The following is a 288,358-nucleotide window of genomic DNA, read 5'->3' as shown; positions in this document are numbered from 1 at the left end:
AGTGGGAAGAGAAAAACTTCACTACAACAGCAAGTGATTCTTTTTTCTCATCTTGCCTTTCCTAAACTGTGGTACATATGAGCTTCCAGCACATAATTTCTTATATGGAGTTGTACTCAAATATTAGGTAGACATGTTTCACAGTAATGTATTTTTTTTGGAGGAGAGGAATTCTCTTTGTTTCCTCCTCCCTCCCATGGACTGGTACATAGTCCTGCATCTCCTCCCAGCTGCTACCGTCTCTGGAAGCAGGGAAATAGGGAAGAAAGAAGAAATCTAGAAGTGACACTTGACAAGCTCTATTTTCAAGATACACCACTACTTTTCCAATCCTTGTACACCTGTCCTGGGGCCGGTTTGCTACCTTGCTTCCTTCCTTCTTTTTGCTCTGTAGCTCCCAGAATGGTATAAGTTTTACTCTGAATGTCTGCCATTTAATACTGGATACACAATACGTGATCCTGAAATTGGGCTGAATTTTCTACTCGCTTGGGAACAAAATACACTCTTGAAATGCTGAGAACAATAGTCTTCTCCTTCATATGGTACTCTCTGGACCCTGAAATACACCCATTTCCTTCAATTGTGCTCATTATCAAAGTAATTAGTATAATGAGTTTGTAAAAATCTGAGGTGTTTTCACCAAAGAAACCCAAAAACATATAAAATATGTTATACTGAATTTAGCAGGAGTGAACTGTGAAATTGTATTGGTCTTGGGCTGAAGGATGGAAAATTAAATCAGTCTTTCATCAGTAATTTCAGGATACTTAATTATCAAAAAAATGTACTTTGTTCCTCTCAGCTAAATTAGGCTTGAGGCTATATTCATTTCAGCATCTCTTCAAAGACAGGTAAATAATGTCAATCTTAGGAAGAATGAAGAATCATGAAGTGCAAAGTAGTTAAAACATCAGTACCAAATTTTAGTCATAAAATGTGGAATTCTGATGTGCTGATTACAGTTGCAATTAATACTGTCAGCTTACTGGGCATGCATTGACAAATTAGATTCACACCTAGCCGGTCCAAATGCCCTTTTCTCCTAAAGATGTCATCTCTAGGAAAGCTTTGTCAGCTGTCTCTTCTGGACAGGTTTTATGTCCCCATGAGTGTGGAGAGGAGATATTATAAATTATTTTTCTTCTTGATTCTCACACTAAACCAATTAATAATTTAAATATTCTTATAACAGAATCACTGAATGGCTTGTGCTAGAAAAGACCTCAGAGATCATCTAGTTCCAACTCCTTGCCTTGAGCAGGGTAAAAATCTGGGCCTATATGTAATTCCTGTTACATTCTGAAGAATGTAGATCTGCAGAACCAAGACCTTTTGGCACCACACATACTTACAAACAAAATTATTAAAATACACATCAATAATTACTCCTTAAAGTTTCTACTTATGTATTTTCTTTTTTTGTTATGAGGTGTTTTGTTCCTTGCTCTGGCTCTGACAGTGACTAACCCAAGCATAGGAAGCATGCTAACACTGTGTGAATGAATCAGAAAAAAAACCAAAACTTACGTTGAGCTCTAAGCACTAATAACCAAGCAGGTAACTTTCATTTTTTCAGATTAAAAGTATTAAAAGTAATGCTCATGGCTAACACCTTCTAAATATTCAGGGAAGAAACAAACCCAATCCATCAGTACAAACTCTGCCTCTCAGAAGGCAGGAGTGATGGGGTTCTCAGCCGTACCACACAAACCTTTGCAGGGAATCAACAACATTTATTTTTCAGTGTCACGTGCCAGTAAACAGCTTAAATGCTTTAAAAGTTCATTCTAGAAAGAGTTTGCTAACTTTCTGGAGGACTTCCAAGACAGTGGTTTATTTTTGACACATATAACACCTTCCATCCCTTTCAGGGTTTAGAAGGGGATTATAAAGAGGAGGGGAATCAATGTTTTACAAGGAAGAATAGTGACAGGACAAAGGGGAATAATTTTAAGTTCAAGGAGGGAAGGTTTAGATTAGATGTTGGGGGAAGTTCTTCACAGAGAGAGTGATGAGGTGCTGGAACAGGCTGCCCGGACAGGCTGTGGATGTTCCATACTTGGACGTGCTGAAGACCAGGTTGGATGGGGCCCTGGCCAACCTGGTCTAGTACCAGATCTGGAGTTGGTGGCCTTGCCTGTGGCAGGGGCATTGGAACTTGATGATCCTTGGGGTCCCTTCCGACCCCAGGCATTCTATGATTCTATATGCAGGTCATACTGGAAAATAATATTTAAGCTTACTTTTGACTTTCACTTAAAAATAAAAATACATGCAAGAATAAATTCAATTGCACTATGAAACATCTATTGCACTATGAAACATCTTCTGCATTATGAAACATCTAGAATGACTGCATGAGTTCTTCGTACTCCAAGGACAGGCAACACTATTTCCTAACTAAGATCTTTCTGTGAAAGAAATACCACTATCAATAGCATTTCATACCTGCCCGCCTAAAGACCAAAACAACTCTTCTCTGATTTTAAGTAAAAACCTTTAGTGTCTTCTGTCTCTTTTCATAGCTAGAGTTTATAAAACATGGCCTCTGTTAGAGTCTATAAAACTCTGGCTAGAGTCTATAAAACATCCCTGTTGCACTAAGGGATATGGTTTAGTGGGAAACATTGCTGATAGGTGGACAATTGGACTGGATGATCTTAGAGGTCCTTGGTGATTCTATGATTCTGCCCCTCCCTAGTTAACTGTGAGCTTTTACCTCTCAACTCTTAACAGGGGTCAACAGTACTCAGTACTTTTCTACTGCAAAGCAAAACAAAGCAACTTTTTCATCACTGCTTCTTTTCTGCTCTTTATGGAAGCAGCCCATAGCTTATGAGAGCCAGTGACATTGTTTTTGACAAATACATAACAGAAATATTTCATTAGGGATGTGTTTCAGTTAAAAAAAATCTTTCAAAATCTATTTTTAAATTTTTAAATCGTAGAAAAACAATATTTTTTCCAGCAATTATTTCCCAGGATGTTCTTCACAGCAAAATTAAGAGAACAACTATAGAGATTTTCATGAGTTTATAAACAAAACTCTATTTGCAGTACTTATCATTGATAAGTACCTTCTGCAGATGACAAAAAGTCAGGACCAACTCCTGCCACTCTGACACGAGCTGCTCACATTGGAGCTGTGCCTACAGGAGTTGACAATGCACCCCTAGAGCTCCAAAGGCAGAGCTGGGCACAGGCTGATGCCCCCCAGGGCTGCCTGTATGGTCATTTAAAGACTAAACAAAAGTAACAGTTGGGAAACAAGCAATAGAAAAGACAAAGTTCAAGCTGTGGCATTTCCAAATGAGCATGTCCCTGTCTTCCTCTATTTTGAGATATTTTGTGTTTTATTGTTGTTTTAAATAAAATATAGTAATGCATCTAGTGATGCTGTTGTCCAATCCTGAGAAAATCTTAAATCATAGAAGAGGGAAAAAATGGGGTCTTTGAAGTATTCACTGTATCACATGGCTGGCTTTTTCTGAGATGAACATTATTTACACTCGAATACACTGTGTGAGATTGTAAATCACTTTCATGATTCTCTTTGAATTACTGACGACATATAGTAATGTCTTTACTATTATCTTTCTGCTCTTAAAATAACAGAAATGCTCAATTTTGAAAGAAATTTTCCTCTCTTGTCCTGGAGAATGTGTACAAGTTTGGGCTCAAAAATTCATTCTTATCAAGGAGTTTTTTCTCAACATAAGCTTGAATAAACTCAGACAATTCTAAAAAGAAAAGGCATGGAATAATACAACCTCATCAACACTAAGACTGAGACATCAATCACCACATGCTTGAAATAGCACGTGTGGACGGAGCAGGTCAGTCATAACAGAAAAGCCATAACAGAAAGTGAAACAGCTATGAAATGAAAGTGAAGGTAAAGACAGAGCAGACATGTGGAACAGCCAGACCTGCTGGGGACAGCTCAGCTCGAGTTTCTGGCTCCTTTTTTTCTTTCTTTACATACTTTACTCACATGACACATCTGCTAACAGCTGGAAACAGCTATAGAAGGGAGTCCAACTGCTTCTGTGAAGTGTCAGTGCTGGGAATCAGGCATGAGAAAACCAGCAGGTATTCCCAGCTCATAGGCAGACCAGAGGGACACGAGCTGCTGAGGTAATTGCAAGACCTCAGCCAAAGAGAGATGGTCAGAGCAGAAGAGCTGTAATGTGACCAGAACAGCTGCAAGAGCTGTTTTTCTTGGGTGTTTTTCAAGAACCACATAAGTTTTGCAACAAAACAAAGTGCTTTGCTAGCAATTCTTTTTCACAATAAGCAGTTAAGTCGTGATGTGCAGTCACGAGGAGCAGGCAGCATAGCCATGAACAGTATGCACTTACAGACACACTGCAATGCACACTGTCACCAGCAGTTCTGTTCTGTAAAAGCACGAGACAGCTGCTTTTCAGTTTCCCAACCACAAACCACACCTTAAAAACACACTCCCTCCTACTGTAATAAATTCCCAGTTTAAAGAGCATCAAGCTAATATGTAAAACCGGCCATGTAATGGGAAATTTCTCATTCATGTTCTACCTCAGTTTGAAACCCACGTGCTGTGAAATGTTTTAAGATTCTTGGAAGATGATAACCATCTTCAGCTATGCCTAAAATAACATCTCTTTAGTAAAACATCTCAGGTGCAAGGTTCTGGAGGTTGACAGAGGTTACCAGTTACACCTGTCCCTTTTATCATTCCCCCTACATCTGCTCTTGGCCTCAAGCAAGAGCAGGATAGAAGGCCTGGCAGCCTCTCAAGGCATCTTCTGCTAGCACATTTACAGCCAAAGTACTGATCTGCGGGGCTTCTGGCCCTTCCCATAGGCAGCTAGTGCCTCTGAGAGATGTATTGACAGTCATAGAGTGGATTTTGGTGAAAATAAGAATAGCTGCCAGTGTGAAACATAAAGAAAGGGTATGAAATAGCAAGATTGTTTCCTGAGCAGGACACAGTGCACCTTGAAGGCTAATTTTCCAGCTGTGTTCTACAAGATGACTTGCTTGGTCACCTAGTCCCATGTCAGAGCCACATGAGTCACACTCCTGTCCCCAGGGAAAGAATTCTGACACAAAATAAGTATGGCTGTACCAAGTAAACAGAAGCCCTTCTGGTTCAAATTCCACTTGTTGTCATCAGTTAACGACAGCTGCTTAGGAAACAAGCTAAAACCCAAGCAGTGTCCTGATGGTTCTTGGTGTCCCTTCCCTGCTTCCAGGAACCAGCAGTTCACGAACTTTTTGAACCTGGAGCTGCACCTGTTTTGGTTAGGCTGCTGTGGTTGATAGGTCCCCAGAGGACTTGTTTACTGCCTGCTTAAACTTAGCCATCACACATTATTAAGCCAGGTAAAGAGAGTACCTCCCAGCTGTGAGTGGCCCAATTCCAAAGGAACAGAGTTCCTCTATCTCTTGTTTACTTGCCCTGAGGGACAAATAAATAGCTTTCAGTACTATTGTAAAATAAATTCACCTCTTGGGGTGGCTAAGGCTGAATCCATGTGCCTCTCTTGAGGGGGATGGCAGATGATAAGCCCTCGTCTCCAAAGAGAGAATGCAGTTGGCCAGTCCCACAACTTTTTTAGGAGTGAAGAATATCAAGTTGGAATACCGGTGAAGTATGGGAGATGAAGTCTGCTGAGGCAGCCTCCTAAATCAGTCTGTGCTTACAGCAGGAAACAAGAAACAATAACTCAAAGGTAACTTAGAATTGTTTTAACAAGAACAGATAATGTAACGGCCTTCTGCAGCCCATGGGTGACTCAGCTGCACAAACGGCAGCCCTGCCTCAGCTGCCTACTTTCAGTTCCTCATTCAAAGGCATTGTTTTACATGTTGAAAAGAGGAGAGGGGTGCAGTGGAATAAAGCCCAAAGTGAGATGCGCTTTGCTGATTCATGCTAAGCAGGAACGCCACCAGCTGCTGATCATGCTCACCCAATAAACAGCTTAGCAGGGAGGAGACACAGAGTGACACATGGGACAGCACTGACACTGTTTCTAAATGTGGTTTTGCAAAATAAGATAGCACTGAAGTGGAGAAATTCCATATTACTCGACTTACGTACTTACATGTAAAAGGAACTACATGTCTAGGCAATGCCATTGAACACAACATAGGAAGATAAACAAACAAACCACAAGCAAAAAGAAGAAGCTGCATAAAATAAATTTCAAAGCAGTGAGGTGTTTGGATGTTCCCTGCAGCTTCACAGCCCCATGCAGCTTTGCTTTGGACTGGAGGAAGCCACAAAAGGCCATTCAGGCACACCACTCCTGAACCCAGGATCTTCTGCACTGAGTTAATTAAACAGAAAAGCCACTGGAGTGAAGGGCTTTGATCACAAAAACCTAAATCTGAGGTATAGCATAATCAGAGATAAGCACTGAGGACTTGAATGTGAGAGGGGAAGTTACTGAGAAACAAAAATACTGAACAACCCACAGTTGGGAGATGGCTGCCCTTATCTGGTGTGCACGGATGACAGGCTAGCAAGAACACTGGTTCTGTTAAGACCATCTGATTCAGATAAAATAAACATATCTTGATGTTTTACCAGTGTCTGAGGACTCAAACAAGTACAGCTTTTCAACACGGCAACTTTATGACATGGAAACCCCAATACCTTTAGTGCTCAGTGTATGACAGAGGAGTTCAGAACAACACCTCAGATGATAATGGGTCGTCCTTACTTATTATTTATGATTATCTGTGTCTTTAAGTTATTCTGTGGGACTGCAGGTCAGGACCAGCTGCTGAGGCAGGAACCATCAGTAGTCATCACTGATGCTATTTTTTGGTCTTAAGTCTTAAAATTAGGGACCAACTGTGCTGAATGAAAATTAGTGATATGGAACAGGCACAGGTTCCTCTGGGTTGGATATAGTAAAAATAGTCTTCCACTGCCTCTTTTTTTTGTTTTTTTTGGGGGGGGGCGGGGGGGGTTGTTTTGCTTTTTACCAGACAGGTGTGGTTGGATGTTTTGTACAAATTTTCTTTATCATGTTTTCTTTCAGCCAAATATTTAAATCTCCAATATGACTCTGTTGTCAGGACTTGCATTCAAGCTTCATAAGTCAACTGTGTTATAATGAAAACAAAAAGAACAGTTGCATCTAAAACCATTCTCCGCAGAATTGCACAGCTTGCTTCATTCTTCTTTTCCACAGTGGTCACTATTTGGAGAACTTCCACCACAGATCTCCATTTGTCATGCTAGTGGACACGATACAAGTTATTCAAGGCATCTGCAGAGCTGAATTTTGAATAGAGCAATGCAGAAAATGTGCTTTTTTTCTTTTTTCTTCTTCTTTTTCTTCTTCTTCTTTTCTTTTTTTTTTTAATTTGTGTTAAATATCATTATCAAGATAGCCTCAAAAACAGGAGCTGTTTTTATTAGCAGATACAGCCCTCCTTAACATTATTCTGCTATCTGCAAACGTTGTATGGAGGTCTAAGGTTCCCCACAATCTCTGTAGATTGTTGATGTGGAAAATTAAAGTCACCTTAATTTAAAGAAGTATTTAACTTCTTAGAAGGCAATTAAAATCACATTTTACATGGCAGTACAACTTACTAAGCTAACTACTAATAATTTTTTTCAGCCCCCTCCCCCCCAAAAAAAGCTCAGTGTATGAGTTAATCCAGATCCATCAAATGTCTCCAGATGAATTCTCAATGGACCAACTTGACAAAAATGCATTTACTGTATCACTGATTTTGTGAAATACACATATAACATTAAAAATATCTTCTTTCTGTTTCTCTTTTTCCAGAAACAAAATTATCTGGGAATGTCACCCCAGCAATCCCCAGTATCTTTACATGGAAGGTGTCTTTCTGTAAACAAACTTCTGTCACTGACTGTCTTTGCTCTTTGACCAGTGCTGATCTCTGAAACGACTCCTAATTTCTGAACTTTGAACATCATTATGCATCTCTCCTCTAAAATACTTCTGCCTGAAATGAGTGGACAGTTTTTTCCATGTCCTGACACACAAGTGACACATCACCTTCAAACATCGGTCAAATTTGTTTTTTAATTTTTTGTTTTTTAATTTTTTTTTTTTTTCTGACTGAAAGCTTAGCAAGAACACCTAGGAGGCTTCATCTACCCAGGGAATACACTCACTCCTTCATTCCTTCATGACTCCAGGTGACCGGGGAGAGGCTCTCCTCTTGGGCACTGGGAAGGCTATCCCAAAGAGAGTGCTCGCTGCAGTGTGTTATGCTTGCACCACGTGTGGCTGTGAATGACAAGCTGGGCCTAGCAAGAAGCCTACCAGGGCTTTGAGCTCCTTCTGCAGAACAAAAGAAAGCTCCCAGGGGCTTAAAGGGCTTAAAGGGCTTAAAATCCCTCCTTCACCCCACCCGAAGCAATGTAACCTGCTAGCTGACCTGAACTGCCCTGCTCACCTGGCAGCCCATTTGGCCTATAACCCTCACACAATCACTTTTGCTTTATCTTGTGACAAAACACTGCTACAGGATGAACTGGACTATGGACCTGGATGGAGACAGGAGAAGGACAGCACTCTGTAGAGCTGAGCTCAGGCCAGAACTGTGTGTTAGTATCTGTCAGCAAGCCTATGTGCTACACAAAACACGCTTTGAATTGATCCTGTACTGAGGGGTATGTCAGTCCACTGCAGCTCCCAAATTTGGGGCTGGCCTGTGTGTGTCACATGGCAGTGAAAGTCATTCAGCCTTTGAGATCATACGACACATGTTGCTGGTGCTAAATATGTTTATGAAGGAACTGAAAATTCATGAAGTTCTTAAACTACAATGCTTCCTGCTTTAAGAGAAAAACCGCATCAGGGAAGCTTAATTTTTTTTATTATTAGTGTTTACTTATTATTATTTTTAGCTAACAAAGCTTTCTGTAATATTTGTGATTGATGAGCAGTATTAAGACTGACAGGAGGTCCTTCATCTTCTGCTCTCTGTATGTCCTGTCCTTTTTGACCACACCTGTATGGAGGCCAGAATCATCTCTGTGTCTTAAGGTCATGGTGCAGGGAGGAGTATGAGGAGAGCAGGGGCACTGCTGTGCCCATCCTCGAGCACCCCACCTCAATGCAAGGGAAAGTAATGTCTGCAGCACAGCAAGCAGCTGCTGTTAGAGTTTAGGTTTCTGCTGTGTATGTATTGGTTGTGCAAGAAAGACACCTGGAAGTGTGATAGCTCTAACGCAAGGGCACACTCCATCCCTTGTGCATATAGAACCACAGAATCCTAAGATCAGGGGATCACAAAATGACTTGGGTTAGAAGGGACCTTACAGCACACCCAGCCCCAACCCCTGCCATGGGCAGGGACATGACCCACCAGCTCAGGCTGCCCAGGGCCCCATGCTTGGGAACCTCCAGGGATGGGACATCCACAACTTCTCTGGGCAGCTGCTGCCTGTGCCTCACCACCCTGAGTGTAGAACTTTCTGCTAACACCCAACCTAAATCTCCTCTCTTTAAGTTTAAATCCATTCCTCTTGTCTTATCACAATCAAGTCGGTCTCCCTCCCGTTGATAAGCTCCCTTTAAGTCCTGGAATGCCATAGTGAGACCCCCCAGGAGCCTTCTCTTCTCCAGGCAGAACGCTCCCATCTCCCTCAGCCTGTCTTCACAGGACAGGTGCTCCAGCCCTCTGATCACCCTCCTGCCCCTCGTCTGGACCCGCTCCAGCAGCTCTGTGCCGTTCCTGTGCCGGGGTGCCAGGCTTGGGCGCAGCTCTGCAGCCAGGGCCTATGCTATCCTTCACCACGGTGGGTACAGCCCAAGCAGAGCAGCATAGCCGCAGATCTGCACCATCACCTCTCACTCAGTGCCAAAGCACGTGCCAGAGCAGCGCTGCCAGTAGACAAAAGTCCACCCCACCTTCCCTTGGCAGCAACGGCGCCGGACTCCGGGAAAACGAAAGGAGACAAACACGGAACCTCTCGATCGATAACGGCCCTTAATCGCCTGGAGACGGAAAACCGCAAACAGCGCGCCCGGCCGAGCCCCGCGCCGCACCGCTCCGCCCCGCTTCCCTCCCTCCTCCCGGCGGAGGGGCGGGACCGCGCCGCGGTGAGAGCCGCCCTCGCTCGGTGTCGCGCAGTGCGGGACATAAACACGGCACGGCGTGACCTCCGGGCGACGGCTGAGGTACGGCACCGAGGGCAGAGGCTCGGGGATGGGGGGGGAAGCGGGCAGTGGGGCAGGCGGAGGGCCCGCGGGCTGGGGGGTGGTTTTTCCGTTGGTCTGGTCGGTCGTTGTGATGGTTTGTTTTCTCTGCTGTACAGAGTTACAAGCCGGATTTAGAAATGAGGAAGGTCTTGCTTGTGGAGCCAGTCATTTTCATCTACATATTCGCTCTTTCTCTGACGAGCCCGGTGGTGCAGCAGTTCATTTACCAAAAGCTGTGGGAAGAGGAATACAACACCACCGCCGTAAGCAACGACAACAGCAGCCACTGTGTGCAAAACAAAAGCAGCCCAACTTATGTCATGCAGAAGGTAAGAGCAATGGGAAAATGCAGCTGTAAATATTGGCAATAAAACTTGCAGCCTGTAGGTACTGAGCAACATAGACCCCCCCCTCCCCCCCCCCCCCCCCCCACACACACACACACACATACACACATAACCTTCTTTAACCTTTTCATAGATAGAAGAAGCAATAGTTTCCTAAACAGCTGTCACTTTGCTGCCTACTTGCTCTAGAGTTTCACTGTATGTAGCTGAGATGCTTTCAGGACAATGAAGGGCTGGAGGAGGCCAGGGCTGCTTAGCCTGGAGATGATAAGTCTGCGGGGATTATGAGCTGTGTAAGGAAGAAACCTGTATAATAAGGGCGGTGTAATAAGGTATAATAAGGCACTGGCACAGGTTGCCCAGAGAGCTGGTAGATAGAGACCCATCCCTGGAGATGTTCAGGGTCACATATGGGACCCTAAGGACTTGATCTAGCTGTCGGTGGCCCTGTTCATTGCAGGGAGTTTGTACATGGCCTTTAAGGGTCCCTTCTAATGCAAACAGTTCTATGATTCTATGTATTTTGTCCAGGAAGACACAGATAAATTCATCCTTTAATCTTTTGATCATCTTTTACTGGTTGAAAATAATCTTGGATTGGTCCCAAGTTGACGCTGGCCTCCCAGAACAATGGGTACAGCTGAAGGCTGTCCTTCCAGTAAGAGTTGTGCGTGTGTTTATGCACCATCAGTGATCTCTTGGAGAGCTCTTTGTAATATGTACAGTTTACCAATTGTCCTGTATATATAAAACATCATTTCTACCATTTACAGAACAGAGCTTGTCTGCCTTGCTGAAATACAAAGATGATATGATGATCCTATGGCCAATTCAATTTTTAGCACTCTTTCAAGGTATGCTGGGTAGCTGGACGAATCATAGAATCGTATCATAGAATGGCCTGGGTTGAAAAGGACCTTAAAGCTCATCTAGTTTCAACCCCCCCTGCCGTGGGCAGGGTTGCCAACCACGAGACCAGGCTGCCCAGAGCCACATCCAGCCTTGTCTTGAATGCCTCCAGGGATGGGGTACCCACAACCTCTCTGGGCAACCTGTTCTAATGCATCACCACCCTCTGAGTGAAAACTTCCTCCTAATATCTAACCTAAATCTCCCCTGTCTTAGTCTAAAGCCATTCCCCCTTGTCCTGTCACTATCCACCCATGTAAACAGTCGTTAAGATCATCTAGCCTAACCATCAACCCATCACTATCATGCCCACTAACTTTGTCCCTAAGTGACACATCTATCCTTTTCCTTTAGCACCTCCAGGGACTGTGACTCCACCACCTCCCTACTGTCTCTACCCTCTCTTCCCACTGCTCCTACAGTGTGTTCTATCTAGCAGTTCTTACAGTTAGAGGTTACAGTTTGATCTGGATCAGAGTGCTGGTTCAACAGAAGGTTCATCTTTTCTTTATAACTGTTTTTCTGGAGCAGTGAATTGCTCTAACAAACTCTGTAGCCACATGATTTCAGTATCTAACATGAGAGTGGCAATAAGAATTTATTTACAGAAGAAGTTCAGCAAAATCATCCTTGATAACAGCAACAGAAACTTGGATTGGGTTAAGCAGAGCCTGACTCTGCATGATGAAGTGAGAAAAGTAGATGCCCTGGACTGTAAATTACACAGAAAAACTGGGTTAAATTACACAGAAAATGAAGTTAATGGAAGCTAACTCTGATATTCCCTGCTGTTGCAGTAAAACAGATGGCACTTGAAAATTTTGGTCACCTCCAAGATAGCTGCTTATCTGAAGGACTGAACATCGTGGCATATCAACCTCATTTGTCATATATAAAATAAAATTGTTAATGGTTCGTGCTTCTGTTGACAATAAGAAATGTTCAGAATTTTTAGCATGAAGTAGTTTCTTTCTCATAGGGCAGAAGTAGGAAGAATTTGAAGATTAGGAGGTAAACAGAATTCTAGTTCAGAATGCATTCTGGGCTGCCCAGACAGCAAAGGAAGGTAGTATATGCCATCCACTGGAACTGATCTGAAGATAATAACCAATTATTGTTACAGATATGCTAGTGAGTTCCACCCCTAATGGCTTTTTTTTTAGAATTGTCTTCTCATTTGGTACTGTGGGCGTTTTGTCATATGTACAGTGTTGTATGTCACAAAATCACAGGATTGTAGAGGTTGGAGAGGACCTCTAGAGATCATTGAGTCCAACCTCCCTGCCAAAGCAGCTCCCCAGACCAGGTTGCACAGGTAGGCATCAATGGAAAGGACAACTGTTAGAATTAAATGTGGTGCTTGGTAGTACCAGTCACAGTGTCTGTCAGAAAACCCACATCACAGACATTTCTGCACTTGGCATTTGCTAGAAAACCCCCACATTCAACTTTATCTTCCAATCGTCATCACATATGCTCCAAGATTTAACACATGATATGTATCTTTTGGCAAAACACTGAAGCAGAGTGCTGAAATTTACACAGCAGCCCTGACTGATGTGACAGTGGATTTGTAAATTACAAGATTTTTGGCATAAAGGAAGCCAGCTGTGTTTCCTGTAAGAAAAAGTTTTGGTATTTGAGAGTAGGAGTCCTTCAAGATGGTATCTGAATAATGGCCAATAGAACTTGTTTCCCTTTCTTGACAAACTTCCGTTCCCTCCATTTTGGTGGTAGCCCACACGCAGACCATGAATTATTGAACAGTCATGCTCTTGTCTAGCTCTAGCTTGTGTTTTTGTACTGTGCATATTCCCATAGTATATAGATGTAAAAGTCTCAAATTGCTTAATAATTCCTGTAGTGCCTGTGCTGAGCTGTAACTGTGTGTATGGTGAAAACAGTAGGTCCAGTAATGCAGTCCCAGGCCCTTTGCTGACGATAGAAGTAGGTGTTTGGGATATTCCAAGATCACCCTAAGTGAGTTATATACAAAGGTACTGTAAATCTTACTGTCAGGAGTGTTTGGTGTCAACTTTTAGAGGAAGACCTCTCATAATTTGATTTAATGCAAGTCCTTCCGTTTTGGGGATGAGGAAGCTTTTTTATTCATCTCATCTGTTTCAAATTGAAATGTAAAAAGAAACTGATGACAAAATCACATGAAGTCTGCAAAAAAAAAAATAGACTGTCATTCAAGACAGATAGTCATGGCAGCATGTGGATTAATTATTTCTTTGGATTTGCATTTATCATTGCAATTTTGTGATAAGTAAAAATGAATTTCAAAGTGACTCAAATACAAGCTGCAGCATTCTGAACCCTGGCTATAATAATTGTTTTTGTAGCTCAGGAAGAGCCAAACAATAAACATTGTTTATCATTCAGGACGTGCATTTTCCTTTGTCACTCAGTAATATTTGTAATTTTATGAGCCTGTCTGTTTATCGCACCCTCTATGTTGTAACCTCAGGCAGAGGACTTCCCTCTTAATTTAATCCATATGCAAGCAAATCATTTCTTCATTTTCATTCTTCTCATTTTGTGATGTGTTTTTGAGCATTACTTCTGTTCAGCGTGTTTGTCTCAGAGTAGAGCAAATTCACAGGTTAGAAATCTAGACCTTTATTTCAAGCGTGTGTAGTTGTATTGGTCTCTAGATATGTGGTTATAAAGCAACCAAGGATTTGACCAGTCATTTTCTCTATTCGTTTCTGATGACTTTATGACAGAATGAGGGTGGACAGACGAGTTCCTTTCACTCTAAATGGAGTTTTTCTGTACTTCTTTCAGTTATCTGGTCAGTAGGCAGCACGGTTACAGTCATTTGGGCTACCTGGACTTATAGCCACGTTCCCCACATTGTACACCTACTTCCAAAACAGTGAGACCCAAACCTTCACTGGTTTCTTCCTCCCATTTCATACATCTGTATGTTTCAGCAGTAACATTTGCCTTGCATGTTTAATGTGGACTGAGGACATACATAATAATAATCACACAGAATTGTAGGGGCTGGAAGGGATCTCCAGAGATCATGGAGTCCAACCCCCTGCCAAAGCAGCTCCCTAGCCCAGGTTGCACAGGTAGGCGTCCAGGCGGGTCTGGAACGTCTCCAGAGAAGGAGACTCCACCACCTCTCTGTGCAGCTGTGCCAGGGCTCTGTCACCCTTATATTCAGTTTTATTTCTGATGTACTACCATTTCTATGATGGTCATTGACTTAGAACCCAACACTTGTAAAGAAGCAATGACTGCAACAATAAATGGCACAAATAGTACAAAGGATGTTTTCAGGCTTTACAAATGCAGCTTCTCACTGCTCTGGAGTTGCCTGTGCTTTGTTTGCTGTGCCCTATTTGTCTGCAGGCTGAGTTGCTTCCTTTCCCATTGGCACTATCTTTTCAGAGCAGTTAATTTCCCGTCCCATGCCAGTCCTGCTGCCTTTCTACACTTACATTAAATCCTTCCCTACAGTTTGATGCTCCAGGCTGCCTGGCTTCCTACTGCTCAGCCATACCCACAGACAGGGCCAGTGCTGTACCCCCTCTGCCCAACTTATAAGCTCTTGCAGGATGCCAGCTCAGTGTGATGCCTCGGGGATCTGATTTCAGAGTTACTCTTTATGTCTGAAAGTTTGTTTTGTGAGATGATCCCATCAGAAGTGTTTGTGTGAATGCAGTTACTGCCTTTTCTGTTGCTGCACTTTTATCCGGGCAGGTTGTTCTCTTTGAAAGGGCTGCAGGGGCTGCTGGGGCTGCTGTTTCTCCAGCCTGCATAAATCTATTAAAAGCCAGATCCAGATCAGCTTGCTGTGCTTCTTCACTTAGCAGCCCACTTCATAAATGTGCAAAATATTTTTTCCCATTAACTTTTTAGGTCTTTTCTTTATAGCCATTAATATTCTATTAAGTATAACCTATATTTTATTGTTAAACTTCTTTTTAAAGAACTGAGACATTTTTCTCACGGTGGTTGTTTACAGCATTAGCTGCAGTTCCTTATGAGAGTATCTGCTGTTGCTTGTCAATAGAGATATCACTGACTTGGACAGTTTCTGAACCCAGAGCTTGCCAATAAGGAGTTAGTTCACATATCTGTACACATGTGAAATGGTACTAAAAACTATATTGACCCATTTGTGTGCTGTTACTATTCATAACACTGCACGTTGGGATGTCAGAGCAAATGCTGCTGTGTTCACTTGCAGAATGTGCTGACCAGTGAATTGCTTCTTTGTGACCCTCCCACCAGGATTATTCAGGGAGAAAAAAAGATCTCCTGTCAGTAGTGAGCCTGGGCTGTGCTCCTCAATCAAAGATTGTTCTATTACTGTTTCTGAAGGACTAAAATGTGCCCAGTATCTTTGGCAGTGCTCTGTACTGAAGGAGGTGCTTACAGCACGAGCACCAGCTCTTGTAAATGAACATACCAAAGGATTGTTGTTTTGTCATCATTGAAACTGCTCCATCAAGAGTACTTGTGAGAGCTGGTTCTGAGGTTTAATGCAACAAGAATTGTTTGAAGGATACTGGAATTAGAATTACAAAAGCACATCTTTGAATATGCAATTCCTTTGTATTATTAACTAGTATAATGTATATATTATGATGTATAATCCTGTATTGTACTTGATTACAGCATAATATGGTATTATATGAGATCATAAAATCTTGAAAGATGATATTGCATATTTTGCAATAATAGATTTTGTAATATATAAACAAATACTGTTTTATGCTAAACATTATGCTGCATGCCTATTATGGCGTGAGTCCGTAAAAGCATTATTATATATCATATATATATTTATTTATTGTTACAGTGTATTATGGTGTTTACCATTATTTCTGATTTTCTCTTCGCAGGGAGTTCAAGAGAAGACTTCTTTTTTTAATATGCAGCTGGACTTAACAGGAGCAATTCCCAGCCTGATAGTTGCCTTTATCATCGTAGCTAATGGGGATCGCCAGGGACGAAAAAAGTCTTTGGTTTTACCATCAATTGGAGCTTTGATTGCAAATATATTCCTCACTATAATATCCCATTTTTCCTTGTCAACCTCCATCCTGTTTGTGGTTACATTTATTTCGGGACTGTTTGGGAGTATGGCAACTTTCCTCGGAGGAGGCTTTGCTTATATAGCAGATCAGTGTCACGATGAGAAGCAGAAAACGACACGAATAGCTGTGGTTGATTTAATTTTTGGAATTGTGTCTGGGTTGGCAGGACTGTCTTCTGGGTACATCTTAAGAGAATTAGGCTTTACATGGACATTTGTGTCAGCATCTCTACTTCATGTTGTTAACATTATCTATATTATTTTTTTTCTGCAAGACACGGTGGACATATCTGAATTTCAGCAACAGACACCATTATCTTATAAAGAATTTCTGAAAGAAACATTTTCTGGAGTGTACATGCTTTTTAAAACTGCCCCTTCTAAAAAGAGGATTTTAATTGTTACGTTACTTTTTATATTTATGAGTTATTTATTTACTGTGTTTGGTGGGACTTCCCTTTTTACACTGTATGAACTGGATGAGCCACTGTGCTGGAATGAAGTGTACATTGGATATGGGGCAGCTGCATTCACTTCCGTCTCTCTGACCAGTTTTTTGGGAGTTTACTTATTTTCTAAATGTCTCAAAGACATTTACATTGTATTTATTGGGATATTTTCCTACATTGGAGGAATTGTCATGGCTGCCTTTGCCAAAACAACCCTGCTTATGTTTTTAGGTGAGTTCAAAGTCAATTGTCAGTAATATAAAAGAAAATATCTGTGTGTTATTTATAGTGACTTGGTGGTAGTGGATATTGGATGCACCACCTTGAAGAGAGAAAATAGACGAAGTTGAGTCATACTGATTTAGGATTTAATTAAAACATGAATAGCTTGGATAGTGAATGAAGTTACTCGGCGTATGTTGGCTTATGATTTGGTTTTAGTGCTGTATAGATATATTGGATTTAGGGATTCCTTTGTGCTTGGATAATTACGTTTCAGTGCACACGTGGTTTGATTTTTATTTTTTTGCCTTGTTCAATTTGGGAAACTGAGCACTCAGAAATACATGTCTAGTTCATTTGCAATGTGTCTGTAAAATCCTGGATTTTTATTACATTCACATCTCATTACTGATTCATTGCTTTACAGTACGAGTGCCATCTTTATTCTGCCTTATGCCTCTTCCTGTTCTCCGATCCATGCTGTCGAAAGTGGTTCTCCCCAGTGAGCAGGGTGAGTGGAATTTGTTTTTCAAAAATACTGTGATGTTGTATTTCAGAACCGAACTTCAACGAGGTAAACTTGAAACAAACAGATTCGTACTGATATCTTCAGATTGCTTGGTGGATGATCTTGGAGGTCTTTTCCAACCTTGGTGATTCTTTGGTTCTTTTCCAAGTTTCAACTTCGAAAGACATTGCTGCTCTAAAAAGAAAGACCACGGAGAATATTAAGCAGGAGGATGCTCAATATTTATACAGATCACAGAATCACAGAAAGGCTTGGGTTGGAAGAGACTTCAAGGATCATCCAATTTCAGACCCCCTACTGCAAGCAGGGTTGCCAGCTACAAGGTCAGGCACTGTATCAGGTTGTCCAAGGCCCCATCCAGCCTGGCCTTAAACACCTCCAGGGATGGGGCATCTACAACGTCTCTGGGCAACCTGTTCCAGCATCTCACCACCCTCTCTGTGGAAAACTTCCTCCTAGTATCTAATTTAAATTTAAAATTAATTTAAAACCATTTTTCCTTGTCCTATCACTATCTCTACCCCTGTAAAAAATTGATTTATCTCCTCTTTATGATGTCCCTTTAAGTCCTCAAAGCCATAATGAGATCTCCACAGAGCCTTCTCTTCTTCAAACTGAACAAGCCCAGCTCCCTCAGCCTGTCTTCATAGGAGAGGCATTCCATCCCTTTTATCATCCTCATGGTCCTCCTCTGGACATTCTCCAAAAGCTCCACATCCTTCCTGAGTTGAGGGTCCTGGACCTGGACACTGTACTCTAGATAGGGTCTCATGAGGTTAGAATAGAGGGGGACAATCACCTCTCCCTGCTGGATACCTCTCTGTTGATGCAGTCCAGGATACTGTTGACCTTCTGTGCTGCAAGTGCACACTGCTGGCTCATGTTTTTAATTTATCAAGACCCCTAATCCTTCTCAGCAGGGCTGCTCTCAAGGATTTCTTCTCCCAGTTTGTGTACTTATCTGGGATTACCCTTATCCAAGTGCAACATTTTGCACTTGGCTTTGCTGAACCTCATTAGGTTTACATGGTCCCACCTTCAAGTTTACCAAGGTCTCTCTGGATGGCATGCCTTCCTTCTGCCACATCAACAGCACTGCTTAGCTGGGTGTCATCAGCAAACTTACTGAGGGTGTATTTGATCCCATCATCTGTGTCACTGATGTTAAAGAGTACTGGTTCCAAGACGTGCCCCTGAGGGACACCACTTGTTGCTGGCCTCCACCTGGATATAGAACCACTGACCACAGCCCTCTGGTTGTGACATTCCAACCAATTCCTTATCCACCAAATAGTCCACTCTTTGAACCTATTTGTCTCCAATTTAGAGATATGGGTGTGGTGGGGGACCATGTCGGAGGCCTTGCACAAGTCCAGGTAGGTGACATCAGTTGCCTTCCCTTTGTCCACCACTTCATCACTGAAGGCCTCTAGATTGGTCAGGCATGCCATTCCCTTGGTGAAGCTGTGCTGGTTGTCTCATATTACCTGCTCGTCCCACTTGTGCCTTAACACCTCTTCTAGGAGGATCTGTTCCATGATCTTCCCAGACACAGAGGTGAGGATCACCAGCCTGTAGTTCCTCAGGTCTTTCTTTCTCCCTTTCTTGCAAATGTTGTCGTTTTTCCAGTCACTGGGGTCTTCACTTGACAGCCATGACTTTTCATGAATTGTAGGGGTTGGAAGGGACCTCTAGAGATCATCGAGTCCAACCCCGCTGCTAAAGCAGGCTCCCTAGACCAAGTTGCCAAGTGGCTCAGAAGCCACATTAGCCAGCTTTCTTGGGACCCTGGAATGCAGATGCAGTATTTCAGTTCCTTTTGTAAATGTGACATGTAGAACAGCTTCTACATTCACCAGATTTTGATGGAGAAGAATAAATGCTTGTTGTTTTATTAGTGCCACACTTTATAACTTAGAAAATTAAGCAATAAGTGGTCAGCCTTCAGTAAACTTGAAAACAAAGGCTAGGAGCCCAAGCAGTGTACCAGCTTCTCAAATGCCCATGGCCACTTGAAGACATCTCAAGGTCTGTAACATATTACTTCTAGAAGTGCTTTCTTTAATGGAACACACACAGCAAAAAGCATGTGAGGCCTCAAAACGTGTCCCTGGTGTCCCATATTTTGCTGTAGCCAGACTTTGAGGAGCACATACTCTCTTGAAGCATTCTTGTGAGTAAAAATACACGTCTTCAGATACTGAAACAAGGATCTCTTCATACTGTACTGTACTAACAAATAGCTCTGTTTTTGCAGTTCCTTGGCGTTCTTTGAGGCTTTGGGTACTTGAATAGTTTGATACAGGAATCAGGTTGCCTCTTTCCATTCTTTTTTGCTTACCTGTTGTGATTTTGTTCATAGTCTGATGAATATGGACGCGGCTTGGGAAAACGTGTCCAAAAGTACACAGATGGGATAGGCTGACACCCCGAAGTGTAGTTCAGAGCAAATGAAAGATTGCTTCTTTCATTTAAAAAATGGGAAAGATGTGGTTATGTGCTGAGCCAGCAGTCTTTGTTGCTCTTTGTTGCAAAGTGCCTTTTCCACATGTAAGAATAGAGACTAGAGAAGGAGGAAACAAGAAAGGGACTGAGAATAGAGGGGAGAATTTAAAGGGCTGAAGGATGAAGTTGTGCAGAATGTGGCAAGTATGAACAGTTTGAATTTCATGTGACAAATAGATCTAATAAAGTAGATGTGGTGACAGGATAACAGCAAAGAAAAGTAGTTTCCATTAACAGCAACAAAAAAATTTCATTTAAAAAGTCTTCTTTAGGAGTCCTCATGGTCGACACTTTCATAACAAAGATACATGATACTCAGGAGCTTGTTACTTGCACTCTTGCTGAAATATTGCAGATAGATCTTTGAAACATGTTTAAAAACTTTGAAGGGGTTTTGGTTTTATTTTTTTTTTTTTGTAATCCAATCTATTTTATTTTTTTGCAGGTGCTGTGTTTGCTTGCATTGCCTGTTTAGAAGTTGTGATGGGCACTGTTTCACTTTCAGCCTTTAATGTTATCTACGCAGCTACTGTTGCATGGTTTTCAGGCTTTAGCTTCCTCTTGTCAGCCAGCCTGTGCTTAATTCCACTGGGTGTACTGTGGTAAGTGCATATCAGGAAGGTGCTTCTGAGTGCACAGTAGGTGATTTCTGTTTTGATATGAAGCTGGATAGTTTAATGCATTTTCAAACTTCAGTGTTTACTAACTCATCTTGGATGTATTTTGTGTGTTGCCTTTTCTTCAGTTTTCATCCAATTTAGGAACCAGTTACATATAGTAAACCTATGGCAGATACTCTGAGGCTTGCCAACAGGAACTGCTTGGAGTACAGCAGAGCTGAGGCTGGGAGATATTAGGAGTGAGAAGGGTTTTCCAGTGGGGGACAAGACAGAAGGCAGGGAGCCCAGGCTGTGGAGAGCTGCTTTGTCTCAGTGAGTCTTGTGGTCACTTCTCTGAGAGGAGTGCCTCAGCTGCTGCCAGGCACTGTGGTGTTCTTCCAACACCTCTGCACCTTGCAGGAGATTTCCATCCAGCTCTATCCAGTTCTGTGCTGTGAATTTGTCACCTAATTTCCCAAAATTGAAATGTGCCCTGAATTTAGTACTTGTGGGATGCATTGTGCCACTGACTGAATGTATGTGAGACCTCTACATGGGTCTTCAATGCAGAACAAATGAAGCAAATTGAAGGCCACAAGCTTAGTTTTGCAGTCTGAGCCCTTCTAGGTGCTAACAGGGGTTAAACATATGAGAAAACACCCAGTGAATTTGATGGAATGCTTATCTGTCCTGAGCAGTGGTCCTGCATATCGTGTGACCCAGTACCACTTGAAGCCTGTGAAAGCTCTGCACTAACTTCAAGCCCCATATGAATGATAGAATCATTAATGCTGGAGAAGATCTCCAAGACCATGTAGTCCAGCCGTCAGCCCATCCCCACCATGCCCACTGACCGTGTCCCTCAGTGCCACATCCATGCAGTTCTTGAGCATCTCCAGGGACAGTCTGCAACACCTCCATGGGCTGCCTGCTCCAATGCATTACCACACTTTCTGAGAAGAAATTTTTCCTAATACCCAGCCTGAAATAAAGCTTTGGACATGATTAAAAAATACTCCTCTATACTATTTCCATATCTAATGTCCATGTAGGAACTCATGAAAGATCATTTTTCATGAGTATTCACAAAAGCTATGCTCACTTTACATCATTTCCAGTATAAATTATGTCTTTTTCAGGTGCTGGAACATAGACTTGAATGACAGAAGGATGACTGTTCATATATATGTTTATATTCAGAAAAAAAAAAGTGTTATTTTTCTTATGCCTTTTGCTGGAGGCTTGTATCTTTTTCCTACCATATAGCCTTTACCTCAGTCATGTTTTATCTATATCAGCTGCATTTTCTGTTTTAAATAGGCAGATGATAGTGTTGTAAATTTAGAACGTTTCCCATTATTTCAAATCTGTACCTGCACGACTGCAGCATTTTACTTCATCAATTCAAAGCAGTTCCACTAATGGCAAGTCAGGAGTGAGGCTTAAGGTGAAGGGTCTCAGACTTGAGAGAATTGAAGAGTCTTGTGCTTCTAGTGGAGAATGCTTTGTAGTAATGTGATAAAACCAGAGGAGTTCAGCTGTGTAGCTGAATGCCCCCTAAATGTTTTTGCTTTATAAAATATTAGTCCTTAGCGATTCAGTGCTTCGTGGTAGAGAAAGTTTCTGTTAAAGCATTCTCTCATGAGCAAAAGCTAACAAATATTAATTATTAAATCACTCCATCCTGCAATCAAAACTGTAGTCCATCAGTGTAATAAATTTTGGAAAGCTGTTTTTCATCCCATCAGTGTCCCATCTTTTGAAAACCTTTATCTGAAGCCTTCTGAGTGTCACACAACATGTTAGTAGTTCCAGTCTGTAATCAGTCTGCCTGCTAATTCAGTATTTTTCAGACAGCAGAAATGATATCACCTAACTTGTCTAATGAGGGACAAATGCTATCTTTGGTTTTGTTTATTAAGCTATGTCCAGGGCTTTGTGCTGCAGGAGGTGGCTGTGACACAACTATTGGGTGTGTTTGTTACTGCTGAATCATCACGCTTTACTCAGCTAACAATATCTGTCTTATCTGTGTCTTGCAGCTGGCTTCTGTGCACAAGCTGGAACGGGGAGGACTTGGCTCTGCTTGTACCTGAAGAAGTATCCAGCATAGACAGTGTTGAAAGTTGAACAGAGGTGTCACCAACTATTCAGCTTGCCTAACCTGACATGCAGTGGCAGAGACCATTGTGTCATACTGACCATAGAGATAACTCGAGAGTTGCAGATGAAATCTGAAACTGACCCTGCAGCAATGAGCACTGAATTGATAGCACTCTACATCCAGTCTTTATTTAGCACTCGAATAAACCCATCTCCTGTACTTAGCTGTGCAGATAGGCTGGCAGTGGAGATTTTAATGCTGCTCTCAGCACAGAGAAAAAAGTAAGGTAGGATGATTGTCTTTTGCTACTTTCCCCATCTCAAGTTTGAAAATATCAGCTGTAGATTATGAGACATCTTGTATCAGTCTAAGTGGGGAGGCAGAGATAAACTTCAGCCCTTTAGCCAGAGGATGTCAGCAATTCTGCTGGAGCCAGTGGAGCTCGTGCCAGCTGTGCATGCAGTCCACTGTGTACATCTTAAAGGGTCTGTCCTAACTGTGAAGCCCACAGAACTGCCTAAAATTACTAAACTAAAAGGTACTTCTTTGAGAAGGAAACTGAATGGAAAGCAGGAGTTGTACCTGCTGTGAGACTTACCTCCCTGCAGCTACCAGAGAGTGTTTGTGCAAATTGAATGTGTGATGTGTGGACCTTCCCTGTGACTTAGTTCTTAAAATGGATTTTCACACAGAACTGTCGTACTTGGAACATTTCCAGCCTATAGAGTGTGAAGTTAGGCCTGTGCCTACATTTTGCAGAGGCCATATTGCACATTTATTTTCAGATTATAAATCTTCTATCATTTTTTTCATGTATTATGACTACATACAGACATCTCTATGTTTTGTCCCATGGATGTTGCTTGTTTTCCAGTTAAGCTGACAGCACTGAACTAAATTTATATTTCTAGTGAAAGGCTGTAACAGCATTTTTTCAGTGATCTTCAAATACTTTTTTTTTTTTATTAATTCTGGAATGAGGTGACCAAATCCAAACTATGCATCTAAGCATCTTATAGTGAATGCAGCCTAATTTATTTGCACTTGAATAACATTTTTAATCTTTGAAGCACTTTACTTTAAGCTATTGGGAACCTCTCTCTATGATAGATATTATATTATTCAGAGAAAGAGATATCAACAGAGAGGGGAAGTGAGTTGCCCTGGGCCACAGTGCAAATCATTGAGAGCTCTAAACCTATAAATTAGTTTTTATGTTGATTCTTCAGCTTTTTGCTTGAGATCTTTAGGAAGAAACTGGCCAGAGTATTAGATTTTGGAACACATAGCGTAGCAAAAGTGGGAATAATAAAAAGTGGGAATGAATACCCTGTTAAAGATCACTCCCATGTGTTATTTTTGGAGAGAGTTTTATAGCCAATATTGCCCTGATCCCAGAAAGTACAGGTAGGTTTTTGGTGACTTTCTTCCCCAAAAAAGACTCGTTAGAAAAATCAAAACAACGTATTGAGAGATTGTCTCAGGAATACTTCTGCAGAGCTTCTCAGTGGCACTCTGCCAGAAGAATATTTGTACATCATGGCGATACTATTACGGATCATTTTTGTTTGAAAGGTTTTGCTGTTTTCATGATATGCATCTTGACCTCTGAGACTGAAAGAAGGGTCGAATAAGGTAGAGTGGAGTTGGCACTGTCTGGGAGTTCATAGAATCACACAATTAAAAAATGGTTTGAGTTGGAAGGGACCTTACAGCCCACCCAGCCCCAACCCCCTGCCATGGGCAGGGACACAACCCACCAGCTCAGGCTGCCCAGGGCCCCATGCAGCCTGGCCTTGGGATGGGACACCCACAGTTCTCTGAGCAGCCTGTGCCAGTGACTCACCACTCTGACAGAAAAGATCACTAATACGTGTCACTGGGGAAAACAGTTAAGTTTCTCCAGGAGAGGGAATGCTAATAAATACAGATGACTCTTTTGCTTTTGTCCTCATGAACCAAGACTTATGTTGGCAGTGAAAGGTCGTTAGCTTTTCCTAGCAGTAATCAAAACTGTGTGAGTTTTCTCCACTAGGGTGCCCAAGGTACTCCCAACTTGTTGGAGAAGTAAGATGAGTTTTATAGTAATCACCGGGTCCAAAACTTAGTGTGTATTTGTAGACATTAAGAATACACAGATGTGAAGCATTTCAGCACAAAGACTTCATTGTCTTCCTTTCCTCTTCATTATGCAGTTTTCTAAGTCCTTATGAAATCAAATGTTTCACACAAAACTGCCTGAAACAAGTAAAGTAAGTGAAAAAAATAGAGGTAGATGCCTTCATTTCTCAGTGCAGGTAGCACTCTGCAGACAGCAAGGCAGTTCTGCAGCAGTGCCCTGGGGATAATGAGGTGCATGTGCACTTTGGGAACAGCTTTGGTAAGGTTTGATTTTGCTGGACCAAGTATTTGCTGTTTGCAAAATATTTCAGGTAGACACAGTGTGTGGGATTAGCTAAGTTTCAGCCAAAACACATGAGGGGTACGATTTGTGTTTTTAAAGTGCCTAGCATTGAACATGCTGAGGAAACCAGGTATTAATATGCTTTACATTCAAGTCTGTTGTAGCTGATTTATTTGTATGTAAATACAGATTATTTTAACAGAAACTGATAGCGAAATTTGGTCTAAATTGTTTTATTTGTGGTTCTTGATGTAGCTTTTGGCAAACAGTCAATGGGAGGACTGTTGGAGTAACACTTATGTAAGCAGAAGCAGCAGCACTACGCTATCGTTTGCGCAGTCACAGCAAACAAACAGCAGTGCAGGAGGATGCATGTTTGCTTCCCTCCTCTGCTGGGGGAGAGGAAAGGATGCTGCCCAGAACACTGACACCAACAGGAGGTGGGGAGCTGCAGAACAGAGATAGCACTGCTGTGTGCCAGAGGTCGGTGTGGGGACTGCAGTGTCTCATGCTGGACTCCAGCACTTGAGCACCCAGCAGCAGGGCTGAGGCAGCTGGCCACACACCTCACATGGCACACCTCTGTTTGCAGCCTTACAGAAGGAAGCTTGGAGAGAGATAAGGAGAAGGGGCTGGACCAGAAAGACCAGCCCCTACCTCAGCTGATTGAGCACTAACCCTCCCTTTTAATCCAGAAAGCTCACTGCCTCAGTTTGAGTCCCATTGCTGTAACAGCATGCCACGTAAATTCTCATGCATGCTTTGCACACAAGCCATTTGCTTTCCAGACTGGCTAACTCCTAAAATTAGCTTCCTTACAGACATGATGAACAATGCAGCTTCCCTACTCTGAATATGGCTTGACCTCACCCTGTCCTGAGCCTACTGCAGGACAATCTAGTGAAACTCAACCTGCTTGCTCTACAACAGCTTGCTCTTGCTTTGTACATAACCACCAAGAAATTTCAATCATTAATATTGAATGTGAGCAGCATTTCCTGCTAATTTAAAATATACCAGCTCACAGAAAGAACAGCTACATAAAACATTGAGTATGCTTTCATGTTAAATTCATTAGTCCTTTCATAAAAACCTCACAGAGGCAACTGAGGGCTTAACTTGTATTTCATAAGAAAACCTCTAATCTCTCCAACTCTGAAAAGGCAATTTTAAGTTTCTGTTCTTAAAACAAAAAGCAAAACAGCCAGTAATTTGTCATCTCAGTGTTTTTAATCTACTGCAGCATTTTGCAATAAATATGCAAACAAGCACCGTGAAATTTACATGAAGACAGCTAGAGGCTGTGGTGCAAACGGGTAAGGACTTAATGGCAATTTTAAGCATGCTGAAAAGCCCAAGAGATGCTTGAGGTTCTGGGATTGTGGAGAGGTTTGTAGCAACATTTCTCATTTCTGCTAAAGTCATCCATAACAGAACACTAAGTGCACCCAGCACTCTACCTAAGAGTAATCAAAATCTGCTGGATAAACATAATTCCTGCCTTAGAAGTATTGTTTCAGGCTCCCTGCAGATGACAAGAGATCAGCTGTTTTCAACCACAACCCCCACAACCACAGCACCTGGAGGGGGATGTCAGACATATGGTGTCTGTCCATCACAAGCAACGTAACACTGGAAAAGCCCATCTGGTTATTCTCTTGGCTGCCTACAGTGCCATGCCACTCTTGCTGCCTTAACAGGAGGGAAAGGCGTGTAGCAGGATTCCACCAGCAGTGCAGTAATTAAAGATCTTTAAAGTAATAGCAAGAAAAAGTAAAAGCACTTTGTGTTGTGGATAAGATATCAGCGATTCACAATTTATTTTGGAACACAAGAGCATTTATAGCAAACTTTTATTCAATGCTTAAAAAAAGGGTACGGAAGTTTTCATGAACAAAAGCATTACTCATTGGAAAATATCTTTGTTTGCCCCTTAAAAAGTTCTTCTGCAAGAACATCCATTAAATGCATTTACCTACAATAATCAATTTTAAAACGCATGGGTACCTTTTGGATTTCTTGTACACATGTATAGCATTCCCATAATTAAGAGACTCATCCTGAGCAGTGTATGAAGAGACATTAAGCTGTCTAGTTACAGGCCATCTATATAACTGACAACAAGCACAGAACAATTTGTGGACTTTAAACATTTAATGTGCCTTTTCATCAAGGAAGGCAAATGATATCTGTATGACTGTTTAACACTGAGGGTTAATTTAGTGATCGTATTTTCAGACCTGCAGTACAAAGACATACAAAAAACATTTTTTGAGTACATTTTGTTACAATAAACCGAGTTTGTATTCCATCATCATGTGGGGCTCTCCCATAACTTCACTTTGTGAAGGATCTGAAAAAGAAAAAGCATTAAGCTTTTACCAAGCTACAAAGACCAGTAAGAACTATATAGATGATTGTATTTAATTACTCAATTGATTCCTGACAGTACTGCACAGTTCACTTCTGTCTAAAGCTATAATCAGATAACCAGTACACCTACAGTGGAAGAGTGATGTGTTTTGTAAGGGGACAGAAGGGAGCCACTCAAGTAAAACCAAGTACTTCTGCAAAAGCACAACATCCTATAACCTGACTCTAAGGCTAAATGAGATTCATATCTAATAATATGCAAGCCTGACCAAAGCTTCTGTGGGTCCCATGCATCTTTCCAAAGCAACTCTTCTTTAGTTTAGCACAACAGGAGCTCATCTTTCAGCCCTTCTGCTAGCTGGAACATGCTTGTGTTCCTTTCTCCAACCTACTGCCTCATTTCACAAAAATTCTATGCCCTTAACTATCTTCTGAGACTTTTATTGCTCGTATAGACTTTCAGTACAGCAGCCAATCTAGGAACATGGAGGAAACACAAGCTATACCAGTCAGTGACAGTGAACTCCACTTCCATACAAAAGTCAATGCCAAAAAAAAGCCAAAAAAAAAAAAAAAAAAACCCAGCAAATGCATCTTGGAAGAAAGGTACTTCTCTTTACAGCTGCACTGGACTGTTTTTCCTCCCATAAGTAAGGCATATTCATTACTTTCTCCCCTACCCTTTATTTCTAATTATAGACCTCACAAAAACGTATCTTTGTAACCTTGGCCTTTCCAAAGTAGTTAAAAAGCTTCTGGGGAAACAAGCATACAATATAAGAGCATAATCTTCAGCTCCTCAATAAACCCAGCCCAAAAGCAAATACAGACTTCCTTAGCATTGCAGATTGAATTCCACACAACTAGCAGCTGAACCACACCTATTCCTCTTTCCCAGGTGCTTCTTAGCATTTTGGAACTTTTTATTCTTAAAGGTCTTCAAAGAACTACAGTTCCCAAATTTTACCTTCAAATGTTTCTATAATATTCCAAACTATGTATTTACCATTAAGAATATCCTCAAAACCAATGCATTCATCATTTCCCCTCAGAGTATCCAGTGCCATATTTGAGCTGTGAAGAAATGGGAGACGCTGGGCCTGTAAAAAGACAACAAGAGTTAAAGCTTTTGCAAGACTGAAATGGAGATTTTGTAGCAGGATCTTGGCCCTCACCTGCCTCATTTTCTGTGTTTCAGTAGGAAAATTATTTTCCCTCACAAGAGAGTACAGTTGAGAGGGATGGACATTTTCAGATATCCTGTCTCTCATCTTCAGGACAAGAAATTTCCATCAAGTTTAATGGAGTTCACTGTGGTTCAGTAGCACAAGATCTACTGGAAGGGAGTATAAAATTGCTCCCACTCACTCAAAGACACTTAGTAGCTTGACTATCTTCAGCAAGCAAAAAATATAATTCACTTGGGCCACCAAACTGCGATCCCTAAGGGACAAAGACAGCCACCTTCCAGTTACTTTCCATCCAGGGCATAAAAGGAAAAAGAAGGCAGCCTCAGCTTCCCAGTTAAAAGTTAAAACCTCTAAGTTTTCTGTAGACCTTCCCTGGTCTTACAAGAACAGCTGCAGAAAAAACACTAAGCACGTATCAGATTTCCTGCTTCAGGTTTTACATTACCTCTGTATCCACTCCCAAACCACTGCCTGCTTCAGAGCCCCAAGCTTTCTTTTCCCTACAGCTGCAGATACTTCTTAACTATGAAGGTCACACACCACACACTGAAAAGTATTAATTATGGAATTAATGGGAAAGACAGAAAGCTAGTCCACAGAAAACTTAAGAGTGCTTACCACTTCACCAAGTAACCAATAAAAGAGCAGCAGCCTTTAGCACACTGACAGTTCCATTACTACCTGCAATAACTGCTTTTAAATAGAAACAGCCCAGTGAAAACTACTTTTGGAAACAATGTGGTTGTATTTCAAGACAAAAAAAAAAACCTTTCTTAAATCTTACGTTCCCAGACAAAGATGCCCTCGTGTGGTTTAAGCCATGGCAGTTAGATAAAAAATGCCTACCTGTTTCACTGCTCTGAGTTCCATCTGCAGCTTCAAGGGTGCATGGAGTCCTTGAATATTTCTCAGCATGGCAAGGTTTGTTTTATCTTGTTTTAACTGGAACTGTCACAAACAAAAATTGGCTTTGTTTCTTTAGACAAGTGACACTCGAGGACAAATACAGAAGAGATCTGTGATGTCCTAGTTAGGTGAATATGCTAATTAAACTCAAGTATAAAAGAAACAAGTGATACCACCAGATGCACATCAAACGGACAGAAGAGAGCGATGCAGTAACGTTTGTTTTATAAAACTGAAATTGAGTTTTGCTGGATTTTATTATAAATCAAGCAAAGCAATTTCTTTAGAAATTTCTGACGAGGACATGTAACTCCACCAGGTGGTGCAGATGTGCACTGCTCTGCCACAGTATCACAAGCACAGAAATGGAAAGTTAAATCTGGGTTAACATACAAACAGAAAGCAGAAAGACATGGCAGTTTTTACTTTTAGCTATCACAGACTTCTTGACACCACTTGAAGCATTTCTTTTCCCTTCATCATACATACTATGCATTCTTCTGAAAAATAGCAAAAAGCTCATAGTTTTACAAGCTGTTCTAAAGCTGATCAGTAAGACAAAGAAAATGATCTACCTAACAGAGCTGGGTTGTGGAGTTTTTTTTAACAAAAAAGTGCTGGCTTGTGACTACTGAAATATACAAGAGAAATTTCTTAACAGCTCTGAAGCTTGAGTTATCTAGCCTAAATTTTGGCTTTCCCAATACTAACAATATGCCTGTACAGCAATACATTGTTCTGACATTAAAGTAGAACAAAAAATGTCCTATTTCAAAACCTGTACACAGTGGCCATAACAAAACCTTGAACCTATAATCCATAGACCATTCTTAAATGACCCAGTGGTGACTAAGGTGGACAAGACTACTCTTAGAACAAAGTATGCATAAAAAATTCCACGTGGGGTAAAGTAATGTAGAGAAAAATACTTATGGGTCACAAAAAATCTAAACATAAATGGCAAATCTAAAGACAAAACAGGAAGATTAACCTTCCAGAGGTGACAGGTATGTTGCCAACCTAACTGCAGAGGTTGCATAGACAGCCTTTAGATGGCTGCACCCTCACTAAGTAAACCCTGAACTGGGGGCCCACTTACATACTCAGTGGAAGCTTAATTGTTAGACAAAGTTGCCAGCAGTGCACAACACTACTGTTGTTACACACATTTACTCTGTTAAAGGCAAAACCCTCCTCCTCCTTCCTAGCTGCTGCACTAAGGAGCCCAAGCAACCACACCACTAAATTAAACTCCACAATAAGAGTGAAAAAGACCACATTTAACATTATACTTACATTTTTTTCAGACAACTCCAGTGGGTGGCTGGGCACCAACTCATTTTTCACACATGCAAAGCTAGAAATGCAAAGAAAAATTGGATTTCATAAGATTAATCAACTGCTTTTTTGTTTTTAAGTTACATGCCAATCCAAATCCCAGATACAAACATCAACACACAGAGGCAGATTAACAGTTTGAATTACAAAAAAGTGCTTAACAGAGGAGCAAATAAGAACTCTACTACAGCACTGCCAGAAGAAAACAATGTTTAACTTCAGACATCTTTTCTCCTTAAATTTTATGTTTCAAAAAGAGAATTAGCTTTTCCTCCTTGACCTCCTTCAGAAACAGAGAAAAACACTAATAAATGAAATTGTCACAAGTTTTATTATGTCCCAGCTACACTGTATCTGATTCTTAGACGTTCACAGGTTTCATAACTGAGACACACAATACTTTTTAGATATATTGAGATATACTGATTTATATAGGTTAACCTTACTTTGTCTATCAGTGCTGAAATTACTCATTTCACATGCTGCTATTGCCCACATGCACACACGTAGATTCCTACTAGCATATATTTCACAGAGACTAATACTTGGCCATTATTTTTCTAAAAAAGGAACATAAAATATTACCCACTTCTTGAAGGGATGTTGAACAGAAAATTTAAGCTTGAAAGACAATCTGACTGAACACACAGGCTTTAGGCTACAGCTTTTAAGATTCGCCTGCCAAGAGCCTTCTTTATGAAGCAAGCATTTAAAACAGACTTTCCTCCTACATTAGAAATCTGATATCACCTATGGCTCAATTTAACAGTAAAAAAGTGAAGTATACCCTCTGCGCAGAAGACCGTGACTTTCAAATTGTCCAGAAAGTAAAAAATCAGTAACTGGGATACTGTCCTTCAACAGAGAAGATGCTCCTCTGGACTCCTGGAATACAAAGCAAGGGTTATTGTAACAGAACCAGGCCTCTTTCATATGTGCTGTTAGACTGGAGGGTCCTCAAACAACTCGTGTACAAGTCCTAGACATCAGAGCCTCTTTAATAGAAAACAATGCACTAAATAAGAATACTTTCAGAGTCTGATGGCTAAAGGTAGTAACAAAACGTTTTGGGGATGTAGCACAAACAGAAGCACACAATTAACCCTTGTCAGTTCCCAGCCCGCACTGCAGGGATGGAAGGGAAGAAGGCAGATCATGCTCAGCTTCAAAACAGACACAATCAGTTAAGATCAAATCGATTATGTCCATGGATTAAGGCTCCCCATGAAGAAGAAAAGGTATATTCCAGCACTCTAGTACCTTAGTTCATGGAAAGAGCAAAAGAAAAACAATAGCTTACAGCAGAAACTAGAATACCACACCTCACAAATATACTATAAAAAGCCACCTTAACCTGAATGACTGATTTAAAGCTAACCTGTCTGATTTTACTGAAGTGATTTCAGTATTATTCATACAAAGTGCTTCACCAATAGACTGATGTCTCTGGAAGTGACAGCAATTAAGTTGTTCAGTGCAAGAGTTCCCGCAACAGCAGTGTAGGATTAAACAGAAAATGTGCTCATAGCCAAGACCTCCCACACTGATAATATCCGGTAGTGATTAGAAAAACCTAAAATAGCCATTGCTATGTGCATGCATATGGGCTCAAGGGTTCTAGTGGATGAAAAACTCAACACCAGCCAGCAGCCTGAGCTTGCAGCCTGGAATATCAGCAGTACAGGAGGGATGCAGAGCTATTGAAGTGTGTCTAGAGGAAGGCTGAGGCACCTCTTCTAAGAAAAAAGGCTGAAGAAGGCTTATTCAATTTAGAGAAGAGAAAGCTCTGGGGACACCTCACTGGAGCCTCACAGTACATGAAGGGAACTTAAAAACAAGAGACATATCTCCTTGCAACAGGATTTCATAGCAATAGGACAAGTAGGAATAGTTTTAAACAAGAAGAGGGCAGGTATAGGTTAGATTCTAAGAGAAAATCCTTTATTCAAAGGGCAGTGAGGCACCGGCACAGGCTGCTGAGAAGCTGTGAGTGTCCCAAGCCTTAAAACACTCAAGGCCAAGCTGAATGCGGCCCTGGCAGCCTGAGCCGGTGGATGGCGCTCCTGACCACAGGCACTCAGATCCCTTCCAACCCAAACTATTCTAAAACCATCATCTACCAATCACCATACTCAACAGCAATCAGATCTTCGTGCATTCCCGTGCCCACCGACGTCGCCGCCCACACAGTACGGCTCAGAGTCGGGCCGCGCCGGACCCCCATGACTCAGCACGGCCCCTCCGCCCGCCCAGCACCCATCGTTCCGCCGAACGGCAGACCCAGCGGACAGGGGAGAAGGCTCCGCCGCTTCCCATCCCCTTCACAACGACAACAACAGCAGCGGCACGGAAACCCGCAGGCACTCACCATCCTCACCCCACGCTCTCGGCCACTTCCGCTTCCTCCTCCTCACTTCCGGTGCACAGACCCTGAGCGGGGGCGTGGTCTCACTCCGTGGGGGCGTGGTCATCCGGAGAGGGGGCGTGGCCGGGATCGAGGTGTGGTGGTTGGTGTTGGCAGCTCTCTCTGCGCTTTTTGAACGCGCTGGTTTATGCCCAGGCCGCAGTGTCCGCTCCCGAGTGGCCGGGCAGAGCTCTGTGCCTGCCTTGGGGAAGGTTTGCCTGTCCCCAGGGCTGTTGGTCGCTGAGTAGCCCCCGGCGTGCAGGAGTTCCTTTGCACCTGCTGGCAGCCACGCAGTGTGCGGGGTTCCAACCTTGCCTTTTCTTGCTGCCAAACCCTTCTGGTTCTGTGTGCTGGCCACTGGTGTGTGCTGGTGGCAGACACGGTGGTGTTGATGGGCTGAGGGAGCTCAAGGAGGCAGCTTCTTGAGGTAAATGTGGCCTCAACCTCCATGGGTGCTCCAGGGCAGCAGCAGGTGGGCACGAGGTGTTGGGGCAGCCCTGCTGCTCCACCAGGCACTTCATCTTCGGAAACAGCCTCTGAGAGCTTTGATAAAGGCTGTGGTGTTTGTTGGCAGGTGTTAATAGAATCATAGAATCACTAATGTTGGATAAGACCCCCAGCACCACCCATCCTGACCTATCCCTACCGTGCCCACTGACCATGTCCCTCAGTGCCACATCCGCACGGTTCTTGAACACCCAGGGACGGTGACCGCACCACCTCCATGGGCAGCCCGTGCCACCACCTCACCACTCCTTCAGGGAAGACATTCTTCCAAATATTCAACTTAAACAGAAATAACAGCAGTGTGGAAACTGGGTTAACATCATCTTAAAGAATGGTTTCAGGTTAAATGGGGTTTTCCTCTATCTTGGGCAAAATCTGTACGCTTAGTGAAAACATTCTGAACCAAAGTTCTGGCCTTTTGTGTCACAATCAGACTTCAAAAGAATAGGAATGGGGAATTGGGTTTTTTAAGTCATTTTTAGGAAAACGGGTACCACAAAGGTTTCTCTGATCTTATAATGACTGCTCGGATATTGTGGTGCTGGATTCATTATTGTAGAACAGAAATGAATACAAAAGAACAAATCAAGTTCCTGTTTAACTACAGCTTACAGAAAAGCTAGGTTTGTCACTAAATGTATTTATTTATTGACTGACTTTGTTGATCAGGATATGACTGTAGAGATGAAACATTTACTTTCAAAGTCATTCTTGCAGGATGCAGACAGGATACAGTCACTCCATGTACATTTTTGACATCGCTGCAATCCAGCCTAGGCCACATAACATAAAAGAACATACACTGCAAGAAAGATCTGCTTTTCCTTTAAAGGCCGGCTTTCACACTGGGGAAAACTTCCAGACATAAACACAAATCACGTATGTATTTTCTCATCAAATTATCAAGAATTTCAAATTTGAGCAATGTTTGATTTCTGTCACAATCAGCTTTGTGACTTAATGAATCTCATGGTGAGCAGCTTGGTAGTGGATAGTTTTGTAGTATTTCGTTTCTATCTGTGGCTCTGCTGCAACTTACTGGGAGTTCCATGAGTGATCTTTGGGCTGACTGAAGCTCGATGAGAAAAGAGAGAATATGTGATGAGCAATGAGTGTTCCACCTTCTCAGGAGCAATGGGGAAGGCTGAGCTCTGCACTGCAGATTTCATGGCTGCCCCAAACCCGGGCTGACCACAGCACAGATAACAGAATCATAGTATTGTAGGGGTTGGAAGGGACCTCCAGAGATCATGGAGTCCAACCCCCTGCCAAAGCAGCTCCCTAGCCCAGGTTGCACAGGTAGGCGTCCAGGCGGGTCTGGAATGTCTCCAGAGAAGGAGACTCCACCACCTCTCTGTGCAGCTGTGCCAGTGCTCCGTCACCCTCACTATTCATTTTGTGGCTATTTCCCCTCATCCTATCACCACACCCTGCTGAGAAAAGTCCAGCCTCGTCCCTTTGCCTCCCGCTCCTTAGATATTTATAGACGTGGATCAGATCCCCTCTGAGTCTTCTATTTTCAAGGCTGAACAGACCCAGGTCTCAGCCTTTCCTCATCAGGGAGGTGTTCCACGTCCTTTATTATCTTTGTAGCCCTCTGCTGGACTCTTTCCAGGAGATCCCTTTCTTTTACGTATTGAGGAGCCCAGAACTGGACACAGTACTCCAGGTGAGGCCTCATCAGGGCAGAGTAGAGGGGGAGGATCACCTCCCTTGACCTGCTGGCCACTCTCTTTTTAGTGCACCTCAGGATCCCTTTGGCCTTCTGGGCCACCAGGGCACACTGCTGGCTCATGGCCAGCCTGTCATCCACCAGGACACCCAGGTCCCTCTCCTCAGAGCTCCTCTCCAGCAGGTCATCCCCCAACCTGTACTGGTGCATGCGGTTTTTCCTTCCTAGGTGCAAGACTCTATGCTTGCTGTTGTTAAACCTCATCTGGTTCCTCTCTGCCCAATTCTCCAGCCTGTCCAGGTCTCGCTGAATGGCAGCACAGCCTTCAGGTGTGTCAGCCATTCCTCCCAGCTTTGTATCATCAGCAGACTTGCTGAGGGTAAGCTACAGATGGTAGCTGTGTGCTGGAACCGGGCTGCTGGGTGCACATGGCTGTACTGCAGGTCCCTCTGTCCATCTGAAGGCATCTTCCAGGCTGATGGAAACAGGGTGGAGAGTGGGATGCAGGGACCGAAGCTGCTCAAGAGGCGTTTCTCTTAGTGGATAATCTAAAATTAGCATGGAAATAACCACCACTCCTCTAAAATTACTACTTCATTAAAGTTAAGACTGTAAACTTCACACGTTGGTTTTAAGGATAACTTGAACATTATAATTTTAACAACTTTTTTTAAACATTGTGCATAGAGAAAATCTGAAATGTGAGAATACTTTAAATTCTTTTCTGCATGTGCTTTACCTCAGTATTTTTGGAATGTCAAATCTAGTCTCTCTGGTTTATCCAAGGGACTTCCCAAAGGCTTCAGGGAATATGTAGGACATGAATTCCTTATTATGAGGGAAGTACCTACTGCTTTAGGAAAACATGCTTTGCTCCAAATGTTCTTTTAGCAGTTAAATTGGCACTAGAAAGCATAAAGGGTTGTGAGACACTGGAACATGCTGACCCAGCGAGGCTGTGGATGTCCCCTCCCTGGAGGTTTTCAAGGCCAGGCTGGATGGGGCTGTGAGCAACCTAGTCTAGAGGGAGATGTCCCTGCCTATAGCAGGAGGTTGGAACTAGATGATCTTAAAGGTACTCTCCAACCCAAACCATTCTATGATTCTATGACAAAAACCTCGTTAAACAAGCCCTCTTGCCTGAGAGCTGTACTGCCACCTTAAAGCAATTTTTGACCTAACACATTCTGCCCCTCTGTACATCTAATGGCACTTTTTACCTCTCCCATTCCCAGAATTTTTATTTGCTTGCTTGTTTGTTTGAAGAGATGGAAAATCTAGAGCTACCCTTTTATTTCCACCATTAATCTTACGTAGTACTACCAAGAGGAGCATGTTGTCCAAGAGAACATGCCTTTTATCTATAGTTTTTAATATGGATGCAGCTTTGTCCCTTTTCAAAAACACAGCTCTTCAGACGTGTCAGTGGGCAATCTGAGTACGTGAACCTCTACCAAAAGAAAACCTTTATCCTGTGGGGCTGGGAAACCTTTCACTGGTTTCTGTCAACAGCCAGTTATAATCCGTTAAAGTGAAAGTACTTTTTATTTGTTTTTAATCAAATCAAATAAACACACTTTCTTTGATCTTTAAGAAGCCCATTCTTGTTCACTCGCTTTATACTTTTATGTTTTAACATTCATTGTAAATCTAATTATTTAAAAAAAAAAAAGCTATTTTGTTTTAAATTATCAAACCTTCTCTGAATGAAGATAAACAGGGCCATGCTTTGTTAGAGATTAAAAATAAATTTCACACGAAACTGCAAAACGTAGCAAAGATAATAACGTGTAGGCGTCACAGTGTTCCAAAACAAGGCTCTCTGGGGGCTCTTCTGAACGCACGGCTACGTTAAAGCCATGTTCTGAAAAGGCTCAGGAAACCCCTGACTCTAACCCACCCTTTCCTGAAGCTGGTGAAAGTATTTATTAAAAAAAAAAAAAAAAAAAAAAGCTGTTGCAGGGAAATAAAAAAATAATAATTAAAAAGAAAAAGAAAAAAGAAAAAACGAAGAATCTCACATCTTGCCGAAGCAGATGTTTTTTTCCTGTTTGTTTACCAGCAAACTCCGCAGCGCGCTGGATTTTCTTGAGTTAAAGCTTGCCCACCTCCATCATGCTGACTGACAAATGTTCATCGTAGCCTGGCAATGGACAACAATCACCGTGATTTTAAAAGAAAAGATAGCATCTTTGGGAGTTCTTCAGCCCAAGCTGTGGTAGGTAGGTGACGTAGGGGCTGCCCGTTGTTTTTAAATCCAGGGTGGGCATTCGGGAAGAGACCCTCGTCGTCTTGAAGCGATGACTTGGACTTCGTCGGTGCTTCTCTAAGGGTCTGTCTTCGTCTGTAGCGACCGCCGAGAAGACCGAGAAGCCCGGCCGCCTCGCTCCCGCGGCCGCGGTGCGGTGCCGGCGGCCAGCAGGGGGTGCTCGGGAGCCGCCCGGCGCCGCGCTCCGTGGCCGGCCTGCCCCTGCCCGCCGGGGTTGCTGTGGCCGCCGCGGGCATATGGTTAAGTCGTTTTTCCCTTCGCTCGCATGACGAAAATAACAGGGTCAAAAGTTAAAAAGCGACGTGGATGTAACGGCTGAAGCTACACGGACGGTACCTGGGGAAATGCGGGTCGGCGTGTTTCTGTGAATTTCCATCAAGCTCTGCCGTCTCCGTGCAGCAATATTAATTTTAAATCAATCCTCCAGGCTGAGTGCAGTGTTAAGCCTCCCCTCTTTTCATGCCATCAGGACCTCGCTGCTCCATAACCCCTCTCTGGCACTGTCTCGTGAGAAGCCTCAGAAAGACGTTTCTGTTCTCCCCAAGTCTGGATTTGCCTCCCAGAAACATAACCACCCTGAGCACATAGGTGAGACTGAGAGCACGTTTCCTGTGAGAGTGTCTTCCTAAAGGAAACCTTGAACATAATTAATAGTAGTTGCAGCTGAAAGAATTGAATGGAACGTTACTTCCCATTCCTGCTACTGTGCAGGAAAAAAAATCCCCTAAGAGTTTGCTAATGGGGGCGGCTGAGGCTGCCCTGAGTCATAACCATGTCCAGTAGGCAGCGAGACAATCAGAAGTCACCCTACTTTCCTCTCACAGCTGAAGACAATACATAAGCCAGCGATCACCAAACTGAAGAGTTTGCATTTTACATAGAAAACAGACATTTCCAGCAAAAGCACATATCTCTCTGAAAATAATAGTTCTTTCCACCGTAAGAAACTATCATCTGAGATTCTTCTCCATGTTCTTCTCTTGTCCTTTTAAAAACAAAACAGGAGGGAAGCACAAAGCTTCTGATCCAACCACGGCGCTCTTAAGAATGCTATGATCAGTCAGATAGGTGAAATGGTAATGGCTGGCTTCGAAATAGTTAAGGCTCAAGTCTCCTGTGGTAATTATGTGTTGAGGATCTCAGGATGTGAGCCAACCTGCTTAGTTTTTGCCAGAAAAAAAAGCAGAAGTGGGTCTAGAGCCAATTTGGGCCAAGCTTAGGTCTGAATTTGATGACTCACTTCTGATAGAAAACTGCAGCTTGCTTGCATGTACATAAACAGAAGTAGCAGCTTACAATAAGCAGCTTGTCTGTGGACCCTGGCACTTGTAGAGAGCTTTCCTGAATTTCCAATGGTTCCACATGGATGCAGTGGTCCCATGGATTCACCAAGTCAAGACAGAAGCAAAACAGAACCATTGTTTTTTATAACAGAGGAATTATTATGGTGCTTCTTCAAGAAGAGCTTTTATTAAATTCAAAGCCATTATATTTATGATGTCATTAATAAACTGGTTTTATGGAGAAAATGATGTATTCAGAGTTCTATTTTTGTTCACTTTTCTGGAAAATACAATTATACATTTTCCATGATGATTTTATTCATACTTCCTTACTGTGGATCCTCACGAGGCAGTAGATAACTGATATAAATGTACTTACACTAAAGTTACTTAAGCATATAATTACAGTTTTGTAGAGGGTTGTTGTTGTTTTTAATATATTGAACTAAAAGTAAAAAGAAAGGAAATAGGATAGTACCACCAGGCAAATCTCATATTTTCAGTTCTAAAAGAAAATCAGAACTCTATTTTTGTAATGGAGGTTATGAATTGGGTTCACAGGAAACTTAGTAAAACAAAACAAAACAAAACAAATATTTAAAAGAATTAGATTTAAGCTGGAACAAAGAAGATGCAAATGGACTGAGAAAACTTGTGTGGTTTCTTCTTCAAATGGACTTTTTTAAGTTTTAAAAGATTACCGGAAAAACAAACCCCAAGTCGTTTATTCAAAGGAGCAAACAGTCCTGAAAGGGTTTGGGAAATGTATACAGAGGACATTTCATGAGAGACTGTCATATCCTCCTCTGAGAGTAAATTTGTGTGGATACCTTTGTGGTGGAGGATCTGAGTGGGCAGATCAAAGTAAAATACGGGCTCAAGGGAGATGCAGAGAGGGAAGGGAGGTTGACATAGGATCACATTTGGATTCAAGGGCTCTTCTTGGCTCATTGAGTCCTGTCCACTGCTGTTCCAGAAAGCCACGTTATATAATTATTTTCTGGCATATTAATAAACTTGCATATTAAGTTAACTCGATCCCGTTCCTCTTCCTTCTTCCTTTACTGCTCCCAGTTTGCTGTGGAGATTCTTGTTCTTAACTTTCCATCAATGACCTTGTTCTATTCCATTGCATTTCTATTGGTCTCATGTAATCTTTGCGTGATTTCTCTAATGCTCCTCTGGTTTGTTACTCCCTGAATTTCTGGGCTACCATTAACTTAAATTAACAGGTTTCTACTTTCTGTGGAGCCATTGGTCATGGAATATAAGACACTTTTAGGTAAGAGCGTCCTAAAACCAGACCCTGAGTACATACTGATTCATCCCACTTCAAGGCAGTTCAGATCTTTGACTGTTCTTACCTAGAATACTCTTTCTTCCTCATTCTTAAACATCACTCCTAGGTGTGCCAACAGTCAATACTTAGAACCAATAAACATTTGTACAATCCATTGCAAGATTTGCAATTCCTGTGATTGTTCTTTGAGTACTTGAGGATGATCACCTAGATGGTTAAATTTTGACCATTCAACTTTTGATTTCTTTCTTCCATATTGGAAATAGACATATCCAGTTCTACAGATTTCTTCATATTTACTGGTCAGTCTTACTACCATGTTCTACTTCCTCATGCTGCTCAAAAATTGACACAGTGTGCTCAGCTTTGGGGCTGTACCATAGACAAAAATTGAATCTACACCAGATCTCATGAATGACAATATCTACATTAAAACTACATTGGTGGGTTTTTGTTGTTTGCTTGTTAGTTAGTTTTGTTTTGGTTTTGTTTTTTTTTTTTTTTTTTTTTTTTTTTTCCCAGAACTGATTTTCCTTCTAATTTCCTACTAAACCTAATTGTAGTAGATTGCTGCAGGTTTTTGTTTGAGAATTTCATGCTGGCCATAAAGAAAAAAAAATGAACAACAACAAAAAATCCTTTGATAAAGAAAGGAAGGAAGAGTGTCTGGAGCCTTCTCCTTTGGGATTCTTGGGTCTAAATAGCTTAAATAGGAATTGTGCCCTGAAAGGTGTGCAGTATTGTAGATTATCAGGGCACAAGATTTACACAAGAATTTTCATGTGACTCATGAGATGACATGCGGATCTGCTTGGTGTCCAAGAGAAACAACATAATTTCCATTATATGCTGAGAAGTCCATTGAGATTGGGTGGCAGGATGTTTCAACTCCTCTTTTCCCTCAGTTCAGGAGAGATTTCTGAGTATGTTCATGCTTTTTCTCATTTCACACCCATTTTGTGAATGCAAGACTAGAGCACAGGCCTCACATGCAGATGCCATACAGAGATTATACCTATGCTGTTCCAGTGTTAGCCACAAGATACTTAAACCAAAATATATCCAGTATGTTTCCAAAACTTTACATACCAGCATCTGCCTGCTCTTTAAATAAAGGATTACAGATGTCAGATGTACTGTAGCATTTTACTTCCCCCCTATTTAGCTGTGCCTGCTAAATGTTCTGTTCCTTCCTTGAAGCAGTCCTCAGATCCAGCCCCAAACATATCCCCCTGCACTTTCCCATGATGATTTTTGAAGACAGACTGAAAATTGCACCGCGTCTTTGAGATGTGCACCCAAACATCCCCTAATTGGAGATCGTTGGTGTGTTTTGTTAATAATCTCAGATTGTTTTTTACTACTCTGAAAATAAGAAGCTAATACATCAAGCTAATATTGTGTCTTAATGCCACATTTCCACTCACTTTTTTTCTGGCAGTGTTTCTTGAAGACTTATAAAGTTGTTAATCTTCAGTTTCATACCGAATGTGCTGCGAACTTATGCTTTCTTTAGTCTAATGACATAGATTATGGAAAAATCTGTTGTTAGTTGGCATCCTCTTCTGCTCTACTTTCAGCTGCAACTCACACATGTGAGGACTGATAACTTACAGTTAGCTGCAGTTTGCTATCACTGCTGTTTCCAGAAAAGTAGCCCCAGATTCCAGAAGCAGAAGAGAATTCCTCTGAATGAAGATCACAGAGATAAGGAGCATGAAATTACGTGTTTGTCTTTCATTCTTAGATACACTTATCTATTATTAACTACTGTCTGGCATATATGAACTTAATAAGAGGTGAATGTTAGGTGATAAGAAGGAGAAGAGTGGATTTCAGGATTATTTCTCTGTTCAAAGGATTTTGTGTCTGTCTCACTCCTACGCTCTCCCACTCCCCCACATTTCCTAGCATTTTAAAACTGCAAGCTGTGAAATTGTGGTACGTAAAACATCACAGCACTAGTATTCATAGTACTTCTAAAATATTTTCTTCATTTGGAAGACGATGGAAAAAGAAATTCAACTGAGTAAGTTTATTGAGAAGTTAAAAGTCACAGCAGGAATCACGGAAGAGAACGTAAGATTCTGACATTGCAAAATGTGTTATTAAAATTTTGGAAGACATTTCCTCTTTTCCATCCAAATTCTGTGACTGTAGCAGTGCCAGTTTTTCCTTGAAACTTTGAGAGTCCAAGGAGTCAGTGTATGAGCACAGACTCATGGCATCTCATTGGGAAATCCCCCCTCATGATCAGGGACATCTCTTGGTCTCTTACTTTGTTTTCCTTTTTCTTTTTCCTTTTTATTTTTTTTCTCTGAATACAAGGCCTTTGCTTCTATATTCAGCCTTGTCTTTCCTCCTACCAGTAGTGAAATCCGTATTACAGGTGTGTTTTACAAGTCTTTTATCAGACAGGAGAGAAGAAGAAGAGGAAAACAATAAATAGATAAAATAAAGCATTTGCTTCTTGACATCTAGGTGAAGATTGTACTAAGACTCATTTATAACAGGCTATGAGCCTTAATTACAAAGTTTATAGGTAGGTGATGTTTAGTCCTCACATTGCAGCCTCTTCCTTCCTCACTAGGTCACTGTTCCTTGGAGCTCACAATGTGCTTGCGTTTTCCTAAAAAATCAGTGCATCTTCCTCTGCAGGAAGTGGATTGTTCTTTTATAGCAAAGCCAATCTTTGTCCTTCTTAAAAGCCATATATCCTCTGCTGTCTAGGGACAACATCCCTGAACGCATCTGTCTAGACATATCAGAGCCTGTTGTCCCTCTTCCTATGCTGCAAAATGGACATTCCCTTAAAACTGCCTTTATAGCAAACGTGTGTCCAAGAAGTATGATTCAGAATGGTACTTTTGAAGGGTGTTTGTCCTAATGCTGTCACATAGTTTTCTTCATAAATATGCATGCAATATGAATTTAGATTGTTTACGTGCAAGCTTGACTGGGTCACTTATTTGTTCTTTCCCATGCTACGAAACAAAACAAAAGAAAATGCATCGTAGTATTTTTTGAGTAAGTCAGACCCTAACGTTTCAAAAATAAAGGACAACCTATTATTTCCCTGTTGGTTATTTGTGGTCCACTGGTAGGGAATGTGTGGTGTCCTATAAATGTTATTTGATAAAAGCTGAGGCTAGGCACCCTGCTGCTTTTAAGGATCACGCTGAGACGAACTGCTGGTAGGATATGCAAGACAGCAGATTTGTTTATTCTTACTTCTCCGCTCACATCCCTGAGCACACATGGCTGCTGTTTTTGTTTTGACTAATTTTGACTTTTTTAAATGTGAGAAAAGTGGTTAAAATGATGTAATCCCCGTCTGAAGTTGGGACGCGTGTGAAAGAGTGGAAATGCTGACAGCTCTGGCTCGAGCTGTCCCGCAGGCTGAGCGCTCCCGACCGCCTCGGCCCCCTTCGCTTCATTGTTCTTGGACACAGCGAGGAGGAAACCGGGCAGCAGCGTAAGGAAGCGCGCACGCTTCAAACGTGCAGCTCCAGTGGATTCTGCTGGGTACCCACGGGGAGTAGCTCACGACCTTGTATCAGCACAGAATTGCTGTTGTTATTTGCTTGGATCTACCCTATGACTTCCCTAGGAGCCAATCAATAGTGATTTTAAAGATTTTGAACCACATCCAGTCGTTAAGATCTTCCAGCAGGGACAACAGATTTTAATCGTTTATCTCCTGGATTTTGCTTATCCTTATACATACATCTTTTAACTGCTTTCTTAAGCTGTATGTTTCTCATTCAGGTTTTCTCTTTTACAGACACGCACAATTTTTTTTTCTCATGGCTATTAGTTATTTGTGTCAGTGGAAAATGTGCAGGCAATCTGACATTGGACAAGGGTTGCCCTGTGCTGGGTAGTGTACAGAAAGAATGAAAACAGCATTTTTAGTGTAACGTGTTTACAATCTGAGCGTAAGAAAAAATTCAAGAGGTGAAGTTCGTTTACCAGCCCTACAGCTTTTGTCACAGGTGAGTAAGTGACAGTGGATTGAAAATGCCCTTGGCACAGACTAGGTACAGAGATACGTGCTTTAAGAATGTAAGTAATGCTGCAGTAGAACATGTGTACATCCTCTTTATGCTAATTGCATCGTCAGCCTAATAGGAATTGTAATTCTGGGAAGAATGTCAAAGTGGAACACATCAGGAGAGCTCAGCTGGGACTTTCTGGAAACATGGTTAGGAAAACAGACTTGGCAGCAGGCAACAAGTTGGCAAACTCAGTTTTCTTTTGAAAGAGCTCAATACCTACATCTCAGTGAAGCAGCTGGAGAAGGTGGATTTTTTCATATATCGAACTCAAGACTTGTGGCAGAGGCTCACTTTTGCTTCTGTATTCTGTCACGGTGATCAAGTTGGGGTGGGTGGAAAGCGCAGGCAGACAGGCTATCATTTTTGACAAAGGGTGTAGACTCTAGTAGGCGAATGGAAGAAGCTTTGTCTTGTTCTGTGGTGATCTTGGCATTCTAATAGTCAGTGCACATTGAAGAGTGCAAGGGATTTGCACTGTTACAAAGGACTAGCAAAGATCTCTTCAGTGTATGTAGCAATCAGTGTATTTGTCTCAGGACAATTCCAAAGCTATTTTTCCCAATCATCATTCAGTTTTAGTTCAGGTTTAATTTGAACCATTTGTCCTGAAGTTCATTTCTTGGAAGTCACTGGGGGCAGTTTTGTGATTGTAATAACTATTGTCTTGTGTTTTTTGTTGTTGTTTTGTTTTGTTTTGTTTTTTAATACAGAGATTATCGTCTGTTTCTGCAATGTACTACATCCATCCCACTTCCGACTCCATTCTGATTAATGCTGCATCTGAATGCCTCTGGAGTGAGGCAGAAGTTTTACATCACAGCTTCCTGGGTGAGATCTTTCTAACCAAATGCAGATGTCTATGTGATAGATGTCTATCCTGGAGCTAAGCCTCCTTGCTTTACTGTCAGTGACGCTCTTACGGCACGTTTCGTCTTACACTAAGATGTGTGACCCAAGACTTAAGGAAACATGCTATCCTTTGCTCTGCTGGATTCTGCTTTTGAACTTAATTTTAGTATTATCTGTGGAACTCACAAAATATCTATGTATTAATGGATTTATCCTGTTACTTAATAAGTCAGCAGCTGATTTACAGTGAGATTAAGTTATTTAACACAGAAGAGCTTATATTAAATCCTGGAACTGAAAAGCAACCTCCTTGTTTTCAACCTGGCAGGCTAGACATAACATCTTTCCCTTCTTCTCAAATTTGTGAAGCTATATATAGGAACTTTATCTCTGTATGTAGTGCAGCTGTATTTACTTCTTGATTCTGATTTGGAAATAATTCAACTACATGTTTAAATACCACTGCAACTTAACTGGATTTCATTGTGTGGCTTAGGTGCTTCTCTGGATTTTGATCCTGTCACAATATTGTAAATCACACAATAATTTAAGTTATTAAGGGTTTGGGGACATTATCAGGTCTAAAGCTCTTCCCCCATCAGCTTTGAAATTCCACCAAGTTGCTCAGGGCCTTGAGTATCTCTGAAGATGAGTCCTTAAGAACCTGTTCTCCTACCTTACTTACCAAGATTTTTTCTTTATATCTAATAAGATCTTGCTACTTGCTTCTGCAAGAAGAATCTATAAGTTTTCTACAAGCACCTGTTAATTACAGTTGTATAATTATAGTGATGGAGAGCAATAAGATCCATCCTTTGCCTTCTGTTTTGCAGTTCTCTCACCCTCTCTTCCTATGTCACATACTCCAATCCCTTAATAATGTTGGTAGCTCTTCTGCTGACCTTGCTGTAGTTTGTAAATAGTGTCTTTGGACTGAAAATCCTCCATTTGGACAGAATAGTTCAGATTTATCTCGTAAATACTGAACAGAGGGGGAGAATTCCTTGGCTCAATCTATAGGCTATGCTCCTAGTAAGGCAGCACATGGTTATCATTTGCTGCTCCAGGGGAATATTGCTGCAGAGCAGTCAATACAGCAAAGTGGGCAAGTATCACAAGCTCTGTGCAGATCTTGCTTTTATTCATAACCGTGTGACTTCTGTTTGTTGACCAAGAGCTGTTTCCCTGCCATGGATGAGAAGTCTAGAATAAGAAAATTCCCCAAATACAGCACATGCTACCTGCCTTTGGACTTAACTTCCAAACTCTTATTGGTTTCAAAATCACATTAGGTGATTTATTTTGTTTTGTTACTGTTACCTGATGTGTTATTTTAATGCATGTTTTCCAGGAGTCCTAGCTGAAGAATAAATCTTTCTCACTTCAAATCTGTCTTGCCCTAGTAAGGTAATAGCACTCTTGACTGATGCTGAATGCCTTAGGAGAAGGTTGTACTCAGTGAAATAGTGGCAAATTCAAGTACTTCAGAAAAAATAAAATAAAATAAAACTTTTGTTGTACTTCATTTTACATCTGGTGTTTCACACCAGGAGAAGACATGTTTTCTTAATGTGGTTTCTATTTTGAGTGATACAACTTATTTTTTTTAGATTGAAGGTGCTTAGTAGAAGACCAAATCATGAAACCAATCAGAAATTTTGCTATTAGTCTCTTATTCTTTTTATAATAGAATAGGTGCTGGGTATTTGCTTCGTCCTCTCTGAAATCTAAAGCTAGAGAAATATAAAGAGAAAAGGGAATGAGATTGCTCAATCAGAGTCAATCAATCAGAAAAAATGCACAAGCTGGAGTGACACAAGAAATTCTGTACTTCGGGAAGTTTCTACCACTCACTGTCATTTTGATCTCTTACTATGGTTTTCATCACTTATGTATGGATCCCTCTTTCTCATTTAACTGACAGACTTCTAGTGCTCTTTCAGATGTTTAGTATTTGACTTTTTTTGAACACATCCATTTTTTTTGGTGATGGGTTTAGTTATTGTTCATAGCCTTTTGTGGCCCTTGAGTGACATTTCCTATTATTTAAACAGCTAATCAGCCTTATTTTATTAGGTGTAAATGCTTTTCCACCCTCTGACTGGCAAACACTAATCTCCAAACTTCAGTAGCGTGTGGGAATTTATTGCCTGTTAATTGTGCCCTAGGGCATAGTGACTTCCAAAATGAAATAACAATCATTATGTCTCCTTCTATATGTGCATGTATATATATATGTGTTTATTACTGCAGTGTCTGTGTTGCAGCATACGTTTACTTTGAATTATCACACTTTCAGAGCTCAGCCATGATTGTAAATGTAAATTTATATAAATTATACTGATTTTTTCAAACAAAGTGGAGTTTTTAATGTTCTTACTAATAAGAAATACAAAGATATCTGGTTGCTGTGCTCCAGACCACAAGTGGTTGCCTTAAAATGGCTTTACTTTCTGTTGTTGTTCTAACTGTCCTAATGATAAGTGCCAGATTGTGAGGATGTCACATGACATCACACTTTATGCACAATCATTTTAAAGTCTCTTACATTCTGCTGTTCTATAAGGGCTTGTTTGGCATTATATGATATCCTTGTGATATATTTTTGTGTTCTGTGTTAAAAGGACACATCTTTATGTGTGACTCAGTGGTAACACACTGAGTTTTCCTTTCGTATTTCAATGCAATTGCCTTATATTTCACAAATGCTGGAGATTTTGTGGGATCTTATTCAGCCACCCACTCTTCCTTGTACAGACTTTTTCTCAGAAACAAGAAATTAGCCAAGATTCCTTTTATTTGTCTTTAAACATATTGCTAAATGTGATAATAAAGTCATGCAAGGTTTCATTATCAGTTTAGGGCCAATTTAATTTCTGTTCTTTTTATTTTCTACGCTAATGTGCATCCTTGTAAGATGTGCCAGGTGTAAAACTGTGAAGGGTCTGGAAGAATGATACCATATTGTAAACGCTGAACATTTTGGTCAGGGACTTCCCATATCAGTTTCTAGAGAATAAAATTAATGCATTGCTTACACATTTTGGAATCCCAATGTGATTCCCTTAAAACTCCTAAGGAAATGACTCCATAACTGTGAGTGATTAGATACAATATAGAGAGTCTGTGTGTGATTGAAAGGGGAAGCAGTGTCCTTGATTGCACAGTTTTATTCTTTTTGGACCTCATTCCCAAGCATCTAAAAATATGCTGTGCTTATCCCTTTTATTCTGAAGCTATATCCTACCTCTTACTTCAGCTGCCACTTCCTTTTGGCTTACCTTCTTGGGACTTCTGACCCTGCAAGATATACTGTGTAAAACTGCTTCAGCCATAGATGTATAAAAACCAGACAACCAAGTAGGCAACTGTGTCCTGTTATTCCAAAGGATGCAGAACATTTGTACCTCCCATTAACTTAATCTAACAATGTCAATTCTTAGCCTCTTTCGAACTAAGGAAGTGTGTTTTCAAACTGAGACAAGAACCACAGTATGAACTTTTCAGCCTGTGCCACTCTTAGAAGTCTTTGTCAAAATATAGTAGTGTGCAAGCAGAAAAAGTCATAACGAATTCGATATTAATCCTTCAGATCAGGGTACTAAGTAGATCGTATCTTTGCTTTCTGTTTGGAAAATAAACACTTCAGTGGTAAGCTAGTGTTGCTACCTACATTTCTCAAGTGCTGCTCCAGTAGGTTTCACATGGATGGGTTTCAATGAGTAAAGGAAAGCAAAGAGAGGCCCACTAAAGATCTTCCAAAGTTTTTGTGGAGATGCCACACAATTTTGCGTGTATAACAGGACACACAGAAGGGCAAAAGTGAAATAGTCAGATAGGCTTTGTATGGTAAGAGGGTTAGAAGAATGTTGGACTTTTGCAGCCTTGTTACAGGAGAGAATATTACGTCACACTTGTGATGTGGCATCAGTGAGTACTGTGTACCAGACAGAGCTCCCTGGGGAAAGGAAACCCTCTGCATTCACCTTGTGCACACCATTTCCAGTCTAGCTGTGTTTTGGTTTGATTTGTTTTGTTCTCTAGTCTGAAAGTATAAGATGAAGAAGGTACTGCTTTTGCTAGCAGGAATGGGAAGGGCAATTCTACAGTAACTGTGTGGGCTGCCATGGAGGAGTTTTTGCTCTTCTGCTCAAGCTTCTTCCTCATTAGCTCAACATTTCCTGACACCAGGGTCTCTGTGTTTTACAGTCAGGGACTGACCTTCCTCATATTGCAGTCCTGCCTCCTGGCATTGGTGTCATCTCTGTTTTCCCTGCTGCTGCTCCTCCAGAAGTTATGAAGAAACTACAGCATTTACAGACTGTCAGGGATGATTTGGTTGCCTAATTCTGTAGACAGCTTACATGACAGTCCCCAAAAGTCATGAATTTCAGAACATGGTACTTTCTGAAGATAAGTTTCCAACACCGTGCCTCGTGGAAATTCTAATTCTAATGGGAGCATTTATTCCCTCACCACATTAACAGTTTGGTAAGATATCACTTTTCTCTCTGTTCTCATAGTATCCAGTCTGAAGTTTGGATTTGTGATCTTACGTTTCTCAAGGCTCAAGTATGATTGTGATATGGACCATAACCTCTGCATTAGTGAGGTTTTCTCTCTCTTGTGAGAGGCAAATCACATGTTGATTTGAGTTTAGCTTTTTTCCTGTCTTTACTTTTGAAGCAGTTGAAACTTAACAATGGCATTGTTTTCCTTCAGAAGGTGTTTTCAGATCTATTTCTCTAAAACATTTCTTATATTTGACAGCAAGTTTTAGGGTATTTGTTTCTTTTCTGATTGAACATTTGACACAGAACACCTTGATCATGTGCAACATCCTGAAGCATCCCGAAGGCCATCATTTAATGACTGTTTCCTTTTCTATAAGGATGCTTTTCTTGTCTGGAGAATCTCACAGCTCCTCTACTGAAATCCATAGTCTTGAAGAAAAATCCTCTTGTGACCCGTTGATTTAATTAATTAGGGATTAAAAAAGAGAAAGCATAAAGAAAAAAGGAGAGGAGAGGAGAGGAGAGGAGAGGAGAGGAGAGGAGAGGAGAGGAGAGGAGAGGAGAGGAGAGGAGAGGAGAGGAGAGGAGAGGAGAGGAGAGGAGAGGAGAGGAGAGGAGAGGAGAGGAGAGGAGAGGAGAGGAGAGGAGAGGAGAGGAGAGGAGAGGAGAGGAGAGGAGAGGAGAGGAGAGGAGAGGAGAGGAGAGGAGAGGAGAGGAGAGGAGAGGAGAGGAGAGGAGAGGAGAGGAGAGGAGAGGAGAGGAGAGGAGAGAGAGGAGAGGAGAAGAGAAGGAGAGGGTAAATGCACACCTAATACAAACATTAGAGTTTTTTTCTGTTGATTTTTATGGAACTGTTTTTCACATCTTTCCTGTTTCTACAGCATTAGCTTCTTGTGTTCTGTGAGTCTGATGTTACTCTTATCTTTCCCCGTGATTAGTTAATGACTACTTCCATTTCCATAACAATCATGCTACTATTGTTTTTCTGCCTTTGTGTCCAGGGCTACCGCTGTCTGTCAACATACTTCATGTTTTCTTTTTTAATTAGTAGCTGAAAACACCAGGCAGAAAAGCTTAAAATGATGTATTGCTATGTTCTGGAACAGTGGCTGTGTCATAACTTTAAGGAAGTACTTTGTAAAGCTATTCAAAAATTTTTAAAGTTTTAATGATTTAAACCATTAACATTTAAAAGGGTGATTTATGACCTGGACACTTTTCTCCTGTAATTGTAGCAATCTGAAAGAGAGACTGAGGACAAGATAAATGTATACTTATAATGCTTTAGCCAGATGGTACAGGCTCTATATTTTGTTCTATGACAGACATTCTGTATCACACGGTTATTTTATTTTCTTGTTCTCTGATTTCCTTTCAGAAAATAAAAGACAAAACAGAAAAAAAAAGAAAAAAAAAGAAAAAAGGAAGATGTTATGTCTCTTATATCACTTTCAGCTGATGTGAATAGATTTGACCCCACAATAACCATTCGTAGTTTCTAGGTAAATAGAACCTAGGTCTACCAAGAGCAGCGTCAAAGAAGGAAGACAAATGAGTGAGAGGATACATCACCCATTTTTGGTAAAGAAGCAGATAGAAGTCTCTATGAAATAAAATACCAAAGCACCGCAAAAGAAAAAATGAAGAATTAAGTTGAAAATATAATGAAAGAAGTTATGGTCACTTGTGACAGAGAGAAAAATGAAATGCTTTTTCAGATCAATCATCTCCTGACTTGCAAATTTGCACCAAACAAGATGAATCCTTGAGAATGTGAAGGAGAGAGACTGTGGGAAGAACGTGCTTAAAGAATGCCAGCTGAAAATGAAACACCGTACTGGATGCTGTAACATTTTCGATCATAGTTGAAGTATGCAAAAAAAAAAAAAAAATCACAAGAAAGCTGCAGGTGAGCATTAACTTATGGGGAAACACTCAAATGTCTTGGTAGTACTGATGAGGAAACATCATCAAGTTTCTGTTCTTTTAAATAAAAGGAAGTTGTAAACACAATGACAAAGAAAGGTGACCAAAGTGACTGTGACATCTGAGTATGTGTTATATTCTGTTCAGATGCAGACGACTTTTCTGCAATAATGCCTGAAGTAGAATAAAGGAAACTACTGATGACAAATGAGGGAAGCACAGAAGATCAGTCCTTTGGCCACAATTCCTCAAGCTATTGCCTACTGTTCCATTCTGGGAACAGTAAACCACAGAATAATTTTAATTTCCATATTTCAGCCAGAGGAACACACACACACATTCTCCACTTAAGCAGACAAGCCAAATGAATCAAGAGAGAATAAATATAAAAGCAGCTTAGCTTACTTTTCACCAAGTGAAAAATAAAAAGCTGTAACAACCCTACAAGAGATTCTCATAAGCTTTTCCACTGCACCCACTGCTGAGATGATGTCCTTCAGTCAGGCAAACCAAAGACCACTTTGGTCTCTGTGAGTTGTGTTTCCTATTGGTTCTCTCCAGGCCCTGTACAGGCAGTAGAAAAACATCAGTTACAAGGACTTTATCTAAATCTAGGCCTAAATGCCTTTGAAAGTAAATTCCTTAGAAAGTATCAGGTATTAAGTGGTATTAAATTGCAACAAATTTCAAAAGAACTCATCAGTGTCTTATCTCTAACATTAGCCAGAAGAGAAGATGCAGCTTCCTGAGATATGTTACTAGGGAAGCCTGAGGGACAGTTCCATTGCCCAAACACTGGCCTATAGGCATTGCTTCAGACGTTGCAATTGAGGGTCTGTGCATCCTGTACCTGCACCATCCCTGAGTGAATGATACTCACACCCCAGGTTGTCACAGGTGAGATTAGACACCTGTGTTTAGCAACAAAATCAAACCCTGTGTGTAGTCTGAAAATCGTAGAACCACAGAATCATTAAGTTTGGAAGAGTTCACTGTGGTCATCAAGTTCAACCACCAACCCATCCACACCATACCATTAAACCATGTCACTCTGTGGTTCAATGTCTCATCAAAAATGGTGGGACCATTGAAAAAAACGAGAATAAGAAGTGTTTGTCTCCTCGGTGGGGTTCAGAGGAGAAATACTTCTCACCACAGGCCTTCAAGGAGCTTTCCATCCTGTACAGACAGGCTATGAAAGCCTTCCTGTGCCCTCAGTGGTTGTCATAGTGAAAGAGATGGGTTCAGAACAGAGATCGTTTCCCTCAAAGAATTGAAGGAGATTTCCATCTATTGATTTCTGGACAGAACTTTAGGATCTCGAGGTGGGAGAAGAAACAGAAACAGAAGCAGGTACATCTCCTGTGAAGCATGGAACTAAGAACTCTCTTTTAGATGCACATATTTGTTTTTGAATAGACCATAGTTTTTTCAGACACCATTTTTTGTGTCAATTGTGCAGCTGTTCTCTGAAACAATATACAATTTTGATGGTTGGAAACTTTCAGTTGCATTTTTTGGAGACTGGTCTCCTGGAATAACAGTGAATTTATTTATTTTTAACCTTGCAATATTCTGCTCTTCTCTGCAGAGCACCCACGAAATTGACATTTTGCTTAGGTTGGAAATTAGAAGCATTTCTTTTAAGTAGAGAATAAGGATTTGCAACAGTTTTTCTTTAGAAAGAACAGGAATGGAAAGAAATGTATGTAAACAGCACTATTTTCTAATTAAATTAGAGTTGTGTGAGCACCTGTGTGTACCTACATGGTTCTCACGTCGCCAAAAAAAAAGCCCTTTGGAATCTGTAGTCCAGTTTTAATTAAAGCTGATATAAAGTAATAGATTTGAAAGCTAATTATCTTTCTGCAGATTTCATGAAAGTCGGGACCAGGCAGAGCGAAGTGAACCCGTATGAGAAACAACCAAGGGAAAGACTTCAGTGTGAACTCATACCTCATTAGTCATCAGAGAGCCCCTGGGTTCACTAGGCATTTAAATGCCTTATGATTGCTCACCCACGGGAAAAGCATTGAACAGATCTCACACTTTCTCAAACACCGAAACCTCAAAAGCTACATAGGAAACCAGGTTTCCTTCGTTCCTGTGGTCACAGCACTACATTTCTAACAGTCCAGAGCCTTCTGCATACTGAAAGGGACTGAATGATGTGTTTGTATGTGTAAGGATCCGTTTTGATGACCTGACCAAGAAAATTTCTGACACTCTCACTCGTGCTGTGTGTGATTGGGCAGATTGTTTTACATATATGGGAGCTCTCAAATTAAAACTTTTGTGCAAAGGTACCTCTCACAAAGCAGACAACTGGCAACTGCAGCCAGATCCTGCTTTGCAGTGTTTGGATTGTATCTGTCAATAATGATGATGGGTTTGTTTTTTTTGGAGTGATAATGATGATAAATTTTTCCCCATCCAGGTGCACTGACTTCTTCAAATGCACTGAAATCATTACATGGTTTGTATTGTACTGAGAAATCACAGGTAGAGGAGAGATTACCTCCCTGGTGGCTTTTTTTGTTTCATGGTTATGAAATATTTCTGTGGCAACTTCAACAATAGCTTTCATGGAACAGGAAAAACAAAGAGTTTATTTTTAGGTGCTCGTTTGGTATATCCTATCCCATAGGGCTGTGCCTATTTCCTCTCTTAATAGTCCTTAACCATCTCACCCAAGTGATGGACATCTTAAGTTTGTTACTGGCTGCATCCAGCAGAGGAGAGCTGCTTCCCACATTTCTAAATTCAAGAGTGCACTTTGTATTTTGCCACGAGAGGTTCAGATACGTAACGACATAGCTGGGTGTGAGAAGAGCATCCTTCCTGTTCCCAATGTGTTCCCAGTGGGGACCCAAGTTTGGTTGAGTGTTTTTTCCATAGCTGGGTGAAGGAGTTTTTTTTACTGCAGGTCGTGTGATACCCAGTGATCAGCCATCATCAGAGGGGCAGCAGAAACATGCCTTTAACATGACGAATTTGCTTCTGGTGTCACTCAAAGCACAGTGCAGCTGAATGCAGTCTTTCAGTAAAATCCCAACTCCTGGATGCTTGGGTACCCCCTAGCACGGGTGCTGAGTGATAGCAGAATCAGCAGCAGTGGTAACCAAAGAACCCCTGCCCGTGTCAGCCTGCAGGTACTGACGTGCTCTCTGCTACACAAATCGTGAGCAGCTCTGTGATTATCAGAGGTGTTTAGACAACGACATCCCTCATTCTGATGGGAGTTAGACACTTCAATGCCTTTAAGGATTTGTGCCTCAGGGGCTTATTCCAGATAACACAAGTCTGTGGCAGAGTCTGTGGGAGATAAACTTGAATTGCTCACATCTAAGGGCTGGGGGAAGGGCAGGCGGTACCAGGGGCAGGAGCACAGCTCTTCCTGCCTGGAAGGAGCCTGGGAGCTGAGCTGCCTGCTGACAGCTGAGGGATTGCTGGGGCTGGGCTGAAACGGGTGCCATAGGCTGGGGCCAGGCACGGTGCTGGGAGCAACAGAGCCAAACCTGAATCTTAGTAGAAGGGGACAAGGGTGTGTGAATGCATCTATAGTGTTGAAGGGCCACTGGTGTCTTCAACACTATTTGGAACCAGCTGTATTCAACAGTAAGCACCTTGAAAGCCACTGTGAACCCAGGCAACATTTTCTGCTCTGGGGTTTTTGTTCTGTTGTTTTATTTTATTTATTTATTTTGCAACAGAGGAGGTACAAAAATTGAGCAAGATTTAGGGTTTCTTAAATGAACATGAAATACATTTCTATTTTTATATAGTTATTCTTGAAATTTCCCCATATCCTCTTTCCCCAAAATGCCTTTAAATCAGCCTGAGTACATGTGTGAAGAGGAACATTAGGTTTTCTTTTCAATGACAAACATTCAAAGAAAAGAGTTTGCATTTTCTCATAATGAGACATCATTTGTACTTAGTCTCAAAGCATCTTCATCCTGCAGGCAGCTCTGTCAGAAAACAGCCGGAGCCCGAGCCTGACCCTGCTGCTCCTGCTGGACGTGGACTTCCCTTGGAAATGGGTTCGGTGCCCCATTAAGAAAGGCAGGAACTTGCCTTTATAAGAACTAATAAGAAAGTTTATAGGAACTATTTTGACAATATGAAACGTTCTTTTAAGAGCTCTTTTAAGGAAAGATTAACTCTTTAAGAATTATTTATCAAGAGAGAGCATGAGGAGAAAGGAGCAGCAACACTGAATGAACCCAACTACCCAAATGTCTTCTTTTGGACCAAGATGATACTTCTACAGTAGGAATAAAGTGTTCCAGCCTTTATTACTTATTTAAGAGAAAGAAAAGCATGATATTTTTAAAGCCTCTAACAGGAAGGAATGCTTCCCAAAGTGCCTTGGAAGCAGCACGGCTCTTCAGATGTGACTTATCTTTTCCTGCTGAGGAGCCACTGGGCTTGCAGCTGGCCCTGACACCAGCTTGGGGGATCCAGGTTGCTGCACCAAACAGGGTGGCAGCTGTTCCCCCAGGACAGAGTGAGGAGATATGGTGTCTCCAATCCCAGCAGGGGAACCAGGAACTCCTTCCCAGCACTGCAGGCTCTGCAAGCCCCATTTAACTGGGCTATGAGTAGGGAGGCAGGAAGGGGCTCTTGGTCCTGAGTGTATTTGTGCTGGCTCGTACACATTAGAAGCAGGTCTGAAGTCAGCTGATTACTCTTTGTGGAAAAGGGAAGGCTCTCACAGGCACTTTGAGCATCTTGGGTGTGTGAGTGGGGCTGGAGGCACGGTGAGGGGTTCCAGTACCGACCCTGCATCCCTCCCAACCTCCGGCACGCACCCAATTTTCTCTTTTTTTTTTTCTTTTTTCTTTTTTTCCTCTCTCAAAGATCAAAAGCTCCTTGCTGTTGCACAAGGACTATTTTCTCAGGCGTCCTTCCCCACCATGGCTTTGTGCAAAGGACAATAGACTCCTGTGTCAGTGCTGTTGGCACCAGCCTTGCATAATACAGGAAGCAGAGTTTCCTTTCGGGGGTGGAAAATTAACTTGGATCGTGCGTTTCTCTTTTTATTGCTGACCGTACACACCCCGGGAAATTCGGCTCTCGGGAAGGGAAGCGGCAGCGGCCTCCTCGCCGCATCCTCTGGGTGCAGGGGAAGAGCCGAGCCCTGACGCTCTGCCCAGAACAGCCTCACTCGTGGTGACAAAACATGAAATGTCTTCCTGAGTCTGTCCTGGAGATGCTCAGGGGGGCACAGCCACAGAGAGCACAGGGTTAAAGGAGACCTACTATAGATGTAGACCCTTGGGGTGAGCTTCACCTCAAGAAAAGCTGTGTGTAAAGTCTTATAGACTTTCCATAATATAACTGCTCTTCAAATGATCATAGTAATAGATTAGAATCATAGCACAGTTTGGGTTGGAAGGAACTTGACCCCCTGCCGTGGGCAGGCACACCTCCCACCAGACCAGGGTGTCCAAAGCCCCATCCTACCTGGCCTTGAATGCCTCCAGGGATAACGATGTGCTCTGTATTGCCATGTGGTGTGCAGACAAATGTGGGGTTCTGGCTCTCCTGTCCCACTGCCTGCCCTTTACTGGGACTGGTAAGAAGGCCCTACAGTCTGAGAATCCCAGAATTCCCACCATCAGAGTTCTCTGGTCTGCTCTTCTTGCCCTTTTTCTTTCACAAACAGCAACCCCAACAGCTTCAGTGCACCTCCTCAGGTGAGTAGTTCTGGGATGTGAGGAAGCCTGTGAGTTGCACCAGCAGTCTCAGTGCCTGTGAGATTAGCTTCTGTGCAGCCTATCCCCCCTGAAAGACCCATGTTGAATCCCATTGCTGGACTCAGTGAAAAGGAAGCACTCCCAGGTGGGGTTTCAGTGCCAGCTGGAAAGTTCTGAGGCTTGCCAAGTCAGCAGGCAGTTCTTTTCTGTCCCCACATTGTGCTGACCTGCTGGTTATGGTTTTCCTTCACTGAAGAACCAAAGACACTAATTTCATAGCGTGCAAATGACACTGTTGCATCACACAGGTAATGACCTCCCTCGTCATCACAAGAATCCCATGGAATTGGAAGTGAAATGGTCTTTTAACTTATCCTATTGCCAGTTCTGTAGGGTGTTTTTTTGTTTTTTTTTTTTGTTGTTGTTGATTGTTTGTTTCTTTTTTTCTTTCTTTTAAGAAGACAACTGCAGTACATTACAGAAGTTATTTTATTTTCCCAGGCTGGAGCAGCTCTTGTTCTTCCCCTGTAAAGCCTCATCCTTGGTCCTCACTGCTTGCAGTCAGGACCAGCATGGTTCTGGGTAAATCCTGCAGTGAGCCCTCTTTCTTCCCTCTTTCTTTCCACTGTCTGGTACAGTCACATTGCTATTGATTTGGCTTAGGTGGACATGACCAAAGCTCCAAAGTTGCACCCCGAATCCTCTCTCCCACAACTACTTTGCTCAGAGTTGTGTAAGTGAACCAGCACTTGGGACAAGGATCACATCAGCTCTGCAGTTTAGGATGTGTGGGATAACCATATGCATTATTCTAGTGCTACAAGACCTTGACAGCATTGCATGTATCCCACATTTCCCACTGCAGTTCCTTAGATGCTCCTGTGAACATCGTTTCTGTGGTCAAATTACTGTTTGCTTTTGTTCACATTTTGTGTCTGATTTGTTCCAAAATAATCAAGACATTGGTATTTGTGCACATCCCTGAGTCACCAGCTCTGCTGTGAGCAGCAGCTGCACGGCTCCCAGCTCAGAGTGCTGCTTTGTGTTATGGTGAGGGAATCACTGATCCTTCAGGGCGAGTGTTTGGGGTGGTAAGAGGAAAAGAACTCTGCATTGTAAGGTTGGTTTTCTTTTTATGACCCAATATTTTCTTGGGTAGTTTTCCCTTTTTGACATGTTTTGGTTTGGTTTTGTGGTTCTTTTGCTGACCTTCTGGTTGGCTTTCCCACTGAAATGCAGTGACCTTGGCCTGATTCCACAGGGAGGAGATGCAATTGCTTCTTTCATGTGGTCTTGCCTCTTTCTGAACACTTATCCTGGTACATTCATGTAGGAATGTCTCCAGGAAAGGCATCCTATATATCCTCCCAGATAAACCAAAGAAGCGATACCGTGGGACAAAGTTTGAGCAGTAGAGAGATGAGCTGAGAGTGCTGCATCCCTACCACACTGACCCAGGCAGCCCCAAGTGGGTCATTCCCATATTGATGCAGGTGTGCCTGCCTGCAAGGGAGATCCAGCCCATGTACATGTGCATGCAGTGGAAACGCTTACTGGCATTCTTCTATTGTACTTACATTTTTCAAGGAAAAAAAAAACCAAAACTTGTTCCACTCTTTTTTCTTTCCTGTTTAGTGAAAAATTGCTGAATACACATATAAAACCAATTGTGTTGTATTTTGAAAGAAAACGTGTATTGCAATAGGCTTTGCTTCCAGTAACAGAGACAGAATCGCTGGCATCTTGCCATTTGGACCCAAGAGGAGGGGAGTAGGTAGGGCAATGGGCAGAGACAGTCACAGCAATGCAGGACTGGGTGCAGATGTTGCTGAAGATACACCATAGAGACATGGCATGAGCAGAGACCAGTGGTACAACCTAAATTTAAAAGCAGACTCCAGGGCTGTCCTGAAATCACTAATGCTTTCCTGCAACTTTTGGCTGTCCTTGGCACAAGCCTTGCCAAGATGCAGAGCAAAGAGGCTGGGAAAGCCCAGCCACAGCTGCACTTTATGTCTTCATATATACTTAACTGCACAAACTTTAAGCTTACTCTTTTTGAGATACCAAAGAAAATGAAGTAGATTTACCTTGGTCTAAATGCAGCTTTGAATGTCGTGGCATCTCTTGTTCACTCATAGTTAATCCTGACAACAGCAGCTAGTATTATAATAATAATGATGGCAAATGGGATTGAGGAGATGATATGTTGTTTCAACTCTGTTTCTACCATAAGGAGAAGGAACTAGAGGGCATAAAAATAATGGTGAAAGAAAATACATAAGTGAAAAGAGTGAAAAAAAGAACAAGGGAAAGGCTTTGGGTAGCGTGCACCTATTTCACCTGGGGTCTTTGCTTCAGGCTGCAACCACCAATAGCTGGATCACTATAGAAAGCTCCAATATTCTTCCAGCTAAGCCAGCTCACTGCATGTCATTTTGTGGGAGGGTGCTGTATGCCCTGTCTATGGAACAACTCAGGGTACAAGCAGTCCTTCACAGAAAGCAGGCAAGTTATATACTCTGGATTATTTCATCAAACTCTCTTACACTGAGCTCTAGAAACAGTTGTGCCAGAGCGAGACTACAGCATGGGGTATGGGGAGGCTTCCACTGGTGGGCAGGGAGCACTGACACTGAAATATTTTAATGTTCTCAAGCAGTCAGTTGAAATGCTCTTTTCCCAAAATTGTCAGTCCTCTTTTTAATAAAAAGAGATCAGTGGAGAGATGCAGATTGCTGGAAGACCTGCAGGGGGAGATCCAATCTGCGCTGCTTTGCCATCTCTCCCTCTGTCCCAACAGCTGGAGCTTGAGAGCATCTCCAAGACATCTAGGCTGCTCCTGCCGGGTCTCAGTGAGTACAGTGACCAAACACATCACGAGGTCCCTCAGCTATGACTCTAGCCCATGCAGTCTTGTCCTAAGGGCAGACACCTGCTGTGCAGGTGCCTGTGGTAACCTACGGATAATGCCCAGAGCACTGCAGCCAGTACCACAGGGAGCTATTTAAAGCACCAGCGTGAATAAAAAATTGCTTCCATGACTGGAAAGAGTCGGGCCAGGTTGGGAGCCTATCAGCTACTGGTGTGAGCAGCATTTTCCAGACTTTTTTTTTTTTTTTTTGTCAGGTCTGCTGCAGCTACCCACATGATTCCTCCCAAGAGACCTGGCTAAACCTCAGGATGTTCCAAGCGCTCTGCTTTCAATGGGGAGCACAATCCATCACCTCAGGATGTGTCCTGGCAACTCCACTAAGTCATATCCGGGTTGTGAGGACCCTCCACTCCACCTAGCTCTTGAAATCAGACACTCAAGAGTCAGAAAGCCTGGCGGGGAGCAGATGAGGTTGTGCCTTAGTTAAGCGTTGAGCTCTGAGAGGTCCTACGTGCTCAGGGTGGTGTCTGTGTTTCTTCGCAGCGTGGCAGTCTGCAGCTGAAGGCGGTCCGCAGCGCTGGGTTTGGACCCTTTCCAACCGAATGCCCCGACTACTCGTCTTTTCAATCTGATTTCCTGTGGCTCACTTTCTGTGTTGTTTCCAGTGAGTCTCGCTAGCCAGGGAGCGGCAAGGGACGCGCAATGGGGAGGCTGGTGCTTGACAACTTGATTATCTCGGTGCCAGATGTATGGGCTGCTCAGGCAGGAGGCTTGGCACAAGCCCTGTTCCTCCAGAGCGGGGTGAGATTCATCAGCAGTACAGTGCTGCTGGGCTGTGAGCAAATGTGAAGAACTGATGATGTCTACTGCAAAGGCTGTTTCTTCTCAGTCTGTCACAGCTTCTGTAGTGCTAGAGATGAATAGCCCCGAAGCAAAGATGTTTGCCTGATACATTTCAAACAGTGCTTACTCTCAGCTTCTAAATTTGGCTGATTTCCTTTCAAGTATACAGTGATAGCCTTTCTAACAAATGCTAAGGAGACGAAAATTTCCACATTTCACAGCTGAAGAAAACATAACTTCCCTGAAACACCAAAGGATAAAAACTGTCCTAGTGTTCCACCTGCTTCTTAGTGTCAGTCCTAGGTTCTGACCTAGCAGGCACCTGAGGTTTGGGTACAAAAAGCTCCAGTGTCTATGGTCTGTGTCTGGCTTGTTGCTATCTGTATGGCCACAGCACCTTCTTCAGAGTATGTTCTCATCCTGTTGCTGTTCATACCATGATACACAAAAATAGGAACTGCCCTCACCTTCACACGAGCCCTGCCCATTGGTACAGATGCTTCAGATGAAGTGCTCAGAGTTACCTTTCACCGAGGCACAGGATTCCTACAGCATTTTCATTCTGCTTCATGGGAATGTCCACTGCCTCTTTCTTTCCTGTATCTCACTACTGAGGTCCTTACAGTTTTCATGTAAGCTTCATCTCTCTCCTCCCCCTGGCTTTAGCACAGGGAGAGTGATGAGGGGTTATGAGCAGGTCTTCAGGTTTGCCCTCCTTGTTCCTCAGCTCCTCGGGTGGGTCAGGAGCTGAGGACATCCTTTGGAGAAGGAAGGAGGTACATCTTGGCAAAGTGCTGTGGTCTTTGGAGGCCATGAATGAATGCAGCTGTGATGTAGGAGGTGTGAAGAGGGTGTGGAGCTGGTGTGGTATGGCCATGGAGCTTGTGATGGGGCCTGCATCATCTCAGACTCAGCACGTACTCAGCACTGGATAGGTCAGAGGCAGGGACATTCAGTTCCCTTTCCTCCTTGCATGGGAGCCCTGGCTCCTAGGGGGTCTGAGCTGTCAGGATGCCCAGTGTCCCAGTTCCTGCTTCTGGCTGCACTGTCTTCAATGAGCGGCTGTTTTCCCAGCTGCTGTCCTCTCCTCTGGAGGAGGTGACTTGTCATGAGTCATCCTCTTCGGGAAAAAACTTCTAGGTTCTTCTCCCCATGGTGCAAGCAGATGAGGGGAAAGATATCCATAACTATTTTATTTCCAAGGTCTCAGCTGGGGACCGGAAGATTGGAAAATGCAGCCTGAAATTCTTAGCTCAGGGTGTCACTTGTGAATGGGAGTCGGATAGAAGCATGCAGGAAATATGCTCACCGACTTGAAACTCGAAAGTTAAACAGTTCTTGAGTTAAAAACAACACCAACCTCTCATCTTTTTGGCGCACAGGATGATCTGGTGGGACGCAGAAGAGCCGCTTTCTATTTGTGGCTCTTGTCACCAGCTTCCTATGGCCCCGGACCAGCCGCCCAACCTCTGGATGTGTCTCCGTTTCCTTCTCCTTAAAGTGGAGGTTGATCCCATCTATCTGCCCCGTGTTCTGGACACTTCCTTTGTATCATAAAGAATATGGGATCGGATCACACCAAAGACCTAATTCTGTAGTCCCATAGCTAGGACGGGCTCCTGGCTCTGGGGACACCACTAGTAATGCCCCTCCCTGGCTTGGCCGCTCTCCCCAGGGCGCTCCGTGCACCGCACCTAGGCTGCCCAGGGCCGCCAGGGTCTACCGGCGGGGCTGGAAACTCCGCCGGGCTGGAGCCGGCACCGAGAGCCCCGCGGGGAGCGGCTCGGTGTCCGCCGTCGGCGGGGAGGCGGCCCGGGGGAGGGCGTGCTCCCCGACGGAGGATGTGCCGGGGGCGGGAGGGGGTGCGCGGTGAGGGGTGGAGAAGTTATAAATCAGCGAAGCCGGGGCCGGCCGCTAATTGATGTCCGCGGGAGGTGAAGCTGGCAGGGCGGCTGGCCGCGGACACTCCCTTTCCGCGGGACGGGGCGGGCGGGGAGGGCTGTGGGGCCGCTGGATGCTGATGCCGCGCCGCTATCTCCGCCACCGCGGGAGGAGCCCGGCACCGAGGAGAGCCCGTCGGAGCCCGGTCGGCCTCTCCGCCTCTCTACCGTCTCCACGAGAAGAGCCCCGCGCTGCCTCGGGCAGGACCATGCCCCGCCAGCTGCTCTCAGGGACCGTGCTGCTGGGAGCCGCCTTCCTGCTCGCAGGTAGGAGTCCGCCGGCCCCAGGCTCCCCGTGACACCCGGGTCGTACCCCGTCGGCGGTTCCCCCCCGCTGCAGCTGTGGGCACCTGCCAGTCCTCCGTCCCCTGGGCGGGCGCAGAGAAGGGGTGCCCGGGGATACCGAGCCCCTCCGCAATCGCGATGTCGGAACCCGCGCCTCGATGGGGGAAAACAAGCTCTGGTCGCGAGGTAGGCTGCTTTCCAGCCCGCTTTGTTTCCAGCCGTCAGTTGTGCCCGTGATGCGGAAAGGTGCCCGTTCCCTCGGCGAAAGCCGCGTCCCGGTGCGGGCAGGGCGGGGGAGCGCGGGGCTGCGTGCGGCGGGATGGCTCCGCGCCCGCTGCGAGAACTGCCTCTGCCTAATCGTGATGCTTTTTGGGGTTGGCTGTTTCGGCTTTTCTCACTTGAAGAGGAAAAAAAAGGAATGCCTTGATTGAGGGGAGCGTGTCCCCGCCGGGGGCTGAGCCCCACCGGAGTGGCCCCGGTGCTGCGGCACTGCCCGGAGGAAAGCTAGCAGGGGCTGCACCGCCGAGACGTTTTCCTGCTCGGGAAGTGCTGATTCATCAGCTTTGATACCGACATATAGGTATTCCTCTATAAAAAAATTTTTACCTCCCCCCCAGGGAAGTGTTAATTTCCCCTCTTTATTTTTGGTCTGCGGTTCCCTCCTTGGTGTGAGGAAGAAATAGGCGCATGCATGGGACTTTCGAAGTGGATACAGGAAACATGGGTTGAAATCCTTGCCAGGCTTCCTTCACAGCTTGAGCTTGAACTTCGCCGTCCCTCTCCCACATGGGCTCCCGCGGTGCCGAGCTGCGCTGGGGCATCGGTTTCCTTTTTCCTGTCGGAAAGGTTTCCCATTGTGTAAACCGCGGCAAACCCACTGTCCTGGGAGAAGGTGGACTCCGTGATTCAGGCACTGTAAGAGACCCTGGCTCACCCTCCTGTTCCAGGCACTGCCAGTGGCACACGCACCCCACACCAGATCCAATGGGAAAGGCTTGGCTTGGTTAGGGGATACCCGGTTTGCTGGATGCCGGGCAGTGGGGCTGCGTGCCCTGGAGTTGGCTCAAGTGTGATAGGTATGGAGTGGAGTGGTGCTTCTCTGCTGTGTGGCTGAATGCCTTTACAACTGGTTTGCTGGAAGTTTGTATTTCTTTCCTCTCTTAAAAGCATTGGAGATTTAGCTCCAATCCAGAACTCAGACTTCTTAAACATCTTGGATTTTGTTGTGCTTTCCTTCTCTTTCTTCTTTTTAAAGAAAATGCTCGTTGCAGAGGTTTGGCTGGACATCCCAGATGGGCTGATCAAGATTCTTCTGGGTCAGAACTAAAACTCTCAGAGGCATACAGCATTTCAGAGTTGTCGGTGAAGTGGTGGGATGTTCTCTGCAAGTCACCTCCAGGTGTTTCTTCCCATTTCACCCGTGTTCACTGCCTACTCACTTGAAACTCTCACTCAAGCTGTCCAGCACTTCCCCTTTTAAGTGTTCTTAATGGTCCACTCTTGTAATTCAGTCTCTGCAGGTGTCAGCTGAGTTTCCATTTACTGACTGGTACTGGAGAAGATTCACAGTAGTTCAGGTCTTACTTACAGGCACCTCTGTAATGAAGGGACAGAAAGAGATCTTTAACTTGTATATGGCTATTTAGTCATTCCAATTTCTCCCAGGCAGTGTGAAAACTGAAAGCCCTGAGAGTTTCCATTTCAAAAATGAGACAAAGGAAATTGTGGACATGAAGACTTCAGTGTCTTATTTAGGTTTGATCTCCCAGTCACAGACTTTGTATGACAATAATCTTAATCAAAAGCGTCTGAGAATGTGAAGGACCGAGCTTAAATCCTGGAAAGATCAGATTCTGCAGCCTGGATCAAGGATGATGTGTCTGTATTTCCAGAACCATGAGATGGATAAATCAGCTTTATTTCCAGCTGTCAGCACCCTGGCAATACCTCACAATTAGCAGCTAGAAGATAAAGAGAATATATTACAATCTTATCTGTGGACACCACTATACAAGCCTGAGTTATTCCAGTTGGAACTAGATCATCAACATCTCCAGTGACCGAGGGACTTTTCAATTTCATGGTCAGCTGGAAAAAAATGAAGAAAGTAATTCTAGGTCAAGTCTAAACTGTGCTGAGGTTAATTTCTTGCAATAACTAACCTGACTTCCCTGAAAGTGCTGTTCAGATGGAAGCTCATGTGTTAAGGTTTCTATTTGATTTGAGTACTCAGCTGAAACAGCAGCACAGGCATGCAGCTACAGTGGTCTTATTTAGGATCAGGGCTGGAGATCTCAACAGAGTGCTGAAAAGTGGACTTTTCTGCTTCTGAATCTTCCTAGAAATTGGGGTCCCTAAAAAAAGTCAAGCTACGTTCATATTAGGTGGAAGAGTTAGACCTTGTAGCACAACACAGGCTTATAAAAAGTTTTACCAAGCTGATGCTTTCCTCACATACTCTACAGAAATACATATTTTATCCTCTCATAGTTGGTGTAATCTGGTGCAACAGCTTTGGGCTAAGCCTGCAAGTTCTTTATGGTTCATGCACAAGGAAATGAGTACTGGACAGGTACCCTTGGTAATGATCTTCATATCTAGAATCACCCAGTACATTTCAAACCCTAGAAGAAAAATGTTACAGGGGAGAACTGGACTTTAGTTTGGTTGCGATTTGTTTTCCTTTTTTTATTTCTTAATATGTGAACAGTAACCAACAAGCCAAGCTATTATTATCTGATGCCACAACAGCTCAAACCAGTAGCCCATCACACTGTGTGGGTGTATAGGACAAAAGGAAGTTGTCTGGATTTTCAGGACAGTTGCTGAGTCCTTACACTTTAATGTGGTTTGGAAGCTTCAAGTACAAATATTTATCAATTTGCTAGTTTTTGACTGAGATTGGGAAAGGAAGAGGCTCAGAAGATGAGGGTGAAGGCTCAGCACTTCAACAGTCTGTGTCTAATGGGGTTGTGCTTGTACTTTATCAGCAGATCTAATCCCTTGGATTCCCTAAAACTAGGGGCTGGAATTCCTGTTGCAGCCCCAAAGGAAACAGAAAGCCACCCTGCTCTGAGTGCAGTGTTGTCACGCAACACTGTGTGCTCAGCTGTCACTGCCACCTCTGCCTCTGGAGGCAAGCCTCTCCAATTGGGAAGAGCAGCAAACTGCTCCCTTCAGACATGCTTCGTCTTTGCATCCTTCTTTGCCCCCAGCAGTCTTCTGCATTTTTTTCTCTATTTGTATTTCTAAAGTTGTGGGATATGATTTCTCAGTGTACAAAACGGACAGACTGTACTGAGTGTGCAGAATGCATGGACTCTACCTGTAGACAGCACCTGCCTCTTTCCTCTCTGCTGTTGTGGTGCACTCCTACTACATGGCCACCTTAGCTGGGGAATGACCTTCCTAGCATTCCCAGCACTCAGCGACCTCACTTCTCATCTTACCTACCATGAAGGAACAGCTCATCTGAAAGTTGGTTCAGGGATGGGCAGGAAGGTGTGCAGACAGTTGTCTCTTACCAAGTTCAGTTTCATTGCTCTGTGGTTGGCGTCAGCGCTGTATAAACCCACATGGTTAAAAGAAAAAGTCATGTATGCAGAACGAAGCAGTTGGAAAAGTGAAAACCAAGTGCTCGCTCCAAAGCCAAGCGTGGAGCAATATTATGTTCATTGTGACTGGCAGAATGACTCCGTGCCAGAGATAAATAAACCTGCAACATATTGAGAAATACAAGGCGTGGGAGAAAACATTCAAACCTGCATGTCAGGGGTGCTATTGCCTGAAACTGAAGTCCTGAAGTTTTAGGATATATGGAGGAGTTTGTACTGGGAGTACAGATAACTGTTTCTTCTGCTTTATGTCACAGTTGGTGGTGGTTGTTTTGTTTTATGTCATGGTGGCTGGAGCTGTGCCACCTTTGACATGTCAGCAGTCATGGAGAGAAGGAGGATATTGCTAACGACACCTCTATATTGCTCAAGACTGTGATTGATTCTTGAAAAATAGTTGCTTGATTTATTCATCTTCTACCCTAGACTCTGGTTTGATTTGTGTTAATGGAGGAGTGAAAGGTTCCCATTCACAATGACCTGGTTTTACCGTCCCTGTTGTTTCTCCATCAAACCACAGTTGTTTTCATAACCAAAATCAGTTTGTCTATATCCCCAGTGTTAAGTCACCCGAATACCATACTTGTATCACAACCCAGTATGATGGGAATGACACCAGCTTGTTTGCATGTTCTCAATATTTTGCTAGGTGGTAGAGATACCCTTCTAGATCCAATCTGACAGTAAGCACTCCTAAATACAATCCCTTTTAAGTCGTATTCCCTCTTTTGCAGCTGTTGCCTTGAAACAAGGCATTCTTTGCTGCTGCTGCAGGAGCTGGAGGTTGGGGAAATGCTCAGGAGGAAACTGCTTCCTGAATTTCAGTGGTTTGGAGATGCTAGGGCAATAGGTTGATACTATTTCTGCCCCCTGCCCGGAAGTGAGGGCGAGTGGGCACGGTAGCCCGGAATGGGGACCCTGAGCAGATGTCCTTCTCCTGGGAAGTTCCCTTGGGAAGCTCTGGGAACAGGACCCCCTGCTCAGTGCGTGGGGAGCAGTGAGGGAGGAGCACGAGGGCATGTCGTGAGAGGCATTCCACAGCTTCACACAGCTTGCCCCAGCATCCTTCCTGTGGGATTCTTCTCTGCCACAGGACTTTGTTCCTTTTGTTCCCATTGTCGTTCCTCCATGGAAAAACCTCTCCTTGGGGTCGCTGTGGACCAGTAGTAAGAGAAGCGTGAGAGCTGCCATCCTGGGTCAGCTCCCAGTAGCTCTGTGTTGTGCCTTCAGTGGTGTCCAACATTGAATCTTCAGGGAAGGCTCAAGAAACCTTGAACAAAAAGAAGTTACTTAGTCAAATTCTTCAGAGAAGATTTTTTTTTGGTAGTATGAATCCCAATCCGTTATGTTTTACTAAAAGAATGAGGGACTGAGAGTCAAGATAACCAAAATTAGCCTGCCAAAATTCAGGTGTTGTCCTTTTGTATGGCAATTGGATATACTTTAGTGGGGTTATATTGCATTGCATTGTGCAATATAGAAGAATTTCATTTGTTGTGCTGGTGGGGTTTGGTGTGAAAACCTGCCTTTGTTTCATGCTGTGCTACTGTTCACATTCATTCTAAGCATTAATGATTATAATTTTCTGATGTAAATCAAGCCACAGTCAAGCTTGCCAGAATTCTACATGTGCACCTACCATAGACTTTGTATTTTACATGCCATTTAACTGTAAAATGGGCTTAGCCTCTTGACCTGCTCATCTCAGAACACTTTTTGCATGCCAGAAAAGCCAAACGTGATCTGATTTTTTCTGCTAGTACTGTCCTCATCTTGGCTAATCTGTGTGCCATAAACCCACCAAAACCAACTGGAGCAATGACCAGTTTCATACCAGTCCTTTGTGAGAGGGCTGACTTTATGATGAAAGATGGAGGGATCCCAAGTGCTGAGCTCACAGGAATCATCAGCCAGAGGCAGCAGTCCCAGATGTAACATCAGCTTCAGGAGGAAGCTCACTCTGGATTTTCTTGCCTTACTTTTGATTGATCAAAATTAAACTTCAGAGTAGAGGTGATCCTAAAGCAAAGAAGGGAGTCCTCTGTATGGACTTTTTGTTCTACTTGCCTTTCTGGTTTAAGCTGTTGCATTGCATTAGTTACCTAGTTTCCAAACTTTATAGCTGTTTTGTGGGTTACATCAGGATGGGTAGAAAGCTGGTTTTAAACTGTCTTTTTTTTTCCTTGAAGAGTTGTGGGATGGTTCAGCTGTAATGGTAGAGCATCTGAGGTAATAACCAGCAGCTTTAAGCAAATCATGCAGTTTTGCTTTAAGTTCTATTTAACTTAGTTCTGAATTCATTCTTGTGTGCAGAGTTTAATGAAAAATATGGTCTTGAACAGATTTGTTAGGGCCATTTTGCTGACTGAGCATAAACTGGCAGATTATTGGCAGCTAGGACATTTGTCTTCTGAGACATTGATCTGAATCACTCTTCCAGTTCAATACTAGTATATTGCTGAATTTCTCTTGTCAGGAAACGTGTAACAAATCTTAAGTATCAAGATGCTTAAGAAACATAGTTTGGTAAGGAAAAGAAAAAGAATAAATGTCTCCCTTAGTACCCAATAACAGGAATTTAAAATGAATTGTTTTTAATGTACTTTCTTTGCCTTTATATTGTATCAATACTTTCCTAATATACTAGTTAATGGAAAGACTGGCACGTGTTTGCAATGGAGGTGTTTTCAGTGTCTTTTAGTAGTTTGTCATGGAGGTGTTAGGCTATACATTTGGATTCCCATTTTCAATCCCATGTTCTCAATGGGAAAAAAGTTTGTCAGCATGGCTGATTTTGCTTCTCTGTTAATGGCTTGCCCATTACATAGCCAATGAAACAAGGCCCTTTGCCATTGCCATGCTAGATGGTGGCAAAGGTTCTCATTTCAGATACTAAGTTTCCAGATGCAATAGAATTGGATGGATGAAAGAAGAAACTAAGGGTTTTTGTTTGTTTGTTTGTTTGTTTTTGTTTTTTTCACTCGAGCTCCATGAATGTTGAATTCCAAAATCAGTTTTTAATTGGCCTTGTGTAAAGTGCCCTGGACCTAACAGTCACCTGGTGATCTTAAGGCAGACCAGGGCACAAAGTTTGATGAGCTGGTGATCTGAGTGCCTTTGAACAATGCCTGGGCACAGTGCATTGAACTGCTTCACCTTGGCCATGCTTGTGGCTTTCCAGCTCCCTGAGCATGACAGGAAGCTGTGATGTTTTCAATTGGTTGTAACTGGTGTCATATTTATTTGGAATAATCCAGGGTGATTTCAACTTGTTAAATTTCCAAACCTACCTTTCTAAATATCTGAATGTACAACTAAAACAGAACGCCCTTATGGCAGGCATGTGAAATCACTAAGGTGTGCCTTACTTAGCTGGAACAAAATACTGGCAAAATATTGGGCAAAAGAATGGAAAATACTGGGGAAATATGTTTTTGTATTTATGGATACATATATATATATTTGGATATCCAGAAGTGCATCCCGTTCAGATATGCTAATGAAGTGCTATCAGAATTGTACTTGCTCTATTCTTAGGCACTTGGTGTCAAGCTCTGCCTCTGCAGCATCTAATCTTGTATCAGCATGTTTACGCATCTGTGCACAGAAAGTGCATATGCACAGTGAATAAACTCTTATCACTTACTCTGAGACCGAGAACTGAAAGGAGATAGAAGCGATGGCTCAAATAAGAGGCACACATCATTTTGTGTCAGTGGAGACTTTTCTCAGGCAGTAATGAATCCATTTGCAATGCTGACATTTTTAATTCCAGGGTATGGAGTCAGGGTCGACACATTTTAGCCTGCACAGGACTTACCAGTCTACAGTTATAAACCTTATGCCTTTTGGACTCCATTATGATGCAGTTTCATGCAGGAGCACAGTGCACCCATTACCCTATCCGTTTTATTGGCTGACTGTTGCATCCTAGTGGCACTTTAAATTCTTAAATTATAGTTGAAACTCATCAGCTTCAAGCATTTGATCCAGCAATCCCTGGGTACGTGTTTGTGCAGAGCATCAGACCTGATAATTGGAATGTCCCTGCTGAGCCTGAAAGGGATAAATCAGTGAACAGATGATTTTCATGAATCAATGTGTGTTTTGTGAGTGAATAGCTTCTAACAGTTTTCTTAATCTTGAAAGCAAATGAGAGCACATTTCAGTCATGACAGAGGCATGTGAGAGGGGCAGATCCATGGAGGAGTGAGACAGCTTGAAGCACTTATCCTGCCCACAGTGTGCTTCTGCTTGCCAGCACGCACAGTGCCTCTCCTTGCACCAAGCAAACAGGAAACAGGGACAAAGCCACCCCATGGTCCATGGGCCTGTTAACCCTCACCACTCCCTGCAGCCTTTGATGGCCCTGCAAAGTTCTGCTTGGATCAAAATAGAAGTTATGTTTTGGTGCTTTGGATCAGGAGCTTGCTTAGCTGGTAGACTGTCAGAGTCAGTTTGCACTGTAGGCTTCCTTGTACACTCCATGACAGATAAGTTCTCCTAGTTCCTCTTCTGCTGAGTTTAAGTGTGGGAGTTGGATTTGCATCAGAAACTTGATGTGCAATCAGATGTGTGAAGGATTGTGAGGTTTCATTGGGGTGGAGGCATAGGTGACACCAGACAGAACTGAGATACTGCTAGAACCACAGGGTAGCTCATGGTTTGTAGGTGTTTTCTGGAGGCTGTTCCTGAGCATGGACAATGGAGACAGTGCTTTCACCTCTGGGTGCAGGAATCCTGCCGTGCTGCTTGAGTCCAAGCTCCAGAGACAGCAACAGAGCACACAGGATGGGGCTGCTGCTGCCATGGGGAGGCATAAACACGTTAGTGAAAACCTTCATTACTTGGGGTAATTACTTCTCTTGTCCTGTAGAAAAGCAAGCCAGACTTCCATGTCTGGGGCACAAAAAGAATCTTTTTTTTTTCAGTTATTATTTTTTTATACAATTCAGCCTAGAAACATTTTTGTCTTATAAACGCAACTATTGAAGCTGGTGGGAATTTCAATGTTGATTAAACTGTGGGGAACAGTTTGTCAGTTGTTCTCATTGTGATAGGATGCTAACCACAGCTTTAAATAGGTCTCTGGAGCTTGAAAGAAGTTTCTTTTTCTCCTTCTCACGTGTTTTAAATAGAGTGATTCGGAATAATGGTGAAAACGAAGTTCTTAAGAGTTGATACAACTGTCTGACCAAAAAAAAAAAAAGGCTGTATTTGCCCTCTTTATAGGGCAGAGTTTTTAAAGGAAATACCTTTTTTAAAGGAAGTACCTTTAAAAACGTGGTGATACATCATCTTACAAGGAGAACTTTGAAGTAAGGGAACTATCCCAGATTTTATGAAATGAAGTAAAGCCACACGCCCCATATGAGATTCACTTGTGGCTGTGTTCTGGTTAAGGTGCTGCAGATCATTCAACTTGTTTCACTGGAAACACACTGAAGGTCAGCCCTCCAAGTGCTCCAGAGCATTTTGGCCAGATTCTGCAATTACCTACTAGTTGCACACGTGTGGATGTCCCCATTCTCTTCAATGGAATGACTCACCAGGAAGTGGTCATAAGCTAGAGTAAAGCCCCTGGCTGCATTTGATCTGAATGACCTGCATCTTAAGGAGCACAGTGAGGTGAAGACCCAATTAAGATATCATATGCATTCCATTTCCAGTTCATGATTGTCTCATGCAAAATACATTTTTGCAGAATGTGTTTGAATCAGGAGGAAACGATATTTGACAATAAAAGTCACAAAGGATTGGTTATGTTTAACCAGCTTTAACACACGTGCAAATCCAATGATGACTGAAACAATTACTTCTTGATGGATAACTTTATTGCTCACAGATGGCACTTTAAACCCAGAAGGTCAGATTCTTCATATACACTGAAGCTGCAAAGATAAACTGAACATTCTCTTTAACCTCTCGTTGTGCAGGTGAAAACAGATTAGTCGTGTTCAGGATAATTGTGGTGGCTGGAGGATCACTTAGCCTCAAATTATGAAAAAGTTGTTGAAGACCACCAAGTCTGTTCACCTCAGGGCAGTTTCTAATAACTTCTAATGTAGTTTGTTTCTTTGAACCAAGGCATAGATTTATCTTCTGAGTTTACTTCCTTTAGTCTGAGGTAACAGAAATTCAGAGTTGATAAAAAGAAAATTTAAAAGTAGGGCTGAAAAAATTAGAGCAGAGGCAGTAATAATCTGGTTACATGATCCTGATTTTGAGTTCAGTTAATCTGTTCTTTTAAGATAAACTGAAATTTGTCCAAAATGAGTGGAAGGTTGATCATGTATACGTGGTTACTTGCATGTCTGTAGAATTGAACTCGCACATCATGTTGGAAAATATATTCAGTTCAGCTATTTTATCTTTTTTGTTTAATTACTTGTAATCTGTGTTTTTGATTAATGAATAATTCAAAGTTCTGTTCATTCAGAAAGAGCATTGCTTTTTTTTTTCAGGGCAGAAAATAATTGAACAAAGCTTATTCTTTTGCTTCTTTGCAAATTATAGATTACACCCTCTGCTTTCACAAAAAAATTCTTCCATAATTAATTTCCAACAGGCAGACTAACTTCTGCAGTCTAAATTGATGTTTGCTTGTTAATTAAGCAGTCATATTGACTGACTCTCACATGTATATGTAATAAGCCTTCCAAAACAAATAAATATGCAGAAAAAATCAACCCTTTCCTTACGGGGAGAGATTCCTTAGTTATCAGGATTAATTAGTTCTCTTGTTGTCAGTTGAAAAGTAATTGCACCCCCCAATGTGGGTCAGTGTGAGGGTAGGTTGCTGATGGTCGCCTAGTGACAGGCATAATGATAAGTGAATGTGTCCTATTGAGCCGTGACCCTTCAGAAAAGACGGTGTCAAGTAAAATGCCAAGAGAACGTACAGAGAAGGCATAATCCACTTCTAAATATTGACAGTGGGAATTTCCCTGCTATTCTCCTTTCATTTTCTTTTCTAGTAAACATGTCAAACTCCATTGCATTTGTACTCCACACCAGTTTTTGAGCATTTAAAAATGTAACAAAGCTAATGACCCATAAGTAGATAGGATGTCCAATTAAGTTATTTTTCTTCACACTGAGCATCTTTGCTGGTAAAAGTATTGTCTTGTCTTGGCCAGAAATATGATCTTTTACTTCAACTTTTTGTTAGTGGAAATCTATTAATGAATACATTAAAAAACTGATTTATTATACCAAATACACTGATGCTAGGTCTTGAATATTAAAATGATTTAACACTGGAGTTGTTTGAAACGTGCTTGAAATCAGTGGTTTAACTCTGGTTTCTATCAATGGGAGCAAAGTTAGACAAAAACTAAGTGCTCCTTAAGGTCGCACCCATCATATTTGCAAATACTGTGGTGTCTTTTAGATGCATATAATATGTGTATGGGCAAAAGCTTCACTGCGTACCTGGCATATCTGGATTTCTTTTTTGCTTAAAGGGTGAGGGTGAAAATATATTTTTTTTTTTCTTTTCACTTGACTTGAATAACTCTAGAGCCATGTGCTACCAAGCTGCCAACTTTCATATACTTAAGACAAATCTTGCGATTTGCATGTGGGAGTCTTTTTTTTTATATCTATGAGTTACCAAGATAAAAGTTTGTAACCTTTATGCTTTCTTGCCCTTCACCTTTGGCAGACTTGGAAAACAACAGCAGCCCCCATTCCCAGGTCTGGTCTCCTGGTCCCGGCATGGGTCAGGCGCAAGCATGCTGCTGCTGGCTGCCTTTGCTGCTGGCAGAGTGCTTCCAGCAGTGCTGAGCAAAGCCCTTCACCTAGCTTGGAGCATCCCATCCTCTGGTACTAGGATGATGAAAGAAAGACAGGTTTTATCTGAAGTTCTCAGCATTTAGCTTTAGGGACATTATTTCAGAACTGAGAGTCGGTAGACTCAATGGCTGCATGCATCTGCAAGGGACTACCCCATAAAAGCAGTATGCTATTTGGCAAACCCATAGTTTCAGAGTAGAGATCCTTAAATGGTAGGTGAGAAAAATGCCTGCAAGATACCACATAACAAATAGCTTCTTCAAAGATTTGCCGCATCCTTTCTGTCTCTCATGTTAACAGCTGGAAGAATGTATTCATTTGTGGTTAGAAGTCTGATTTTTTTAGACAAAACTTGGAGGAAGTCTGTATTTGTGCTGTATCACCATTCAAACTTCTGTTAATATTGGTGCTAAAGTCCTGGAAACTTCTTTGTTCTGAAAACTTGTTATCCTCTTGCCCGAAGCCTGTTCAAGTGGGCTATAACTTAGTTTATCTCTACATTTAAGTGTACACTTTACATTTTCTTTTGAACACAGATGGATATTAGTATGTACAAGAACACCAGTACAGCTGCAGTAGGAAATACTTACTGACAAACGGAGCACTGCTGGCACTTACAGAGAAAGCTAAACAAGAACAAAGGAAGTCAGTGCCTCCTTACCTTTTGTTAAAAAAAACAAAAACAAAAAAAACCCCTTTGTACTTCTAGCATCTCTCCCCAAAAATGGAGACTTGCATTCTAGGTCTTTCTCAGGCTGAAGAGATTCCCATCTTTAGATGCATATCTGCTGGGTAAAAGTTGCTGAATTTGGTGTGTCCAGTTGAACAGTTTGTACATTCACTATTTACTTGCCAAATTCAGCTAGAGTTGTTGCCCTATAGTTCCTTCTACGGTCGATGAAAGGTTGGCACTCCCAGTGGTGATTCATAGCAGCCACATGGAGCTCACTTATTTCTATTGCGTGTGATATGTACAGCTGGGATTTGGTTATGGTAGGGACCTTTTAAAAGAAGAGTTTGAAGTAGCTAAACTCAAGATACACTTAACTGGGTTCTAGAGGAAAATCTGTAGTACCCTTGTTTACATAGCACAGCTTCTCTCACGTGTTGAAAATTAAATATTTTCTCTTGGAGTAAAGTGGGCTGAGGTACTCTCTTATTTTCTCTCACAGCAGCACTAAAACCTTCACAAATTTCAGTCAGGTCCACATTTAGACTTGAACTGATTTTAGATCTTGCAATTTATTAATATATTTATATTCTTTGCTTCTGGAACACTTTGCTGTCAGCATGAGGCAATAGGATCAAGGACTGCTTCTTTGCCCAGGTATGCATTTCTCTCTGCTTACCATGAAAGCTTTTGTGGCAATAATGTGTTATGGTGCAAGGATGCATCATTACACCTTCCTGCCACTTGTTGGCTTAATGCACAAGAAGGTCCTGAGGTCCTCTGTTCTTCTGACCACAATGCTTTTCTATGAACTTCCTAAAAGTTGCCTTCACACAAATTGCAAGAAACCTGCCTTTATGTTTTCAAGCGTCCCAAGCCACACTATGTTTTACTGACACTCAGGCACACGCAGTTTCACACTGGAATGGTCTGGCCATGATGGCAGCTTTATTGGCACATTTGCTTTCTCAGAATGCAGAAAGTCTGGTGCTTTTTCTTAAAAATTTCTGTGGAGCTGTCCAGTTGCCTTTTGACACCACTTTACCTAAGGAAGCCTGCAGCTAGTGAGGAACTATAGGTGACAGTGCTGTGACCTTCAGATACAGGAAGGGAAGGTCCTGAATTCCCTTTGCCTCCTTCCAAAGCAGCTCCAGCTTTGCAGTGAGGTGTCTGAGTGAGAGTTCGGGATCTCAGAGGTCAGTGTCTGGTTGTGGCCAACTATTCAAGAGGCTGCCATTGCAGCGTTTCCTAAGGAAACACAGCCAGCGGTGCTGGAGGACACACTTCCCTGCTTCTTTGTGCAGCCACAAGGTCTTGAGCTTTCTTCGTGGTTCACTCAGTGAACAACTTGAGAAGAAAACTGTTGAGCAAATCTTGCCTAGCTTTCATTTCTTTCCTGAGTGATTCTTTCTGAGAAGGATGCAAGTCCTGAGTCAGAGCAGCACGAGTTTTCCCAGAGGAAAGGAGTATGTGTGGTGAGGGAGGCACTGCCTTTGCTTTGCTTTCTCCTTCCAGTATAGCATCCAAAATGCGAGTGGACTTGGAGCTGGATGATTTGTCATTGTTAATGACTTTCTTTGTTTTTCTAGGATCGACTTCAGGATCAAAATTAAAAGTTCCTGAGCTGAGTGTGAATGGCAGACAACATGTTGTTCAAGCAGGCCAGACTTTAAATCTCACATGCAGGTAACCAGCTGAGCTGGCTTCTTGTAATTTGGCTGGGAATTCATATACCTGATACTTTATTTTGTAGCTGAAATTATTAAAAAAGGAAAAAAAAACACCTTATGTTGTTGGGGAAGGTGGGGTGTGAACTTCAATGGCAATTGTTTAGTAATTCTTTGTTGTTTCTGTTGTTGTTTTTGGAAAACAAGATAAAAGAGAACCCCAGAAATAGCCGAATATAATAAAACAGAAAGCTTGGGAACTGGAGCTATATCATTGCAGCCCAACATAATTGTTTCTGCTTCCTTATCTGTATTTGCAGGGGGGAAATGCTTCATTCATGGTCTTTGCCTGAAACTCTAAGTAAGGACAGCAAAAGGCTGAAAGTAATTAAATATGCCTGTGGAAGGAATGGGACACAGTCCTGCAGCAGTCTGACCTTGAGCAGAACTCAAGCAAATGACACTGGAAGATATAGCTGCAAATACCCAACAAGTTCAGCAAAGAAGAAGAAGGAATCTATAGTCTACGTATTTATTAATGGTAAGATGATGGTGGTTTTTTTTTTTAATGCTTCTTAGGTATTTTTTTTTCAGCGCAGCAAAATGGATAAAAAGTGCACATCAGATCTGCTTAAATAATGTGTTTTGAATTATATTTTCATCTTCACAAATGTCATGATAATTTAGTGGTTTATACATAAAAATCTGCTTTGTCAGAGCCTCTGAAAACAAGTGTTTTATTAGTAAGGATAAAACAAAGAAAGAAAAATACCAAACCCAAACAGACTCCTGGAGTAACTTGAGCTTCGCATGAAAATATACTAAAAATGAATTTGAGAATGTCTTAATCAGAGAATGATTGATGAAAACAATTTATCTGGTGCTGCAATGTGCATTTTAACCTGCCTAAGGCTGTGCATTTCTAGACAGAGAGATGCCAAAGCTTTCATTCTAGATCACTGAATTTTCTCATGCTGTAGGAAATTATTATTTGCATGCAAGACACGTTCAGAAAAGTGTTCTGCAGTTCATGTTACATCAATTGTAAAAATCTAGAATAATTGGATTCAAAATAAATACAGAATTGTGTTCAGCAAACAAGTATTGTGCAATATATGGGTAATGCTGGAATTAGGTCAGTTAGGCTATAACAGAAATTGCTTTCTGATCCTGCCTTCTTACTGGGTGTTAATCAGATGCTTCACAAAACAGCTGAATTCAAAATGAACAACATTAAAGGAAGAAATTACTAAACTTTTAGCTTTATCATTTTATCGTGTGTTTTAGTTTTTCTCAATTTTTACAACAAAAGGTTCATAGATTACTATGTAGTATCTGGATTCACAGATTTTGGAAGCCTGCATTAGAGCGAATGTGCAACTGGAACTCTTCCAAATGATGTGTCTGCTGCTTCTAATGAGTTCACATCAGAGTGAATTAGCCTTTGTTTTCAGTCTGTGACACAGAGTGGGACGGATGCTATGGAAAATCAGAACCAAATGGACTGCTTACTACAGAAACAGAAAATAAGATAGCTCTCCCTATTATTATGTGTTGCCCTGCTGATAATTACTGAATGATTTATGCTGTTCATCCAGCAGTACTTCATCTGGAATACAGTGCAGTATTTTCCTCACCCAACTACTTGCCTGTAATTCACTGGATATCCAATGATAGATAAATCCAGAAAGGCATGGTGAATGTAGAAGGTTATTCTGTTAGCCAATCAACATTTACTTCTGTCTAGGAAAATTTATGATTTTCTTGGATGATTTCTTTGGGCTTCCCACCATGAGAACTTCTTGAAGCTCCTGCCTTGGATCTTCTCTTTAGTTGACATCTACCCACAGTTATCTCCATTTACGACGTGAGAAGAGAAAGGACAGTTGTGATCCTGACTGAGAACCTCTCTGCTAACCCACTTTCTAGTGGGTTCTCTTGGTCTCCTTTCTGTTTGACATGTTAATTTTTCTGGATACTGAATTATCACAAATTGAAGACACATTTGGTTGTCCCAATTCTTCTGTGCTTCCTGAGCTGTGAGTGGCTTCCTTGCACCCAAAAGAAAACCTCTATCCGATATATGTGAATCAGTTAATCTGCCTAATTCACATGTCAGAAGACTAGTATGTCATTAAATAAATGGCTTTTGGACAACCCCTGAGCTCCCCCCAAAATCTCTTGAAGATAAAGCAGAAGGACTCAGTGTCATAGTTATTTTGATATATATATATTTTTAAAGAACAGTTATTAAACATGGATATTGCCATTGAAATTGCTTTAGACTGTGTTTTAGTCCTACCTTACCTGCCAAAAAAACAGTAAAATGTAGAAGAGACTGTCCTGTAGCAAGTTTAGACATTGTTTGCATCTTACCTTTTGAGGTTGTGTGGAACTTTTGACTGAAAGACAATTTCTTTACAGTTAAATGTTGATTGTGTCTCATGAATTATATATTTGGTAATCTACTGGTGACATAGGAGGCTGCAAGCTAACTGCTCATGTAATGGCTATTGAAAGCTCCACTCTGCCCTGAGATGAGGAAAGGCATGTTAGTCCTCCAAAATTCTACAGTTTCAGGAAGAAATGTCAAGCAAATTGAAAAGAAATAAGACTCTGAGTACCAAAACTAACCATTTCTTATCAGTGTAGCATTAGCATTGGAAGGAAAATAATGAATCACTTAATATAAGTTGATGTTTCTGTGAGTGCACATGAAATTCAATTACCTGGGTTGAGTGGCAGAAAAAAGAGGATAGTAAAATGCTCATTTAAAACTATTGTGTTTAGTTTTAAAGAAATTTTTGGGTGCTTAGGAAATAAACATTTGTAAAAGTCAGGTCCCTCCTAGGTTTGTATTGTTTCCTGTGGCAGGACGTTGTGTCAGTCCATTTCCCATATTAGCTCCATGTGGATCCCCAAGGTGCCTGTTTCCCATGTTTTAGCATGCTGCAGATGAGAACAAATAGTTGCTATTTACAAACACAGAGTCCAAATCAGGAAAGCTGATATTGTTTGTACAGGAAGTCATCACTGATTGTTTTTAAAACGTTATTACGGAAATGAATTAGAGTGATCCTGAAAATGAACTGGATTAAGAAAAAAAAGAAAAAAAGAAACACAGTAAATCCAGTAAATCCTTTCGTTCAGGAATGAGAATGTGCATGGCAAATGTGAGCTTCTGCAGACAAAAATAAGAAGCAAGATGATGAATGATGAAACTGCAAGTCCCAGGATGTCTTAACACATTTCTGAAGTGATGAAGTGCAGTGTTTGGTTATTCAAGAACCAACTAGTGATGTTTTGCTCAGGAGCTAGTCCTGACACCACCCTGCTTTTAGCTGGAGAGGTCACTACTGAGTTGCACAGTGGAGTGAGTGCCGCAGCAACTGTTCACCACACGCAACTCAGGAGTTGAGACAACAGGCAAGGGAAATGAAGCTTCTCAAGAACCTTGGATTTTGCTCTACGAAAGCAGATATTCTGACTTCTACCATGAGCCATGGGAGAAATCCAAAATGAAACATAGCGTCTATACCAGTTTCTCCACTGTGCTGGTCCCAGAACTGTTCCAATGTTTGTTTTGTTGCACAATTTCAATCTGTAAGTTAAAAGGAAAGATTTATAATGAATACTCACTGTATACACTGGAGGAGGACACGGTCAGTTTTCTACTTGGGAAGAGACCATTATGGAGAAAAAATAGTTAAAAAAAAGCCCTGACTATTAGCAGGCTATTTTGAAACCTACGCAGATGTCCCCAGAGATGTTGCTAAAGGCTTTTCTTTCTGTTTGCCTTTGTTCCTGTAGTTCCAAGATACTTCTCCAGTTGTTGGAGCTCATTCATTTTCTTTTTTCTTCAAAAATGTCAAGTCCTCTTCATTCTTTGTTTTCATCTCTTTTGTCCTTTGCCTTCGATCACCTGTTCCTGTGACACAACAGAGAAAAGCAAGCAAGTTCAATTACATTAATACAGCAAGTTTAGATAGCTGCAGGAATTTGAACAAAATTTGGTTCAGGTTTAATTCTTGCTACTTCCTGTGATGTTTTAGTTCTAATGCAGCAGAGATTTTTTAAGTGAAGTCATACTTGACTTCAGATAAACTGGCCCATCACTTACGGTTCTTTGTCTCCTTTTCTCTCCTCACACTCCCACCATACATGTTTCTGGCCACATACTTTTCCTTGCAAAGATGTTTACTGATACTTCACTCGAGCATCACTTAAAATATTCTGTCTTTAATCACATCTCTGTGCTAAGTTAGTTGTCTATTCTCTTTCGTAGTAAACAGAGAGGAAAAAAATACCTTCTGGTATGTGTTTCTCATCACTGACACAACAAAGAATCTTGAGGACAATCTTAGATGGAATGTCTTCCTTTGGGGGGATGTCAGTCAAGTGAGACAAATCAGAGCTGGATAACAAAAGGTCCTGAGGGCTACACTTGTATCTGCTGATGCCTGGAATATCAAACGTGTCCACTAATTTTGGATATTTGACTTGAGGTGTGTCTCAAATTGGGTAGTCCAAAATGAAGTGCTTTAACATTATTGAATGCTTTAAAATGTAAGACTTTGAAGTACCAAAACATCTGGAGTTTTGAGTGTCTTCAAATTCTAGAACTACATCCTGCCAGGGCAGAACATGTCCTGCCTCTTTAGGAGGTCCAATTGCTGACTGCTAGCTGGATCCAGATCCAGGGCTGACATGGATTTAACATTTAGCTTGAGTAGATTGATTCCTGAAACCCCAAAAGTAGCACACTGCAGAATGGGGAGGCATCAAAATTGCTTGCCAGAAGGGTCTTTAAGATCAGAAGCTTCAAAGTCAAAATAATTCAGATGGAACAGCAACAGGACAAAATACCTAGATTATCTTTTATTCTTCTTTGAAAGTAGTGTACCCATAAAACAACCTGATATGACCTGGGATACTTGTGTCTTTTCTTTCTTTGCTTTTGACACAATTCTAACCTTTGAGCAGTACTTTTTGGCTTATGCTATCTGAGTTAATGATACGATAGCACCTCTGTTATGAAGAGGATACTAGTTGGGATTAAACTGCACTGCATCTGTATCAAGTACATAGACATTTTTTAGTGTCTAATGAGGTTCATGTTAGAAAACAGCTCTCTAGGACTCACTGATCTAAATTACCACTGATTGCTATACTTCCATAATATCACTGTGTCTACACGGACTTCACATTGTGCTTCACTGTGTTGAGCAGGTGAGATTTGGAAACTTTGGCAGCATCAAAGGGGGCACACTCAGCTCTCTGAGGTCTCACTTCCTCACCAGGGCTCATAGCTGTAACTGACATGAAAATACATTTCCAAGATGATGCATCACAAAGGAGGGTGTAAATGAAAAAAGGATCTAATGACCTATGGCCTTTCTAGAGTTAACTTTCTGAACATGGCAATTACTGCAGTGTGTATTTCCTGGTTAAAGTTGATTATTTTTTCATAAGAGCTGAAGCCACTTTTTAAGTGTTTTATGGACCTACATCAATGATAGCATAATGTAACTACCCACAAAGGAAAACAAACCCTGCCTAGAGATCACTGCAATTATGCTAGCAATGCTTTGTGTCTGAATGTGCTCCAGATATAAAGTATTCCTCTCCTTATTCTTTTAATTTCTTTTCTTGACTTCTATGTTTATTAATTCATAGCTCATGATCTTCCTGCTTCAAGTTTTAGAAAGTGTGTTGTTTTGCAGTTTAAGGCAAGGCAGGAGTGGAAAAGCCTGCATTACAGAAAGGCATTGTGCTTCCTACACGAATCCTCATACAAAATGCTGTTGATTTTTTTCTTAAGGACCATAACCAACTATCTATGAGTAGATTAAATAGATGCCTTTCCTAGGGCATGATTAATCTCAGCCTTAAACAAATGTCTGGAAGAGGTCAGAGGAGGTCAGGCCCCACTCCAGATCCAAACTACTATCAGTTTGACTATGTAGCTCTGAGATGGGTGTCTATGTTTCTAGGTGTGTAAGTGAGGTGAGATCCACTCCCAGCCTGAAGAAGTCCTTGAATTATTTTGAACTGCACTATTGATGCAGCCAGAATAACTACAGTTAGTCAAAGTAAATCTCAAGAAAGGAAAGGATAATTTGGTAATTGGACCATTAACTTTAGCAGAGTCCACATGTCTATACTTTTGTGCATATGCATGAGGGAAAAAGATTGCTATGTGTATGTGAGGAGTCTTAGCTCTTTTGACCTGGAAAAAAAACCATTGATGATGAGTCAGGTATAAGTGTGTATTTTGGAAGGACAAACTTTCAGAGATTCCAAGGAGCTCAGACTCCCACAGAATTTTCTTCTTGCAAACGTGTAAGTACTCTGACTTACTTAGCTCAGATTATTAAAAACAAAACAAAGCCCGGCACAGTAGCTGAAGCATGTGGAAATAAAGAACCTCACCATCTTTTCGGAATCTGACATTTCAGTGTGGCTATTTTGGTTGTTTGTGCAAGCTCCGTAAATAGCCTAGACAGGTCAGTGATATCAGACATAATATTGCTTGTATTAAGCCTCTTATCAAGTTTGGATGTGGCTGCCAACCAGCCTCGTAAAAAGCTGCTATTTATATTCTTTAACAATATAGCAAGTGACCTTCAGATTTTGTGATTTCATGACTGTTCATTGTGGTTTCATGTTGATTGTAAGCAAGAGATATTGTAAGAAACACAGTCAAACCACTACACAGTCATTAATTACAGGCATGGTTAATAATATTATAAAGTGATGTTTAAAACAACCTTTAGAATATATAACCATTTTGGCTATCCTTCACCTTGCTACCCTTGCAAGCAACTTTGAAGCAAAACAAATGAACAAAACCTCAAACATAAAGATCAACTTGCTTAGGTGTTGTATTCCAGATCCTGATGGAGTTGTATGTGAAACTCAGATAACGTCTTTAAGAACATTTGATCCACAGTGTTCCTTTTCATAGAATCATTAGGATTAGAGAAGACAACTAAGGTCATTCAGACTAACTGCCAGCTCATCACCTCCATGCCCACTAAACTGCAGTGCCACATCTCCACGTTTCTTGAATGCCTCCAGGGGTGGTGACTCCACCTCTTCCCTGGGCAGGCTATTTTATGTTTAGTGCTTTCAGAACCTCGAAGTATCTAAGCTGGCTCAGAAGACCACTGGCAAGAGTTTAGTTCATCCCAGATGTGCTCCTAGACAACTCCCAAGGAAGGGGAAATATGGCTTTTACCTCCTTGCAGAAAGAAATTGGGTGGAAATATAGTGAGAGCCACTGGCTGTAGCTAAGGCTGGGATGGGAGGGGGGAAAAAAAAGAAGGAAGATATGCTATTATTTGAGTGAGAGAAGGAGCTCTGTGTCATTGAGTGTACTCTGTTCTGGTGCTGTGAGCTCAGTTCTGCCTGCTCCACAATGGGAGACCCTGCAGCAGATCATGGTCTTAAAGTACTGAGTATCCCCTAATGGCCATTATGACGGAAGGAGAATAAAATCAAAGAGAATCAGGAAAAGCCTCCACACTCATTATGAAAACAAAACTGTGCTAGGAAATATGATGTGTATTCCTTTTAATCAAAAGCAGGAAGGCATTTGGAGCACTTGGGGCCATCAATTGCCCTCCAGCCCATGACGGAAGTCCCAGTGATGTCAATGGGAGCTCTGCACGCGAATCATAGGGCACAGAGTCAGCTTCTGGTGTCCCTGTGTCTTGGCATGCCACTGCAGAAACCTACTGGGGAAGGCTGCCACCAAGCTTAGAAGCTTACCTAGAAGAGCTAGGGCATTTTGTTGACTTTTAGACAGCACTTCATTGACTTCCCCAGATGTGAACGTGCATTGCTATTGGAAAAGGAGAGAAAAAAAGCCTTAACGTGGTGTTTTGTGTTCATTTCCTGTCCCTGACTTTAGACGGACAGGAATCCTGCGAAGTCTAAACTGCACAGCCCCCATGGCCTTGCTGTTGGCATCAGTCAGTGGTGACACTGTGTCTGCAGGCTGCACCGCTAATCTCCAGAGCAGCTCTTCCTCACTCTTGGAATGATCTGGAGATTATCATACAGGAAAGGACTTTGCAGAGTTTGCTGGTTTGGGACTGGAGCTCTTAATTTTATGACAAAGATGAACAAGTCTTTGGGGAGCAGTAAATCTGTTGATGTCTTAGCAGTAAATTTCTGTTGATGTTACGGGACAGGTGACCTTTTCCAGGGCTGTGACCTGTGAAAAACAAAAAAAAAGTTCTTTTCACCATGCTACAAACAGGTTCATTCTTGGTCTTTCCTTGAATCATATTGCAAAGGAAATTAGCCTAACACATCCTTAGAGTACTTTTTATTACATATGTAGTCTCTATTACTCGTAAGTACCTTTTGTGATCTCAGCAAATGTTTAACACCTATTATTAAATAAAGCATTGTGATAGTCTGATTTCATAAAATATATGTTACAAATTCATGAAACCTCTTTGGGAAAACTTTTTCAATATCCTAGGGTACACTTAAGATACTCGACCTTAGGATTCTCTCTCATATAAATTAGGGCAGAATTTGCTTTTCTTCTCATTATTTGTCTCAAACAAAAGTATTTTTGCTTATCGTAAGAAAATAAGATCGTAAGGGCAGAACAGTATTATGACAGTGGGAAGTGCAGATCTTACTTACAAAGGAGAAGGTAATGTATTTAAAGAACTACTTGAGTGAACATAGGTCAATGTGCAGAATTCTGGTAGCATTACAATTTAAGGTTTTGTAAAGGGTCAATTCTTGATGGCTTTACTCATTTCTTTTCCAAGAAAGATTTCCATTGTTATTTGTATGGCTTTTAACTGAGTGAAAATAATAGGATTTGCCTGAAAAAACATTGGAGCCATAGATAAGCGTGGAACTAAGATCTATGTGTTCCACTTTTTCAAGAGTCCAAAGCCAAAACTTAGATGGATTTGGAGGTAGTCTCTCTACACATCTCACTGTGAGTCAAACCAAACCTTCCCATCTCGACACCTGCAAAGAAGATTTGGAACCAGAGCCGGTGGCTTGAGGCCCTCCTTGTTAACTGTTTCAAACAATAGCAGCAGCAGTGTTCCCTGTTCCCAGCACAAACTATTTATGACAAAGCCTTTTGTTAAAGAGGTTGTTCAAGGGACGGTAAACTATTCTGCCAAGTTTTCCTTATTGAGTTGAATGAAATAAATGCTTTCCTGGCATTTTCCTTATCACAAAAGAGATGTTTAGGTATTGTGATAGTAGGAAGGAGAAGAATACTTAACTCTTGCTAGTCCATATTCTGAAAGTATGTGGTTGGAAATATGGATAAATAATTGCAATAGGGTCTTCCTAGCAAAGTCAATGTGTTGTTTTTGGTGGGTTTATTTTCTGCCGTGATATTCCTTGTTGAGTGTGTGAACGTGTCTTGTGTAAATGTTTCCTGAAAAGTGAATTTCAGCTTACTCCTGAAACACCTTGAAGAAAGACATCTTCCAGCAGTAGATATGATGCTGTAATGAGAAAAATGTATGCCAACTCCCCTGCATTTTAAAGAAGATAGCAAAATACTGCCGTTGAAGTTTAGAGACAAATGTATTTTCAAACATTCAGCAATGTTATACTGAAGTTGTTTAGATAAAAGCAAGCAGAAGAGTAATTTGAGGACTTCCATTATAAATAGGATTTATTGGTTCTTTCCTGACTGTTACAATTTCCATAAAGTCTCTGAAGATTTCATATATTAACCTTTTTCTCTTCTTCTTCTCCTGCAGATACAAGTAATCCATTTGTAGAGATGCATAGTGATATACCAAAAATAATACACATGACTGTGGGAAAAGAAATGATCATTCCTTGCAGAGTCACAGCACCAGATATTGCTGTTACGTTAAAAAAGGTACTGCAATCCAAGCATACTCTGATGATGTTCTTGCTGATGTGGAAGCTGCATTTTGTTGTTATTGTTTATAACTATTGTGAAAATTTTGAACTATTATTTAGTGTTTTTTTCTTTAATATATTTCTGTTTGTCAGTGTGTTTAGAAATATTTTAACACAGACATCAGTCTTATATCTCAAAAAAAGGCTTTGTCAGATCTCTTATGTTGGATGGGAGTTTTCTAAACTTCAGCTTTTCAGACAGTTTTATTAAAGGTCCATTGATATTAAAAAGTTTAACTTTTCAAGACAAAGTACTTCTCAAGACGAAGTTTTCTTAATCTCAGGAGGAAATTTCTTGTTGGAGGAGATTTCTGTCTTCCTCTTCCCCTGTCCTTTCTCCCTTTCCTCTCCTCTGTCTGCTGGAACGGCCTGTGTCTGTATAGGGCATTTCTTCAGGCTTTTCCTTTTCCCTTTAACTTCACTTATTATTTTTCTGTCCAAATGCACTTATCAAACATCAGATGACTTCTCTTTGTAGGGAAATTCATGCAGGATTTGAGATGGTGGGTACAGTTACAGAAAAACAACATTTTTCATGTTTTAGAGAAAGCATTTCTTTACGGAGTTGCTTGAGAGCTACGTGGAGAGTTAAGGGGCTGCATGCATGTAGTGAGGGGCATAGTACTGGCACAGAGGATGGGGCTTCTTTTTTAGAGCTCTTTTGTTTGGCTTAAAAATTATGGAGGTACCAGTGATGTTTCTAAAAAATCAAAGTGTAGAGTTTTATACATAGTGGCATCAATGTTCAGCACTTCAGTGATATATTTATTTTGTAATAGAATTGCATGTGATTGCTGAAAGCACGCTGAATGCGGAGAAAAGAAAGTAACTCCCAAGCAATGTGACTGCACATCGCATACGCACACACTAGCAAGAGCTGTACCAGAGATGGATGATGCAGAAGACTGTGGCTATTGAATCACAAGTAAATAGCACTTGACTTTCTGTAGGGTGCATGATGTAAACTGAGGACTTATCAGGTCATTGTGGTGCTGCATATGACATCTCAGCATATTAAGTTTCTAGCTGAGAAAATTCCCATCAGAGTTCTCATCTTAAGAAACAATGTAAAAAATAAATCTTTCTCCTTATTTGGAGTAAGTTGAGGCATATCTACTCTCTTTTATCAGCTTGCCCTTAGATCAGGGTTGTGGTGATGATGCATCTTTCCACTATCAAAACCAGATGTAATACTCTGGGAAGTAGAAAGAGGAGGTGGAGCCAAGTATTGAAAGGGGATTGGTCGCTTACATGTTTTGCATTCCAGGAAAAAGAGATGTATTCCCAGAATTTCCTGAAGTATGTAAATTACAATGCATTACAACATATCTTACTTTATTTATCATCTATGACATTCATGTGTGAAAATTCCAGTGCGTTCTTGCTCACATTACAATTAAGAGATGTGCTAAACGCATTTCCCATCTGCTAGAGTATTGCTTCTGGAGAGCTGGCAAAAAACAATCTATTTTTTCCATTTAGCATTAAAGGAAGAAGTCACTGTCCCCATAATGCAATCCACTGGAGCTGGAAAAAGATCCCAGCACTGGATTCATTAAATTCTGTATTTTATATTGTCATAGAGTCAAAATATGGAATGTTTTTGTAATCTTTTTTGTGAAAGGACTCATGGATAAAGTCACATGGACACTGCCTCCAGCACTTTGTTCCTGTGCAGTACTACTTCTTAGTTGTAGTGGACAATGTGGAAAAGGTTTATTATCCATTTTCAACATTACAAATGATTTTATTACTAAAACTGCATCTTTACATTGCTCATTGTATTATTCTAACTTCCAGGCTGAACATTCATATAAATTGTATTGTATAGCATGCCAATCTTATGCAACATGGGAATCTTAAAAATGGAGAAGGAAATAGGGATGGAGCTTTTCATTCCTATTTCAAAACCAGTCTTCAGTCCTATTACAGTCTGCATCTGCAGTCACTGGTGGGCCTTTCTTCACCTCAGCATATGATGAAATGGTGAAAACAATTTATGGTTTTGACCTTAGGCTTAATATTGAGATACCCACAGCCTTTGAAACAGTCATTCCTATCAATATGATTCTAACAGCCTCATTCAGAATTCCTAAAATAAGATGAAATTTACTGCACTGAAGGCACACATTTCTTGTTTCTTCATTTGAACCTGACTTACTAAATGGACAAAATGTCTCCATTTGGTGCAATAGTTTGATGCTCTGTTTACTCCTCTTTTGGATTCTCTGTCAAAAAGTCAACAACACCATTTGCAGGAAGAGAACTAAATATGTTTTGGTATAAAATTAAAGGAAAAAAAAAAGAGAGAGAGAAATAATTATCCCAAAAATGTGAGCTTGGCCTCTCGGTCACACATCTGGACAGTCTGATTCTTAGTAATGCCACCTCATCCTTCCCAAAGTGGTGTAAGGGAGGAACATCAAAGAAAGGACAAGTATTCAACACTCAAATGCACATGTTTTGCTTTACTTTCATCTAGTGCTTTTCAATAAAATCTGCCTGTGCAGTCATGGGGAACCATACATTGGCTATGTACTCTTGATCGTATGTACATATGCAAAACCTTGTAGTAGTACCGTGTTAGTACCATTTGGTACCAAAAAATGTCAGTGGCTAGTATCCAGCAATGAAGGAGGCACAGCAAGTGCCAAAATTTGTTGAAGTCTAGTTTGAAATAAAGAAGGTAAAAAACCAATACTGCTGCAGGATCTGCAGCACTGTGGCATATGCAGTTAAGTATGTAGACAGTTAATTCCATGTTTACTGCAGCCATCACAAGAAATGGCTTCTTTGAATGGTTCTGAAAGTCTGCTGGTATCCATCTGTAACCTGTTATTTCAGCTGGCTTTATCCTCTGCTCCTTCAGTGGAGATGGTGCTGTTCCATCACCACGGACCTCCTGTTTCTGCCTGTCATGACCTAGAAGACAAGCTCTGTGGCATGGCGCGAGCTGCTGGATCCTGCTTTGGCAGGGTGTGAACCAAGTGGTCCCCAGAGTTCCTTCCAACCTTGGTTACTCTGTGGTTCAGGGATACTCTGCCTTGTGCCACCACAACACCATGCAATCACCCAGAGACATGCTGTGTTGCCTGGAAGTTGGTGTTTCTGATTAGGGTAGAATCAAGCCCTAAATTATTTTATGAGTGGGAAACAGTTCACCTGAACCAGTGGGGTGGCAGAGAAAAGTCGGGTAAGAAACAGAAGTACCAAGTAACTAATTAATATAAAATGCATTAATGCATTTGCTGAGGAACAACAATATGCAGAGATTCTGAGGCTCTGGCTTGACTCTCTCTTCCTGATGTATATGAAAACCTACAGAGTATGCTCAAACTGTCTGTCTTCCACTGAAGCAGAAGAGGATAAATCCAGATGAAGCTCTTGAAAGCGTAATTATAAGCTAGTTAAACCAAATCTTGGATATTAGCTTTAGAGACAGGAATGGCAAAAGAGTTCTTAGAGTCCAAGATACTGTTGAATGGTAGCCAGCAGGCTATAATGTAATAGGCCTTTGTTATGTGTGTGTGGCACACTTCCCCTGTGATTTATGTGCTTATTACAGTATCTTTTCAGCTGTTGTAAAGATAAAGAATTCTACTGTGGCACTTCTGTGCTCCCTAAAATTATTGTTCATTTGATTCATCATGTGTTTCTGTTGGAGGAAATGTCTTGAGACAGGTGAAGGTGAGCCCAAGGGCAGCTTGCGGTGCACACTGTGCAGACAGCACAGAAGGTGCCATGTTTGGGGGATGCTGTGCCATGCAGGATGGTGCCAGGTAGCTGGCAGCCACCAGTGGCTTTGGCTGGAGGAAGAAAGGGCTGGCCAGCACACAAGTCCTGTGATCAAATTAAGAGGAAGAAGGTGAAGAGAGGGATACTGTGAACCTGGGGGAACAGACAGAGATTGATGGACTGCAAGATGCTTAGCTGACCCAGGGATGGAAGTGAATAGAAATGCTTTTTGCTTAGGACACTATTTCATTCAAGCTCTGCTATATGCTGCCTTTTAAAAAAAATAGTTTCACAATAAAAGTGAGCATTATAAATGTAGATTCACAATTAGGCTTTGTACTGATGTCTGATATCTGTGTTACCCAAATAGTGGCATTTATTCCATCAGTAAGACTACCTAATGGCAAACAAGCATTGAAATGAAAACAAAAGGAGTTGCCTGAGTCTCAGTGCACGTCATCCTTTGTCTTTACAGATTATTTTTGTTTTCTTATTAAAATAGTGCTTAAAAATCAAAGAATGATAAAGAAAAATATCTCTTGTTCTGCTGATGAAGCAAGCACTTGATCCCACACTTCCACATTTTAGTCTGTATTAGACTTCAGGTCATAATTTTATTAAACATCTGATGGCTTTACATTAATTACTTGCTGGGTCCTTAATTTCTGAGGGACTTAGAAGTGTCATCTTTTTTTTTTTTTTTTAATGTGATGAACACATCTCCTCTGGATATATTTGGTGTTTCAAGGTGTCCTTTCAAAATCACTACTTTACATGACTTTCCTCATTGAGAATGAATTCTAGTTTTTATACCTGAGAAAGCTCTGTGTCTTTGAAATTTGAGCTTCATATTGTATGTAACAACTTTGAGAGATGTGTGCTCAGTGATGTGTCAGCTTTGGAACAAGTCTTTTTTTTTATGCCTTTTTTTTTTTTAACAGTCTAGTTCTTTGGCTAGTATGAGCCTGAGACAAATCAGATTGAATCCTGCCAGGAATTTGTTAAAACAACAAAATTAAATGACAGCAAATCAAGTCCATTTGTCACCGCCATTGAAAAATGTGTATTTGTATCTCTGTGGTAACTCCAGGACATGTAATTGCAAAGGTTCTCCAAGAGGAGCACTTTTGCTGCCAACTGGAAGCCAACAGAATAGCAGCCCAAGCACTGAGGCGTCAATCTATTGTGTCATAAATTACATCCTGTTATAAATAATGAAATATTGGAAACAAATAAAACATTCACATTCTTCACTCAGATTTTTCCTCTACTTTGTAATGAAAATGTGACTTGAAAAATCTGCATAATTAAATGTCATCCTTTCTAGTTTGATTGACGTTTTTTTGAGTTATTTTTTTCTTCCTACTCCTTTTTTTTTGGAGGCTGTTTTGATTAGAGAGTGGCATGAGGATAAGTTGTTTTTATGATGTGTGCTTACCACTTTTAGATTCCCAGAGAAACCCTAATTCCTGATGGCAAAACGATAATCTGGGACAACACGAGAGGCTTCAGAATACCTGAGGCAACCTACAGATTCATAGGGCTCCTGAGCTGTGAGACAACCATTGGCGGGCACAAGTATAGCACAAAGTACCTAACGCACCGAGAAAGTAAGTAGCTTTCCCTGCTCCCCTGCTTTTGGAAGGCACTGTGCCCTGGGGATGTTTCTGAATTCTCCTTCTCTTTGTGATGTGCAGCCAACACAATTTTTGACATTAAGTTGAGCACCCCACGCCTTGTAAAGCTGCTGAAGGGAGACAACCTGGCAATCAACTGCACTGTCAAGGCAGCCTGGAACACCCGCGTGCAAATGACGTGGACTTATCCTGGGCAGGTGAGTGCTGGAGCTGAAAGAGAGTAACAGGGGGTTCCCATAGCTCACGCTGCATCTCGCATCCCAGGAGAAATTCTGCCTCAAATGCTTGCCATGTTTCGCATTCCATCCTTGTGACCCTTGCTGACATGGCTTTTAAGATTTTTTTTCCCTCTTTTCTTTCTGGTGGTTAATTGAATAAGTAAACATGTTTACACAATGTACTCAGCTATATTGCATAATCATGAGTGAGCTCTAGAATTCTTTCATCCCTGGAAGCTTCTTTTTGACCTGAGGAAATGATAAAAATTTATCACCCAACCCAGGCAGGGACTCTCTTGTGACTGAAAGTTTTCTTTGAGGCTGTCTTTCTTAACACATTCATTTAAAAGACTGGCAGACAGTTGGGCACCCGATTCAAGCATGTTTAAAAAAGATATTTTGATTTAGCTAGCTGAAATCTCATTTGTTAAGTGTCACATGAACAATCCGCTTGTTTTGACAACTACGGGAATGATCTTGAATGTGCTTCTCCTCCCACTACTTTGGGAGCATCCTCATAAATATTTGTCACTTATGGAACAACTGCCAGGAGTTCATGTAAAGCTGATAAGAAATTTGACATTAGTTTAAGGTTTACAACTCCCATTCCTTTCATGTCAGTTTGATTTATGCTGATGATTCAAGTCAAGATCATTTATTATGTCACTCATTGTGCCTAATCAAAGTTAAAATTTTAAATACATTTTATAGGGAAGATTAATGCAATCATTTCTTGCATACTGTAGCTATTTTCCTTGGCATTTTTTTCCCCACAGAAGTAAAGAACTTAGCAACAAGAAATAGTCCAAATGCATTAGATTTATTCAGCCTTGCCTTACCAAGCCCTAGCATAGCACCACAGTTGTGAAACTCTGCTTGGGTTTTATTTGGACGGTAACTGAAGGGTGTTCGGTGTTTATAAGACCACAACAATGTCCTGGGTTAAATAAACTTTGAGGCCAAAGGCTTAGGGGGAGTTGCAGGAAATAACTTCTCTGCCTTGCATTATCTTCAGTTCCACCCTTTTACTTCTTTGCCAAATCTCCTCTGTCACTTCTCCATCTATAGTGTTTCCAGAATTCTCCCTTTCTTATGTTAATTCCCTCATTTTCTATATCTCTGCCAAGCCGTGTACTGTCATGTGCCAGCTCTGGGTTTCTCATGAGCAGTGCTAGATGAGGAGCGGTGAGGAGCTGAGCACATTACTGTGGCAGGCCATGCAGATGGGATGGTCTTCATCTGGAAAGGAGTTTGGATGCTACTACAACTTGAATGGAAATAAGAATGAATTGCCAGATAAAGTTACTTCCTATTTTTATTGTTCATTCTCTTGAAATTTTAGACATCCTTTTCAGATTTGTCCTGTGCAAAACAGGTTGGATATATGTTGTTTTGAAACCTGGTGGTGGAACAGTAAATTGAAAAGCATAATACTCATGAAATTTTGAGCTTTTTTCAGCTATTTACTGTCAATTTTTGCTTTTGCAGGCCATGAAAAGAGGTTCTGTAACACAGCGTATTGACCAGAAGAACAGAGAAGCCAATGTTTTTTACAGTATTCTTGTTATTGACAAAGTTCGTGATATTGATAAAGGCCAGTATGCCTGCCATGTGAAGAGTGGACCCTCAAACAAATTAGTCAACACAACAGTCATAGTTTATGGTAAGAAATACCTTGAACGTGTAGAATAGCGAATGCTCACTTACTGTGTTCAGTCACACAATGGCTTTATATCTTGATATAAAGTGGAAAGGAATTTGTAGCCTGCCCATCATGGATAGAAAAGGAAGGAGGTCAGAGAAAGTACATGTTTTTTGTTCCACAACAGTTTTGTCTTGTTGGCAGTAGACACAACAGTGTTTAGTTTGATCACCCGTTCCTGCTAATACCTGTGATGACCCTGTTCTCAATTGGTTCTGACAATTCCAGTTCCTCTTCTACAGTACTTGCTCCGCTGCTCCCTATGAAATATGAAGGAATAGATACACTGGCTCTACATGGAGAAGATAGCTGCTAAACTGAAACAAGTTAAAGAAGCTGGAGCTATTGAATCATAGAGTCGTAGAATCATAGAATGGCCTAGGTTGAAAAGGACCTCAAAGCTCATCTAGTTTCAACTGTGGGCAGCCGTGGGCAGGGTCGCCAACCACTAGACCAGGCTGCTCAAAGCCACATGCTACTTTGCCTTGAATGCCTCCAGGGATGGAGCATCCACAACCTCTCTGGGCAACCTGTTCCAGTGCATCACCACCCTCTGAGTGAAAAACTTCCTCCTAACATCTAATCTAAATCTCCCCTGTCTTAGTTTGAAACCATTCCCCCTTGTCCTATCACTGTCAACCTGTGTAAACAGTATTTCTCTCTGCTGTTTATATGCTCCCTTCAAGTATTAGAAGTCCTTGATTAGGTCTCCCCAGAGCCTTCTTCTCCAAGCTAAACAAGCCCAGTTCCCTCAACCTTTCTTCACAGGAGAGCTGCTCCAGCTCTGTGACCATCTTAGTGGCCCTCCTCTGCACCTATTCCAGGAGCTCTGCATCTGCAGTAGTCTGGATGGGACATCACAAGAGCTGAGTAGAGGGGGATAATCACCTCTTTCAATCACTTTGAAGCTAGCCTGTAAACTCTTATTCGTGTAAACAGCCTCATCTGTGTTACAGAAAATCCTGTGTGAATAAGTGTTTGCTGAATCAGAGTTGTATCTTTAGATATCACCTGACTTGTGTAATTAAACTACTGAGTTGTCTTGAAGACATTGTTTTCAATGCATGCTGGAAATATGACTAAATATTGCACTTAATAGATATACAATATCCATATCCAATCCATGAGTAAATATTGAACTGTAGATACTGTGAGAGGACACTCAATTTTTTCACATTTTTCGTATTTTATTTTTTTTAATCACACTTTGGAAAAAAAATGTATGTATGGAAAAAAATATGTATGTTCTATAAATATGTTTTTTCACCTCTGATGAAATCCAGCATTCATCAAGGAGTTTGAAATACAGGGCTGTACTACTGGTAAAGGATGAATTCCAGCAGGTTGAGGTTGTTCCAATGAAGTGATAAAGATTTGTTTGCTGGATGAAACAGCTGTTTACCAACACAAGAGAAAGTTTTTGTCTTTTCCTTTGCTGTTTCTCTGAAGATCACTTAATTCTTCTTCAGCCAAATATTTTATTTTGGAACATCCATTGATTCTCAGCCTTCAAGGGAGGAGGGGTTGTCTGCTCATCTAGTTCATCTTTCTGTATACAGAGAACCACCTTCTCCTTCTTATATCTTTTATTCATTTATTTATTTTTGACTGAAGCACAATGTGAATTTGATTCTTCTTTATGTAGATCCATGGCTTGGGAATTGTATTTCCTTTTTTTTTTTTTTTACTTGTGGCATTCTTTAGGAGGGTTGGTTTTATTCTTGCTGCTGCCATGTGGGAACAATAAAATTAATAAAGAACATTTTTGTTTGGATTCCTCTTCCTTTTAGAAGAGCAACTCTTTTTTCACTACTAACATGAGTGTGCTCTTTTTCCTTTATTTCTTTAAGATAAGAGATTCATTAATTTGAAACGTCGAAGAAAAACTATGCTGGAGGCTGTAGCAGGAAGAAAATCCTATCGCTTGCCAATGAAAGTGAAGGCATTTCCCACTCCAGAGGTTACATGGTAAGATTACAATTACTTCCAACGTATACACAACAGAAGTCTTCTTAAAGGAAAAATGATACATTGATAAAATATTCCAATAAAACCCCTTAAAATGACAACAGAAGGGGAAAGTATAAATGTAGAGTTTCATTGGACTTCTCAGGTTCTTCCTGAGTTTTAACAATTTAAAAGAACATCATCTCCAATTTGCAAGTTCTAAATAGGATAATTTTAATAGGATAAGTTCTAAATAGGATAAGTTTAGATGCTCAAATGCATTAGATATGTCTCCTACTGAAATCAGTGGACAGTGTAAAGCTGTATCTACTAGTCTTGGCTGAATCAGTGCATCCAACATCATGCAGACCCAAATTTGTCTTCTAGACAGAATAAGAAAAGAAAATCTTTATTAAAATAAGTGACTGAGTTGATTCATGGACTATGAGAAGAGCAGTGGAAGACGGCTTTGTTACATGGCAACCTGCCAGTTTTAGGTCTACGTTAGTGACCAGAGCTTTCACTTTGGCTCAAGTATACTGTGTTAAGGAATCTTTTAAGCAGTTTTTTGTCTTAACTCAACCACCTTTCTACAAAACAATGTTATCTACTCGTGATCTCAAGGTGCTGGGTTTTTGTTGTTGTTGTTTAAATAATTTTAAATAGCAAGAGCTCTGGCTCAATTCATTGAACTTAACAAAGAGTCTATGACAAGAATGATTAAGAAAACAAACCATACACACTCGAGCAGTGAGAGTTCATGTTACTCACAGCCAGAAAATATTTTTGTTCCAAACATTTTGTTTTATTTTACAATCCCCTCTGCATTTATAGCTCCACATGCAAAATTAATGGTTGAAAGTGTAGCTGATACTTGCCATTTGTATGGTATTTTCTGTTTCTTTAGTGTTTGGGCTTGTTGATTGCACATTTACATCTAAATCTTCTGGGGAAAAAATCTATTTAAATGTAAGAATATTATATTTTTTTATTACTGCGATGCTGGTAAAACACTAGAACAAGTTGTCCAGAGAGGCTGTGGATTCTCCATTTCATGAAATGTTTAAAATCTGACTGGTCATGCTCGTGGACAACCTGATGACCATGATTTGAGCAAGGGAGTGGACAAGAAATCCCCTGAGCCTAAAACATTCTGTAGTTCTGTGAAATATTTGTACAGTGAAATGCCTAAATCCATGGCCCTTAGATTCATTTCTAGGGCTTCTCTAATGACTGAAAGAGCTCTTCGTAAACACTAGAACACAGGAATCAGTCTAATTAAATCCATGACCACAGTGAAGCTGTTGCACTTTTCTACTAAAATCATATAAGGCTTCATCCAACAACCTACGAATATGTTATTTTTGCCATATTTTAAACTTTTGATAAAAATTGTTTGTTTCTTCAGGAATCTGTGTGTGGAGAAACGCTTCTTTCTTTCTATGTTGATTTTCCGTTATCTTTAAAAACATTCACTTTGATAGCAGGATATCTGATTCTTAAGTGCTTATCTAATCTACTTACTCTTCCTCTTCCTAAAATCACAGCTGTGCTTAGACTACAGTAATACTTTGTCCTGAGATGTATACTGAAGTCATAAGAAATGGTTGGTGCTGGGTGAGGCAATCTTTATTTGTTTGACTGACTTGTATCCAAAATGATTATCTTCTGGACAACACAGCACAAGCAGGGAAAGATGGGATCTTCAGAGGCAGAGTTCCAATTTTCAGAAACTCTCAAATATTATAGAGCCCCATTGGATCTTTATCAATTTTAATGAGTAGAATTGTATTTTTCAAAATGCTGTATAAACATCAGAAATCTGTAAGGGAAGGTAAACCAAAGCTTAGATTGATAAGTTTCTAGTAAACAGAATTTTATATTGTAGATGCAGTCCTTGCCCAAAGATCAAAAAATGGGAAGGGAAGAAACATAGGCTGTTAAAGCAGCTCTATTTTTTTCAATTATTTTATTTCTGAACTTTTAAACAGGTTAAAAGATGGCTTGCCTGCTGCTGAAAAATGTGCCCGGTACATGGTTAAAAACTATTCATTAATCATCAAGGATGTTGCTGAGGAAGATGCTGGAAACTACACTATAATATTGAGCTTACGACAGTGGAACTTGTCTAAGAATCTTACAGTCACTCTTAAAGTAAATGGTGAGTCTGCAGCATGTTCCCACACTTCTCCTGAGCATAAACACAAAACTGTCATTAAACAGTTCATCTTGCATCGACCAGGTCAGTGTAGACTTTCTTACCAATTTTTGTGGACACAAATCCAAATCCAAGGTGTGGGGGCAAGGGACCCTTCTTGAAATCAGCAAATGGACACTGGTTTCCATTGGAAGGGCTTCTGTCATCCACAGTTATGTATTCGTTCATGATTACTTAAATGTGTTAGTAATCACTCATCTGCTACAACTTCATCCTGCTGTTTTTCTTTCTTCTCCTGGGGATTTTTTTGATTACTCACCCTGCAGGAATGCAGTATTGTCATGATCATGTACTACATTGAAAATGAGCTGCTTTTAATCGCTTTCCAATTTTTACTGCTTACAGTGAAACCCCAGATATATGAAAATGCTGTGTCATCATTCCCTGATCCAAATCTGTATTTACTGAGCAGCAAACAAGTGCTGACATGCACCGTGTATGGTATTCCTACGCCAAAAATTACATGGATGTGGTATCCCTGTAGACAAAACCATTCCAAAACAAGGTAGGACAGCTTCTTTATATGTAGTTTGTCTTCCCTTCCTTTTTTTACCTAAATATTACCTTAAGAATGAATCTTGCTGTGACCATTACATAGTTAGCAAAGTATGAATATTTTTAATCAATGTATTTTTAAGTAAACATGCAGAAACAATGCAGATTTTTTTTCTCTGCATCCTTATTTGGAAATAGAGAGCTGAGCCATTGTTTTGCACTGTTGCTTACTTTCATTTACAGTTCACTACTATTCATGTGTGCAACATTCAGAAGTGATAATTGCTTTCTAATTTTTATGAGGTAAGCTTTGCAGGCAATGTCTTGCTAAATGCACATTCTTTCTCATGGAGGAAACTTCCTTGCTGTTCTCCATGTTTTTGTCATCACGCAGTGATTCTACTGTGAAGGCTTGTGGGTTTTTTTTTTGAAATTCAAAAGAAATTATTTTAAAAATCTTTTATATTATGAAGGTCAATTCTTACTTATGATACACTGACTCATAGGTTCAATTCAGCAAGACAAAAATGCCCAGCATTCTCCAGATGATATTTCAACAGTAAAGTATAAATGGCATCATGCAGGTTTATTCTATGGCGATGTGGCACTTGATTAACTAATCCTCTTTTATGTTTAAACTTTCTTTTTAATTTTGTATCTGATGATGACAAGTTTGCATGCTGACTCATTTCTCCAAAGCTCCTCCTGAATCCTAGCATCTGGAAGTATTAATGATTAACCCTAACAGTAGCATTGAGCTACTGTGTTAGGATGGAAACATGCAATATATTTAGAGCAGAGCACAACAAAGATATTTAAGAACCTAATGAAAGCTAAGTACCCAATTTTTGCCATTTGAAGGTGATCACTTTAAGTAGGATTTACCTTCTTTAACACTTCCATGGAACTGAATTTAAGTGCCTATCCAGCCAAACATATACATACATGCTTAAACATTTACATAGGTGCTTAACTACAAGGACACGAGACACATCATAAAATTAAATGGGGCAATCACTGTATTTCATATTAAGAGTACTTGTAAGTGCTGGACACCACTTCTTGGAAGCACATGCTGCATTTTCCGTTACATTTCACTTTGCGATAATGCAAATGAATGCCTTTCTGTGCCCCTCTCGCCAAGAGGTGGCACTAGCAATCTCTCCTTTTGCTGGAATAGGTGAAATGTGAAATTGTCCATTTTGAGGACAGGTAAGCACAGCATTTCCTCTCTCTTTTATGTTATCTTTGAAGCACTGGTTGCAAAAATTCCAAGTAATTATTTATTTTGCCTTATAGGTATAAGGTGTAACATAAAAGAAATCGCAGTGTCTTTTAAGTAGATAGTCCCTGTGAAAGGCATATATGAAATGTTTTAACCTTTTAATTTCTTGTAAGTGTTTATGCATTGATACATGCTCTGGTTTGAAATAGCAGTGTGGCCATGGTAGAAGGGTTGGCTCTTCTTTGAGAGTAGAAGTGAGGCTCTTCCACTGTCAAATGTTTCCTTCTGTTAGCAAGCTTTGTAGCACAGACCATGTCATCAGCAACAAAAATCAATATCCTCAAGCAGGTGTTTAATAAAATGCTAAACTGTAGATTCATCAATTAAATCCTAATTGGATGTGTGTTTGAACAGGTGATCAAAGGAGAAAGGTAGCAATTTAAACATCAGCTATTGGCTCTGTTGCAAGGTTGTTTCCAAACTTGTTTGCAAATCGCCTTCATCATTGTTCCATGACAATTCTTTTTGCACCCTCCCTTTCCTTATCCTTCAAATGCTCATTGAAGAAGCAGTCTGGAGAGCACGATTTTTAATGTTTTGCCTGAGATGACTGGGGTGACTCCCTGTCAAAAATATGGTAACAATGAAGTGTCACAGAATGGCAGTAATATCTGAATAATCACATTTTGTCTCCTCCTCCAGGAGGGACACAGAAAACTTGGCAGTTGGCATGGCCAGTCCTCTCTCTGAAGAATGGGAAAACCCTTTAATCCCACTTTTTTCACTATTTTTCTCTCCTTGTGTGAAGCAATGCTTGCTTAAGCGACGGATTAACTATGAGAGTACCTTGTACAGCAGATCAGAAATATGTCTTGTTCTCCTGCCTCTTCTTTGCCTTTATCTGCTCAAAATTAGGTTTCCAAGGATAAAATGTTGCTCTGTGCTCATAGGCAGTGCCTGTTTCTGTGCACCAATGAAAAAGTTCCTTAAGTTGACAAACCTATGCAGATTACCATTATTCACCATATTACAATATGGACTGTCATGAGTTTCTGGGTTCCATGCCAAAGGACACAGCTCACTCTCTGAGGATAAAGGTTTGGTTGCTGAAAGACCTTGTAGTGCACAAATCTTTTGGCTTCAAGTTTAACACATATGATTAACTTTATATCACTGGGATACTATCACTGAAAGCCAGGGAACGACTCACAGTGCATAAATAAGACATTTGTATTTGTGAATGACTGTTGCCTATGGTCTTCTTAATAGAAACCATTGGGTACTCTGGCTGTTTCTTTTGGTTGCTGTTCCAGACAGCTTTTCTGTTTCAAAAATACAAAAATAACTCAGTGGATTCCATTGATTAAAATAAAGTGCAGACACATTTCAGTACTCTGTAATTAATGCAATCAATTTCCATAACTATCAGCTGAACACTTTTTTTTTTCAGGCCAGTAACAGGTAACAAGCCAAATGTAATAGTTTCCATAGTTTCCTGGTAGCAAATTAAGAAAAAATGCTGTAAAGTTGCTCAACGGATGTAACATTTTGGAATGAAGAAAAACAAAGAACATCATTAAAATTCCATCTTCTTTATTTTCTTTCAAAATAGTTTTGCTTAACCAACTCTATTACCATTAAATAACCTTTTTTGTTAACTAGAAGACAGCTAACTAGATGGTGGAAAGATTGACTTCTAATTTTTGTCCCAGCAAAAAAGCACAGAAGAGTGCTTGAAAAACTGTCTGGGGCAAAAAAGAGAGTTCTGTGTTTTGCTTGTTTTTTTTTTTAAAGGTTATTCAGATCTAACAAATTCAGATACAGAAGGCAAAACTCAATGGATGATGGAATGAGTTAAAATGCAATTAAAAAAGAAGAAGACATTCTTAAATGAGTGCCGGAATGGCAGCAGATAAAGCAGACACATCCATCCACTGCTTAGTGGATATAGCAGAAGACACACTGATGACCTCCATCCTTAATTTGTTGTCTAAGCAGCCTCCCTATCCTCTTCACTGCCAGTCTGCTGTTGTATTTCTGGCCTTGTTTTTGCTGAGGTTGGGATATTGGCACGGTTCTGTGGAGGAGCAGCCAGGGCAGGGCATGTCGAGGTTCTTGGGAGCCACCAAGGCTGATCTCCGCCTGCAACCCATCCACTCTGAGGCTGTGGAATGAGCATCTCCAAGCTGGAGACATGCTTGATGTGAATGGGTCTTGACCTGAATCTCATCAGCAGATTTGTGTTTATCTTAAGAGTTTGGCAGAGGTTGCCAAGAAAGGCATGTGAGATATTGATATTGCTCAGTGTAAGCACTGGCTTCCTTAGCTGTTATGCAGTATCATCTGAGGGCAGTTTCAGAGAGACCTTCACCGTGCTCTGCCCAAGACTTGACCCATCAGCCCTCCAGAATGTGCAGACAGATACAGCAGTGAAATTTTATCTTGGGTGTTCCAGCTCTTCCATCACCTTGCTGCCTTCCTCTCTCCTTGAGTTATCAGTTACTAGTTAGCCTCAAATTGAATGTCAGATGACTAATTTATGACCCTCCCATTGCATCTGTCTGGGCTTTTAAAATTATTTGCTGTGTGTGTGTGCATGCAAAAGAAAAGCATAATGGCATTGTGGAGATATCTACAGAAAGAAAGGAATCAGAAAAAGCTGGTACCTGCATGGAGAGAGTGCTTGGAACTGCTATCACAAAAGTGCGTGGCCTGACTCCCGACAGCTCCAGAGAAAGAGGAAGTGGGACATGTGTGCATAGCAGTCTAATTGCATTTCTGCATTGTTTATGTCAGGGCATTAATAAAGGACTGAAAGGCAGAATGATTAGGATGTGCTTGGATAGATTATCAGGGGAAACTAGGTTTGGAACATCAGTGAGGTATGTAAAATGCACAAATGTTAATTGTACTTAATTAGAAATGTACTGAACCACCCAAATTTAATTGTGGATGTCTGCAAACATTGATGCCCATTAGTTTGTCCACAGCAAATGTTTTTGTTCGCCATGCCACCTTCTATTTTCGGGAAGGGGAAGTCTGAGTCCTTAGTGCTGGTGAAAGTAGGTCAGATGCCATTAATAAACAGGTAGTGCAGAAATGCCTTTGTTTAATTTGACATGTGGCCAGATCCTCAGCTCCAAATTCATGCTGGCTGAGACTTTTGTGCCTTCCATTCCCTACTGCAAGAAAATCCTCTCATGGTAATCTGGTAGTGTAAAGGTACTTAGAATGGGTGCATCAAGAGGTATGTATGCCTGCTGTTCCCTTGTTTGTCTTTGACTGTGGAAATGGATGTGTGTAAATAAAAATCAAGCTATGTCATTTTCACATTTCTTTTTGAAAAATGCAGAAGAATGAAAATGAGAGTACACTGTGGCACCATAGACTTGCAGAGAGCTTGAAGTTGAAAGGAGTGGAATAGTGTCTGATGTGTCTCAGACAAACTACGTAGTTCACTGAAGCATCACATTCTCCACTTCCCCCATGAGCCAGAAGCCAGTGCTTGTTTGTGTTTGCTAACAGCTGCTGTGTCCTCAGTCAATATTTTGGAAAAGATCTTTTAAAATGCTTTCCTTACAAAATGCCGTATGAATCAGTCCAGGCATACACATACAGATAAATAAATACACACAACTCACACAGTACAGTTTGCCACAGACTGTCCCAAGGGTGCTGTAGTGGATGCACTGTTGAATTTACTTTGCAAGCTGTAAATGCTCTCAAATGCTTTGTCGTGGGTTGTAGTGGAACCAGATTAAGCTGGATTTTGGTATTGCTAGTTTTCTCATCTATTTCAATTAAAATGTTCAAAGTCTGATAGAAGATATTTTAGCATTATATTGCTCAAGTAAACATTTTTAACTGGTAATGGATCAAACCTGATATATAAGAACTACAGTAACTTCCAGATGCTCTGCATTGTGTTGCATTTTAAACCCTGGCTCTCCTAACTTTTTGTCAGTCATTTATTTTTTCCCCAGTATCTTTTCCTGTGGTTTCCTTCACAGCATGACCACTTGGCTTTGCTGGGGACAGTCTGACACCCATCCTAAAGGAAAATGTGAGATCATGCAGGTGGATGCTTATTGCTTGGTATTTAACTCTCCATGGGGCAGGGCAGTGTCTGAGACATGGGTATGTCCCACCCTACAGCCAGAAACCTGCTTCTGTCCTAGCAGGAGATCTTGTCCAGGAAGGCCCAGGGTCAAACCATGTGTGCTTAGGAGTGATAATAAATGGAGTACTATTATTGGACTGAGTACACCTTTTACAAAAATATACAAACTTCAACTAGCATCCTTTTTCCTTTTATGTCTATTCCTTTCAAAAACTCTTTTCAGAAGGCTTTGAAGAGACATGCTGTATGAGGCAGGATCATGTCAGAAAGAAAAATATTCAGTTAAAAAATAGGAAGCAGAGGTTAGGAGGGAACAACCAGTTCTTTCCATGTAGGGAGGCGACCAGTGAAGTGTTTCAGGAGATGGTGCTGCGGTCTGTGCTTGTCAACATGTTCAGAAATAACCTGGAAATGGTGGTAAGGAGGTGACAGAGCTTGCTGATGGTACTAAGTCATTCAGATGTTTGAGGATGGCAGCTGATTGCAGAGAAATGCAGAACGGTATGAATCTGAGTATCTGGCTGATAAAATGCCAGGTGAAGTTCACTGAGGATAAATGTGTGATGTACATAGGAGAAAACTTTTCCACTTTCACATGTAAAATGATGAACAATTGTCTGATCATTATTGACGTACAGAGAGAGCTGAGCGTTGCGACACATTGTGAAAGCAGTGGCCATCAGGAACAGCTCAAAAAGCAAATCAGGCCTAAAAATCACCAGGATCATACAAGATCTCCTCCAAAAGTAATACCTCCCATTTAATTATGTTGGCCCATGACATCAGAGGCGGATGATGGTGGCAGTGCATATGAAGTAAAGCTGTGTCATGGGATTCCTCCATGTGGAAAAAAAATGACACCCGTCAACATTCATCAACACTCATGAGCATTTGTGGAGACCCAACAGTGGATGTGAGCACAGTAGTGAGACTGTGGATGGTGCTTTTCACAGTGGTGTTAGCAACAGTGGGTTACCTCCACTTGTGCAGATTTCTATGAGCTCAGCATGCAGGCTGGTGAAAATACACAGTTAATGATGGTGATTGTGTTGAAAAATAGAGCTTTGTAGCTGAGAATTTTCTGTATCAAGTAGCATTATTTTGCTCTTTGTAGCTGTTGTAGTTTTCATAGAAATAGACAGGAAGCATAAGTTTTGCTGTGACCTGTGCAGAATAGAACAAAACTGAGAACACCATGGTAACTCCACGTGAGTTTATTAAGTACTGGCATGTCTTATACTAAGATCAGTTTTGATACTTTCATCTATAAGGATGCATCAAAACTGGGAGATACACCAAGAAGGGAAACAAATAGGATCAGCAGAATTTCAGGGAATGAGAGGAGTATTTGAGGAATGAGTAAGGAAGGAAGTCAGGGCTTTGTGGCCTGAAAAATAGCAGACCTGGGAGCTACACAGTAGAGATTTACAGACTAGTGAAGGACACGGGTTTATGAGGATCAGTTGTATATACCTTTTCCAGTTCAAGAAGTAAGGGGGCATGAAATTAAACCAGTAGGACTACAATTCAAAACCAGAAAAAGATGTCTGTCCATTCAGTGGGTAGCAGATCAGTGAAACTCATTGCTAGAGGATTTCATGGGTGCTAAAAATTTGAGTAGCTTCAAAGAGAGATTGCTTGAAGCCCTAGAAGAGAAGTCCACTGGGACTTACTTAAGTAATGTAATCTTTCTTAAAAAATGGCCTCACTTACAGGAAGTCCTTGAGCTGATAATAATTGGTGACTGGGGGAGTATTGGGAGGAAGTATCTGAAGTTAGTCCTGTTCTTACTCATCCCCAACCATCTGCTTATGGTCATTGTTGAGACAGGATATGGGGTAGAAGGATCCTTGGTCTTATGTCCATGTCTGTCAGTATTTTCTCTTCCTGTTTTCCCTCTAATCAACTCCCCTCTCTCCTTAAAAATGTTTCCCTCCATTCTTTCTCATCCCTTCCTTGTTTTCTGTCTGCACTTCCAGTCCCTGGCTCCAGCCAGCCCCTGAGTTACTTTCAGACTCCTACTTTCAGTGAGGCTGAAAACAATCCATCTTGAGAAGCACAAACCTCCATGCAACATAAGCCCTTTCATCTTCTCTGCTGATTGCTTGAAAATTGAAAGAGTGTTCACCATGCTTCCAGCTTGTCAGTAAGGCAGAGAGAATTAAGGATGGTGTAAATAGATTAAAAATGAATTGCTCCTCTATAGAGCTAGAAGGATCCAGTCAGGGCAGCAAAGAGAAGGAAGGTAGTTTCAGTATTGCAAGAAAAAAGATGCTGAATAGACCTGGATCTTGGAAGGGTATATAGGCCTGAGGCTTTGCCTCAAAGTTGAGTGAGCTGTTAGGAGACTTGTGCATGGAAAGCAGATTATTCCAGAAAGTTCTGAGTAAAATTCTAGGCTCTATATGTAGGGCTTTTTGAAAATTATTTTTTAATAGGAGAGAGCATTTTCCCAGAAAGAAGTTCTAGGTGTCTGTAAAAACCCCATTCTTTGAAAATTCTGTAGTTCCAGCAAACATTCAGCTCCTCTGGGGAGGACATGGCTGGTGAGAGAAAGTGGAGGCTGAGTCACAGTGACCACATGGGAGTGAGAATGATTACAGCCTAGCAAAGGAGGTGGACAAGGAAGGAAGGAAGGATTGGCTGAAATGTGACCATATACTGTGTCCGTGAAAACTGCTAAGCAGTGTGAAGCAGGAAACAGAGGGTCAAGAAGCAAAATATAACTATCTGATAAGAAACTCAAGGTGAGAAAATTGCAGGTCACCTCAGGATGTGCAAAAAAACCCTAGAAAAACTAGTTCCAAATGCTGAATGCTCAGGGGTCTCAAGTTTTTTTTTTCCAAAGGGAATGCAAGCAAGAGCTGATAAAGGAGTGACGGATGGGGCAGGTAGGACTGCTGCTGATTTTTGTGCTTCCTTTGATCAACCATCTTTCTATGGCAGCACCCTGGAATATTTCAGGACAAGCCATAAAGTTTGTAAAGGGTGACTGTGAAAAGGAAGCAGCGTGCATTAATGTAGTTGCATATAGATTAACGGCAGGAAAGGCAGTGTGCAGCTGGCAAACTTCTGCATAAAGCCATAGTAATATGCAGTGAGGCCATGAATATAATACACCATTTCTAATATATTGTTTCTAATTAAGTAATATCCAAGATGTTCGCTATGAGGATGGGGCATTAAGGAAATCTAGAGTCTTCCCTAAAGAATGAACTTTTCCTCTAAGTATCACCTCAATGGGGACACAGCATCCTACAAAAATAACTCAGTCCTCACTCTAGCTGCTATGCACAGCACCAGAGTCCCAACTAAGCCTAATGCATGGGGGCATTGAGAAATCCTTTCCCACCCAAAGCGGTGGGGCCAGCACTTCAACCTGGAATTAGACTTTTTTTATGGAGAATGGGAACTCCTGTAGGTCCTATGTAGACAAGCACATTATCACGTTGTAGCCAAAGCTGGTGGGAAGCAAGGGCATGTTCCCCCTCCCCCAGAACACACGTTTCACAGCCCATACGTGCTCCTTGTTACTATTTTCCCTCTCTTGTTTCCGGCCTTGCTGTGACTCAGTGTTCTCCAGGACGTGTGGCTACGCCAGCCCAGTGCCACCAGTTGCACGGCACTGAGCTCCGAGGCTCAGGGCAGGTAAGGCCTGTGTTGTTCAGATGCTTCTGATAACCTCCAAGTGGGAAACAGTTCCCATACGTTCTTACAAGTCCAGGAACTTCCAGAGTTCCTGTCTTGAAGGTAGTGTCGTCATCACCACATCTCTAAAGACGTGTGTCAGCCTAACTTGGATTTGTAACAATGCTGCCCTGCCACTGCAAAGAATCAATTGCTGCCCTATAAAGGGATAGGTGCTGAGCAAAATAACAGTAATACAAAATTCTGGTATTAATCACTCTAAAAAATAGTCACTGTCTGTTACAGGATGCCTTCCTCATGCTCCTAGTACAGATGTAATTGCCAAATAATACCTCAACAAATAGGTGTGTGGTGGAAGCTGACAGTGACTTTTCCAAGAGGAATAGTTAGGGAACTGGAAGGGATTTTACACTGGGGAAGGACTGTGAAGGCATCATGCAGGAGGGCTTAAGGGGGAGAAGTGGAATGATAAAATGGATGTCATTCTTTTAACTGAAAGGAGGACTGGGGCTTTTACACTGATATTTGTCACCAGTTAAGCTGCACATTGTGGCTCTGTCTACAGTATGGGTGAGAAGATGTGTCTGAGCACAAGCTGGGTTTGGGGCTTTTGTGTAGGACTCTGTCACACAGAAAGTCATATGTAATCATCAGACAAACCCTGTACCCCAGCTCCTGGGCTCTGCTGTGGACAAAACTACTTTTATTCTGAGATCTGTAGTTTCGCAGGCAGGACTTCAGTCCTGGAGCTGGTTTGTAGTTCCATTCCAGTGAAATATATCAAGATGACATGAAGTACACTCTTACCCTGGAAACTTTTCCCCATCAGTGGTTATAAATATACCACACTATTGTGCTTGGCATGCTGTATGCTAATAGAGGTGAGGGCTCTGAAACTCATTAGGAAAGGGAGCGGGCTGCGGAGCAGAGTGAGGACAGTGTGAAGCTGAGGTTGATAACCATGGCCTTGTCCAGAATAGGCCATGGGAGTTTTCTTATCTCACTTTGGCAGGAGGTGCTGTTAACTTCCTGTGCGAAATCAGGAGCATATGCTGCTTTCCTCTTGTTGTTTGGCTTCCTCCGCTACACAAGACGGTTCCCAGCACTGTGATTATCTTTGCATCTTCAAACATGGCACACTCTGCTTCCTCAAGGCTTGATGTATTCTTGAGCAGCAAGCTGGCTCCCCTCCCCCCAGCCACTTCTCCCGGCCCCTTTAAGTGACAGCACTGCACATCACAGACATTTTTTAAAACTCAGATTGCTTCCGGTTGCACAAACCCCCTCTGTCCTCCCAGAGAAGGGTAAACTCCCTGATCTGCATGCACTGTGTGGGTCTCTGGGCAGCCAAGCTCTCTGGAGCTTGCCCTGCTCCCAGCATCCCCTGCTGAGCCCCTCTGGCTCCACTTTGCCCATGCTCTCTTGGAATGCACATGTGAGCAAGCACACAGACACATGTCGAAAACCACTTATGTGGGACAGCAGAGAGCTCAGAGCAGTACACAGAACAGGACTGCCTTGATCTGAGCTTACACAATATTTATAAGCATACCTTTGTATGCACGCAGCATTTGCATTTCTTATATACAATCTCTCCATGTGCAGAGCTATATCCAGCCACAAAGCAGGAATGGGTAGAGGTAAAACAGGTGTAAGAGCTGCTCAGAAACATGCTGGCAGATATTGGCTTATCAGCCTCTGTGCACACTGTGTGCTTTCTCATTAACCTGGCTGTAACCCTTCTGCTAACTTTCCTGAAGATGCAAAGCAATTAAGCTTATCCAGGCAGCAAACTCACATCAGAAACACAGGGATATCTGGAGTGAGAGCTCCAAAGTTCACTGGGGTTTCCCTGCAAACACCACCAGGTTTTGTTACAAGCAGGAAGCCCTTGCTATTTTGTTGAGTCATTAGTTCAGTTTAACTTATAGTTTCTTTACAAGACATAAAAATGCATAAATGATTTGTGTGAGGATAAACAACATGAAAATCAAACAAATTAATTGGAAGGAGATTTGGTTTTTTGGTCCCAGCCAGAGTGCAGTTTTATCTCTTCCTTCTTGCTGTTCCTTTTCAAGCATCTGTACGGAACACAAACGTTTGATTTGATGGTCACATCTGAGTTCAAAGAGTGTTTTCCCTCTCAGTTACAAATGCCTGTTGTTGGGAGATGAAGGCAGGGTAGGGTACAGGGCTCCTCATTGCTTCCACTTACCCTGGACCTGTCCTTGCCTCTCTGCCTGCTGATCTCAAGCAGGGCTTCGTGTGGCACTGCTGGCAGCAAGGAGAGGCAGGATGGTAGAGTAATAACCCAAGGAACCTGCTCGGAAGCCTGCAGCCATGCTAGGGCATCTTGAAGTTGCAGTGAGTGCATCTGGCAGCTGAGGAGGGAAAGCATCTGTTACTGCATCCAGACGAATGAGGCTGAGCTTTGTCCCAGGCTCTGCCTGGCAGCCGTGCTGCAGCCAATTTGCAGAGGCGTGCTGAGCCAGCAGAGCATGGAGTGAAGTGGCACAGCACAGAGCATCTCCTGCCGTGTGCCATGCACTGCCAGGCAGCGTGCTCACAGCTGGATTCTGTCTCCTTTATTAAACCCACAGACAACTGCTAATAAGTGCATTTGATTTTCTGCTGTGATTGTGTTAACATTACAACCAGCGGGTAATGTGGTATGTGAAGGCAGTGGAGCTCATGCATGTGCCTCCATGGCTAATATCTCACCTAATGTTTTACATGTGTGTTTTTTCTTGTTATTGTGATGTTACTGTCATGATGATGGTGGTTTGTATTATGGTATCAATGAATCATCAGCACCCTGCTGGCAAAGGCATTACACTCTCCTCATCCCTCAGATTCTGCAACCGGAATACATATATACAGTCTTTCTCAAGGAGGTATACAGAGCTAAGCTAAGCTTAGCACTGCAGAGATGCAAGGAAATAGATTGCAAATACCTGTCAGAGATACGTAAGTGGCTTCTGAGCATGCATTATACGTTCTTTCCGTTGTTTACTAAAAAGGGACTCAGTGAGGTCTTTTATTCTAATAAGCACAACTTTCTAATATTTTAACAAAGAAATGCATTGTGTGGGGAACCAAAACAGTTCCACATGTTTCAGAGGAATAAAATTTGTTAAAAGGAATCAGAAAGGATGAAATGAGTAAGAATGAAATTAATTGAATCTCTGCCTATACAGAGATCGCCCAGTCACATAGATGTGCCTTTGGTACGGCCTCTTTGTGTGTTTATAGTGCTGGCATCCTGAGAGAAATTCACAGAAATGTAGAATCATTTGAGTTGGAAGGGACCTTTAAAGGACATTCAGATCAACCCCCCTGCTATGAGCAGGGACACCTACAGCTAGGCATCTGACACCTGCTATGGCATAGAAGTGTTACTGGCCAATACCACCAATACCATCTGTGTTCAAGTCTTGTTATGAAAGTGGACTTCTTGAAGATTAAATGTGCAAAGTAAATGGTAACTACTTTTCTGAGTAAATGTCATGGTTTTTTTGTTTGTTTGTTTGTTTTTTTCTCTCTTTTGAATACATCAACTGCATTAATGCAGCTCTCTTTCATCGACCCTGGCCTCTGCAGCCACGTGCCAGGAGTCAGCCTTCAAACCAGAGCCAGAAGAAGTGGTTGTGTAGCTCAGGCTACCTTCCTATTACTCCTAGTTCTCCATGCATAGATGACCATGGCCTGGTTTTTGGCTTTTTCAGCTCACTGAGACTCTTGATGCATATTAAGGAATTTGGACAAACAATCATATATTTCTGCTAATGATTACAGCCTAAGTTAGTTTACATGTCATCTTCTCTTTAAGCTGCAGTATCTGCTTAGGCGGTGGTCAATTTGACGCAGTGCTGCACAATTAAAGACAAGCATATAAAGTCATTGTGTTACTGATACTGTAAACAATCCAAAGTTTAACCAAACTACACAGTTGGCTGAAAGGACATAAATCTCGTTCTTAGGTCAGGATTGCATCAGTTGCTGTGATGCAGTCAGCAGCTTTCCACCACTGATACACATGTTGGAACTACTTGATTATGGATACTGTAATTGTTGTCTGTCACATACAGGGAATTTCAGAGAGACATTGTGTTTGATAGAGCTTGACCATGGTGGACTGTTTACTGTTGAAACTAGAGTTGAACAAGCAATATCTTAAATGTTGGATGGAAAGCAAAAGTTGATACCCTCCAAGAATAGGGATGGACAGAATGTAGGAAGCATTCCAATGTGTTTATTTCCATGCGTGAATTAGGCTTTGGGAAACATGTTAGCTCTACCATGACCATACCTGAATGTTCTGATTGTAAGCCAATTTGTTGGACAAAGCAAAAAAAGAATTTTCTTTATACTTCCATTCATTAACATTACTTTGATTTTTTTCTTTTTCAGATAAAATTAGCATTTAAATCCTTTTGGTGTTTAGATACAGTTTTGTTTCTTTTTGTTAATTTGAAAGATTATTGAGTGTCTTGTAATTACTGAATCTAGGTATTTATATTTCATCATTTTATAAACTGTGCTAACGAAAGCAATTAGAATTGAGAAAATACATTATTTTTCAGGATAATGTTAAGAACCTACACATAGTTAAATCATGGAATCATAGAATGGCTTAGGTTGGAGGGGACCTTAACATCATCTATTTCCAACCCCCCTGCCATGTGTAGCACTGCCAGCCACCAGATCAGGTTACCTATGTCCCCATCCAACCTGGCTCTGAATGCCTCCAGGGATAGGGCATCCACAGCTCTGTGCAGCCTGTGTCAATGCCTCACCACCCACTAAGTAAAAAATTTCTTCTTGTATCTGACCTAAATCTCTCCTCTTTTAGTTTAAAGCCATTCCCCCTTGTCCTGTCACTATCAGACTGTGTAAACTGTTGGTCTACCTCTTGCTTGTAAGCTTCCTCCAAGTACTGGAGGTCTTGCTAGAGCCTTCTCTTCTCCGAACTGAATAGCCCCAGTTCCCTCAACCTGTTCTTGCAGGAGAGGTGCTTCAGCCATCTTTGTGTCCTGCTCTTACACCTGCTACAATAACTCCACACCCTTCTTGATCCAGACATCCCAGGCTTGGAAGCAGTACTCAAAATGGAACCTCACAGGGACAGAGTAGAGGGGGACAATCACTTCTGTCTTCCTGCTGGCCTCCTCTTCTGATGGAACTCGGGACACTGTTGGCCTTTGGGGCTGCGGGAGCACAAATGGCAACCAATATAGTATGTCTATTGAAAGAGATGTATGTTGTCTTGAGCTTCGGACTGAGAACAATATAAACTAAGTTTGAAGCCAAGACTAAACCATGATAATGGCTAAAAACTTAGGAGCACTGGAGTCCTAAACCTGAGACTCACACAATCCTATAATTAGGCTTCAATTGTAAATTCTGACCTCCTAGTCCATGGTGGGTGAAATATTAACATTGACTCCAAAAATCCTGTGTTCTGAGGGCAGCTGTGGAAATGAAGCCAATGAGGCTTCAAGCATAAAGACTTCGTGGAGTGCCCTTGCCAGCTGTGGAGTCCTTGCCTTCTGATAGCAGCACACACAATTTCCTCATACAATTTGTGTTCCCAAAAGAATTGTTCTGGCTTATGGGTGTTGTGATTTATCAATGAGATCTCTCTCCTTTTTTTTTGTCTTTTTTTTTTTTTGTCTTTTTTTTTTTTTTTTTGTCTTCAGGCGTGGCTTTTGCTCTCACACTGATGGATCTTTCAACCTGAAAACTGGCAGCAACATAGGAAACAGGATCCAGAGCATCATTGAGCGAACAGCCATCATAGAGGGTAAAAACAAGGTATGCCTCCTAGGTGCAAACAATCTCTCTGTGTTCGTTGAATTAGTACTTTAAATTGTTGTTGAGGTAACAGTGGAGAAGCCAGTATTTTTATGTTGTTCAGATTTGAAAACCTGCGTAGATGCAAATAACTCCCACATTTACAAAGAAAGAGATTTGTTATCTATCTGCTGAGATGCAGAGATGTACTTTTCCTGCATGCAGTCCGATTAAGGTAAGTGGTGGCATTATATGTATATGTATGGTTTACTTAGAGCTGGCCTGCAGCATGCTGGGGCACCTCAGGATGAGAGAGGCAGGGCAGCAGGCCATCTTTGCTTCGTTTTGTGCCATTGCACAATTTCCTGTTGTTTTTCCTATGAAAGTATAGCTATTTACTCTCATTTGAAAGTTTATTCACAGATGTGGTCCTGGTTTTTTACATGACCAAGTTTTTTCTTGCAATAAAAACTTTAAAGGGACAAATGAATTCAGATTACAGAGGCAAAGTTTAACAGAGATCTCATTCAGAGACTGTATGGTGGGTTGCACCCCGTCTGCATTAACTGTTCATTGCCAGGTGTCAAGTCCAGGTCAAGAATCCCTTAATAAGGAATGGGAAGAGGCAGGCACTCTTGAAGGATGACTCAGATAGTCATGCTTTTGGAGGTTCATGGAAACTTCTCAGTCATCAAAACCTTTAAATTAAGGTGTTTTCCTGGAGGATGCCCTTATCAGCTGAGCTTCTCTCAGCTAGGCATGATGCTGACTTGATGTGGATGGGCAGCCCTTGGACAGAGGAGCTCAGGAATTGGTGCACGATATTATCACTGTCACAGCATCTGTATTCATAGATTGATCTGAGGCAGGAGGAGCTGATGAAATTATAAACCCCAAAGCCTACCCTATTCTAGGCCTGTTATTTCCAAGGATACTGAAACACTTCTCATAATTCTAAGGACACTGGAGATACAACTGTTCTTTCCTTGACGCCTTCTTGCAGTCTTTTGCATGTGAAAATGGATACAAATTGTAATTGCTCTCACACCAAGGCCCTTTCACACACCGTGGAATAAATAGGGCTTTGCACACAGCCAAGATTCATGCCTGGGACTGCAGTTTCTCCTGCTGTTGAATTATTTAGGCAGTACCACAGGTGTTCGTGGCGCAGTTCCAGTGCACAGGAGTGCACTGGATCCCAGTGAGGCATTTGCTGAATGTAGTTGGCCACCTCTACATGCTTAAAGATCAAGGCAAAGATGGGAGCAAACGGCTTCCTATGGGACACTATTGTAGGAAAGCACATGAAAAGTGAGACATAAGGAGAGGAGGAAAGGGAAATGATTTGAGGCACAGGAAGACAGAGCCTATTCCAAAGGGGGAACGATGAACAAAAACTCATGGGAACCAGTATTTTCCATAAGAGATCTAGGTATGCTTATGGGTGAAGGCTACCTGCTTACAGGGTCTAACAACCAGACTTCATTCTTCTTGTGTGCTGCATGCTTTGAAGACAGCAGAAGGGGAGTGGCTGAAATGTCAAACTAGCTTCCAGTCAACAGCAAACAAACTCCTCCCTGGAGGAAGATGCTAATAATGGGTCTCTGCATCAGAACTTCAGGTTTTCTTTGAAGTCTTTGGCAAGCAGCCCCAATTTTATTTATTTTTTTATATCTGCCCAGAAATGAGCCAAGAGAAGATCTCTGTATGTGTTACATGGAATGTTTTGCAGCAAAACATAGCAGTTCACCTCATTTTTCCTTATCTTTATTCTGTTTAGTTCATCAAGGAAAGCCCTGTCTTTCACTGCTTTATCCCTCCTGATCCCTATGAGGAAAGGGAGGTTAGAGAAATAATCTATTTTCCCAGATATTTCAAGTTTTCCTGGTTGCAGTGCTGTTCAGAAGAAAGTAGCTTGCAGATGGAGGCTTCTGCCAGTCTTCTGACTTGAATGCCATCCTTGCTAGAAACATGCGTATCATGCGTCGTTTTCTAGTACTTAGCTTGAAGTGAACTCTCTTCACTTCTGTGAATTGCACTTCAGAGGTTTCTACATTTCTTCTGCCCTTCCATGGCTTTCCAGGCACAGCTGGACTGCTATTGTAAGTAGAAAATGCTCTCTAAGCCTGGGTTCCTGGCCAAAGTAAGTTGCATGATTTGTGTGCACACAGCTGCTCTAGAGCATCCAGGATTTTATTTTATTTATTTTTTTTTCTTTGTGAGTCTATAGCTTGCACTCTTTGTAGTCCAAGGTTCATTCTTGGTCCCTCAGAGCAAACTCAAAGGGACACAGTTTAGACAAAACCCTTCCTGATGGGCTGGAATATTGTAAAACTGTTAACAGCACTGAGCTCATTGAATGCAGCATGTCATCATAAGTGTCTGGCTCTGATGAAGTGTGACTGCAAGCAGTTCTGCTACTGCAAACAGCTAAGAACAACTCTCTAAGGCACTTCCACATCAATGGAGTCCTGCTATCTAAACAGTGTCTACGCCACTTCCACATCCAAGCATAGCAATAATGGTGAAAAAAATCTCAAACTCAATGGAAACAACAGAGTAGTAGGAGACAAAGCAGGAGGAAGTCAATGAAGAGACTCAAAAATGGCACTTTTGGGTTAGCATGAAAGGAGAAATGGGGATGACCACAGGATATCATTGTGATCAAGGGAAGAGACAAATGAGGAATGCTCAGGTTTCTTTCAGCAGTCAAGGTGGCTGTTTTCACCTTAGTCAAAGGCGTTGTAACCAGTTCCTTGGTTTCCTTTATGTAAAGCATCCAAGTCCCTCCGAAAGTTTGGCCTTTTGCGGTGCTGGTTGATTAGTTGTTTGTTTGTCTGCGGTTATCAAGGTAGCCACAAGTATATTTTTAATGTTAGAAAAACCTCAAACCCCTGTGTCTGCATGGTTAAAGCAATGCAGGAAGCTTGCCGTGCATTATTCTTATAGTGACAGAAAGAAACCGTGACAACTGTGTTTTAGTAACATTTCCGTTGAAGCATTTCTAAACAGACATTGAGAAACTCAAGTGGTATAATGGAAAAAGTTTACAACAGAAGTCATAATACTTAACCATAAAATGACTCAATTTCATTTCTCCACCCAAAGTTTTAATTCTCATTTTGTTGTACTTTATCAGTTCCTTCCTACAAAACTGAGCTATTCTTAGACTTATCTTGTAAGCAGATCACAGACAATCTTTTGCCATTCAGCTGCTAAAAATTGTCACTTCTCAGTGTTCTCAGCCAAAGCTCACACCTGCCTGTAGCTCGGGGCTAATACTGATCATTATTCTAGCAGCAATGGTTTGTAATAATGTCACCCTGTGAATGACCTGCAATAACTAGATACAAATAGCTTGGGCACTCACTGGTAAGATGGCATTATATACATGTGCTCTGTGTGCAGGCATTGGATAAACCACATACTGGTTTATCAAAAGCTCTGAAAGAATAAGGCAATACTCCTTGCACAGAGAGCTCCAGGGGGAACTGTACAAAGCCCCTGGGCATGGAGAATGCATAGAAGAGGACTAAGGTGGGTTCAGATGAGTGAAAGTAGAAGGTGTTGGTCAAGAAGAAAGTATGAGATTATCAACAGAAGGAGATAGTAGATAGGAAAGGCAAGTGCTAACTATGAATGCATGAAGTTGTGTTTATCATACTTATATATACATACATGGCTTTTTTTTCCATGGCATAAATACCTCACTGACCCACATTTTTAGTGGTCCAGTCTTCTGTGAGTGACAAAGCCACCCGGCTTAAGAGAAAACGGAAAGTATTGATCCTGTAAGAAGGTGATATCAGACCAAACCTAGGCTTGCTCTTGTCCACATTTGATTTGACTGACAATGATGTGTCATCCACCCATCTCATATACTGTCTGTGGGTAGTTTCAGAAGGTGTGTCAGTCCAACACAAAGGTGGATAGTAAATCCCCTTTTGGACATGATAAAAAACTTTGTCCACGGAATATATGAATTCATCCATCTCACCAGCATCTTCTATGCCAAACCCTAAACCTCTCTCTCGCATGTCCCCATCTTGCAGATGAGAGAAGGAAGCTTATGTTGTGTCTGACTTGAGTCCCTGGGCATACCAGCTGACTGGCCAATGCATCCATGTGGGTTGGCCAACTGGCACACAAACATGCTGAACAGCTCATTGCAACAGCATTCATTTTGGACTTCCTCCTTTGCCAGCAGATGGCTTTCATGAAACGCTCATGAGGTCTCCTGAGTTGAGATTATCTGTCAATTTTGGCTGAAATAGGGAAACTGATGAAGACAGAGAACTTGCATATAGATGGACAAACAGTCTGAACTTCCCAGGAAGCCAGGCTATGGATAGCACTGGGATCACAGCCTGCCTTCCTTTCAGCATTCAGTAACTTCCCTTGGGGCCTTCCTGAGTGCTATTAGAATTGCTGTTAACACTTTTAAAAAGAAGACTTGGAGGTGACAGCTGAGCTGAGTGCTTGGTGAGATGAAAACCAGGAGAACCTGGCACCTGCATCTGCTGAGCTGCAACTCCCTGCTGAAGCACATCACCTCCCTTGGTGCATGAGGGAGGCAGGAAGCAAAATTTTACTCTTGGTAGGCCCTGAGGAGGAGGGTAGGGAGTACCTGTGGATCTCTAGCTGTCTATATCACGATCTCCTCGTGGGTCAGATGGAAGCATTAAATCTCAGCCTGCCCAACAGAACAACGTGATGCAAAGGGAAACCGGAGCTCCACTTTGTTGAACAGCAGTGATACACACATCTGACTTGAGGGAAAGAAAGTGCTCATCTGCACATATTCATGTCCTGCTATTGCAGATATTTTGTTGGTGTTCATTCTGTGGACTTAGTGGTGGTTCTGAAGGTGAATCATGGTGTCCAAATGTTTTGCACTGATGCTTCTTTCCAACAGAAGGCATGCAGTCGTTGTCTTTGGCATAGGCGGAACAAGCCAGTAGTGTCCTGCCAATATTTCAACATGTATCTTCCTAAACAATATTCTTTTACCTAAAGACAAATCCAAGGGGATAAACAGAGCATATATGTAGGAAATAAACCTAATTTTTCAACAAATGTGTTTTCTTGAAAGCATAACTAAAAGGGAATTAACAGTGCATGATAGACATACACTAACCTGCTCAGTGCTGAAAGGACATTTTGCCTCTTAAATGTATTAGGATTTAGAAAAGTTAGCAAAACAATCTCTGAATGGAGCATGTATACGCATATGTCTGCAGAGTCCTTCTCGGAGTTAGGGAAGAGTAAGGCTACTTGCTGTTTGCTGAAATCTCCACTCGCTCCTCTGCCATCAGCTGGATCAGTAGGAATCCTCTACTTAAAGTATTATGGGAAGAGAGAAATTCAAGCAGGCACACCAGGGGAAAGACCAGACCACTGTGGTCCAACCACAACAATCATCCCATTGCTTTGCAATGACTTCTGAGGTCTTTTCCTCAATAGTTTCCACCACAAATAGATCTGTAATTTCCTCTTCCATCTCAGGCTTTCTGCATTATACCTCTTTCATTTGCTGGCAGATGCAGCAGCACTGTATGATTCATTTCCCCAGCCCCTGGCTCGGATCTGAGGCTGTAGCATGGTTCTTCAGCTGAGATGGGTGCTGGAAGAAAGGATTAAAGCTTTGGTGGTAAACGGGACTTGGGGACAGATGAGCAGATTCAGTGTGTCAAGCATGCCAGGGAGGATTTACTCCACTCTGATCATGGCAAATGGGTTCAGACTTTCTGTATATAATGTGGTTGCAAATCCATGGCTTGAAACTCTCTGTTGCAAAGATAGGCAGAGCTGCAAAAATATTTTATCTTGCTCCTTTTGCAGCAATAGCTGTATAGGGAAACTATGCAGCACAGACTAATCTAACAACCATAATTACTCAATAAACAGCAGCGTGCCAGGCTTAGTTTTGTATACACTGCTTCTCTGGTGGGTTTTGGCTGGCATCCACAATGCAGAACACAGACTGCACCACTGGAGGGCTCACAACCTGTTTAAACAGATGTTATCTCATCCTCATGACTTATTTATAAACTAAAAGATTTATACAGAGACATTTTGTCTCTAGAATACTCTGTTTTGTTGCAAAGTCACTACTGCTTTTGCTAGACACTATGGATATCTCTGTATTACTCAAGTAAACATACCATTGGTATGGTGCTAAGGACTGTGTTCAAAATATTTGTCTCCCTTGCTGTCCAAAAGATGATGGTTGCTTGGAAGCTGCCTGTTGAGAGTGATCCTTAGCTTGCCCCAGAGCAGTATTTGGGACAATGCAAGTTGGTCAAAACCAAAATAATGTTAGAAACAAGGTACTAGGTTAAATCACTGCATTTCAGTGCCTAGGAATGTCCTGTAAAATCTTTTAATGTACAAGAAAAGGCATAATCTACGAGCACTCTAGCCGGTAACTTTAGTCATGCTGGTTGAATATGATTGTAAGTGACATTCTGAACATAACAGAAGTAGTAGTCACATAGTTGTGGAATGGAGCAGCAAAGCTCAGATAAAAAGGATATTTTTTTCATTAAAAAACTAAGACCTGATAATGTCAGGACAAAATACGGTTTGATGCTACTGTCAAAAAAAATCCAAAACATCAGAGTACTTGTGTGAAGAGTGATTGACTTGCATTTTTCAGTCACAGAAACAGTCTGGTGCTGTTTGTAGAAGGATCAAGGCAGGTGCTCTCGAGTCAGAGATGGAAAGTTTCGTTCTCCTTCACTGTTGTGTTGGGTCACAGATTGTTGCTACCTGGGCAAAGGGGCTCTGAGGTAACACCAAGTGACACAAGAAAGGCTGATTTTGTTGTGGGAAGACTGGGATGGCAGAAGCAACTTTTAGCCACCCACATTAACCATCTGGCAGAGGCTGTGGAACTTCCTTCTCAACACCATTTCATCAGTGTTGATGAAATGGCTGCAAGAATCCTGCCTCTAGGCCCTGTGTCCACACTGTATGAGATGGTGTTTAAAAACTGGAAGGAATTGAAAGAGAACAACAAAATACAGACAGGGCTGGACCCATGCTTTATAACTAGGAATTTGTAGAGGTCAGCCTACTGAATTTAGCAAAACAACATGATGTTTTTTAAGGGCTGTAATTATATATGTGGTATTACTGAGACTCTTTCAGAAGAGCCAAAAATGTAAGTTAGAAAAAATTTTAGGTGGAAATGAGATCCTGTTTAGCAGTGGACAGGTAGGTGGCCATTGAGACATGAGCTTAGGTGCCATTAAAATAGCTAGTTTTGAAGTGGGTTAAGGCAGCTTTCTAAAACAAATAACCTTGCCAAAATCAAACAATTTGACTTCATAGTGTTTGCTTGTATAGGAGGAAAAGTCACAGACTCTTTCCACCAAAGAATGTTTGGGAAACCAGAAGGTCTACGTTATTTTTCCTGTTCATTTCAAGGGAGTTCCCTGTTAATTGCAGGGGAGTATGGGGAGATGACCTTTAAATGTCCCTTCCAACTCTAAGAGTTCTATGATTTAGGGGTACAGTAAGGACTTGGGGGATTGCCATGAAGACTCTGAGTGGGAGACATAGAAGCAGTCAATTACTCAGCCAGAGCTTATGTAAAAATGCAGATAACTGGTCCTTGTTTACCACTGACTCATCTTCTTGTGCTTGTCTCTGAGCTCACCCAGACAGACTTAGAAGAATTTATTAATTGCAGAAAAATATTTTGAATAAATTAAGAAAAGACAAATAATTCCAAACAATGGGATCATGGCCACACAAACTGTTTCTATCACCATCCCAGTTCTTTTCACTACTCCAGTCAAAGTATGTTTTGCAGAAGAACTGAAGTACAAACAGACAGAAAATTAAGCTGCTACTGTATCTGAGAGCATGTCCTTCTGCTGAGTCTACAGTGCATGCCCCATGTCTCAGCTCCATATCATACTGACACCTCAGTTGCCCGTGCATAACTTTCTTCTCTCACTTAGAGTCCAAGCCATTAGACCATGGCTTTTCATCACCCTGAAGGTATAACTCATAAGGCACATTGGTTATTGTCCCCAGGCCTCCCAAGGTCACATCTTAGAAGTTATATATATGTCACTGTGAAAGTATGTGATGTGCCAGACTTCTTAAGATAGTGCTAGAATACAGTGCAAAGGAACGCAATGCAGTATTACTTAATATTAGAAATACTGAATCCAAGAATAGGAGAAAGTCCAAAGAGAATTGAGTAAAGTTCTCTTTTCCCATGTCATTTCTCACCTAACACTTACAAGAGAAAATGAAAGAGAAATGAAATGCATGGAGCGTTAAACTTTTTTTCCCAGCATTACTGAAGTGCCTGAGGCACTTCCCATCCATTTCCTTTGCAGTCTGACTGCCCTACTGGGTGGTCATCTCCTTGGGCAAACTATCTTGTGTCACACTTCATCTTTTGAGGCTTATCATCACATTAGCAGCAAGAGATAAATCAACCTGAAAGACACATTCAAAGATTTTTGGCTGTGACAGCTCTGATAATATAATGGTCTCTCAAAGAGCTTGTTTTCTATTATTCTTCCACTCTTCCTAAAACTTTATACGATGATAACTTTGTTACAAACTTCAGTGGTGTCCGTCGCATAATGAATGGAAAGACTGAATCATGGGATGGTCACCTTAGAAAAGCAAGAAGGGAACCTTTAACCAAGCTACTGATCCAGTGAGAGCTGAACATCATCTTTATTTTATTTTTTTTCAGACTGCTAGCACTCTTGTTGTAGCTGAAGCCAAATCTTCTGGAATCTACAGCTGCATGGCATCCAACAAAGTAGGAAAAGCCGAAAGAAATGTCAGCTTTCTTGTAACAGGTACGATCTACTCTAGTCCTATGATTCTATTTGTTAGGCTGTGATGGATTTTTCATATACTAAGTTTGAGTATTGTTGTAATATGTGCATTTGTAAACTTATCACATGCTTATTGGTGTCCCTGGAAAGGGTTTATGACAGCAGCTGGTCTGAATATGTAAGAAAAGCACAAAATTTGGTAAATGACTCATCCCTTCAACAAGTATCCCCACGTGACACAAATTGCTCCCAAATATAGCAACCTGTAATTCTTCCTTTTAAATCACCTAGCCTCTGCAGTCACTCCATACATGCAATGGTAGTGCATTTTCATACAGCAGGAAACCTTCCTTCTTCTGAGACACAGCCTTGCACGTAGCTTGGGTCATGACACTAAGACTCATCATGTTAGCATGTTTCCTGTTGGTTTTTTTTTGTTGTGTTTTTTTTTTCTTTTTTTCCCATCACTACATATGAATTTACAGGTTTAGAAACAAACTGTGAAATTATTTGCCCTTAGGAGTTACTGGGAAAAAAACCCCCACAAATTTAAGAGAATAATTACTGCATGATTTGGCAGAATAATGTTTGCAGATGCCAACACAAAGGATTTGCTTTCTAGTGAAATCATTTATTTTGCTTTTGTTTACAAAACAGTAGTAATTCATGGAGCACTTAATCTAATGACTGCTCTCAGGATAGGTCATTAAAGAAATGTAATCCATTCAGAAATACGAAAACACCCCCACACTCATTTTGTGGACTAATACCTTTGTTTCTGGAGTGTTTTGGCTGTAATAGTACACTTTCACTTTTCGAGAGTGCCAATCATCTATACATACATCAATTTGGTAACAAACATGAGAAGTAATCTTCGTAATGTAAACAGATAAGTGATACAAAAGCAGGTTGTTTGTTAAAATACAGAAACAAGAATCTCTATGTATGACAAGAACACTTGCCAGCTTGAAGATAGCTGCTGCCCCAATCGCAGTTTTCCTTTTGTCCCTACTCTTCCATTGTGTCTGTTTGATCAGAAAGCTGAATAATGACAAATAACTGTTCATAAACTAATGTGCCTTTGAGCTGTATTTTCAGCTTCATGTGAGGACTTTGCACATAACTTTGAGCAGTTGCTGAGAGTCACTCATTGAGGTTTTTATTCGTTGAATGTGTAAGGCAATGAATATGAACTTCTCCAGCTCTTCAGTCTTCAAAATATCACATGAAAGACCCTGGAACCAAGCAAAGCTGAAGTTTGATTTGCAATACACAAATCTCCCTTTCAAAGTTATGATGAGTTTTTTAGATCTTTTAGTGTTGTGACATGGGAGAGTTAGTTTCCCTTCTTAGATCTCACATTCTCAGATCTTGACCAGGCACTGAAGAAAATCCTTCTCCTTGATACCAAAGCTTGCATGAGATCATGCAGAATATTATGACTTTCTTTTGAAGGCTCTGGCATTGGCTGGTGTTCAGAAGAGGAGTGGTTGCCTTATTATGTCTTGGAAACTCTTAATAGCTTGACTGGTGTCAGTCTTTTTATATAGGGTGGTGATGCTGAAAAGCATATTTCCTTTGAGTTCCTGGAGCTAAGCAACATAAACTGTGAGACATGGAAAGTCCTGCTCATCTGCTGACACTCAGCTGTGCTGATTGAAGGCAGCTTATTTAAACAATGCTGCTGCATTGTTCTTGTAAGAATGAAGTTAGATTCATTCTTCTGTGCACATAGCGCATCAATTGATTACATGTCGTGGTCATAATTCTCCTCTGTCAGGGTAAGACCAAACTGCTTTTGTTTCACTTCAAGGAAACTAATGTAAAATATTCTCCCCGACTCACTGAATTACATACAGAGGGAATTAAAATTACGGGCCAAATAGTGATGGGTGTGAAAGAAATGAGAAGACACCGCAGAGTGTTTACTTCTGATGAGTTCAAAATCAATATTTTGGGTCTCGGGTGACAGCCTGGGGTTAGTTTATCTCATATTATTCGGTCTGCTGGCGCCATATGTAGTCAGCCTGAGCCACACAAAACTGAGTGTAAGAGGAGAAAGTGTCTAAACAGAGAAGACAGTCCTTCATAGGAGGAGGACCCCAGAGAATTGAGAGAGAAAGGAAGAATCCTTTTCCTAGGAGGCAATCACACTCATTCAGGCCTTGTTTTAAGGGAGAGGAAAAGCACGTGCTCCAGTGGAGCAGCTGTGGAGGTGTGAGGAGTCCCTTCTCAACAGACCGAGACCACTGGGAAGGCGGTGACTATCTGAGGAGGCCTAGTTTTGCAGTAGCATTGTCAGCCTCTTCATGGAAGGGTAGATGTGAGAAATCTAGTGCAAGAAAGTGTAGCAGAGGGGACCTACTATACTTTAACACTTTTCACACCTGTTTTTAAATAAGAATAAGCCCTTATTTTTAAATTATTGTACATCTCTCATTAATTCTGGGCTTGTACATGTCTTTCTGGGAGAAATGATGGTGGTATATTTTTCCACTCTGACTGAGTGGAAATGAAGTCCCTGGGCTCTTGGTAGCTTCCCTTTCCTATCGCTTTTGTCAGATGAATGGCATTTTTGGGGCGTTGACACAGTAACCTGTTTCTAAACTCAGACCTGTGTTTGGGGTACAAAAGCAGTTGTGAGTCTTGTATGCTAGTGATGTGGAAAGGTGATTTCTGAGCTCTCATGCTTGTTGATGCTGAAACAATCTCTCAACAACACCTTTATATCAAATTCAGCCCCCTTCCCTCCAGCCTGCCCCTTTCCCTACATTTTGGGCTGTTTTGTTGGCACACAGCAGGCTCATGGGTGTGTTTGCAATTATACAGGGTAAAACAGGAACAGCTCAGCCTTATCTCCCTGGTTTCCCAGTGTCACTAAGCGCATTTTATTTTGAGATTCCTGATGGTGCTTGGCAAAGATAAACAAAATCTTCCATCAGGAAACCTGGGAGCTATTTCCACAGGAAGCTTCAAATCACTAAAGTAAATAAAACCCTTTTACATTATTCTGAGCCACGTTATTTAGCTAGCCTGAGTCTGTAACAATTGGTGAGAGGTGTCATATATTAGGGGGCTCGTAGCCTTTAAACAAATGATTCTCTTGGAATCCTGCGCATTTGCTTTTGTCCTTAGATTTATTCAGAAAACAGACTTTCTTCACAGGAGACACATCTAGGAAGTGTTCCAGACCTGACCACGTGGAAGTAGTTGCAACTATATTGTTATGTTGGCACGCTATCCTTTTATGTTGAAAGTAGTCCATTTGCCTCAGACTCAGGAGGTCTTTAATTTCATATTTAGAGATTTATGTGGCACTTCTTAGCTGTTTTCTTAGCACTGGTATCTGCAAAAGCCCAAAATTAGCAGTATTCCAAACCAGTAACCTGCCTTTCCCAGTGCATATCAGAAAAATTTCAGATACGATGTGAGTAAGATACATCTATTTCTTGGATCAAAACACCCACAGTCAAAATTTTGCCCCTTGATTGGATTTAAGTGCTCCTGAGCTCAATGCTTTTTAACAAAATCAAGCACAGATTTCACTTTATCTAACTGAAGTATTAAAGTTGGATATCTATCCCATGACAGAGAAGGACCTCTCTGTCCTCTTTTGGCTAATCTGAAGATGATGGGCTTCATTGCCCTCTGGTTGTGCCTGCATCACTCCGTGGCTGTAAGCCTTTGCTCATACACAAAACAAATTATTATCACAAATTATTATTATACACAAAACTCATTATTATCTCTGCTTCCATTGGGATAATCTTTGGATTGCATGCCTCCCTGGAAGGCATCTACAGTAGCTAATTTTTTCCTGTGTTTAACACTCAGCACTTAGTTTAGAAAAGAGAAACAAAGATAATTAAGGGAGCTAGTGATGTCAGCCTCTATGAATGCCAGTGGTGAGCAGATCATGTCTGTTGGTCCTGGGGGAGATAAGGCAGCTCGATTTGCACTGATGAGATTTAGAGAGTCAGGAGAAGCTTTCTATGAAAGAAGTTACTGAAAGAGTTTGTGAGGTGGTATTCACTGGAAACCTATTCTGCACCCTGCTGCTGTGACATTAGGCCTGAAGTGATACTTGCATGCATGGAGCTGAATTAAAGCCTGCGTTGAGCTGTTCATGCTCTAAGAGACAAGAAAGGAAAGCATAATCCTCCCTTATGAAAGACAAAACTGTTCTTACAATTTTGAGGCAATTTCACAGCCAAGTGCTGTAGCAATTAGCAGTGAGAGAACAATTGAAAATGTCTTACGCCGATTTCACTGGAAGGAGAAGGAAATGACTTTATCAGAATATTGGCTACAAATAAACCAGGAAAGGTTGCATTCTAGGAGAAAAACTTGGAAATGTTTTCTCTCAGGAACCTGCCTCTACTTTCACTTATGCCTGCAGCACTCCTCTGCCTTGCTCAAGAGGCTCGGCTCAGTGGAGAGGGCCTGGAGGTGGCCAACACCATCACAGGTCTGCACCTTTCTCTGAGTGACATAAATCTTACAAGCCCTTGCCCACATGGCTTCACCAATGTTTCTTTCAACTGTAGGATGAACTGGACTATCTGCTGTGGAAAATATGAGTCTAATTTTAAGTCCTATTTATGCTTAGGAAATGGTTGATGCAGTGATTCTTGGTTTCTGTCAAGTAGAGATGTCTTTCACCTACATTTAATACCAAGAAGTCTGAATAGAGTGATCATTGGTTTGATATTGCCTATACCCAGCTGGACAGCAGGCCAGAGGGTACTGATTTTGCTTTCCTCTCATGTGGCCAAGGTGTTTCATGTGCATGGAAGTAAATATCTTTGTTTCAAGGGAAATTCAGGCATGTAATATTCCACGATTTCTCCGTATTCTCCAGATTTTAAGCATATTTAAGAAATAGGCATACATTATCTGACTACTCACAAATATTGAGAAAACAATATAAATAAGTATGATGAGCTGCAGCGTTTTTCTCTCACCCTCTAAAAATTCGCCTTCTCTTACACAGTTCACAAGCTGCAGCTGAGACCAGAATTTATCTCTTTTTTCATAGTCCCAGCATGCTGTCTTTAAGTAATCCTGCTTTTGGTACCTTGCCCTGGTCTGTCTTGCCTTGTCATAACATTTATACAAACTCAGTACTTCCAAGACTGGCTTCAGTTTACGCCAGATGATGTCCAACCCATGTGTCTTGTAGCTCTAAGACAAATTATCAAATAGCTGGAGCCTAGCATGAGAAAGGAAAGCTGAGAGACTTCAGCAGGAAGACGACGACATTGATTAGTTCAAAGTCTTTTTGATAAAGGGGATGATATATGCCACGTCAATTTCAGCTCATTTGCTTCACATAAACTAAAAAGTGTTCTTGTTTTTTGACAGATGTACCAAGTGGATTCCACATTAGTTTGGAAAAAGTTCCCATCGAAGGAGAGAATTTGGTGTTGTCCTGTTCAGCCAACAAATTCATGTACAAGGACATTTCTTGGATTTTACCGAGGACAGTCACTAATCAAACGAAAGCAAGAAGGGCCCTCAACAAGGAGTACTCCATCACCCTCACCCTGACTATCAAGAATGTTTCCCTGGCACACTCAGGCACCTATACCTGCCGAGCAAGGAACATATTCACGGGGAAAGAAGTGCTTCAAAAGAAAGACGTTACAATCAGAGGTGAGCACTGCAACAAAAAGGCTGTTTACTCTCGGATCCTCAAATATAAGAGCACAAGGAATGATTGTACAACACAAAGCAATGTAAAACATTAAAGGACTCATTAAACAGTATCAGGTGTCTCATATCATCTTGATTTCTTATTGCTGTTGCCACCTTTCAGGCCCTGAGGTGGTGCACATTCCCCCATGGGTTGGACATAGGAGGAATAGCAAACCAAATCTATGCGTGAGCTTCCAGTTGAGTTCAGACGGGTATTTTCTGCTTTGACAAAGCACGTGGAAGCTGGGGTTTTGAAGATCCCCTGTGCTACATTTTGCATATTGTTCTTTTTTCTCTTGCTGTCTCCTGCTGAGTGATCAGGAAAACTTTGGATCAATCTTTTCTTCCACTTTGATATCGGCCTCGTCAAAAGTCAAAGCTGAATAAACTGATTAACTTTAAAAACTGCTGATTTCAGTCAACAATGGACATTTAATAAGTTAACGTTAATGCGCAGAATGAGCAGAACTCAGTTTGCGATTGACTGGACTATCTATTTTTTATTTTAATCTGATCTTGATGGACTTATAAATATTACCTGCTGAGCAAGTTCTAATGCTTATTTATTTGAAATTATTTTCGACACTAAAGTACATTAATCTTAAAAAGTATCTTCTAAAGGAAGTATGCAGGGAAAAAATAAAAATGTTGATATAATGCACAGCTCTATTATATCATTTATAATAATGATGATTTAAAAACTGACAGACATGAACTGTGTTTCTCCAAATAAATCCAGGTAGATTTCCAGTTGCTGTGTCGGTCAATTTTTAAAGTCAGTTCTTCACTAATGTAAACAGCAGTCGATAAAAGTGTGAGTGTTATTTCTGGCCTGAAGATACAGGAATTTGTAATGTTGTAATTATTTTATTAAAAGAGATATCCCACAGGATTGCAGCCAGTACAGTGAGAGGTTTAATACATTTTTAAAAATACAGGTCCCAAACCGAAGCCATTAAAAATATTCATTGCTTCTGGTATCAGATGTCAATTGGATTTATTATGGGGATTAAGAACCAGACAGACAAACTGCTGAAGGAGAATTAAGGGCAACCTTAAACTTCCTTGTGAGCATTTCTCTTTTTTTTTTTTCCCTTTGTCATGATTTTGCTATGAGATGTTTCTGTGTATTATGAATTCTGTATGAGGAAGAAGTTACTATTTTTAATAGATCTGATAACTTTATTTTTTTACAATGCATAGCTTTTATTATTTTTGGTTGCATTTATGATTGATCATTTATATAGCATTTACATAAGCCATAACAAAACAGACCACAGCGACCAAAATAGCTACAGCTAAGGAACAAAGTGGTTGTGCTTCTAAAATAGAGGTTGACAACATGACAGTTTCTTGTGCTTGGGAACTCACCAGACAATTTCCTCCTTTAGGTATCGAGACTGTGTCCCACGGCTAAACTTGTCTTTCACGTGGGAATTGCTTTTGTCAAGTGTGAAAGCGTAAACAATAGCATTTCCCCATAATGCCAGTTTCATGGAGCCTAAAATGCTTAGAAAACAATTGATAACCTGGAAGTTGTCAGAGTAAAGAAAAGAATAATCATTTATATCTTGAAATGTCACCTATAGCCTGCTTGTATACAGTAACTCTTTTGTTCATTATTAGTGTGATGGCTTCCAGAAACAATACGTTCTTTTATTTTTCCCCTTAAATATGCCTAAAAAGCAAGTGAAATCATCGGTGATGGCTTTAAAAATGGGGCAAATGCACTCTGGAGCATTTGCAAGTATTCAGAAGAATTACAATACAGAATCCCCCTTTTTACAAGGCTATTTTGTGAGAAGACGTTTGATGGCAAGGTGGGCGGTGATGACAGGACATTCTGAATTTTCCATGGCCTTGGGAGCCAGAGCGTGATGCTCTGTAGCAGCCAGTTGACAGACAATATAAGTGTGGGTCAAAAAAAGACGTGCCCATTAGTCTATTCCTCTGTGAAACGGCTGTGAGCTGCAACGATGTGCATCACTGCAGGGTGAACATCCTGCCAGCCTTGGACAGCTGCACTGTGTGAGAGTGCTCGGAGGTCCCTGTGTGCGTGCTCGTGCTGGGAGGTACAGAGAAACCTCAGTGGAAAGCAGTTCTTGGCGGACAGACAAAAACTACTGTTGCTTTTGATGTCCTCAGATGATGGGAGAACCTCAGTGGTTTGGGGAGCTTCTCTATCTTTTGTTGTGTAATATATTAGTTAGAGAGAAAGGTGTGAATTATATTCTTTTTTTTTTTTAATGTGTTAAAATTAAAGCTTGTATTTATATTTTTGTACTGGTTAATAAAAATAAGTGAACAAACAACGTTAACTATAACAAAGAGCAAAGATGTACAGAATGGAAAGTATATCCCCAGATGAACAAATCATAATGTATTCCTCTGTTCTGCTCCGGGTCTGCCGCGTGCTGTGACACCAGTGTCCCCTTGTCCCTTCTGTGACCTCCTGTCACCTCCCTGGACCAAACTCTGCCTACAATGAAGTTTCCTGGGGTAACTGAGAGCAGAGTCTGGCCCTCGGCTTTGGGGCGATAGGAGCAGGGCAGCACAGCTCCTGTTTGGAACTCACTCCATTTGGCTGTGCTGCAAAAACAAGCACGAGAACACAGGTGGTTGGCAAACCTAATCCTCAGGTTGACCACATCCTTGAAAAATCAGCCAATCGCAGCAGAGAAATTATTAAAAGTATGTGAATGGTGACTGGAACTAAGTTTTAAGCAAGATAGTTTTTCTTGATATGGAAACCCAACTTTAGTGTATGGCTATAAACAAATTAAAAATAATCACAAATAACCCATGGAATGTGTGATTTGCCTTTGTTGTGTCTTCATTTCAGATGTCTGGGCTGGGGTGTCCATCATTTATCGTTGATAAGTGTAAAATGTGGAGCTCTTCTCAGTTTGTGGATGTGGGTGTGTGTCAGAAGATGTCTGCTCATAGACAGATTGTTGTGAAAAAAGTGAGAAATGTGCAAAAATAACAGAGGGCAGTCTTCTTGGCTGTAAGGAAAATATTGTTGACCGTATCATTTATGTACGTATTCAGTGAAGAATGTGCTGTACAGATGCTCTCATAAGCACTACTGGTTATGAAGTGAGAACAGATTGTCTGCTATCCTGTCAACAAATAATAGCATTGCCCTTGGAAATTACAGACTTGCAGCTCAGAGAAGCCACAAACTGGCCATTGCAGGTTCACTATGCTGGGATTAGTTCCAAGAGATAAGAGCAAAGGTAGGCTACAATAAAAGCACGGAAAAGCTTTTAGTGCTACAGGGCTCATGCTGCGTAAGCCATACTGTGTAAGCCAGTGGTACATAGGTGCTTTACTTTTCTGGAGAGCTTTTGTTCACAGCTGGTAACAGAACATTTGTGAAGATGAAATCGTTCGATAGACAGTCACATTTTTCACAAAGGACAAAATATAATCTTCCAAATACAGATTGACAGAAATGTAGACAGAACTATAATTGGTGTATTGATATCTCCTGCACTGCAAATGAAAATAGTGATGAAGAGTGTTTTTTTATTTTATTTTATTTTGATCTATTTCATGTTTTTCAACATCTTACTATGTCAGAAACTACTAATCCTGGCAGCATCCTTGAAAGGAAAGATTGTAAATAATTCAGTTCTTGCAAGACTGGGGAAATTCAAGGGAATTTGCTCTGCCTCTGCATCAAGAGATTGCTCAGGATGTCCCCATATTCTCCATCACTGCTTTTAAGGAACCCAAGTATCAGGAAGAATCATGTGAGAGTTCTCAATGTCACAGAAAACTGTTCCCGTATAAAGCATATGAATGCTGTAAATGTCTTTGTCAGAACACCCTCCAACTCTGTAGGAAACAGGAGGAGGAGTGCTAAAATGCTGAAATGAGGATGGGAAGGATTTGTTTTATTTTCTTTGGAGATGATTTGACCATGATGTCTACAAAGTGTTTTTGAGATGCCCTTCCATTCAGCTGGGAGACCATTCAGCAGGAGCTGCACTTCACATATTCATTGCTACTAAATGTCACGGACGTGTTTTATTGCATTGCCTTCACCTGAATTTTGGTAGATAAAAGCAAAAGAGGAGCAGCGTTGCTATGCTGCATGATACACTAGTGCTTGACTTTGGCCTCTGGAATCTGCATTTCCAGCATCCGTGGGCTACCAGCGGACATGGGCGTATTCATCAGTGCTGTGCTCAGACGAAACAGAAAAGTGGAAAAATCTGTGAAGATGTTGGGATGTGTAACACTACGTTTTTATTCTCATCGTTTCTGGGTTTAAACTGTGCAGGTTTACTGAGTATAATTCATAACTGTATTCTTTAAAGTAAGTGAACTGTAAAAGTCATATTCACGGGTATTGTGCCGTCGGTGAGGCTCTGATACAAGATTGTCGGGTTAATTGCTGACAGTCCTGGTCTCACGGTTTGTTTCTCCTTTCTGCAAAATTCTGTATTTGTTTTGATAAATCAGTGTGGTCAAGAATGGAACTGGGGAAGTATGCTAAATGATGCCATTGGGTGTTCATTGGTCAGAACAGCCAACTCCCAGTGAGTAAAGGGACCAGACTGAGTGCTCTTAAACAAACCAGGATGGTAAATAAAATCTGTGGACAACTAACATAGTACAACTGCCATAGCGGTCTCTTAAATCATTCAACTGCTGGTAGGGAGGATAATAAAGCTCCACAGTTACAGGCATGTAAAACGGAGGTGTTGTTTTGTCTCGTAGCACAAGAGGCACCGGCCCTGCTGCAGCAGCTTGTGGACCAGACGGTGAACACCAGTAACTCTGCCATGCTGGAGTGCCAGGTTCATGGCATCCCTGAGCCCCAGATAACCTGGTTTAAAAACCACGAGGAAATACAGCAAGAATCAGGTGAGAACTCTGATCTCGTACAATCTTTTTCTTGTGTCCTGTGACCACTTGCAATCCCTGGCTTTGGTACCCAGACATGAGTAGCATTGCCCAAGCATTACAAGTCTGTTAGGTTATATTTCTCACTCCAAAATGTCAACCAGTGTGAAGGTGTAGATACAACAGGTCCCTGTGGAGTCAGCAGGAAAAACACGTATATAAATATCTCAGTTTGCATCTTTGAAGAGTCCTTTCCAGAGAATCCCACTTCCCTTCGCATACTGTAGAGGGAGCCTAAAGATCAGGTGTCTTGGCTGTGTCAGGTGTCAGAGTACAGCTTGACAGGAGAAAACTAAGCAGAAATTATGTCTGTGCAAGTGTCAGAGCATGTTGCAGGCATGCGAAGTCTGTTCTTTATTCACAACCTAACCATCAGACTAATCCCATCTAATGGGTTCCCAAAAATGGAATGCATCTGCCTGAACCAGGGGAGTTCAGGTTTCATACAGCAGAAAAGAAGAGCTTCCCAGGTGGCATTCTGCTGCTGCAGGAAAGCTCTGGGAGATGTTTACTGCTGTGTCCAAATGTGGCTTCAAACATCAGTTTATACGACATAATGGCACCTCAGTTGTGGAAGTGTTCCTTGGAAATTTCAGATGGGGACGTGTGGAAAGGCAAAACCCTTCTCATGGGAATCCCATTCAAATCAGGATCACACAATGAGATCATATTACAGGCTCAGCAAAAAATGTTCAAAGAGATTTGGTTTGTGGAAACTTGAAACCTGTGGAGTCTTAAATAACTTTTTAGAAAGTTTGTGTTGGAGGTTCTGGCCTACACTATTGGAAATTACTATGTCATGAGCAAAGGCAGTGGGAAGAACTCTGAATATCTGTCAAAGTGAGTTAGAAGTATGTGCAGCCTTCCAACACAGTCACTAAAATTAGTGACCACGTGGTTGTAACGTGATTTTTCACAATATCTTCTAGAGTGGATGTTACATGTTTAACTTGAGTGTAATGCAACACATAAGGTTAGGAACCAGGAAGACACCTCTACGGGGTAAGTCAGAGCACTTTAATTAGCTGCCTGGAATCGTTGGTGGGAATGCATTTCAATGGGACTTCGGTCCTGATGGAGCCAAATACACAAGTGTGTACTTGACTGCACATTTCCTGGCTATATCACGTCTGAAAGGCAGGCCTGATGCCAAATCTGCTGCCTGCCTCTTCCTCACTCACTGGAATATTGTCAGGACTGGACTTCGGGTTGAGCTAGCTGGAATAAGAGGGATGTTCAAAACTTAGGTAATTCCTGTGTTGCAGGGTGCACCTCACGGGGTCTCTCCTTGCATGATCTGAGAACGGGCCCTGTGTCACATGAGCGTAGAATTTGGGGTGAGTGTGCTTACCATATGGCCAATGAGGACACATGGAGCTGATCTGGGAAGTGTGACAATCCAGCTCCTGTGAGTGCAATGGGAAGCAAGGAGACCACCCACTTCCCAGAACTTAAAGACATGCTGAGGAACTTGCTTGGATGGGAGTTGGACCACAGTGCCAATCAGCACATGTGATACCAGCTGCTCTCAGCATCACTCCCTTGGGCTGAGCTTTTCACTCACACAAGTGCTCTGTAAACATTGATTTCCAAAAGATTCCCAAAACTTCCAAGTATTATTTGGCTTTCTTTTGGATAACACCGCGCTGTGCAGTCTGTGGCTCAGATTTCTTTTGAGGAGAACTTGAAGCAGATATTATTACACAAGTGCCTGTTTTTGTTTATATCCTGGCTCCAGCTCATTGCAACATATTTCATTTCACAGGAATAATTTTAGGGCCTGGAAGGCGAATGCTGTTTATTGAAAGAGTAAAAGAGGAGGACGAAGGACTTTACCAGTGCATAGCCACCAACTTGAAGGGGTCTGTGGAGAGTGCAGCATATGTCACAGTACAAGGTAAAGCACAGTGTGGCAAGGGAAGAGCTAGCCAACCAGGGGGATGCTCTTGCTGAGGCTGGGAGGGCTGGGGTACGGCTTGGGCAGCATGCGGCAAGCTCTGAAAGCAGCAATCTAAAGGAAGTCCTCGCAAGGGAAATGTACCAGGTCGGAAAGGAAGCCCAACAGGAAATGCTAACTCAGAGTATGTTTACACTGACCTAAAAAGAAGAATTGCTTCAACCCAACAAAGATAGGGTCAGGGTAGAAGACAAATGTAAATTTAGCATCATCAAAACAAACAAAAACCAAAATAAGGAACACCCTCCTACGCCCTCATTTTCCCATTTCGGGTTAATTCCACAGAAATCAGAGGCCTGGGATATTTTCATTTGTTTATTTTCAATGTAACTTAACTAGAAGACTTTAGGCTAGCACTAGGTGAGGCTGCATTTACAGCTACTCACTGTGAGAAGTAGGTATGATCTCCTTATTTCTGTAGCCATTACCTGAGTTGCTTTGCTATTCATTTAAGCACCCAGTGTCGTTCTGCCTTCTGCCAAGCCTGGCCGAGACCTGTGGCCATGACTTTCACCAAGAAACCATGGATTTGGTGACTGTTCAGTTTTACTGATTATCTTTTTAGTTCATCTAGTATGAGGTAGTGGAAATAGGTTAGCATTCTCCATTTATGTCACTGCCATGTACAAAACTGACATAACCTGTTTTATTGATTGCATGTGTTAAGTAAATAGACCTAAATTCATTTAGTATCTCTTTATAGAAGATGCTTTGGCTACCATCCAGTCACTTAGGCAGAGGTTATGTCTTTGTGGCTGTTCTCATAAAATTACTAAGTGTATCTGAATACCACTGAGTATTTTGATAGTACCCTACGGCAAAAGACAATTACAGCTAGTAAATCAGTATGGATTTTCTGCTGTGAATGTTTTAGCAGTCTCAGTTAATGGGTGTCATTGATAATACAGTGAAGTTACTTTAAAAGGTCAGGATAAGAATATACACACATGTGGGCTGCCCTAATGTAATCAAAGAGATAAAACCACCCATCTCTTTCTGAATGATGCCAAGGATTTAATAGCCATTGTAATCACAAATGTAATGCCTTGTCCCTCGGAGCTTGCTGTTTGATGCCTCCTGCTACTTGATAGTTTTGGACGATGTAATACATTGTGGTATTGATTACTGTATAACTGTATCTCAGCTATTTATTACAGCCACACTCGTTCTATGAGAAGGCTTCTAGGAAGACATATCTCCTTCTACATGAACCAGAGTAGGGGGAAGACAGCAGCCAGGAAGGCCTCTTCTCTAGTTACTTGCCCTGTAGGGATCACTGGCACCATGCTAGCATGACTCCTATGGGAGCTCTTAGATAAGCAAGAGATGAAGTCTACCGTATTAAAATATATAGTTTTGAGACTGAATGAGACAGACACAGAGAGTTTTTCTTATCTACTATAATCAGGGAAAATGCATTCCCACACTCTCTCTTCTGATCGCATGACAGGATGACACTGGAGGTGTTTTCACTCATTCCAAATGCATCAGTCTTATCCAAAGTGGAGTCCCTGACTTTCTCATGAGGAAGGGATGCCTCCCAGCCCATCCCTGAGCCTGTAGAGATGGAATTGAGGCTTTACTGGGGATCCCTTTCAAGGATTTGCCCCTTCCTTGCCTTTCCCAGGGTGCACACTGTGCCACCGCCATCAGTGTCAGTGCTTCCCTCGGTCCTGCCAGCTCTCAGGTCACGGTGCTGCAGATCAAAGCAGCAGAGCAGCACCTCGTGTTGGTGTCTGTGTTCAGCAGTTGGGAGAGGAGTTTGCAAATGAGTCAGGAAGGAAACAGTCTGCTCTTTTTATTTCCTCTGAAAAAACATTCTTATGTTCACAGATAAAACAACGCGTTATTTTTGTACCAGAGATGGATGAATGGATGGAGGAATTCAAGGGCTGACTTTAAATAATCTCAGCCCTTGTTTAGGTTGGAAGCTGTGCTCATAGGGCTGACTGAGAGGAGTGGGGCCATGTATGTGGAGATGTCAGAGCAAGCTGTCTATTTGTTCCTGCTAAGGAACTGAAGTGACAGCGAATCTGAAAAGACTGAACGAGGGCAGCAAATGCCTGCCAGAGCTGCCAGCAGATGGAAAGAGGCATGTCCCCCAGCCTGGTGACACAGCCTGCTGGGCACAATGGGGACATGAGCTGTCTGGGACAGCTCTGCTGCACTGCTTTCTGTTGCCATTAAGGCCATGTCCTTGCTCCTCCTGTGGACTCTGGCCCACCACTCCTGATGGGAGCTCGTGACAGAGCTGGTGGCCGAAGAGCAGCAGACTCACTGAAAATTAGAGCTGTAAGAATCAAAAGAGTACAGCAAAATGTATTAGAGGTGATATGCCATAACTTTTTGTCATCCCTGCTGATGAGAAAGGAAAGCACTGCATTTGTGAAGGATTCACTGAGCAGTTCTGGCACTGTGAAAAGGGTATTTGTTTTTCACGTAGCTGTCTGCTTCTGTAACTATCCTTTCTAAATTTGTACCTCAAGAAGTTGTACTTATTGAGCCACACTAACTCTCAAGATATCAGGAATGTTTCTATGAAGCATTTCCGGGACTCTCTTGGTCACTGGTTATGTGGATGGCCATGTAACAAAAGGAGACCACTGAAGAACACTTAGGTGCCTGCAACCTTGGAAGATTACCTTAGAAGCTGTAAAGGAGCCAGTCTCCATCTCAAACCACAGTCATCACCACCACTTCCAATCAGAAATGGCTTTGCTAACTGGTGAAAACTTTCAAGGGTGAGAGTCCTTTGGTGTATCCAAGCACCTGCCCAGTGCTGCACCGGATCGTGTGGATTAAGCTGGGTAGTTACCATCAGTGCTGGAGTGAGGCAATTCGGGTGCAGCAGTGATATTGGTGCCCCTGGGTTTGCTTTTCCCTGGTTGACATCTGAGTGTTCTTCCCTACCTGTTTGGATTTATCAAACCTTTTTCTACCTGGCTGTGAGGCATTCGGCTTTTGGTTGCCAGACTACAGCAAGATTGGGATCCAAACATGTGATATCCCTATGCTTAAACTTAATGATAACCCTAGCTTGGAGAAATACTTTCTGGTTGCCTCAAGTCACTCAGGCATCTCAAAGACAGCATTTTCACACCCTTTCCCTGGCTCCCAGGCATCGTACAGCAGCAAACAGACCATCAGCCCCACTGGGTTCTGTTGAATAAATGTTAGAAACTGTTAATTGCCAGCTGTATGAGTGCTACTCAAAGGCAAGAGGTGAATGTCACATCAGGAAAGCTTGATGGCAGTGGGCCTGAAAGTTTCCCCAGACCATTCAGCATCCCCCAGCGCACAGTGAGGCACTCATCCTTTTCTTGTCTGTCAGGAACAGCACTGTGCTGCCAGGGGCTGGAACAGCTGCAGGTACAGCTGGCAGCACTGCTGTGAGATCCTGTGCAGGGTTACTGCCCTTCCTGTATACCACAGGGTATATCAGAATGAGAGGCAGAGCACAAGTTCTTTCTGCATTTGCTACCCGTCAGAAGGAAAATACACTGGGGAAATTGTGACAACAAATTGCTCTGAAAGTTTTATGAGTTCCTGAGTAGCAGCCTGAAATGAATTTTATTTATTTATATATATATGTATTTAAGATCTGTCAGTCTACTCTAATACTCTTCAGATTCCTACTGTTCATGTTCTCTCACTGTTCCCTTTTCTGCTGCTGACATTTTTATTTCCCCTTCCTGTGTTCGATTTGTTCTGGGAGCCGGAGAGCCTTTCCCACTCCCAGCAGGGCTTTGCCAGTATCACTGGGGGCTGCACGTTCCCCATACTCCCTGGGGGACTACTGGTTGAACCCTGGGTTCGAGGAAGCCCTGCTCCCACACTTCTGCCCACACCACTCCATATAACTCTGGATGCTCAGCACGAGCTGAGCTCCCAGCATCTGGTTGGACATTAGGAAAAATCTCTTCTCAGGAAGAGTGGTGAGGCACTGGCACAGGCTGTCCAGAGAGGTGGTGGAGTTATTGCCCCTGGAGGTGTTCAAGAAACATTTAGACGTGGCACTGAGAGACATGGTTAGTGGGCATGGTGGGGATGGATTGGCAGTTGGACTAGCTGATCTTAGAGGCCTGTTCCAACCTTGATGATTCGATGACTCCATGATCTGCTGCCAAACCCGTTGCCTCCAAAACATGTGAAGGCCATGGGCTCAGCATGACCCTGCAGGCATCCCAAAAGGGCTGTGGGCTCCTGGGCTGAAGGGCTCAGCAAAAAGCGTGACAGATGTGCCTAGAGGGCTGGAGGAGATCCATAAACATTCTCACATGTAGAAAAATTGGCTAAAAGTCCTCCATAGCTGAATTTTCACCTAGAAAGGAAACAACCCTTTGGGTGGTGAGGGACACACCTGCCTGCTACTCCTCCTGCTCCCCAAGGAAGGGCTGACTTCTATGCAAAACTTTTGGCTGTGTTCAGCACAATGATTTTGCTGAGAAGACCCTTTTTTTTTCTCCAGTCCAAAAAGAGATGAATGCCCCATTGAACGTGAGCAGGTCCTTCCTGGTATTTTATTTTCATGGCAGAGAAACACACACTGTCCTTGGCTCTGCAGGTCTTTTTCTAAAATGCTTTCTGCTTGATTTTCCCAGGCACAGCAGAGAGGTCAAATCTGGAGCTGATAACCCTGACCTGTACCTGTGTGGCTGCAACACTCTTCTGGCTCCTGCTGACCCTCTTCATACGCAAGCTGAAGAGGGTAAGAGTGGGGACTAAGAGTGGGCTCTGCCTGTCTCTCCTTTGTGTTAGGCTACCAGCATTGCTAGGAACACAGAAATGGGATTAACTCACTGCTCTCTATCATTCTCAGACAGCAGGGAACCATGACTCAGAGGGCTGAGTGAGAGCTGCAAAGCCAGGGCTTGGCACTGTCAGGGAGCCTGACTCCTGCCAAAGGCATCTCCATTGCCTTAATGGCCAAGGGAGTTTGGCATCTCAGTGCCTTTGAAGATTGGAGCTCATGGGAATGACAGATCTTCAGAGAACCTGGTGGGATCTGGTTACTATGCAGTGTCTGGTGCAATTACATCACTTGCAAAGTGATGTTTTACTGAAGTTGTTTTTGTCAGTGCAGTCTCTGGCACAGATGCTCCTGTATCAGCGTGGTGATGCTGTCTGCCCTCCTCCTTGTCCAAGTGGTGGCTTAGAGCTCCTTTCTGCTGGCAGCCCATGTCCCCATTGCCTGGTACAAGACACATCCTGCGCTGACAGCTTAATGCAGAAAACCCAACCCTTTGTAGTACAGAAACCTCTTGGAGCAATTTGTGGGTGCAGATGTGTGAAGAGGCAGTGGGGGAATGCAGGATAGGAGACCAGGAATGACCACTCAAGCCTCCCTCCCACATTCTCACACACAGATCTCCATCTGCCCTCTGTTGCCCAGCTGGGTGGGGGGTGAGCATCCTCAGCCTTGCCACTGTGTGTGCTCCACTGGCTGAGCTCCCCACGGAAGGCAAAACTGTGTTAACTCCACTCGCCCATGATTTAGGTTTCCCACCAGGAACTCCTACTGACCGTTGAGAACATGGGGCCCAGTCCATATGGCAGCAGCCATGCTTCTGCCTTACTTCTGCTTCAAGCTTTTGTAAGAAGAAATGCATGAGAGGTTTTACATGGGGTGAGAAAAACAGAGGCTAAAGCTGTGAGGAAACTTTGGAGTTGTAGAGAAACTACAAAAAGTGGAAATGGTTCTGCCTGCTCACCAGTAATCATAAAATAATTAGTAACAGGGCTGCAAAGCTATGAAGTCAGCCCTTTGAAAAATGTAAGTTTTAAAAGTGGTGAGGAGATGTAGAATTTTTGTTCTTGTTTTTATTTGCTTGTTAGATTGTTAACAGAGAATAAAATAATCGTTCTTGATACAGAACAAGGGATTTAAACTAGATGACAAGTGGAGGCTTCTTTCCAGACAAGCCTTTCCAACAAACGTTAGTCAATGCTTACGGTCGTCTCTGTGTTCCTATTACAAACTCTTTCAATGATCTATGCCTGGAATTAGCTTAAAATTGTTTCATATACAAACAATGTGTTCACAGTGGAAAAAAATCTTTTGTGCTCCCTGAGAAACAGAATTTTCTGAAAGCCTGTCTGTTACAAATGATATACTTAGCACTTCTTCACCATTTCAAATGTTTCAAAGCTCCAATTGTGCCAAAAGTTTGGTCTTCATTGTGTCTGAACAAAGAAACCTGGCAGTTTGTTGGAACTGGATGATCTTTAAGGTCCCTTCCAACCTATGCCGTTCTATGATTCTGTGGAACTCTGCACTTTCCCACTCCCCAATTGCTCTTTGGGTATTGGTCCACCCAAAAGCTCTCCTAAAGTGACAAGTAGGAGCAATCTGGCACACATGTCCCTACCAACAAATGCTGTTTTTTGGAATGTTTTGTGTGCTTCTTTTTCCATCCATATCCCTCTTATCCATGTCCCACCCAGAGACAGTGGAGGCTTGGGAGCCAGGCTTTACGCCACCTGACTTTTGTCCAAACACTAGTATAATCCCCCTTGGGACTAGCTTTGAGATGATGAAAGGCAACTGGAACAGGAGCTGTTAGCTACTGTCATTTTAATTTAGTTACATTTGCAACCAAAGCTCATGAAGCCGGCAGTGTCCAACAGATGCCTGGAAATACAAGTATTAGGAAAGTATTTCCAAGCTGTAGAAGAGGAAAGCTGAAAGCCACAGAGGGCAGTGAGAAAAGCAACAAAAAAGTGCATGCATATCTGTGCCATTTCCATAAGTTTAGGGAAAGCATCATCGATGGCTTCAGTCACAGATTTTTCATAAATTCCAAACTGTAGTCAAGAAATTAGAGCAAACAGACTTTTTCTCTAGAAATATCAGTACTTCCTGTGTCAACAAAAGCCCCGTGGGTTGGAGAGCCAATCTCAGTGCTCTGTAAAGAAATAGATGTTTCAAAGTGGGAATCGACAGACTGAGGAAAACTTTGAGATTATCTTCACATTTCCTTAACATTTCTCATGTGAAATGGATGACCATAGAATCATAGATTCATCAAGGTTGGAAAAGGCCTACAAGATCATTCAGCCCAATCGTCCGCTTATCACCGATAGTTCTTACTAAACCATGTTCCTCAACACAACGTCTAAATGATCCATTTGTTCAGTACAAACTGAACTTCTGGAAGACTCATTTTAAATACTGTGTTTGAATGCAGGTAATGTTGGGTACCTCCAAAGCCCGGTATTTCAGTGAACTTGAAAGAAATTACACCAAAGTAATGAAAAATTCTGAAAATTTGTAAACAGATTGGGAAACGTATAACATCAGTCTCCTGGCAACCATTCTTGTGCAACTTGTAACCACATATGACCTATCTTTGCTGGGCATATGGAAACAATAAACACAGGCAGCTGAACTCCCATCTGTTGCATACAGACACTTTGCACAATCACGAAGGAAAGTTATTTTTAACAGCAACGTTTAGTCATGTGAAGAAAATAATTCTGATTTTGCAGAGGGCCAGTGTCGTAACACCATATGTCAATACAAACCCACATCAGTTTCACTGAGGAAACTGATGTGTAACATAGAGGAAAGAGACAAAAAGGAGTTTCTTTTACATAAAAAAGGCTTGCAATATTGAAATAAATCAAAGGGAGCATAACTGAACCCTCCAGTGGTCTGAGAAATGCCACCCCACAGATAGAATTAACCGGGAACTCCCGATCCAAAGAGGGAGCTGCCAATGGGTGCTGTCCTCCTGTTCCTCATTTTGCAATATTCTTTGTTTTGTAGCCTTATTTTTCTGAGACAAAGACTAATCATTACCTGTCGATCATCATGGATCCAGATGAAGTGCCCTTAGATGAGCAATGTGAACGCCTGCCTTATGATGCCAGCAAGTGGGAGATTGCACGGGAACGGCTGAAGCTAGGTAACGTTGGCATTCTGCTCATCAGAGTGTGGCTGCTGGGTGAGATGTGCCTGTGATCATGGGTGCTGGACGTGGTTTGGACATGCAGCACCACGTCCTGCAGGTCCCATGCGGAGCACCCCAACCCCTGTTAGTGAATCACATCTGACTTTGGCTATTTGACTTATCTCGTTTTTATATTTTGAGATTTACTGTAAATTTCTTCCTTGTTTATGCACTCAGATGGAAAATACCTATGCAGAAATGAGTCCTTCTAGCCTTTCCCTTCCAATTTCTCCCTTCCCTCCTCTCTCCAGCCCATCATCTCTGTTCTCTGTGCTGCAGATTTAGACATTCTTGTCAGTGCACCATGAAGTGCAGGAATGCGACATACCGGTCTGCACACAAATAAATACCCACGCAAACCCTGAACCTGCAACTCACTCACATGCAAATGCCCCATTGAGGGGCATGGGCTCAGGAGCATTCTGTCCTTGCTGAGCCCAGCCTGGCTGGCTGGGAGGCAGGAGGGTAGGGACCAGATTGTGAAGCTGAGAAGTGCCTCCAAAAATCACAAAGACTTCAGCAAGAGAGTCAGTTCTTTAAAAAATCAGCTGTAAACTCAGCCTGTTGCTATAGTGCTGTTTGTTCCTTCAGGCATGAATCAGATGAATCCTACAGCTGGGGCTAGAAAACCTCAGCGTTCAGCTAAAAGCTGTGACAAGATTCCTCATGCCCCCTGGGGATCAGGGACCGCGGATAATTAAAACACGAGTACAATTAGCATCACACTTAATTCGCCTGATAGAAGGCACAAGCTGACCAGATGTGGATAAGTCATTTATAATTGTCGTACGCAATTCTGGGAATGCTGAAACATAACCTTGCGTTGGAGTGCCTTCAGTCTTCAAACAGTTTTCTTACAATGACGGACCAAGATCTTGATGTGTGGACAGCATGATCTCCGCTTGATATGATGCTTTATTTGTGTGTAAATCCCATGGAAAGAATCAGGCAGAAATGGAATGTAAACACCAAGAAAAACCCACATCTTGCAGGGCTGGTGTTTGGAGTCTGGAGGTGAGGAGTGATGGCCAGAGAATGAGCTAGAAGTGGAGGAACTGCTGTAAACAAATAAAGAATGCTGACAATGAATGAGAACCAGATTTGGTGAAGCTGGGTATGTGCAGCATGCGAGATTATCTCAGTGCAAGCCCTGCTTACATGGCAGCTGGCTCAGCCTTTGAATAACCTTGACAGTCTCCAAGGATCAGCGTCTCATGAGCAAAGTATGCTTCTGTGTTTTTTTATAAACATTTTTTACTTAGAAATGCAACTCCTTCCAGCATCAGATATGTCTTTTTCTCTTTCCACCTACTTATCCTCAAAGATATGCTTTTGTTGCAGCTTTTGTAAAGCAAGTCTCTGCTTTTAGCCCATATCTCCTTTGCTTAATGTTCCTACAGCACATGCACACAGCCCACAGGTGTGATGCAGTGCTTATGTGGCAGGACTTCTCCTTTGTTCCCAGCAACATATGTTAGAGAAAATACCATATGGGTACCACAGTAATCAATATCATTAACATTCCATGTAGATTAGGCTGGCTGAGATCTAAATGTCATCTTTTCATTAGCCAGAAGAATGCTGATGTCATAAATCATTTTCTATGTGTTCAGCACGATGCTGCGTTGGCATAAGTGCTGATCCTGGGCTCGATGCTTTTGATCTACCAGAGGTCACTCTGCCCCACTCTGCACAAGGTCAGGCACATGACTCCCCGAGCCCTGCTCCTACCGTGTCACCAAACCCAGGCTGCTGTGCCAGGCACACTGCTCCCATCCTCCTCTGTGCTTTGAGCTCTTGTATTCAACACAGCAGAGAACGGGGAGCTGCCAACAGGGAAACCCAGATGGCTCAAACCATGACCAAGGACCTGAGCAACGAGCACACCTTTGAGCCTCTGCTCTCACCCATCATGGAGTGTGGAACTTGCAAGTGCCTTTGCTCATTCCTCTGGTTCAGCTACTCACACACTCTGATATCCAGACATCTACTTGAAGAACTTTATTAAGGTGGTATGGAAATAGAAACCTCCTGCTCCTCAGTTTGACTGAATCTGTTGGTGTTACATTACTCCTTTTGCAGTGTACACTTTAAACCACGGAGTTTGAGCCATGCAGTGGACATTCTGAGCAGCCCTATTCTGTGCTAAGATATAGTATGATATAAAACAATAGCAGAATAACAAAAAGCATTACATCAAGTGTTATTGTCCTTCCCCTTTAAATCATAAATGTTGTTTAGAGAAGGAAGTGTTGTTTCCAGTGGTTATTCTCCTTTGTAAAAGGTTGGCAGCTATGTAGAGTGTTATAAGCTGACCAGTGTGTTTTCCAAGTAGTGATTGTGTGGGTTATCTTGATGTGGGAAGTGTAAACAGTAATGGAAACTGATTGAAGTTACGGATTAAATGAAGGTATATGTCTGTAATGAAGGTATATATCAATATGTCACATCTATAAATATCTAAGGAGCAGGAGGCAAAGGGATGAAGCCAGACTCTTCTCAGCAGTGTGTGGTGGGGTAATGGCCACAAATTCAAGCATAGGAAGTTCCGCACAAATGTGTGTGGGAACTCCTTCCCAGTGCAGTGACGGAGCAGTGGCACAGCTGCACAGAGAGGTGGTGGAGTCTCCTTCTCTGGAGACGTTCCAGACCCGCCTGGACGCCTACCTGTGCAACCTGGGCTAGGGAGCTGCTTTGGCAGGGGGTTGGACTCCATGATCTCTGGAGGTCCCTTCCAATCCCTACAAAAAATAAAATAAAATAAAATAATAAAATATATGGTGTGTTTTACAAGACCTCAATCTGCAACCTCACCTCGTACAACCCATGAACAGTCAGTACATTAAAGATGAACATCCATTCACCAAGAAAACAGAGAACTTTGTCTTAACATTTCTTTCCTGATCTTTCTGCTTAATGAACAAACTATCTGCTGTAACAGAAAAAGAAGGTGACTGATTTTCAAAACACACACTGCTCCATTTGTATTTGTATATGAATCTTAATCTTTCACAGACCAGGGCTCACTCTGTGGGTGATTTTCAGACATGTAGATTAAGATCTTCATGGCTTTTATTTACTGTAAAAAATGCAACACTTTTGCACATTTGAGGGGAAATAAATTTCAAGTTTTTTTGCTTTGTGTGTTCCACTTCATCTTTCCATTGCTTTAGTAACATATGCTTTTCACCTCCTCTTGACGGAAAATTGCAGCTTAGAAATGCTACGCATGTAAACAATAGTAACTATTTATTTTAGAACTAGTGGCAATTCTTTTTCTCTTCTTGTGAGTGTCTGGGTGGGTTTCATTTCACACAGCCATAGATTCTGACAAGGTAGACATCCAAGTCAGAGCCACTCAACCAGCCCCCTTTGAAGTGATTCATCTCTTCTGCTTCAGATGCCCAGCACAGAAAAAGGGAACTGTTCTGTGAAGATGGCAGTGTCACAGGTGCATAGCTGAGAAATAAGTGTGACCTTTGTGCCACAGCTTTGCTTTTCCATCTTTCTTTCTTTCTCTTTATGGAATGCTGGACTTCATTTTCTGCTCCTTTCCTCTGCTCGACAAAGCCTGCTGCTACACACTGGCTAGACATATAGCTACCTGGATTCTGATGAAGCTGAAGCACAAATACGATCTAAATGAGTTGCTTGGCTGTAACATTCTTTGCTGTTCACTGATCAGAACTGTCTGTGTGAGCATGGAATCAAAGTCAATACTGCCTGCCCCGAACAGCAGTGAGTCATAAATGGGGCTGTGGAGATCATGAGATCAGCGTAAAATGCCTTGAACTCCTTACAACTGTAGCAGTGTGTTTGGATGTGAAAGAAAAGAACAATCAGATTTTACTGCTGGAGAATTTCATTTATGTTCACCGATTTGTTTTCAAGGGCCTCTGGGTTATTCTCCTAAGGTCTGTTCAGCATGACAGTGGTACTGTGCCACAAATGTCTGTTCCAGAAGCATCCTACCCACCATGAAACAACCTAACGCTGTCTAACAGTGGTAGGAAAAGGGGCAGTGGTTTTAAACTAAAAGAGGGGAGATTTAGGTTAGATGTTACAAGAAAATTCTTCACTCGGAGAGTGGTGAGGCAGTGACATAGTCTGCCCAGGGAGCTGTGGATGCCCCATCCCTGGAGGCTCTTAAGGCCAGGCTTGATGTGGCCATGGGCAGCCAGAGCTGGTAGGCCTGCCCAAAGGAGGGGGTTGGAACCAGATGAACTTTAATGTCCCATCCAACCCAAGCTGTTCTATGATTCTGCAATTCCGTGATTCTATTATTCTATGGTTCTGTGAACAACTGTCACTTCTGGTCCCTTCCCACTGAATCTCATTGAACCCCTCCTAACCTTATTTTGCAAATGGAAAGGTCTAATTTGAATAGCTTCTCAGCATCCCCCCATTTATCTCCAGCTATGAAGTTTTACTTGGAGAGTGCATCCTGCATGGGTATGCTCAACTATAAGAGCAGCAATTGGGTGGTGCTAGACTGAAACAATAGGGTCAGAAGACAGTGTTCATACCCTGAATGGTTGTATTCATCTAGCATCATTTTCAGTCATTTTATTTATTCCCTACACTGTCTCCATGTCTTCTGATTTGTCTGAAAAAAACACTGAAAACCACAAAAAGAAAACAACCACCAAACTATGCCAAAACAACTTCAAGATAGGAATGTACATGCAGGACTCATTGTAAAGAATTATTTTTTTTTCCAATTCCTTATTTACCAATCCATTACTTGCCAAAATTTCTTCTTCACAAGAATGTCTCTCTCCAATCTATTTCCTTTTCAGGAAAGTCGCTTGGACACGGGGCCTTTGGGAAGGTGGTGCAAGCATCTGCTTTTGGAATTAAGAAATCACCAACGTGCAGAATTGTTGCTGTGAAAATGCTGAAAGGTAATTTGCAGCCAAGCTGGGCTGGAAAAAAAATGATGCTCTGGATCATACCATACCTCAATTTTAATACAATTGTGTCAAGAGCAAGATTGTGTGATGCTACCCCCTGCCCCTGAGTCTCTGAAACATCTAAAATATGCACACTCAATTTCAAAGCCACCAAGATTTTCCATCAAAGTGGCAGAACTTGGAAATAAAAATGATGCCCACAGTAGAAAAGATAAATTGCCATGTGGCACAGGAAAAAGTTTCAGGTGCATCAAGAGCCTGATTGTCTGATTTTTCTAAGATCTTGTCTCACTACTTTAGTGAAAGAATGAAGAAATGACTTTTGAGGGATCAGAACAGGGAACTACCATATATCCTATGTTGAAACATTATACTGCACTGACCCTGCACTGAGCACAGTACATGGAATTTAGCTGAGGCATAAGACAGATGTGAAGACACCTTGATGTGAAGACACTCGGGTGAAAGCTTACACATTTTCCTTGATCATTAATTCTGATTATTAATCCTCTCATTAAAAATTAGTGCCTTGTACCTAATTTGAATCTGTCTGGCCTCAGCTTCTCATTCTGATCCTCCCCATTAGGTTAGGCCCAGTAGTTTTTCTACATGAAGGCCTTTCTATTAAGCTAAACAGATTGAGCAGTTTAAGCCTCTGAGTTGCTGTGCAGGTGCATCCTCTCTGATCCGCCTACAACCTCATTACATGGTGATAGGATGCTGATGCCCAGGCTGGGTGATGGAATTGCCATATCGCTCATCCCAAGGTGAAATCATCTCCCAGTCATTCTCTGCCATTTTGATCATTGCAGCAGGAAGGATAAAGACTCTAATCACTTTCTAGAGGTCACTGGGGAGTCTGCACCTGCTACTGCTAACTCCAGGATTGTCCCCAAGAGGGGAATTTTCAGCTGACAAGGTTGCAAAGCTCCCTCCTCTCTCTCATTCCAAAAGCACAGGAAAGCCTTGTTGGTAATACCCAAGGAGCAACTATCTTCCAGTAAGTGTGTATGGGAAATGGGAGGAAACTAAAACTTTGGTCCCTGTGCAAAACTTCTGCAGTAGAGGGCCAGTAGCTGTCTGTGTTACTGGTTTTAGTGGAGGCCTGCCATCTGGGTCAGTGCCTGACCCTGGGTAACAGATGTTTTACCAACACAGATAAATGAGTTCGTTGAGTATCTGGCAGTGGTCTGCCAGATTCGGCATTTCTTTATGTGCATCTACTGGCTTTTTGTGCAAGCCAGCACCACTAAAGCACCATGGGTACTCCTCGAATACATGGGAACAGATGGCAGCTCCAAGAATTCTTCATGGTGGGATTCATGTATGCACACGCAGAGTAAGTTCTTGTTTCTGAGTTTGTCACTCAGACTCCCTTTGTTGATAGTGGTGATCCCTCAGTTTGGTGACCTGAGCACTGTCTTGTTCTGCTGCCTGTGAACAGAGCCTGTGGTAACTAGATCCTCTCTAGGTCTCTTTACTCTGGGGCACTTTTCCCTAGTAGAAAGGTAGGGAAGGTCTGTCCCATGCCCTGTATCCTCACTAGATTATCCTGGAACTCTGGAGGTATTCATGAGCTTTATATGAGCAGAATTCCCATGAGGTGGGACAAATGAATAGTGAATTGTTGATTAGATGATGAGTTTCGTAGGGAGCCACCAAGAAAATGTGCTTCTAAAACGATGTTGAAACCAAGCCGTTTCTTTTCACCAGACTGTTCTTACTCTTGGCATCACCCAAGTTTATTAGACCTCTTGTGTCTATGAAAAACAACACTGTTCCATATTTTTTTCCTCATTTTCTTGCCAAAACAAAGTTCTGCAGAAGAATGCTGCTTGGATAGAATGAAAAATTTTGCTCAGCACTTTGTAGAAACCTTCATGTTTTGTTGTGAGATTTCTTACATCATTGCTATTACTACTAATCATATCCAGAAAGAGTGAGATGCAGTCTACTAAGTTCAACCATTTAAAATATATGTGCCCAGTAGTCATTAACACTCCAGGCTTCTTGTGTGACCAGCAGATTCAGAGGAGCTTCACCAAAGGGTGCTTCATCTCTACCCTGAACAGCAGCCTCTGGAAATGCTTTGCTTTTACCACTAACTCCTTGGGAAGTTAACTAGTTCAATCAAACATATAACTGTTAGATGGCTGAAGCTGGGTCAGCTGAAAACTAATCTAGATTGAGTTAATTTTACTCTTGAAACCTCTTTTTATTTTTTCATTCTTTTTTTTTTTTTTGGCTGCAACTACAAAACATGTGAAAAAAATCTTTCATTTCTAAATATATCAGAGTCTACTGGGAGGAAGTTGACTGCCTGACTCTTTTTATAGGTTTTATTGCAAGTAAGGGGATGCTTGGCAGGGAGGTACAAGAAAAGTATATCAGCATGTGAAATACATTCGGTAATGAAAGTTATTTCAGTGGAACATGACAGTAAGTGGTAAAGCTCACTGGGACCAGTTCTTTGCCTTTTCATATTGACTGTGTTTTGCATTTACAGAAGGGGCCACAGCGAGCGAGTACAAAGCACTGATGACGGAGCTGAAAATACTGATCCACATTGGCCATCATCTTAATATTGTGAATTTGCTGGGAGCTTGCACAAAAAATGGAGGTAAAAAATGTGCAATGCACTGAAAATGGTTTGAAAGACCTGCCAGTAGCAGCCAGTTGGCCACACTGCTTTCCATCCAGAGGTCCAGTTATTAACTTGAAATATTGGAGCTCATCCTGTGCTCGGTGAGAAAAGAGGAAGAAAGAAAGGGATCTCTAGTTATTTGATGAAGTGATTATCCTTTTCCCTACTTAAACTCTCTTTGGGTGTTAACAGGAGAAGTGCAAACATAGGACCACGCTGAATAGGGAAGCACTTGTCTTTTATCTCACCCACTCCAGTGCTATGTCTCAGGTTAAACATGATCTGGACCAAATGGGAGCAAGGGATATCAGCTGTTTGCCCCGAGTGATGAGTCACAAGGGAACAATTGTTAAGTCCTTCATGATATTCCACTAGGAAAATCAAAGAGCCAGTGAGAGTGGTCATTTGTTTTAGATATGTCACCTATTTTAGTTCAGTGACGGTGTGTGGGCTGCTGGACTCCGGTCTGAACTCAGACTGACCGATGCGGAAACAAAAGGTCCCTCGGGATCCAAGGTCGTGGCACAGCACTCAAAGTTAGGCCCATCCCTACTTTTCAGAAACAGTTCTGTTTTTGCTAGCATGTCCAGTGTCCTTCAGACAGCTTTCTGCTTCTTTAGGACATGGGATACCCATGGGTATGAAAGACTGTTCAGCTTCTCAGAACTGAAACTCTCACATTTTACTTTGCAATGCTTAAAATGTGCTTTCTTTTTTTCCCAGGACCTCTGATGGTGATTGTTGAATACTGCAAGTATGGGAATTTATCAAACTACCTGAAAAGCAAGAGGAATTTTTTTAGCCCCACCAAGGTGAGAAGGCAGATGCCTCAGGTAGGGTTCATCATGCCCACCATGATGCACCAGGATGCAGATGTCAGCCTCTGCACTGGTCTCCTTAGCCTCTCTGATACCAAACATAGAAAATGCTTTTGGGTGCAGTTCACCTGATCTGCTTTGTATTTAATATGGGATGTAACACATCAAGAAAGGGCTCATTTCTCCCCCATGCCTGTGCAAGGAGCCTTCTGTGACTAATGTGGACGAAGCCACCTCCAGTGGGAGGAAGTGAATCCTATCCAAAGTGTCCCCACATGCTCTCGCCCCTCTGCTGACAAACCCATTCCTGCTGAGCGTGGGGTCACTCTGAAGGCTCGTGTCAGTGAAGCTGAAGGATGTGGTTTTGCTCACTGATTTCAGCACTGCTGGGAACACAAACAAGATAATGCCATTTAGAGCCAATGTTCCAAGACATCCTAATGTTCAGAGATTTGCCAATAATCTTCTTATTGTGTGAGGAGCAGGGCTACCCAGAGGAAAAGAGATTAAAGTCTTGTCCTCACAGCTCACAGCCATCTGAATCAAATCTGCTGCCTGTTTCTTGTTACAAATCTGAACCTAAATGTGCCAACTACATCTCTGACTGTACATCCAGCCAAATCCCCTCAGAAGATTAAAAGATCTGAGGTGGCATTTAGGAACCTGACTCCAGAGCTGCAGTGCTCAAAATCCTTTTTCAGCCTTGCCAAAAGCTCAGAGGCATCTCATTACTTTTCACAAAGGTCCTGTGAATATGGCAATAGAGCATGCTGAGGAGAAGCTCCCTCCAAAGGGCTTTGGCTGAGCCTCTATTCTGAAAGGGGACGGAGCACAGCAGGGGAGAGAGATGGGCATGAAGGAGCCTGGCCATGCAGCTGAAGTGCTCTCCAGATCACAAAGAAAGCATTTTCCAAATGGTGTTGTATGTGTCCCATTGAACTGCCAGTGGCTGTTGCATTGGGTAAAAGAAACGGAGAACAGCCAGTCACTTTCTTCAGCAGCTGTACTTCAAGTACTTCTACACCTTGTTCGAAACCTGGGCTTACAGCCCTGTGCCAAACACTGCTCAGAGGCAGGTGCCTTCTGCAGCCTGGGAGCAAAAGCCAACACTAGTTTTGTAGGGTTGGGACATCTGCACTGGGGGCACTTCTCACTCAACCCACCATGCTCCTTGTCTCCAAGTGGAAAATAATTTCAGATGTCCTTAGGATGAGAAGAGCAACAGTGCAGGGCATGTGTCCATCCACAAGCTGTGCAGAGCTCCACAGTATGGCGTTGAGTTGCTACCCCAAGGGGAGATGAGACCACATGTGCCATGGGCGAGCATCTTCTCCTGGTGGAAACAAGAAGTCTGACTGGTTTCTCTCCCATCCAACTGATGTTGTACCTTTTCTCTGCTTGTTTGAAGGACCCCTCTCTGCAAGGAGAGGTAATGAAAGACAAAAAGGATATTGAACCAGTGGAAGGCAAGAAACAAAGGCTGGCCAGTGTTACCAGCAGTGAGAGCTTTGCGAGCTCTGGGTTTCAGGAAGATAAAAGTCTGAGTGATGCGGAGGAGGACGAGGAGGGTAGGTATTAATTCCTTCCTGTCCCTACATGGTCTGTGATATTTTTACAACATACTGTGCATCCCTGAAATTTTTTTCCTCATTTATCACCCTAATAAACATCCGTGGGAGACACTCACGGGGTCACGTCCAGAGGGTACAAGATTTAAAAAAAGATTATTTCCAGGGTTACTAAATCTGACAGGAAAATGTGTGATTGTTTCTTCTGACTGCTCCTTATCTTTGGGGAAAACACAGCGGTGTCCACAGTGTGGGGTATAAAGCAAGCACTATTTTTGTTTCCAATGACAGTGGGCTGACCTTCAAATACTACTCTATGAAGACTCAATTTATGAGATCAATTGTTTCAGTAAGAGATGGGGAAAATAACTGCTTCACGAGTGATCTTTGTAACAAACTGCTTTCTACCTGTGCAGATGCTTCTGAGCTCTCCAAGTTGCCCCTCACTATGGAGGACCTGATTTCATACAGCTTCCAAGTGGCCAGGGGCATGGAGTTCCTCTCGTCCAGAAAGGTGAGCTTTGCCCCAGGGACTTTTCTCTGCAGTAGGATGGGATGTAGGGGTGAAATCATGTCTATGTTTCAGAGACACCTTCCTTGGGAGAGGTCCCAAAGGAAAAGCCGTTTTCCTCTTGGTGTTATAAATATAATGATGTGTTTATCCAAGTCTCCATAGTCCATAAACACAGGATCATGGCAGAAGGCGGTGGGTCAAGCTCATTCATTCAGAGATGATCTTTTGGGTGTGAATTTTTTTTCCTCAATTTCAACACACATCACATAGGAGCCCCGGACAAATCTTCGTTTTCCTTGGAAACATTTATAGCCTTATAATATATGACTTTCTGGACTTGGGAAATTTCTTTCTTTCTTTTTTTTTTTTAAAGAACTGTCACTGTTTGCAGCAGTTTCATGTAACTATAGCTGACTTCCCTAAAAAAATAATTAAACTGATCTCTTGAATAATAATATTTTTAAAAAGGATATGGGAGACAGTCAGGAAATTTGTGGGCAGGATTAAGGAAATACAGCTTGATTGTGAAACTGTTTTATTATAGTGCATTCATCGTGACCTGGCAGCCAGAAACATCCTTTTATCTGAGAACAATGTAGTGAAGATCTGTGATTTCGGCCTCGCAAGAGATATTTATAAGAACCCTGATTATGTGAGAAAAGGAGATGTAAGTCAAGATGCTGTTTATTTACCCAAATGTTTACAACATCATTTCAAACTGTCCTCCAGAACATTCTGAAGATGTTCACATTTCCTGAACTTAAAAGAGCTTGAAAGCTATCACAGTTTTTATGTGAATATGATGTGTCATATATCAGAAAGCGGGTCTATCCTCAAGCATAGTGCTCCAACACTGCAACTAGTTCACAGCTCTTGTTTGGTAATACTTCAGACATTTTATGATTTTGTCTTTTGGCAAGCTCTCCACTGTGACCCCCATGCTCAGTAACTTTCCTTCAAGGAAACCAGTCTCTCCAAAACGAGGTTCTCATCCTGTATGTCTCATGTCGGCTGTACCCTCATTCAGAAGTAGCTTTCAAATCTGACAGTACTATGTATTAGCTGTGAAACTTTATGGCTCAAGGACCACTCAGGAGACACTGATGGGCTGTGCTGAGGAGGTTTCATGGGTTGCTGTGGCAATACCTGAAAACTTTCCCAAGAACATCTCTGACACCAACACAAAGTGATTTGTCTATTGCCATGGAGATCTCTTCCCTGTCTCTCAGATGCCTGTAAGGAAATCCCACAGGTTCTTTTTTGAATAACAGTTATTTATATAACAGTATATAGTTTATTCCTCTATGATTAAATTATTTTACTCTCTGAAAATAATAGTCAGGTTTGTCCACTTCATTCCAGGCTCGACTTCCTCTCAAGTGGATGGCTCCAGAATCCATCTTCGATAAAATCTACAACACCAAAAGTGATGTGTGGTCCTATGGGGTGTTGCTGTGGGAGATATTTTCCTTGGGTACGTTAAACCTGCTCCTGGGATTGGGAGGGGGGCAAGAAGAGGTCTGCTGCCAGAGCCAGACCTGCGTGTCACCTCAGCCATGAGTCTTCAACAAGAAAAAACTTAAATCAGACAAAGGTGGGGGATGGGCAGAGAGAACTGTGCATATCATGCCTCTTTGAAATTGATTTATTTTTTTTTTTGCCTGTAAGGGCAGCAGTAAACAAGGGAACAAGAGGTAATGGCCTTAAGTTGCACGAGGGGAGGTTCAGGTTGCATATCAGGAAAGATTTCTTCTCAGAAAGAGTGGTGAGGCGTAGGAATAGGCTGCCCAGGGAGGTGGTGTGGATGTGGCACTGAGGGACACGGTTAGTGGACACAGTGGGGATGGATTGGTGGATGGAGTAGGTATCTTATTGGTCTTTTCCAACCTTAATGATTCTGTGATTATTAGAGAGATGTCTTGCCAGGGTGAAAGCCATGTACTTCTCTTTCTTTCATGTCCAAAATGCTGGTTTCCCTCATTTTTCTCTAAAAGTATGAGACCTGCACATAGTGGAGTGGGTCAAACATAGTGTCACAAAGATGCTGAAGGGCCTGGAGCACCTCTTCTGTGAGGAGAGCCTGAGCGAGCTGGGACTGGCCAGCCTGGAGAAGGCTCTGAGTAACCTCTTCAATGCCCATAAATACCTGAAGCCCCAGGCCTGCACCACTGCCTCCCCAGGAGCACACATCCACGTGGATACTGCAGGATCTATGCAGTCTGACATTAACACCCAAGGAGGCTTTCTTCTTCGTTCTCTTTCTTTTAATTTTTTTTCCATATTGAAAACAGAGGATATAAAAGGCACCCTGCAAGGGAACAACAATGACCTTCATAACAGAAGAATCTTAATTGAGTTGAAAACAGGGACTGACAAATGAGAACAGCAGAGGAAATAATATGATACAATTAGCAGGACAAACAATCATTTATTACTTTAAAACACACACTGCTGGTTTGCCTGCCAACTTGTGTCATTTTATGGTCAGCCACACAATATCTGCTGCTTTTTTGTAGAAGCTCCAACTCCTGGAGGGCTTTTTTTCTTTCATTTCCCCTTTTCTCTATGCTATCTTATCTCCAGGAAAGAAAAAGTAAAATACCAGCAGCAGCAGCAGGCTGTGCCTTAAAACCACCGAAATGAGAGAAACAAAGCAAATGTGCCACCATCTGATTTCAAACCATAATTTTAGTACTTTCAAGGTGGTTTTGGGTGTTTGGGGCTTGTTAACTAACTAGAATTCAGGGCGGTCAAAAACCCAAACTTTTATTTTCCTAAGGGATTCCTCTCAAGGCAAATTCACGTTTATTTTCTTGCATTCAGGTCAGGTGGACACCACCAATAGCCCTGGGTTTGATCCTGCTCCCCTGCAAGGAGCAGGGCTTGGAGCATCATCAGCACCACTTCCTCACCATTGCTTTCCATGCCCCAAGCCCTGCAGGCAGATGCTGCACACCCAAGTGCTTGGGTGCCCTTGCAGGGATAGGGACTGCTGCTTCTGTGTCATATTCTTAAAGAGTTGAGTCCTCATGTGCAGAGGAATTTGCTCACTTAGCTCAGGGATCACAGAATCACATAATTGTAGGGTTTGGAATCAGAGATGAATGAAGGATGGATGGATGGATGGACAAATGGATGTGGATGGTTGGATGGATGGATATGGATGGATAAATGAATGCAATCGTGGATGATTCTCTTCTCCCATTGTTTCCCCCAGGTGCCTCTCCATACCCCGGAGTCCAAATAGATGAGGACTTCTGCAGCAAGCTAAAAGAAGGTACAAGGATGCGGGCCCCAGAGCAAGCCACTGAGGAAATGTAAGATGCATTTCTCTACTTGCCCTGCACCCCTCCACCCTCCAGGGATGCCTTGCAGCATTAGTAATGTATAAACTTTTGCAAAAAAAACACCCTACAAAAACATACAGAAGATTAACAGCCTCATATCTTCTTGTTGCCCTGGCCATCTTCCTAGTCCTCCCGTGGGGCAGAGGGTAAACAGCACGATGACTCTGGCAGGGCCACTCGTGGTGGGATGTGGGCCCAAGGCCAGGGGTCCACAGCGACCATGCAAGGGTGGGGGCAGTGCCCTGGCGTCCATCCTCCTGCACAGTCAGGACAGCACACAGCCTTGGCTCATCTGGGCAGAAGAAGGAAGGTCACCCATTCCCATCCAGGTTTAGCATTTACTGACGTGCGCACAGATAAGTGCTGGAGGAATGTGACATTAGGAACATTTTCTGAACTTCGGAAGCAGCAGTGGAGGCTTCCTTGCAAACACGCCACTGGTGAGGGCCCACCCTTTCCTGGAGCCACTGTCTGGTGGTAGAGGAAGGTGACAGGGACTGTAGCCTCCCAGTCTTGCTGATCCTCCCCTGGCTCCTGCCTCCAACTGCTCCTTCCTGGAGGCTGGGGACCAACTGAGGCGCCAGGTTTACAGCCCCCCAGCAGGGAGTGCCATGCTCTAATCTGCTCCTATGAAGGTGAACTGCAGGACATCAAGCGCATACCTCGTGGGGTAAATTGCTTAAGGAGCACAAAGATCCAGGGTATTTTACCTTTCCAGGCATGTCCTCAGTGCTTTTTGGGTGCTGCATCATGACTTAAAATAGCAACACTTGCCAAAAAGTAGTTCAGGGAGCAGCAAAAGGATGCAAGCCAGCCACAACTATCTGGAAGCATTAACCATTGGCTAATTTTATTATCCCAGTGACAGTGCTCTTCCACATATTTTACTGCAGGAAGGAAAGCTTGGCTCAGCCAATACTAGGAAGTGACACATCCATATAAGTCATCTAAGGATGCCTTAACTTAAACATTGCCAGTTAATAGGTGTTTTATACAAAGGTTTAATGCTTTATTAGGGATAGAGAAAAGAAAGTATGACTACTGGGCTAAATTATTCAATTGATGCAGTCTACCTGGTGTCCTGTGAGAATAGATGCATCATCTCTTTTTTGGGAAAGCTTGCTCCTTTAGTAATAGATGCTGGTAAGCAATGGCAAGTGTGCCTTCATAAAATCACACTGGCTCTAACTTCAATGATGTAAAGCCATTGGAGCCAGCACTGCTTTGCATCAAATGGAGCCCTAACCCTCCACATGCTCCTTTTGCCCTCGCAGCTACCAAATCATGCTGGACTGCTGGCAGAGCAACCCCAACGAACGGCCACTGTTCTCGGAGCTGGTGAAGCGCCTGGGTGACCTGCTGCAGGCCAGTGTGCAACAGGTATATGGGAGCCTACAGGATGCCACCCAGCCCACGTCCACAGGGATAACACTGTCCTTTCCTACCCCTCTTTTAGGAAGGCAAGGACTACATCCCCCTCGACACTATCTTCACTACTGAAAGTGGGTTTCCAGCTGCGTCTGATCCTTTGTGCAATGAGAAGTTTCCTGCTACAAGCCCAAACTGCAGAAACACAGAAACAGTCAGGTGAGATACGCAGGATTAAGAGCGTGTTTTGGTTGGTTTCTTGGGTGTTGCAGCTCACTGCACAGCACAGATAGGCTTTGAGTGTGAGAAATCCCCTGGACACAGCCTGAGCTTCCAGCAGCTCGACCATCTGGGCAGCCCTGGGTTCTCTTTTCACAAACCACCATGGTGGCTGCTAAGCAAATAATAGAGAAAGATGCACAGAAACAAAAGACAGCACTTTCTGCTTAGCCACTTCACACTCTCACTCAAAGTTGTGGGGTTTTTTTGTTCAACAGATACATAAATACTTTCAAGATAAAGCCACTCCAGCGCATACAGACATTTGAAGAGCTTCCCATCAAGGAAACACTTGTATTTAATGTAAGTGACTCTTGGCAAAACTATAAGCAACTTATTTCTTCTTATTTGCATAGCAGATTCATACAAAGACAACCAAGGAGTTTTACTGCTTTGCAAGCTCTATTGACAGGAGGTGCAGAATGAGCTCTGTTTGCAGCAAGCACTCACTGCCTCATCTGAACTGGCTGCCCTGCCTGGTCCCACTGGTATGGGACTGCTGCTTAAAATCCTTTGGATTTGTGTTTTCATTTGAACACCAGTGCAAAAGTGAGACTTGGGGGTCATGGTTCCTCTTTAGATCACTGGAATGAACAAGGGCTGGTACCAGGCTGACAAGCTGGGGCCATGTCTAGTGATAGCACACACACCGTGCTGCTCAGGTGAGCAGACAGTTTTAGTAATCCAGATAAGATACACATATTCTTTGCTGGAAGTTGGAAAAGGCACAAGGTGCTCTCGTGGCTGATTTGTTGTCTGGCCAGACCCTCACCTTGCTTATAGGCACCTTTCTTTTATTGCTCTGTATCTGCATTAATGGCTTGTGTATATGTTCACTGTACCCTATAAAAAGGACAGTTTGAAAAAGAAACACGAAAGCCTTCGGAATAGGAATCAAGCCTGGCAGTCCTTTACAGCTAACATCTCATATATTTCTGTTTTCTTCAAGGACTACCAAGCAGACAGTGGGATGGTGCTGGCCTCAGAAGAACTGAAACGCTTCACATGGACAGGCAGCAAGCAGAAGTGGACACTCTTTGGGTGTGTATTTTACACTTCCTTCTGCTTTACGTTACAGGTCAGAAGAGGACTCAAGGTCCTTGTGCTGAGCGAGGCCCAATGATAGCAGCTGTGGCGTGCCCAGGCCCTGCCAATGCTTCTTGCTAAGGTGTCCTCAGAACCAGAGGATGACTGAAGTGGGAAAGGATCTCTGGAGGACACCTGGCCCAACCTCTGCCTAGCAGTTGAGTCAGGAGTCTGTCAGCTCCCACACTCTGCTCTCCTCAGAGGAACAAATTGCCCTCAGTCCCTTCCACATCTGTTGCCCTTAGGACTGGTTATCACTCTGCCCATCAGCTCCGTGCCAGGCTGGGCGGGAATGTGCCCTGGAGGCAGAGGCTGCAGGAAACCGGCCCTTGGTGATGGGGAGGAGGGACATATGGCTGAAGAAAGTTTGCAGTCATTTCTGCATATCCCAAGGGCACCCGTGCCAGGATAAGGCTCCCACTGCTGGAGGCTGCCCTTGTTTTACATGAGTCAGCTAAGCACGGTCCATTTAACACCCATGGGCTCAGGATACTAAAGAAGCAACTTTACAATAGATGGATGTGAGGGCCTCATTTCTCTTCCTGCTTTTAAGCACTGTAATATATTGGCAACCTTCCTCCACCTAATTCCTGACAGCTGCCCAAGCAGGGAGTGAGGCCTGTGCTAAACACTGCACTAGCACCGACTCTGAATGTGGGAGATGCTTATTTCTTGATGCTGGCAGCATCTGCAGCTGGTTCCAGCTTGCTGCTCACAGCCAGCCCAAGCCTATCGTGAGCCCACCCAGGCTGGCAGCTGGGGAAGGCTGAGGAAGACCCAGGCCCATCCTGGCAGGAGGTCAAGGGCAGCAGGGGCATGCTGGGCCAGTCACCATCTCTGTGCCAGGCAGCCTGGTATTGTCTTGGCAAACAATTGCAGCCAGCTGAAACGTGCTGCCAAAGCAGGGAGGCCATGCTTTGAGAAAAGCTCCAGTGCTTGAGCACACAGATACACAGGTGTGGGAGCACTCAGGCAGGCCTGCTCGTACAGCAGTGCCTTGCAGGGGCTGCTCTCAATCATACAGCAAACACCGTGGTTCCCCCATATGAAATGCACACAATGCCTCTTCCTCTGGGTGGCACAGACAGGATGGAGTGTGTCTGACCTTCTCTCTGGAATGGCTTTAAGGAGTCTGCTCAGCTGCATAAGGAAAAAATGCTTGGGTCGGGGAAAAAAAATTAAACTCAGCCATGCCTGCTAGAATGCAAATCCTCAGGGGACAGAGCAGTTGGCTGAGAACACACAAGGTCATCTGGTTGCAAGCTAAACAAGCATTGCTGCAGTGTTACAGCTGAAAAGCATTCATGTATGCTAACAGTGACCCCTTGGTGTGCACACATTCCTAAAAGTGGCAGCTTTCAAGCTAAGCATCCTTCACTTGGGCGAAGCTGGAGCAGTACATAAATGCCTCTAAACATAGCACTGAAAACTGGACAAGATGGACCTCTACAAGCTCTTACACATGTAAGCTTATCTAAATCAATAGTCCTACCTCTCCTCTTGTACCTTGAGCAGAGCATCCTGCTCTGTGCTCCTGCCCTCTTTGTTCTGCTTGCTTTGCCTTGCAGTGAGCTGGTCGAGGTTACTGGATTATCAGAGGATGACCCTGAAATAAGACTCAGCAAGCAGGAGCAGCTCACAGCCAAGGCAGCTGGTGCCAGCACCGGGATGAGGAAGGGGTCAACCCTGGTAGGAGCAGCACAGACCAGATTTACTGCAATGCCTGGCCAAAATCAGAGTGCTCCCCAACCCTTTCCATCCACCTCAGTGCTGGAGTTTAGGACACAGATGCAGACAAATGCATTCACAGGAGCAGTGGTATCCTCATTCACCCCATCCCAGTACAGGATGGGGAGATGCTCACAAGTCCTGCTGAGCCCCTCAGTCTTGGCGGGAAGCACAGCTACTGACATGGCTGTCACACATCTTGGACCTGCTATTGCTAATAAGGTGAATAAAGGTGTTAATGTGAACAGTGTAAAAAGAGAAATCTTTCCAGTGCCTCAACAGAGATCCCAACAGACAGGTCTGGAGGCAAAGACAGAGTGATATTCTGAGGTCCACTTCTTCACCAGTGAGCAGGACCCAGCTGCATCTTTCTTCTAGCTTTGCAGTATTGGTGAAAAAGTCTAACCCATGTAAGCCAAAATTCTCAGCAATCCCCCAAGTCAAAGCAAATTTCTGAGCCAGAAAAATGCCAGAGAATGTCATCTGTGAGCTGGAACAAGCATCTTAAAAGCCAAAGCCAAACTCCTACCTCACTGAGATCCTGAATGCAGACTGTCAGGGAAAAAGCAGTCATTCCCTCCAACAAACAATCCCAATTAAAAAACAAGACGACATTTTCTAATTTATATTCCCATAGTTGAAATAGTTCACAGGAAAACAAGTTTTTGCTGGCTGTAAACTGTTTCAGCACAAAACCAGACCACAGATGCCCAACTCTGCAGGAGCCCAGGTACACCAGTGCACTCAAGGTAAAACAAACAGATGCACTCTACTGGTACAAAGGTTTGTCAGTTAGCTTCAGTAGAAGCTGAGTGTAGTGCTGAAGCTTCCTTATTTTAACTCCAAAACATACTATTGCTTCAGGCCTTTCAGTCAGCCTTGAGATATGAAGTATTATTTGTTAAAGCATTAATCTTTCTGAATAAGCTAGGGCTACAGCAACAAAACATTATGATCTGTGGCTGCAAGAAAAAACAGGTTCTCAGGATGCAAGGCACAGTGAGGAATAAGAGGATCCAAGTATGGTGATTTTAAGGCTCGTAAGTTAGCATGCACACTGCACTTTCTGCCAGCCCACTGCTCCCTAAGACTCAGCAATTACAATGTGACTCACGGAAGCATCTCTTTGTGAAACGTTTTTAAAAGTCCACCGAGGCTGTGACTAACTCTGTCACATAGCTATGGAATTTGTCCCAAGGCAATTACTTGTCCATCTGCCAACAGATGCAGTGTAATAACACGGGATGCATCTGCAATACATCATGAAATCTCCTCACGAACTCCATCCACCTACCAATGAAGACGGAGTGGTCTGCTTGGGAGGACCCTCCAAGCTTCCCACTGCAGACAGAGACCTCACTCTACAAAACACACAGGCTTGTGAGTTAAAGATTCAAGAAAGCACGAAATCTAAAGGAAAGCAGTACTTCTTTGCCTCTCAGTTGAGGTGGGCCATGAGCTTCCAGCACCACACTTCTATTGAACATCTAACAGTGCAAATTAAAACCCTGGGCTCTCAAAGTGTCAACAGATGTTCTGTGGAATTCAAGACTAGGACTGCCAAGGTTCTTGACCTTCTAAAAGGAGAGGGCCAGAGCACCCATGAATTCATAAACACAAGGGAGAGAGACCCTCATTTTAGGTATTACATTCCAATAGAGGTTTAACTTGGGATTTCGCATTTGATCAATGATGGAAAGCGTCCTGGCTTGTTGCATCTACAGGTAAAGCTTCAGCATCCAAGTTCAACAGCACTGAACTTCTCCCTGCCTTAACTTTGCTCCTAATTTTAAAGAGCCCTTTTAAGCTTGGAACTCTCAGAATCAGGGTGAAGAAGTGCTGTGAGGCAAACAGCATCTCAAACAGTAGCTCATCTGAGAAGATATTAAACCATCTTCCTCTAAAGGGCATTGTATAAAAGGCAGCCTAGAGGATAACCAGTTCTTTGCGGGACAGGATTGCTTTAAATGCAAACCAGCACTACTTCACTCCTCTCACTCAATCTTCTCTTATAAAGGATGAAGATCCTCCTAGGACCCACAGTTCAGCAGCCAGACATCACACACTACTCTGCCCCACAATAAAGTTTCAGTCCCCAGCAACAGCCACAAATGAACAACAGAGCGTATGCCTAATGCTCAGATATTTCCCTGTATGCAGCAAGATTAATACATACAATGAACACAGTCACTTTAATAAAGATGTTTGGTCACAGCATCTCTGCTCAGAAGGGGACCCAGGGGGAACACAGAAGGGCTCTTTCAGTCCTCTGCTCTACTGTCCCATTAAGCAATCCTATCTGATTCAGTGCAGTTTCCATCATGTGAGCACAAACAAAGCTGCTTCTTGTGACATGGCTTTGTTCAAATCATTAAAACAAATGCCTGTACACGTTAAATGTGCTAACAACGATGCTGCTCTATTTCAGTGTGAAAAGTGTCAGCAGGAGCAAGGAGTCGGGGCTCTCTGGAATAACAAAGCCAAGAAGCTTCTGCAGTTTCAGCTGTGACCAACTCAGCAACTCCAAGCAAAGATACACCCATGGAAACACAGTACTGGAGAAAATGAAAGCATGCCACTCTCCTCCTCCTGACTACAACGCAGTGGTCCGTTATTCTCAGCCATCCATTTAAGTGCTTCTGGGCCAAGATTTACGTAGGTTGCTCTGAAAGTAATGCCTCCTATATTTTTTTCCATGGAAACTACAACAGATACAATAACAACAGTATTTGCTAGAGCAAATTCTCAGCTACAAAACGCCATTTTTCAATACATTCACCATTAGTTGATTCACGTGGATGAGCTGATTGACACACTCTTCATTTTGTGGTGCGACAGCTGTGCATGGCCATCTGGATGATGCCTTGGCTTTCATGTCTCTGTCACTGCTGCCCAAATGCACCACTCACCGCTTCACTATGCTCACATCCACTGTTCAGTCTCCATCAGCATTCAGCAAGCTTCTATGAATGTCAATGGGTGCCATTTTTTCTGCATGGAGGGACACACCTTTTCTTTAAACACGCGTCCACGTCAGATGCCAGTCTGTCAGACTGCCCCTCTGCTGCCATCTGTCACAGCACGATATGTATCACAATACTGGTGGGAAGGTTCAACCCCTGCTGCCATACTACCAACATCTGCCTCTGATGTCATGGACCAGCATGATAAAATAGGAGGCATTACTTTTAGTGCAGTTGTCATAACATGCATTTTTAAAAAAGGCTTCTCTAAAATAACGTCAATTTAGAAACGTTGAGCCAAGTAATTTTAATTATGCTGAAATTTAAGAGGATATCATTGACTTAATCTAAATGATCTTTGTTTCTGCAGACCACTATATACAAAACGTAGCAAAATACTAATGCTTAGGCCTTGACTTTCCTAATGCTGAACAGCAATAGCTGTAATATCTTCCCCAGTGCTTCTAACAATGAGAGCAGTCATCATTACAGACAAAACCAGTTCATGGTTTGGTCCCTTGGCAGCAGAAGGGCACACAATGCTGCACTAACCCAGTCTAAAGTTGGGAGAGGCAGCTGGGGTGAACCCGTAGAATAAAAGCATCTTGGAATTTGCACCCTATGTCTCGGGTCTGTAGTGAGACTATCTGTGTAGTGCTGAAAAATGAAGGATGCTCAGAGAGGAGAGAAACAAGAAGCAGATCATACACTACCAGTTTTCAGTGGAAATTCTACTTTGAGATTATTGAGGGAAGGCAAATGGCCTGAATGAGCCACCACACGTCTTACTGTTTTGGAGGATGAAAGAGGTAGGGAGTCCTGCAAGGCAAGAATTTCAAAACACAGTTTGCAAGGATGCAAAAGACCTAAGATCAGAGCCAGTGCTACAGTACCAGGGAATGCAGATCGACTCAGTTTGGTCAGTCCTACTGGAACCAGGTGAATATTCCTGAAGTTTTGCACTTTGTCAATATGCCAGCACACACACACTGGAAACAAACAAAACATGCTAAAGCCAAGCTCCGTCTGTGAAATCTAGTGGGCTTCCTCACACTGCACTGAGTATATTTCGTTTATGGGAATCAGTCTGAAAAGAGGCTATGGCTACTAAACTGCATATACTTTAAGCAAAGAATTAATTTCTAGAGAGCGTCCAGAGAGTGCAATGGGATTATTTAGAAGTGACAAGGCAATTGGTTTGGAAAGTTAGGGCAGCTTTTTGTTGTTGTTTTTTTTTTTTGCTTGTTTTTTTCCCATTTATAGGTTAGTTAACAGTATGTACGCACATGAATAAGAATTTATCACTGATTTGCAACAGACTTTTGCATAGCATCTCAGAAGGGACATGAATGTTCCCTGTTTAGGGCAGGTAGGGATGCACTACCCCATTTCATCTCTGAATTCAGTATTAACAAGGATTTGGCCATTTCACATAACAGCACTAAAATCGCTGAAAACATTACAAAGGATTCTGACTTCTTGAGTCAGTTTAGGAGCTGTGAACTTAACCCATTAACAGACGTGAAGGCAAGGATCTTTTGCATATTTACAAAGGAAAATGATCTTGTATATGCAAGTAAAAGAAATACGTATTGCGACTTCTAAGCTGTAAATCTGTTCCAGTTCTTCCTTCCCAAAAGATGATCAGTATTAAAGACAAACTATTGCACCATCTCTTCCTGGTAAAAATAAAAAATAAAACTCAGAGAACAATTTCTTAACTCCAGCAAAAAATTAATTATGGGATAATGCATCTCTGAAGTGTTTGCACAATGTAAATATATAAATATGCTTTTTGTGCATAAATAAAATTTCTGTGAATAACTCATTTTATCTTGCATTTTCTGTCTTCATACAGTGTATTCGATCACTAAATTCATACAATAAAGTTTGCTTTTTGGAAGAACCTGTCAGATGCTACCTTCCCTTGGTGAAGCCATGCTGGCTGTCTCAGATCACCCACTCCTCCCTCACGTGCCTTATAACATCTCTTCTAGGAAGATCTGTTCCATGATCTACCCAGGCACAGAGGCGAGGCTCACCGGCCTGTAGTTCCACAAGTCTTCCTTTCTCCCCTTATTAAAAAACCAAGTGATGTTTCCCCTTTTCCAGTCAGTGGAGACTTCACCTGACAGCCATGACTTTTCAAATGCAACGGAGAGTGGCTCAGCAACCGAGTCTCCATATAATAAAATTTCTAGATACAACGCGATGTAAGGGATAAGAAGTCCTTATTAAATGAATACTAAGTACCGATTGTTTCATATATACTGCACAAAGTTTCATCTTAGCATAGTCAGGATTGGAATAAGACCTCCTACATCAATCCAAGAGTAAGTAATCTCACCATTGCACATTAACAATATAGAAAAGAAATTCTAGGCAACAAAGTTTGTTGATTACTTGACATGGAAATTCTCAAGTGAAATCAATATACTTTGCTACTGAGTTGTCTCAGGAGTTAAGGAAGCACGTATTAGCACAACTTGGGTAATCAGCCTCTATATGTTTTAGGATAACTCATGCACTCCCAGTATCAAGCATTAAAAACTAATCGTGAACCACAACGGTTTAAACTTTGCACTGGAAAAAAAACACAGAAGAGATACGACTGACCAGAATACAATTTCTGCATGAGCTGAAAAGTTCCATATCCAACTTCTATACTTCACATTGTCAAAAACAAAGACCACATTGTTTCTGGTATTCTTTATTAAAAATACTGCTGTACACATGAAGAATGAAAACAGGATTAAAGATGAGTAACACATATTGGGACCATGACATCAGAACTTAACATACTGGTGCTTTTTAGGGGAAGCAGTTGACACCTGAATTACTGAAACAAGGGCAAATCAAAAAATATATAGGTACCCTCAACAAAATATTTACAATATAGTAAATACAGCAACAGAATTTAAAACCAGTACAAAAATTAAAATGACTGACATCATATGATTTCAAAGGTTGCCCTGTCTGTGCTTTTAGCTGTAAGAATAGGAAGGTTAGAATTAAGTTTCCCATCTAGGAGGACACATCCTGGTGGCTCTTCTTCATAAATACAGACATACAATTCTTCCTATGAATGGACAAACTACAACTTTAGGACAACCTTCTAAATGGAATTAAAAAGGGGCAGAAGGGCTCTCCCCCAAAAAACACCCAAGCTGAACTTCAGACTGTTTAAAAATCATTCCCAAATACAAACCAAATGAAATAAATAGAAAAAAACCCCAAAACAAAACAAAAACAAACAAAAACAAACAAACAAAAAAACAAAGCTCAACTCTTTTTTTTTTTTTTTAAATTATCATCTTATGAATTACCATACACCAAATATTTTCTGGCTGAAATTATTTATGTATGAAAACTTATTAGCTGTCTACCTTTTTGTTTTTAAACCAAGTCCTGAGGTTAATAGGGGCTGAAGCAAACTGACATTATGCAAATACACACAGGTTTGCAATTTAGACATGTCTTGCAGAGGGTGGTTTGCTGGTCTAAAAAGGATGAGAATTGAAGCCCTATTTTACCCCTGCCTTACACTTTCACAAAATATTGGTCCACAAATTAAATTTTCAAAGGTTCCCACACCCCACAACTGAACAGATGATCCCCTTTCATTTTCAAAGAAAACAATACTGGAAAAAACCTCAGCCCGCTTATAAATTAAGCATTTCATATTTCTTCTAGAATACAAGTACTTCTTTTTTGTACAAAAGAATTACAATATGATTTGTCAAAAAACATATAAAAGACAGCTGCTCTTCCTCAAATACATGAGCTAATGATAAAAGACTGTTTTTCATGTTCACTTTTCAAAGTTCCTGTTCCTTTTACATTAAAAAGAACATTCTGGCAACTGTTATCGTTTGAATATTAAACATGTTCCTTTTAAAATTCATTTGATCAAATGCAACAATAATCGATCTTTAACTCAACAACTGATGCTACCTTATGTGGATTCAACCACAGTTTCTAAAATGTGTAAAGCATGTCCCTAGTCTTCAAAGCTTTCGATGTGAAGAGAGTTGCTTTCCTTGATGCAAGTCTCAAGGCGGAGAATCATTTTAAAGCTTATAAAAGTGGACAGAGAAATAATAAAACCTTCTCTGAAAACTACAAATATTGAGAATTATTAAAATTGATGCCAGTAACATCAGTTGCAAGTGCTTAGAGTCTGTCCTGACCTTTTGAGTTTCCACATTTTCTCCATGGTGAGCACCCAGTGCTATTAAAACATTCAGTGCTGGGAAAGGGTAGATACAGTCTTCACTACTGCTTTAAGAAAGAAAATTCCTACGTATTTGGCAGTCTTCAGTATCAAAGTGTAGGTGTTTAACTAGAAATCCCATGAATACCCAAGTTTGGAGACAACTGCAAGTCCAAATATTAGAAAGGTAATTGAGGAGGAAAATTCCAGACTTTTGAGACTGAATTACTTCAGGAATATTCATGTATTATCAAAAGTAATATTACTTTGGGCTAAGCAGTGGCTGCAAAGGCACAGCAGATCATTATCCCTCCAGATTCAGGCTGTAAAACTTGAAAAGCTCTTGATGCCAGACAACTGCTGTGTTTAGTTAATCTTCTTTTAACAGTGTCTTTGTATCTGTATCCAGTGTAGCGTACCATAATAAAGCTGTGGTTCAAAGAACAGAACTTTATACAAAAATTATACTGTAAATAACCTAAAGTAATACACTCCTGAAACTTCAGACATTTTAACACAATTTCTTTTAAAAAATCTATTAAAAAAATTGCATAAATGTAAATGCTTCTGACTAGCAGGAAAACATAGAAACATTTTTTAAAAGGCGATGGTTGTGTTTAGAGCAAATATGATATGCTCCTTAAATTATAGATGTTTCCCGCGATGCTATTTTTGTCACTTTGCTTAGACAAAGTTTAAATCAAATATCAGGGAACTTTCTTTCCTTTTTTTCTTTTGGTCAATTCAGTGATACTTCAAGTTGATCGATCCTAAAGTTTCATCTTCTTTTTTTTCTGAGCTAACAGTGGGTGGCATACAGAGCTTGCATACAACACACTTTCACAGAGGTTACGAGCTAAATGGTAATTAATAGAACACAATTTCTATTAAATTATTTACCTGGTCCTTTATGCTATTCTGGGTGCAAATAATATCAAAAATGAATAAATTTTGCTTTATCCTCAGTGACAAAAATGTATCCCAGAAATGTCCTTGCAAAGAGTTTCCCTTAAGTATACAATGTGGCAAAACTTCAGAGATCAGAAAAGTCTTAAAAAAATTAAAATTAGTGCATATACAAGTGGAAAAAAATAAAAGCAGGAACATCATGCACCTGATGTGTTCCTTAATCTAAAATAAATTCTTCACAGATAAAGCCTCCAATGGCAGCCTTAGCTCTAGGATAAGTGAAACATTCTTCCCTTCAAGTAACAGTGTACCTGACTGAAGTGCAAGCAGCTTTGCTCATCTCCTGTTTGTTTCCCAAATATGAAATGAGATGACAACAACAATTCAGCTGTAGTGCAATTTGCTATTGGTTAAGTTCCTCAGCAATGTCCTGCATGCTTTCAGCAAATACTACAACTGACCATTTGCGGCTGCAATCAGTTCTTGAAAAGTATTTTCAAAGCAGCGTTTTAAATCGCTGTAAGTTACCACAAGTACACTCTTCTCATCTCTGGAAATGAGGCTTATTTTTTCTGGCACACCAGCATCTAACTGCAACAAGAATGCAAAAGATAAAATAAAAGAAGTGTGAAATAAATGGCAAAACATTTTCCCAATAACAAAAGCAATCGATTTCTTGTCAAGTACATTATTTTTGTGAAACTCAGATCCTTCCTTTCTGTATTGTTAACATCTAATCTGAGCTCCACGAGAACAACATCCTTGCCAAGAAATCAAGACATTTTGGTCTTAACATGATGGACATCCCACGCCTGTGGACTAGGTTATCGTTGTTTTCCCCTGTCCATAAAGCAAGTAATCCTGCAATACTACTTCCCCCTAAACAGAATATCTAGTGTAATTTTCAGATAACTCCTCATGAACCAAAGATTTGACATAACATTTGCACATCATCCACTATATTTGCACATAAGATTCACATGCCTCCTAGTAGAGTAGGTGAATTACCTCTTGCCCATTCTAAAAATGAATTAATGGATGAACCAACCCCAAGTACTCTGAATAACAGTAGAAACCCAAACCTCATGTTTGTTTGTTTGTTTTTTTTACCACGGTGAACACAAACTAGTTCAAGCCTTCTACAGAGTACACTTCTTCCCTTATTCTAAGAAAAGCATTACCTACTTACAGTCCATAAATGAAAGGGTAATTCAGGCTTAAAGATTAAAATTTGTTCCACATTTGTTTTCATGTACTGTTCTGACTTCTCAAATACAATATTAAAGTAATACCAGAACTGAGTTGCATGATCTTCCAAGCAACCGCCATGCAACTCCTGTCACCAATATTTGATGACAATTGCCTGTAATAGATGCAGAAACACTTTTGTCATGAAATCTATTTAGAAAACATGAAGCTCCACAAATGGCACAATCTCCCTTAAGGAGGCTGCTGGATTCCTTTCACTAGGAAGTTTCAGGAACAGAGCAGAAAAGCAGTAATTTGGGATGCATGTGTGTTACACTACTTACATTAGAGATATATCACAAAGTCTTAGAGCAGAGAAACATGGTAGTTCATGTGCTGACAGTACCTTCTGATGCTTTCTTATGATCTCACTTTGCAAGAAACCTCTAGCAATGGGGAACAGACTCTTTAATGAAAAGCTTTGTGGCTTGCTATGTTGATATTTCCAAATTCTGATACTAAAAACTTTCCACCTCCCATATAGAAGGTGAAGCAGAGGCAAGTAGGGTATGATAACACTGAGATAATCTTTAAATACAGCCCCAGCAGGATTAAATAAATGTGATGTTATACTGACTGGCAGAAACACAATTTCATTTGGCACTGAGATGTTGGCTCTGTCTGAAGCAACATAGCAAATTAGAAACTGCTTGCACTTATCTTCTAAAAATAACGTTCTGATCATAACCTTAAGAGCTGTAACCTCCCAAATGTAAAGCTTCTGCTTTGTGAATAGCTTAGAAGGACAAAAGAAAGCCAATTAGCTTTTAATTCTTGTAGAGTAGGATAAAGTTACAATTCCCTTCCAACACCCATTACAAAATGTTATGTTTAAGCTGTGTGAGAAATTGTTCTTCACATTGTCTCCCACAAAATAGGCAATATATCTTAGTAAGTTTAAGATATGGAAGGTCTACATTAAGAAAATCACACAGCTGACTAGAAGCATTATATGACTTTCCTTCTCTTTTCCTTTGGATACATAAATCAGCCTCTTAGCAAAAGAAATCCCAAAAACACCATGCTGAAAAAAATATTTTGTTAAACAATGGAGTGGGTTTCATTAAAAAAGAACGTTTTTGGAGCATAGCAGGAAAACCCAAATAACCACTTCTTCTAGTAAGCACTATGATTTCAGAAATGCTTTGTAGAGAATGTTTCTGAAGCAGAGTTCTACAAAGCCTTACATTTTTTTGTGTGTTGAGCCCACAACCACAGAAGAGAAGAGCCTCTGTTTAAAAAAACATAAGCCATGAGCATTTAGAGTAAGGAATTTGTTGACAGTCTCCTACCTACAAATTAGGGCTGTTCCACACTTGTTAAGAACTATACTGGTTACTGCTTTCAAATCATGATGACATTTCACAATTTGAATAATGACATGCATTTGATTTAGCCTCGACAATTGCTTTACTTCCCATTCTAAAGTGATTACAGACACCAATCAGAGATATAAAAATGGTTAAAGATATGCACAGCAGTGGTCTAACAGAAGATAAAAAGCTGTGACAATTTAGAAAGAGTTTTAACTGTAATTAATCTGCTGTTACATGCCGATGGATCTGAGTATGTTCAAATGTTTGTGGAAATTTTGCTACCTAATACTAGAAAAGAAAATACTAGCCACAAACTGTATATTGTCAGTGTCTGCATTGCTGCTCTCTGTGTGGAGAGTGGAATGACCAGGACGTCTTCTACAAAGAAAAGCAGCAGCTTATTCTCCTAAATGTTACTGAAATTTGATAAAACATTGTAAGATGAAAGCTGATCTGACAAAAAGAAAAAGTTTGGACTTCATGGGGCAAGACAAGCAGCTCTACAACCACTGAAGAATTTGTGGTCTATCTCCTACTATTAACCAGGAAAGCATTCAGTAAAGCTTTCCTAGCAGTGCAGCTCTTAGAAATCTGCAAGACTATGTTTTTTTTATCAGAAATGGGCTTAAAACTGTACGTCACATAAAATTTATTTGCTGTTTAGGTCAGCGCTGGATTTTACTCAAACTTCTATTGCAGTTCCCTGCCTGATATGCCCTCCTGTCTCTCCTCTGGTCAGCACAGTTTAGGAATGGATCCTCTTGCTTTATGACCATATTATGTGATAACTATATCAACAGAAACCTCTCCCTGTAAAAGGGGTTTTATGGATCCTTTATGCTGTATTGAAAGACCAGAGTAGCATAAAGGGACCAGCATTGCTTATCCACAGTATTCAATGCATTCTAGGATGAAAAGGTTAATATGTAATCTCATGCCATATTGCTGAATTCCAAGTATTAACATAAATGTGCTACTAAGTTTATTTACAATATCCATAAATGTTTGAATATTAGCTTTGAGAATACATTGTTTTCAGCCAAAATAGGGGAAAAAATAACCATCAGTTAAATCAGAATTAACCTGCCAATCACAACTTGCTCTGAAGTGGAATATTATTTTAAAGAAAGTTAACCCATGCAGTTTTTAAAAGCTAACCCAAATACAGTGTACCTTGTTAAGACATGAGATAATGTGACTGAGGTCAATCCAAGGAGTACCCGCTTCTGTCACCTGATGGAAAAGGTGATCTCGAAAGAGCTTTAGTAAATACCTGTCTCCAGTTTCTGACCACGTGGGGTCTTTCTGAAACCTGGTGTAAAACAAAGGCTCATATTAAACTTCAGAAAGATAAGACAAAGCAAAACCCATATATACACATGACTGCGCTATCTGATCGAGTCACCCTGCTGCTCTGCTGAGCTTCCTGTTAAGATCTGGAGTGGTCAGGCACTGGAATGTCCTGCCCAGGGAGGTGGTTGAGGCACCATCCCTAGCGCTGTTCAAGAAGCGTTTAGACGAGGTGCTAAGGGATTTGATTTAGTAGTTGGGTAGGGATAGTGATAGGAGGATGGTTGGACTAGATGATCTTGTAGGTCTTTTCCAACCTAATGTACCTATGGAACCTATCTACAATCAAATTAGTCTCTCTCCTGCCACAATGTCAGTTGATGACACATTCAAAGCTTCTCAGCTGAAGTATCTGAAGTTAATGCCTATGAAAGGCCCACAGAAAAGTACTGGAGGAAAACAGTGTCCATTTTTGACAAGTTTACCAGGTAAATGTTAGAAACCAGCTTTACAAACACAACTCTTCTTAGCCAAGTCTATTCAATTATGCAGAAAACAATGGAAAATTGATAGGGAACATTTAATTTTTATGCAGTACCTCATAAAAAAACCAAGCTGATAATTAACAGGTTTAAAACAGCTATCTACATAATTAGCTACAGTTCAAGAGAGATCTGCTTTTCCTCAAAAGCTATTGTTGCTCACAATGGACTAAGGGAATCCAATTGGAAGCAACTTTGGCACATCTACATATAGACACTTAGTTTACTTAATATTTTGATCAAAGTTGCTTATCTTACTGTCTCATGTAAGTTAACAACTGACCTCTTCAGAGGCAAAAATGTGGAAACATGAGGAAAAATGTTTAGCTTAAGGAAAGAAATTTCTAATTGCAAACTAGGTTTTGCTTACTCTACACCACAAAAACAAGAATTTCTTACTCTGGCCTCTCATTGATTGTTCCCAATTTTGCTAGAAGCCTAAACAACCTTCCATTTTGCACCTCCTAGAAAACAAAAAAGATTATTCAAGTCTCTGAAACATAAAATTAAGACACTTATTTGCCAAAGATATACCATAGTAATACCAAATAAGCACTATGAACTGCAATGATTTATTTGTTATAAGATATATACAAATATGGTATTTTTTTTTCAGAAAGATCTAGATCCATTACACTATATCGTGTATTGGTAGTCCAATTCTAATCTTCACACTTCACATTTTAAGTTCTAATGCGGAGATTTAACAACCAGTGACAACTTACTGCCCTAGCAGGAACTGAATCAGGCAACCTCTATGTGGAAACTAGTCTAGCATCTCTTGCCAGCCTACATTAAAATACATGTATGGTAAACAAGAATATGTTAACATAGCTGTGTGCATTTGTATATATATGTATGCTTAGCTAGCCTAGAAGTAAATAGTATAAATAGCCAATTTCAGGCAAAAGAGAAGAAATATTATCTACCAGATGTGTTCTTGAAAAATGTTTTGTAGATCATTATTAGAAAATACTGCTTAGTAATAACAACATACTAAAATTGGAATTGCAGTCACGTCCAAATATTTTGAAACAAGTTCTTCCAAAACATCTAGAAATATAATTCTTAATTTTAATGCAGCATAAACTCTAAGTACTCTGAGTAATGACAGAGGCAAAGCAAACAGAACAAACTCACAAAAAAGACAGAACATCAGCAATTTAAGATGCTTAAAATTCATGTAACCAATTGAAAAATTGATTTCATACGTCCTTCATTATCATTTAGGCTACAATAAAAAGTGTTATATCTTAACCTAGCTTGCATTACACCGTGAATTAATCTTCTCTTTAAGTAAAGCTGCTCAAAGCTGACATGAAAAAAAAAAAAAAACAACTCCCTCCTGATATTCATATTCTCCAGTGGCCCAGCTCTCAGATGCTATTCATGCTAAGCTGAATCTCACTCCATGCATGATCATATTGATTTCAAATGAATTCACTCTGGAGTAGATTACTGTGCACAGCTGGGTAAATAAAGTAGGTCAAGGTGATAACAGCTTGACCTCAAACAACCTATGGGGTTACAAGATTTTTGTTACCAGTCTGAAAAACACACAGCAGAACAGCTTGTACTTCAGTTAAAGCTGCATTTGGAGATCAACAGCAAAGACTTACCTTCTCCAGCTATCAGAGGTCTATACAACCTCAAAATAATTTTTTTGCAAGTGCCAAAAACACAAAAGCCAAAACCACATCTGTGTGAATGTTACAGCCTTTGTAGATTCCCTGTCAGTGGCAACAGAGAGTTGAGCAATGCTGGCTCTAAGCCTCCAGGTGGCCTCTCTGCAGGCTTGGTAGCACATAGGGCAGGGAACTCTCCTAGAGTGGATTAAAGGACTTGGAAACAGAGGCTTTGCATGCTTGAATGTTGTGACACGTAGGTAATGGGAATATTAAGGTGAGGAAGGAAAAGGACAGAGTAATAGGGTCACTACTGTGTGAAATGCGAGCAACAATATCCATGGCTTCAAGAGAACACCAACATTATTATCTACACACAAAACACTTCCAACATCGTAAGCTCCTAAGCTGTGGATGACTGCATGCTTGGAGAACATGCAGAAAAATAACATACATGCTACTATTGTTCTAACATTCTCCCCTGAGCATCTGCTTTGGAGCAATAATGAAGAGAGGATGTCAGGTTAGACTTAAGTGATACTGTAGCTCTGATGACACTGCTATTTATCACTGTTAGATAAACAGCTGTTGATGAACTAGCAGCTATGCAACAGTTTGGATTTGCAGTGGCTCTTCTCACCTGCCAGTGAAAAGCAACTGCTATAAAAAACCTGACTGAAAATGCAGATTGCTTCATTGATGATTATAGGACAACCTCCCACTTTCATTATGGGAAAAAGTCCACTCATTCCAATTAAAGTAGGCACAATAGGCCACCTTTGACAAGAAGGAATCTTAAACATTTAGAGCAGAACTTGTAGTTGACTACAATAAAAAGATGAACATCCATCACATAGAGCTCTGCACCCACAGTAGGCACCATCCTGCTCTTCTGCTGCTCTTAGCCATGAAAGATTTCACTATCTTTCACAAAGAAGGTAAAAACAGTTGGTTATCCAACACACCTATGGTAGCGAAATTAACAGTACAGTCCACCAGAATACTATTTGTTGCCTATTTAAACATGCTCAGTGATAGCATGCAAGGGAAATGAGTCATAAGACTTGATTTAATCCATAGAAACTCAATACCCTATCTTACTCAAATCTTCAGCCATATAGAAGCCTTTACAATGTACTTTAGCCTTGTCAGAAAACTCTGCAATCAGTGGCTTCTGAAGAGCAGATAAGATGAGGCTCAAACCCTTTCCTGCTGAGCAAATGCACACCAGCACAGGACAAAGTACTTATTGCCTTTATAGCTAGCACCTGATACATTGACTGAACTTGATAGACGAGCCAGACTCACACAGCAAAATGTGCACATTTTAGAGAAACTGAAGACCACTACCAAGACCTTTATCTCCATAATCCAGCATTCATTTGGAATGAAAAAATGTATGAGATAAGTGGCACCAGAATCTAAGTCTATCCAAGAATTTAAAGAAAGCATCTGTTGCTTTATGATCTTGAATATAAACTAAAGGACCTAGTGTGAGGTGACACAGCATTATTTATTCAGAATACTACTTTTTAACCATTCAATATAGAAAATATTTTCTCAGGACTGCTGGCTGGACATGAGGATGCTACCTAATTTAAAGCCCAGCCAAGCACATTCTGAAACTGGTAGTTCTTGGAGCTTTTGGACTCTCAGTACTTTGAACAAAGTTCTCAAAGTCTGTAAAGCAGCTTACTTGGGTTGCTAAACAAAGTAAACAAACAAAAAACCTGAAACTACAAAACATTCCCTCTTAAAGGTACAGCTGTAGGAATACATACTACAGGTCCTCCTGTGCAGATTACTTAATGATTTACCTTTGCAAGGTCTTCCTCAATAACATCATTTCTCATTTGAGCAGCATCCAATTGAGTATAGAATCGCGCACCAATCATAGGCATGATATCATTTACACTGCGAAGCCTGTTTTGGTCAGTCAGCAAATACCTGCCAAAATATCCCCACCCCCCAAAAAGATTACTTACACACACTGCAAGTGCCAAAGAGATCATCCTATTATGATTTTTCTTGACCCCAATGTTTGTTTATGAGTTGACAGCTTTTGTATTTTTAAAAGAGATATTAACAGAGAAAACATTTCTGCTAATGTACTTGCCTACTTCCAGTCAGTTATTTATATTAGCTAGGGGAAGGCTTTCATGGGACTTCCTAGTCTTCCTCATCCCACTCAAATGGTAAGGGAAGATGCAAAGATTCAGATTATGATGCAATTGTTTTTCAGATAAGAGAAGGGACAGAGATACCTACTTTTACCTATTAGGCTGCAAGAGTAAAAACGTTGACTATACTGAAGAACACCACAAAATAATACACAACTAAGAAAAACTAACACTAAAGTCTTGGGTGAAAAAGGCAGCATGCCTATTCCTTAACTCTTCCAAAACAATGATATAAGACAAGGATACTGCTATGGTAAATAATAAGCAATAAATCCCAGTATGGAAGATTACTTAACAGGCTTGGGTGTTGTTTGTTTTTATGTAGTTTTTGTTCTGTGTTTGTTTTGTTGTGTTGTTTTTTGGGAGGGGAACTTGTTCTGTATATTTGCTTAAACATTAATAAAATTTTATTAGGAGCTTTAACAACACTTTAATAAAGAAAGGGATTTGTTTTTATTAGATATATATAATGAGAACACACACATGAATTAACTTTGAATGTTTGCATAGACAGCACGTTATTAAGCACTACCATTTAATGAGAGTAAACTGTAATCTTATTTGCATCTGGAAGTGTTATTTTGACATTTTCAACTGTATGTTTTAAAAAGTTATTGTTTTCAATAATTTTTACAGGAAAATAAACAAAAACAACAACAAACAAGTGTGGTAGCAAACTTACAAGATCAGATTCTTCAGATCAGAGGAATAGTTGATTGTCACCAGTTCCATTGCTTTCTGCAAATTCTCTCTCTGAATTCCTGATAAAGAATTGCAAGCCAAAGCCAACACAACTTTCCCCAGGGAGATCAGATCTGTTTGCTAACAGGGAAAACATGCACAGATAAGACTCGTAGTATAGATAAATATTACACACATTACTAGAGGGCATTTAAGACAGTTCTTCAGTAACCTTTGAAGAATTTGAACAACTAAATGTTACAGCTGTGCAGTACAGCTGTCCAAGTAGTTAAAAAAATCCACAGGAGAATTTTGGTACCTAACAATTTCAGGGTAATATATTTATTCTTTGAGAGCTTCAAATTTACTCATTTTTATCCTAAGAATAATACCAGAGTGAAATCTTTTTAGAGCTTCTGCTCACTACAGAAGACGTTCTCCTAACCACCCACACACTCATTCCTGAGGAATCAAGTAATTGATAGCAAATAGCACATCTTCTTGATACAAGTTGCAAAAATACCTATCAACGATTATTTGTTAAAACAGAAACAAGACCTGCTGGAACCCAGTAGGTCAATATTTCTGCTTTAATGAAACGAAGATTTTAATCTCTCACGGCCTGTGTGAGAAGACAAACACTGCTTGAAGCAGCTAGACAGGAACAGACCTGTGCAGCTAACAAATGGAACAGAACCTCATTTGCAAAGACATCCTTAGTAGTACTAACCATTTTCCTTAAGATTAGAACTCTTCTTAAAAGATGAACACTCTAAACAGACTTGGTTGCAACAGAAACTTCTGCCAGTTTTACTAATTTAAAGGACAGCTACCAGAAATCATTGTAAAAAGCTACCATCAGCTTTTAAAGTTCTCTCTAAAAGCAGGACCCCAATTTAATAGAGAACAGTAATACACATTGCAAAAGCTGCCCAACTCTTCCCATACTTCCCAAATCTTTCAAGTGCATATAACTTGGCCAAGATTGAACTATTTGCAATTTTCTGATCTGGATGCATTCCTAGGGCAGAATTCAGTAATCAGCTAGAGAGACTTGCTGACTATTTTTTTCTTAGAAAAGATATTTTTGTGAAAAGTAAGGAGGTGAATACTATTATTTATCATGAATATCAGTTCCATATTCTGGAGGAAGGAGATGATGTTTAGCAGAGAACGTCATCACACAAGGAATACAGCTTCTGTCATTTCTGTTAGAAAGGACAAAAAAAATGGTAGTGGGATAACATTTGAAGTTCTGTTTAGAATTTTGGAGCTAGAAGTTTGAGAAACTGCTGAGATGGTGGATGTACCACAGCCCCTCACAGCTGTTCCACCCAGAGGGGTAGGAGTCTTTGCTCTTCCTTTGGCTGCAGCAGCTGAACAGAGCTTTCCCTTTTGCCACAACTTCCAGATGTTGAGGTACAAAGTAAAGAATTTGTTTCTAGGCCTATGAATATCCCTGCTGTTTCTGTATCAACTGCTAAAGTATGATTAGGCAGTACAATTTAAATGGATAAGCAACGAGACAGAAGTTAAAAAGCATGGTACAGGCAGTCACTAATGAAGACAGAAACCAGATGTGGCAAATAGAACAGAAACAAGGACAACACATGGAGGAGATGGAACTGGCACTTACTTTCCTAAGGAACTAGGAATTCCTGTGCATCAGCATTGCTTTGTACTTTGGCAAAGAGAAATGAATGAGACCAACAAACCCCATCTTGGTGAGAACCTGCTTACTTTCACTACCAAGTACAGTCAATTTGAGCAGCAGTAGACACTGCTATAGTAGTAAACAGAAGAACTCTGATGAAGATGTTTATGCACTGAGACATCTTCACCCTGCACTATGGCTTTTTTGCCTTTTTTTTTTTTCATTTTTTAGGTTTGTTTCGAGAAGAATTAGGGGAAATAAATATTTATATTAATCTTAAATTGACCCTCGTTCTTTCTCCAGTCTCCTACTTAAAACTTTCCAACAAATGTTTTATAATTGATGAGGCAGTATCTTATACAAATTCTTTATCATCACCCAACCCTAACTAGTATACCCAAATATAAAACTTAATCCTATGTCTTTGCATAGGTGCTTTTATAATACAGATTACATTTAACTTTAAAAGTGATTGAGAAAAAGGTCTACATTAACTTCATGCAGAAAATTCTGGAGAGGCAACTTTTTTTTTTTAACTATTTGACTTGCAACATAAATTAGTGTTTTTTTCACTGACTACATCTAATAGAAAACTTGGCAAAGATGATACAACACACCAATGCAACTCAAAGATATATAATTCAAGTTACAGCCAACACTTGACTTGTGTTTTGATTGCAAAATTGGCTTGGATTCATCCTGCTAATTTTAGGAACTGTTTTTTTCCTCTTGCGTCCAAGTTAGATAGTGGAACAGACGTAAGGACTTCTGGAAGTCTGATTTCTATATTTCAGAAGGGATTGAACTACCACCTTTTGACCAACTCTGTCTCTCTAAACAAGGTAAAACTTTCCAGGAAATGGAATACAATCTTCCTAGAAGGAGATAAATCTACACATCCCTGCTAAACCTTACCCCTCCTCACTGAAAAATCCATTCATTTATTCATCCCCTCCAGCTTCAAGACAGAGGAAGTTTAAAGGAGGCATACAAGAGCCGAAAGACCCTTCTTGGAGTAAGGACACCAGAAGTAAACTGTATTCATGCAGTAGTTTTACCAGCTCATGGTAATCAGGTACAACCATTTATCTGCTTACACATCATATTAAGCTTTTCACATATTTAAGGATCACACTAACCACCAGCTTACCAGACATTTCTTATGGCAACTATTAACACTGATTATTAAGTAATACTAAGTTGATTCACAACTTCAAAGAAAACTTTTACACCTTCTAAGTACAGAGTTTCTTCTGTACAGAAACGTACCTTTCGTGCAGCTAATAACCATTTAAATAACAATTCAATTAATAAAAACTAGCCTGCAACAACTGCTATTTCCTGAAAAACTTTGCTAGTAAAGATTTTAACACCACCATCGCTGTCATTGATGGAAATATGAAAATAGCATTAGTCTAAAAAAACAGCCTCCTGGAGATACCTTCAGAAAGAACCTTCATCACTAATGACTACCAGTTACCAAATGAATTTTAAATATGCCAGTGAGCAAATTAAAAATTAATTGAATAGGTACCCCTTCTGCAACTTTAATATTAAAAAAGATTATGTGCTACTATGCACAAAGCCCTCAAGATATCTGAGCATTCTATACAGATGGCTTTATTAGCCAAACACGTAAGCTAGTCAAATAAATATGACTTTCAACAAGATCAATTTTTCCAAGTTCCTTGAAACAGACATTACTTTTTGTTCATCCTATTTCACTGCTGTGTTTGGATCAGTAACAGCTCAAGTTCTATGATCCACTCTACAATTCTCTGATTTACTCATCCTTTTAAGCTCTGGAATTGTACTTAGAAGTCCCTCCAAGTTCCTAGATTACATTTATTTTTAAAGTTAACATTAATAGTTAAGATGCCTCTTTAGTTAGTTCTTGAAATTTAGGGAGGTGTAATTTTATTTTGGTTTACTACATTAAAAATATTTACTTAAAGCAAATGTAACCCTACAGCCATTGCTAAATCAATAACATGTTTTCTCTTCATTCCACATGGAGAGGTCTAATTTTCATTTTATTCCAAATTCAGGAATATTTATTAAATCTTTCTGCTGTGTCCTGCATCACCATTTACACTATTATGACGTGAATTCAGCAACTGACTGACACGTGACTTGTAAGATCAGAGGAGAGGAAGAGAAGAAGTTGTATATAGGTTTAGTATCTTGTTTTTAATGTAAGTCACTATTCATATATTTTTGTCTTCCCATATTGTTGCCTTTATTTAACTCTTAAATGATCACGTAAGCTAATGCATTTAACACAGATTCTGCAAAACAGACCATGAAGAACAATTGCATTCCTTTTGCATAGCTCCTCTCTGTTCTGGTCAAATTCTTTCCTATCTATGTTAACAATGGGAAATAGCCAGAAAGTGAAAAATGCTAACAAAAATACCTTCCTCTGCTGAAGACAACAACAAGGAAATGCATATAAGCTGGGCAGTAAACCAACAGATAACCTACATTTTTAACAGTCACAAGAGTCCCAGAGGAATTCAGGAATTGGGTCATGGATCGAGAGGAAGAAGGACAAGCTGCAGCTGTTATTTTGTAGTGCTATCTGGCTAGGTCAAACAAAAGGTAGGACATGATAAACGACCCCTGAATTTCAAGAAATTCATTCCATCCAGAATCTCTGATGGAACAAAATCGACTGTGAGAGCCTAGCCTTTACAGAGGACACAACGAAGATGAAGTTTTCTCATTCCAGTGTACATCTTTCACATACCACTTAAAGAGTATTTCTGGTCTAGAAGCAGTACTTGAACAATTTAAATACTAAGAATGTATAATACAAGTAAACAAAACCCATTTCTAAACAAAACTAGGCATTACACCATGCAGGTTAGTTGCCAAATGTTGGGCTGCTATGGTTCTAAATGCTTTTGACAGACTGGCGCACCTGTAAGTATTTTTAGATTTGTAGCTCCAAGTACATCAATTATTCTGCTTTAAAATTTCAGAGATATTATGACATTCAAGTAAGATCTGTTTTCCTGCTGCAACTGAAGTAAACTTCGGTAAGTATTTAATCATAATCTCATTATAGTTTTAGGATTGGAACCTTTTGCTCACATGTATCCCTATATTCTCTTGGCTGTTTTCCACTACATGATTACCACAAGCCCATTGTTACGTAGTTGTTGGGGCGTAGGGAGGTCCTTTGAAGTCCTACTCAAAGTACACTGAAAATTGCTTTACTGTATTATTCCAAGAAGAAAAAAAAAGAAAAAGTTGCTGCATTCTAGGATAAGGTCTCCAATAAGCTAGTTTCTGCCTGGCCAAAGTTCAAACATTTCATTTATTACTGGAAGACTCTGAATGAGCAATTCTCTCACAGTGAATAATCTCAATTAATGAAAATAAATTAAATCCAACTCCCTACTGTAGTCTTTCACTCCCAGTATGGACAGGGTACGTGATGACTGCTGAAGCAATGTACTTTACCCTGAGGGGAAGTTAGGGAAAGAGGCACTCCTGTACACAGTGATGCTCCAGATGACTGTGGAACAGTGTTTTGTTAAGTCTAAAGGGATTCTTCTTTAATTCAGGAATTATGCAGAGTCCACACTTCAGAGAACGCCAGGAGAACACGGAAAAACTAGGAGCCTAAAATAAAGATACACTCGAACCTTTTAGGAGTGAGGAGAAGGCCTAAATGCAGTTACTTTATAAGATCTCTTACTCCTTTGGGAACAGGCATTTGTCACAATTATTTTCTTTAAAACATAGGAGAAAGAGCGAAAATTGCTACTGAAACATTTTCTGATCTCTATCTCTAAATGCAAGATTTTCCTTTCTGTTTCATAACAGATCTGTGATTCCAACAATTTCTGAATTACTTTGTTAAATACTAGTAGTTTGACCTGTTCTGCAAGTTTGTTGAAATTTCAGAAGCAGAAGGCAGTAAAATGAACTTATACTTTTCTAAATTACAAACAAATTAAAGCTAAGATCAAATCAGGAATGAAAGATACAGTTATTTAGAGATAGATATATCAGACTACAATTCAACTAAAATATTAGTCTTCCAGAAGGAATCACATTGGTTTTCTGTACACTCTGAGCCATGTCACCAACCTCACTACAGCACTGTTGTCTTACCTGAAACTGAGCCATTAACGCCAGTGGATTATTTTGACTGTTGTCGAATGTTAAGACATCAAAGATTCCAACACAATTAACTCGTAACCTTTGGAACAAGAAAAAAGGAAAAAGTATCTTTACATTTTCTTGATTATTATATTTTTCCTAATATTAACATCATTGAATGTTTTCACTGAATGCATTGATACAACAAAAAAGGCATCTTAGTGCTATGAAGCAGGAAATACTGATTTTACTGTTTATAATGCAGCCAGCCAGCCTTCAATTTACAAATAAATCAAGAAGTTACTAAATTGGCAGCAGAGGACTTAACAGAATTGTTGGGACAGTGCATAAGCCTTCCCAAAAGGTGTTCAAATAAAACATGGATTAAAAATTTTTTAACAAATTAAGCACATATCAGATAAAGGTAATAGATTTTTCTAATTAGATCTGTTACTTGCCTAACAAAAGCTCATGGTCTACAGCTGTCATGAGCATAGGCCATGGTATACAAAGAGAACAAATGCATTCACTACCTTGTCTTGCCAGTCACTAGAATCTTTGTTGGATCCATAACTCTGCATGCTAGTCCTGCTGTATGAATGGTCCTTAAGGCAGAGCTCAGCTGCACAATATATGCCCATATCAATGACTCTGGAAGCAAACCCGCATGCTGTCGTGGTAGAGGTCCATCATGCTGACCTAGTAAGAAAATATTCTTAGCATCAACAGACGGCTACTACATAAAATTAAAGTTAAAACATTTTAAAATATGAAGTTACTCCTTTCATTGAATTCTTAATCAACAGCCAGCAAAAAACAGACAGCTATTTTGTTTTTAATAATTTCTGTTTAATTTTTGGAAGTATAATTACACTGTAAAATGATGCCAATTCCCCAGGCATCGTTATTTTCACTCACATCCAAGAAAACTATGCTGATATTTAAGTTCAGAATGAATATTCACTGCAAAAAGAGCACCACTTAAAAAAATTCTGGAAGTAAGTAGGGTATCAAAACACGCAGATATTTGAGAAGTAAAAGTAACAGTATTTAAAAAAACAAGTACATATCAGAATAGTTGCAACAGATCCTGTTTCATTTCCTTTACTATAGGAAGGTACACAAATCAAACATGATCTGTTTGATAAAACTCAGGAAAATGGAGCAAGCTAGTTTCAAACTACATGAGCAAGTCAAAGTGGAAGATCTTGCAGCTAAACAGCACAAACAACTTCACGTGTGCTCTGCTGTGACCCAGCTCCCTGACAAGTCACCACTCTATGACTCCTGTTTAACAGGCCACATAAAAGCTACGCATCCCTTCATTTCACAATGGATTTGTAGTCACTTCAGAAGTACACATCTGTGAACACCCAAATTCGACAGTGCAGACTGTTTCCCAGTAACATCGAGCCACATATGAAAACAGTAAAACAGACTAACGTTACTTTCTGTAAGATGGCTTGAACAAGGTTGCTACTCTTTGCACAGCACAACGCTTAAGTAAGAGAAGGAACTACACCCACAGAAACATTCTTAGTTTCTTCCACAGCATCCAATGCATCCATACCCATGCACTTGCTCAAAGTAAGCACTTGTGTGCCTCTGCATGTATATACACACAAGGGCTGAATGACGTTTGGCAAAGGAATAAATAAATAAAAAACAAAACACTAGTTAATTTTGCAAGTTTAAGTTGCTTTGGTTTAGATTATAAAGGCCAAGACACTGCATCCTTTAAATAGCATCAAGCCTGGCACTTCAACTGAAGGTTGAATTTAATGAGGTACTCCTTGTTTTTTCTGGCCTCCTGAAGCATTGTTATGCAAATCACTTCCCGGGAGCCAGCATGCCAGGAATCTCATGGAGCAAACTTTACCTCCGCCACCACGATTTTCCATTCCTCAGCATGAAAAAAAATGATGACGGTATCAAATAACTGGGGAGATGTAAGTTCCTGTATTAATCAAGATTCTTTTAGCCACTACTTGTAAAACAATACATTTTTGGGTAATTAGCACTCTGTGTGATGCATTTAACAGCAATACATACAGATCATGTAAAACAGTTGCATATGTTCAGAAGATAAATGTTCTATAATATCCTGAAGAGAAAAAGAGCCAGAACTTAGGGGCTATTTTTCTGCTTGTGACTTCAGAACACTTGTCCTTTGATGTCCAAATTAATTGCATCATAATCAAGAGGACATTTAAAGAAAATAAAATAAATAAAGTTGAGATCACCACTTCTCCTCTTCTTTCAAAAAATCTAAATCATGCAGCAGTATTGTTTACTGGTGGAAAGATTTGCTTGTGGCTACAGCCAAATCCAGGCCATGGTTTTCAGGCTGCAGCCCTTGTTCCCATGCACTAAAGGTAGGAGCTCAAACACCAGGGAAGAATCACTCCTGAAGTGCCCTCTTACATATCTGTCGGTTCAAAACAACTAAGATTAGTTCAGTTCGCTGTGATGCTGGTTATGAAACACAGTCCCTGAAGGCCTACCATGCCTGCTGCAGATGGCACTTGAGCAAGGATCCAAGGAAACGAGACTCAAAAGCTCACTGTGCAGGTAAAGCACACAGCTGAAGGCTTCCCAAAAATTGCTTGACATGTCAAAAAACATAAAAAGTATATTTTGAAAAAGTTTAAAATATATATCTGAATTACATTAGTCTAAAAAGCAGTATTTTAGAGGTTCATATCTGATTTGAAATAAGTTTCCTAGCACAGGCTGAATCCATGCAGTTTCATAATATGTTCTCCCTCTGGTGCAGGATAGACTCACTCCTATTAGTACTTTCATCTGACACACACTACATAAATAATAATGGAGGAGATTAAAAATGTAAGAACTTGCACTCCAGAAACACAGGTAGTCCATTATTACTGTTGCAACATTAAAATGAACTCAATAGGGTTTTTTTTGTTGTTAACTTTTTCTTTTTTTCAGTTCTGTGCTATGATGTTCTCAGCTGAGCACACTCTGCATTGCTGTGTCTTTTTTTTCCCCCTTGCTCTTTTTCTCCCCCAATAGCTTTCACATGAGATTTGCTCTCCCATTCAAGGATGAAGCCAGGGTTAGACCTGAGGAAAAGAGGAAAAGCTGGAGCATTTTTGTTCCAGTACTGCTTCTAGATTTCAGAGTTACTTCAAGCCTTCAATAGGAAATTAAAATATCTAATCACCTTTGGCTTTAGAACATTTGTAGATAGAGAATCACTGACTTGAAATATTCATATATTTTTCCTGCTCATCACAGTCCAGGTACGTAACTTCATGCATTTTAAATTGAAAAGATTTTTTCTACACACTCAGTGACTGAGGATGCAAAAACTGCGAAGTGAATAACAATGTCCACTACTCTGGAATGAATACTACTATTACCAACACATCCAAAGGAAATCAATGTCCAGGAAGTTTGTCTACGTTCATTAGAAATATTAATTTGCTATGAAACAGAATCTGCCCTGCTGAGAGCTACCATTAAGTGCTTGTACACCACGTTTAATTCCTAAGAGTATTTTCAATACATAGATCAAAGGGAATACCAGAGGCGTACACATCTCTGACATTAACCCTCCCAAAAACTCATCAGGACAAAGAAAAAAGAAATTAACCGACAGTAGCATGGCGTTATTGATTTGCCAGGATTTTCTAGCTGGTAGTTTTAAAATATGTACGTTTAGAATGTGATTTACCATTTAATTAAATCACTGGGCAGTTAAGACAAAAGGTTTTCAGTACTTTTTGGCTAATTCACTAATTCTAAAAAAATCATGTCTGCAAGTGCCCACGCATATACCATAATCTGAAACTGAGAAACATCAGAACAGTGGAAAGAACATACAAACGTTGTAACTATTTGTCTAGAATATTAAGATCAGACTCCTCATTCAAATGCAAGTATTGAGAAAATATCAGGAATGAGAATCAAACAAATAGGGATAATTTAAATAAATATATTCCAAGGTAACTGAAAATTACCTAATTTTAGAACTTGTGAATGTTTAACTGACAGAACATTGTCAGATTATTACACTGTACCTCTTCAAGAAAGAATATTTCATTGCATAAAGAACTATACAAGCAATCAATTCTATAGCATCCAGAAGCAACAAAATAAATGTAAGCTGCTGATTTTTCCGCCCACAGTACATTACCTTCAAAGCAATAACATCTGCAAAATAACATGGAAAAAAAACCAACCTCATCACAGCTGACCACACAGACATCAGAAGAGACAGCTACATAAAGCATAATCCTCAGCTTTTAACTGTCAAACTCTTGTGCTGCCAACTTGAGCATTCAATATAAATAAGGCTGCATACCTGAAATCAAATTCTGAGTTCACTGATCAGTTTGACAGTGTTGTGCCTCCTAAAACCTTAAAAGCAACTGCACTAATCTGGGCCCCATGCTGCAGAGAACCCAACTTCCATCCATTCCCCTGCTTCTCTTGGAAGCCTCCCCTAGGCAAGCAGATAGCCAAGAAACTCTGTGAGAGAGTGGAAAAAGGATCCATGAAAGCAGACTTTTTCAAGAAATCAAGTTATAGGTATGCAATCTTATTTTTCTCTTCTAAATTGCTCCTTCTAAGACCAGTTACCAAGAAAGAAAAGTCAGAGTGAAGACTCGAGAAAGGCTTGGTAAAACTGGTGAACAGCAGGTTACTTTTTTTATTTTCCTTTTGATTTATGTGATAAAAAGACCAGAAGAGTCACACTAATCAGAGATCTATCCTCTTTAAGTAAAACTAAGTTCTATCACAATTATTCATTTTAATTAATTTGTTCCAGCTAAAGAGAAGTTAATGCCCTTCTTTCAACTCCAAAGACCATGTCTGCCTAAGTAAAAAGGTTGTATTGGGGGAAATAAAAGATCTAGGTAGCCCTCTAGACTGTTTCAATAACATCCACACTAAAATCAGAAGAGAATCTCAGTAAGTACCTAAGATCACAAACAACAAACAGAATATTCTGCTATCCTTCAGTGATTTGCTGCTCAGAGACCTCCTGAACTATTGCTTGTCTTTGCAGTTAACAATCCTCCAAATATTTCTTTTCTGCAAGTATCCACAATAACTCATGACAAATTTCCATGACTTAATTATCTTTAGCCAGCTTTTGAATCTGCTGTCCGGCTAGTTTCTTCTGCCAGTCCAAAAGTTTTTGCATTGAAATAAACAAAACAACTGCTGCTTACTTATTTTCACTGATGACTTTCAGACACAGAATCAGACTTGTAGGGGTTGGAAGAGATCTCTAGAGATCACCTAGTCCAACCCCCTCTGCCAAAGCACCTACCATTTTCTACTCATTATTAATCCCACCATATTTCTCTCCATCCTTAGAAGATGGAAGAGCACTATTTCACTTTTCATGAACTGTTCCTCATACACAGGCTTATCTGAACATTTTATATTTCTCTACATCCTTCAAAATAGGTATGGGGATCACAGCTACAGATATAAATCTATAATGCAACCATATCCTGAATAGCATCTTCCTTTTCATTGTTTACTCTTCTCTATTAATGCATATCAATGCTATTTTCCTATTTATTTCTGTTGAAGCAAGAGGACAGGGTTTTCCTTAATCTACTTAGCTATAGCCTCAGATGCTTTTTTTCCAGTAGTAAATCATGACAATCACTTTTTATTTAAAATTAGCATTATGTTTTCACTCAATCATTTACACTTATACCAAATTTCACCTGCTAGGTTTTTACCAAGTGTTCCAGTCTTGTAAGATCCTTCTGCAATCCATCACAATTAACCTTTGTTTTTTTAACTAATCCAAGTAAGTTGGGCATTATCAGCAAACTCTGACAGAGCATTATTTACCTTCAATACAGGTAAGTCAATGTGTTAAGACATACAACTCCTAGCACATTCCTGTGAGACTCCATGAATGATCTTCCCTCACTGTGAAAATTGGCTGTATGCTCTCACTGTTTCTTATCTTCCAACCAGTTATTAACATTACTGAGGACTTTTCTGATCTGATCAACACTTATGGTTGTTTTGTTGTTTGCTTTAAAGAGTCTTATGGATGTCACTGAAAATTACATTTACTCCTTCAAAGAGTTTCAACACATTAATGAGGTGTGACTTCTTAAAAAAAATAATAAAAGGAATAAAACTTATTCCTCAGTGTGACAAATTGATGTGTCCAAAAAGTATTTACTATGCCTTCTACTAATTTACCTAGAACAGACATCAGTCTTCTGCATGTAATACACTAGAGAGGTATAAAAACATACAAGGAGTGATATTTACATGAGAATTCAAAAACCATAGGTGGGGGACACTCTGAAGATTAGTTCTGCACAAGATCATGATTAGCCTAGCAGCATATGTTCCACGTTTGCTGTACTAAATGAGTTTCACATCAAGTTCACTGAATTTGTAATTATGATCTTCAACTTGCCCTAAGACATGACAAGTCAGCCTAGGGGTTCCTCTATCTTGAGGTATTAAAAGTGGAACTCAAATTCCAACTTTATTTATACTGGACAGCTCAGTACAACTGAGTAGCACGAACTATTCAGTGTTCAAGGAACCTACAAGGCTCTGAATCCATTCACACACTAAGATTCTATTATATTCTGATCTACCAGATAGTGTCAATCTTTTAAAGAGACTGAATACACAAGTAAAGGCTCTAATTTTAAAAGGAATGAGAAAGAAAAAACTTCCGTTTCTCTTTAACCACTGGTCACTTAAAGGCATTTAGGTAGCATCTACATCAATGAAATAAATAAGTCCAGGTTATAAGTTCTATTACTATCCTCTGTTCATCTGTATTCTGGATCTAATTTCAAGGTTGGTCCTGTACTGAGTGGGCAGTTGCGACAAGCGAGCTTCAAGGGTACTTTCCTACCTAATGTCACTCTGTGAAACCATTCCACTGTTAGTGGGCTCCTTTCTCAGTATGATACTGGTTCATGCTCAGTTTTGGCCTGCTGTATTCCTGAATGACAACATCTGAATGTGGTCTGCAGGACCATGTGGGCCAAGAACTGGTTCTAAATGGCATGAAGTGGCAGTATACTGTTTAGGATGGAGAGTTTAACCATATAGATATGATTTATACTGGGCAACATAACATGCTGTGACAGATCTTATTATGATGAAGCCTTAATCCTCAGAGCATAAATCTAGGCGGGGGAAAAAAAAATCAGACCTATGATATGAAATTTGTCAAAAAATACTATGTTATAAATGTTTTCAATCCATTTCTTGTCTTCAACTAGAATTTAACATACCAAAAAATTAAACATAACCCTGCCTAATTAATCCTCATAACACTTTCCAGGGGAAATGAACAAACCCCACAAACCACACCATTCTTTAAGTGCGGAGAACCTGAACAACAAGCATCACATTGACAAAGCAGATGCCTTGTATAAAACATCTCCAGCAAGCACCAGATGTCATGCCATGACAGAGCCACAATTAGAACCCTGCAGCTCTTGGCTTACAACCACCCCACCCATGTACATTTGCTATGCTGCAGACAAACTATTTTAATTCACTTGCAAACTGAAAAATTTAAGTCAAGTAAGAAGTTATTAAAAAAAAAAATAGAAAAAAAAACATTGCCAAAGGAACAAACAACCGTATATTCAGCAATCTCATTCAGAAACAGAAAAGGAAGACAGTTCTGATTCAGTCAGTTTATGGGATGACAAAAATGATTAGCTAAAAAAAATTAAGATGAAAAACTTCCTCTGACCAGCAATTTAACTGATCAGGTATTGGAAATAGTTTACAGAAATTATGAAAATCTGATTTCCTTACCCCATTTTCTTTTTGTGAAATAGGCATCAGCACTAGGGTCATTGAAGTGTCTGCTCATCATAGTCTCTCCTCCAGCATGAAAATCATATGCAAAAACAAGAGCTTAAAAATAGAGACATGTGACAATTACTAACTCCAGCATATTTAGAAAAAAGTCACAACACATTAACTGGGAGGAAAAAAAAGATAGGAACTCACAATGTTCTCCAAATGCTTTAGTGGTAAACACTTCACGTAAGGTTACTATATTTGAGTGCTGAATTTTTTTCCACATGTCAACCAATACCATACACTTTGTGTTAACAAGACGAAAACCTGGAAAAGATCAAAAAAACATACTTCAAAGTGTTGGGGATTTTTTTTTTTAATTTATTTTTTACTATGATGTCTTCTAAACATAACGAAAAGCAACTAAACACTAAAATAAGCCCAGCACGCTCAGGAGTGCTAGGTCTGTGAGAACCTCGTGCTCTCTTTACACCCACAGAATAATTCTATAAAAGCTTTTTCAAGCTCTACACATAGAATATCAAAATATTTACTTAATATTTTATTAATATAAAAATTAGCAATGACATAAATAAAAAAAAGGCAACTCAATTTTTCTCACCATGTATCCTCCGAAGGCAATAGGGCAGGTCATCTTTACTATTTACAGCTTTATAGCACGATGTAATGTACCCAAAGTTGCTTGTTTTCTGTATGCGATTGGGTGGTGGCAATGGTTCTAAAGGAAAGAGACTGTGGTAGCTGTCCACTTCAGCTGGAACTGCTAAATCAGTACATGCACAGAATCATATTAGATACTGGTATACTTTGAAATAGCTATTGCAAGAGCAGAGTAAATGAAGTAGACTATGTCATTAACATGTAAATTCCTCCCCTGCATCATTTTCTTTATTTCTAAAGTAAAAATTCACTATTTCTGCTTTAGTGTCAATACAAGAGTTCCTGGAAGGAATTCCAGAAAGCTAAAATATCTGTTCTCATGAAAATAGTTACACCAAGTAGAACTCTGTATTTCTTCTGTTGATTTTATCTATTTTCTCACTTATCTTAAAAACTCACCCTTCTGAAGAACAGTTCTTTGTTGTGTCTACAATATTTTTTTCCTGCACAAACTCATACATAAGCACCCATTTCCATACAGACTTCTTATCACTGTAAGAACCCTATTTCATCACACAAAACAAACCTGAGTCTTGTGTTGTAACATACTGGCTTAGCAAACAAAGGCACAAAAGGATTACAAATCAGGTTAAGAGATTACACTCCCAAAAAGAGATACGCTTTTATCTCAGCTGGGTTAGTAAACTGAACTACACTTTAGACTCTATAGTATTCAAATTAAGCACACAACTGAGAAGAATGCTGCAACCAAACACAGCAATCTGTTTAACTTAAACAGTTGATTGTAAATTCTTCAAAAAAAATCAAATTCCAATGAGTATCCTCTTACCTGCCAACTAGTACAAAGTCTCTCTGATATACCAACCAATTCATATTAAAGGAATCCAGCTTGTTAATATAGCATCTGAAAACACTAAGTATTCCTTTAGGAGGATGCACATCAAAAATGAAGCAATACTGCTTTGCATAAGGCTCTGTTACCCTAATGTCCTTTTCACTATTTTAAATATTCCCAACCATTACAGTGTTTCAAAACAGAATAAAATTACTTCAAAAGTGAACAGAAACAAGAAACAATTTTAATATTTTATTATTCACAACTGAGTTATTCACAACTCAGATTTCATTAAAAAATAAAAACGGGAGGGTTATGGGTTTTTTTGTTGGTGGTTTGTTTCAAACCACTGGTAACTACTGTTCTATACACAGTACTGCAGAACAACATGATCACAATTTAAATTCTAAGAAATACTTACCAGGAATATCAGCCTGATCAATCTGGGCCATTGTTATTAGGTGTCTATTGATCAGTTCCTGAAGAACAAATTAGGTCAAGTTTTGAACACTAGCTTGAAAAGTTAATGACTACATATAAACTCTTGAAGGGAGGAGCTGCAAACGACACATTAGCCAGAACTAGCATTTGCAGGAGGTATCTACTACATTAAGGCTGAAGTGAATAGTAGTCACAGCCAAGCCTTAATAGAAGGCCTCATTAACTAACATTCTTCCTTTCAGTTAAATGCTTTAAAAAAAATTGGGATTACAGCTTAAAAGAATGCTACATAAATAAACTCATTCATACTAATATGTAATACACAATAATTAAGAATATTTACACAGACGATTATGGCATGGAGATTAGACTGCAATCACACATGCTGAAACCCACACTACAACCTTCTTTTGTATTACTTTATCCACCAGAGGACTAAGTTCTTAAAATTCTCCATAGGTAAAAATGACTGCACAGCTGTTTAGTCACGATTTCTCTTCTGCTACTGCCAATTTCCTACTTTTCTCCAAGATGCATGATTTTACTTTAAATTCTCTTTTATCTTACCTGTCTGAGCTCATCTGCCATGAAGAAGGAAGGTGCATTTGCTTTTGGCTGCATATAAGCAACATGAGGTGCAGCTGGATGGTAAATGTGGTAGTTTGGAAATACCTGCAAGCAAAAAAAATATTAAGCATTTTAAAATCCTTAAGCATATGGCAAATAAGAGTTTTGTCATCCTATTAGTTTAAGCTACCAAACTATAAAGTCTTCAGGTACAGTGCATGTTACAAATAGGTGCATTACAACTTCCTTATGTAATATTCAATACCCATGATTTCAAAGGGGCATGTGTAAGTACATACTTAACATTTTTATTACTGTCTTTTTCCCTTCACTATAAACACAAGATTTCTTTAAACTATCAAACATGAAAGTAATTTGAAATAACCATTGTTGTTTTCTATGTATGTATCCACTGGGATGTACATAAAATGTTCTCAATTTAATTATGATTAAAAACAGAACAAGGTGAATGGAGAACAATAACAACCATCTCTAATCCTTTGTTTTCCAAGATCACTGAAATCTATGTCAACATTCAAAAGGCCAAATCTTCACACAGAAAAAGATTTTCAGAATATTGTAACTAGTATAGAATTAATCAATTCTGTCTCTGTAAGCTCCACGTACTTTCGTGCTAAAAGAAAACATACCATTCCTGTGAGAGGTGCTGGAGTTGTATCAGTATAGAAGTACGTTGTTCCACCCACTGTTTCCTTCTGGATCACCTGGCCAGTAGATGGAGGCTGAGAGACAGCATTAGCAACAGAAGCAGAGGCACTAGTAGGCACCATATAGTTTGCTGGGTTAGGAGTATGACTTCTTCGTCGAGGAGCAGGAGACGTATGAGGAGTTATTTTGGGGGAATGAAGAGGAGAAGATCCCGCTGATAGTGACATTCCTTTGAGAAAAACAAGAAGATAATTCTTTATCAAATCTCTTTCGCCATTGTTTTTTATTTGAAAAAATTCTCTGCTACACACACTACAGAACTGAATAACATCCCAAGCAGATGAGAGGCTTAAGGATATTTACATCTTTATGAAAAGTTAAAGGTAAAACTGTAATAGCAAGACTGGAGCAGACATTTTCTTGAGAAATCTTTCAGATCAGAGAGAAAAGGCTTGAGGACTTACAACCTTCATATTAAGAACTGGAAACACTCAGGTAGAAAGAGATGAGCCAAATTAATGCTTTGTCTAGGAGAAGAAAGCTTATTAAACTGAATGGAGAAAATATTAATAACTTTGTGGGAATTGAATGTTTAATAAGTTAGAGGAACAGCCAGTGAAGCTTGCCAAGCTATAACTCATTTAACCCAATTACATATTCTTCCTACTAGAAGCAAATCCATGAATGACTATTATGAGAGTTAGACTATGATTACAGCACACAAAATAAGCAATAAGATACTTCTAATCATTTCAGAGGAACCTATTTTCCTGTCATAATCAAATAAAAATCCAGACTCCTCCACATCTATTCGATACGTAGGGATAAATAGCTTCTCAGAATGCAAGAATTGCAAAGTATTCATACAGACATCTCAGAATTTTCTTAAAATTATTTTATCAATTGCTGTTTACACTAAGTTTAGTGGAAGACAGGCAACTAAACTGAAACTTTGGTTTAGATTCTAAACAGAGTTTATCAGTAAGGAAAAAAAAGGGAGGGGGGCAACCAGCACTGTATAAATGCTTCTTAGTTATCAGAACTTGTTTGGTTGTTTCTTTCAAGAGTTATAGTATACAAAATTATCAGATACACCCATTTATAATCGTTTATAAGATGCTGAAGGGACTACCCTTTAGAAAACTTGTAACATAACTAGCATTAAGACACCAGTTATCGCAACCTTTCAATTAATACATAGAGCAGCACTTCTGAAATTTTATGTTGCTCAATTCAGACTGAACTGTATACTTCTGGCTCAAAGCAGCAAACGTACAAGTCATGCCTTTCGAACTTCTGCTGAAAGTATTTCCTCAAGAAAAAAAAATATATTAAGAGTTCTTACAGGCACAATTTCAAACATGCTTTCAACTCTAAGACTTAGTTTCCTAAAATGTATTCCTGCTGAAGCATAGTTACAAATATAAACTCTATGTCTTTATCGTGGAGTGAAAGGGAGATGGTCAGTTAAACAAGTCCTTTCAAATGCCCTTCTGGTCTTGTGTAAGTGTCATTTCCGAAGAACCTTGAAAGTTTAATGAAAACCATCTGGCAGACAGAACATGCAAGGTATTCATTTGATGATATAATCAGTTCAAGATATTAAAGAAATTGATTACATTTTATTTTCATACTACTGGAACATCACTACACGGGTTACAAGAAATTTGCTGTTATTTAGTACTGCGGTAGTTTTTGATAGGTAGAGGCAGCAAATACCCATGGTGACAGACACTTCAGAGACATCTGTGTTAAATTCTGCCGAGTCTAAGTACATAGGTGTTAACAATTGAAAGCCCCTAAAGTCACACACAAAAAATCTTATAGTGGAACTGATGTAAAGCTAAATATTTATGGAATAATAATTTAGGCGCACAAACTGAAGCAGATCTCATCACCTTCATGAGGATTTCAACCAGTTAAAACCTTACTTAGATTAATATTTAACCAAAACAAAACAGGATGAGATAGCAGAGCACAATTTAAACACTCAGGGAAGGCAGCAGGTGGAAATTTGCAAGAAAGAAATGAAAACGGCTGCATTAAAAGGTAAACACATTCCTACTGACTCATGCTGAAGGAAAAAGACAGTACTGAGCATAAAGGTAAAATTGCAGTGAATTAGTTTCAATAGCGAAATTTTATGTAAAAATATAATCACAAGTCTACAGGAACATAAGAAAAAAGAGGATTTAACCAAATAGCAATTATATTTCTAAATAAATTTGTATTTTATATAATTGCACCATGATACTGATTTAAAAAAGTAACGTTTTTAAGCTTTCTGTATGACTTGAAAGTTCCCTAAATCAAAATGCAAATGCCAATAGGACCACTAGGACAAACACTGAAACAGCTACTTTAAACTGTCCTTCCCAAGTCTAATCTACTACTAGATGGCTCTCAATTCCATATGTTGGTGAACCTTAAAAAGAAAGTAAATACTTCCTTGAAAGACAAGCTGCTAGGAAAAAGAGCTCCTCTTGCTTTAGTTACCTACACTTAAAAAAAGAAAGGTCAGCATGGTATCACACCAACATGAAAATGGTTGTAGGCTTTTCAACTTTCGCAAGATTCACTGAGATGGCACAGGTTACTTACACCTACCAGGAACCCCTGCTGTTCTGCTGACATTCAGAAAGATTATTTGCACAGAAGAATAAAGTTAGACTTCTCTATTGATGTACCTGACAAGACAGGTGGAAAAAATATTTTCCAGGGACACTCAATTCTGTGAAGTTACTCATGAAAAAAAAAACGTCAAAAATGTTTTTATTTTAAACCTACCTTTAGAGAGATCTCAGAGGTTAGATACATGATACATGAGAGAATTTAATTTTTTTCCATCCTCGAGAGGGAAATCAAAGAATTGTTCTTTACTTTTTAATAGATGAATTAAACTATGGTTCTTCTAAAAAAATGATTCCTACTACAATTGCTTATTTAAGAAAAAATACTAATTCTTTACAGAATACAGAAGAAACTTCAAGCAAAAGTTGAAGTCTTGCATGTTTCAGGAAAGTTATTCTACTGAGGAATATACACCATTTATCTGGAAGGAGACTTCTCTTTATTTAAAGGAGAACTCTTGCAAACTCTAAACACTGGTAAACAAAATCAAACTAAACCAATAACAAACACTTCAATGACAATTTTCAAACACCTTTAATTCTTCGTTTTGTTATCTACCACAATCGAAGACAGTGATATTTCCCCATACATAAACACCATTTTCTTATTTAAGAACCTAGTCCTTTACAAAATCACCTCCTAAATCACTGCATGGTAGTAGAAATTTGTTTTTTTGTGGTTTTTTTTTTTGTGGAGGGTGTATGCTTATCAAGAGCTAAACCTCATAAACAAATAATTGTGAGTATTATTTACACTGCATACTTAAGTTCAGAAAATTCTGCACTCAGTGTTGAGAAAGAATTTTCTGTAGAAATTCAAAGCACCTAATTCAGGCCCCTGCTTTAAACTTGTATTATTTGTAACTATACAGAAAGAGCCAGAAAACAAGCCAATCTTGCCTGAAGTTAGCTTCTATGAGGGTTCCCCCATCCCTCCTCTCCTAAACAAACATTAGTATTTGAGCCTAGATCATTTTCCACATTGGCATGTGTATTTCAAGGACCTCAAACTGTTGTACGAACTTCTTTCATCAACAGCATTACTTATCCTTTCAAGTATTACTTACAGATAGTAAAGAAATTGGACTGTGAAGGATCCCTCTGAGATCCCACTGGACACTTTCCAAAAGTGGACCATTTTACTGTATTCTATTAAATCCTTTATATACTTTTCAATCCAGGTGACAAGGCTGAGAGGCATATAAACACAACAGTTTTCCAATAAGTCTGAACAGCACAATACAGGATGAAATCAGACACAGTACTGCATTATATTCATTTGGTCAGCAGAAGCATCAATCACTCTCCTAGTCTGTTTCAATTGTTATACCGCTGCACTATTTTAATGCTGACTTTGATATTAACACTGATTTTTATTCCCTGTTATAGGGAAAGCCTGAAGTTCCATTGAATGGAGGGAAACTGTCAGCACTAGTTTTAAGAGAGAAAAAAATTACAGAACTTGCCCTTTTAATTTTGTTAGTTACCTAATACTTCTTGCTCCTTGCCATTGGTTTAAGAACATAAAGAAATTTGCTAAATAATCTGAGATGTAATATCTAGCTCTGCTCATCTTTGCATCTTGCAAATCTTTCATTTTTCTGAACAGAGTAAACATTAGAAATTTCTGATCTTAAGCAGTTAAAAGATCCATTAACAATGTGAACTTTGAAAAAATGCCAAAACGCTATGCATACAATACATTCAGAAGTTGATACTGAAAGTGAAATGACATGATATGACAGATACTGTAATGGATACCTTGCAAGGCAAATGATTTTGGTATAAGCTGATGTTCTACTTAAGCCTCCATGTATATCAGTAATATTGAAAATAAAATCTAGTTTACATCCTCTAGAAATAAATCAGTAGGGCAGACCAATGCATGCTAATCAGTGTACACATTCACTACAGCGTGCCTCTAGACCAGAGCTAGTTTAAAGCTACTCCAGGTACTGCTCTATCACGGACAGCACAGAGCAGAGTATAATTCAGCATCTCTTTCCCTCCCAAAAAAGAAGAGTAAATTAGTCTGATGCAATATCAATTTTACAACCTGCAATTTGAATTTCATGCAATCACAGAATCATTTAAGTCAGGACCTACAGTTCCATCAGGTTGTTCAGAATCCCATCCAGCCTGACCCTGAATGTCTCAAGGATGGGGTATCCACCACCTCTGTGGGCAACCTGTGCCAGTGCCTCATCACCCTCACTGTAGAAAGCTCTTCTTTAAGTCCAATCTTAATTTCCCCTCCTTTAATTTGAAACTATTTCCTCTTGTCCTGCCAGCTTATTCAGTTTCATTGTACTAGAAGATTAACCTCAAGTTTCTTTCACTTTTACATGCTCGAAGACTCGCTCAAAATTAGAAGTAGGAGGTGGCTAGACTTACACAAAATAAACCTGATTCTAAGTTTGACAAGATGATTTCTGACGTAACTAAAAGTTAAAAGAAGCAACTGTACTGTAAACGGTTACTCTCAACTTACCTGGTGCTAGCCCAGCAGCAGCAGGACTTCCCATGGAAGGATGAGAGAACAAGGCTTGAGAGAAGGCAGACATACTTGACTGGGATGCATTACTCAGCCTGGAGGTTGATCCTCCTTTAGGAATAAATTCGTTTGCAGTAGGGTTTGGTGTCTGTTTGAAAACAAATGTGAATTAAATGTTTGTTTTAAACATGAAGAGATAGACAATGCCTACTTGGTAGAAAACACTTTCTAGACAGACCTACTGAGTGCAGAGGATATTTAAGCTATGTACAACTTGCTGACAAGAACCACAGATGCAGGAAGCTGGTCTACATGAATCGTTATGTTTTTCTATTTACACGTGAAGTAGTGTTAGCAAGGTTTCCATATGAAGAGCTGATTTAATAAAAGCACTTTGCAAAAAGGCTTTCCATTAGCATTATACTATAAAGTTGGAGATTCGATTTGACAATGAGAAAGCCTCACCACTACTGCACAGACCGTCCTTAAGTGACTTTAGAAAATCCATTAAAAAATAAGTAGCAATTCCAACTTAAAGCAATAGAAGAACCCACCATGTTCCTTTTCTGTGAAAAGAACCTCTGTTTTAATGACATATTTCACTTATATAGCACCTTTAATATTGAGTTTAAATTTGGTAGCGATAAAACAAATAGCAAGAAAGTAACTGTCAAACATTTATTTACTAGTACATAAATATATAACCAACTTTCATTATCTCTTAAAAATCTGTGCATGATATTTGTGGGTTTTCTTTTTTGGGGAGGAGGGAGAGTGGGGTGTGGAGAGCAGGCAGGCAGGGAAGGCATGAGGACTTCAGGAGAAAAAAATCCAAATTACACCTCAAAAGGCAGAAAGCTTAGTACTGAACAGCAACTTACACTAGACATTAGTGGAAGAAAACATAAGAAATAAAATATTACATGAAAATTGCTTTACAATTATAAAGTATTAAATGTCAAAGTTGAGTTTATGAAGTCACTTTAAGCATATCTCTCAAACTGCCTTGACAAAATAAGGTAAAATAGAAGACCACTGTCATTTGCAGTAGACAAAGGATGTTGCTAAAATGATCCATAAGGGTTTTCTGAAGCAAATCATATTGGATCAACTTGGTTTTAAGCAGACTTAAAGTAACTAAATAATTCAAAGGTTAAATTCCATTTTCACCAATATTAAGAGTCAGAACTTAACCTAGTGTCAAATTTGAAAAGTGGGATTATGAAACACTAATTTAGTCTGTGAAGGAAAGTATTTGAAAATATTTTTTATACTTTTTTAATGTCTTTATTTCAATAGGACAGTGAAATGCAATACTAATGTAATTCAAATCACTGGAAAAGTAAGAGGATTCTAAAAGCCATAGAATTAATGAGGATGCTCAGGTTTAAAAGCAAATAGTAAGAATGTTTCTCCTTGTACCACACTACCATAGGCCACCTCATTATTTCAAATAACACTCATTGTAAATGTGCATGTGTCTGAATATTAAAGAATAGCCATAACCAACTACGTAGGCTAGTGAATTTAAACACTTAAGATGTACATGGAAAAAATGTTCACAGTACCCTTAAAAAAAAAAGACTTTTAATTAAAAGAAAGCTTGCAAAGGCATAGACAGACAAAACCAAAGGAAAAAATAAAAAGGTACACTGCACTGTACAACCCAAAACCAAATAACTAATATGCTTAAAATGAAAAGGTCATATTCTGGACTTATCTGAATTGTAGGTACAGGAAAAACTAAGAAAATTTTATTCTTCAAGAAAAAAAAATTGTTGTGCGACAATTCAGACAATTCTACACTGAAACTGGAGAAAAAGACAGAAGTGGCAGAGAGTTGAATATAATTTGTCCAGGCAGTGACACACTGAAAGCATCAATCAAATCATCAACAAAGCAACTCCAACAGTAAGGGACAGAATGTGTAGTATCTTACAAAAAACACGATAATTCAAACTATACGGAACCTAAGATTTTTCACTGTTAAAACTAGCCCAGGCACATCCACAGATCTACCACATACAGAAAACTGATCAACTAGACAACAGGGGCAGGAGATGGCAAACAATTCAGAACATGCAAGTGGAAAGAGAAAGTCGCCCTCAGCCTTTAATAGAGCAACTGAGAGAGTTTCCAAAATCCCAAGCATACCACTCTGGCTAAATTCTCACTACTTTCACTGAATCAATTGATCAAATCAATGCCTGTAGAACAGAACTTGGTAATTCTCAACACATTCAGTAAGTGCTCATACACACTTGCAGTTTTGTTCTCTTAAACAGTCACCTACATATTCTTCATCATTTTACAATGGAAGGACTTGAGAACTATAGTCTGAAGTGGTATGTCACAGAATGGTTTGGCTAGGAAAGCCCACCCAGCCCTCACCCCCTGCCATGGGCTAGCTGCAACTCACCAGCTCAGGCTATCCAGGACCCCATCTAATCTGGCACTGAACTTCTTCAGGAATGAGATATCCACAGCTTCTCTGGGCAGCCTGTGCCAGTGCCTCATCACTCTTTGAGGGAAGAATTTTCTCCTAACATCTAACCTAATCTCCCATTTCTTAGTTTAAATCCATTCTCCCTTGTCCCGTCACTAGCAGGCCATGTAAAAAGCCTCTATCTTTTTCATAAGCTCCCTTAAAGAACTGGAAGGTGTCAATGAGGTCTCCCCAGAACCTTCTCCCCCAGCCTTTGTTCGTAAGAGGAGTGCTCCAGCCCTCTGATCATCTTTGTGGCCCTCCAACAGCTCTGCATCTTTATGTTAGGGGCCCCAGGCCTGGACACAGTACTGCAGGTATGCAAAAAAGGTACTCAAAAGGGCAGAATTGACAGAGCAACTACCTTCCTCACCCTGCTGGAATGTCTTCATGTAGTCACATAGAAGAGTGAAATCTAAGCATCTGCCACAACAGGCTGGATTATGCTGTACAATTAAGTTGTGGTTCAGAAATCTGATGAAAACTCAGCTTGTGTTGCATTATTTAGTGTCACAATTCAACAGCAGAAACACTGCCTGAGAAGACTGACTTATTTCTACATAACTACTTATATAAATGTTCTCACTGAAAACAGCTTTGATTTGTACAGCTATACCCTTCAGTATAAAAGCCTACACTTCCCTGTTAAGTTACAAACATGAAGCTGTAACCCAAGACTTTTTCCATTATTCAATAAATTAAGTATTTATTTATTGTAAAAATGGTAAAAATTTTCCACATTCAAACAGTTTCCTAAATACAGAAAAAAGTCTGAGTTTCAGAGTCACTATCTAAAGCAAAATAATCAAAGTTATACAATAAAATTTTAATAATTTGTGGTCAAAAATAGGAATGCTTTATCAAAATTTGAAGCTTAAGCCCTAGGCCACATTTAGATGCACGCCATTTATTTGTAGTTGCAGCTCTTAAAGGGCCCTTCTAAAAGCATAGTTTTCATGTGAACTAAACAACATTTTCCAGCACTTTGTTTTCAACAAAAATAAAACACATCCCAAATACATCCATAGCATTTAGAGGATGGAATATAACCAAGTTAACTGTTTAATCTTTTTATTACCTTTCAAATACTGTAGACAACATTTTGCACCAATGAGCACATAAACGTGCAAAAACAGGAAGTAGTGTTCTTAATGGCCAATGATTCTATAAGTGACATTCCTGATCCTGAAGAACATCCCACTCTTAACTCGGACACCAGAAAGTTTAAATTCTAGTGTTAGTTTCACATTTCAGTCAGCAGTAGACTCAAAAATATCAGTCTAAAAGATGAATAAGCTTTAAATTATACTGAACATTTTTACAGTTTTCTTGATAGAATCTTACTACCAAGCTTTGAGAGTAAAAATTCTTACATTTGGATAAGAACAAAAATAATCTATCCCTAATTAATGAAAAACATTTTCATAATTCAGAATTATGCTTAAATTTCCTACATGCTCAGTTTTCTGACAGACTTCACTTAGCCACATTAAGATGAAGAAATAATAACAAACATCATCACACTAGACAAGGCTTAAAGTTTTAAATCTGAGTAAACCAGGACTGGTGGAAGCGAAAATAGGTACTGAAGACTTAAATATTGTGAGTGAATCAATGAAAGAGGATGCACAGACTCAGAGGACATGTAATAAATTATGTATTAAGCTGATGTTAAAATAAAAACAATAACAAGAAGCGACTATTACTGTGCATTATGCAACAAGTTAGAGACTGCAACTTCCAGCTTCAGGTGCATGTCCTATAGAGAGGCACACACACAGAAAACTCAAAAAAGCTGTCTTAGCTATGTTTCATTTTTATAAAAACTCACCAAAAATAGTAAACTAACTTCCAAGCCATACTTGTGCTGAAGTTGCTAGCATTCATTTTTCCTTTGAGCCTGGGTAGTTTAAATCTCACCCCATTTCTTCCAGTAGATTCAAACAAATACTGGAAACTAAAGCATGGAAATATCTACACTAGGCATTATCAAAATTAATACCTGCATCATACATCCTTAGCAGATTGATTCCATGAAAAAATTTCAGCAAAATGCACTACTTTCAGATTCTTTGTCTGTGATCTATCAAAATGAGAAGCTCAAAATGGAGCTCCTAAGTCTCCAGTGCATTCATTCATATACTAATCCTTGAAGTGCCATGAAGGATAGACACACCCTGTAAAACAGGAGGGATCTGAAACCACAATCATGCAGACTTTTAAAGGACATGTAGGAAGTCCACAGAAGCTTTGGACTGCCCTCTTCCTTCATTTCCAGTTCAGTGCACACCAGCTGAACCATTTCTGTGGCTGTAACATCACTCAGTTATTTCTAGTTGCATACTACAAAAGCCAGCTACCTGAAGAGAAATGTAGGCAAATTTCAGAAGAATGTGCTAATGTACTTACCATGCTAAAAACTGGAAACAAGCCTTTTTGTCCTCTTTTTATGTTGCCTTTCACCTCCCAATTCATGTTGATCTGTTCTGACATCCAGAATTGTATAATCCTGTAATGGTTACAGAAAACCACCACTGAACTGTACCCGAGCTAAGAGCAGGGCAGTTCTCTGCCAGCCTGGCGTAGATCTCAGAATATTTTCTAAATTCATGAAGATGCAAGAAGGACTTTCTCAATGTTGGTTTTTTTTTGCATGGACAGATGTGCAGTAGAAGTACCTTCAGTCTACGCAGAGAGCATCATAGCAACGCTCTCTCCAAAAGGATTATGTGACGTCTGTGACATCAGAAAAGGACACATTCTGGAATGTCAGAGCAGCCCATTAGACGCGGGGGGTTACTAAGGTCTTGAACACAAAACTCCTTCACTCTCACTACTGAATTCGTGCAACATGCTTCCTTATTTCAGGATACTGTGACACACCATCACATTACCTACAGAGTTAACTCCAAACAATTCATTCATTTAATTACTGGCCAGAATCCAATACCACTTTTCGGAAGTTAGAGACAGTTTCACAGAAGTTAACGAATTTTGCTGAGTTTAGTGTGGACAAAATGTGTTTGTTACACATTTTTTTTAGTAAAATACAAGAGTAAAGAATACTGTTAAAACTATAAACTTTTAGAAGTCTATGCTTTTGATGCAAAATATTTTACAAAGACTTACAATGATCAGAACAATGTCAAAGTAAAATTAAGTTGTCCATCCACATAAAGCTTTACATATCATCACAATCTCATCTATAGTCTGTTTACCACACCTTTTTCCATTCACTCTTGCCAAACCCCATTACTACTATGCAATCTCTTTACTATTTCCTTGAGCTGAAACATCCCCTTCTTTTTATTTCCAACAGATCTGCACAAACATGCTATCTAAAGCCCCAAATCTCCACAGTAAACTGATTGCACCATAAACCTGTAATATCAGATTCTGTATTACAGTTATTTATGTAGATGGGACTGGCATATTGAAGTGTAGAATTTCAGTGATGCCACCAACCAAAGAAAGTATGGTGACCTTGGGCTTTCCTCTGCTACAATTTCAACACAGCTTTGGAGGACATAAAACATTGAAGGCAACTGGTCCTGGCCAGAAACTCCCACTGAATCTTACCGGCTCTTCAACCTCCAGATAACACTAAGTTACTGCATCTTACTGCTGCACAGAATAAACAGATCAATGACAAAACTTGACACAACACAGAAACAGCAAGAGAAAACAGTGAAGAACCTGAGTACAAACGGAGCTTTTCCTGCTCTTTCAACATCTACTTGAAATTTGAAAATCAATTTTCTCTGTCTTCCCAGGGCAAACGTCTCCTAATTACAGTTCTCAGCCCTATTTGATGAACACGTAAATCATTCTATCAATCTTCTTTCACTTAAGAAAAAGTAGTGCTTCACTGGCTCCAACCATTCCTGTGCAGCCCTCCCTTGTCCTACCAGTGCTCTGCTCTATCTTTTTCTGCCAGTGGCTCTGCTGCTTCTCCAGCAGCAAAAGAGCCAAGACAAGACTTATGGCCAAGTGACTGGACCACACAGTATTAGTTTGCACACAACACACTGCTAATCATTCCCAGTTCCAGTAGTAAAAAAATAAATAAAATAAAAAAGCATCCAACCATTAAATAATGCAAAACTAGTAGTGGTATAGCAGGGCTCCCACTTGAGCCTCACATCAACCTTAACATGACAGACATTTAGTGAACTGAAAGAAATTTCAAGGGCCACAAAATCTCATTATCTGCAAATCTGTTGTTGATTTACTTATTTCAATCACTTAATAAATAAATAAATAAAACTCACACAAAGCCTTGAGTAACTATCTCAAAGAAACAAAAGCACCACTTCAGTGCAAAATATTAGTAGCTGCAGTGTTGCAGTTATGACAACTATAATAACTTTTATCTAAACCTTTGTCAAGGGACACAGCAGATTTTTCCCAGAAAAGAATCATTCTTTGTTATCATCCCAAGGATAACCTGCTACTTCCAAATAAGGTATGTTCAAGTCCAGCTCTTGAGGAGACTAAAGAACGTAAAACTAGCATTTTCAAAACACGAGTTGAGAAATGTAAATCATCTCATGGAAATCAGGAATTTACACTTTCTGATCACAATTGTTACTTCTGCACTAAAGGATTTTTGTTCCATTCTGTCAGTCATTTTAACAAAGGTTACTGATTTTCATAGCAAAAACCTTCCTCAAACAGGAGTTAAGTGGTTGCATTTGTTTGCCTTTAAAATACCTTTAAGGATTGTTTTTACTCCTCCTCCATATATAACAATTGAGCAGAGTACATAACACAGGGACAGGTGAAGAGAATAAAACATCTGAGTGACTCTCCCTGAAGGGGTCACCTGTGACTGTTTGGAAAATATTTCATCTTACTCCAACTCTTATTTTGAGTAACAGCTTCTAACACTTTCCAGAAATCAAAATAAAGCATCCAAAATACAGAAAAAGTGACTAGTTAAAAAAAAATTACCTGTAAATTGTTTTCTGTGACTCTGTTCCACCAAACCATATTGATGGGTACTCCCGTTTTACACCTGTCAGCCAGACAGCCAATAGGGTTCTTTGATTTTCTTGCTTTTGATCCCACCGGAACTATCCTTTCATCCAGCATCCCCAGTCGATACTTCCTGGGCTACAAAAAGAAGGAGAGAAACCAGGCTACTCCTAACAACTCTCATCTAAACCTACTACCTACTACTGTAGGTGTCACACTGTGATGTGTTTTCTGGATTGGTGGAATAGGAAACAGTTTGTAAGTAAAATCTGTAATTTTTCTGAGACTGTTTCCTTTCAATCCTTACTACTATGTTGTAATAAAGAATGTTTAAAAAAGTAGAAAAAATTTAAAAAACAAATCATTTCAAGGACAAATTATTTATATACAAATATTTCCACCATGCCAGCCATCAGAATAAGTATGCATATTCAGAAATACAGTTATTTAAAAAAATAATAATAATGTGTATTTGCGACAGGTACCTTCAACCACATCGTAACACAGAACTCTAATTCTTCCTCTGATAATTTTTTTTTTAAATCAAGTTACCACTGATGTTTATATACTTCTTCTGAAGTTTAAATTTGCCAAGACTTGTCATTCTTGGGAAAAAAAAAGCACAAAAACAGATACGACAGAGTGGCTAATGACACAAGAACTCAATAATAATTAATGATAGTTGATTCAAAGAACTAACTTCAGTTATTGCCTCTCCTCTGACGAACAAAAATTACCATAACAAATGCATAGGAAAATTACTTAAGAAAACAAAACAGGACTTATGAACATGCAGACGATAGTTAAGCCCCAGCAGGAATTAAATTTGTACCACATTTAAAGTGATCTCTACATATGAAACTATCTAAAGTGCATGAGATGAACATTATATTCAAAACACACTGGAAAAAAAAAAAACTGTTAAAGACTATCAAGCAAGTGAAGTAGTTAAGTTCTACAAGTTCCTCTAGGCTTTCAAACCAATATGTAACTTCTTCAATAATGAATACAACAAGAAGAAATATTTCAGAACACATAGACAAAATCTTGGTCTATATACACATTAGAGCAAAAGCTACACCGAATTGCAGCGGCTGATTTGTTTTGCACCATCTAGATATATCTTTCCATTAATCAAAACTTAACTTCCTTTATTCAGGTATTCCTATGGCAACTTAGAAATCTTAGCAAGAAGTATTTTTTTAAAATGCATTATCAAGGTAATTTCTCAAGAAACAAGATGATATTTTAGATTGGACAGAAAGAAAGAAAACATTTTTCACTCCAGGAGTGGTCAGGCACTGGAATGGCCTGCCCAGGGAGGTGGTGAAATTGCCATCCCTGGCAATGTTCGAGAGGCATCTGGATGAGGAGCTATGAGATATGGTTTAGTAGCTTGTGGTAGTAATGGTAATGGGAGGACAGTTGGACAGGATGATCATGTAGGTCCTTTCCAACCTTGTGATTCTATGATTCTAATTGAGAAAGATTCCTCACTCATACAAATTGTACAAGGGCTGCTCTGAAAGTAATGCCTCATGTTATTACATTGGCCCCACGGCAGTAAAACCTTCCTACCAATAACGTATTATGCATAATAACAAAACAACAGATGGCAGCAGAGGAGCGGCCTCACAAAACAGCACAGAACATGGAAGAACATATGAAACAAAGGTGTGACACTGAATTCCTCCATGGGGAAAAAATGGCACCCACTGACATTAACTGATGATCAACATTTTTGGAGACTAAACAGTAGATGTGAGCACAGTGAGGTGATGAGTGCTACATTTGAGAAGTGGTCATTACACGAAAGACAAGCCACATTCCAGATGGCCATGCAGATTGATATTTTTCATTATTTTTAATTTTTTTTTTTTTAAAGCGCACCATGACTCTTGATTCATCACTGGGAAAAACATACATCTAACAATGGTGACAATGTTGAAAGACAGTGCTTTGTAGCTGAGAATTTGCTTTATCAGTGTTATCGTCCTATTTGCATCTGTTGTAGTTTTCATGGAAACAAAGAGGAGGCATTACTTTCAGAGCAATCTATGTAAAATACAGGACAATACTGCCATGAAATGTCTGAAAACCCAAAACTGATCTACCGGTCTAATTCCCTCAAGTCTTTTAAGCTGAAAGTTTTGGAAAGAATTAATGCTGGGATAAGTCACAAGTAGCTCATTTGTCCATAAAAGAGCAAGAAGTCCAACAAAGCTACAAAGGCAATAAACTAAATACAGATCAAGTTAATCAACTTCTATAACAATTAACATGATTGAACCTCAGTTACAATAAGAAATTTGGTAAATTGTGATGGGTAGGTACAATGTCCTCTTGTAATTCAAATGTAAACTGATAACAGGAGAGTTAAATATAGGTTGCTTATGGGAGGATCACACTACACTTGCTATCTTAGTAATTAAAAGAAGACTACTAATATCTTGAGTAGTAGAAGTTTTAAGGTCTGAGAAACCAGATATACAAATAACACTGAAGTTTAGAGGGAGGTTTGAGTGCAGTATGTGATTTTCTTAGCGTGGCTTTTGGAAATAATAGTGTTATGAAGGGATCTCCTGAAGTCTCCACCACAGCTTCCCCATCTCTCTCCCTCAGTGTTCTCCCAAGCGCAAGGCACTGTCTGACCCAGACTTCAGGAGCACAGTTCAGTGCTCTGCCACATTCCTATTCACAATGCATTTTTGACTTCTTAGAAATAAAAGGTGATCAATAAATGTTTGGAAAAGGAGAACCAAAACAAAAGGGGAACTGAGCCAATGGGGAAGGAGATAATCTCCAGGAAATAATTTCCTTTTCAATGAGATTCAGATTCCTGGAAACAGAATGAAACTATTTTATGCTTTCAGGGAACACATTAGGAGGCTGAGAAAGAGAAACAGTTAATTCTACGCCATAAACCAAAGCGGAGCAAATGTGAGCTGGTGAGTGGATGAGATAAAACTGAAGATTGCTTTCATTATCCATTACACAACGTTATCAGAAGATTACAAGGCCAGGATTCCGTTGTTAAAACAGAAAGACATTAAAAGATGGACAATACAACGTTAACATTTGGGGGAAAAAAAAACTGTTTGCACTGAAACCATTCCAAATTATAATAATTTTCAATAAACACAATTGCATCCCAATCTGAACTAATATGAGACTAGAAAAGCTGTCTGTCAAAAGGAGAGCTTCTATAGAAAGGAAAGAAGAGACAGAGCAGTTTGGAAAAGAATAGCAAGTTTTCTATATGCCTGCCTCCTACACAGGGCAATAAATGAAGCAGAAACAGTGCTGCACCTTAGAAGTCAGTGTGCACTGATCACTTCTGAACTGATACATCTACCTGAAAAACAGAGGCATAACTATCTATACAAACAAGCCCAATTAATTGACATGGGGACAATTATTTTGGTCAGTTACAAAAGTAATTGTATTTTTGTTTTTCGTAAACTCCTTCTGTAATGCACAATACAAACAGATCTGTTCAACCATACAAGTGAAGAGGTATTTCAGCACTTTTTTTTTTTTCTTTTTTTTTGCAAGGTGACTATAGCATTTAAATACTTCATCTCTAGGCACATATTTTCTCAAATGAGTTGGCAACTCTCGAGATGATTACATACTCCAGAAGAGTTGCAAAAGGTCAATAAAACATCACCCTTGCTTTAAAATGAAAAGTAAGATAACATTTCATACTGTAGTGTAAGAGGAAAAAACAACAAAATAAAATTAATACAAGGCATTACTCGAAGAGTTTAGTTCCTTCTAGGCACAGAAGCAAGAAGTAGTAGTAATTACTGGTTGCAAGTGTTTACATGAGGAAGGGAACAGCTAACTACATTTAATTGCTAGCAACAGCTTGGATTCCCAGGGTGAGAAGGGTAAGCATTTTCAACTACAGCTAATAATTATAATCCTTGCCCTGTAAAAGCCAAACCACTGCCAGCAATTAATGATAGAAAGCTATTGGTTTTCATGATTAGAGGGAAGGTGTTATACTGAGAAAGATAAACCCCCAAAATGTCAGAAACATTGCACTCAAACAAGAAATCTACTCTAAAACCAATAAGGACCTGCACAGCATTCTTCACATCAGAACACTACTTCAGATGAGTAACTTAATTAACCCACGCTAGAAAATTTTCCTCAAGTCAGCTAAATTACTTGCCTCCCATTCATTCAAAATGAAGCCTGGAAACGTGTTTAGCAGGTCTATTTTCTTCCTACTATCTGCTGTAACAAGGCTAAGACTCACCCCTAGTTTCTCCTGCTTCATGGAGAAGGCAAGGCAACTAATAGCAGCAGGCAATGTCACACTTTCTCTTTTTATGTAACTCTTTTGTAATATTAAAGTCTGGATGACCCAGCAAATCAAACTAAAGAACTTCAAAGTTATGTTCTGCTGAAGGTATGTAGTTAGATTATTCAGGATCGCTCATGTTCCAAATTACACTCTTTTTTGGCTTAAAAATGCACTTATCTATGATGGACTTTAAATATTAGATTTCCAAGACAGTTTCTATACTAAAAAAACACAAAGTTCAGCATACAAACATGTGAGCAGGGCATCATGTCTTAAAACTATATAATCTGAGCTCTGGTAAGTCTACATGCATATACAGAAACAAACACTTCATCCTTCTCCATCTCAGGATGGATCAAGCAGCGCTACTCTGAATCACCAATTTTTAGAAGTTATCGCAGTAGCATTAACTAGGATTTGTCTGCTGTACAGTGAGCTGACTTGTGCTCCATGTACAAACACACTGTCCAACAGGAAAGTTTGAGTATACTATACCTTAATTTTTTAATAGTGTAAAGACATGAGATTTTTGTTTCAAATGTTGACTTCCTTTGTAAGAGAGTTTTGTTTTGCTTTTAAAGAAAATGTTACTGAGAAGTACACCATTAAAAAAACAATAAACACTCAGCTACTATGCTAGACTACTGAAACTGAACAAGCATTATTACATTCTTTCTTAAAAAATAAAGAGCACGAAAGCTAACTATAAACCAAGAACTCCCTCATAGAGCTTGCAAAGGACTCCTGAACAGCTAGCTCAGAACCTTCTTAGTCCTTCCTTCCAGAAGCTCTCATCACTGGTATTTCTACCCAACAGCCACAACATGAGTTGTAAGTTCTACGAAGTACTACACCTGAATATTAGGCTACTCTTAGCAACCACACCTAAAAGATGTGCAAGCTGGCAATATGAATAAGAGAAGCTGTCCTGCCATTACTCTGGAAGCCTTGCAGCTAGTATTGCTACAAGTCTCTTATGTGGTTTAAAATTTTGCTAAGCAAGACATTCTCTCTCTCCACTTCCTATTTCATTGTAATTTCTCATTGGCACACAGGCAGCCTACTCATGCTGTCTTTATCTCAATATCAGAAGGTAGAAACTTTTTTTTTTAACTATGAAATCCAAACACACACAAAAAAAGATTTTTGATCTACAAGAAACTCAGTGTCCAGTTGAAACCTTTTTCTTATTTGTTTAAAATATGGGAAAATATGTAAACATTAAAAATGTGTGCATGTTCACAGTTTCAATGTTTATGTTATATATTGAGATTTCATGTACACTTCCACCTAGAAACTCTCCCTTCCTTGCTTTTTTTTTAATTGTTCATATTCATATAACCTTGATCTTGACAGGGAGATCTTCAGTTTAAAAGTATCATGAAAAGATAGTAAATATATAAAATAAATAACCTTCTGCCCAAAGAAAATCAAAATGCATAGTGTGGCATGGAAACAATTCTTACTCCACAGCAACAAGCAAATCTTGGTTCAACTTGGTTTCTTGGTTCAACTACATTTAAGGGTGAAAGCTCCAACAGACTGGACGTTAAAGTATTTTAGTCCTTAGCAAAGGAATACTGCAATGTACATACTTGTGGTTTTATGATTTTTTTGGTATCAGTATTCCACATCATGCCATCATGTGAGGCACTGGCAGTTAAAGAGTTAATGCTCCAGTTCTGTAGACTGCCAAATGCCTGGGTACCTAGCTCTCAAAAGAGAACTACATACCTGAAAGGACTCTGCATTCCCATCTTCCACCCAGAGGGAAAGATGAAACCTTCAAGCAAGTCACAAAACTGATTTTTTGCTGTTCATCTCAGCAGTGGGAACTTCCTAGCCATCTCATCTTCAGCTTTACCATAAGGCCTTTGGTTTTCAGACAGTCCCTCTTTCTTACTTATTAGCTTATATTACAATTATATTGCCTTATGTTGTGTTATTTTGTATTCCAATATCTTATTTAGTAAATTTGCTCTCCTCCTCAGTTTGTTTTGTTTTTAGGCTCAACTCCCTATCTTTTTCCTTTTCCCCCTTCCCCATTCCTGTGGTGTAGGCCTGTGGGTCCCCTATCTGTATTCTCCAAAAAAAATATGGGCCAGTCCACAAACCGCTGGCAATACTTAACCAGCATATCTCAGGAGTTTTATTTACTGAACATATGATTTGTAAATTTTTCTTCCTGCTTTAAGTATTTGTATAGTATCTTCAACAAGTTTAAGAAATCTTTTAATTTACTACAAATTACTCTTGTAGTCTACATGAACCTTAACACAAAGAATGAAAAGCATGTGAATACAAACAAAAGCATCATCCTGCATGTTCAAGTTGTATTTGTAGTTAACTACTGCAGCTTGTGAGGAGCACCTGACAAAATCTAGATGGCTAACTGAAAATATGCAATATAAAACAGAGATTGATGGTAGTTGGGGAATTTCTGTAGCCCATACAACGTATTTGATCCACTTAGACATTAAAAAGACCTTTGGTTTTTGTTTTAAGTAGTTCTATAAGTGCTATGCTATAAATTGTCTTAATCTATGCTTTTCACAGACTCATAGAGTTGTAGGGGTTGGAAGGGACCTCCAGAGATCATGGAGTCCAACCCCCTGCCAAAGCAGCTCCCTAGCCCAGGTTGCACAGGTAGGCGTCCAGGCGGGTCTGGAACGTCTCCAGAGAAGGAGACTCCACCACCTCTCTGTGCAGCTGTGCCACTGCTCCGTCACTGCACTGGGAAGGAGTTCCCACACACATTTGTGCAGAACTTCTTGTGCTTCAGTTTGTGGCCATTTCCCCTCATCCTATTGCCACACTCTGCAGAGAAAAGTCCACCCTCGTCCCTTTGCCTCCTGCTCCTCAGATATTTATAGGCGTGGATCAGATCCCCTCTGAGTCTTCTTTTTTCAAGGCTGAACAGCCCCAGGTCTCTCAGCCTTTCCTCATCAGGGAGGTGTTCCATGTCCTTTATCATTTTTGTTGCTCTTTGCTGGACTCTTTCCAGGAGATCCCTGACTTTTTTATACTGGGGAGCCCAGAACTGGACACAGTACTCCAAATGAGGCCTCACCAGGGCAGAGTAGAGGGGGAGGATCACCTCCCTTGACCTGCTCGCCACGTTATTTTTAATGCACCCCAGGATCCCATTGGCCTTCTTGGCCACCAGGGCATACCTGCTGGCTCATGGCCAGCCTGCCATCCACTAGGACACCCAGGTCCCCCTCCTCAGAGCTCCCCTCCAGCAGGACATCCCACAACCTGTACCGGTGCATGTGTTTATTTCTCCCTAGGTGCAAGACTCTACACTTGCTCCTGTTTAACCTCATCTGGTTTCCCTCAAACAAACAATAGTGTGAGGCAACAAAAGCATAAGAACTGATCAATATAAGAAGCATTAAGCATTTCTAAAAGAAAGTGCTTTAATAACAAGATTTCTCACTTGATAATCACTAATCCATACCCAAAACTCGAAGTCCGTTCTTGTCACAATCAAAAACATGATACTATGTAGTATTAAATAAGAGAGGAATGTACACAGAACAATTCCAGTATGTAACAGTTCCAAAGGAAATAGCAAAGCAGGTCAGATATCATACCCTTAAAACACATTTTAGACAGAGAGCTTTGTACTACCTGTAAATACAGCAAATATTCACTGTTTATTAGTTTCTTTAGAATCATAACCTGTTCTTCTATCTTCCTCCAACTGTTTTTTGTTTTGTTTTTTGCATCCTTTATAAACTGACTTCATTGGTACAGAATAGACATATAATTCAATTTAAAAAGTTCTGAGTTTGAAAGTTAAGTTCAGCCCAGGTTCACTGAGAAGTGTGTGCAGCCACAATTCTGCAGTTCAAAACACAGTGACATAAAGTGGCATTTGGAAATGACCTCAGCTACTCAGAATATGCTTCATGTCTTTGAAGTGGTACTCAAGAGACCATGAAACATGGAACAATTTTCACTAAAGGTAAATAAAGCAAAACCAAACACAGCATGCTTGACTCTTCAAGAGCACCACTGAATAATACACAGGCAAAGTAGCCAGAAGCATCAAGATGGAGTTGGAGATAAAGTGCTGGAGAAAAATATAGCTTCCCATCAGGTGACAAAACTAGATGGAGGCCAGAACACTCTGAGATAGTTTAGATCTTAAGAACTTGTATTCCGCAGGACCTGGGGTTAGTTTCTTTTTTTATTATTATTTTTTTATTTTAAGAGAGAAACCCTCCTGCACTCTTTAAGAAGAGTTTGCATTTAGTCAGGCCAGCCTTCCAGGCAGCTTTTTGTTACTAATCTTTGCTCTCTACATATTTATCACTGTTGATCAGAGTATACGAATAAAGAAGTCCACTCCATAATCCCACTTGCCATACATCTCTAGAAAGAATGCCAAGTAGCAGCCTGTTCTAAGTGAACTTCAGTCCACATCACTTCTCCTACACCTGACACTCTAATCTAATTTGCAATCTGTTAGTCTCGGCTTCTGATCAGCTGAAACCAGTGGAAAGAGTTCCAAAAAAAATTCTGCAAAACACATACAATTAACATTAAAATTGCACTGAAGTACTGTTCACTGAAGCAAACCAGCTCAATCCTTGCAGCTTGGGAACTAACAGCAATCCCCAAGTTAAGGGCTCTCCTCCTCTAGGTGTTCAGAACCATTAAACAAAATGGAAATAAACCAGTGTCAGAATTCCTGTGAAGAGTTCAGTTTCCATGAGGATTGAAGGTAATAAAGAAGTAATACATAAAAACCCAATATTCTTTATTATCCTTTAAGGCTGACTAGCAGTAGAACCTTTTAGTCCAGATTGATGGTAACAGTCTCAGAACAAATTTAAGCAAAAAAATTCATCACAATACATTAAAAGCTCAAAAATATAAGTGGTCACTCCTTTGGCACCAGATTCTCATCAGTTACATTGCACATATTTTTAATGAACTGTTTACCAGAAGTAAAATGAATGCAAGCAAATCAGTTTTCCAACTCACTTCCAGGTTTATAGAACAACATTTTTCTAGATAAAACTAAACAGCCAATTTTGGAAAAAACATCCAAGAACTAATCTATTTTTTCTTTCTTTCCAAACATAACTTATTTGAATAAAAAACAAAACAAGTGTGACATCATTATTCTCAGGAAAGAGGGTTAGTCTATCACTATCTCTAGCTGTTGTTCCATGCTTCACAAATCCTATTTGTGCATTGTAAGTTAATACTTACCTGAAAATCTCTTATAGGAAATTCACTTTAAGGTTGCTTGTCTTACTGCATGTAGAGTTACAACAACCAGACAGTAAATCCAGCAGGGTTTACAGTTGACAGAACCTCCATCAAGGCTCCATCTATAGAAATACTTAGCTCCTTTGATTTCTTTTTAAGTATCCTATAAAATGTCTTTAAATAGTAATCTTATCTTTCCTGGGATCTAAAATTGAAATGCAATTTAATAATTTCTAGACAGAGAAAACAATGTATACGAACATTCTCGAGGTTAAAGAACTATTTAAACTTTTTAAACAACAACAACAAAAAAGATTAAATGTTTCTAAAAGCTGTAACCAATGTTCTTTAAGCACAAAAAATAATCACAAGTAATTTCAGTAGCCCAACCACACTGACTAGTTTCAAAAAACCTCACTAATTAAAAAGCAAAGATATTCAAAATTATAATCAAGACATTTTCTATTTTATTATCAAATATAAATTCACATGGCTTGCCTGCTATTAACGGGCTGCCAGGATAACAGGATCAGTAATATTCAGAGATGAAGGTTAATAAATATAACTTCATTAAAGACATCCACATAAATAGTTTCTATAAAAAACATGTAATGTTTTTTTTATACAACACAAACATTCAGGTTTTACATAACTGCAAATAACTTAATTCTGAATATTTAAAATATTACAATTCTAATTTTGAAAGCAAAACAATTACTCTTTATTCACTTACCAGGACTGTATTATATCTGTCCTCCAAGTCAGTGATAAACGAAGGAAATGCTGGTTTTGCCAGCTAGTTCAGAACAAACAAAACCTTAGCCCTGGGCTTTTAGCAAGAAAACGGAAAGTTTTTTTTTTTCCTCACCACCCCCCCCCAAAGAATAGATGTTATAAACACCTACACTTCAGCCAGTCACCAAGGCTCCCTTTAGAGTCAATGAACAGAAACGTGTACTTCTAGGCAGCCACCTTGCTTGTGTTACAGCAGATAGCGAACACTGGCCTATGAAGTCATACTGCTCAGGCTATAAATAAAACCAAGTTACTGAGGCAGAGGGGCAAATCACATAAGTTTTCAAATGTCCACCACTCGAGCATTTAATTCAAGGAAATTAGTTAACACACTTGAACATGGTGCTCAAAACATACTAAAAACACTGAGAAACAACGTGCAAAATAGTTTGCAAAGTATCTTCCGGTGGTCAAAGCCTGACAGCCACATCAGAATTGAGATTAATTTCTTGGAGCTCTATAAATCAAGTACTAACCACTTAAATCAGCCACTGACATGGATCTTATGTAGCTTTTCTCAATATCAGACAAGCAGTCCTTTACACTGCTCATCTCTCTCTGCTGACTATAGAGGGAGCCTGGATGCCTAGATTTTAAGACAGTTCCAGTCATATTAGATGAAAACCTCCCCATTGCCAGCATTATTTAACAACATTTGCACAGATAAACATTACAAGACAGAATTTTTAATCAACAATAAATGATTAACATTCAAAGCAAAGCAAAACCTCTTTCAGTTAATGCCAGTTATATCTGAAATATTAATTAGGAAAAAAAACAAGCCAGTCAGTTTTCATAATCTCTTGGTACTACTTTTGTAACAAATGGTTTAATTGCTGATTCTTTCTTGGGGAAAAGAAAGAAAAAGTCAGAAGAGACTCCTCATCAGTATTTGAGCTTTCTTTTTGCTTCTATTTTGTACTAATTAATTTCAGAGTAATTTCCAGTATTAGAAGCACTGGTCCTTCAAACATATTTTCGTACAGTAGTTCATTTTCTTTGGACATACAGTTTACATACATAAAAATACACACCCACACATCCATAGTGCTTGCAGGCCAAGTTTAAAAATAGAATATACTGTTTTCATTCTCACTCTCCTCAGTAAGTGGGTAAACAAATGTCAAGTTATTTAAATGAGACTCCTTCCAGTGCACTCTATCTGGCATTAAAGAAAGGGACAATTCAGTGATTCTATGTAGTTTTGATGCATAATATTAGGAAATTATTCTGTAACTATATTTTACTTCAAGAAAAAAGAGTTTGATGGGCCAGCTATGGCCATTATCTTTAAGCTTCACCGGGAGGAACAACAAAAAGCTTATTTACAAACATATAAATAAGGTCATACGAAAAATCATAAGCATGCTGATATAGCATGCTTCAAGAAAAAATTACTCGACTACAGGAAAGTTCAAGATCACAGGGCAAATAAGCAGCAAAAGAAGAAAGTTATCAGTCAAAGTAAAACCTGATAACCAGTTAGGAGAAGAAAACTTTTTTTAATGAGACGATTTTGGAAAAAAAAATAGTTTTAGTGAAAAAAAATAAAAAGAAATCAAACAACCTTATGTCTCTTACTCCAGCCACTGTGTCTGCAAGTCCACAAATGGTAAATAGCACAGCAAAGCTGGTGAAGGTGTTTGAAGATACAGTCTAGTCCTCAAAAAGATTTCTCTATACAAATTAGAGGGGGAAAACTAGCAAGCCCTGAATTCCCAATATTACTATTACAAAATGTCTTTCAAACTGAATGCATTTCAAGCTAAGAATTACTTTAACATCATGGACAAACAAATGGTGGAAATGATTCTTGTATTCAGAACTAGTTACCGTGAAGGCACAAGATAAATCACCTGCACACCTCAGAACAATAAATTGTTTTCAAATTTAAACGACTATGCCATAAGCTTTATATTTAAAGCATTCTTATAAAATTCATAAATGCTTGGAGTATTTCCCAATACCAGCAGCAGTATGATTTTGCACAGCAAAAGTTTAAAAAGATCTCATATTAGCAGTGAAATATTTAAGTTAATCTAGTAGTATTAGAAGATTAATTTCTATTTCACCTAGCATTCCAATTTATTTCCAATCTTATTCCTTCTCAACTCATATACAAAATTCTGCTTAAGATTTAGTTACTGCCTACCTTTCTCCTTTGAGATACACTGAGGGCAGCAAAGTCATTAAACAAGGATGAATTTGGTGAAGTTAGTGGATCTGTAGAAAGAATGCAAGACAATGTGTTCTATACTTCCAATATTAAAAAGAAAGTTTACAATTTTTAAAGTGTTTGAATGAAAGAAATCCTTCAGATGAAATTCTGTTTAGCAACCACACAAAAATTGCAGCATTTGTTAGATTTCATGCAAGAGCACAAATGAAAAGGTGCTTATTAACAGAATGTATTACACTCAATTGCTTGACACTATTTAAAGCCCATCCAACATTTCAAAGCCACCTACCTAAAATTAATTATCTTCAGCGTACCAAATAATGTGGATGCTATTTGTCATGTACAAATTTCAATCTCAACTAAATGTAGCAAGACTCCAAATTCTACTAGCATTTTTTAATTTTTTTTTAAATACTAAATTTTTACTGCTTTTTCTTTGTCCCTATGCACAATAAAAATAAAAAAAACCACAGATGCAACTTAAACAGGAAAGTTCAGAACTAAATCAATCTAACTATCAAATTAAGACATTAATGTCACCTGTTAAAATAGTAATGTTTTAACAATAAACTCATCAATATTAACTGATATTCCTTTACAGGTTAATTCTACAAGTGAGTGGGAAAAAGGGACCGGAAACAAAACATAATTTAATGTTGCTTCCAGAACTCAGTCTGGTTTCTCTCCTTCACATGCATCAACATCACTATTTGTTCTGCCACACAGGCAGTGTAACTCCACTGCCTTCAATAGCTGATTGTTTAGTGACAAGGCACAAAACCTACCGGAAATGAAATAGCGGGAAGGAAAACAAAAACAAATTTTGACTTTCAAATTAATTTTTTTTTGTACCATGCTTTAAAAAAAAAAATTAAACAGTACTCTTATCGAAAGAAGTTGGTTTGACAGCTACAGCTGAAATCATCTGCAGCACCTATTATAATTCGGAAAGGAATTCTTAAAAGCACATCATGGAAGTTCAATACACTTCTCACAGTAGTTTAGTGAACTCATAGGCCTGCACTGTGGAGACAAACTACTTGGATGAAACACATTGTCAATAACATGAAAACAAAGTACTGCTTACAGGACAAAATTGAGTATCTGTTAAAAATCTGTCACTTACATGATAAATTTCACAAAAATCGTATTCCTTTAAGATTAAAAACCTGTATATTCATTCCACAGAGTAACTGCCATGAAAAACACAATAAGAAAGGGACAATACTGTGGACCAACATAAACACTTAAGCCATCAGAGCTTTATAGTGGATACCTAAACTAGTATCTCATTTGATGTCCAAAACCAATACATTATTTAAGTTATTTTTCTTGTTTTGTTACTTAGGTTTTCCCAACTGCAGCAAAAAGAATGCTGAAAATTTGAGTTCTGTAGCATTTGAAGTTCAGACTCCAGGAAATGCTTACATACTATACCACTGCGGACAGAAAGCTCTTCTGCATCTCAAATCAGAACAGAGAAGAAAAACTATCTCAAGGCTCAGTTTACTAAAGGGAGATCACTTAAGCTCCGAAACATGCTTTCATATGTGTTACTTTAAAGGTGCTTACCATGGCCTGCATATTGCTTGGCACTGTCATTGAGAAGGCTAGGAGAGCTGCTGCTGTTTGTCATCCTCTGAAAAAATAAACAATAAAATTGCAGATAAAATAAAGCTACAAAAATTAAGTGAGAGAGCTGAGAGTGTTATTTAGAAAGTTATAGAAAGAGTCGTCTGTTGTTGACAGAAATGCTTAGTAAAATGCAATATTTCACCTGCAAACTGAAAATGACTATACTAAACCAAAACACTATTCACTAGCTTGGGAGGCTTTACAAAACCTGTAGTTTTCTTCCTGCATATCAGTGTTAGATATGTCAGATATATATAAAGATATTCTTTTATAATTTCCTTCTAACATTCATACACTACATATGTCTGAATCAACTCCTTCCCTTTTTATACACCATCACCACCCTATGAATTTTTTTAACTCAAATGCTCAAATTAACGTAGCATTTGATGGGGAAGGGGCTGTTGGTTTCGGTTTGCAGCCTTGTTTTTTAAACAAAAGAATGGGACCTTTCAGCAAAATCAGGATTCTTGTAAGCCAGCAGGACGCTTGAAACCTGCTCCATATTCCTCCTAGCCCCTACATCTGAAGGTGCCACCTAGCAGCCACCTGGAATAAGTGAGGCAGTGTTGCACTAAGAGCTCCAATTGCTTTGACAAAGAAGTTAAGCAGTGTTCCTTTACTCCTGCTTATTGTCTTCTTTGTCCAGTCTCCCAGCTGGAGGAAAAAAAATGCACAAAGAAAAGCAGAGCAATGTCAAGAAGCATCCTCTTCATCTCCAAGTGATACCACCTGTAATTTGTTAACATACTCCTCACAATGCTCTTGGCCCACACCAGCTAGGAGTCTCCTGGCCAAATTTCAGGCAGTATTCAACAGTGAGAAATTCTGAGATCCCTTCAAGTAGACAGTCTGCACACAGCAGCTGCTTTTGTGGGTGAGTGTACACCAGCACAAACAGATCACTGCATGCCAGCTGGCCCCTGGTGCCAAGGAAAGTTTCCAGGCACGTCTCATTCAGTAGTCTAGACACAGACTAAGACCCAAAACTGGTCGTTGGAGTTGTTCTTCGTGTCTGAACGCTGATGACAGACTGCAAAAAGCCTACTGCATAACACATCAATGCTATTTCAACCAATTCTTGACCAGAAGAAAAACAAGAAACCTCAGCACGCGCTATTAGAAAAGGAACCTTAAGGAAGTTTTTATAAAATGTAGGTACCCTAAACAAGTATCTTATTATCATCCTCTCAACAGCATTCTCAATCAATATACTACTGTCAACTGACATGCTTTTGTTGACTCATATTGTGGTATCTGTGCTCCAATATACATCAAGCCAGTACCACCACTGGGTTTTCCAACAATTCTTCACTCAGTATGAGTATATAGCATGTTATGAAGCAGTACTAGTGTACACACAGATGAGAAATTCAAAATGAGAAACAGTTCTTGTTATATGCGCTTTCCTTATTTTGATGTCATCTGTCTTATGTTCACGGAGGTTGTATTCTCTCTACTCCAAAATATATACAGAAATCTAAGTATAATATATCATTATATATATGTACTAACAAATAAGAAATTTTATACTGAATACACACAAGTAAGTAATTTCTGGATTACAGCAACCCATTATATTCCTTACCTGGCCAAGCAACGGAAAGGTGTTGAACTGTTTGTCATAAAAATTTACAGTGTCCCTGCAATGTATTTTCTCTTAGCATTTGGTACATCCACACTGGTCCTTTTAAGAGGTGATTTAAGAACCTAAAGGGAGCCCTTCAGAGTTGCAAATTGTCCAGGTGTTGACTAAAAATACTGTTAATGTCTATTTCTGACACTCAGATTTTTATAACGATTTTAATGCAAATGATAATAGTCAATCGTAATAATGACAAATAAGATACTAATATCTAGGCTGGTATAAAAAATTGTTGAGCATTAACTTAAACTGGGAACCAAGCACTCCTCTGCCATCAGTATTTTTCTACTTCAAGGAGAGGAATTAAACACCCAATCAACAGACTTGTGATGTGCATGTGACTGCAGCGATGAAAATCAGCACTGATATGATCAGTAAAAACATAGTATGCACACTGGAGACATAGACATAGCAACAGAGCACACTGTTGAGTATCCTAATAGCACCATGCAAAGATTTTAATAAGCCTACAATTTCAAAAGGCTTGTTCAAGGTGTAAACATTTCATATGAACCATGGGTCCAAAAAAAAAAAAAAAAAGCTTTCTGATGTCGGGCAGCTCTTGCTCTAATAATTGCTTGTAAGCTCTATTTTGAATATGGTAAAAGAACACCACTTCAACAGCTGCTTCCATTAATTTTTCATCTTTCTCACCATTTATTACACATGCACTAGCTTCTTAACATTATTCATGGAAGTCCTGCATATAGTCAAGTAAAGAATTTTAATGGTGTTTTAATATCAAAGATTTCCACCGCACCCAAAAGCATTTAGTTTTTAACAAGTTTGTTTCTGTACCTCATTTTTACCAAGTCCACATGAGAATATCTTAACAAATAAATTAAAAGTTCTATCAAGCACTATCTGTTATTTGTGTTTTCTGAACGATGGGTTTTTATTTCCAAATAACACTCCATAGAAACACAAACCCAAAAGAAGGAAACTCCAGAAAGGTAACAGCAATGACCACGGGCAGAAGAAAAAGAACTATTCATTCCCATTAAGCTTTCAAGGCAAAGCAAGCACACAGCAGTTTCTAACTTGCATTAATACATCATGACTTTCACCACATGAAGTTAATACAGAAAGAACTTTGGCACAACCAAGTGCCACTCCAATGTCACTCAGGTCCATAGAAATTCCTCCTCTTTGCCTGCCTGGTGCTATGATTTACTGAGGTTCTTTAAGCCGTAGTTAAAATTCAACTAGGCTGACTGGCATACATTCTGCCCCTCTCCCTTTAAATGAACTAGAAAGTTGTTTCTGTTCACATCTCAAAAGAGAGCTGCTACAGAACAAAACTGTCACATTCAGCCCTGTCCAAGGGTTTAACTCGAAGCTTCAGCTTGCACTGCTGAAGCTTCTATCAGTGACAGAATACAGTCTCTTATTTCATGGGAAAAGAAAACGAGAAAGTTTCAGAGTACTGTGTTAAGTCCTGAATATTCAAACAATACAGGAGAGGGAATATGCTTACTCGGAAGCTTTCTTTCACAGAAAAGACTGTGTGAAACACTACTGTTTCAAAGATGACACACCAGAGCCAATCATTACCTCACCTAGACATAAGATAGTCTGTTGGCTACTACAGTTCAGGACTGCTGCAGATTAACATGCCTTAAAAAAGTATTTAGACAGACTAAGACAACAACAGCATGATTGTATAAATTCTATGTTAAATTGTTATTTTAATAACCTTTTTAAGGATTAGACACTTTTCAATACCTCCTTCATGCACTACAGAAGGAAAAAAATACAATTAAAAAAATTGCAGCCTTTCAGAAGTGCGCTTCATCTTGCATCCTCCTTGCACTTAAACCAAGTTTGTTTTGCTCTTATTTCGCTCTACCTAAAAGTATATAGTTACAGAACTTTCATCAAGATAGAGGATGAGTAAAGCTCTGCAGCATACAATTAGATCTAGTTTTACAATTTGTTACAAGATATATCTTAGGTTCAAGGGAGTTTTTGCTTTTCTCTCCCTCTTCTCACAATAATATGTAGAGATGGCATTTGTTTCCTCTGACTCCATATCCTTCACCTTAATCCTGAGAAAAGGAAGTACCTTTCTCAGAATCCTTCCTGTGCTACATATATAATCTCACAAAATATTTCATAGCATCTCACAAGTTATTCTCCTCACCTTAACATTCTTCAGCTGGAATTATATTTCAGAGCATTTCTTTGTAACTTTTAGAATAATCTTAACTGAACTATAAAAGAAGTCATCTCGCAAAAAGAATAAGATTATCACAATCAAGCAAGCCATTGTTTAGCTGTCAAATTCTGTGACCTACAAACGATGACACCTTTTGCTTTCATTTCTAAGTCATTCCAAATTTGTCTTGGGTGGTTAGCACATTTGACACCATCTACTGCATGTCCCACTGAACTGTTTGAACTAAAGCAACTCGATTTCTTCAGAAGGCATTATGTAAACAATTGAATAATTTCATATTTAAATTAATAATTCTATATTTCCTTTTGATCCTCAACAGTTAAAAACTGAAAACACTGAAGATATTTACAAGCCTCTATCCTATAAGGAGAGTTTTATTACTCAGTTCTTGGCAGATGCAACAATGGGAACAAAGGCTTTTGTGTTTACTCAGCTGCAAGGCTTTGAAGTGAGGGAGATCTCTACTTCTCAGGCTTTTCAAGAACTCTTAGTACACCAATATTAGCATGGCAAAAGCAAGATTGATTCCTCTGCATTACATGGCCTTGCCAACTTAGTGCTGAAGACTATTACCCTCCCTTTCTTATCTTGTTTACTGCTATTACTTGATAAAATGTGCTTTTACTTTCTATACAACCTGCAGAACAATGAAAGGCATGTAGTTATAAAGCTCATCATACCAAAACACAGAAAAACACATTTCTGCAAAGCAGCACATGCTAAGACATCTTCTGCAGTTTTACGCTCTTACAAGAGTAAGAGCTCTCTATTTGATCAATATGATATCAGAAGTTTTGACAAGGTACTAGTCTGCCTATGTTCTCCCAGATTATTCACGTCCTTTTATTATCTCAACATAACACTACTGAGACTCCTTCCCACACCACCTGAATCAACCCACAGCTTGTAAAGAGGCAGTACTGATGTGGTTGGTTCACAGGAGTAAAAGGGTAAGCGCAGAGCGACTGACCAAGCAGCCAAGCACTACAGGCATCCCAGCCAGCCAGCTCCTGCCTCCTTGCTGCTGGGAGAGCCAAAGGCAACGAGCTGCTTCTTCAGCCACACCTCAGGGTGTCTCTTGGCTGCTCGAAAGCCAAAAGGAAAAAGAATAGCTTTGGGGACACCATGCAGCCTGCAAGCCATGTGTAGTGCAGGCCTGCTCTGTTATTAGTTAGAGATAGAGAAAACAGAAAATACTTGCTTTGATAAACTGGAAGCCAATACTGCAAATGCAGTATATAAAAGCGCATGCAGATTCAGGGAAGAAAAGACACGTGAAACAGAACTGTATAACAGGAAAACGCAAACTGATGATGACAGGAGACTATTAATCAATAGAAAAACTTGTTAGAAACAACAGAAGAGGGAAGAGACCAACAGGAGAAAATGAAAGCTTGGCTAACAGCACATGATTTTTTATATAGCAGGATGAGTAGAAGAATGAGGCAAAGAGTTGCTATTTTTAGAAATGAGCTACAAAGAATTAGAACAAAGGCCACTTTAAAAGTCCTGCCTCTTCTTAGTAGTTCTTAGGATTTTTACCCTCATCTTTTTTCCACAGCAAACCACGTATCACCATTAGCTGCCCCTTTACTACTGCTCGAATTTCAACGATATGTTTCCGGACCTCTTGAAATATTCTTCACACATCCAAACAGTATCTTGGAGCCAGAAAGTTTAGTTCTGAAGTTGATCAGTAGCTACCTGCCATATTTATTCAAAGACTGTATTTCCTCAATTCATCATGATACCATTTACTTTTATTTCCCTTCTTCATGCTGCTTAGCTAACGTTATTGTATTGCACGCAAGAACACCATTGCAAAATGTGGACAGTAGCTTTGCTTGAGGCAGTTTGGCTCTACTACATATGTGCTATGATAACCTCACTGCACACAGCCACAGCTGTTCCCATCAAACTTGTTCTGTTTGCCGCACATAACAAATACATTATTAAGATTAATTAGGAATAGTCTTATCTAGTCTTACATTTATCTATTGAACTCCTGGATAATGCTGGAAGGCATCTAGTGAATAAAGCATGGAACATAGAAAATCCCACAGTGAAAGAAAATGAGCATTACCCACAGCAGACCAACTTTTATTATCCTCACCAGATTGAGGCCAGCTAAGCCACTTCAATCAAGTCTTCTACATAAGGTCACTGACTCCATTCCTCACCTTCCAGTCACATAGGCTACATTCAAAAATTCTGCTGTCTCCGGAACAGGCAGCATAGCTGTTGTTTGGCTTTTTTGACATCTTTTTCTTTCCATGCCTCCACAAATTGTAGACAGTTCTTTAATAAGGAAAGCATTCCTTAACTTTATAAAGGAAATGTAAATATCAGATACAACAAAAGCAACCTGCACATAAAAGCACGCTGCCAACTAGCAGTCTTTAAGAAAATGGTTTGAACAGCATGCAGAAGTGAGGTACAGAACTATAAGATGCACACTTGAGTGACTATCAAAATGGGTGCTCATCGGGTATGCACTATACAGCCTGTGTTCTGAACGTCCTCCTTATAATTCTCCTACTGAAAAATTACATAATACACGGGAAATACATCTCAATATATAACCCCAAGGTCATACTGGCAACCTAAACTTACAGTTTCTTAAAATCTAACTATCTTACTAGCATTTCTTATAGCTGCATATTTATTTGCTTGTTTGTGCCATTTCCCCGGAAAAAAAAAAAACAAAAAAAAACACCAAGTTGAAAAGTTTCCCCTTACTGCATCACTGATGCATTTATTTGTGAACTGCACAGATCCACCACAGATGGCTACGTAACTCAGGGATGGAATAGATGCTTTCATCTGCACAAGCAAAGCAGAGGGTAACTAGGCATATTTCTGATGCTTCACTGACAGGCAGAATGCTAAATTTGCAGTATCTTAGTTTGACTTAAGGACCCAGAAAAGAATATGCACACAGACTTGTCCTGTTTATATGCTACTACAACTCATGCAAGTCCACCCACCATTCTTTAAATCTCTCTGCTCTCCCCTTTCACAGTTCTGTCCTCCCAACTACTTATTTACTCATCTTCAGTCCAGCTTCTCTAAGCCCACAGCATCTCTCTTTACTCTTACACCTCTCCACTCCTATTAACCCAGACACAGCTCTTTTTACACCAAATACAGACCTTCTTCCATGCTGCCTCAGTATGAAGCAGATGAAAAGGTAAAGGAAGATCAGCATCCCTGCTCTGCATTCAACTAAGGCCTAGACCAGGCCAACACTGTAGCAACAAGAATGAACTCATGTTGGAACATGCCAGTGCAGGCTGTATCTTTGGGAAATTATCTAGCACCTAGCAGGCCTTCAGTGGGGCTAAATAAACCAGTGAGGAAAGCTTTATCATGTGACCAAATCTGGACAAGTTTGCATAAAGGCAGCAAAAGATATACCCTTGATGCAACCGCTGATCTATCAGGCTTAAATCCTCTGTTCCAATCCATAAAGCGTTTGTTTCATTTAAATAAAAGATTTTTCCCTTGCCTTGTTCTCCAGAGAGCTGGATGACATGAAAAATCATACCACAAGTAATTAAATTCGGCAATATGGTCTCAATTTAGAAGCTGACAGACAACCAAAACAGAATTGCCAGCTTTACTTATGAAAATAAGAACTTAAACTACACTATTCAAAGAAAGAACAAACAAATCAACATTTACAAGGCTTTTGTTTAAACTGTAGCTTAATGCCTATCAGCACTTTTTCCAGCAATAATGCAATTCACCTTCAAAAGTACTTTTCTTTAGCCTCCAACAGGTAAGAGGCACAGCAATTTCTTCTATTTTCTCAAGAAACACAGTGCTTTGTCTGTAGCATTACTATTTAAAACTTATTAAAAACTTATTAAAACTTATTAAAAAACTATTTAAAACTATTTAAAATAAATAATGAGCATTTATGCTAGATTCATGCTTATCATATTTCTAAAAAAAATTAGAATTAAATCTTTGTGCTTAAAAAGATGTCAGTGTTGCTGTAGAATTCACTTCAACAATACAAAACAATTACATTCTACTAAAGGGATAACAGCCTCAGTAATACCCAAACCTGTAACTGTACATACAATTTAAAAAAAAAAATCACCTGATTTCTAGATTCATCAGTACACTTGGGGATCAGAGGTTAAAAATACTCTGTTTAAATCATGCATCAGCAATAAAGGTTTCCATAATTTTGCAACTTGAATGAGAAAACCCAGTTTTCTTGAAAACATGCAGTAAGAAATAAAAAGGGAACACACCTATTTCCCACCTTCTGCTGAGTTATTTTTCAATCCATAATACAGCCACAACTGAGACCAAAGTAAGCTCATAAAGAAAGTTTCCTTGATACAAAAGAAGAGAGTTGCTGTCAGGACCCAGCATGAACTATTTGACTTGCACTCTCTTTCATTTACCAGAAACTAGTTTGTATATCTTCTCAGCTTTTAAAAGCAAGTTTGAGGGAATTACAGTACCACGTGTTAATTCAATACTTGCTCACTTAGGCTTTAAATATGACATTCTACTAGCTATACCATATTCCACTTCATGGAAACCCCTGTGCCAACATCTACAGACAAAGTATAAATATAAACAGAAAAACACATTTCAGATGACTTAAATATATAATCAACATAATTGAACAATACCAGAATGAGTTTATAAACTCCACTTTTTTTCTGCTTGGCAACCTACTGACTCAAGTTCATATTTTGCTTTAGTGACTTTTGCTTTTTGCAGTATCTCAAAATCTTGTAAAAGACTACCAGAATTAGATATGAGCATAAAAAGATCATGAAGCACTGAGTTAACATACGCAGCAACGCCCAACCAAACAGCTGAAATAAGTGCCAGTAAAAACAAGCTAATTTTAATGGAACAATATCATTTGTTTATATTTACAATATTAAAGTATACACAGTATACCCTGCAAGATGACATACCAGAGCACTGCACTTTTCCTGACTCTCGTGCAGTTACCTTACTTGCTGTAATGCCAGCACAAACTAATGAAACACCATGAAATTCTCTGCTATTACCTGCATCATGGGATACTTGGATTCAGCAGGACTTCCAAATCCATTAACGCCAATGAAGCTGGTGCTAAAGTAAGAATCTGTGAGACTAGCATCAGCTAACCCACCGCCATCTATTCCGGGAACTACAAGGAAAAAAAGAAAAAAAATGTTTCAGGCAAATGTAGTTTCTCACTGGTTTACGTGATGATATCTTTTTAGAACATTTGAGGTGAGGGGAGTAGAACAAAAGGAGGTTGGTAACAGTGCTTCAAGCCTATCTTCTCAGCAAAACAAACAGGAAACATAAGTGCATAAAAAAATTATGAAAGCAGATACTAAATGACACAGAGGTACAACATGAATGCAGAGAGGCAGAAACGTGATATATTTTGAATGAAACAAGGAACCTTATAAACAAGAAGTCAAGTAACAATATCAAACAAACAGAAAAACAGATGATTATTTAAAGAAAAATTGATGTTCTTGCATACGCATCTTAGAAATGCACATGTCAAGAAGAGTTTTTAGGGGAATGGACTTCTTTTAAAATGAATCACAAAAGATGTATTTTAAAGTATTTCAAGTCCTCTCACACAATGCGCAAATGCTTCAAAAACTTGTTTAGCATACTGCCATTCTCATTATCTTGTACTTCACCAAGCAGCAACAGTTATTAGAAGTGGCTAAAGACTATTTCGGACTGAAATTATACGTTAAGGATATAACTGAAGAAGTTAATCTCACTAAATTGTGTATCTGGAAGTAATGCCCCTGACATACACGCAAAAACTGCACTTCAACTGCAGATAATGAATTTGCCACTATGAGACCACAGATAGCAATAAGAGCAGTCATAATTAACATAAAACACTCGTGCAGGTATTACTTAGATAACAAAAGATTTTACAGCTGCATACAAGTTGCAATTCAAATTAAATTTCCACAAAAACACCCACAGCAAATTATAATGACACTAATCTGTACGGCCAGGCCAGTGCAAGCCAACAGACATGAGTAATTGGTAGCTCAAAGGTAGAAAGGCACACATCCAACTCAGAAGGACATCCTGTACCAAACTACCCAACTGAAACTTCTGTGTGGACTTTCAGCCAACCGGTGACACTGAAACAGCTTCCTGCCCTGAATTCGCAAGGGAAATCAGTCAGAATTTCGCAGCAGAGCCAATAGAACGTGGCTTATATCCCCTACGGTTTCACCAGAATGGGAACTTCCACTACACAAGACATTTTGTAAACCACAAAGCCACTCCCATGCAACAGGTACAGCAAAGAGGGAAAGAAGTACTACAGTCAGAAGAAATCACAAGGAGGACTGGAAGACCAGAATCACTAGCAGCATCCACACTACAGCAGATGCACTCAAAGCCTGCAGCTGTATGAACTAGCCTACTGCTAACACCAACAGCACCCTCCAATGAAGAGCTGGATGGGGACAGAGATCAAAAAGCATGACACTCTGCAATACAGATGAGCTTTGCAGTCAAAACAAGTTTCTGAAGTATCACTGTCAAAGTTACAACACTGTTTGCATACTCTGAAGAGTTGAGGAATACATCTAAGGGGCTATAAAGATGCTAATTAGAAATATAACATGAAAATATTAAATATATATATTTTGGGTTTTTTTTTTTAAGGCAGCTGAGAATAGTAAAATAAAGCTGTATCCACCACCCATGCCCTAGTTCCTCCTTCATAATTCTGAAGAGCAGCCAAACAAAAGTTACAACTCCTCCTTCTCCAGCCCTAAGAAAGACAAAGCTGCTGTTCAGTTAAAAACATATCTTTCTGAATGTAAATTTTCTAAATGAGGGTAATAAATAGAAAAATTATTATTACTGAACTATTGTATCATGGAAATTAATGTGGGTAGAAGACCAGTTACTGTTATCTCTCACCTGCTCTTTCAGTGCCTAACTCATCCTGTAGAGGATGGCACTTTAACACAACTGCTCTCTGGCAAAGTCCTAGTATTTTTCTCAGAAGAAAGCGATAAGACAGCAAATCCCTGTGTAGCAATGAGTAGTTTCAGTCTAGCTTGCCCACAGTTTACTTAGTGTTCTCACTGTATTTCCTACCTGTTCTAAAATCTCTATCTGCACTTCAGCCATTACCAAGAACTACATCTTGACTGTAAAAAGACCGTGAAGAACTTCGACTTTGAGGAACAATCATGTTTCAAGGGATACTATATACACCGTCTTCCATTTCATCTTCACTTTTCATCAAAATCCAGATTATATCAAATTTTTAAACAAGCTAAAACTAGTGACTCCCTTAGATAATACCACCAGTTATGAGATGCTCCCATCTGTTAACACTTAAACAGACAATTGGCTCCACTTCCCCAACTGCTCCTCACTACATCAGAGTCAACACAAGAACCCATTTAGCTTAATTTCTCTCTTGGACAGATGCAGTTAATGTACAAAACATTAGAACTGGAAAAAGAAAAGTAGAAAATCTTCAAGTAAAGATTTTACCATATTCACCAAGGCAAGTGAAAGGCTTCATTTGCATGAAATAAACACCACAGCTCAACTGCAATAATCCCACAAGCTGCTATAGCTGCAGTCACCCATTATCCAAATAAATCACTGGAGCCAACACAGGGCAGAAGCAAGCAGGCAGGACCAGCTGCTCTTCTCCTCACCCAGATGCAGTACCCACAGTGCCAGGCAGCTCAAGCTGCGAAGAGCAGCAAGTTTCCTGCAGCAATCCCAAGCTGAGCAATGTGGAGGACACTGCTGTACAGCATACTGTTGATTTCTAACACTGCTCAAATACCAGCAATACTTGCTACACAAGCCAATCCATACCACTCAAAGCTGTTTTGTACTACAGTCCACGTTTTCTATTGACACACAGGATACTCTAGATAGAAAAAGCTACTCCAGAACATTTGCCACTACCTAGCTGTGTGAAGATTCTCAAGCCCAATGGCATGGTTGTGCTGCCAGCTTCCTTGCAGGGATCCCTCAGACTGCTGCTCTCAAGTGCTAATGCACCACTGAATTCTGCAGATGATCCTTCCGCTGCACTTAATCCAAGATGCATTTCAGCTATTTGCCTTTCTACTCTCCTAATCCAAACAGTCCAGAAAATCACCTCTAGCACAGGAGCATAACCACAAGAACACATTCCATGGGATAAGCATTGAGAAGTTAGGCTCATTTGAGCAGAGAGCAAATTTCTTAGCAATAGCTCCTTGAGAACTCTTGAAAATAGAAGCAGTAAGTTTAACTACTGGTTTCAGAAGAACCACTTGCTTCCTTAAAGTAGCTTCCCTGTACTAGAAAAAGAAAATTAAGATTAACAGAAAATACGCAGCTGGCATAGGTAAGAAATCTCTGCACTGCCTACAAAAGCAAACAAGAGCATTCCCCTCTACTCCACTGCTGCACAAGGGAGGCAAATTCAGCTGTTATAGCAATGAAAACTCAACAAATACCTAAACAGCAAAGGCAGTTGTACTGGTTTTGGCACTTGGCTTTCTCCGTGAAAAGTAGAAGGTGCTTATCTTCCTTCTGCCAAATAGTTGGCAAATCATAAATTCTCGCTTGCTCTTCAAAGACAAAAGGAGTTGACAGTATTAAAAAAAAGTAATTTATCATAAGTAACCTACAGGAGACCTTCAATCAGAAGTCTGTAGACTTCACCATGAAAGCAGCACGGTACAAAAAACAAAATGAAAAACAGAAATCCAGAAGTTTTTATTCTAATGGACCCTGCGTTTGATTTGTCTCTCTGGATCTCTCCTGTCATAGGCACACACTTTCAAACACAGAGCTATTAGAATGACAAATACAAATTTGTGAGGTTTGTGTTTTCCTCCCTTTTAAATCGTCAATTATAACTGCAGGTAAGTTTGGACAATCATTTAAAGAAAATCTAGAATTTGCTATTCTTGTCAGAGGAACATGCTTTTGTTTTGTAACAGTACTTTCCACATGTTGAAGTTGCATAAACTTTCAACAGATCCTTCCTTGGAGAGGAACTACAACTTCCTTACAAAAGAAGAAAGGTTGATCAGGTGCATCTGAGAAGAGACAGACTGGGGTTAGGGGAACAGAAAGAGTTTAGTCCCCTTTTTCAGGAAGCATCAAATTACAAAAATAATTATTCAAAAGAATTCAATGATTAAATAAATGCAAACATGTTGAGTGAGCACAAATGAAAATCAGAAGAAATGTCTAAATTCCACTGACATTAAAGCTAAAAATTACATTCTAGTAATTCTGGAAAAGAAAATTGTGAGAAATTCAGAAGGTACTTTCTACATTTTACGTACTCATTATCCAATAACATTTTGCTTGGTGAGTAACACTGCAGCTTAATGTGACAGCTGCAATTAAAAATAAATATCATCTTACATAATTCTTCACCCACAGGATTTTAGCACAAAGTAGGCTTCCCTTCAGATGCAGGCACCAAAGAGTGGAGGGAGTAAAACAGATGTTTATTTTTGCTTTACCTATTTCAAAGATTTTCTTATTTTTTCCCCCCAGGAACAGAGGATCTCATCACAGCCATGGTACTTGAGTAATACTGTGATGAACTCAACAGGAATATTTCAGCAGAATCAGTGGGTTTAATGCTGTTTTGTCATACTAGCATTATCTGAATACTGACACTATCTGAAAAGGTGGCATTTCTATTATTTTCATTCTGAACAGTAAAGAAATATTCCACTATCCTGTACTGCATTTACAACCTTGGCATCAGTACTGATAATCCAGTAAACTGCTCCTAATGTTCTTTAGAATAATGGGACATACAGGCCCAAAAACGAACAGACTGAAGTAAGATCCATCCCAAAAGATTTTTGTTGACATATTTTTCAAAACAACAATTTAAAGGTGTCTGGCAAGGTAATAACACGGACTGAAATAAATCATTTTGCTACTGTCCCTACCTAACAACTTTACTACAGCTACTTTACGCTGCAAGAAAAGTTTGTATTTATAGAGGCAATCTTGATAGGAACTCCCAGAGCAGCCACAACTGCAGGCGCTCCCCAGCTCAACACAGCTTGGGCAAGCTTATCTGCATGTTCACTGCACACATGCATTCAGAGACCAAGGTATTATCTCAACTAGGCACAAAGCAGCAAAAACTACAGCACCACACCTCCAGGGGAATTTTAGAGTTAGCTATCTTAAAACTGAGACAAGAACAATAAAACTTGGTATACAAAGCCTACCTATGACAAGTCATTTAAGACTTGGAAAATTGGTTTAGTAGTCTCAAAGCACTGTGGTGCTTGTGGAACTTCTGTTTCCCCCTCTCTGTACTGACAAATTTGCACCAGGTGCTTGAGGTGCTTGCCTTGCCTGTGTACCTCTGGAGCTATTCCCAAGCACTGTGTGTATCCATAAATGACATTGGTGGCACTGCACAGAAAGCAACAATATTACTGTTACAGCTTGCTACACAAGTAGCTTTCTCTGGTCTCATTTTATACCTCACCTTTAACAAAACCCTTCTGGAAATCCGACTAGTAACCACTGAAATAGAAAGACTGGAGGAAGGGCATGAGGAGTAAGAAGTAAAAGTACACCACTGGGTTATGCTGCTGTAAATGAAAGCACAATCGGAGGGCAGACAGCGTAAATGAACCAACTTGGCTGAAAGACAGACAGGAAGCAAAACAGTTTGGGAAATGCTGCTGTATTTACAAACACTCCCACTAAGTGACGAGATACTCTTGGGCAGGCAAAGGAAAACAGTAATCTTCACCATAAAATTAAATGACTGGGCTGTCTTTAAAATAAAGGTGTTTTTTTTTTCTTTTCATAGAAGCATCTGAAAAAAAAGCTGAAATAAAAGGCACCATCCTTTTGCTCCATAAAAATCTTTGCACTGCATCTGCAACAGCGGGACTCCCCTTCATGGACCAAGTCCAAAAGCACAGTGGTAATATAAACCCAAAATGATACTTTTGAAAAAGAGCCATCAGAAGCATCCTGTTATCAGGAGAAGCAATTCAAGCTAAAGTAACTATTTCATATCAAAGCTTTCAGAACAAACATTCTCTAATAGCTTTCACTACTCCTGATGTGTTACATTAAGTTGTTTTGAAAAAAAAATTGTGATATATTGAACACAATTTTAACACTCTCCAGTTCTGGTACCTAAAGTCGAACTTCCTAATCTAAAAAACATCTGTATGAAATTGCTGCAGATGTTCTGAAGTACTGCCTTGGTTATCTTCAACAGGAGTGGGAAAGAGACAGAAAGAAAAGAAAGGGAAGATATTCCTGCCCATTTCTTTAGCACTAGAACAACTGAAAGAGAGAGCATGGATGACAAGAATTTTGTATCAAGTAACCAGTCTGACTACAATTTCTACAATGCATGTATTTACTATGACTCTTATGTTTGAGCTGCTTCTATATTTCAATTATCGAACGGGAAATAAAGAGCAAAAGGTCATAACAAAGCAAATAAAACAATGCATATAAGATCTAAACACACAATTATCTTTGAAATTCAGACAAAACAATCACATCATCAGAACTTAACTTCTGAGAGACTGATAGAACACACAAGCACAGAGCACGACCTACACCAACTCAGCTTCAATACACAGCGATTCACTATATCATTTTTTCTGGCAGCATAACGTAATACATCATTACTAGAACACAACAGATAAGGAGAACATCAGCCACATCAGCTTACTATCTAAATCCCTCCACTGACCCCCTTTCCAACAGCTGCCTCGAGACCAAGAGATTGCTTGGCTCCCAAGGTCCTGCAGATCTGCTCCTCCCTGTGTTTCTCACCCCACTCTCACTTACCATTTGTCCACTTTTCCCGCAGCAGTCTAAATTTGCTTCTAGGTGGTTCCTTACACAGGGAACTCTTTCTGAGCTGGTCCCCAAGGTCACTATTTTCTGTGCATTCAAATCCTTCCTGCAGGCCCACTCCTACAGTGATACCTACAAAAAATCAGTTATCTAATAACTGCTGGACAGAATCTAAGTGGGGATGCTCAACATCTTAAAAAACATTATCAAAACTTCAAATCGTTATCATATATATAAGCTTCAGGTTCTCTCACACAATGTCTGTAACTATAACCCCCATAGCAAACACTCCTTTTTATTTTTGTCTTTGAAATAAGAAAACAATTGAAACAGTAACAACTGTTAAGTACTTGGATACCCAAGGCGCAGTGGGTACTACCAGAAACAAATAAGCACCAGTACTCCAGAGATATCTGTAATTCCCAGAGAACATTTTGGCTTGAATGATTTCTCACACAATAAAGAAAACCCTTTAAGCATACAAATAGAGAAAAATCAGTTTCAAACCTAACTAGTAGCATGGTGGGCTTTTTTTCCTGAAAGTTTCACGTGCTAAAACTACTCCTCAAAGTCTCATATAATTTGTACATTCAGAAATTTTTCCTTCTGTTTTCCTTTAACCCCCTCAGTAATTTCCCATTTTCTTCTCAATTTCCACACAAAACATTTAAAAGCTGAAGGAAGTAAAAACCCACTTCTGTCATTTCCCCAAAACAACATCAAAATTGTATTCTCTACCAGCTCCTGGAAAAGCCATCAGGAAAATTAAAAGATGAAGTATCTTTCTAATAAGAAAATTCAGGTAATATGACATCCAATACAGTACCACTTACAAGAAGTACAAACAGCTCTAGAAAAGGAATTCTCAGCTCTGCTTTCTTCTTTCTATATGCAAGCAAAGAAGAACCAAGGGAAAAGAGGCTGGTATACTGCATACCATCCCATATGTTACCTTTAAAGTCTGAGATAACTGACAGTTTCTTAATACTTCAAGCTGCAAATACTCAAACACTACCAGAGATGATGTTAAAAATCCATATTTAGAATAATCCTGACCATTGTTTCATTGTATTAAGAAGTATAATCCAACAGATTACCTTTAATATCTATTTTGCTGAATGGCTTATCTTCCTATTTCTTCTACACCAACTATTTCATTTTGTTTAAATAAGAATGGACTAGTAAAGGCCTACATACATTAAAAAAAAAAAACAACAAACAGAATATACACAAATCTATAAGTCTTTACATGCCAAACTTAGCTCACTTATGGATTTAACCAAACCTAAGACATAATTCTCACTAAGCTAACTGCCAAATGATTGCACACAGTTGCTACAGTGGCAGTCAACAGCTATACAGCTACAACCAGCCTCAGAACATACAGCTTCCAGAGTGAGAAAACAGCAATAATGCTTTCATTAGGTCAATCCAATGCAACCCAAGCCTCCATCCTCCTTCCCCCTTCTCACGGGCAAGCAACAAAGCCTGCACTGACAGGCTTTCTCTGTGGAGAAAGGCAGAGCAGCATGGTAGGTGAAAGTATAACAATACTGATCTGTTTTAAAAGCAAGTTCTTAAAGGAAGGATTTTTGCATAGAGTAAGGCTCGAAAGAGCCAGCAGCAGCACTGTACCCATGGTCAGCTCCTCAGGTCCCCAGGCCAGCAGCACTAGCTCCACTGCCACAGAGTTCTGAGCACATCAGCACCAGGTAAATGGGAGCACTGGCAGCAGCCACCACATATCCCATGTTTTATAGCAAAATGTACAGCTGGACATAATGACACTTTTCTTAAACTGTCTCACACAGCATCAGGCACTCCAGGAATGAGCATCAGTACACGGTAATGCAGGCACTGAACTCCTTGTTACAGAGCTTGCAAAGGTTCAAACAGAACAGACAGCAGACGAGATGTTTCTCATGTTGTCATGCCTCTCACCTGCCCTTTCCTGATCTGCATCTTGAAACCCTATCAGTCATATCTTTCCCCCTAAATACCAAGGAACAGAAATTCCCATATCTCAGTTCCTTCTGCAGTCTTTCCAGGTAAGGTACCAGTGCTGCTCTACCTGTCAGCTGGGCTGACACCTGGTACTTGTGTCCATCAAAAGATCACTGTATGCAGATCTTGGCCTCTAACAAAACTTCTTCCAATGTTTTTTCTTCCTTTCTTTCCTCTCTGTGATAGAAATGTGAAAAAGTTTGTGTTTCTTAAAAAATTCAAACTCCAAGCAGGTAATCACTAGCTTTACTTTTTATTTTGCAGCTGATCAACTGCACACCACGTGTGTGGAAAACCAAGCACTCATGTTCCAACAGAAGGAGAAGGAACAGTGCTCTTAACATCTGTGCTCCAAATGCCAGATGCTGTGTGACCAAGGGTACGACATTCTGAAAGTGGATGGAGTTATCAAGATTGATAGTCTTGCTCCCCAAGAACAGAAAAATCCAAAGCAGTCAGGCTAAAGACACATTGAGCCCACCACACCTCAGCTCTAAGGCTGGACAGGAGTGACTGTATTGATGAAAGCACAAGCTTGAGGCAAGGATAAGGCAGAGTTTCCCAAAAGTCTCTAAGCCTTAGGGAGGTGGAAAATGAGTTTGACTCAAAAGAGTTGTTCGTTGCTCTTGAATTTAGAGATCTCAAAAAGGGCTTTCTTCCAATAATATCTAATGACTTTCTGACCTCCTGTCAGATGTCAGTATCTAAAACATCTATGACATAGAACAGTTTAACCACACGTTGTGTGAAGAAATATCTGTCGGTTAGCTCTGAGCACATCACCTGCTTGTTTCACTTGACAGCCTGGTATTAAAATACTTCTGCACTGAAAAACTTCTTGTCTTTTCACAGCTCTACCTCTTCATCAATGTCCCCATCACCTATGATGTGAAAATTAGTATTTGGGGAGACTTCATGACTACCGCAGAAAAACCTATGAGTAAATTAATAATCCCATACTGAAAGCAGGATTAGAGTAACACACATGGTAGAATGAGGCACTGACCCACTTTTAATAATAAACAGGACTACACAGTTAATTACTCAATGAGCATTATCTGCTCCATGCACTGAATGAGGCTGGGGTCCAGTGAGAAAGAAAAGTCAGCATACGTGTGTGTGTACCTAGAGCCTGTCATAATGCAAAGCATTAGGGAAGATGAGCAGCAGAACAGTACAGGCAAGCTACCTTTAGGCACTTTATAATTTCATATTCTTCACTTCAGAACTTCACAGTTCAATAAAACTTTGCATATTGTTTTCTACATCCACAAAGATAAAGCTTTCATTCAATCCACTTGGGAATCATACTACTAACACAACAGGCTGTTAGCAAGATAAAGAGTTTTAGATATTAACTTTTAGGACTGATACGGTTCACCTCGAGATTTTGAGCAAATATCATCATGAAGTGAAGCAAAGAAGCCCAGAGGCAAAACTGGGCCCACTTTATAGTTCTTCACCTTTCACCTCTCCCTCCTTTCTTGTCTTTCTCTTATCCTAGGTCAGACCCTTCCATTCAAGACACTCATCTACCAGCCCAAGCCTTTGCCTCCTGTAACTTCATGTGAGGCAGCTCCCCCGGCAGGGAATTGCTGATAACCCTGGAGGGGTTTGTTCATTCATGCTGCACTCACATCAGCAGCAACTGCACAGAGCTCCAGAGCCTCAAACCTCTAATGGGCTAGAATACACTCAATCAAAACACGATTTCCAAATGCTTTAACTACTCAGCAACTTCAATCACCGAGCACACAAATTCTATTTTTTCTTAGATTTCAGACTTAAACAAATTTTAGAATTCTTCTGTATGAGAATAAATAATACCCTTCACATGGAAGTCTTTATCCCTTTGTCAGTTGTGCATCGTCTCCCCAAGCCTGAAAGCACTAGCTTAGTAGATTTTAGTCTATGTAAAAAATCATTTTTAAAAAGAAGTGTATTCCACACCTGGTTCTGTTTAAAAGAGAAACAAAGACAGAATCACTGGTGAATCTTTCCCATCTATGTATATTAGAAAAGCAACAGACTTCAGTTTGAACAACTGAAGTTTGATAAAACAATCAACACTAAAGATGGTTTAGTGTTTTAAGACCCACCTGGACGCCTACCTGTGCTACCTGGTATAGGGAACCTGCTTTGGCAGGAGGGTTGGACTCAGTGATCTCTTGAGGTCCCTTTCAACCCCTATGATTCTACGGCATCGCTTAATAGAAAGCACTGAGCGATTCTGTTTTAGGGTCTTCCCGGAAGAGCGGACACTGTAGCACTGCATTAAGGCAAGGCACTGTCCTGCTCTCCACTGCACAGACAGCACTCAATGAGCTCACCACTGGGGTTCCTGACACATGTATCAAGCGGTAAGAGCCCTACACAGGAAGGAAGCTCAACATGGTTACATCTGCCTTTCAGAAAGACAAAAAAAAAAAAGCCTGGATGTGAACACTGAGTCACTTAATGTAAACAAATACCAGCTTTATGACAGAGATCAATAATGCAGCCACGCTTAATGCATTCATGTAAAGAGGCATGACACTTCCCAGGGAGCTGGGCTGCGCTGAGCAAACCGAGCCACTCATGCAGCCAGCGTGCGTACATATCGCTAAGGAACAATCATTTACAAAACCACAGGCTTTTTTTTTTTTTTTTTGTGGAATAATATTTCAATGGGGACGCTCCAAACTTCCAACTTCAGACTCAGCCGAAGTTGCCTGCGCGAGGCACGACCCAGGCTGCCCTACGGAACAGTATCCGTCCAGTAACCGCCTCCCTTGTGCGGGCGGCATACTCCGCCAGCAGAGCCGGTCCGACGGGGGCTGCAGCCCCACAGACCCTCTCCGAGCGCCATCCCCCGCAGGGTTCAGACGGAGCAGCGCACGGGGGCGGCCCGGAGAACGGCCCAGCCACCATGGCTGTTATTTGTTTCCGGTAGCACCACGACACGCTCGGTAACCGCCTCCCCGGCGCGAACAGCTCGTCCTCCCCGTACTCACTCGCCAGCCGCGCGCCATCCAGACCACCGCCGCCGCCGCCTCCTCCGCCGCCTCCCGCCCCCAGCTCGGCTTTCTTCGGCCCCACCACCGCCGCCGCCGGGCCCGGGCTGGCCCCGTGGGGCACCGGGTATCCGGGCCCGGCGGCGGCGGCCGGGGGGAGGCCGAGGGGCATCGCGCCGAGGGAAGCGGCGGGCCCCGGGCCGGCGGGGGCGGCACCGGGCTCCTCATGCAGGAACTGGCACTCCTCGCCGTAGAAGCAGGTCTTGTCCTTGGCGTAGTAGCGGCAGAACTTCAGCTTCACGGCCCCACCGCCTCCGCCTCCTCCGGCCCCCGCCCCGCCGCCGCCGCCCGCCGGCCCCGCCGCGCCGACCCCCGCCGCCGGCGGCCCCAGCACCGGCGACGGCGAGGAGCAGGGCAGGCCGCTGGGGTTCATGGCAGCCGCCCCGCCGCCGGGGTCGGCACCATGGGGAAGGAGGGAGGGAGGGACGGGGCGGGGGGGAGGAGGAGGAAGGGGCGCTGGGACCGCCGTCACCCCAAGACTCTGGCTGTGGGAAGGGGGAGGGAGAAAAGAAGGGAGGCGACTCCGCTCCGCTGGGGCGGCCCCGCGGCGGGGGGCGGCGGCACTGCTCGGAGGTCCCGGCGGCGGCGGTTGTTTATGCCATTTTCCTCTTCCTGAGCGGCTGCTCGGGCGCGCCTGCGCCGGCGCGGGGCATTGTGGGAACTGCCGCCGCGGGTCCGGGCGTTGGGGTAGCGTGCGGTTGCGTCTGTTGCTTCGGGGCGCTCCGCGCGGCCGGTGCTCCGCGCGGCCGTCAGCCGTTCCCCGCCCGCCGCGGCTGCCCGGGGCTCCCCTCCGGCCGTGCTGCGGTTTTCCCCCGAGCAGTGCGTGTGCCCTCGGCGAGGCTCCGGTGTGCCGGTGCTCTGACAGGTTGCGTGATGAGAAATATACAGAGTGAGCTTTTCACTGTCGCTCTGAAGCCTGTCAGAGACTTCCTTCGTCAGGAGGACTCTTTAAGGGCTACAAGGTGAAGCCACGCGTTAAGCTGGAATCTCAGGATCTCTTCTTGCAGTCAGAATGTCCCCTCCAGCTTACAAACCAGCTGTGAAGTTCAGCTGTTGTACCAACAGTGAAAACTGGACAGAAAACTGAGAAGGTGACCGGAGTCAGAGCTCTGATGCCAGCCCAACATCTGAAAAGAGCATGAAGTCTGTCATCTCTGCCATTCCCCAGTTTACAGCCTTCTTGCCTCCAACTGTGTGGCAGAGGTTCCACACATACTATGTTCTTGCAAATATAGGAAAATAGACAAAAAGGTGGAAATATCCTGTTGGTTTCTCCTGTAACATCTCTGAGGGGGAGCCCAGATACAAACCATAAGAGATGCACAGTGAGAAGAGCCCTCGTGAGCTCCTCAGATATGGGAAATGTTTCAGTCAGAACTTGCACTTCTTTAGATAATCAAAAGCAGTTGGCTTTAGCACACAAATGAGAGGCATTCCTAGCAACTCTTGTTGCGGTGCTCTCAGCAGTCCTTAGTTGAGTGCCACTCAAGCCACTGTCATTAGCTATGCCCCTAAGGAGCAAAGCCCCAGACTTTGTTGCGTGGGAAGGTGTTGGGACTATGGATGACACTTCCATCAACTCCTGCTGTGGGGAAAGGAAGGGCCTGGAAGCGTGTTGTTTTCTCTCCTTTTGTCCTACTCATCCGTGCCTTGGGAAGATGAAGAGTTGGGGAGTGTACTCAGCTGGGTGAGGCCTTTGGAGCTTATGGGTTCATGGAAGGGAATGGGAGTTGGTAGGTCCAGTGTTCAGGGAATGTCAGGTGTGGAGGACAAGAAGTAAACCCAACTGCACCTGCAGAAGTCCTGTTATCAGCAGTCTGTGTATCAGCCCTTTTTCCAGGGATGATGTCCTCCATTTAAAAAAAAAAGGTCCCCTTCCTTTCAAAAAGATCAGACTGAGTGAACTAGATATACGTGCACATGAGAAGGCTGGGAGGGCTAGCAGAAAGATGTTAATAAAGGGAGAAGAAAAAATTTCAGTTTTCACTCAGAGGTTTCCCAAGCACTGTGGATCTTATCCAGAGCTTTAGTTCTGTTGATTTAATGGTATCAAGTTATCTTACATGAGATTTCATGATACATATAGGGAAATATCTTTTCTGGGTGAACTGGTTGAACATGAAATAAGTTCTTCCAAGCAAAGACTTCAATTGTGTAGCCACTCCCACCACTGAAGTGTATTCTAACCTGTGTGTTCAGCCTTGTGAATCTGCTTTTCCCACAGCTCTTTTGCTGATCTGTGCATTTGTCTACAACTGCATACACTTTGAGGTAAGGAATGAGGACACAAATTGGCTTGTGCATACACAACACACATTGTTTCTGCCTCCATGCTGTAGGTTGGAAACATCCACCCTGGATGCGGGAAGAGCTGAGATAGTGAACTGGGTTGTGACACAGGACTCTGCCATCTGGGGTGTGCAGATACCCTTGAGGTATGCAGTATGATGCCACGGGGCTTTGGGTTCCTCTCCACCCATGTTGATGTTTGTGATAATCAAACTCCCACTGAACATCAATTCAGTTTGGAAGCAATCTTTGTCTTTGTTTGGTTTTTTTTTTTTTTTTTTTTTTTTTTTTTGTCCAGCAGAGCCAATAATGGGAAGAGGTGGAAGATACCTCGAGCCTCTTTTTGTGGCTCTGGCAAACTCTTACCTTTCCCATCTTTCATTTCTGTTAAGATCTTGAATTGAAAACAGACCTGTGGCCATTGAGCATCCACTTAGGACCCTGGATCCTTCTTGTTAATCATAATGATGTGTTCCCATTCAATTTTATTTCCATTGCCTGTTTCCAGTGGCCAGCCAGGACTGTGAGTAATCCCATCAACCACTTGGTATCTTTGAACTTGAACTGCACTGCCTTGTGCAGCCCACTTGGCATTCCTGCTGAGTAGCAATTTATGATTTTACCATTCTTTTCACAAAACAAAGTCCCCCGTCTATTGAAGCTGGTACCTCTGTGGAGAACACTGCAGCTCCTCTCTCGGACACATACCCAGATTTGTTTTGCACAAGGTTCAGGGAGAAGGAAAAAACAAAGAAAAAACAGATAAATGCCCCTGGGCCTTGTCCCAGTTCGTAGTCAAGTCATAACTGCACTGTGCTTTTTGACCCAGAAGTGGGGAAATATTCCTCTATGTATGCATACAGACACAGCCAAGTGACAGAGCTTTTATGAGAGAGAGAGAACAAAACATTATGAGATTAAAAATAGATGGGGGAGGGAGGAGGGGGAGGGGGAGGGGGAGGATAATAAAAGGAAATCCTTTGGAAGGAAAGCCCTGCCAGGAGTTCTTTTCCCCAGCCAAATCAGGTTGCGTGTGCCAAATAGCTCTCCTCTATCATCAGAAACTGCGTTGAGAAAGCTGTGCCTGCTATTGACAGTAACAATTTTTCTTTGTGTTGACCCAAAATTAACGTTTAGTAAATCATGTGGAAACAGATCCTGAAGTGCAGGCTGGCATTAGATAGTAGAAATGAATAACAATACTTTTTGAGTGTTATAGTAGCTGCAATTTTTTCACTTATTTATTTTTTTAAGGCATGGGCAAGGCAAGTTTTGTTGGCAGGAATCTTGTTAAACCTACCAAGTAGTCGGGAAAATAATTCCTGAGCTGTTTTATTTATTTATTTATTTTTCAACAGTACGAGTAAGTCCATGAGGAGATATTATCTCTGCTTAAAAAAGTGCCCTTCTTTAATGTTATTTAAATACATCAAAGGAAGTGTTTTTTAAAAATGGTTTTGCATAATGCAACTTTAACCTTTCAAGTCTATCATAGTATATCATTAGGCAAAAAAAAAAAAGTAAAATTTATGAAAATGTAAGTATAATCAGAGCCCACAGTAATATTAAGAGGAATTTAGCATTCGTTCTTCATTTTTTGCTTTGCTTTTTGTTGTTGTTGGTTGGTTCTGTGTTGTTTGTTTGTTTGTTTGTTTAAGCAATAAAGCCTGATAGCTCAGGATATAAACCAACTGGTGTCTGAATTCTAAGGGAAATTGCCACTCTTGAGAGAATTAATTCCACAAAATTATTTCTTTTTTTAAAATCTTCCTTTGAAGTGTTTGCAACTGACTAATAGACAGTCGGGATGTTGGGCTGAATGAACCAGCCTGCAGTGGCAGTTCCAATGGGTCCTGATGGGGTAGCTGGCTTTACTAGTAGTGTATGGGGGAAACCTAATGTTGCTACTGACCAGATTCCTATTCACATGCAAAAAGAAATTCATTCCAACTCAGTGAAGTTTTAAATTCAAATCAAGTAGCAAGTCAGGAGCTGACCTTGAAGTGCTCCTTCTTACACCTACAGTAATAATGTATGCTAACGTATGTCAATTACGTACGGGGGGGAGGTGTAGCCTTAGGCTGGAGTTCATATTAGTACAAGCAATAAAACATTAGCCTAGTGCTGGTAACCCAGCCTTACAGTTTAGCTAGGGAGTTTCCTACCTTGTGGCAACTCCCACTGGAGCTGACTTTATCTAACTGTTGCAGTGAAGGCCAGCCATAGTGCGGTATAACATGGATAAAATCCTTAGTAACAGAAGCCACTGTACCTCAAAGGGAACAAAGAAGAAACCTGCTGACTCAGAGGAATGCTTAATGGTCATTTTGGACTTCCCCTGCTCGCAGTCCAAACTGTTTAGAATTTTAAAAATGTTCTGGATTTTATATATTTATTTTGGCTACATCCAACAGAAATGAATTGTCCTGTCCTAGTTACTGACATCTTTTCACAGAAGCTTTTAAACTGAAAACAATACACGTATTTTGAGATCTGATATCAGATCAACTGCATCACCAGCAACGGGTTCTGATACTTAATCATAGAATCATTAAGGTTGGAAAAGACCACTAAGACCATCTAGTCCAACCATCAACCCATCCCCACCCTGCTCACTAATCCACATCCCTCTGTGCCACAGCTACACCTCTTAGAAATCTCCAGGGACAGTGACTCCACCACCTCCCTGTGGAGCCTATTCCAATGTCTTGCCACTCTTTCTGAGAATAAATTTTTCCTAATATCCAACCTGAACCTCCCCTGACACAATTTGATGCCATTTCCTCTTCATCTATTGCTGTTACCTGGGGGATGAGGCCAATGTCTGCTTTGCTACAGCCTCCTTTCAGACAGCTGTAGGGTGTAATAAGGTCTCCCCTGAGCCTCCTTTTCTCAAGACTAAACAATCCTAGTTCCCTTTGCCACTTTGCATAAAACTTGTGTTCCAGATCCTTAACCAACTTTGTTGCCCTTCTTTGGAGATAGTGATGTTTTCTGTTTAAGAAAGTTAATGTCAGTTTGCATCTAAACCACTAATAGGTGAAATACCAGTACCTTCCAGTGAATGCTACAGGTGGAAGAGAAAATAAAGCTTTTTACTCACTTGAAAATTCTTTAATAAAGGACAAGCACCCACTCTTTTGGCACACATGGAAGTGTTCAGTCAGGTCATCATCTTGTTGCCCAACAGGCCACTAGCAGTAAATGACTGGGGCAGATTTCTGATAGTTTCAGAAGAGCAAACTGCAAATAGGTTTCTAAAGGCAAAAGCTGTATGTAGATGTAGTATTGAAAGGACTGTAAAAAACAGAAGAGACATGGACCTACTGGAGCACGTACAGTGAAGAGTCTTGAAGATGATTTGCTTCGCATTGGGGATGATGCACTATTTGACAGATGAGATAAGGGGTGAAAAAGCTGGAATTGTTTGGCCTGGAGAACAGAGAGCTCAGCTGCATTTGGCCCAAGGCAACTGGTTGTAGCTGACCATTCTTTGGAAAGGGCTTGAACTAGATAATCTGTTAGAGGTATCTTACAACTTCATCCATGCTGTGTCTGCACAAATTAAAGGTCCTCTGCCATCCAGAAAAGCAAAGACATATTAAGAACTTGTTCCCAACATGGTATTTCTTTTTGAAATTATTTCTTTGAGCCCTATGGAGTCCTATGCTTCCTTGCTCAATTTTTACACCTTTGCTAATACATCCCTCCCCAGTTTTCAAATCACTTGGACTCCTTCAACTCCTCTCATGCAAAGCACTGCATCAAATACAAATTTGTTCTCTCTACCAGGGTACAGAATTATCACTTCAATCTGTATTTCTACAACAGTTCTGTGAGAGACTGTGTGCTCATCTCCATTAACAGTGCTCAATGACTTTTCCTCCACTTCTGCAATTATCTGTGGGATTTTTTCTATGATTTCTTTTATGTGCAATATACCTGTCTAGTTCTGGTCCATGTACATTTTTATCTAATCTTCCCTAATGCCAAAGAAGCTATTTCCTTTCCAAGTATCAATACCAACCAAATCCATTCAAGATGTAATCTCTGGCAGGTTTCTAAGAGCACTTTATTGACAGTGAGTTTTATTTTTTTACATGCAAGATTTCTGGGCAAGGATTATTTATTTTCAGTTCCTGTACAACTGCAGAATGATTTTTTAGTCCCTAGCAAGTAAAAATACAACAACTGAGGGAGTAGCAAGCTGGAGGCAATGCAGCAACTGAGCCCATAGAAGTGAATCCACTTCTATGGAGCCTGCCTGCCCCTCTGAAGGGACAGGTCCAGTTACAAACCAGGGAAGAGTAACTCCAGCTGGAGTGGGCTGGTTGGACTTTCTGCATGCCAACAAACAGAAAGCAAGAAGAAGGCAGATGCTGAAGAGCTGTGCACTGGGCGAGGCAGAGTAAAGACCAGCAGCCACATGTGGCTGTATCCCTGTAGGCTTGTGTCTGTGGGTGACCCCAAAGGACTTTATTTTTTATCCCCTGAACAAGTTATCTGTGAAGCAGCCTCAGAGCATCTGGAGCTCAATTTGAGCTTTCCTGCATGCAGCGCTAGCACTCTCTTCTCTGCGGTGTAAGCACAGATCCAGGCCACCGCCACACTGCCTCTCTGGGCATGGGTCCCCATGCTGGACAGCTGCTTCCCCTGTCTGCCAGAAGTCCCACTGCCACGGGTACAGAGCTCTTACTCCCGCTGGAAATACCCCTCAGCCCAAAAGAGGCCCCTGAGCTCGCTGACACACAGCCGTTTCCTTCATGCTCAGGTCTGTTGCTCTGGCTTTTGAAGAAGTGGTTTCACTGTGGGCAATGACGTGTGCACTGAAGACACCACCTGCACAGCTGGGTCCCACACACGGGGGCTGGGGCTGGCAGGGCATTGCCAGCATGGCAGTGTGTCTGCTGCTTCCACCAGGTAAGATCTCCTCAACCCACTCCTCAAACCCTGTCCTCCCCTTGTCCCAATTTCTCTCTGCATCCATTCATATCCTGCCTTTTTTTTCTCCCTTGCCTTCCTATCCATTTCTTTTTTCCTGCATCTATTATTTTCCATCCTGCTTTTCTTCTGTCTTCTATGAATCCTCCTCTCTGTCCCATCTCTCTTGATCTCCCCACCTGGCTCATGTCCTGGTGCATTTCATGCTCAGGGCAAAAAGCATCTAAATGTAGTGGTGGGGTGTTTTTTTGTTTTTTGTTTTGTTTTGAATGTTTGTTTGTTTGTTTAATTATTATTATTAGTTATTTTCCTGATATAAATGTATTAATGCCAGCTTGACATGTTCTCTCTAAACAATATACCTACAATTTTCTAGGTAAATAATCTTTGAGTAAGATATATGCTGAAATTTGCATCTGTAACTCAGCAGGTTTTCTTGTTGTTGAGCAATCTAAAAAGAAGTTGTGATATTAAGATATAGAAAGTGTCTCTGGTTTGTTGGAGAGAAATCATGCCAACATTTCAACTGTTAAGAGAAAAGAAAATAACATTTTCTTTTATCTCAAGTACCTCCAACTATTTTTCTCTGGCTTTACAATAAATGACTTACTCCTATAAAACACGAGCTTGCTGATTCAGAATCCGGGGCCAAAAAAAAAAGAAAAAACAATGGTTTTTTTTGTGGGTCTTTTTTCCTTTTTTTTTCTTTTTCTTATTTTTTTTCTGTTCACCTTTGTTCTGATGCATCCCTGGGAAAGTTATTTAACAACTTGAGGTCCATTTTCATCTCCATATACAAGAATAATACTTACTTCAAAGAAAATTCTTAGATGTTACTCATTCATGTCTGACTGTCTACATGAGGTATTGAAGGGAAGGTGGAGCAAAATGAAAATGAGTATTTTATGATCTCCTGCTTTGCATGATTGCTGATACTACTACTAAGTAGTAGCAGTCAAAGATGGATTTCTGTGTTTTCTTCTCGACTGAGCTGTGCTAGTCTTATTGGCTGCATAACAGAATAAACAAAAACGGTTAGTATCTGGGATGTGGTAGTGGCTGAAGGCCTCTGTGAAGAGCAGACCCCAGAATGGCTGAGACAGCTCTCAGGAGTGAGAAGAGCTGAAGGAGCAAAAGGGAGGACTGTTGTATTGTGCTGAGATATTTCTTAGCCAAGGCAGAGAACACCGAGAAAGTAGTACATCTTATATGGCCAGCAGATACAGGGAAGAAAGCAGATACTTTGAGACATGCAAGCTGGGTAGGATTTGAAAAGCCAGAGATGGAACTTACAGCAGATATACTGAGAATTGCTAGCTCTGTAAATCTCTCTCTAGCAGATGACTCTTTAAAAGCAATTTTGATGAATAACTCTTTAGCATTTAATGAATTACATGTAATTTCTTAAATACAGATGTGTTACCTGTAAAAATCTATGCATTGTCTAGGGCTGGGCCCTAGTAATAAGCTGGGTGGACACATAGCCTATATCTGTATGATGAACCAGAATCATTGGAAATTGCAACACTTAGCCAGAAAAAGAAAAGCCAAACTGCAGTAACTTCTCAAGGAGAATCTCCCAGTATATGCAGAATGAAGACATCAGGTCTGTCTATGAATTATGCACTCAGAATTGCAAAGATTTCAAGAAAGAAAAAGCATCTTGTCTGTGTTATTTGCTGGAATAAATAATATCCAGCAGCAAGGAATGTAATTCTAAGACCTTTAGAAAATAATAAATACAGTACGATATATATGTAAATATAGATGTATGTATTAAAAGTACTATTCCAGTTCCTCATCATCTTAATGTTTTCTGGTTATCCTAAACAAGAGCTTGTGGTTAATGATAATATTATCTAGCTTACAACGTTAGTGGATGAGGTGGGAGGATGGATGAGAACTGAGGCAGTAATATAGTTTCATATTTCACAAGAGAAATACTGTGATAAACAGAGGCTTTCAGTGACCTTTCTCACCAGTGGAAGCTCTCCTGTAACAACTGCTCCTGCACCACTTATTCATGATGCATCCACCACTAGCAAGAGGTGCCTATGGAGTTATACACAGTGTCAGGATACCTGAGAGAAACAAAGCTCTGAGCTGCTAAGATCTCAGCATAGCTGACAAAAGAGAGGAAAGACTGCAAACTCAGGCCCTAACAGGCTCTGGATGAGATTATGTTTGTGTCTGACTGCACAAAAACCCTGGAATGGTGTCGAAAAAAACCTTTGCAGAACACAGAAGTATCTGTTCCTTCTTCATGGCAGAGAATCCAAAAATCATCAGGCAGGACAGCACATTCTTCCTTTTTAAGGTGAACCTTCAGAATATGTGTGACCCAGCAGGATGCATCTGTGTCCCAGTCAGAGGACCCAGCTGCCAGCAGGATTTGTCCAGCAGTAAACCTGCTCTCTGGCACTCATCTGGTGAGCAATCCAGAGCACATTCAGGTGCTGAGCTCCACTGAGAGCAGAGAAGTAAAATCAATCAGCACCACAGGGAAATACAGTTTGATCCTAACTACAGTCTCTTTCCTGAAGCATGCAAAAATCTTGGTGCAAGATTTCTCCAGCTGTGAATGTTGGATAAGGCTGGTAAGTGGTCTGCTTACTCAAGGAAACATAGTTGTGCCCAGCAGAAAATATTTTCATGGTCATCTATCGACATGTATTTCATGAATCAGAGGAAAAGCCATAATTTCTGAAGTGATGATTCCTGAGGGTGAAAGGATTGTTCAGGAAGAGGATTATATTCTAATACAAGTAAATGCAACTGAAAGCTATCTGTTTGTTTTGAGGTTTGGCCCCACTTTTCCTATCTTCTCAAAAAAATTTCTCGTGTTCCCCAAATTTCCAGCTATCAATCAGCCAGACTGTGCCCTACAGTGCATGCTGCTGTGACTGTGCTCAGTGGAGAAGAGCTGCAGACATCCTTCTGCAGCATTCCCTTCTACATCCCTTCCTGTTAGGATCCCACAGTAATATAGCACAGAGCTGAATCAAAGCTTCCTCTTCTCTTGTTCCCACATTTCTGAAAACACAGTTAGTAAAAGATCTAAAACCTCATGGCACAATCTCATCATGCAAGGTTGTGTGTTCTTGATGGAAAAACTACTTTGGGTTGTTATGCTGAGCTAGTTTTTCTGAAAATCTCCATAGAAGTGCTCAGTGCAAAAGGTGGGGATGAAAACATACAGAAAGCATTGATGGAGCTGAAATTGGAAAGTAAAACATTTACAGAGCAAAAACATGGAAGAGAGGGAGTGGGTAACCAATCAAGGCAGAAAGCAATTCCAGTTTTCTATAGCAGTAGTAGAAAAGGACAAGGATTGTTTAATCCCAATGGTCTTACAGTTTTAAAAGGAATGCAGGAACTAAAAAATCAGTTCAGAGACATTAAGGATCAGCACTTCAGTGGGCTGGGAGGTCTTATTTCCCACATGGATTAACACTATTGCTAATGAGAAAAATACATTTAAGAAGGTACTATGGGATTCTGAGCAGAAATATGATGTCAAATGCTTCCAAAAACTTTGAACACAGACAATACCCTAAAAACTGCTGTTGTATTTGAAGGTTAGACTCTACTTTTCTATCTTCCACTAGAAATAAGAGGTTAACAAAGCTAGACTGATATCTGGGGAAATGTTTTGTGCCTACTTCCCATTCAAAGGCAGAAACAGCTTTCCAGTTTTTCTGAGATATTTCCTTAAAAACTGCTGAAAAACTGAGCAGTGTAAGCAAAGAAAAAACAGTTATGGCTTGGATTGCTGTTGTAAAAGTAAGAGGTATTTACTCCTTTTTCTATAGTCTGGGTTTAATTGTGTGGATAAGTTTACTAATGGGTGAGATGCTGATTTGAAAAAGCACTCTGTTGTTACAAAGTTCTCTTTAAGAAGTATGTGAGATTTTACATCTGCACAACCACTGGGGAACTGCAGTTGTCTTTTAGCCCTAACCTCACACTGATAAAAAAAACAACTGGTATTTGACCTTTTGTTCATTTTTTCCAAATGTGGTATCAAATACCAATGACCATTTACAGCAAATCCCTTCACTTCATTTTTTTTTCTTTTCATGTTTTGTAGCAAAACCATTCTCTTTAACTCTCTCTCTGTCTGTCCTTCCCCCGCCCAACCTTCAGGCTGTGCCTGTTCCCTCCCCTGCCCACTATCCAGAAAGACAGTGTACTGCAGCCTGCTGTGGAAACTTGTTTTCATCTAAAAGACATGTTTTACGGTAGTGGGATGACAAGTAGTATCATTTCACTTTCTGCAGTGCTCTGTTTTCATCTCTCTTTTGGACAGATCCTTCTCTCACTGTTGATGAGGTGCTGGAAATGTCATACCCTTTCCTTTTGGTACTTAACTGAAGTAGCTCTTGCTTGCAGGATAGCAGTAATTCCACTGATATTGGTAGAAGTGCTGGAGTGTGTCAGGTAATGAGCCTGGAGTACTTAAACACAGTGTAGTTTAAAAAGAGAGTTAAACAAAGCAAACTTACTTATGTCATTAGCTGAGACACGTCTGTTTGCTTTACTTCAGTATTGTCTATCCAGCTTGTTAACGGCACAAACATGTGCCATCCCTGTGAGCAAACATCCTGCACAGGATATTCAAGAACAAGGACAGCCCAGAGTCACTTTGGGATTAGAGGAGTAATCCTGTAGCAGCACTGCTCCAGTCCTTCTTTACCCAAAGAATTACCCTTTGTTCACAGAATCCACAGGATGGCTGAAATGAGAAGGGACCTCTGGAGCCCACCTGGCCCAGTCCCTACTCCTGCAGGGGCACCCAAAGCAGGGTGCCCAGGGCAATGTCCAGGTGGCTTTGGAAGGTCCCCAAGGAGGTTTCTGGACAGTCTGTGCCAGAGCTCTGTCACCCACACAGCACAGCAGTGCTCCTGGAGTTCAGAGGGTGCCTCCTGTGTGCCAGTTTGTGCCCATGGCCTTGGTCCTGGATCTGGGCACTGCTGGGCAGAGCCTGGCTCTAGCCTTTTCACATCCTCCATTTAGGCATTTATAGTCACTTTTCAGCCAGTTCCATGGAAAGGGTGTCCTCAGCAGTCCCGTTTATTTTCTGTAAACTGGATTGTGAACGGTTGGAATGGAACAAGCTGTGGGTTTCAGTGGGCTCCCTGCAAGAGCAAGCTTGCTGCAGATAAGTCACTGTGGGATCAAGATTTAGGGGACCTATAGCTATTCTGCAGGGTAGAAGGGCTGTCACTGATCCAGCTAGTCCATGCAAAGCAGACAAATGGAACAATAACAAGTAAAAGAACAGTTCAGCTGTTCGAGCTGGGCTTTTATCTGTGACTCACATGGCAGGTAGAGTTTTCTTAGTGAAATGAAAGGCAAATAAGAATTTGAATACAACCCTGCGGTTCTTCCTTACCCAAGCCTAGGTAACCACGAACCAGAAGAGGCAGGACAACTTCAGTCTTCACCATTTGCTTTGTGCAAAGGTGGTAACTATTTTCAGATTAGAGCTGTGAGTTACTGACACAAACTGAGGATTCAAAGAAGTGATTACAAAGCAGATCTATAAATTAAGGAGCAATATGATGCCTGAAACTGCCATAGGGGCTTGGGCTGTTCATAAACAGGCACAATCCTGCACTAAAAGCAGCTAATTGTCAGAAGTACATGTTTACAGGAGTACAAGTATAGGATTAGAGAATCTGGAACGGGATAGAAACATATAAGTCAAACTGGATTGTGGCTTAAAGGAATGATGAAATCAAAACACCGATCACAGAGCATGATTTGGATATCAGTCTGCAAGAAACTTAATGGCAGAAACAGTAAAGTTGGATGTGTAATAGTGTTATGAGCTGTATGCCTGTACTTCATGTTGTCATTGGCTTACTCCATAGGGCAAACGTATCTATAGGCAATCAGAAAAAAAGCAGGATAGCTCTCCTGTTTCCCTGCTACATGTTCTGTTGGAAAATTTGTTACTGCATAACAAGTCAGAGGAGAAATTCTTGGAAATGGTGGCGGGAGAGAGAATTCATTTGGTATAAAAGAATGTGGAAGAAAGTAGAATGTTCTTCCTTGCAGCTGTTTTCATCTGGGGCCTGAAAAGGCAGGGCTGAGAAAAACTAAAAAGGTGGAAAATTAATTTGTGGACAAAATCTTCTCTGCTGCATGTGATAAACTGTGCTGGAGCTGGCTGGCTTGGCAGCAATGTCCTGAGGCAGATTGAGCAACACTCTTTTTCCTTCCTCAGATGTGAGGAGGTTTTCTAGATTCAGGACAACTAGTGAAGCATAACACCAACGTGTTACCAACCAGCAAGACCTCTGCTGGCACTTGCACTAGATCAATAAAAGTAATAATTCACTGCAGCGAATTCTGGTGTGGTACATCTCCAAAAAGAAACACTTTTGCAGGAATTTCTACTGTATATATGGGAGTTGTCCTTGTGGAAAGAAAAGGAAGGAGAGAGGAGAGGAGAGGAGAGGAGAGGAGAGGAGAGGAGAGGAGAGGAGAGGAGAGGAGAGGAGAGGAGAGGAGAGGAGAGGAGAGGAGAGGAGAGGAGAGGAGAGGAGAGGAGAGGAGAGGAGAGGAGAGGAGAGGAGAGGAGAGGAGAGGAGAGGAGAGGAGAGGAGAGGAGAGGAGAGGAGAGGAGAGGAGAGGAGAGGAGAGGAGAGGAGAGGAGAGGAGAGGAGAGGAGAGGAGAGGAGAGGAGAGGAGAGGAGAGGAGAGGAGAGGAGAGGAGAGGAGAGGAGAGGAGAGGAGAGGAGAGGAAAATGAAGGGGAAAAACGAAAAGAAACAGTGAAAAATGAAAAAGGATTGATAGATAGATAGATAGATAGATAGATAGATAGATAGATACATACATACATACATACATACATACATACATACATACATACATACATACATAGGAAGGTAGCAAAGGTAGAAGTAAAGAAAAGGAAGAAAAATCTCAGGCAGGAGGCAGAGCTGGCCGAGGTCGCTGTCCGGGCCGACCGTGCCCACCACGCACTCCGGTACAGCGGGGCCTGGCGTGGCGGGGCCGCCCCCTCGTGGCCGCGCATCCCCCCTGCGTCCGACCGCGCCCGCGGGCAGCGAGCGGGAGCTCTCATTGCAGAGAAGGGCAGGCGCTTCCCCGTGTGAGTACGTGTATGTGTCTGTGAAATCCTAATTCAGCTTACAGCAACAAGAGGTCTGTCTGAGTGCAGTGAGAACCAGACTTCTACTGCGTTCTGCTATGCTATGGGACATCTAGGATGTGTGTCTGCGCTGTTGAGAGGTTCACCGAATTGCTTTTGCATTTAGTCAGAGTCTGCAAATGCACATAGATAGTTATGTATTTCTACTGCCTTCTAACAACAACAAAAAAAGCAATCTTTCTACAGTTTTGTTGTATTTTACTTTTATTTAAATGGTTATCCCTGAGTCAGGAGAGACGATCACATTTGTTTTCTACTTTTGTTTTATAGTTCTTGTTATGACAGCCGTGACTTTCGCTTCTACAGTGAATCAAAGCACATCTGAGATTATGTGTGTGTTTATCAGATGGAGAGATGGAGTTCCAAGGACAAAAGAGATATCGTATCTTCCAAGGTGATCTAACAGTGAGCAAATTGTCTATAAAACTTTCTGTTCACTCCAGAAATAGAATCCTAGAATCACAGAATTGTTACAGTTAGAAAAGACCTCCAGAATCATCTAGTCCAACCACCAATCCATCTCAAGCATGCCCACTAAACAATGTCCCACAATGCCACATCTACACATCTCTTGTACTCCTTCAGGGACGGTGACTCCACCGCCTGCCTGGGCAGCCAGTTCCAGTGCCTCACCACTCATTTGGAAAGGAAATTTTTCCTAATATCCAAACTGAGCCTTCCCTGGTGGGACATTACCTTTCATCCTAAATACTTCCCCAAAAGCTTACAGAACCCTGACCCTTTGATCCATGGGGATGTCACAGTCAAAATAAGAAGGGTCAGACCAAATCTGGCTACAGAAAAATACATATATACATGATTAGATATGTGAACACCTCTGGATTTCTCTGAACTGGTAATCATATTTCTATCTTTTTAGATATTCTTTCTGCCACAGGTGGAGTGCTTCACGTAGTATTCCATCTGCATTCGTGATCTTGATTGTGTAATGTATTTACCCACTTCCCAGTGACCAAACTCCTGAGGTGTCATTTCTATGCAGTACAAGAGCCAAAGCTGTGCTGTCCTGGTGTCTGATGAAATGGAACGTGCCTATTATCTCTAGGTAGTGCTTAGATCAAGCAAAGGGAAAAAAGAGGAGCAAGGAATGAGAAGCAGTTTTCATACCAGGGTACCTGGTCAAGCACAGTGTGGGGCAGAGGAGGCAGCAAACCCCATCCTTTCACAAGCTTACACTGGATAAATGTCACCCAGCACAGTAAGGGAGATATCTAGGGCTGTTCTTCAGTGGATCTGCTTACTTGACTCCTTTTCCTGCAGCTAAACTTAAAGGCTCATTAGCCTACCATCAGCTATCTGAGCACCTGCAGAACTTTCCATTTGCAGTTCACCTTTAGCAGTATGCACTGGTGAGGAAATGAAAGGTATGCAGTCACCCAGGCCAAACATCCTCTGCCCAGTGAAGCCCACAAGGAGCTGAGGTCTGTCTGGGTGTCACAATGACAAGCAGTGGGACACTGGAAAAACATTCTGGCACTGGCTTTGCATTGAAGTCTCAAACAGAAAGTTTTCATCATTGTTCTTCTCTAACTTCCTATGGTTCCACAAGAAAAGAAAAAATGAGAGTAAAGCATATCTTCCAAGGGAAATTGTGATGTTTCTGGCTGAAATTGCTCTGTTATGGTCTTTTATAGAGGATGGAATTAACTAATGCAACATGAATCCTATTGGGCTTCTTTGAGTAGTAGAATTCAACATATTAATGAATGTTTGACACTACAAAAAAAAAAAAAGTATGTTGAAGGTGTTATTTTAGTGCAATTTATATTTATATTTGAGAATTAGGAGCTGTTGATAATTCATGAAGACTTTTCCAGAAGAGTTCTTTTAAAAATATTTGAATATGAAATAGCAAATAAAGCTAATTGCTACTGAATACACAACAATCTGTTCTCTTGCATTGCAGATCTCTAATATTTTGAAAGATCTTGAGTGCCATTTGAATTCTCAGGGAACAGAGAACAACTATGAACCAATTAAAAAAGTGGAAGCTAATGTGTTTGAAGATATTGAATTAAGAGTAATAACAAACGTTTCAGAGATTATTTCATGCCATTATTTTGCTTTGGTGTTGTTGTTTTTGGTTTGGTTTTTTTTTTTTGAGGAAATCCAAGATTGTGAACCTTCATTGGATTCAGATAATAAGTAAGTCAAGGGATGTAGTGAATCAAAGAACATGGAAGGGATTATTTCTCTTAGGATACAAACTTATGTTCTGTGTGGCTTTGCTTGTGTATAATTCCATGTTATACATTAACTTCTTAAATCTTGTCATTAATTGAAGGTTATTGTCAACAACTGCAGGGCTTCTGGGATGGGACTGTAAGTAGAGTACATCCCTGTGGATCTCTCCAGCTATACTAAGTCCATCCTTCCCATTAGGCATGCAATTGGATACTTGTGGTTGTAAGGTCCTATGTGCTGAATGTATATTAAGATGGATGAAAACACTCCAGAGCAAAGGGTGCTATGTAAATAATGAGTACTGTTATCTCTGAATAGTTTTTCATGCTGTCAAGCGGAGAGCTAATGGGGCAGATACTTTTATTGTGTCTGCTGCACGTTACCTTCCAGATAACAAAGATGACTTTATCTCCTGTTTTATAGGTATGTTACTTCTGTCATTGTCTTGAATAAGAGAAACGCAAGCTGGAAATTACACCTTCTCAGTCATCAGTAAGAATGGCAATTACGCCATCGTTGTTCCTGCTCTCATCCCAAGTAAGTACGTCTCAGACAACAGGATTCACTTCATCAGCAGGTCCAGGAGGAGAGGCTTGAGGTCACCCAAAGCAGTCAGACTTCCACCTTTCTTCATGGGACATCTCACCTGCTCAGCCCCACGCTGAGTGCCTCTTCTTTCATGTTACGTATTTCAAGCACCTTCCTAGGTCTGCACAGGGCTTGTGGCTGTCTTCAGTGGCTGAAGTCAAAACCACAGACTGCCTTACTGCATGCACGTCAGCTTTCACTAGTCAATGAACACGCAAATGAGCAAATGAAGATGTAAATGTGCAACAACCACTCTGAGAGATTTTCCTCTGTGCCAAAAAAGACAGATGAAGTATGGTTGTTGTATGCTCTCAAAGCTTGTGGGCTGCCTCTGAGTCTATTCGTTTTCAGTGGTCCCAGGGTGAGATACAGCAGCCCTACAGCTGCTCAGCACAGGGATGCACGAGGAGCTGGCACTGTAACTGCTGAGCCCAGCAGGACATGGCAGAGGGTGGGCAAGCTGCAGCTTTACAGGTTCAGTTGAATTTCCTCAAGGTCCACATAGAGGATGTCCCTGAGGCAAAGGCAACTGCTGTAACAAAGTCCAGTTTTCCATTTCCTACTGGAGTTGTGCAAGAACATTTTTTTCAAGATTCAGAATGAAATGATTTTTTTTAACATACAGGAAATAACACATTGTTTTGTCTGTGAAGGTCCAAATTTAAATATAAAAATCAGAAATTTTAATAGTGTTAAGGAAAAGAAAGCAAAAAATCAATCCAAAGAGCTACAGTTCTGACGAAGTTGTTAGGACCAAGCCCCTTTAGAGACTGACTTAATAATAAGCATTATTACTTGCCTTGTTTTTAGTAAACTGTGAATAATCAATATTTAATCAATATTTTTATGCCTTCTTTATTTGCTTTTGAAGTCTTTCTTCTGGTTGTCTGTTTCTCACTCTCAAATGCCTGAATTGTCATCTCCATTTTCTCCTTATTTTATCTGAAGACCTATTGTGTGTCCCAGTTACAATTTTAAAAGCTTCATTGAGGGGACAGGGTATTAAACTTTGATTAAAATTGATTAAATTTGATTAAAATTTACTTTAACTACTACATCAATTAGGCTTTAGTGGTAAAAAAAAGTTATTGCTTGTGCAAGTGAGAGCAGTTCAAAACAGTCAGTAAAAATCCTTTCTGTATCAACTGCTTTGGATTGCATTATCTGCTCCTGTGAATCTAATGCCATAATTACATCTCATAAAATCCTTCAGGCTATATGTGAACCCTTCAACTGAGATATGAATCTCTACAGGTAAAAAAAGCCCTCTGTCCCAAGCTTATAAGAGAGAAATGAATGAAGAAATTAAGCAGGCAGAAGTATTAGTTTCACCTTAACGTGTCACTTTACCGGAAATGAAAGCATGACTCTAAAGAAAAGTTCAGTCTCTCAGGTGGAAGTTGTAATGTAAGATGACCTACATGGAGAAGCCTGCTGCTGATCAGAAGTCATTGTCCCCCCGCTGTTCCTCCGTTGTGTCTGACCTGGACATGACAATCGTATCTAGGGCTGAGATTTCGTAGTCTCAACAGCTGCTCCACCAAAGGCCAGGGGCTTGGGATGTGGTTTCCAAAGGTGTCTGTGCTCCTTCCCATGTGGTGACTGCCAGCCACAGCCAGTTAACACCAGCTCATTAACACTAGAATAACAGCAAGGTGTCAGCCTCAGGATCATTATCTAGCAGGTCTCTGATAGTGGGAAATCTGTGAATTCAGCAAATCAAGACTAAAAGGCTCCTGAGTCCAACCCTCAATATGCTCAGGGCTGAAGCATTTCATTTTCCCACAGCACTGAAACCTCATGGAGTAAGTTCCATCTCTGTGACTTCATATACTGTGAAATAAGCAAGGCACTGTCTGCTCGATGATTATTTCAGAATTTTAAAGCAGTTGCATGATATTTAACAGGTAAACTGGGCAAACCATATTTCAGGATATCTGAAAAACTGGATGTTACAGAGTGCATATCAGAGAGTTACCCCAAGCCCTCTATGAAGTGGACATTTTGCAGAACACAGGAGAAGAGGTATGGCACAGGTTTTTATGCATAACAAACCTCTAGACTGAAAGTTTACCATCTTCTGATGAGGAAGGGAGAGACTTTGTACTGTTGGGTCTGCCCATTGAGCTGACTGTGTAACTGAAGAGCTTTGGGTCAATGTGTTTGCAGGAGGATGCAGTGGGCTCTGCTGGGCTGCACATCCGTGTGTCTGCATGACTCACTGTTGGAACACAGGAGCACATATTTCTTAGAAATGTTGGCTGTTGTGTTCTTTTGGAAACCTCCAGCTCTTGGCTTGGAATGTTGTTCCAGATTTTGGTACTTTAACGTCACCAGAACAAATCAAAAGTATCTCCTTTCCCTCCAGTTTTTTCACTTAAAAAAAAAATATATATATATTTATATATATGCTTTAATTAAAGCTGTAGAGATGTCATAAGGAATTACATTTTTTCCTATCTAAATATTTTTTTCTCATTCTGTTAACATATTTGATTGAATCTTTAACTGTGTGAATGTGCACAGGTAAGCAGCACATAAGCTCAAAGAAAACAGACCTCAGTGTGTTTCATACCCTGGCCATAGACAGTGCCTTTCTCTGCTGTGTGGCAGTTTGGGATCTGGGATTTCATTTCTGTTGGATCTGCAGCAGCTCCCAGCATCATGAATTCAGGGATGTGATGTGAAAGCCCAACCTATATGATTTCACTGTTTAGTTATAGAATTACCCATTCATGCACCGTTTTGAGTATATTCAGGTCATTTCAGATAATTCTTAGCCTAGGCTGTGACATTTTTATTTTCTTATCTTTGCCTTTCCTAGTTCCTCTTTATTCTGCTGTGTAAGATCCAATTTTCCCACTATTGTTTGCATATCCTCATGGCTTGGAGATTTATCAGATTTATTCACTTGAGGTTAATCAAATGAGTCAATGAATAATTGTGCTTGTAATTACAGTTGCCTTAATAAAATGCATGAAGACAATGGAGAAATAGATGGCATATAGAAGGTACAATATGAATTACATCTGAGTGAACTGTTTGAAGCTTATATATGGTGCTGTACAGCTAATGACCTGGGTAGAGAATGCACCAGCTTCTTTACTACCAGTAACTTCACCCTAGAGTTTCTGTATGTTTGAGCTGGATCCTGCTGCTGGAGTTGGTTGCACTGCTTGCCTGAATACATTTTCTAGACTAAGCTGTTTGTAACTGCTGGAACAAATCTAACAGTGAATGCAATTGCTTTGTTTTGTATTTAATTGCTATATCTATTTGTGGTCTCTGTAAAAAGTGTCTTGCCTTTTCTAAAGAATTATTGTCCATTTCTGCAGGCTTTTAGGACTCTGTTGCTGTGAACATACTTCAAAATATCCTTAAAATGTATTAATTTTTGTTTGTTTGTCTTTTGTTTGATTGGTTTTTTAATAAACCTGATGAGCTAAACACTGTGCTATATATATGCAGCTTGTAAATGATGACAAACATTTGGTTTGAGACATCTAAATCCATCAAATTTTCTGATTTCATGGTTAATGAGTAATTTTCTCAACTTCTGATCATCATTACAATATAATAATGAATGCCTATACATCATTAGAAGAAGAAACATTGATTTAAGTGAGCATTTTTGCAAGGCATAATCTTAGCTGTTGTTTTGTGATCATGCTTCATTTTGTAGATTTAAATGAAAGACAAGCAGAACCTTTAAGTTACTTCAGAACCTTTGAGATACTTCTCAATGTTGGAGAGCCACTGCTGATCAGATGCAGAGCTGTTTATCGTAATTACAAATTCAGAATATATTTATCATTTTAAGAAAAGAAGTCCAGCAGGTAAGAAAACAGTATGCTTTAAAATGAGTAACGTGAGACACCATCAACTGATTAAAAGGCAGTCTTTGTTAACATGTAGAATCACCAATTTGAAAGTTTGGAGTACCAAACAGACCACTCAGCCATTCAGATCCAGTACATGTTTACTTCAGCAGCAAGGGAAGGCAACAGCAGACATTATACCTGCTCTTCTACAGCTCATCCAAGTCAAGCTGCTTTGGTTACTGTCAATTCCAACCCCAGTATTAATTTTGCCCCTGGTCTGGCTGCTGCTTTGCTTTGTTTTCAGTATAGTAGTTCCTTGATTGCAGGTGTGGAGCATGTGCTCACAGTGACTCCTGAGGAAAAATCCTACTTGCACGTAGCAACGGACTAGGAAAGCCATGAGATTAATCTGAACTGAGTCATTCAGGTTCCTGAGGATAACAAACATTTTCTTTCCAAATTGCTTTCCAAATAATTCTCGTTGAAAGACAGTGCTTTTAGAGGTGAAATGAACAGGCACTGGTGGAAGGCTTCATGATTATTTCTTGAAGCACAGGCTGGGATTCAGCTCGTGTCATTGTAGGAGACTCCCAATCAATGTGACACAAAGCCATAGCAGCTTTTTGTGGGGACACTAAGCTTTGTCCTGGGGCTTCTGGGAAGAGAAACCTCTGTGCTATCAAGTCAGATGTAGGCAGCTGCAGAGCATACAAACAACTAGGAGAAAAGCCCTTTAGAACACACAATTTCTGGAGCTGGCCAAGAGTATTACGAGCATGACCTGTCTCTGTGTTCAGCTATTAATGCTCTGTATATTAGTTTGGCCACAGTCTTGAGACTACCAGCTGGTCTCAACTACTGTGATATAAAAATGATCTGCTCCAAAACTCCACCCTGAGTTTTGGAAAATTGTAGCCATGATCTCAGTCTCCTCACCACGTCCTACATCTGTGTCTGCCTGGTAGGAAATCTACACCCCACCTGCAAGCAGGATCCTTTCAGGAGCTCATTGCTGCAACACAGGAAAAAAGCAGATAAAACATTTGCATCAGGCCTGACCTGGGTCTGCTGGGAATCAATCAAGTAATTGCGTGTCTCTTGGAGGTGGCTTTCTCACCCAAGACACAGAACAAAAGAGAAAGGTCCATTTCTTTTTATGACAAGGGAATGACTGACAAATGGCCATTTGAGTTTGCCAGATTATTTAGGGAAAGGAAGATCTGTGGAAGAATTCTAGGTCAGTTACTTGTGGAACTAGTAGCAGAATGAAAACTTTTGCACGAAGTGTAAACAGAGCACAAAGAGATAGCGAAAAGCCCATGATGACAGAGCTGGCAAACTGCCTCACAAGAGAGCTGCTACAGCTGTGATGGTAGGGAGGAAAACCTGAAGCTCCAGTGACAACTGCTGCTGTTACTAGCTGGTCTATTTGTCTCCTGCTTCTCAGGCACTGAAGTGAACCGTTCTCCTAGCACCAAGCTACACAGGGCCTGAAAATTCAAAAAATCTCAAATATATCAAAGGAAACTTCATTCTACTTCGGCAACATGTTAATATAAAAGCCAGCAGTCTCAAAATTAACCAATAACAGCCTCAGCATCAAACCACATTTCTCAGGTGGAGATAATATGCTAACTAGGTACAGCATTGGAAATAAGGCACAAAAAAGAAAGCTGTATTCTGGGCAGTGCTGCTGAAGTTGGTGTTGGGAGCCATTTTGTGACAGCTGTGTGTGGAGTTGGGCTCTCCATCCCCAAGAACCAGGCTCTCTGAAGCATTCATCACTACTCTGATCTTAGATATAGCTACTCTCAGAATTTGAAACACCTTAGCTAAGGGTGGTAGGAAGTGAGAATACTTGCCGCGGCGTCTTCAGAAATGACTTTTCCAGTGCAATATCCCCTTTACAGCTTCTGCTTACTTCTGAGCAGGAAGTCATGCAACAATTTACAGTAACTGAGCATGATACCTGGGTAGGGCAAGATCCTCTTATTTCCCTAGTACCAGTGCTCAATTCAGAAATATCAGCTTCTTGGATCCCTACAGGTCATAAGAGTCATATTGACAGGGGACACATGAGTCACTCTCTGTGGAAGGTTGTACATTTGTAAATTAAAATTTATTTTCATCACATTTCCAAGGATATACAGGGACATCATGTGCAACACTTCTGATGCATCACAGCTTTTAGCCCAGTATATTAATGACATCTATTGCCTCAGTGGATCTGTGCTAGCACACCAGGCTCTATTTCAACAGTGGTACACACAGAAATTTCATTCAGTTGTCTGTGTTATAGGGTAGCAACCTCTAAAATGGTTGATGTCCTACTTTCAAACCATCACTATTCATGAGTCTGCACCCATAGCTACACCAGGATTGGTGGTGATGTAACTTTACCAAGAAGCTGGGACACTGCATTGCCTAAAACAACCACATTGATGAATGGCCTTCAAGTCTCTAATGTCTCATCTTGTAGCCAGACACATCTTGCTCGCTCTTTGCTACTTGATACTTCAGCAGCTTATCTCATCCTCCTAAGTTGGTCAAATCGGGCAGGGTTGTCAGACACTGAAGGCTAAACAGAGTTTGTGCCAACAACTGCAGCTGCAAGGCTCTGTGTTTCTGCAGGTCTTATCTTCAATTTCAACTAGTTCTGAATAAAGAATTTTTAGCAGTATGCAATATGAATTTAGGAATATGTGAGATATTTTGCAAACCACATTAGGTTTAAAGTAGCAATAAACTAACATAATAAATGCAGTGGCACAATAACTTTATTCCAGTCTCAAAAATTTCAGCTCACCTCTCTACCATGACAGAAATACCCTTAAATATGCAAACAAACAAACAAACGAAGGTAAGCTAAAAAAAGAAAAAGAAAAGAATAAGGAAGTACTGTTTTCTTTCTGCTTCAAGAAAACTACTTTTTCTGAGTGTTTTTTTCCTGCTCCAAGGTCCCTGTGTGCACTCTGGAGAAAGCCTTCACTCTTGGCAAGCTGTGTTGTTAATGCTGCACATACAGATGACCTTGGACCTGGAAAGATGAGTTCCAAAGGAGCATTCAAAAGATGAAGATCTAATTTATAAAACCAATAAAAACTTCTGTATAAAAAGGAGAAGTGTCATGGAACGGATTGCTTCTTGTTTTAAAATATGAAAATTTTTGTGGTTTGTATGGGAGTTTCCAGATAGAGTTTTTTAAGCCAGACAGTTAGACAGAGACAAAACATACCAAACACAACATAGGGTCACAGCTAAAAGAAAAACTCTCTGAAGAGATACCCCAGTCCATTATTTCTACAGTGCAGTTTTTTCACCATGTGGCTGATTGAACACTGGCACAAATTTCCCATAAGTCCAAACTCAACTGGACAAAGATCTGGGCAACCTTGTCTAGCTGGACCTGCTGTGAGCATCTCCAGAGGTCACTAACATCTATGATTCTGTGATCTTTACAGAACTGATCCTAGCTCTGCTGATGCCATCAGGACAGTCGCCTCCCACATATGAGCTGTTCAGTTTCTTTGGGTGGGATTCATTGCAGCTCATGAGACATCTCGCCCCAGCAGTGACTTAGGTTCCTCCAGCAGTCAGTGTCATGAGGCGAGTATTTCCAGAGAACTCTTAAGTATATATTTGTTATCTTCTATTTTAGGATGGGATATATCCAGACATGCCTGTCCCATTCCACTGAATGTATCAGAGGTCTAAACAAGCAGCTTAGGTGAATCACTGAACTTCAGACAGCGCCATTAGGTGAAACCAATCCCACCCAAGCATGGAAAATGCCAGCAGTACATGTTCAGTGCACACCTTCAGAATGCTTTCTCATGTTCTTCTTGCCTTTCATCAACTAATTTTAATTTAGATGGAAAAATAAGTGAACAGTTATAAGACTTATTTGCAAAATCTTCAGCACATTTCACAGAAAGAGAAACAGTGACTATCAACATCTGGTTATGCCGGTGGTGGCACATGGTTTTGTTCCCTGCTAGATGCAGCTGTTAACACCTGGAACACATATATAAAACAAAGAAAAAATAATGGAGTTAGTGAACCTGGAGTTCTGTAGGCTGTGTAAAGCAGAAATGTCAGGGCATTTTGGAAGGACTGACCAAATGCCTGTCACATATCTACAACTCCAGCAGATATCACACAGGCTCAGAGCAGAACACAGTGACATCACTTCAATACCACTTTTGAAGCATTATCTACATTTGATTAACAGGATGCCTTTTGTGATGTAACAGGGTGCTTTTTTTCACTTGTGACAACTAAAACAAAAAACGTACAGATGTCAGAACTCATTCATTAAGCAGTTCAGCCTTTTTAACATAATATCAATATTATCTCTTTTTCAGAAAAAGGATTTATGAATATAACTGATTCTAGAGAAGATTTTGAAATTGGTGATGAAGAGTTTTGCTTTGAAGTTAACTTTACACCAGTTAAATACATATGGCTATTTTCCCAGAAAACATTTCCATGTGAGCAAAGTTACAGTGAGGATGGACACAGGTACTGGAATACTTTGATATAATTTCAAGTGTTTTCATTTTATGTCTAATTTGAACTGATTATCATTTGTATTTCATACTCTCTTTGTATTTTTTAACATGTGGATGGGCCAGGTGATAAAGCCATATTAGCATATGGTAGTCCAATGGTAGTTTGGCTTTCAACAGAAATTTGTTCAGATAACCTACAGAATCTCTTTATCTTCCATGATGTAATGAACCCTTGGTAAGCTATGCAACTTCTTAGATTATTTGCATTTTGCCGTTCTCTCTCTCTCTCTCTCTCCAACATAATTTCTCAGTTACAGCTCTTTCACAGTATTCACATTCTGTATGTTCCTCTTTTATCTTTGTGTTCTTGATGTTCCCAGTACCTTCACTGATGCTCAAATCAGGCCTAGGGCCCTGTAGTTTCTCAGGCTGCCTTTAGATCTGTTCAGCTCTGCCTGTGCCACAGAAACACACCATGCTGCTAATTACCTAGGTCATATACTCTTCCATTGTTACAAAATATGTTGTGAATAAACCTGTTATTCATCTACCTTTTCTGTTCATATTTCCTAAAATGAATTTCTGGCACAAGTCCTGTTTAATGCTAATGTTTTCTCAATTCCCCAGGCTTTCTAATCTCTTGATAAGATTATCTAATTTCCTTCAGAGTTTCTTTCAGAGTAGTCCCATACTTTCAAGGTAGCAACTCTTATTCACCTTGGTGAAAATAAAGCCAAGCTGCTCTTGTAAAGTTTTAGCTTTGAAACAAAGCAAGATGTAGGCAGATGTTAATCTACCCACACTAATTTCTTTACATATTCCTATAATCTGCTTAAAACTCTGTCACAGCCTTGATTTCACTTTTTTTGCTTCATTTCCATAGTGTTTTGGTACATCTGATCATATCCACTGGCTTCCGAAGTCATCTTTACAACAGACTGGTCTATTTGTTGCATCAGAAGGATATTGAAGTCAGACCTCTGCATGTTTCAGAGACAGTTCAGTGGAGATCAGTAAATTGTCATCTCCAAGCTGTGGCCACAGGAACTCTGTCCCCACTGATAAAGTGAGGGCTGTCATCAAACTTTGATAGTATCAGTGACTAATCTGCATGCCTGACATGGGCTAGGCAGGTCTGTTCTTTGAGGTCAAGAATGACTGTGGAAATGAGATCTCATGGGACAGACGTGAATTTGCTCATCCTTGCCCAGTAATGCCAAATTTATTTGCTTAGCAGCTCTCGTGGACTTGTTAAGAGTGGGAGTAATTTTTTCTCAGACTCTTGGCAGCTAGTGTAATTCAATCCAGATAAGAAGGTGCTACGGCATGAGCCAACAATAACAACTTGGAGAGATTTTACATAGCTTAGGTAACCCACTAATCAGAAGGGTGCAGCTGCTGGTGGCCTCCATGCATCCGTCACCTCAGATAACCTCTGTGGCCCAGTGCAGCTGGGGAACTGTTCCCATCTGCAGCCCCACACTGCTGGAGCTTGCCCAGGAAGAATTGGGGATTTTGTTCAGCTTGATGTCTCTAGAAGTGGCAGGGGGAATGAATGGGGGGGGAGTTCTGCCTATAAGCTGTAGCACTGTAGGTTCTGGCATAATTTTAAAGCAGAAGATTTCTCAAGACAGCACAAAAAACATCAACTTATACCTTAACATATTCTGAGTCTAACTTTGCTCTTATGTGGTGTCTGTGTAATCCTATCTCTTAACAGTTCTACTTTACTCCTTTCATATCCTTCTTCATTTCCTGTTTTTCCCTTTTCTGATTTCTGTCATTTCCTTATCAAGCTGTTCTTCCTGATTATACGTTGTATTAAATTTTATTAATTACCCCAGCCCGCTCTTTAGCTTTTCATTTCTAGTCTCAGTGATTCATCTCTCCATCAGTGTCCTTATGTTTTCAGTGATTGCTTCAAAATTTCCATTTTCTATCTGTTTTTGTTGTCTCTGTGTTCAACCACAGTGATGATTTTCACTTCCCTCTTAAGAGCAAATGAGTTTTCATATGGATAATGACTTCTGTTAGATTTATATTATTTATCTCACGTCCGCTTAGATTCTCACATATCTAAGGCATTCTTCTTTAATGATTTTTTCATTATTTCATTAGGATTTAATCCTTCAGACCTAGGATTTCAAAAGCAGCAAATTGTTCATAGTTTGCTCTGCCTTTGGTATCTATTTTGAGGCATCGTAAAAGAGATCTGACCTCAGAAAAATCTCTTGAGTTTAAGGGACATCTTTAAGACCATTTCAGATGAAGACATTCAAAAGTCAGTGACTTGATAAGAATATGTTGCATTCATCAAATGGCAAAATTCCCAGTGGTTTCTGTGTGAGTTTTCTTGCATTGGAATTGTGTGGTGATACTTGTGTGTTAGGTCATTTATAAGTATCTTGCTTAATGAGAAACACCATGTTTTTAATTCTCTAGATTTCTTTTTCCAAGCTAATTATTGTATTCTCTTACTTTTTCTATTGCTGATATGGTCTTTTTAATGTCTACTTCCAACTTCCTAGAACCAATTGAGTCAGAGAATATTCCAATTTGGAAGAAACTCAGAGGGATCATTGATTCCAACCCCTGGACTCACACAGGACCACCCCTGATCCAGTCCTTGTGTCTGAGAGCACTGTCCAAATGCTCCCTGAACTCCAGCATTAGCAGTCAATCAAAACAACTGCACTCAAAATGCTAACAATTAAATCTAAGAGTTTCTCTTAAGTTCTCATCTAACTCTGATGAACTGCAAAAGCTGATATCTAAATTTGACCACCATTCTGACGAAAATAATCTAACCAAAAGGACAAAAATAGGATGCCAACACTGCATGGTGATATATTACTCTCTCCCTGCCTCTTTTTCAACTAGGTCAGTCATGCATCAGTCCTTATTTCACTGTAGTCCTCTGTTAATAGTTTCTGCTCAGAGACTTGTTAGAGCTCTCCCTCACAGTCTCAACTGTCACAAGCATCTTCCTGCAGCTTTGGGTCTTGGTTTCTTACCATCCATTGGGTCACAGACCATAGTGGTTAGCAGAAGGCTACCTCCTGCAGAAATATCTTGTTTCTTTCTCTCACTGAAAATGGACTTCCGGTTATGAACTCATCTCTGAGTTTCCATTAGGTCTTCTGATCTGGAGAGGTTTATCTTGCATTATCCTAACTATCACACTTCTATTTCGTAATACTTTTTATCATGTCAGCTAGAAACTCACATAGAAATCTATCAGAGAACAAAGAACTTGAACCTTTGCTGATCATAGTATCTGCATCAGGATGTTTTATATACCTTTTCTTCCAGTGGACTGGTCACAAAGTCACAACCTTACAGCCCAGATACACTCAAGGAATTATGAAGAAAGTTGCACTGTGTAATCAGTACTGCAGGGAGAAAGTAATCCTCGAAGACATTCACATTATTTCTGGATTAAAGTTAATTATATAGTCTAGATTCATCATTAGAAGGCATTGAATTGTTTCAGACATGTATATGAATATTGACTGCAACTGAAATCTTTTATCAAGACAGGCTTTTGTCCTTTCCCTCCTTTTCTTTGCTCCACAGCATTTCATCAAAGTTCTGCAATCATCATTACCATTCTGGGATAAAATACATACATCTGGGATATATGTATTTTATGCCGAGAATGATAATATGGCCATGACAAAAAAATTCACTTTGTACATGAGAAGTAAGTGAGAAAAGAATCCCTTTGACAGTGTGGCCAAATTGAGGAGGGAAGGGAGAACCTTGATCTCTCAATTAGAGTTTATCACTGATGTAAGTGGAGGTTAGACGTTGTTTTTCCCTTCTGCTGTGTTGTACAATAGGAGAGATACAATTAAATGTTCATAATCTCCATCCATATTGAGCTTAGCTGACTTAAATTTCAGAGTGATCTCTGACTAGATATTGAATTCTATGCCTATTCTAGGCAGCCTATGAAAGAGGAAAAAGATGTTGATGTAGTCTACCTAAACTTCAGCAAAGCCTTCAACATTGTCTCCCACACTATTCTCCCGCAGAAGCTGGCAGCCCACAGCTTGGACAGGTAAACTCTTTGCTGAGTAAGGAACTGGCTGGAGGACTGGGCCCAGAATGTGGTGGTAAATTGAATTATATCCAACTGAAAACTGGTCATAATGATCCCAGGGATCAATACTGGGGCCTGTCCTGTTCAGTTTCTTTATTGGTGACCTGGATGAGGACATTGAGTGCAGCCTCAAATTTGCAGATGACATCAATTTGGCAGTAAGTGTTGAACTGCCTGGGGATAGGAAGGCCTTACAATCAATGCAGCAAGAGGTGACTACTAGCAAGAAAGGTCAAGGTTCAGGTGTTAGGCAGGGCTGGTGAAAGAACATCCAGCATGGGGATAGATCTGTCCCAGCATTAAGTCCAAAGGATGTACTGTCCTGGGTTAAATATCTCCATATCAGGGATGGACAAATTCTCCATTACGTGTCCTTTTAGACATGAACACTATGCTGGGGTCATCCAGGCTCACAGAGAAGGCATGTCCTCTTTCACTGACCAACACAAGCAGCATGACCCATAAACACTCAGCATCATTCTCCATGCCTGGATTTCAGTAGTGCACCATAGTGTGAAGAGAATCATGGTTTTACTTTGTGTCCTTCCAATTTTAGCAGTAAAGCTGTAAAAATAAAATGGCGAATACCAAGGAAGAGTCCACTTATCAAACCAAAGGAGTAGGTTAGTCTCTTTTTTTATCCTCCCCTTCATTTACCATCAACAGAAGAGATAAAATAAGAGAAATTAGTCATATACTAAAAAAAAATATAACATTTATAAAGAAAACCACAAACCCTAGGAGCCCTTTGAAATGCAAAGGCTGTATTTTAACCCTACAGAGACAGAATATATTTGATTATTGGAGAGATATATAGTATATAGTGACCGGAAGCATGCACATTAGGTGGTAGCCTTCTGTGGTCAGTTTATGTCTTTTTCTATTTTTTTTTTCCTGAAGACATCTGTGAGTTAGAGCAGTTAGTCTGGGGACAATTTAGTATGTAGCATATCCATGAAGGCAGCACCACCTCAAACATGCCTGCCTGCAGCTCACATGCATGCACAGTCTTGGCTGGTGTGCTTGGTTGTCTCCACTCAGAACCATGGTTGTAGCTTAATCCATCACTCCATGCTGGGGAGCTGTAGGGCAGCCACCTCCACGCACATGTTGCATGAGCCAGACAACCACAAGTGGGCTGCCAGGGCAGTGCTGGAGCTGAATGCTTGCTGTCAGTCAGAAAAGCAGAAATCAAAATTTCCACTGTTGGCTCTGCCACTGTTTTGGTCTGGCCTCGCCCATGTAGAGAAGTGGCTGCTGTACTTGCCCGCAGCACCAAGGCAAGGGGCCAGAAGAAGGGGGAGAGCTGAGGGCTGCACCAAGCTCTCACAGTAGCATCCAGGTAGGTTGTCTTGAAGCCACAGAAGCAGATGGAAACCTCAGCAGATGTAGTGTTATCACATAAACATAAAGGTTTTGGTTCCCAGGGCACTGACAGCAGTAGTCTTGTTCCATCTGGTTGCAGGAAAACCTGAAGTAACAATGCAGTTATTACTCAAGCAGATCTCCTGCATCGCTGACAGCTATCCGGCCTCATCCTAGGTTTGGAGGAACTGTCCTGACCTGAACTCATCCAAGTAAATAGTCTTCTCTCTTTGTTGCAAAGAGTGTATCTGAGCGATCCTTTATTAAATGAAGAAAATGGGATATTGTGGCCCACTCCAGGGGAGTTGCAATCACCAGAACTAGGGGGAATTTTCCTTATTTTTGCTGGCTTTGAATAAAATCTGTAAAGATGTGTATCTCAGGCTCTTTACACTGAAATATGTCCCCCCACCTCCCCAGATACATATCTACGAAACTGAGGGGCATTTGGGGAACGTGCTAGTTAGTATGGGTTTGATTAATTGGTTAAGCTTTGGTTAATACAGCTGTTGCAATGACCTGAAGCCACTAAAGTCAGTGGGAGTATTTCCAGTAAAGTCAGTGAGAGTGTTTCCATTTCCTCTATTTATTCATGGCAGTGAGTCAGGCCCTAAAATTTCATGAGAAGCTGAGACAGCATTGAGCTGCTTTACTAAATCTGTAGCTTTTATTTTAGATGTGCTAAAAACTAATAATCCCACCATTGTAGAAGAGCACCAGGTTGAATTATCTTTTGAAATATTATGTATAAAACTCTGAGTTTTTCAACTAGACGTGAAAAAATTACACTGACAACTTTCTCATCCGTATCTCTGCAAAGGCTTCCAAACATCAATCTTTTTTTGTGTAGAAGTTGAAGAAGAAAGAAAACATCCAGCTAGAGAGTTTCAAATTCTCCTTAAAACAGCTTTCTGGAAAGAAAACACTGTGATTTTTCCTTTTCTTGAGAACTTCCTCAAGTAGAAATTAATCCTGTATGCAAAGCTTTATTAATTTATCTATGAATTTTTTCATATGGACAGTAAGTTAAGCAGTAAGTTGATGAATGATAGAAAAGTAAAAAGTGAAAATTGTTTCTGTGTGGGCTTCCTTTCACTCAGGTATAAAGTTCTTCTGTATTTCTACATATCACATCTTAATTAAGCCATTCATGTAGGGTGAGTGTTCTTCATTTTAATCTTCATTCTCGAGTGAGAAATTTGTGGTTGAAATCACATCTCTTCAAGGGACGGAATCATAACTTTTGCTCTGGCTTCATGCTGTATTTGTTGTTTTAGTAGCAGCTCAAGCAGTAAGGTAAAGGCACAAGCAGTAGGAATGGAAGGAGAGTGAGCGTGAACCCAGTGTGGGTGTAGAGAGCCCGTTTAATCCCCTGTCCACCGTGCCACGTCTATCACAAATACATGGCACTGGCAACTACACTGAAACCTCTCTGGCACTGACAAAAAACAAAAAAAACAAAAAAAAACAAAAAAAACCTCATCTGTCCCCATCTTCCTCCCTTCCAATGCAGATGTAAGACTTGTTTTGAAACATCCCACCTTCTCCCCTGGGAAAAGTAAGTGCAAGCCAAAAATCAGAACGGGACTGCTTTGTTTTCCAGCTGTACTGAAGAAATCAAGGAAGAGATCCAGAACTTCTTGCCAGAAGGAGATCTCTAGGGTCATGGATTTCAAGCAGTGTTTTAGATGTAAAGGAGACAGCAACAACGTTCTCTGTTGAATGCTGTGCAAGCAATTTGGGTGGCTCCAACTGCAAAACAGAGCTTCATTAACCTGTCAGGTACCAGAACTCAGTGTTTTAGTATGGATTTTCTCAACTTAATTAAAGCTGTCACGATAGAACCTGCAATGTTTTTTATCTAGCTAAATGCCTGTAACAGCACTAAGGGGAAAGCACAAGCACTGTGTGTATGCAGTGTGGGGACTGGTGGGTGAAAGGGAGACTCGTCTCTTCTCTAATTACGAAGCACAGGACTCCTTCATTAAAATCAGCAGAAATCCCAAAAGAACTGCAGGATGGAATCATGAAAATGCTTGAATCTGCTTTTTTTTTTTTTTTTAATTTCCATTTAGTAATCTTCACCTGGAACCTGCAGTCATCAGCTCTGGGAAGTGCTGAAACCATGCTGGTAGCTGGTGGCAGGTGCTGGCTCTTGCTCCTGTCCTGGAGGAGGTACACAAGGTACAGATCCCTGGTTTGGGATCTGCTGTGCCATCTCTCTTCTTGTAGAGCCCATACAAGGTTGCTGCCTTGTTGACCAAGAAAGTCAACATGATTATTTGCCCATCCACTTCACATTTGTTACTCCATATACATGCCATAGGGTAAAATATTTCAGCTCTAGGAATTATGTTCTGGCACCTGGGAAACTTTTTGAAGCACCCAGGCATTCTCAGCACAAAGATTTCCTTTGTCATGGACAAACAAGTTGTTTGCTGCTTTCGATCACAGCTGACATAAACTGCAACCTCTGATAGAACTTGAGCATTTATGTTGAAATAGCAGTAGAAAGTAAGCCTAAGCCTTATGCTCTTAGAAACTACCAGAACATGAAGACAGACCTCGTGTAGCACTTCCTCACCGGACAGTGCTTTTTTGTATGACCTTGGCTAGGTAAGAAGTTCCCTTTTGAGCAGCAAACAATGTGTGAAGCACGTTTTTTGCAGTCCATTCGGTGGTGCTGGTGGTTTGGTATCTGCCTACAATGGTTGAGGGAAGATGCAAGTAGAGAGGAGGGAAAATGAGAAGAGGAATTTCTTACTTCTGCATATGCTCATAAAGTCCAGTCCATGGAAGATTCAATACCCTGAGATTTGTTGACTCATGTGACATGTTTTTGGTTGGGTTTTTGTTTGTTTGTTTGTTTTTTGTTGGGTTTTTGTTGTTGTTTGTTTGTTTTTTAATGAAAGTGGATGCCAAAATTATCCAGAGCTGAGCAACCCCTGCCCAGCTCCTTGCTCTGCTTGTGGCTCGATCACATGCCAGCACAGCAGAAACTCAGACGTGAAATGGCTGCAGACTGTAGAAGCAACCAAGCTGCTGCCACTTCTTCCTGTGCTCTAAGTTTTAACCATAAGCTCTGGTACTGTGGGCAGTAGCATTTCTCTTTTAAAGTTGCAGGCACTGTTTCGTATCTGTATGTTTTTGATCTGTATTGTGTGGGGAAGGACGGAGCTGTTGCATATTCTTTGCCTCCTGTGTCTGAGCAAGCTAATTTGCAAAGCCTCCAGCAAATCCTCCTGAAACTCATTCTTCAGGGCACAAAACCAGTTATTTCCATCCTTCCTTATAGGTCAAGCATCTTAAACTTCTGGTTCTCTTTGTTGCTTTGCTTTGGCTTTCCTTCCCTCCCATAAAAGCAGTGTCCAGAAGTGAGCATTCCTGGCAGCCAGCAGAGCTCCTGTGGGTCTGCAAAGCAGTGCATCCTCCCAGACTATTGTCCCTCGCTCATATCCTTGCTCCTGCTTTCCTTCCTCGGTCCACTGTTTGATTGTTGTCTTTATGGGAATCCATCTTTATTATTCCAGCTCATGTCCCCAATCCTTTGGGCCCACAAGGACTGAAAACTTGCTGAGAAGCAAACCTGAAGTTATTGATGAAATACACTGTGGCTTCCTTAGCTATGCTATGCCACACTTTTTTAGGATGTCCCCAAATTAACTGTGAATCCAATCCATTTAAAATGAAGATTTGAATGTGACAAAACATCACAACCATTTGCATTTTTAATTATTTGCTGGAGGTTTACAAATCTGTGTAATTACTCTCTCAAAAAAGTCTGGCAGTTCAGAAAAAGATGCTCTGGTGTCTGAGCTGAAAATGTTGACTCACATTGGAAGTCATGAAAATATTGTGAACCTGCTAGGAGCTGGCACTGTGTCAGGTAACTTGCACTTGTTTAAAGGTACTAATTTAAACCAGTAGAATGATGAAGGCTCCTGAACATAAAAGAAATATTAAAAATAGATAATTGTCAGGAGTGTTAAAAAAATCCAAGCCTTGTTTAATCACCTTTATTATCACTGATTAATTAATATTAATGAGTGGCTAGTGATATCATTGAGGATATTGCTGTCTCAAGAAGTCCAGCTGGAGCCAATCCAGGAGTGAACAGGAGTGGATAGACAGGGGCCTTCTCTGGGATTTTTAGCCTACCTTGAGAGATGGACCATGAGGGAAATTCAGTTGCACACACTTTCCAAAGGGATTTCCACCGGTGTACCTACAGTAGAGTAGGGGAGGTGGTTGAGATATTTAATGCAAATCAATCCTGGAAGAAGATGGGGCATCCTTAAGGCTTAAATGGGGACGCTGCTATAGATAGCAGAAGATGTTTACATCTCATATATTTCAGGACCAATCTACTTGATTTTTGATTACTGTTGCTATTGGTGACCTTCTCAACGACTTAGGGAGCAAGAAAGAAAATTTCACTGGACACTGACAGATATTTTTAAACAGCACAACTTCAGTTTCTACCGCAGTATCTGTTTGGACCAAAATTCCAGGTAAGACATCAGCAATATTTTAATACTTTGTAAAGCACTTCTTAGTTTCATTCTCAGCCCTACTGTGAAAGGGTGTAATAACTGAATTACTGAGAGTCTGCATACTTCAAGAAGCAAGGCCTGGGAAAGAACTGAGATTTGATTTTTCTTAAAATGCTCTTACCACTTATCAAAAGACCAGAAATCTCTTGTTTCTGTTTCAAGTTTTGAGAAAACCTTATCTATGCCCAGATTTTTATTAGTCATAACTGATCATGCTATTTCAGTTTATATTTAGTGGATTATGTTTCCCACTGTGTAACCTTGGAAAACCTGTCACCCTCACCAGGAAGGGACCCCACCTGAAATATGGTGTGAACATGGGTCTGTACAGAGAGAGCAAATTTAAAGCCACCCAAACAAGCCAAAACATAAATATGACCTCTGAATAAAATAGGATTGCACTCTGTTCTGAGGAAGGTAAAAGATTAATTGTTGTTATCTCTATCAATTCTGTTATTATTGTATTTATTATATTATTGACCGAGCTCAGCTAGACTAATCAGCATGGTGAGTTGGTCCCGTTCTGTTGTCTCTCTTCCCTCGTGTCAGGAGTGTATTTTGCTGGAGCAGGACTTAAGACCACAGATTTATATTTCCGGTCATACTATATATGGTATTTGAGTATGAAAGTATCTGTATTTTGTGTCTGAGGAAAGAATAAAAAAGATGAATGCTCTTCTTAATGTTGTTCTTGGTAGGAGTGGTGAAAATCCCTATAACAGCCAATAGAATTAATCAGGGAATAAGGGAGGCTATGGAAAATGTGTACTTCTGCTTAATTTTTACAGATGAAATTAAGCATGCAAGCAGAAAGATGGATGAAGAAGAGGATTTTAATGTGCTCACTTTTGAAGACCTTTTACGCTTCTCTCATCAAGTTGCCAAAGGAATGGAGTTTCTTGAATCCATATCGGTATGCTGAAGGGTAGCAAATTGTTTAGCTAGAAAAGACAGCAAAAACATGTCAGTCTGTTAAAAGACAGACGGAGGAAGAGAGCCACACAGTGGCAGACTGGAATTAAACCTCCCTCCTTAGCTTTGTAGCAAAGACTGGCTTGCTTTTGTAGGCATGGCCCCAAGTAAGAAGCAGTGGTTACACCACACACTTCTCCCTACTCTGGCACTGTTCTTGGCCAGGAGCAACCAGGGACTGACCAGCTTGCTCACCCTGCAGAGTTTCAGAGGAAGGAGGCAGCAATTCACAGAGCCCTGTGTGAAGGCACGAGCCAGGGGAACTATTTCCCTCTGCAGAGTGTTAACCCATCCTGTCCCTCTAAGTGTATTCACAGAGACCTCGCTGCCCGCAATATATATACTGGTGACCCATGGAAAAGTCATGAAAATACGTGACTTTGGCCTGGCCAGAGACATCGTGTATGACTCCATCACCTGGGGCTAAGTGAGTTCATGAGTGCTCTGTGTTTTTCATAATATTTTAAGAATTTAAGGATCCCAGAAAGAGAAGCCTCACATTTTCAAATTCCCTTTAGCATTATAGATAACTGTATAGGCAGTGCAGAAATTTCACTTCCTCTGCCCTTGGGAAATGGAATTACTTAGTTTATAATTAACTCCATTAAGGTCGTGATTAAGAGAGAGGTCAGGCTTTTTACTTAACAGACATGAATTGTTTCTGGCTGAGCAGGAAGAGCTACAGCAATGAATGTAGTGAAGCCTGTGTCATGGCATGACCTGCCTTCCTTTCCTCATCTACGCAGATTTGCTTACCCGTTAAATGGATGGCTCCTGAAAGCTTATTCGAGGGGACGTACACCAAGAAGAGTGATGTTTGATCTTATGGAATACTGCTGTGGGAAATGTTCTCTTTGGGTGCATTCTGTAATGTGACAAAATAGCACTGCTTGCTTTTGACAGCTCATCAGACTCAATCTGGATGTGCTCTTGTGGACTCCACAGTCCTGAGTGCAGTCTTCCTACCATATTTTCCCAGGTGTTGCAAACTTCTACAAATTAATTCAAAGTGGATTTAAAATGGACCGATCTTATTATGCTACAAAACACGTGTAAATGGGTTTTTTTTGTTGTTGTTGTTGTTTTGGTTTAGGTTTTTTTCTGGGTTATGCACAGAGTAGGGATTTATATTTGCACTGTTTATATGATCTCACATTTGTTTTACACTATATCTTGCTCAGAAAAGTTGAAGAAGGTCAGAGCTTTCTCTAACTCTGAAAAATACATCTTGGTTGTGTAAGTTAAAAATGTTAGAAAGAAAATTCTTGTCAGACTCAAGCTGGATCTGCTCTTGTGGACTCTGTAGTGCATTTTTCCTACCCTTTTCTGCACAGAAGCTAGAAGATAAGGTTAACACACCATTACATGTCAGCCAGGGGGAAATCCTGGCCTCATCTCATGATGAGGATTTTGCTAAGGACACGAGTAAAGCCATGCACTTCCATGTATTTTATCCCTTTTCCTCATCCTTCTTTGTACTTTCCTATGATGCAGCGTGTTCAGATCTACCCTCTGCCTTGGAAAGTCATCCTGGTGCCTAGTGTCTCTCATCCAATATCTGCATTTCCGTTAAGGCCCTTAGCAGACTCCAGCAGCTCACATATGTTGTTCCCACAGCTATTGTGTGATGCAGTCCTGCTGGGCACTGGACTCCAGAAGACACTCTTTTTCCCAGCTGGTTTCCTCTCTTGCCTGTCAGCTGGTGGAGGCAAGAGGGAGCAGTAAGTAAACACAGAAAGAAGAAAAACTTTTTTTTTTTCTTGAGACCCATAGATTACAATGGTATGAGAAAGCTTTCTGGTTTCTCTTTTAGTAGAGGAACAGTCCACCCAAGGAAGCAGTGGAATCCCTGGTGGTGTTCAAGAAACGTATAGATGTGGAACTGAAGAACATAGTTAGTAGGCATGGTGGTGATGGTTGGACTAGATGATCTTAGAGGTCTCTTCCATCTGCAATGACTCTATGATTCAGTGAGAAGTAACAGATATGAGCATGGCTCTCCCATGGTGCACAGGGGTGTCTCTTCTAGGAGGAGGGCCTACCAGTACCTGCTTCATCATGAGAAAAGCAGTTCTCTGAGAACAATATATTCTAACTAAAGGGATTCTTTCTTTCCTCTTTCCAATCTCTAGGTTTACCAGAACACAAAGAAAAATGTTTCTGTGCCCAAGTCCAACTGCAAAACTATCCCACATTTAAGTAAGGATGAGGAATCTTTTCTGTCCCCAGCACTGTTCCAACATGAAGACTCTCAGGTTGAGAAATTAACTGGGTTCAGGGCTTGATTTCAGTACTTTCCTGCACTCTGTGTATCATAAATACTTCACATCACCACTAAGAAAAGATGTTACTGCCTGCTGCTCTAGTCACATTTCTGATGGGGCAGTCCATCTTCACCTTACTTTGAGGAGAAGACACAGCTATTCATTTCTCTCACTTCAACAAGCACATCTATAACAAGACAGGTTGTCTTTTATCTGTCCCTCTGTAACTGGATATCTCTTTGCTGGTTTTATATAAACAGTATCTAACCCATGTATTGGAATCTAGGACTACTCTCAACATATTTCAAGCAAACACAAGAAAATCTGTGGGATTTTAGTTAGTGTTTACAAGCACGGACTCTGCAACTAAAGGGAAATGGTGGTGTGTCCAGAAGTGCTACTCACATCTTGATCTCTGGATGTCAGTGAGTGCTGGAAAAAAAAAAGGCCACTTGAAACAGCCAGCCTTAGAAGCCTAAGTTTTAAAATACTGGCTTTAGTTTACAGGGAACTATAAACCTGAGTGTGTTCAACTGTCCTTTCTTGACTGTCTCGATTGCTGTAATTTCCCAGTAGATGCCCAATTGAGGTGAGTTCATGTCACTGAGCTTTAGGTACTCAGGTGGGCTCCAGCCATCCAGCTCTATACTATTTGGTGAGAGTCAGTGATTCCTTTTACCTAAATAAGCACCTACAACAGGCAGAGGAGGGCAGAAGGTGACCCTCCTACTGCCTTGTCTAGAAAACCCAGATGACTGCCTCTAACTGGAAGACTCATACACTGAACTACAGCTAATCCTGCTCATACACTGAGCTACAGCTAATCCTGCTCTTCGAGCTTGATGTGTTTTAATATCAAATAAAAAATAGTAATTTTAAAGAATTTTAAAGTAATTTTCCTCGCCTGGAAAGTCACCATGGACGGGGCATCCACCACATCCCTGGGCAACCTGTGCCAGATAGGAAGAGGCTCACTCCTAGGGGAGGCCAGGAATTTCATCCCTCGACCCCGGCGATGGGAGCGCAGTGGGGCGGGACGGCACTAGGGGGAGCTCGGGGACCGCCCTGCGCTGCTCGGGGACCGCTCCGACTGCACGGAGGGGTGCGGGGAGCTGCGGGCTCAGCGAGACACTGCTGGGCCGAGCGGACAGCCCCTTCCGCAATGAGTTGTCCCCTAAATCGGTCGCCCTGGGCTGCCGGCAGCGCTCACCAAAATAGAGGCTCATAGGATCGTTTGAGCTGGAGGTGATGTTTAAGGGCCGTCTCGTCCAACTCCCTGCATTGAGCAGAGGCACCTACAGCTCCATCAGGTGCACAGAACCACGTCCAGCCCGACACTGAGTGTCCCCATGGATGGGGCATCCACCACCTCTCTGGTAACCTGTGCCAGAGCCTCATTACTTCAATTATAAAAAAAATATTTTCTTTTATATTCTAGTTAGTTTCTTTCCCACTCTAAGTCTCTCCTCTTTTAGTTTGAAACCATTTCCCCTAAACAGTCTGTCCCCTTCTTCCTTAAAGCCCCCTTTTAGATACTGGTAGGCCATTCTCAGGTCTCCCCTGTTCAGCCTTCTCTTCTCCAGGCTGAACAGCCCCATCTCTCTCAGTCTGTCCTCATAGGGAGGTGTTTCACCCCTTGGATATTTTTGAGACCCTCCCCTAGATGCACTCCAAAAACTCCATTTATTGAGGACTCCACATGCGGATGCAGTATTCCAGATGAGGCCTCACAGCACAGAGCAGAGGGGCAGGATCACTCCCTCTCCCTGCTGGCCACGCTGCTTTGGATGCAGCCCAGGATACGATTGGCTACCTGGGCTGCGAGGGCACATTGCTGCTCGTGTCCAACTGCCATCCACCAGTAAAACCAAGTCTTTCTCAGCAGGACTGTGCTCTATCCTTTTGTCCCCCAGCTGGGATTGATAGTGAGGATTGTTGTGACCCAGGTATGAGACCTTCTGCTTGGATATATTGAACTTCATGAGGTTTTCTTGGGCCAAATACTAAGCCTGACTAGGAGGCCCTTCTTCTGATTCTAACAGAAGCCAAACCACTGTGTCTGGGAGGGAGGGAGGGGAGATCTGGAAGAGACCCTAAGCCTGAATGCCACCAGGGACAACTGTCACTACACAAAGTGCCCCACAGCCCCAGAGCTCATCCAGGTGGGAGCAGTAGGAGGAATGCAGTGCAGCCCAGGGTAGGGCCTTGCTCTTGGGACCTCTGCAAGCAGGAACATGGGGCGAGGCCCTACTCTCCTCCTGGAGAAGGATCTGGGAGTGAATGGGTGGCATGGGGAGCAGCCAGGCACAGCTTCTCCTCGGAGCCAGAGCCCTGGGCTTTGTTTGCTTTGGAGGGAATGGGTTTGTCCCTGGCAGAAGCACCGTCTCCTCCCTTCTTTACAGCCCCAGTTCTCATAGAGGGCAGTGGGGAGGGGGCACGGGAAACTCTGGCCCTGGGGAGGGCATTTGTGGCAGTGGTTGGAGAAACCCCAATGAGCTGTGTAATTCATGCGGGAACCCCGTCCACCCCCTCAGAGCAGCTTTTGCCACCTGCACAAAACATCACCCCTGGAGCCCCAGGGCCCTGCAAGGAGGTGTGCAGTCAACGCCTCCGAAACCTTTGACCTTGCAAACAACGAAGTGTCCCCACAGTGCCTGAGTGCTGAGTGCACAACCCTGCAGCACCAGGCTGCTGTGGGGCGAGGAGATGGGGACCCAGGGGGGCAGAGATGGGCAGCACATGGTGGGAGACACAAACACGGGCCACCTCACAAAGGGCACATCTCAAAGCCAGGAGATGTAGGGAATGGGATAGTTATGAGGGTGAAGGGACCACTGCCCTCTGTATTGCCTGAGGACCACAGATAGCCCCAGGGCTCGTTGCTGGCAGACACACGTTGGTCATATTGCATCCACTATTGGGCACTTTCCTCGGGGCTCAGCACTGATGTGTGCAGCAGTGGCCATTCACTGAGCAGTGTTTTTGAGTCTGGGGATGACAGCAGCCATACAAGCTGAGGCCCGACGGCACCTGTCCGAGGGACAGAGCTGTGCTGAGCCGAGGTGAGTTGTGCTGTTCTGTGCCCCCTCCCCCGGCCCCACTCCTTTCCAGCAGCGGCAGCGTTCCGCATCCAGCCCGCTCCTGCAGGCATGTGCTTAAACAAGCCGGGTATCAACCCCACGATAAAAGTATTGGGTTATTCTGCAACGTAATCTACATCAAAGCCTCGGGGGCTGCCGGCTTGAAAAGATCCAAGATGTTTTCTAAGTCCTTATCATGTCTGTGCTTAGGGGGAGCCATAAATTCCACAGCTCGGACACACCAACCCTCGGTTCCTCCTTCCCTTCCCTCGGCCAGCAAAGCGCTTTCAAGAAGTTTTTTTTCACCCTCACAAACAAAGCTCGCGGTGCCGGGCCGTTACGGTGGGGGAGAGGGGAGGACCCACCCATCCCACCTCGATCTCCTCCCGAGAGGCAGAAAAATCGCTTCGTGAAAACCTGAACGCAGTCGGAACACAACAAAAAAGTGCCCGCTGCCCCTCGACGGCGGAGGCCGCGCTCGGCCCTTCCCGGGGCTCCTGGGGGCGGTTCGGATGGGGGCCCCGACGTGCTGGGATCCGGCTCCAGGGCAGCGCCCCGACGGGGACCTAGTTCCAGCGGGCAGCGGGAGCGCCGTCGGGGGTCCACGCCCGCGAAGTTTCTTCCTAACGGTGCTCAGGTGGATCCCCTCGGAAGTGGCGATGCTCTCCTCCTAGTACTGCTCCGGGTACGGGCTGGTAGAAGGGAGCGGGCGCTGCGAAATACCGCAGCCCGAAGGGACCGCGGCCGCAGGTGCGGCTGAGGCAGAGCCTCTGGTTGAACCTCTTGGAGAGAGTGGGGATCTGCATGAAAAGAAAGTGGGAAGAAACGAACGGCCCTGCGGGGAAGCGTGGGGTCAACGTAAAATAAAATAAAATAAAATAATATAACGCAAAAATACAAAATGAAAACATTAAATATGAAATAAAATGAAAACAAAACCCCAAATCCCCAAGTGATATTTCGCTCCCAGCGGCCGCGGCTTGGCGCTTGTCACATTTGGAGGGATAAGGTCGCATTTCCTCTCTCATGATCTAGGGAAATCATAATAATAAAAAAAAGAACACAGTAATAATAATACTTTTATAATGAAAGAAACAAAGCGGGAGAAGCTCCACCTGGCCAAAGCTGCTGCCTTGGCCGTACCCCACGCAGCTTCCCCAGAACCCGGAGGAGAAGAGGGGGAAACCGCGTGGGTAACACAGTCGTGGGCCTCCAACCCCTCGCGAAGCCTCAGTGGCTTTGTAGGGGGGACACAAAACTCCTGCCCGGATCGGAACGCAGTGTGCCAGAGGAAGACACCGGAGCCCAGCATCGGGAGGGACACCTTCAATCCGCCCCGGCCGGAGAGCACCTCGTCCTGCCGGGCTGAGGGTCTGTGAGGAGTTCGGTACGTTTTGATGCTCTGTGTTCCGAGCTGTGTCGTTTTAATGGCCCCTTCCTCGTTTATGGCACCATCAAACTCCACCGGCGCAGCCCGGCCGTGACACCGCGGGGGGAAACGGCTCTGCTTCTCCGGGGCTGCACCTCAAGGGGGGATAGAGAAACTCCATCGGGAGGAGGCGGCAGCCCAGCACCCCGCGTCCCAGTGTGTTGTTGTTATTGTAGGGTCGCAACTGCGGCCGTAGGCGACCGCCGAGAGACCGCGAGGGCACTGGGATTTACTGTGCGGGTTCTGAGCGATGCACGCAGCTAACGTGCCCCGACGGAGCGGGGTTCCGACCTTCCCTGAGCGCCCCGATCCCCACGGGCAGGGACAGGGGGCCTCGTGGGACACGTCTAGAGGGATTGCAGTTATTCCCGTAGCTCCGGGGCAGTACCACGCTCGGCACCGGAGCCGCCGTCGGAAGAGGGAAAAAAAGATCGTTTTGTGGGACTTGCTGCTTTGGAGATGTGAACTTCCCCGTCGAAACGGGAGAATCGCTTCAAAACGGTCACATACCCTTGGGACAGAGAGACAGAAGGAGGCCCCCAGACACGAGTGGGGGACCGACACGTGGGGCCCGTGGGCCCGATGGGACCGCGCTGCTCCGACCCGACGGCACTGCAGCGCCCGGGAAAGCCATTCGAGGGGGGCCGGGGCTGCGCTGGGAAAACGGGGGGGACGCTGCCGTCTGCATCCACCTCTCTCGGCGGGTGAAAGATTTCCTCGCTGTGCCATGGGAAAAAATGCAAATATGCAAACGTTTTCTGGCATTGTCCCCGCTCAGGGTGAAAAGTTAAAGCATAAAAGCGGCGGGGGGAGTCGAGGTGGGGGGACACCTCTTCAAAGGGGGCTCCTGGACGGGGGGAGCCGGCTGCCGCCCGCGCGCTCCCCAAAGCGGGTTCCAGAGGCGTCGGGGTGGGAAAATCCGGGGGTGCCGAGAGGGCAAGGCTCGGGCCCGAGTGGCCCGGGACGGATGGGAGTGGAGAGAGGTCGGCATGGGTCTCGCGTGGGTCCCGCGACCCGCATTTACCCCCGCGGCTAGGGCAGCGAGTGTTGCGGGTGAAGGCGCACGTCGAGGCCGTCGAGGTCCGGACGGGGCGGGCAGCGCCGGGCCTCGGTGCGAAAGGAGCTGTACCCTCGGCGGGGGGGTTCACCTCTTACCTCTCCTTCATCGAGTGGGAGCGGGTGGGAAGCGCTCTAGAAAGAGAAGCGGCCGTGAGGTTTGCGGCTTAAAACAACGACGACGACAAAACGGCTTTTGGGATTTTTAATCAAAACCTCCCTCCTCGCCCCAGCGCCAACAAGGCGAAGGGGCGAAGAAGGCGCTGCCCGATCCGCGGTTCCCATCTTCCCACCCTCGCCCTTAGATCTCCCTCTCTGTCTTTTGCAAGTCTCTCGATTTCATCCTTTGAACCTGTGATTGGAGGTTAAAGTGCACCAGGTTGCAATGGAAGGAGGAAGCTCTTAAACAATAAAGGCTTGAATATTTAGCTGTGATCAGGTCGCTGCCCTCTCCTTATCTTTTTAAATGCAAATCGTCTTTTAGGGGTAGTAGCTATATACCCAGCGCCTCTCCACGTCACCTGCCTTTGGTGTGTCTGGGCCATTACTAATAGAGCCTTGTAAACAATCGTTAATCATGTAAGCGCTGCCGGCCATCGCCTTCGGACCGGGAGCGCTCGGCGGCGGCGAACTGCGCGGGGCCGCGGCCCCTCCGCCTGCCCCCTCCCCGCCGCGGGAGCCCGGCCCCGGGCGGCGGCGCTCCGACGGCCCCGGCAGCGGCGCTCCGACGGCCCCAGCAGCATGCCGAGAGCGGCCGCCGGGGCCCCGCCAGCATGTACGTGAGCTACCTCCTGGACAAGGACGGGCCCATGTACCCCGGCCCCGTTCGCCACTCGGGGGGGCTCAACCTGGCGGCGCAGAACTTCGTGGGCGCCGCTCAGTACGCGGACTACGGCGGCTACCATGTGAACCTCGACGGCGCGCAGTCCCCCGGGCCGGCCTGGCCCGCGCCCTACGCCGCTCCTCTCCGCGACGACTGGGGGGCCTACGGGCAGGGCGCCCCGCCGCCCTCCGCCGCCGCCGCCGTGCACGGCCTCAACGGCGGCTCCCCGGCCGCGGCGATGGCCTACAGCCCCGCCGACTTCCACCACCATCACCACCACCACCACCCGCACGCCCACCACCACGCCGGCCCCGCGCCGCACTGCTCTGCCGGGGGGATGCAGCCTCTCGGCGCCGCCCCCCCCAACGCCGCCGCCGCCTCCGCCGCCCCCGAGCCGCTGTCCCCCGGTGGGCAGCGCCGCGGCCTCTGCGAGTGGGTGAGGAAACCGGCGCAGGCCCCG

General features: G+C 41.1%; 6 protein-coding genes across 14 annotated transcripts in view; 4 read left to right on the top strand and 2 right to left on the bottom strand.

Moving 5' to 3' along the window:
- The first annotated feature begins 10,250 nt into the window (after positions 1–10,250).
- Positions 10,251–23,726, top strand: SLC46A3 (solute carrier family 46 member 3). The gene is made up of 5 exons (XM_065730145.1): positions 10,251–10,516; positions 16,312–17,185; positions 17,604–17,687; positions 20,656–20,812; positions 22,852–23,726. The coding sequence occupies exons 1-5, from the start codon at positions 10,325–10,327 to the stop codon at positions 22,937–22,939; spliced, it is 1,395 nt and encodes a 464-aa protein (XP_065586217.1). The 5' UTR covers positions 10,251–10,324; the 3' UTR covers positions 22,940–23,726.
- A 3,523-nt stretch (positions 23,727–27,249) lies between these two features.
- On the bottom strand, positions 27,250–33,550 carry POMP (proteasome maturation protein). Its single transcript, XM_065730189.1, has 6 exons — positions 33,493–33,550; positions 31,912–32,009; positions 31,083–31,143; positions 29,727–29,828; positions 28,697–28,790; positions 27,250–27,670 (listed from the first exon to the last, which is right to left on the bottom strand). The coding sequence occupies exons 1-6, from the start codon at positions 33,493–33,495 to the stop codon at positions 27,603–27,605; spliced, it is 426 nt and encodes a 141-aa protein (XP_065586261.1). The 5' UTR covers positions 33,496–33,550; the 3' UTR covers positions 27,250–27,602.
- A 29,780-nt stretch (positions 33,551–63,330) lies between these two features.
- Positions 63,331–164,319, top strand: FLT1 (fms related receptor tyrosine kinase 1). Its single transcript, XM_065730148.1, has 30 exons — positions 63,331–63,533; positions 77,222–77,318; positions 77,620–77,840; positions 87,058–87,182; positions 92,409–92,571; positions 92,659–92,795; positions 94,305–94,479; positions 96,369–96,486; positions 98,457–98,626; positions 99,029–99,188; positions 113,871–113,985; positions 122,690–122,798; positions 128,142–128,432; positions 133,206–133,352; positions 135,157–135,288; positions 139,950–140,056; positions 143,117–143,255; positions 148,100–148,204; positions 150,720–150,833; positions 151,581–151,669; positions 153,084–153,243; positions 153,660–153,757; positions 154,302–154,424; positions 155,120–155,231; positions 156,975–157,074; positions 158,379–158,484; positions 158,561–158,691; positions 158,970–159,054; positions 159,701–159,792; positions 163,994–164,319. The coding sequence occupies exons 1-30, from the start codon at positions 63,341–63,343 to the stop codon at positions 164,196–164,198; spliced, it is 4,119 nt and encodes a 1,372-aa protein (XP_065586220.1). The 5' UTR covers positions 63,331–63,340; the 3' UTR covers positions 164,199–164,319.
- A 4,239-nt stretch (positions 164,320–168,558) lies between these two features.
- On the bottom strand, positions 168,559–243,327 carry PAN3 (poly(A) specific ribonuclease subunit PAN3). 9 transcript variants are annotated; one of them, XM_065730149.1, is made up of 21 exons: positions 242,655–243,327; positions 237,649–237,789; positions 230,850–230,971; positions 221,918–221,984; positions 220,319–220,389; positions 218,105–218,167; positions 207,807–207,968; positions 200,366–200,516; positions 195,226–195,473; positions 194,576–194,680; positions 193,989–194,046; positions 192,713–192,874; positions 192,301–192,417; positions 192,103–192,204; positions 184,833–184,998; positions 184,312–184,399; positions 178,534–178,673; positions 177,489–177,618; positions 174,446–174,510; positions 173,388–173,526; positions 168,559–170,241 (listed from the first exon to the last, which is right to left on the bottom strand). In XM_065730149.1, the coding sequence occupies exons 1-21, from the start codon at positions 243,085–243,087 to the stop codon at positions 170,101–170,103; spliced, it is 2,871 nt and encodes a 956-aa protein (XP_065586221.1). In that variant the 5' UTR covers positions 243,088–243,327; the 3' UTR covers positions 168,559–170,100. The 9 variants fall into 9 exon arrangements, with proteins under 9 accessions (XP_065586221.1, XP_065586222.1, XP_065586224.1 ...); XM_065730150.1 differs by having other exon boundaries at positions 192,713–192,871; XM_065730151.1 differs by having other exon boundaries at positions 170,155–171,013.
- Positions 243,328–249,895: 6,568 nt separating this feature from the next.
- Positions 249,896–281,594, top strand: FLT3 (fms related receptor tyrosine kinase 3). The gene is given in 28 exon segments (XM_065730377.1): positions 249,896–249,923; positions 257,397–257,520; positions 257,712–257,904; positions 259,054–259,292; positions 259,755–259,769; positions 259,771–259,868; positions 261,827–261,944; positions 262,879–263,030; positions 263,602–263,733; positions 263,736–263,755; positions 263,835–263,997; positions 268,105–268,261; positions 271,828–271,873; positions 271,876–271,954; positions 273,822–273,933; positions 275,325–275,365; positions 275,368–275,477; positions 275,479–275,503; positions 277,467–277,607; positions 278,079–278,232; positions 278,561–278,691; positions 279,063–279,187; positions 279,553–279,585; positions 279,587–279,673; positions 279,993–280,113; positions 280,199–280,298; positions 280,864–280,966; positions 281,379–281,594. Coding segments are annotated over 28 exon segments (3,000 nt in total). The 3' UTR covers positions 281,532–281,594.
- A 6,018-nt stretch (positions 281,595–287,612) lies between these two features.
- The window catches only part of CDX2 (caudal type homeobox 2), a 3,371-nt gene continuing 2,625 nt past the window's right edge, over positions 287,613–288,358 (top strand). Inside the window, exon 1 of the mRNA XM_065730361.1 lies at positions 287,613–288,358. This exon is cut by the window's right edge and continues 13 nt beyond it. Within this exon, the coding sequence (XP_065586433.1) occupies positions 287,849–288,358 (510 nt within the window). The 5' untranslated portion in view covers positions 287,613–287,848.

This window comes from Cyrtonyx montezumae, unplaced genomic scaffold (assembly GCF_038088225.1).
Source record: "Cyrtonyx montezumae isolate F1298 unplaced genomic scaffold, pur_monq_1.0 scaffold_12, whole genome shotgun sequence".
Classification (NCBI taxonomy): domain Eukaryota; kingdom Metazoa; phylum Chordata; class Aves; order Galliformes; family Odontophoridae; genus Cyrtonyx; species Cyrtonyx montezumae.
The sequence above is the reverse complement of the archived record's forward strand: the minus strand, read 5'-3'. Positions and strand labels throughout refer to the sequence as shown.

Excerpts from the sequence above, each read along its gene's own strand:
- SLC46A3 (XM_065730145.1), top strand. The coding sequence starts at position 10,325 with ATGAGGAAGGTCTTGCTTGTGGAGCCAGTCATTTTCATCTACATATTC. Across the intron at positions 10,517-16,311 it reads CAACTTATGTCATGCAGAAG|GGAGTTCAAGAGAAGACTTC; the intron begins GTAAGAGCAATG and ends TTCTCTTCGCAG. Across the intron at positions 17,186-17,603 it reads AACCCTGCTTATGTTTTTAG|TACGAGTGCCATCTTTATTC; the intron begins GTGAGTTCAAAG and ends ATTGCTTTACAG.
- POMP (XM_065730189.1), bottom strand. Across the intron at positions 29,829-31,082 it reads TGGAGTTGTCTGAAAAAAAT|TTCCAGTTAAAACAAGATAA; the intron begins GTAAGTATAATG and ends TGTTTGTGACAG. Across the intron at positions 28,791-29,726 it reads AACTCAGAGCAGTGAAACAG|GCCCAGCGTCTCCCATTTCT; the intron begins GTAGGCATTTTT and ends GTCTTTTTACAG.
- FLT1 (XM_065730148.1), top strand. The coding sequence starts at position 63,341 with ATGCTGATGCCGCGCCGCTATCTCCGCCACCGCGGGAGGAGCCCGGCA. Across the intron at positions 87,183-92,408 it reads TTGCTGTTACGTTAAAAAAG|ATTCCCAGAGAAACCCTAAT; the intron begins GTACTGCAATCC and ends TACCACTTTTAG. Across the intron at positions 143,256-148,099 it reads ACGGGAACGGCTGAAGCTAG|GAAAGTCGCTTGGACACGGG; the intron begins GTAACGTTGGCA and ends TTTCCTTTTCAG.
- PAN3 (XM_065730149.1), bottom strand. The coding sequence starts at position 243,087 with ATGAACCCCAGCGGCCTGCCCTGCTCCTCGCCGTCGCCGGTGCTGGGG. Across the intron at positions 207,969-218,104 it reads ACAGATATAATACAGTCCTG|CCCAGGAAGTATCGACTGGG; the intron begins GTAAGTGAATAA and ends TTCTTTTTGTAG. Across the intron at positions 192,875-193,988 it reads TGATCAGGCTGATATTCCTG|CAGTTCCAGCTGAAGTGGAC; the intron begins GTAAGTATTTCT and ends GTACTGATTTAG.